The sequence below is a fragment of the Rutilus rutilus genome (genome assembly GCF_951802725.1).
Source record: "Rutilus rutilus genome assembly, chromosome: 1".
In the NCBI taxonomy this organism is placed as follows: Eukaryota; Metazoa; Chordata; class Actinopteri; order Cypriniformes; family Leuciscidae; genus Rutilus; species Rutilus rutilus.
In genome coordinates, this window is record NC_140209.1 from 15247195 (window position 1) to 15502977 (window position 255783).

At 40.2% G+C, this 255783-nt stretch overlaps 6 protein-coding genes and 1 long non-coding RNA gene across 8 annotated transcripts; 4 read left to right on the plus strand and 3 right to left on the minus strand.

Annotated features, from left to right (window-relative positions):
* The first annotated feature begins 2982 nt into the window (after positions 1-2982).
* LOC311291165 (uncharacterized protein) lies at positions 2983-50710 on the plus strand. The gene is made up of 6 exons (XM_084410044.1): positions 2983-3083; positions 17231-17524; positions 37589-37853; positions 45579-46911; positions 49993-50089; positions 50367-50710. The coding sequence occupies exons 3-5, from the start codon at positions 37796-37798 to the stop codon at positions 50060-50062; spliced, it is 1461 nt and encodes a 486-aa protein (XP_084266170.1). The 5' UTR covers positions 2983-3083; positions 17231-17524; positions 37589-37795; the 3' UTR covers positions 50063-50089; positions 50367-50710.
* On the plus strand, positions 17273-243489 carry LOC311291031 (uncharacterized protein). Its single transcript, XM_084409864.1, has 6 exons — positions 17273-17289; positions 75710-75849; positions 228059-228170; positions 229561-229780; positions 240431-241983; positions 242806-243489. The coding sequence occupies exons 4-6, from the start codon at positions 229723-229725 to the stop codon at positions 242809-242811; spliced, it is 1617 nt and encodes a 538-aa protein (XP_084265990.1). The 5' UTR covers positions 17273-17289; positions 75710-75849; positions 228059-228170; positions 229561-229722; the 3' UTR covers positions 242812-243489.
* LOC311298362 (uncharacterized protein) lies at positions 76390-82732 on the plus strand (the record flags this gene model as incomplete). The annotated part of the gene is made up of 2 exons (XM_084421195.1): positions 76390-77120; positions 82471-82732. 2 exons carry the CDS (start codon positions 76390-76392, stop codon positions 82730-82732), a joined length of 993 nt encoding a protein of 330 aa, XP_084277321.1.
* Positions 110353-116708, minus strand: LOC311290517 (uncharacterized protein). The gene is made up of 7 exons (XM_084409032.1): positions 116500-116708; positions 115789-116109; positions 112596-112955; positions 111889-111978; positions 111135-111182; positions 110909-110989; positions 110353-110797 (listed from the first exon to the last, which is right to left on the minus strand). The coding sequence occupies exons 1-7, from the start codon at positions 116558-116560 to the stop codon at positions 110742-110744; spliced, it is 1017 nt and encodes a 338-aa protein (XP_084265158.1). The 5' UTR covers positions 116561-116708; the 3' UTR covers positions 110353-110741.
* LOC311290525 (uncharacterized protein) lies at positions 126788-154485 on the minus strand. Of its 2 annotated transcripts, none has more exons than XR_014627404.1 (10): positions 154371-154485; positions 151760-153517; positions 151062-151385; positions 150623-150964; positions 150460-150501; positions 150133-150204; positions 127989-128031; positions 127823-127897; positions 127605-127673; positions 126788-127443 (listed from the first exon to the last, which is right to left on the minus strand). XR_014627404.1 is itself a non-coding variant. In XM_084409045.1 (10 exons), the coding sequence occupies exons 2-10, from the start codon at positions 151818-151820 to the stop codon at positions 127354-127356; spliced, it is 1104 nt and encodes a 367-aa protein (XP_084265171.1). In that variant the 5' UTR covers positions 151821-153517; positions 154371-154485; the 3' UTR covers positions 126788-127353. The 2 variants fall into 2 exon arrangements, 1 of the variants encoding a protein (XP_084265171.1); XM_084409045.1 differs by having other exon boundaries at positions 127989-128017.
* LOC311298536 (uncharacterized protein) lies at positions 145284-148340 on the minus strand (the record flags this gene model as incomplete). Its single annotated transcript, XM_084421552.1, has 2 exons — positions 146912-148340; positions 145284-146814 (listed from the first exon to the last, which is right to left on the minus strand). The coding sequence occupies exon 2, from the start codon at positions 146217-146219 to the stop codon at positions 145284-145286; it is 936 nt and encodes a 311-aa protein (XP_084277678.1). The 5' UTR covers positions 146220-146814; positions 146912-148340.
* On the plus strand, positions 219397-220193 carry LOC311299219. Its single transcript, XR_014629085.1, has 3 exons — positions 219397-219699; positions 219783-219880; positions 220077-220193. It is a non-coding gene; the product is annotated as an uncharacterized lncRNA (long non-coding RNA).
* Positions 243490-255783: the final 12294 nt, after the last annotated feature.

A 255783-nucleotide genomic window follows, 5' to 3' on the forward strand; every position in this document is an offset into this window, starting at 1 on the left:
ACAACACGCAGGTGAGTAAAAACTGAGATCATTTTGATTTTTGGGTGAACTCCTTTAATGCTTTTAGTTTAAGCTTGCCACTTGTGTTATTTTGTTTCCCAACAGTCTGTTTGGACTTTAATAATGTTTAAAAAAAATAAAGTGTTTTTTAAGAAAGAGATGCATTTTGTTTGTACACATACCATTCCTCCTGTATCCTTTTAAACTATAGGTGTTTTCATTTACATGAATTACATTTACCGGTTATTTTTATCAAATGCATTACATCTAACTTTAAAATGATTATTGTATTAAACGCCTTCATCAATGGTGGACAATTTTAACATTTACATTTTAACAATATAACTTCAGCATAAATGAGACAGAAAATGCTACTGATAACACAGTAATAGTGTACTTGACTAAAAAAAAACATTAACATTTAAATGTTTTATAAAAGTACTTTTGACATAGTTAAAATACATTTTTACAATAAATTATTTTCCATAAATATAATATGATTGTATATTCTTATATTTTAACAAAGAATTTAAAGGTGTATTTAAAAATGTTTTAAAGATGGGTTCTAATGCTCTAAGGGGGAAAAAAAATAATATTTTAAAATCATGTTTGTATAAAAATAGCACAGTTGATATATTCTTATATTTTAAATAATTTATAAGTGTATTTAAAAATGTATTAAAGATTTAATCTAAAGATAAAATTAAAGCTGAAATAGTATGTTAAAAGCATATTTAAGTTCATCTTCAGTGTGTCTCAAAATAGCACAGTTGAGTACACTAAGATGATCTTAAGTTTATATTAAGAAGTACTAAAGAACAATTTTTAGTATATTAAGTACAAAATACGTGCGTGAAAATAGAGCACTTTAAATACATTATGGAAGTGTATTAAGTGCACTTAAATAAAATGTATTTTTTAATCTAGGAATACATTATAAGTATAATTTGTATATAATTACATATTATTATTATTATAATTTAAATAGTTTATTATTGTATTTAAAGATGGTTTCAATTATACTAAAACTGGTAACGAAATACATTTGTTGAAAATATGAAATAGTATATTAAAAATACACTTTAGTTTATCTTCAGTGTGTCTCAAAAAAGCACAATTGAGTACACTAAGATGATCTTAAGTTTATATTAAGCAGTACTAAAGATAAGCTTTTAGTATATTAAGTGCAAAATAAATGTGTCGAAAATAGAGCACTTTAAGTACATTATGAAAGTGTATTATGGAAGTGTACTAAGTGCACTTAAATAAAATGTATTTTAGTGCATTTTTTTTTCACCTGGGTACACAAAATCCCACGGTTTAACACTAGGTTATTGACCGGCAAGTTATTGAGCTTATTGAATGGTTGGTTGAATTCCGGGAAAGATACACATGTAAGATACACCACATATGGTGATGATCCATTCAATACATTACAATTGCAAGGGCTCTGCAGTGTTCAGCATGGTTCAACCGGTCATTTGCCCACTTTAGTGAGTAATCGGACAAAGAGTGGGTTCGTGGGATGGGGGCGTGGCTTGGGTTAGGTCTGCGGGGGTCAACTGTACATGTGGCCACTTTAGTCGGTAATCAGACAAATAGCGGGTTAGTCGGATGGGGGCATGGCTTGGGAGTGGTCTGCAGGGGTCATTTGCCCACTATAGTGGGTAATCGGACAAATGGCGGGTTCATGGGACGGGGGCGTGTCTTGGGAGCGGTCTGCAGGGTTCGGGGGGTCATTTGCCCACTATAGTGGGTAATCGGACAAATAGCGGGTTCATGGGATGTGGGCATGGCTTGGGAGCGGTCTGCGGGGGTCTGGGGGTCATTTGCCCACTATAGTGGGTAATTGGTCGAGTAGTGGGTCCGTGAGACATGCTGTATAGTGCTATAGTACTATGTCCTAATGCCCCATTACAGTGACGGGGACACTATACTGTCAAAGAGCATCATCCTTCGCATGAGATGTTAAACCGTGGTCCTGACTCTCTGTGGTCACAAAAAATCCCAAATTTGCCCAGTGGCAGTGGCCTCTGTCCATCATGGCCTCCTAATCATCCTCATATACAGTATGTATATGTATATATATATCAATATATATATATATCAATATATATATATATATATATATATATATATATATCAGTGATGGGCGGGTTGATCCGAAATGAGCGGGTGCCTGCGGTCACCCGCGGTTACGAGTCATCCATCCCTCCGCTCCCCCGCTCAAAGCTAGCCTACATCAGGCCGCTCCGCATTATCGCTCAGCGCTCAACGCAGTTTGCTCCGCGCTCCACTTAAATCGCCCCCCCGCTCGCTCCAAAAAGGAAAAAAAATCTACATGTATATAACTTTTAGCTTAGACCACAGCCTTACCTCCTAAAGAACTAATGAGCAACAACAACATTTTTCAAATAGAAATGTTTTATTTCAAATTACAAATTAGGCCTATGTAAGAAGGAATATAGACAGACTAAACAAAGTCCTGTAAAATTAAACGAATAAATGGGCCAAATATACGAGTATATTTTATCTATTTAGTAAATATATTTCGGGATGTATTATTCAGTCCTTTGAAGAATGGAGAGGATAGAATGAAGAATGAGGATATTTTAGGAAAAGGTTTAATGGACATACAGATATATAGAGCACTAATTGTGTTTATATGATTCAGGTTTGGGATTTAGAATATAATTTGCTTGAAACGTTGAACCCGCCATGGGGGCTGAGTGTGAACGGAGGAGCTGAACACGCAGCGCCGGATGAAGCGCAATGAAACCTCTATTGCAGTAATGAATAATGATGATGTATGTGGGATGATAGAGTAAGGTTCAACAAGGAAATATAGATAGATGGTCAATGGTCCATTTGTGAGAAGGAAGAGGAAACAGTTTTAAACTTCAGACTTATCACCCAAGGTTAATTTGCCATCCATCCAGCACAGTAGGTGGCGATAATGCTCCTTAGGAGTTAATCGCATTTAAACAGGAAGAAGAAGTTAGTAGTGAGAGTGACCACGGGGTGCACATCGTAGATATTTCTGAAGTGCATAGTTGTTTGTGCATGTGTGCGTTCAGAGACATGTGAGTACCCTGGTGTAAATGTTTATATGTGTATTTTGGTGCCTTAGGTTTTTTATGAGTGTTGTCTATTCTGGGATACTCAGTTAGACATAAGTGGTTGTTTCACCAGTGTTTGATTAAAATGATTTAAAAATCAAAATGTTATTAAGCTGCAATTTTAATAGATATAGAATATTAAATTAATTTTAAATGCATAATGCATTTATTAAAGGAAAAGAGACTGCTAAATGCTTTACTGTGCATTGACTGCAAATGAGACTATAATGAGCCACGTGAGACATATCAATTTTAATAAATATGAATATAGTGTTTTACTCTTGAAACAATAGTGCTTTGTGGTGATCTTTATCTGATCATTTTCAGTTTCTGCACATATAAAATGTTATAATTTTAATGACTACTTTGAGAAAACCACTTTTATGATCCCAGACCAAGGTTACACAATTTAAATTTCTGGATTGTTTTGAAAGAGTAATATAAAGTGATGTGTTTATTTCAAAGTGATTTTTTTTTTTTTTTTCAGATTACATGATTTGTCAGTGTATTTTATAGTTCTTTAAAGTAGGTAATGCAGAATAGGTGTTCATATTTTACTCTTAAAGTCTTAAGTGTCAAACTAACACTTTGAGGGTTGTTCCCATATTTACACTTTTAAAGTGTTATAATTAAGTATATTGGTGTTGATTTACAGATTTCAAATTTGCTGTGTAGTGATTTAATGTAGTTATTATAAGATCAAACTTGCTATATTTAGATTAATTTGGACATTATGCTGCTGTAATTATTTATCTGTAGTGGTTGAGGAAGATGAGTGTCATTGTTTGATTTGTCAGTGTATTTTACAGTAGGTAATGCAGAATTGGTGTTCATATTTTACTCTCTTAGTGTTCTGCCCTACAAAGGCTTAGAGCAGTATCAGCAAAAACGACAAACTGAGAAAAACAGCTTTTTGTGTTTTTCTAATATCCAATTAAATTTAACAACAAAGGGTACAATCAGATAGATCAAAGAAATGTGAATATATTTGGAATGTTTGGCGTGTGGAGAGGATGGCGAGGTTGTGGGTTTTTTGGCGGTTCTTACTGTAATTCTAAGCTGAAAAAGTGTCTGTCAGTTGGGTAACAGTTGGGCTTTTATGACTGTCAATATAGCCAGCATCAGAACGTTAGCAGCTGACTGTGCAGCGAATTAATGTCTGGCTTGTGAGACTAGCGTCTAGCAACATTGTTATGGATGCTGCCGCGGTCTCAGCCCGGCAACCTCCGTGAACTTCTGGTGAACCCCGTGAGTCTGGGGAGGAGGGGGCGGGGGAGACGACTCAATCCAGTATTTTGAATTTGTACTGAGGTAACTAGGCTACTTTAAACACTAGCTGTCAGTATTACACATTCATTTTGACCTTTAAGGTAATTTCTCTAAGGTATTCCCCAAGGTATCCTTGCTATCCCAATGCTGTAAATAAGCTAATCCTAGCTAGAAAAAGCTAAACTTACCAATTGTTGGTGCCTTGTTGTTTAAGGAAAGTTTCAACAGCATTTTTCCTTGTGAAGTCATTTTGACAGTTCCTTTCTCTGAGAGAGATTTTATAGCATACGTATACATAAAACCTGATTCATGCTATTTAGTTCTGGTGAACCCCGTGAGTCTGGGGAGGAGGGGGCGGGGGAGACGACTCAATCCAGTATTTTGAATTTGTACTGAGGTAACTAGGCTACTTTAAACACTAGCTGTCAGTATTACACATTCATTTTGACCTTTAAGGTAATTTCTCTAAGGTATTCCCCAAGGTATCCTTGCTATCCCAATGCTGTAAATAAGCTAATCCTAGCTAGAAAAAGCTAAACTTACCAATTGTTGGTGCCTTGTTGTTTAAGGAAAGTTTCAACAGCATTTTTCCTTGTGAAGTCATTTTGACAGTTCCTTTCTCTGAGAGAGATTTTATAGCATACGTATACATAAAACCTGATTCATGCTATTTAGTTGTGTTAGGGGTTAACAGTTTAGGACCCAATGATCAGATGTTTGAAAGAAAGGAGTCAGAATTATAAAAAAAACTGAAGAAAAGTTTTACTGAAGATAGTTTGCAGTTTCATCAGCAGAAGTCAGCTTCAAGACTCACACAGGAGTTCGTAGGCCGCCCCGCTTACAGTTACAAAGATCACAGCAGTTTCCAAGGTCTAAGCTACGTCATTGCTTACAGGTTGAATGATTCTGATTGGCTAAGAAATGGATAAACATAGTAATTTTCCACACATATGCAGATAGACTGAAGCATATCTCCATAGATTATGCCGCTGACACTCAGACCCTGAAGGCAGGCACGTCATGACCTTCCAGGTTGCAGATTTGGGTTGCTGAGCGCCAGCATGTCCCGAACAACAACTCAGTCAATCTCCAATAATGCCAGTGGTTCCTTAACCTGTAAGCAAGAAGACTAACACACACACCGACACACAGCTTTTCCAAGGTTGGATTTGGCCAGACTCTAACTATAAACAGGAGTCTCGTCTCAAAACATCAAGATAACAAGTTCTTTCTCAAGAAGAGCTACATTTTAGTCTAACTGGAAAATAAGGCTTTAACAAAGAAATGGTGCCTTAAACTATTGGCTTCAACGACCCCTATGTGTTTTAACATGTTGAAGACCTTTCTCAAACACAAAACATTATTAAATTAAATTTGTATATCAAATATTTATATATTAAATATTTAATTTCTGGAAGCTGGGATAAATAGGCAAGCAATGTTACTGCATTCAAATATCAAATACAGACATTAAAGAATACATGAAAAGAACATTTCAGTAATCACACTGGTAACTTCTATAACAAATTAAAGGGATAGTTCACCCAAAAATGAAAATTCTGTCAGTAATTACTCACCCTCATGTTGTTCCAACCGCGTAAGACCTTCGTTCATCTTCGGAACACAAATTAAGATATTTTAGATGAAATCTGAGCCTTGTCTCACTCCTCCATAGGCTGCTAGGTGGCCCAAACTTGCTGGCCCAGAAAAGTTTTTAAAGAGATCGTTAATATAGTCCAAGTGGCTACAGTGGCTCAATCTTAAGTATATCAAGCGACGAGAATACTTTTTGTGTTCGCAAAAACAAACAAAAATAACGACTTTATTCCACTATTCATATCCTTCTCTCTGGGCCTCGTAGTGTTTTTGCGCTGCGCGTCTGTGTTATACGTAATCACGCATCACACACATGACCAGCGTCGGCCAATAGTGAGCCTACGTGGTGACGTGTAACACAGACGCGCTGCGCAAAAACACTACGAGAACCAACTAGAGGTCGAGAGAGAAGGAAATGAATAGTGGAATAAAGTCGTTATTTTTGTTTGTTTTTGCGCACAAAAAGTATTCTCGTCGCTTGATATACTTAAGATTGAGCCACTGTAGCCACTTGGACTATATTAACGATCTCTTTAATAACTTTTTTGGGCCAGCAAGTTTGGGCCACCTAGCAGCCTATGGAGGAGTGAGACAAGGCTCAGATTTCATCAAAAATATCTTAATTTGTGTTCCGAAGATGAACGAAGGTCTTACGCGGTTGGAACAACATGAGGGTGAGTAATTACTGACAGAATTTTCATTTTTGGGTGAACTATCCCTTTAAAATCTCCAGAGAAGTCATTCAACTCATTTCATATTTAGAAGGAAAAATATTGATTAATACCTTGATTATAATCACTCATTACATACATTGAAGCAGCAGTGGATTCCAATCCACCCCCTTCAGTTGTAACAAAGGCAAACTGCAGTATCATAGTGAAACCAAGGCAGTACGGGCAGATACTGCATTCTGCCTTGGTTTCACTCTACTTTTCTATACAATACTGCAACTAAAAATGTAAATTTTATATAATAAATGTATTAGATAGCCTAGGGGTGGGAGATCTCCCACTTAGAAATCATGGAGCGGTCTGAAATTGTCATCGTAGGTGCATGTCCACTGTGAGAGACATAATCTAAAAAAAAATAATTATTTGTATGATACAGCTGCAAATAAGTATTTGAATTTTGAACACCTGAGAAAATCAATGTTAATATTTGGTACAGTAGCCTTTGTTTGCAATTACAGAGGTCAAACGTTTCCTGTAGTTTTTCACCAGGTTTGCACACACTGCAGGAGGGATTTTGGCCCACTCCTCCACACAGATCTTCTCTAGATCAGTCAGGTTTCTGGGCTGTCGCTGAGAAACACGGAGTTTGAGCTCCCTCCAAAGATTCTCTATTGGGTTTAGGTCTGGAGACTGGCTAGGCCACGCCAGAACCTTGATATGCTTCTTACAGAGCCACTCCTTGGTTATCCTGGCTGTGTGCTTCAGGTCATTGTCATGTTGGAAGACCCAGCCTCGACCCATCTTCAATGCTCTAACTGAGGGAAGGAGGTTGTTCCCCAAAATCTCGCAATACATGGCCCCGGTCATCCTCTCCTTAATACAGTGCAGTTGCCCTGTTCCATGTGCAGAAAAACACCCCCAAAGCATGATGCTACCACCCCCATGCTTCACAATAGGGATGGTGTTCTTGGGATGGTACTTATCATTCTTCTTCCTCCAAACACGTTTAGTGGAATTATGACCAAAAAGTTCTATTTTGGTCTCATCTGACCACATGACTTTCTCCCTTGACTCCTCTGGATCATCCAAATGGTCATTGGCAAACTTAAGACGGGCCTTGACATGTGCTGGTTTAAGCAGGGGAACCTTCCGTGCCATGCATGATTTCAAACCATGACGTCTTAGTGTATTACCAACAGTAACCGTGGAAACGGTGGTCCCAGCTCTTTTCAGGTCATTGACCAGCTCCTCCCTTGTAGTTCTGGGCTATTTTCTCACCTTTCTTAGGATCATTGAGACCCCACGAGGTGAGATCTTGCATGGAGCCCCAGTCCGAGGGAGATTGACAGTCATGTTTAGTTTCTTCCATTTTCTAATGATTGCTCCAACAGTGGACCTTTTTTCACCAAGCTGCTTGGCAATTTCCCCGTAGCCCTTTCCAGCCTTGTGGAGGTGTACAATTTTGTCTCTAGTGTCTTTGGACAGCTCTTTGGTCTTGGCCATGTTAGTAGTTGGATTCTTACTGATTGTATGGGGTGGACAGGTGTCTTTATGCAGCTAACGACCTCAAACAGGTGCATCTAATTTAGGATAATAAATGGAGTGGAGGTGGACATTTTAAAGGCAGACTAACAGGTCTTTGAGGGTCAGAATTCTAGCTGATAGACAGGTGTTCAAATACTTATTTGCAGCTGTATCATACAAATAAATAGTTAAAAAATCATATATTGTTATTTCTGGATTTTATTTTTAGATTATGTCTCACAGTGGACAATTTCAGATCCCTCCATGATTTCCAAGTGGGAGGACTGGCAAAATAGCAGGGTGTTCAAATACTTATTTTCCTCACTGTACATAATTCAGTACGATATAAATTAACTTTGTTTTGCAAACTGTACTTTATTAGTAATAGACTAAAAACAATGCAACTACCTCTTTAAAAAAAAAGTTGTGTTTTGCAAAATGTAAACATTAGAACACAACACAATATAACATTTTTGCACATTATATTAATATAAAAGATGAGGATAAAAAAAAAAACTGAACAAAATAAATAAGACACTGCTCTGCTGCAGGTAAAATGTGCAATAAAGCAAACATGCTTTTGAAATTACAAAACACTTCTTTGGTAAACACCAGTGTAAACTGTAAGTGTAAACATGCAGTAGAGGTGGTCAGTAACAAAGTAAATTTACTTAAGTAGATCTGTACTTTACTTGAGATTTTTTTTTTTTTTTTTGAGAACTGATTACTTTTATGCCTCTATTTGAAAGATGAATATAATACTTTCTACTGTCCTACATGTTCCCAAAGGTTCCAAAGTAAAAAGCATGAAAGTATTTTCTACAGCAAGTAGAACTAGTTGTACTTTTACTCAAGTATTAATTTTATTTAACTGATATACTAATTATTATTATTATTATTATTATTATTATTATTATTATACTGCACTGTCTGTAACATAATATGAACTTTAAGACCAAAATGTAGTTGTCTATAATATACATATAAATCTTAACCTTTTAATTCTAAACTTCAAGTATTATAAACTTCCACACAAAAAACTAAAGCAGCCAACTGTTTCTTTGACTTACATTTTCTTCATATTTTGGGACAAAAACACCAGCCTGTCCACAGCCTCTGGCTTCAGAGAAGCTCTCTGACATGTAACTATATTCCCACCTGTGCTGAATGCCCTCTCTGAAGGGCTTGAAGCAGGGATGCACAGATACTTCCTGGCTAATTTCCCAATTCTAGGGAAATTTACCTCTTGAGTTTTCCACCAGCTTAATGGATCTGTGTCTAGGGATGCACCGATACCATTTTTTCCAGAATCGATCCAATCCGATACCAAAAATTCTGAGTATCGACCGATAGAATTTCTATAACTCTGTGTTGAACTGATAATCACTATTTTGTGTGTTAAACACAATCTACTTAATACAGACAACTTCATTATAAAGAAAAACAACAGAAAAAAATATATGATCATAATCTGATATAAATGCTAGATTAACTAGATTAGTGGATAATTCAGCAGTAAAATTTACGAGTGCACAATAATTGTATAAAATCTGAAGATGTTGTGAAAAAAAAACAACGTTTTGTGGGGAACAAATTAGAGACAATAAGTGTAACATTAAATCTGGTAAAACATTACACATTGCTCTTTGTATCGTTGTAAAATACATTCATGAAAAACAAGATAAAAAAAAATCAATTATTTTATATATAGCTTACTATAAAATTTAAACATTTTTTTAAATGTATAGCACAGCTGTTTAATGAGGTAGCAACATATAATAGATAAGACGGAAAAAACAAAAAAGGCTATTAATAATCTTTCATTGCGTCACTGTATTATGATATGAAAGGCTCCAATACAGTGCGGCACAAAGCACTTATGTGCGTCCCGAGCGCAGAACTCAAGCAACATAAGTCACAGCGTGCAGCGCGTCAAGTCCGCATTGAAAAGTTTAAAGCACAAACACATATTGATGCGTAGTGTATTATACAGTATACACTCACCTAAAGGATTATTAGGAACACCATACTAATACTGTTTGACCCCCTTTCGCCTTCAGAACTGCCTTAATTCTACATGGTATTGATTCAACAAGGTGCTGAAAGCATTCTTTAGAAATGTTGGCCCATATTGATAGGATAGTATCTTGCAGTTGATGGAGATTTGTGGGATGCACATCCAGGGCAGGAAGCTCCCGTTCCACCACATCCCAAATATGCTCTATTGGGTTGAGATCTTGTGATTGTGGGTGCCATTTTAGTACAGTGAACTCATTGTCATGTTCAAGAAACCAATTTGAAATGATTCGAGCTTTGTGACATGGTGCATTATCCTGCTGGAAGTAGCCATCAGAGGATGGGTACATGGTGGTCATAAAGGGATGGACATGGTCAGAAACAATGCTCAGGTAGGCCGTGGCATTTAAACGATGCCCAAATGGCACTAAGGGGCCTAAAGTGTGCCAAGAAAACATCCCCCACACCATTACACCACAACCACCACCAGCCTGCACAGTGGTAACAAGGCATGATGGATCCATGTTCTCATTCTGTTTATGCCAAATTTTGACACTACCATCTGAATGTCTCAACAGAAATCGAGACTCATCAGACCAGGCAACATTTTTCCAGTCTTCAACTGTCCAATTTTGGTGAGCTCGTTCAAATTTTAGCCTCTTTTTCCTATTTGTAGTGGAGATGAGTGGTACACGGTGGGGTCTTCTGCTGTTGTAGCCCATCCGCCTCAAGGTTGTGCGTGTTGTGGCTTCACAAATGCTTTGCTGCATACCTCGGTTGTAACGAGTGGTTATTTCAGTCAAAGTTGCTCTTCTATCAGCTTGAATCAGTCGGCCCATTCTCCTCTGACCTCTAGCATCAACAAGGCATTTTCACCCACAGGACTGCAGCATACTGGATGTTTTTCCCTTTTCACACCATTCTTTGTAAACCCTAGAAATGGTTGTGCATGAAAATCCCTATAATATTGTGCACGAAAACTTATGGTGCTTTATAGTGTTTGTGTGCCACTTGTGGGGCTTAACAATAACACTGAATAGTATAAGCACAATATCGGATTTGGATCGGCCTCGTCTGACCGATACCCGATCCGGCAAAAATGGCAGTATCGGAGCCGATACCGATACTGAGTATCGGATCGGCGCATCCCTATCTGTGTGACTGTCTATCTCAGGTTTCATGAGGTAGCTCTGCATTTCCTTTTCAACTGCTTTTTGGAGAGACTCTAGGCTTTCTGTGTTTTTTTTTAAATAACTTCCAAAATATTTCTTTATCTTTTTTGCAGGCAGTGTCTCACTGGTGCCTTCATCCTTAGGTACTGCTGTAGTGGAATGAGATGCTGCCGCTTCTGTTGCAGCCAGGTTGTCCTCATCATTTCCCTGGGCCATAAGCTCAGCTTTAATCGCACTCTCAATGGCCAGGATTTGCTCATCCTTATTGTAGCGATGTTTGAATCGAGGGTCAAGTGTAGACGCCATCCCTAGCAGCTCCACCACGTTGTCTCCAGCTAATTTGCTGTTCAGGTATGTCAGAATGGATCGTTTGATGTCTTTGGTCAAGTCTGTATCATCCGACTGAACTGCCAGGACATCGTTGTTGAACAAGGACAGTACAGGTGTAACGTAAGAAACTGTGACCTGTTGCTCACCGGACAGAGCATCTGTGAACTCCAACAAGGGACCAAGTGCTTTGTCTATTGATTTCAAACTTCAACATCTTGCCATGTAGGAATTAGGTGCCTGTGCCTTTTGTCTTCAGACAGTACTTGTTGTATGGCCTTGTGCTGCTCCAAAATCCTTTCGATCATCCGCTGCCTTGAGCCCCACTCTGTTATGAGTGAATGTTGGGAGAGATTCATCTGTTCTTGTACTTTTGCCAGAGCTTTTTTTTTCCAGATGTTGGAAAAAGCTGCCACAACTTTTTTGCAGACTCCTAAGGCTCTGTCAATGCAGGGATCTTGCATGCTCCGCTCTGCGGTAGGGCTGCACGATGTGTCGTTTAAGCATCGATATCGCGATGTACGAATCCACGATAGTAACATCGCAGGATGTGCGATGTAGGCTGTCGTAGTTGATCCGTTATTCATTAACCGTACGGGCCAGCTGCTGCCCGGCCCTTGACGAATGTGATTCGCGGATTAATTGCACAGCTTAACCATCATAGAGTTAAAGTTTATCATTTGCATGTGTTTTTAAGTCCTGTCAGTTTAACAGGGCGCATATAAGAACGAGAGAGAGAGAGAGAGAGAGAGAGAGAGAGAGAGAGAGAGCTTCATCATCTTAAAACAACACGAGCTCTCTCACGAGCTCAACACGAGTCCATTACAGTTATCCACCCTGCTGGTGATGAAAGCATGAACAAGTTTCTTTAAACTCTTGTCTGGAAACAAAGCATCTAATTCTTGCAATGTTTTTCAGATGATAGTATGCTGATTTAGTTATTGCTTTGACATGACTACTGAAACTAAGGTCTGACTCTAGTCTCACACCAAGATTCCTGACTTGATGTTTAGTTGTTTGACCCCTAGAGTGAAGGTATGCGTTCACCTTGAGAACTTCATCTTTGTTTCCAAACGCAATGACTTCAGTTTTGTCTTTGTTTAACTGAAGAAAGTTTTGGCACATCCAACTGTTGACTTCATCGATGCACTGGTACAGGGAGTCAATGGGGCTGTAATCATTAGGCGATAGGGCTAAGTAGATCTGTGTGTCGTCTGCATAGCTGTGGTAAGAGATTTGGTTCTTTCTCATTATTTGGCTCATTGGGAGCATATACAGGTTGAACAGGAGTGGCGCAAGAATTGAGCCTTGAGGGACTCCGCATGTCATGGATGTCCACTCAGACTTATGGTCTCCTATACTCACATAATAACCTCTCCCATCTAAGTATGACCTGAACCATTTTAGGACTATCCCAGAAAGCCCCACCCAGTTTTCCAGCCTGTCAAGAAGTATGTTATGATCGACAGTGTCAAATGCAGCACTGAGGTCGAGTAGCACCAGCACCGATAATTTGCCTGAATCAGTATTTAAGCGAATATCGTTTATTATCTTTATGAGTGCTGTCTCTGTGCTGTGGTGCGGTCGGAAACCAGATTGAAAATTGTCAAAGTTCGAGCATAAGAATTTGTTCAGCTGATTGAAGACAACTTTTTCAATTATCTTGCCTATGAAAGGAAGATTTGAGATCGGTCTATAGTTGCCTAATATGGTCTTATCCAGATTGCTCTTTTTCAGGAGGGGCTTGACAACTGCAGTTTTCAGGGAGTTTGGAAAACTCCCAGAGAGAAGTGAGGCATTTACCACTTCTAGAAGATCTGCTTCTAAACTGTTTAACACACTTTTGAAAAAAGATGTGGGAAGTGTGTCAAGAGCGCAGGTTGATGTTTTAAGGTGCTGTACGGTTTCTTCCAAAATGTTGCCATCAATTTCTTTTAAGTCAGACATAGTAGCTACTTTCTCAGGTGGTCTGATCTGTCTGACCCCAGGGCAACTCAAGGATATGCTGATCACCTTTCTGATATTATTGATTTTCTCTGAGAAGAAAGAAGCAAACTCACTGCACTTGTTGTCTGAGAGCATTTCACTGGGAATCTGGCTTGGGGGGTTTGTCAGTCTCTCTACAGTAGCAAAAAGAGTGCGTGTGTTGTTTAAATTTCTGTTTATAATATTTGAAAAGAAAGACTGTCTAGCTTTGCCTAGTTCCATATTAAAAGCATGAAGGCTGTCTTTGTAGATGTTATAATGGACTACAAGTTTTGTCTTCCGCCACATGCGCTCTGCTTTTCTGCATTGTCTTTTCATATTTTGCACTGCTATTACTAAACTGCACTTCTACAACATTGTTAATTTCAACATTTAGGCTATAGCCTACATTGAAATCAAAAGTTGTACAGTATTTGTTAACATAGTTAATGCACTGTGAAGTAACATTACCAAACAATGAACAGCTGTCTTTTTATAAACTAAGATAAACAAAGATTTATAAATATAGTAACAAAAGTATTGCTCATGGTAAGTTCATGTTAGTTAATATGTTAACAATTCAAACCATATCCTAAAGTTACAAACAAATAATTTACTCTGTAATAATAATTATAATAATAATACTCTGATGTTTAGGGGGGGGGGGACAAAAACACTTCATTTTATTTAAAATAATAAAATATTATTCAATAAAGTCTTTATTGTTCTTTTATATATTTAAACATCTCAACAACAACAAAATTTAACCTGAAATATCAATAATTGGTTATAGTCCATTTCAAATTTAAATACTTACCAATGGCAATGTGAAGTCTGTGGCCAAAACATGAAAGTCGCTGCCAGTTGTTGATCTTCAGAGCACTGACCACATTAGCCCCGCTGTCAGTGGTGAATGCAAACCATATGTTCATCGTCCAAAGACCATGAGGGCAGGGCATCTTTTAGACCCTGAGCAATAAGTTCACCGATGTGGTCCTCTGGGAAGTATGATGTCTGAAGGCAATAGCTCTTTAGTTGCCATTCTTCATCGACAAAATGTATTGTCAGAGATAGGTACGGCTCCGAGGTTCTGCTGGACCACAGATCGGAGGTTGTGGCATAATAGGTGACATCCTGCAATTTATGGGACAACGTTTGTCGACAAGACTCGTACTGAAATATCTTCTTGAAGGATTATATCTGGGATCTAAAGCCTGTGACATTTCTTGAAATCCATCCTTCTCGACTGATTGAATTGGCAACATAGACCTTGCAATAAAACTTGTTACAGAGTTTGTAATTGAGATGATGGAAGAGGTTGGTTGTGGCGCTCTGCTTTACCGCGATCTGCTTGCGACAAATTCTACAGATGGGCGACGTTTGTCGCTCGTCATTTTTGTCAAAACCAAACCATCTCCAGGCTAAAGAAGCTGACCCACGTCTCGCTGTTAGCTCTTCTGGCACTGGTTCTGAGGATGACTGTGTATTTTTCGCTTTTTTCGCTCATTTTTGTGTTGTTGCACTCAAAGCTAGAAGTGACTGATGAGTAACATACGCACGGCACGCTGTAATGACGTAAGACGTCAGGGGCACTGAGGCATTATGGGCAGTTCCCTGGATTAATAAAAATGTTTTAGTTTGTACTTAAAATAAGGTTTTTTTTCTAGAAGTTAAAAGAAGCCCTGTTTGGAGGCTATTCCGGTGGATCTCTTGGGGAAATGTATTCCATCTTTTGGACTCATCATTATACAACACCATTTTCTAATGATGCAATCACGAAGCTCGCCACTTGAGGACGCCACAGACATTTAAGAAAAACGTTTTAACTTCTGACTTCAGTTTTCCGCAAACAACGCATATTTGGCCTTTTCTAGCAGCTATTTTATTAATCGTACATCGGCTTTACTCTTTGTGTTTTTGGGATTGTTGTTTCAACCTAAGAAACGTCATAACACACAGGTATGAACTCCGTAGTTGTATTGCAAATTAGTAGCAGCTTACTCTCGTGCAATTGAGGAATGATCGGGATTTTGTACAAAAAAACATAAAATACAGTCAAACAAACCCTACAGTATTAAAATCGCTACATATAATTGTTTAGAAGATTATAGTGTGTGTTATTTGTTTTCTCTTTAACTTCCTTCAGCTCTTTTCATGTTTGGGGGGTCGGATTGTACAAATTATGAAATATTCGATATCCCAATTTTGCATATCGTCCAGACAACAATTTGGATATTATCGTCTAAACGATATATCGCCCACCTCTAAGGTAGCCGTATGAAATTTTAACAGATTGAAGAGCAGATCCTGCACTTTTTATTTGTGCCAAAAAATGTTTTAGGAAAAATTGGAGATACTGCTATTAGCCTTTGTAGGGCAGTGTTCATGTTGTTACTCTGTGTCGGTGTTGCGAGAGGCAACACTTTTGAAAGTCTCGAACTAACACTTTGAGGGTTGTTCCCATATTTACACTTTTGAAGTGTTGAAATTAAGTATATTGGTGTTGATTTCCAGATTTCAAATTTACTGTGTAGTGATTAATGTAGTTATTATAAGATCAAACTATATATTTAGATTAATTTGGACATTATGCTGCTGTAATTATTTATCTGTAGTGGTTGATGAAGATGAGTGTCATTGTTTTTGTGTTATTGATGTTTTGTCATAGTGTGAGAAATTACAGTATTGTCTTTCAATGGAGAAGTTTAATAGTCTAACAAATAATGTGTTTCTAAAAGCAAACACTCAGAATAAAGTGAGATGATCTGCTGATGACCCTGAATGGCTTGTTGAATGAGTGTTGATAGTCTGAGGCTCATCAATATGAACAGATCTGCTGAAAACACTCGTTATTTCATGACAATAAAATAACTGTTTTCACCTCATTTATTATGCTGATGTCTTCAGATCTCCTGTAAATTGACACTTAAAGTTCATTTCATTGGTGTCAGCAGACTGAGGGGATTTGTTGGCTACTATGTTTATTTCTGTGTTTATGATTTTAACTGTTTTTCTTAGCATTATTAAAGGTGCGTTGCGCAACATTTCATGTTAAAAATACCCGTTTTTCTAACCCATACATGCTTAAACAATTGCCTGATGGGCTGAATGAGCCCTTCTATGATCACTGCGATTGCCTCTATAATCCTGTACAGTAAAATAAATAAGAGGGATTCGGGTCGGAATCGACTGGGCGTGACGTCATGCGCGTTCACGCTCACCTGGCTATGTCTGGCAGGTTTGTGTATTCGCCGCCATTATCCGCATCAGCGAAGACAACTCAAGCGACTTTTGCAAAAGTAGAAGATGGATTCAAAGAGACCGGCTTCTAGTTCATCCCAAACCCCAACGCAAACTCCACGTAACCGCGTGCACAACTCTGGTTGCAGTTTCGCGTGTCGCCAGAAGGGGGCATAGTTCTGCAAAAACTCAGAGACTTGCGCAATGCACCTTTAATATTTGGAAGAATTTCTAGATACCTGTATTTTAATGTTGAAGCAGAATAATGTTAGGATTAGCGATACAAATAATGAATGAATTCAGTAACTGACATATTTTAGATTTTGGGCAGATCAGCTCCTCCCACACCAATTACATCATCAATGAAGCTCCTCCCACATCAGTCACGTGGTCAGTGAAACTCCTCCCACATCAGTCACATGGTCAGTGAACTCCTCCCACTGTCATTCTCCAATAAATGCTGTAAATTCCCATCAGCTACAAGTGAAGACGAGCATCAGAGCATCAGAGCATCAGGAAGAGCTGAAATCTGCAAAGACTGAGTTTATTAAAGAGGACAGTGAGAACATGAGTGATCCAGAACCCTGCAGAATGAAACACACTGAAGATCCTGAAGAACAAAGAGGTTGGTGTTTATTCTTCATTCATTCATGATGCTGAAGAACATTCATGTTAGAAACATTCAAGCACTTCATCTATCTAGCACTTCACTATTTAGATAAACTGTTCAACTTTGAAACGGTACAGAATGTTCTGAGTTTTTCTTCAACAAATGGTCAGTAAAGGGAGGTTTGAGACATTTTTTATATTGATTGTCAACATCAGATCAAGCTAATACTATTTTAACTGTTTTATTTTACATTTATTTTATATCTGGTTCCCAATTTTGCAACAACATTACCATAATTTTAGAAGATTCTTCTTACAGTAACGTTGATAACAGCGTTGATGATTCAGCACTGAGTGTGTCAGATAAATTTACCTCATTCATGAAAAGTTTCAAGGACAAAAAATCAATTTATAAAAAGGCTTCAAATTATCATATTTTATAGCAATTGTCAACTTTCTATGATTTCATATGGGCTCACTTTCATGTCCTTTCACTTTATATTTCTCTCTTTGAATTATTTTGATGTACTGAAAATGTAATTTAATACAATTTTCTTTCATGTCAGACCTGATGGAAGTGAAGGAGGAGAGAGAAGAACTGAGTGAAGTGAAGGAGGAACATCATGTCAAACCTGAAGAAAAATCTTTGAGTCGCTCAAAGACTAAAAAGACATTTTTAAAGAAAAGAAGAGACAAGAAATCTTTCACCTGCACTCAGTGTGGAAAGAGTTTCACACGCAAACAAAGTCTTGAGCTTCACAATAGAATCCACACTGGAGAGAAGCCGTTCACATGTGATCAGTGTGAAAAGAGATTCTCATGTAAACGAAATTTTGCACGTCACATGATGTTCCACACCGGAGAGAAGCCATACACATGTGATCAATGCGGCAAAACATTTATCTGTGCATCACACCTGAAGTCACACATGACAGTTCATATGAAGGAGAAGCCGCATTCATGTTCTGTGTGTGGAAAGAGTTTTTCACAGCTGAGTAATTTACATAGACATGAGAAAATTCATACTGGTGTGAGAGAGTACATGTGCTTTGAGTGTGGGAAGACTTTTACTACAACAAACTGTTTAAAACAGCACCAGAGAATTCACACTGGAGAAAAACCTTACAAGTGTTCACACTGTGACAAGAGATTCAGTCTGTCTGCAAATCTGAAAACACATGAGATGATCCACACTGGAGAGAAGCCGCACACGTGTGATCAATGTGGAGAGAGTTTTGCCTTTAAAAGTGACCTGAAGCGACACATGATGATCCACTCTGGAGAGAAGCCGTTTAAGTGTGATAAATGTGGGAAAGATTTCAGTCGATCTTTTTCCCTTAAAGAACACACGAGGATCCACACCGGAGAGAAGCCGTACACATGTGATCAATGCGGAAAAACATTTAACTGGGCATCAGAGCTGAAGAAACACCTGACAGTTCATACGAAGGAGAAGCCGCATTCATGTTCTGTGTGTGAAAAGAGTTTTTCACTGCGGAAATATTTACATAGACATGAGAAAGTTCATACTGGTGTGAGAGAGTACATGTGCTTTGAGTGTGAGAAGACTTTTACTACAGCAAACTGTTTAAAACGGCACGAGAGAATTCACACTGGAGAAAAACCTTTCAAGTGTTCACACTGTAACAAGAGATTCAATCGATCAGAAAATCTGAAAAAACACGAGATGATCCACACTGGAGAGAAGCCGCACACGTGTGATCAATGTGGAGAGAGTTTTGCCTTTAAAAGTGACCTGAAGCGACACATGATGATCCACACTGGAGAGAAGCCGTTTAAGTGTGATAAATGTGGGAAAGATTTCAGTCGATCTTCATCCCTTAAAGAACACATGAGGATCCACACCGGAGAGAAGCCGTACACATGTGATCAATGCAGAAAAACATTTATCTGGGCATCAGACCTGAAGACACACCTGACGGTTCATATAAAGGGGAAGCCACATTCATGTTCTGTGTGTGGAAAGAGTTTTTCACTGCGGAAATATTTACATAGACATGAGAAAGTTCACACTGTTGTGAGAGAGTACATGTGCTTTGAGTGTGAGAAGACTTTTATTACAGCTGCACATTTAAAACAACACCAGAGAATTCACACTGGAGAAAAACCTTTCAAGTGTTCACACTGTGACAAGAGATTTAATCGATCATCATCTCTAAAAATACATGTGAGGATCCACACTGGAGAGAAGCCGCACACGTGTGATCAGTGTGGAGAGAGTTTTGCTTTTAAAACTCAACTGAAGCGACACATGAAGATCCATGCAGTGGAGAAACCACATCACCACAGTCTGAGATCACTGTAAGTAGTTTATTTTCATGTGCTGAGCAACAAAGTCTCTTCTGTGTAAGTTAGACACACATCACGCTATAGCCAAATCTCTCCTCTCCACCTATAGCCGGTGTGTGGTGAGCACAGGACACTTTGTTGATTGATTGGTATCTATTATACCATGGTCTGGGTGAATACTCGATTGTGATTGGCTGCAGGGTGTCCGTTAAAATGTGATAGAGGACACCTAAATCAGGGCTCGCAAAATCGCCTGCCCGACGTCCCGGGGCTATTGTGTTTTCCAGTCGGGCTACCAAAATGCATAACCGGCCTGCCCGACGGGCTATCTGAAATAGTGTTTGCTTCAGTCTTGTTATAATCAGATTCAGCGCGTTCTTCGTCTTCAATCCAAAGCGGCGCCGAGCACGTCAGAAACAGAGAGGAGTGTGTTCATCTGAGTCTCATTGGTCTGCGGTGCTCGTCAATGTCAGAATATTGAGATGACCAATCAAATTAAAGTAGGCGGGCTTTATGTTCACAAGAAGCTGCTGAGCGCGAATTTGAGCAGAGTGACTCAACGCTTCAGTTTACGGTCAAGTGCGAGATAAGATGTAAGTAGCTAAACTAAACATTTCATATTTGACAGCTTTTTTAGGTCATAAATGTGAAACAAATGACAAAAATAATCAGGCAAATGAATATACTTTTGTCGAATTTCGCCATTTGGAACTGAAAATAGGCCTATGTAATGTGACTAATAATTAGTTTACTGTCATTGTGGGGGGACATTATCATTAAAGTAACACTATGTAACTTTTCAACCTTCATAATATATTTCCAAGACCCTTGTGATGGTACATCGACTTACAATAGGTTGAATGACACGTCTTCCATAGCCTGACGGGGTCTGTATCGCTTTTACTGGCACTATGTAACTTCAGGGTTCGGGTAGTAACCAGAGCACAAAAAGAACTACAAAATTCGACTGCTTTACGGCATACGTCACTTCCCCCACCACTTCCTCACATTTGGACGTGAGAGGCCAACCAGCGTTTGTTTTCGGCTTTCGTGCGTATGTTTTTGTCATGGGGGCTGTTTACATCTGGCCATTTCATGCGTTTTCTCAGATCGGATAGCTATCCGATCATGAAAAGACAGTAACTTAAATGCCCTCCGAAACTCATTCGAGACAGATTTGAATCCGATCGTTCAAACCACTTCAGGAGGAGGTCTGAGACGCATTCCAGACAAAACTGGACAAGTGTAAAAGCATCCGGATGTTGAAACCACATATGTAAATTGTACTCCCCCTAAAAATGCTAAAAAAATAAATGATAAAAAACGTGTGAGAGCGTGTTATAGGCTATATGTAATGTTATTGCCAGATATGACGACGCTCCTGGAAACACGCATCACCGCAGATGAGCAGCTGAGCATCTATTCATCAAGCCAACGTGCAAACTATCGCAAATCAAAGTGAAAGTAAGTCGCAGACGCTTAACACACAATCATCATCATTAAAAGTAAAGAAATGAAATGATCTTACCAGGGCTGTTACTGCTCTCTCTTATTGCGGTCATTTTAGCTGATGATCAATAAAATGCAGTTCATTTGCTTTCGGTTGCACTCCATATAGCACGGGAATTAAAGATCGGATTTAAATCCGTTTCGCAAAAACACATTTATGTGTTTTCGCAAAAACACATTTATGTGTTTTCGCAAAAACACAACACAACATTTATGTGACCAGGTGTAAATGGAATCGGTTTGATAAATCAGATAGCTATCCGATCTGAGAAAACGCATGAAGTGGCCAGTAAATAAATCTCTTATTTGTAAACTTGTTTGCGTTCTATGTTGTTGCGCTTGCTTGTAGTATGTCATTTTTTTACGATGCTGTTCATTCATCCATTGTTGATAATTAGACCAGTCCAATAATTTCCACATATGTCTAGCTAGCTTTCTATTATCAGAGCTGTCTTACGTGTTTTTTGCGTTATGTTTTATTGCCTGGCTTGCCTCACGAACTAGTTTGCCAGCTGAACTCAGGTGTTGTGAGGTGTATTTATCACGTAGTCCTGAGGGATATCAGACGACGCTGTTGACGTTGATTCCTGCGATTATCATGAGTTTTCAATATCTCACATAGTTATCAGGACATAAATAAGCCTAATGTAGAGGTTGTAAATAGTGTAAACGAGCACAATTTGCAAACTATTATGATAAATTGCAATAATCATGTCTAATGACATCATAACGGCCAATGTTATGAAATAATGCAAAGTACATTTAACTGGGGTATTTACGACAGTGCAAGTATTCCACAGCGACTCTAGGGGTCGCTGTTTGACAAAAACACAATTTCTACATAGTGTTGCTTTAACAAAGCCGTTTTCATCACAGGCACAAGATTAATAATGAATGTGTACATGTTGAGAATTAATATACAATTTGTAGCCTTCAGTAAATTAAAAAAGTTCAGCTTTAGGTAGGGAGATGAGGAGACTGAGAGAAAAAGAAAGAGTGATGGATAAGTGAGAGCAGGTATCATCTACTGCCTGCTGACATGGTTTTAAAACGATTTCTTATCCTTTTTTGGCCTTCAAACGTCTTGAAATGGACATATCCGAGAAATAAAAAATGTAAACCCCCTAATAACCTTAAATGTAGGACCTCTTTGATTATAAAGCCCTGTCTACGGCCCTGTATTAGGAATAAGATCAATAATGAATGTGTACATGTACTATTGTGAATGAATTCAATAAACTTAGTTAGGCTACCTAGCTTTCCTAGTAGCTTTCAGTAAATGAATGCATCTGAGAAAAATCAACCTATCAGTTGACCCTGTTTACTTGTTTCACTGACAGACAAAAATGAAAAGGTCTGCTGGCAACTGCTTGAGCCTATCGAGCGAGACCTAGAGTGATGTCATACCCAATGAGGGCGCTTCACGCCCTCTGCGTCACGTCCCGCCGAGACGGGCGTGGCTTAGGTCTATAAATTTCCATATCTCTGATTTTTCACAGTGAAGCAACCAGAGCGCGTGCATGCATGGCAGGATACGCAGTACTCGTTCCTCTCTCTAGAGAGAACCGAGGTTACGTTAGTAACCGAGTACGTTCTCTTACGAGAGATACTCTCGTACTGCGTAGAATACGCTAGGGGAACCTAATGTAAAACGCCGTGTGTGCTGGGATCTGACACCATAGACCAGGGGTGGGCAAACTACGGCCCGCGGGCCACATACGGCCCGTTAGGCTGTTTAATCCGGCCCGTCGAGTATTTAAAAAAATGTCTTAAGATCGCATTCATTTTGCCTTTTTCTTGCAATACTTTGCTTTATATATATTGCGTTGCATATATTTGACAATAGGAATATCAGATATTTCATGCCATAGCTAACAAATGTAAAAAAGGAAAAATGACATAAAAGCAGATCATCATTCATTCAGCGCTGTTGTGGCTGCGGTGTGTCACGTAACAAGCTAGACGCGTCACCATGGAAACCAAACAGACCGCGACTTAAGCGCATAGACTTGGTGCACGTTAATGTTTTTTTCCTTTTTTTGAAAACTCACAGAGAAAAAAATGTTTGGTAACCGCTTGCACACGTTTAGTTTTTCCTTTGATTTGTCTGCTATTTAGTTTGCCTACTCTGGATTTGTGGATGGATCCTCCTGACTGATTCCGTTAATCCGTTTACCGACCTTTATCGCCCGGCTTTCGACTAACGTACGCTCCCCTGTCTGCCATGTACTGAACCTGGTTTTGTTCATTAAATGTTCTGATCTGCCTTTGCTTTTTATGTTTTATTTTATTATACTTAAAATAAATTTGTATATTTGTTTATTTCGTTTTTCTTTTCACAAATGTATGACTTTTGGAAGTGCAAATTGATTGCCATGCAGTTAATAAAGTTGAATTAACGTAACCTTCTGTCATTTTTACTCTTCTAAGTGTACACTTAGGGGTTTTGTTTCTAATTTATGGTTAGGCCCATTAAATAATAATAAGGATAAACAATATTTAAAAAGTAGGCTATAATTATCGAACATCTGACTAATTAAAAATTAACCTCAAAACATAACATGCGGGGGATATCTAGCATAAAAAATATATTGTCAGAATGTCGTCTCTCAGTTGTTGAATTTCGCGCAGACGTTGCCACAACGTAAATGTGTCATGAAAGTGCGAATACCACGAATTGTAGGCTATTTGTAGTTCTTATGAAACGCAGTTTTCGCGTGCATATGATACGCACTTAAAGGGGTGGTTGATTGCTATTTCACTTTTTTCATTTTAAATACTGTGTAATGTTGCTGTTGGTGCATGAACAGTATCTGCAAAGTTGCTGCGCTGAAAGTTCAACGTAAGCGGAGATATCGTCTTTTAAAAATCAGGAAGTTTAATGCCTACAAAAACGACTCGAATGGGACTACAACGAGATACTTCCCGGGTTTTATACGTAACTAACCCATACATTTACATCAACCCTCCCTCCGGAACATGTTCTGCTGTCGAAGAGGAGGAGTTATAGTGGAGAGAGCTGTAGCTGTCAGGTCTTCTGTGTTCAGGCTTCCTACAGACGCTGTAGTTCGTCAACAATGGTTAAAATTTAAGTTTGATTATGTTCCTGACAATTACAATCGTAGTTTAGCTCTCTGTGCTGCGCATTTTACGGAAGACAGCTTCCAGAATCTACACGAGTTCAATGTCGGATTCAACAAGAAACTATTACTCCAACATGAAGCAGTTACAGCTTTAAAACCAGAGGCCACAACCTGCAAGTAAGATTTAATCATTTTAAATGTATTTGCCTGTATAATTTAAGACGTAATGTTTTAGTTTTATCAAGGATGTAAAAAAATGGCTTTAGTATATGACAGATGCGTATAAACATTTTGGACCCGAATTTGTAATATGTACAAATTTTGTAAATGTATTTTCCATGTATACGTCACTTTATGACGTATTTTTTTTATTTGATCAAGAACGCAAACCAATGCCAAAGATGTTTGGTTATAGTAGCTAGTTAGTTCGATGTTATTTTGTGTGTATAAGAAACGTGTGCAAACTTCAAAAAATTATCGCAACAGCAAACTTCAGCTGCTGTTATCACATGTACACCTAAAGAAAACGACAAACTGAGTAAACTACCGGTAAGTTTTGTGAATAGTTAAACGGTTGTTCATTCTATCAATAAAACAATATGTTTAAAAAACGGTATTACTCAGTCCTGTATTCAGTTATATTAAATGTTTAATCAGGGGGAAAGCGTATCTCAAAAGCTAACAAACAGCAGTAGCATTTTCAAGTATCAGCGTGTGTAAATTCTTTGAGAAAATAATAATAATTAAAAAAAAATAACCATTCAGAAACGTTTAGTAAGAGCCGTGTTTGCGGAGGTTCTGCTTGACTCTCTTCATCACCGCTCTCTGGGTCTGATTCTGGCTCAAACTGATGAGGCAATATTGACACCATTACATTTGACCGGGCCAGGAGCACATGTAACTGTCGCCCGTAAAGGTTATGGGCGTGAAGATTCCGGACGCAGTTTAGCCAATTACAACACACCGGCCGAACTAACCAATCTGAGCTCATTGCCTCTTTCTGAGGGAGTGGTTTCATAGACTCAGGAAGTCAACCGGTCGTTCAAATGACAGAGGAGGAAGCGGCTTACAATAAAGGTGAAATTTATGAAAAATAAGGCGTTTTTTAACAAACGAAACACGAAGACATGTTATATTGCAGCCCATAAACACAATCAAGCAAAGAAAAAAGGCAGTAAACCACCCCTTTAAAGGGATAGTTCGTCCAAAAATGAAAATTCGGTCATCATTTACTGACCCTCAAGTTGTTTCAAACCTGTATGAATTTCTTTTTTCTGCTGAACACAAAAGAAAATATTTTGAAAAATGTCGGTAACCAAACAGTTGATGGACCCCATTGACTTCCATAGTATTTTTTTTTCCTACTATGGAAGTCAATGGGGGTCCATCAACTGTTTGGTTACCGACATTTTTCAAAATATTTTCTTTTGTGTTCAGCAGAAAAAAGAAATTCATACAGGTTTGAAACAACTTGAGGGTGAGTAAATGATGACCAAATTTTCATTTTTGGACGAACTATCCCTTTAATGGCGTGAAATAGGCACGCACTCCGCACCCCTAATCCTAACCAAGGGGTTTACAGTGTGCAGCATATGCACGCAAAAAGAATGATGAAATCGTGTTTCATAATCTGCTACTGGGCCCGGCCCTCTGTCAAATTTTAAAACCCAGTGTGGCCCTTGAGCCGAAAAGTTTGCCCACCCCTGCCATAGACTCAAAGGGCGACAGCCCGGAGTTCATATAGTGCACAATCAACTCAACTCAACTCAACTCAACTTTTATTTATAAAGCACTTTCAAAACCATTAGAATGGACCAAAGTGCTGTCCATAAGTAGGCTAATCAATAACTCTAAAATACATTCAGACATTATTACATTAAAACAAGACACAAAGGAATCAAACAACAAATCACTCATAGTTCTCAGACCTAATCAAACGCCAAAGGCTTGATTAAATAAATAAGTCTTCAATTCCTTTTTAAAAATATCCATGCCTGATGAGGTTTTTAAGGATAGTGGCAACACATTCCAGAGTGCAGGAGCCGCAACAGAAAAAGCGCGATCTCCACTACGCCTCAAACGAGACCGTGGGACGGTTAGTAGCATGTTCTGAGAGAAGCGAAGATGGCGTTGAGACTGATAGGGAATTAACATGTCTTTTATGTACTCAGGAGCTTGACCATGTAGTGCTTTAAAAACAAACATCAACACCTTGTATTGTATTCTGTATCTAACTGGTAACCAGTGAAGGGATATCAATAAAGGTGTTATGTGATCCCGTTTTCTGGTATTTGTTAAAAATCTCGCTGCAGCATTCTGGACACGCTGAAGACGAGTAACCAGTGATTCACTTATGCCCAGATAAAGAGCATTACAATAGTCCAGCCGGGTTGAAACAAAGGCATGCACAACAATCTCTAAGTCCTTGTACGAAAGGATTGGTTTCAGTTTAGACAGTTTTCTTAGCTGGAAAAAAGATGATTTCACAACGCTGTTAACTTGACGATCAAAGCGTAATTCAGAATCGAAAAATACTCCAAGGTTCTTCACATAACTTTGCATATTCTCGGACAGTAGTCTATTATTTACAGCCAGAGCATTCCCAAGCTCCTTGTTCCCAAACCTAATAAACTCAGTCTTATCCTCATTTAATTGTAAAAAGTTATTTGCTAGCCATCCCTTTACCTCAGTCAAGCACTTATAAAAATTAGTAAAAGATGCACAGCCATCACACTCCAAAGGAAGGTACAATTGTAGATCATCAGCATACAAGTGATAGTTAATATTATGCTGCTTAAAAATAGACCCCAGGGGTAACATATATAATGAGAACAGAGTCGGACCAAGGATTGATCCCTGAGGAACCCCCCAAGAAATAGCAGCGGATGCAGAGACATAATTTCCAATTTTAACAGAGCATGTCCTGTCATGCAAATAAGAGGAAAGCCACTTAAGGGCTACACCATTGATCCCTACATAATCTCTAAGGCGGTCTATTAAAATTGCGTGATCTAAAGTATCAAAGGCTGCACTTAAATCTAACATCATTAAGGCAACACTTTTCCCGGAGTCAATACTTAACAAAATATCATTTGTAACCTTCAATAATGCTGATTCTGTGCTATGTTTGGTCCTAAATCCAGACTGAAAAATATCCATTATGTTATTTACAATCAAGAAATCTGTAAGTTGATTATGGACAACTTTCTCTAAAATCTTATTCATAAAAGGCAATTTCGAGATAGGTCTAAATTTTTTTAACTCATGTGAATCCAAATTATGTTTTTTCAAAACCGGCTCAATAACGGCATGCTTAAACCCTAATGGTACAGTTCCATGATATAAACTACTATTGATAATCAATAGTATACTAGGACCAATAGTGTCTACAACCTCTTTAAACAATCGCGACGGGAGAATGTCATAAAAAGAGGTAGTCGGCTTTAAATGCATTATTATCTTTTCCAACTGAGCTAATGTAATAGATTCAAATTTACTTAAACAACGAAAAGGATTAATTAAATCGGCTACTACATTGCCTACAGGCACAATATTCGACCGAATAAGAACAACCTTATCAATAAAATATTTTAAAAAGCTATCACACAGATCCTTGGACGGGGAAGGAAAATAATTGATAGACGGACTCAGTACTTTATCTATAGTTGAAAATAGTACCTTCGGATTATTTGCATTATGTGATATAATTCGCGAGAAATACGAAGATCTGGCGGCTCTAACAGCGTTTTGATAATTTGATAGAGATTCTCTAAGAATATCATAAGATATCTGCAATTTATCTTTCAGCCACCTACGCTCTGCAAGCCGACAAACTCGCCTCAAATTACGCGTTACATCATTTAACCACGGTTGTTTTTGAACTTTTTGACATCTCGTTTTAAAAGGCGCAACATTATCCAAGATCTCAGAGCAAACATGATTAAAAGAGTCCACCAATTCATCAGGTCTGACAACTGACAATATGGTAGGCTCAATATGAAGGGCTAATTCAGTAAAAGCAGTTGAGAACGCACTAGGTGTAGAAGTAGTGATAACCCTGGACAAAAATGATGGAGGCTGATGACAGTCATTTGTTGTAGAGGTAAAATTAAACCTAATAGGCATATGATCCGAAATGGCCATTTCTTCAACACAAATATTATCTATCGTTATCCCCAAAGAAAAAAACAAGTCAAGTGTGTGGCCATGATCGTGTGTTGGTCCGGAGACACATTGAGATAAGTTAAAAGAATCAACTAAATTCAAGAATTCCTTGGTCATGGGTTTACCAGGACAACAAACATGAATATTAAAATCACCCATAATCAAAATCCTGTCAGCAGATGGAACAACCACAGATAAAAACTCACAAAATTCATCAAGAAAATTCTTATTATAACCAGGAGGCCTATATATCAAGGCACAAATCACTGGCGAGGGCAAGTCAATCTTCATTAATTGAACTTCAAAGCTCTTGGAACTTTCAACAGGCAGTAACTTGCACTTCATCGTGTTATTAAAAATAACAGCCAAGCCTCCACCTCGACGATTACTTCTCGAAGTACTTAAATAGCTACATCCCCTTGGTAAAAGCTCAACAAGAGGACTTGTATCAGCGTCATTTAACCAAGTTTCAGTGATAAAAAGAAGGTCCAGCCCATACGTTACATAATAGTCATTCAGGATGAATGTTTTGTTGACAACTGAGCGTGCGTTTATCAAAGCCATAAGCACTGTGGTCGCCTCAACGGGCCGATTAAAGGAAGAAACAGCACTTAGCTTCATTGCCCCAGCTCGTCTCACGGAGCGCAAATTTGAATGCACCACGCCTCCGCGTCTCGTCTCTCTCTGTGTAGTCCAGCGCAATGATGCTGATGTGGCAGGCAGAACATGTATTGGTCTAACTCCACTATTTAGGATCCTCAAATTCTTAAGTTTCACCAAGACTCCAGCCCATATGCCTCGTCTCCTGCGACGTCTCCTCTTCCAGCACGCGCATCCAGTTACCTGACAGACTTTCATCGGCGGCTGGAACATGCATGGCTGTTCAGCGAACAATTTCAAGTTTAAATCACGGCTGCACATATCCAAGGCCGTAGATCGAAGACTTAGCAACGAAAGGCGATCGTAGATCAACTGTGAGCAATCCAAATGATTGATAAAACATAAAAGAAAAACAAATAAACAAAAAACAGACATCCTAAATGTGGAGCGACGGCAAGCCAACACACAACCTGGCGCCATATTAAAGTCCTCTTGAGATCTGGCAACCGCACACGTGAACATCCTCAGAACATGGTGAGGAAGCATGCAGAGTTTCATGGAGATCAGACACAATCCGATAGTGCACAATCACCTAGGGGACTCACAGGGAATCCTGGAAGAAGAAGGGTTTAGCCACTATCTTCCGTATATGGCAGCTTAGAGCATCACTGCTATTCACAATAGCCGTATAACTCAAGACTGACAGCGTCAGTTTAAGAGATTTGGCCGTACTAGACCGATTGTATCCTGGCTTGTGCGGGAACCTCTAGGTTGTAAAACCTTATAAATGTAGACGGAGAGGCCCAGCCTGCCGCCATACAAATATCTTGCAAGGCAATCCCACTTGACCAGGCCCACGATGAAGCCATGCTTCTTGTGGAGTGCGCCCTGACACCCAATGGGCAATGCATGCCCTTGGTTGTGTAAGCTAGCGCTATTGCGTCCACTATCCATCTGGATAGGCTCTGTTTCGAAGCGGCTAGTCCCTTAGAACGCCCGCTGAATGAAACAAAGAGCTGCTCCGACTGTCTGAAGGCAGACGAGCGAGACACATAAGCTCTTAATGCCCTGACTGGGCAGAGGAAGCGTTCGTCCTCATTTCCTTCAGTGACCGGTAGGGCAGACAGGGAAATGACCTGTGCCCTAAACGGTGTATTGAGGGATTTAGGAACATAACCGTGCTTAGGTTTGAGTATAACCCTAGAGTCATTAAGCCCAAATTCCATGCACGTCGTGCTCACTGAGAGCGCGTGTAAGTCCCCGATGCGCTTCACTGAAGCGAGAGCCAGAAGAAATGCCGTCTTGAACGACAGGTGTTTAAGATCAATCTTCTGGAAGGGCTCAAAAGGATGACCTTTCATGGTTTCCAGTACCGTAGAAAGGTCCCATATAGGGACTGTGGGAGGTCTGGGAGGATTCAGTCTCTTAGCTCCTCTAAGGAAGCGAATGACTAAATCGTTCCTTCCTATAGACTGGCCAAGCGTTGTCGTAGAGAACACTGCTATGGCCGCCACATAGACTTTGAGCGTGGAAGGGGACCTGCCCTTATCCAGCAGCTCCTGTAGGAAGGAGAGAACCTCCGTCACTCTGCAATTCAGGGGTGACACGCCACGAGCTGTGCACCAGCCAGAAAACACCGACTATTTGGAGGCGTAGAGACGTCGCATAGACGGAGCTCTGGCCCGCGTGATCGTGTTTAACACTCCCTGTGGGAGGTCAGCGGGTACCCATTGATGGTCTACACGTGAAGGGACCACAGCTCTGGGTGAGGATGCCAGATCGAGCCGTTGGCTTGAGAAAGGAGATCCTTCCTCAGAGGCACTGGCCACGGGGCGGTGCTCGCTAACTGCATCACAACTGGGAACCAAGGTTGGCTTGTCCAGAACGGCGCTACAAGCAGCACTGAACATCCTTCTTCCCTGATCCGTTCTACCACCTGGGTCAGGAGGGAGACGGGGAAAAGCGTAGAGAGGACGGCGAGGCCACATGTGGGTCAGCGCGTCCTTGCTTTTCAAGAAAAATTCTGGACAGTGAGCGTTTTCCTGAGACGCGAACAGGTCTACTTCCGCTCTGCCGAATTTCTTCCACAGCAGCTGTACTGTCTGTTGGTGCAAAGACCATTCTCCTGTTGGAACGTGGTTCCTGGACAGTCTGTCTGGTCCTATATTCAGTAGCCCTGGCACGTGCGCTGCTTTCAGCGAGAGCAGGTTGCTGTGAGCCCATATCAGGAGGCGTCTGGTTAGCCTGTACAGGGTCAGGGACCTGAGGCTGCCCTGGCGATTTATGTAGGATACCACCGACACGTTGTCTGAACGTACTAGGACGTGGTACCCCATTATCAGGGGACAAAAGCGCGTGAGCGCTTTGCTCACTGCTAACATCTCGAGGCAATTTATATGAAGGAGCTTCTCCCATTTTGACCATTAGCCAAAGAGCGGTCTGCCCTCGAGCAGCGCTCCCCATCCTGAGGCGGATGCGTCCGTGGACACCACCATCAGTCTCGAGGAAGTCCCCAGGCTTACACCTGAATGGTACCAGTCTTTTGCCCCCCCAAGGGTTCAAAGCTGCAATGCACGCTTGATTGACCTTGAGGCGAAGCCGACCGGAGGCCCTCGCTCTGTGAGGCACTCTCTCTCTGAGCCAGAACTGCAGTGGGTGCATGCACAGCAGACCCAACTGGAGAACTGATGATGCTGAGGCCATCAGACCTAGCATCCTTTGAAATTTACTACAGCTTCGCAGTGAAAGGAGCCGACTGCGCGCTGAATGTCCAGTGTGCGCTGAGATGACAGGCGTGCTGTCATTGACAGCGAACGCCAGAGAAACAGAAGATCGTGTCCTGGCCGAAAAAGGGGAGCTCCAAGACTTAGCGACTTATTCGTGAAGCTCAGGAAGAAAAGGCGCTGGCTTGGATGCAGGCGAAGTGCGCTCCCCGGGCAGGAAGTAGCCGTCCAGCCGGTTGTGAGCGGGCTGCTCAGGCGTAACCCAATCGAGGCTGAGGCTCACCGTGGCCTGAGTGAGCACGCGTATGAGCTCCGCCTCAATGCTCGCTCTCTTTCCCGTCGAAGCACGGGCAGGGGGCGCGAGATCCTCAGAGCTCGCCCAGCCTTCACTGCCTGATGCCAGGAGAGAGCAGGAATCCCCTTCTCGCAGCATCGCGTCAATCTCATCCGCGTCGTCGACGGAAGTGGCGGCAGACCGCGGCCGTTGTACGTCCGGAAGCGAAACTGATGAAGCCAGTGAAGCAGGCGGGCGCACCGGCGAGCTTTGGCGGTTGGGAGAAGGTTCCGGGATTCGTTGAGCGTGGCACTTTTTATGGCGCGGCACTACAGCAAGTGTGGGCGCAGTCTCGTTGAAAAATGCCAAGCGAGTCCTCAGAGTCGCTAGGGGCAACAGCTCGCAGTGAGAGCAGCCGCCGTCAGCGAGCGCGAGAGCTGCGTGTTCTTCACCCAGGCAAGAAACGCAAACCACGTGGCAGTCCCCGTCGCTGAGTGTTACTCTGCACGAGCCGCAGGAAGGCATCTTTAAAAAGACGCGAGCTCTTTTAGTCAGTGTGTGTCGCGCCGGCGAACACACACGCACAGTGCAGAGAAAAAGGATATAGGCGCTGGATAGCGCAGCAGGAAGGCGATGAAGGCGGCGCGGCCAGTAGCTTCTCGACTCATCCCGCTGAGATGCTTCTTCAACAGCGCGGCTTCTTCTCGGATCCAGCGATGTGAGTTGCATCGCTGAAGGATTAAAAATCAGAGATATGAGCCCACGAGTGATATTTATAGACCTAAGCCACGCCCGTCTCAGCGCCCTCATTGGGTATGACGTCACTCTAGGTCTCGCTCAATAGGCTCAAGCAGTTGCCAGCAGACCAGCCAATAGGCGCGTGAGCTGTCTCGCCTATGCCTGTTTTATATTAATACAAAATGAAAGGATAATTTTTTGGCTTCAGTATCCTTGTGGAAAAGGATTTTCCCCTAGCGTATTCTACGCAGTACGAGAGTATCTCTCGTAAGAGAACCACATTTCTCGTTTGAGCTGCGAAGCGTAAACAGTTTATCAGCTCGGAGCAATACTAGACAGCGGTTTACTCGTGGGCCGATCTCGATCACGCAACAACGTTACTACGCAGCGCTGGGAGATCCATTGAGAAAGCATTTTAAAGGGATAGTTCACCCAAAAAGGAAAATTAACCCATGATTTACTCACCCTCAACTCATTCCTAGGTGTATATGACATTCTTCTTTCAGACGAATACAATCGGAGTTATGTTAAAAAAAATGTCCTGGCTCTTCCAATCTTTATAATGCAGTGAATTGCTGTTTCTGTTTTGAAGTCCATAAAAGTGCATCTATCCATCATAAAAGTGCTCCACACTTCTCCGGGGGGTTAATAATACTCCTAGGATGAGTTAACCTAGGATAACCTGTTAACCTGCAAAGCCACTTTTGAAAAATTCGCAGAAATGACATACCCAAACTGAAACAGATGCAGTCCATGAACCCTTGGTACTAAAATCACAAGTATGATCTCATTTGAAAGCTGACAGCTGGCAGTTTATTGTAAATGTAGAATTAATTATTGTCATACTGAAAAAAATTGTTATAAATAGCTTCAAAGTTTTGTAAAGTTATTAGAAATTAATTTTTATTAAACATCTTCATGAAAATAAAATTGAAGTTGGCACTGTAGCAATCTAGAAGTGCACTGCAGCTAAAGCCACATGTCTGACCATATTATATTTAAAATCTTAAGATAAGTCTAAAACTCTGTATTTAGTTAAATGTTTTTCAAGATCATGTCATATGACTTTATTTTGATTAGACTCTAAAATGGTACTGATGTTTAGTCATCTTCTAGCCATCTATCCAGTCTATTGTATCTATTGTTTTGTGGTGCAAACGATGCCCATTAAGTCTCAGTCTCCCCCTGCACACATTCACACCTCTCCAGCCTGGTTATGGCTCTAAATATGCATTTCTTTTGTCTGCATTATAATTACTAATGACTGGCTATTCACAGGGTTTCAATCCCTAATTTATTTTATCAAAGTTCTCACTTAACGGTTTAAACTGTATCAAATGCCCTTCTTGAATAAAGAAACATTTCAGTAAGCATTCCTATTTAGAAAAAAAAAAATCATAAAAGAATAACTGCTAGGTGGCAGCTATGAGGTGACAGGTGCACCTAGAGCTAGCTAGCATGTTAGCTTAGCACACCATCAATACACAACAATTTATGAGATTAAAACAATGTGTGTGCTCCAAATTTACGTTATAACTCAAGTCGAGTGTTTTAAATAATCTTTTGTGATCTAATTTGGCTTCAGATAAAAAAAATCAGACAGAAAATATATTATTTTATAGTATTCTGCACAATGATGAAGTCTATATCGATTAGCATTACATTATAAATATAATCTATTATTATGAAAATACCTGACATGGCTCGAAGAACACAGATAAATCAAATATAATCTGTCAAATATCTGATATGAATAAAACGTGTCTAATTATAATGGAAATGATTATTATTGCCTTCCTTTGACATCAGTGTGTATTTTACAAACTCTAAATGTATTGTTTTTTTTAGTACTATGTCTAAAACCTAAAATAAACATGTGGTTGAAAACACTGAAAAGTTGTGATCTGAGCGCCCCTGTCTCTGACTCAGCACCAGCCAACGCGCAAAAGCACATTTGAATTTAGCAGTTGATCACGTCATGCACTGACCGTTCTAATCACACCGGTGTGATCGTACGCTCCAGGGACCAGCCTAGACTGATCATACCGGTGTGATCGTACGTGCGAAAGGGTTAAAATACAAATCTATAATAAGTCAAGTCAAGTATATTTGTATAGCGCTTTTCACAATACAGATTGTATCAAAGCAGCTTCACAGTATTAAATAAAAATAATACAACAAGGTTTGTTTCTAGTGGAATTTATTGATTGATAAAATCAAATTAGATATCCCCAGAATATCCCCATAATAACAAGCAATAATTGGTTCAAATAAAGTATCAAAGTAAGTAATCATTTGGGTTTTATTGAACAACACTGTTAAGTTACATGATCAAGGTCACTATTTTTTTTAACATGTGATTAGCTTTAGTACTTGAAATATTGATTATTCCTCTCTCATCATGCCTGTAAGAAATGAAACTTGTTTGTTTTAAGCAGAACTGCCAGAAAGCATCTGGAAGGAGAGGACAGAGAGAACGCCAGTGATCCAGAACCCGCACTCACTTTATCAAAAAAATAATACCTGTGTGTGTGTGTGTGTGTGTGCGTGCGTGTGTGTCCAAACTGGACACAATATTAACTTAAATCTTTAAAGATTTTCTGATTAAATGAAAAATTGCGCTGTTTAATAGGCTACTAATGTAGCCTACAACACTTAAGGTCCTTTCACACTGGACGCGATTTTGACGCATGAATAATTTGCGCTATGGTTTTATTTTTTGATCAGCTGTTTGTGTAATGAGTGCTTCCACACTGAACGCGAATGTGCTGTGGCGAAAAAACGACTCCCCCCCCCCCCCGCTTCGATGTCGTTTTTTTTTTTTTTTTTTTTACTTTTGTGGCGACAGAAAAGGTTTCAGCCAATCACATACTACAAGGACAACGATTTGAAAGACAATGTGTGGTGTAGCATTGCCAACCAACTCGGTTATCTCGACTGTGAGTATGTTGTGTGATAGTTTTAGTTGTTGTATAGTCCTGTGTTGTGTAGGCTAGCAGGCTAAACTACATTTGGGATAGAAAGCTAACACTATTATTGTCAAAGATAGAGACAGAGACTGTGTTTACTTTGAACATGTAACAAACTGTAGTGAGAGTATTTAGGGCTGCTTTTAATATACTATACATTCTTTGTGTGATTATCTACAGTTTCTAGGGTCAATATATAATTGTGGGAGATTTTGAGTTTGAATAATTCTGGGAAAAAATATATTTATTTACAAAATATTATTATCTTCCCTGGTAAATCATCCCTGAAATATTTTGTTTTTAGTCATTGCCAAGCTCAGGCATAATTGATTTCAGATATTTAGTTTTAAAAACAAGAAGTTTACTCATTATTTGGTCAACTATGTTACGGACAAAACCTATAAGTTTTAACTTTAAGTAAATGGCAGACATTTAAAGAAATCATTACTCTTGGAAGAATATGTGTCTATTTACCTACCTTTTCAATTAAAATACCCAATTAATTAAGAAAATACACATTTTGTTCAATTGAAACCCCAAATTTCAAGTACTGAAGTAACCGGTCTGTATATTTTGTTTCCAAACTGCTTGATTCATGATAATTTTCTTAATGAAATTATGCTGAGGTATATATTTGACAGCTACTCAATTTCTAAATATTTACTTGGAGATTAGGGAACCATTGAAATACATATATTTTTAAAAAAACATAATGGTAACTTAATTGACAGCCCAGTATCATAGTTGACAAAAGTAACATAGTTGACTGGACATGACAAAGTAGGATGATGTATTTAACAAAAACAATCCTAAACTATATCAATTATTATATGTTAGCTAATCTTTTATTGCATTTAATCAAGACCTGTTGAATATTTCATGACATCAAGGAGAAATACAGACGCACATCAGTTTACAAGGATCAATCACAACTTTATTAACAAGCACATAATTATATCATAAGCAAGAGATCATAACATAGAAAACAACAACAACAAAAGTATCAAAAACAGCACTTACACAAAAATTCCACCATGTAAACATTTAGAAAATCTTGTTTGTGGAATGAAATACAGTAGTGCATTGTATTGAACAAAAAATAATAGTGCACTGCAATAAGTAACAATAACCAAATAGTGTTTTATTCTGTTGGTTAACAGAATAAGTGTGCTGCATTGGATCAAAATTTTAATAGTGCAAACAGTTGTATCTCAAAAACATTCGTATGTCAGAACCCAAGTAAAACATTGGCATACCCTTCAACTTCCAGGCACCCATGAAGCTGGCGGAGACAGAACACACTCCCCATTTTCTAAACCAAGAATATGGCCAATTATGGTTTGTTTTTCAATGACTTTGTCAAGCTCAATCAAGTAATCTTTGAGTGTGCGTGCGTGCGTGCGTGCGTGTGTGTATATCAGAGGTGTATAGTCCAGGTGCCAGAACGTAGAAATCCTGTCCAGCAGCTGTTCTAACCATCACTAAACCAGCTCCTCTACCAGGTAGATGAGCTCGTTAGTGAAAACACCTGTTCTAGATGTAGAGGCAGAGACATTTTATCAAATCAAATATATTTAATTGTTTTTGCTAAAGAAACATGCCTGTCATGTTTTAAAAATAATAGTTGGAAGATAAATTTACCTCATTCATGGAAAGTTTCAAGGACATAGTAAAAAAGGCATTCTGTAAATGATCATTATATTTTTGCAGATCAGCTCCTCCCATACAAATTGCATCAGTGAAGCTCCTCCCACATCCATCACATGGTCAGTGAAGCTCCAATGGGAGGAGCTTCACTGACCATGTGAGGAGTTCAGCAATAAATGCTGTAAATTCCCATCAGCTGCAAGTGAAGACGAGCATCAGGAAGAGCTGAAATCTGCAAAGACTGAGTTTATTAAAGAGGACAGTGAGAACATGAGTGATCCAGAACCCTGCAGAATGAAACACACTGAAGATCCTGAAGAACAAAGAGGTTGGTGTTTATTCTTCATTCATTCATGATGCTGAAGAACATTCATGTTAGAAACATTCAAGCACTTCATCACTTTTAGACAAACAGTTCAACTATGAAATGGTACAGAATGTTCTGGGTTTTTTTCAACAAATGGTCAGTAAAGGGAGGTTTAAAACATTTTTATATTTATTGTCAACATCAGATCAAGCTAATACTGATTTAACTGTTTTATTTTACATTTATTTTATATCTGGTTCCCAATTTGCAAACATAAATTCAACAACAAATAACAAAAAATAATTAATTAAAAAATTAAAATGAACAACCCACTCCACTTGAGTGCAAAACTTATAAATATTTCTCACAGGGTTATTCACTAGAGCTTGTGTTTCTGGTGTCCCATTTTCATACATGCGTATGAATGGAAGTCAGTGCAAGGAAAAGTCGAGTGTGAACGGCCATTAATAATTCAAAATGTTTTTAGTAAAATAAATATAAATCTCAAAGTTGGTGTCAAAATATGGCAACAATAGGATTCGTCCCTGGATTCAGATTTGATAATGTTTTAAAAATAATATTTGGAAGATAAATTTACCCGGAGGTTGAATTGAATCAAGTTTTATGGGGTCCCCATCATTAAAGAAATTTCACCATTAAAAACAAAATAAAAAACAAAAAAATTTTTTGGATGGGGAGTTGTTTAGTTAGTCTTGCAATATACAATTTATACAATATATTTGATCATGATATGCATAAATGTATATTATTTATTTATTTATTTATATAAAATGATATAAAAAGCATGTGGAGGTCCTCTTTACCTGCACACTAGACAATGCCATGTTTTGGTTTCAATATTTTTTTAAATAAATATACATAATAAAATGAAATATACACTACCGTTCAGATCAATAAGATTTTTAAAATGTTTTTAAAAGAAGTCTCTTCTGCTCAAAGCTGCATTGATTTGATAAAAAAGTAATATTCTGAAATATTGTCTATTTTCTATGTGAAATTATAGTAAAATGTAATTTATTCCTGTGATCAAAGCTGAATTTTCAGCATCGTTACTCCAGTCTTCAGTGTCACATGATCCTTAAGAAATCATTCTAATATGATGATCAACAAATATCTATGATTATTATCAATGTTGGAAACAGTTCATATTGTGTGGAAACGATCATACATTTTATTTTTCAGGATTCTTTGAGTAGAAAGTTCAAAAGAACAGCATTTATTTGAAATGGAATCTTTTGTTACATTATAAATGTCTTTTCCGTCCTTCGGATGAGAGGTTAAACCGAGGTCCTGACTCTCTGTGGTCATTAAAATCCCCATGGCCAAATTTGCACCTTGGCCTCTATCCATAATGGCCTCCTAATCATCCCCATTTACTGATAGGCTTCATCACTCTGTCTCCTCTCCACCAGTAAGCGTGTGTGTGTGTGTGTGTGTGTGTGTGTGTGTGTGTGTGTGTGTGTGTGTGTGTGTGTGTGTGTGTGTGTGTGTGTGTGTGTGTGTGTGTGTGTGTGTGTGTGTGTGTGTGTGTGTGTGTGTGTGTGTGTGTGTGTGTGTGTGTGTGTGTGTGTGTGTGTGTGGTGGGCGTTCTGGCACAATATGGCTGCCGTCGCATCATCCAGGTGGATGGTGGTGGTTGAGGAGATTCCCCCCTTCCATATGTGAAGCACTTTGAGGACTAGTGGTCGGCCGATATATCGCAGAGGTGGATATATATATATATATATATATATATATATATATATATATATATATATATATATATATATATATATATATATATATATATATATATATATATACAGTGAGGAAAATAAGTATTTGAACACCCTGCTATTTTGCAAGTTCTCCCACTTGGAAATCATGGAGGGGTCTGAAATTGTCATCGTAGGTGCATGTCCACTGTGAGAGACATAATCTAAAAAAAAAAAATCCAGAAATCACAATATATGATTTTTTAACTATTTATTTGTATGATACAGCTGCAAATAAGTATTTGAACACCCGTCTATCAGCTAGAACTCTGACCCTCAAAGGCCTGTTAGTCTGCCTTTAAAATGTCCACCTCCACTCCATTTATTATCCTAAATTAGATGCACCTGTTTGAGGTCGTTAGCTGCATAAAGACACCTGTCCACCCCATACAATCAGTAAGAATCCAACTACTAACATGGCCAAGACCAAAGAGCTGTCCAAAGACACTAGAGACAAAATTGTACACCTCCACAAGGCTGGAAAGGGCTATGGGGAAATTGCCAAGCAGCTTGGTGAAAAAAGGTCCACTGTTGGAGCAATCATTAGAAAATGGAAGAAGCTAAACATGACTGTCAATCTCCCTCGGACTGGGGCTCCATGCAAGATCTCACCTCGTGGGGTCTCAATGATCCTAAGAAAGGTGAGAAATCAGCCCAGAACTACACGGGAGGAGCTGGTCAATGACCTGAAAAGAGCTGGGACCACCGTTTCCAAGGTTACTGTTGGTAATACACTAAGACGTCATGGTTTGAAATCATGCATGGCACGGAAGGTTCCCCTGCTTAAACCAGCACATGTCAAGGTCCGTCTTAAGTTTGCCAATGACTAGGGATGTCCCGATCAGGTTTTTTTGCCCTCGAGTCCGAGTCCGAGTCATTTGATTTTGAGTATCTGCCGATACCGAGTCCCGATCCGATACTTAATCCATAAAAAAAAGAATAAAGAAGAGCTAAAAAACAGATCCAGGATGTTCCTTATTTTTTATTTAATTCACCTTATTTTAACATTCAACAACTCTGTTAACAAACAGAGCACTTCTGTGAGGTAGCTTGAACAATCAAGTAATAAATAAATTCTTCACTTTTGGACTTTAGTGCAACAGTAAATATAAAAAAAGTCTAATATATAAACAAATAGCACCTCAACTTAAAATACCAGGCAGGCATGTAAACAAATAAAAAATAAAAGTGCTACAGTGTTTGCAAAGCCAGTAATGTGCTTTTAGGAACTGCACTCCTAACTCTTACGCCGGTTTCACACTGCATTGTTAGCAGAGCGTGCAGTGCGTATTTTTTTCGCCGCCCATGTTAATTAAACCAGGCTTTAGAGCATTCACACCGCACGCAGAGGCGGCGCGGCAGTGCGTAGCAGAGCAGGAGTGCCGCGATCGTTTCGGCGCCGAGTCTATCTTTGCTGCGCCGCTTTTGCTGAATTAAAGTGACAATATTGATCATCGCCAAAATACACCGCAGTTTTATCCAAAAAGTGCATTGATGATATCTGTTGTGTTTTAAACAGTCGATCAAATGACCAACAGCAATTTAAAAAGAAAACAAATGTCCAAAAACAAACTTGTTGCCATAACAATAAAAACAAAGATGAACCAAAAGTTATATAAATATAATTATTAATAAAATAAGCTTCTTGACAAGTCTTTTCTCTTAAATGTATTTGAAAACGAAATAAAGCAATGCCAACTTATCCATTATAGAGTAGTACTCTGTCTGTAGCCTACACAACCCGCGGTTCAACCGCGTGTGACAAACGCTGCCATGTGAAAGCAAAACACGCGTGTCCTGCTCCTGCTCACCATACACACTGCTCCTGCGCTGCTTATGCTCTGCTAATGTGTGCAGTGTGAAACCAGCGTAACTCTGTGCCACCGCATAACTATAGATGTGTTAAAAAATAATGAGAATATATATACATATATATCCGAGTCCTGATCGGGAGGTAACGTCCGATTCCGATCGAGTCTGAAAACACGTGATCGGGCCCGATTTCCGATCACGAGATCGGATCGGGACATCCCTACCAATGACCATTTGGATGATCCAGAGGAGTCAAGGGAGAAAGTCATGTGGTCAGATGAGACCAAAATAGAACTTTTTGGTCATAATTCCACTAAACGTGTTTGGAGGAAGAAGAATGATGAGTACCATCCCAAGAACACCATCCCTACTGTGAAGCATGGGGGTGGTAGCATCATGCTTTGGGGGTGTTTTTTCTGCACATGGGACAGGGCGACTGCACTGTATTAAGGAGAGGATGATCGGGGCCATGTATTAAGAGATTTTGGGGAACAACCTCCTTCCCTCAGTTAGAGCATTGAAGATGGGTCGAGGCTGGGTCTTCCAACATGACAATGACCCAAAGCACACAGCCAGGATAACCAAGGAGTGGCTCTGTAAGAAGCATATCAAGGTTCTGGCATGGCCTAGCCAGTCTCCAGACCTAAACCCAATAGAGAATCTTTGGAGGGAGCTCAAACTCCGTGTTTCTCAGCGACAGCCCAGAAACTTGACTGATCTAGAGAAGTTCTGTGTGGAGGAGTGGGCCAAAATCCCTCCTGCAGTGTGTGCAAACCTGGTGAAAAACTACAGGAAACGTTTGACCTCTGTAATTGCAAACAAAGGCTACTGTACCAAATATTAACATTGATTTTCTCAGGTGTACAAATACTTATTGCAGCTGTATCATACAAATAAATAGTTAAAAAATCATACATTGTGATTTCTGGATTATTATTTTTTTTTTTTTTGATTATGTCTCTCACAGTGGACATGCACCTACGATGACAATTTCAGACCACTCCATGATTTCTAAGTGGGAGAACTTGCAAAATAGCAGGGTGTTCAAATACTTATTTTCCTCACTGTGTATATATATATATATATATATATATATATATATATATATATATATCTCTCTTTCTGTTTGGCCGATATATTTCAAAACAGTTTGTGACTGTGCATTAGCGCTTTTTTCCACTGATGCGAACAGAGCGAGCGTAAATGAACTGAATACACTCGCTCTGCTCCGCCCAGCACCGTAAGACAAGCCACTCAGAAGTGAAGCAGACATCTGGCAGACACAGTAAATGACCAATCAGCAATCGCTTTCTAACTTGACACTACATTGTGTTATACACAAAAACACTCCGGCGTGCAGCAAATAGGCCTGTTTCACAAAATGGCGACCGTGACCAGAAGTAGGGTAGCGATACTTCCGGTCGCGCCACTGCCCGCTACGATCGCCATTCATTTTTAAAATGGACTGTGAACAGCATGTTTTCTCTCGGTCATTCATGTATTTGCCAAAAGTACATACATCAGATGTTGTGCGTTTTGCTGACAGTTTTCAGGGAGATGTGAAAAGATCAAAATTGGACAAAGGTTACAAATTCTTTTTTGAGCAATTTATTTTTGATTACCAAGGTATGTATTATATTTACGATAGACAATTTACAATTTATCTTTTGTTGGTTTTATGGATGATTTCAAAGCAGTGTAATAAAACAAAATCAGTTTTAACCATGTGTGTATTTGGACACTTCAGTCTCAAATATTATTGCAGGGTCAGTGGTAATTAGGGCCAGATGTTATAGGTCATTAAGAAAGCGTGAGGAACCGCATCAGCTTGAGGTAAATACATACTGGATTTAGCTAATGATGAATGGTATATTTTCTGATAACCAGATACATTCTAATGTATTAATTGTCTCAGTATCAATAGCAGCTATAGTTAGAAAAAGAAACACTGTTCCATTCATTAAAATTGCATTACACTTGATGACTAAGCTCACACTTACTATATCTATACCCACAAAATCAATAAATAAATTTAAATGATGTCTGATTGTATGTGTGATATCTAGTGGCTTTTGAAAAAAAAAATTCATGTTATTTAGTCCAGGAGCGTGCAGCAATCTTACACTAGATTATGGCTCATTTTCATGTTACCACCATGAATGAAACTAAGAATTGTACATCTTTACAGTAAATTTAATTTAACTTTGCTGTTTTATCTAAACAGGAAAATAATGCAATTAAGGCAAATAAATAAATAATAAACAACTTTTAGACTAAAAACATGAATGCAGTAAGTGCTATTATGTGTAAAAAAAAAATCATGTTACAAAAACATATTTTAGTGCCCCCAAAAAAACAATGTACACCCTAAATCAACAACACACAAAGGTTAAATGAAGATGTGAAATATATGAGTTCTTCAGATCACGCTTGAATCCAACTATCCACCTCAAATGGCACCTGGTTGCACTACTTTACCAGACAGCACATTACAGTACATTAGGAACCAAAAATGTTCCAGCTGCCCTTGCTTGCACAAGCAAACAGCAGACCTGGCATAGGCCACGCACCCAGGTAACAAAAAAAACAAAACAACTAAACAGTTTTAATTTTGACAACAGTTAATAATAAATAAAAATGTATGTAAAGTGCATGATGTGCAAATCAGATTACAATCAAATGCTATATTATATATGAAGTGTGTGATATACATACATTTTCATATGTTCTTGTATGTCATGCAAATACATGTGACGGCTTGCAACGTTTCAAAGAAACAAACAAGCAAAACTAAACAGACGTAAATCTTTATTTAAATATACTTGGTGTATATATAGTAAAACAACCTGTTTAAAGTTAATAGTGTAAAGAAACTATGTGAGATTTATATTTTACTATGTATTGTACATAAAATGTATGTAATTGCACATACTATTTTGTCATTAATTTATGAATATTGTTTAGATTGGTTCATTAATGATGAAAGTTATGTGTAACCTGCAGTAAGCAGCAGTAATTATGTGACTGAAGTATTACCTTACCTTTTTGTTTACATTTTAATTTCTTAGTAAATATTTTTTTTATTGCAAAAAGAATATTGCATAAATATTATGTACAATAAATGTTCATATAGTTTCACCGATATTCTTCATGTCTCTCATTTACTGTATTCACATTGTATCGGCCTCATATCGGGCAGATTGCTTTCTCAATATCGACATCGGCATTGGCCATTAAAAATCCCATATCGGTCGACCTCTATAATGAGGACCCAGAAAAGCGCTATATAAATGTAACAAATTATTATTATCATTATTCTACTGTCACTTTTGATCAATTTCATGCAATAAAGGTATTAATTTCTTTCCCAACATTTTTTTTTTTAAATAAATTCTTACTAACCGCAAGCTTTTATTCAAAGGCCATACATAATAGGTAGTGTATAATGCTACAAAATATAATGCTACAAAAGTTTCTATTTCAGATAAATTTAGTTATTTTGACCTTTCTATTCATCAGTCAATATATATATATTTTTGTTTTCAACATTGAAAATAATCATAAAAGTGTGTTGACCATCAAATCATCATGATTTTTGAAAGAGTAATAAAAATTCAGCTTTAATCACAGAAATAAATTATATTTTATTGTATTATTATTATAAATTGTAATAATATTTAATAATATTACGGTTTTGACTGAATTTTGGATCAAATCAATGCAGGCTTGGTGAGCAGAAGATACTTTTGAACTTTTGAACAGTAATGTACTTACCAATGTATTATTTACCCTAAAAAGAACTGGATGATTGATGTGACAATATGATAATAATGTTTGTTCCAAAAGACTTGATTAAATGCATACAACTAGTTTATTAGATATTAGACATATGAATTGTGACAAAAAAAGGCTGTCAGTCTGTGTGTTGGTGGGGATTTTTCAAATATTTCAGTACATACGATTTTTACATAGTTACATCCAGTAGGTGGCGGCAAAGGACTGTTATGAGTGAGTGAGTGAGTAAGTCAGTCAGCTGACTATTCAACTATTTCAGTGAAAAAGGCTGCTTTTTTCAGGAACAATTTATATTTATATTTATCTCATTGAGTTATTTTAATGTACTGAATTTTAAATTTAATATTTTTTCCTTTGATTTCAGACCTGATGGAAGAGAGCGAGGAGAGTGAAGAACTGAGTGAAATGGAGGAACATCATGTCAAACCTGGAGAAAAACCTTTGAGTCGCTCAAAGACTAAAAATAAATTTTTAAAGAAAAGAAGAGCCAAGAAATCTACAACCTGCACTCAGTGTGGAAAGAGTTTCACACGCAAATGTAGTCTTGAGATTCACATGAGAGTTCATACTGGAGAGAAGCCGTTCACATGTGATCAGTGTTGGAAGAGATTCACAAGCAAACAAAATCTTGATATTCACATGAGGATCCACACCGGAGAAAAGCCTTCTGCATGTGATCAATGCGGCAAAACATTTATTAGGGCATCAGACCTGAAGACACACCTGACAGTACATACGAAGGAGACGCCGCATTCATGTTCTGTGTGTGGAAAGAGTTTTTCACGGCTGCAAACTTTACATATACATGAGAAAATTCACACTGGTGTGAGAGAGTACATGTGCTTTGAGTGTGAGAAGACTTTTACTACAGCAAACAGTTTAAAACAGCACCAGAGAATTCACACTGGAGAAAAACCTTACAAGTGTTCACACTGTGACAAGAAATTCAGTCTGTCAGAATATCTGAAAAAACATGAGATGATCCACACTGGAGAGAAGCCGCATGTATGCAGTCAATGTGGAAACAATTTCACAAACAAACATTCTCTTGAAATTCACATGATGATCCACACTGGAGAGAAGCCGTTTAAGTGTGATCAGTGTGGGAAAAGTTTCAGTCAATCTTCAAACCTTAAAGAACACATGAAGATCCACACCGGAGTTAAACCGTTTAAGTGTGATCAATGCGGCAAAACATTTTTCTGTGCATCAAACCTGAAGAAACACCTGACAGTTCATACGAAGGAGAAGCCGCATTCATGTTCTGTGTGTGGAAAGAGTTTTTCACTGCGTCAAACTTTACAAATACATGAGAAAATTCACACTGGTGTGAGAGAGTACATGTGCTTTGAGTGTGAGAAGACTTTTACTAGAGCGGACAGTTTAAAACAGCACCAGAGAATTCACACTGGAGAAAAACCTTACAAGTGTTCACACTGTGACAAGAGATTCAGTAATTCATCATTTCTGAAAAGACATGAGAGGATCCACACTGGAGAGAAACCTTACAAGTGTTCACACTGTGACAAGAGATTCATTCAGTCAGCAGATCATAAAAGACATGAGAGGATCCACGTCAGAGAGAAGCCGCACACGTGTGATCAGTGTGGAAAGAGTTTCTCTTTTATAACTCACCTGAAGCGACACATGAAGATCCGTACAGTGGAGAAACCACATCAACACAGTCTGAGATCACAGTAAGTAGTTTATGTTCATGTGCTGAGCAACAAAGTCTCTTCTGTGTAACAGGGTTTCCGCGGTGTCTTAAGTCTAAAATTCTGAACTTTAAATTTAAGGCCTTAAAAAGTCTTAAAAACGGCCAGATTTTCATCCTAGGTCTTAAATTTCATTTAGTCAGGTCTAAAAAAGGTTTTACCCTCAATCATTTCCAGAAACGCTGAAAGTTATTACAAAGTAGCAAAAAAATATGTAGCCTACAAAGCGGAGCCCTAGAGCAGGGGTCGCCAACACGTCGCGCACGTGCTACCAACAGCTCGTGGCTTGATATGAGCTAGCTCGCCAGAGGCCGTTCACATATCGCGTCTTTTGCACGCTCAAGTTTGTTCAAATGTAGGCGTGCGGCAAGCGCTCTCATAATTGAAGCGACGCGCTAATTTTTTTTACCAGGCGCAACGAGATGAAAAAAAAAATCTAAACTTTTCTGAATGCCGCAAACGCACCGCAGGTCATGTGTCAGGAACCAACCAATCACCCCTTTCCATAACAACATTGAAAGCTCACTCAACATGAAGGATGGGGGTGCACCCAAACACTACAAATAAATATATGCTAATGTGTAAAACTAAATTTCTAAAAAATGTAAAGGCTGAAATATGAGGTTTATCTAATGATAATAATACTCTTACTTTAATGATCCCGAGGTAACTATCTATCTAACTTGAATAATGCGTCGTGTAGCCTAGGTCTTAAATTTCAATCTTTATGGTCTTAAAATGTCTTAAAAAAGTCTTAAATTTGACTTACTGAAGCCTGCAGAAACCCTGGTGTAAGTTAGACACACATCACTCTGTAGCCAAATCTCTCCTGGGTGTAAAAATAAATATTGCATCACAATAAGTGTAATTGTGATTGTCAAATATTTGGTAACTAAATAGAATTTTATGAAGTTTAGTGATTTTGTACAATGACTGGTAGGATACAGTTTTTATTATTGCTTGACAAAAATTTCAAGATTTCAATTCAATTTTTGTGATTTGATTCCGATTTTGATTCAATATTGACTAATTTGGATACATGTTTATTTTAAATTTTATTTAAAAAAAATAATCTCACCTAATGCTGTAAACATAGAGGGCCCAATCTGCTGGTATTGCATTATAAATATAATGCAGTTTTTGTTATAATAACAATTATTTAATGACATAAGTAAAAATATAATAAATATGTAATATAGTGCACAGCAAAATCTCCTCTCTAGCTATTTTTTTTCTATTCAGTTAACATGCTATGGTCATTAAATGGCTTTCCTGAGGTAAATGCAACGTTATGTGACATAATTGTTCTCCTGCTGTTATATTGACCTCTTTAAGTGGTTGAAAAACACCAATTGGTCGATATTATGTATACTTTCGGTAAGTTGTACTGCATCTTTAAATAAAAAAGTAACAGATGATCTGTTCACGTGCACTTGAATTGAGGCGCTCAGCGATCTGTCACGTCACATTTACAAGCGCCAAACGTATTTTTGTCTTAATTTCGTAATAAAATAAACGGAATCTAAGAGCTGAGAATTAGTTTAATATTAAAAGTACCTCTTTGCTCCGCAATTTTTCTGTGCGTGAGAAAATGGCGTGAAAAGTGTCAATTGCGTGAGTCTCACGCTCAATGCGTGAGAGTTGGCAGCCCTGAAAAATGTCCTGGCTCTTCCTTTCTCTATAATGCACTGAATTGCTGTTTCTGTTTTGAAGTCCATAAAAGTGCATCTATCCATCATAAAAGTGCTCCACACTTCTTCGGGGGGTTAATAATACTCCTAGGATGACTTAAGGGTGAGTAAATCATGTGCTAATTTTAATTTTTGGGTGAAATATCCCTTTAAAATCAGTATTAATAACATCGCAATGAGATCTAGTGAGAAAGCATTTGAATTCACCGCAGTAATTAACAGCACAACACAGAATTCTCTGTTATTAACCATATACTGTATATCAGATCAAACAGCACTTAATCTGAAGCCAGGAGAAACACTGTGCCAAGAATGAATACGTTCATATAGTTTTTAGTAATAAGGCTTTTAAGTCCACAAATCACAAATATTCCCTGTGGATTTAATGAAGTAATGCTAACTGTAACCATGGTATTGTGGCAGAAATAGTCAAATGTTTTTACATTATTCATTTCAGGGTTCGTACATCCTTTTGAGAGTAAAATTCAAGCACTAATCGAGGACTTTCAAGTCCTTCACACTTTTTCCAGCTCTTCAATTCTCTAAATATTATCCAGTTTTAATGTTATTTTTAATGTGATGACCAAAAAACATGATTTGTTCATCCTTCAAAGATTTTCCCCATTTGTAAACCGAAACATTTCCAAGTGTAGGAAAACTTGGCAAACCAACGTATTTATTTAAGAACTTAAAATTAGCACTATGACCAGTAGATGGCGGCAGAGGACCGCTTATTGACTTATGAGCCTTTTCCACTCCATAATAGTTTTTTTCTAGGGCTCTCCACTATTTTTGTATCGATTAATCTATTGACTAATTTAGTAAAACATTGTATATAAACATGACAATAAAAAAATAACAGTAAAAATGTGTAATAATAATAACAGCAATAAGTCTGAGAAAGTCAGCATGTTCTGGATGTCAATATATCCACATGTTCTGGGCTTCTGTTCAGCACAGCTGGATGAAAATATTAAACAGAGGACTACAATAGTGAAACTCCAAATGAAATCAAATTTCTATGAAATCCTTTTTTAAATCAAAAGTAAAGTATGGCTGCAGCTATCAATTATTTTAGTAATTAAGTATTTTACCAATTATTCCACCGATAAATCGAGTAATCGAACATAAATGTGGTAATAAATATAGATCCAAGTGAAACAATAACAGCCTTTAAAATACAATTATATAATAAGCAATAATTGGTTCAAATAAAGTATCAAAGTAATCATTTGGGTTTGAACAACACTGTTAAGTTACATGATCAAGGTCACTACTTTTTTAACATGTGATTAGCTTTAGTACTTAGTCTGAAATATTGATTATTTCTCTCTCATCGTGTCTGTAAGAAATTAAACTTGTTTGTTTTTAGCAGAACTGCCAGAAAGCATCTGGAAGGAGAGGACGGAGAGAACGCCAGTGATCCAGAACCTGCAGAATGAAACATCAAGATACTGAAGAACAAAGAGGTTGGTGTTTATTCTTGATTCCTCATTCATTCTTCATGATGAAGAACATGCTGATGCTCACCAGATTTACATTGTTTCATGACCAAACTAGTGATTTATAACACAAATCATCTTCATGACATTAAAATAGATCATAATCGTGCACAGCAGTTGTTGACCAGATTTGATGAGATTAAAATAACTGTTGAACTCATCAGTGATCTTGACTTTGAGCTTCACTTTTCATTTCACATTTGTCTCTCATTTGAAATCTCACATGATTTAATGTTTCTTTTAGACCTGATGGACGTGAACGAGAAAGGAAAAATGTGTGTAAATGTAAATCAAGTCTGAAGAATCACATGAGGATCCACAGCGGAACAATGTGATCAATGCGGGAAGAGTTTCACTCGGGCCTTCGTTCTGAAATCACTTCTGCCTTCTCATTCAGAAGAAGAGCACCAGAAAAATTACACCGGAAAAACACTTTCATGTTCAGGAGCTGAAGAAGAGGCTGTAACACTTTCAACAGAGACATGAATCTGATATTAATTTTAACTCATGCATTGTTTTTCAGAGATCTGTCTCATTAGTTTTAATTTTTATACTTTTTTTGTACTGATTAAACTCTATCATTTTATCAACAGCTTGTTGTTATTGTCCAATTTTATTTTCTGCTGATTCTTCTTGTTTCAGGAATAATTCCCTAATTTTCAGTTCTGAAAGCCAAGTATTACGTTTGCTTCTGGGATGTTCCCCTTACAATAGTTTTTGGTTCCTGTCTTTTTTTGTTTTGGGAACTAAATAATAATGTTCTACGAATGCTCTTATTATTTTTTTGCAACAATAAAATAATGTTCCCAGTAGGTTGCAGGATAGTTTTAACAACATAGACATTTTTAATATTAACATAGAAAAAGTTACCAAATATAGAACGTTCCCCAATGGTTATTGTTTATATAAATATGTAAACTAACTTTCCAATTAAAACGCTGCAGAAGTTTTTGTATAATGATCTGTACAGAGCTCTGAAACTAGTTTATGCAGCATTTAATAAAATTTAGCTATTAGACTGAATGTGAAAAGCACAGAAATCATAAATTCTTGGGTTTGTTTATATCTTCATTTACTGCTCCTCTGCTCTGCACACGCTTCTCCAACACGTGTTGTTGTACACAGTGCAGTGTTTCCGGGATCTACGTCAGAACTCTGCCTCGTTATTGGCCAGTTCTGCGTCAGGATCACACATATTGACTGACGTAGAACAACTTAAACAGCGTTGGAGAATGACAGGGAAGAGAAGAAATTGATGAATAAAGTTGTTTATTTTGTTTTTGCGCACAAAATGTTTTCTAGTCGCTTCATAAACCGCAGTCTGTAAGTTGTGCCTCTTTGTCACCGTCTCTGTTTGAAATCTGCAATTGCAGTTATTTGCGTAATTATCTTTACGAGTGTTGTGCATCAGCACGGCTCTTCAGCACGGATGAATAATGTCTGTGGATTGATGTGGACAGAGTGATGGTCATCCAGGAAAAGAACCCATTGAGAATGGCATGTCAACTCTGTAGGAATAGTAATAATGGCAGTACAAAATGCCTCTCATTCTCGTCATGATCCCAGTCCTGATGTTTCCGCTTGATGTCCGATGTTGGCACTCTGCCACTCACTTTATGCCAGTCGCTCGCTCCCAGACTCACAGATAACAGTGGCCTGAGCTCCTGTATGGTGGGACTAAATTCTTTACAGAAAGTAATTTGAGCCTCAGCAAATTTCTCACCTGAGTCACTTGGTTTTTGGGCCATGGCTCAGTTTATTTCTTTTTTCAGTCCACGGTCTGTAGACCAGCATCAAACCTTCCGGTCCATCCACTTCAATCATTGGGAGCTGAAACTCCTTTTCTTCCTCTTCTTCTCTCAGTTCTCACCGTCACTCCAGGTTTCAGTCGAGTTGACTTACCTGAGCGTTCAGTTGCAGCTGACCTTGTGGGAGTTCTCTCAGTCCCCAATGCTGCTCCCTCGTCTTTCGGTTCCAGTGGTGAGGCTCTTGTCTCATTGCTAAAAAAAATTATCATCAGGACCTACTGCCCTATACGCTAGTTCCCTTTGCATTCCCTTCTCTCTCCCCGCTCTGCCTCCCCCAACCAGCAATCCTTTTTTTCGTACAATCCACACACACGTCTCACACAACACTCCTTTTGTTCACTCCCCTCTTCCACCGACTCTTGCACCGCTGTCAGCCTAGTGACACTTAAGGTTCCCTCCTCAGGGAAATCATGGTATTTTATTAGTTTCTTTGATACCCTTCAAACATTTTTTCCCATGTGCTTTTTTTAGCAGACCAAACACCGGTTTATCATATCGACCCTCTTTGCCCGTTTTACTCTGAGATTTCCCCATGATGGCACAGTTGCCAGACCCAGGGTCACATATGATGAAAGAAGACCGGGAGTCGTGAAGTTCAATCAAATAAGTACAAATTTACTGAAGAATAGTTTGCAGATTGGTAGAGCCGGCGTCAAACTCTCACGAGGAGGTCGTAAGCCAACTCTACCTTACACAAAATCTCACACCAATTATAACTTTTCCAAGGACATACATTACACAATCGTTTACTTCTGATTGGCTAAGAGAACATAAAGTCTAAACAATAATTCATTTTTGATAGATAAGTGGGTATATTGTCGTTAATCAGAATAGTTGTTGCCCAATTCCAAGATTAAAGTCCGTGGTGACCTTCCAGGGTCCGAGAAAGACGTCTTCGAGTCTATATGTTGTATATCACAGAGTTCAAAACCTGCAAAGAATATCAAACGCACACACACAACACTGACGAACAACAGTTCTCTTCAAGGCTGAAGAAGGCCTGAGCTCATTATCAGAAGAGCAGTCCCCCAGAACAGGCTGATAAGACATTTCACTCCTCAGAAAGCAGGGGAACGATGATATCCCCCTTTACTCCCTAGAGAAATACACATGAGGATGTTCACTTAATGAAAAGCAGATGAAATGGTGTAGAAATTGACCCTCGAACTTATACAAGTCAACTCAGACAGATATATAGAGCAACACATGGGTACAGAGTCTCTCTCGCCGCTCTCTGAATACCAAGAGAATCATCATCAAAAGACCACTTGCATGTGAGCAGGACCAAAGGGCACACATTGGAATACAGTGCTATGCATAAGTTTAGACACCCATACTAAAATTGACTAAAAAGAGGAATAAAAAATCATCTTTTGGAAACTGAACTTAATGCCTTAATTTAAAAAATTAGGAAAAATCCAACCTTTAAGGACACCAATTTTCTTTGTGAATGAATAATGTATCGTAAATAAATAAATGTTCTTCCTTAAAATACAGGGTGCATAAGTCTGGACACCCCTATGTTAAATTCCCATAGAGGCAGGCAGATTTTTTTTTTTTTAAAGGCCAGTTACTTCATGGATCCAGGATACTATGCATCCTGATAAAGTTCCCTTGGCCTTTGGAATTAAAATAGCCCCACATCATCACATAGCCTTCACCACACCTAGAGACTGGCATGGTTTTATTTCAGTTAGCCTAATAGCTGGTTTGATTTGCATTGAGAGATGATCTTATGGAAAGTACTCCATGAGGGTGAGTAATTACTGACAGAATTTTCATTTTTGGGTGAACTATCCCTTTAACTCCAGTAACTGAATTGGAAGTCTCCTCAGTAATGACTTCACCACAGTGCAGTGTTCCTTTGCAAAATAAAACCTGGACTTCGACATTTAAAATTCTATGGGATAAGACTAGGCCCACTCTACAAAGATGTCTCTCTCAGAACACAATCCCAGAAGACACAGACAGACGGCACATGGTTAGGATCACTGTAGATGTCATGAGCGAAAAATGCTTGAACCCAACTTGGAGTCAGTGTACAGCAGGGTGGGAATTATACCGCGGCCACGCGGCCATGGCCGCCGTTGCCCTACACTTTGGCCTTCATGCCCCGTGAAAAAAAAATCATAGTACGGCCACAGTGGCCTGTGTGCCCTGGCCCTGTCCAAGTTCCACCCAAGTAGTCTCTGAACTTCAATTAGTTTGTGGATTCGCGCAGGTGCAGTGTCATAATCACATCGATGATCTCACGCATCAAAACAGCAGTGCAAGAAGCATGTAACGTCAGCACCAACAGAAGAACGACACTCTGTTGTCGAAACTGGGGCATAGATATATACACTAGATTTCGCCTTGGCTACGGCATTCGTTCATGAACTGCCGTAGCCAAGGCGAAATCTATATGTCTATCTATGCACCAGTCTGCGCACACGTCACACAGCAGGAAGCGCGGGCGCCCTCAGATCACTTGGACGTCGCTGTGTTACAAGAGGTAAAAACGATATAAATACTGTTCGTTTTCTCACACAAACCGCTCGTTTCGTGTCTTAGGCCATCAATGTGTACTTATGATGGGGAATTGTTTCATTTGGACGATGGGGAATTGTTTTAATTTGGACTCTGTGGATGGCTGCTCTTTGAGACCGTGACCATAGACCTGCATTATATGACTGACAGACAAGAACGGTTTGACCTAAAAATATCAAAATCTATTTGCTAGTAGATAAGTGCCCTTTTCAGAAAAGGGCCCTTTGCAAGGTTCCAGAGGTAACGGCGTCGGCGCACTGAAGCGTTTTTTTTTTTTTTTATAGTTCAGTTACTATAAGATTTAATGTTATTACCTTGACAAACTATAACTTACATCATTAAAAAGATATAAGACTCACGTTTCAGTATTTGACCACTATTGTATTCTGATAAATTTATTTTTCAGGAGTTAATTTGTGTCAGGAGTTATGAAATGCAAAAATGAGTCGATACCTTTAATATGAATTATGAGCGTCAGACGCTCCCATTGATAAAAAAAACTCCCGTGCTGTCGTCATGAAAGCGATTCACAAAACAACGTCCCTCACGGCTTTTAGCTCAAAAGTGTGCAGATTTGGAGAAATATTGATATATTCTCAGTTTACATCAGATTTCTATTGACAGGAATAATATTTTATTGAATTTATAGCCAAATGCGTCGATGTAATCATTATGAGCGCTGTAATACTGATGTGCTGTGTTTTCAATTCATACCAGCAGCCTGAGGGCACTCTACTGAACATTATAGTCCATATTTGAAACACATGAAGAAGAGCGTTCGACAATGCAGGAAATTATTAATTTATTGGCATTTGTGTTGTTTCTGAATGCTTTTATTGGCATTTGTGTTGTTTCTGAATGCTTTTATTGGCATTTGTGTTGTTTCTGAATGCTTTTATTGGCATTTGTGTTGTTTCTATTGTTGTGTGAGGGTGTATACCTTCTGGATGTAATGGCGCTCTCTCTCTCTCATTAAAAAATGTTTTTATTTTTATTAAAAAAGTCATAATCCATGTCTTATTCCAAATTAGGATGTTATGGTATCAATCTGAATGGGAAAACCATCGAATTGTACGATGGCCTTTGTTCCCTGTCATATGGCCTTGGTGCCCCTAAAAAAAAAGAAAAGGTGGAGGCCAAATGGCCTCGCCCCTAAAATTACATAATTCCCACCCTGGTGTACAGTAATTGCTAAAAGTGTAGTTGACAAAAACCCTGATAGCTTTGAAGACAGGACAGATGAGGGTGACAGAATGGGCAATGGATAGGCCTACTTCACGTTGTCCTCACAACTGAAAAATAGAAAGCCAAAGCCCTAAGAAAGCCCGTCTCAGAAAGCTAAAAAGACCTGCTGATGCTAATGATGTTCACCCAGCACAGCCAGACAAAGTTGCAAAAACTGACAGTTATGGATGCATAAACTGGCAGCCATCTCAATTACCAGAAGGAGAGACAATAGACCACAGGTGTCAAACTCAGTTCCTGGAGGGCCACAGTTTTGTCAGAGAATGTCTAATATGGCGAGAAGTTTCACTCTCACTACACTTCCGGCTTCTGAACTGGTTGCAGTTCCACTCTGATTCCATATGAGGGCGCTCACAGGACGAGTGCAGAATGAATGGAGGTCAATGGCGGTAAACCCCTCAAAATCCACACTTTCTCAGGATATAATTTTTTGTCTAGTAATTTGAATGTTGTATTCGAAAGGAGATGCAAAGAAATTACACATTGCTGGGTGTTAGATTTTTTAGAGTCACTTATTTGCTTTAAAAAGTCTTTCAAAATGTCAATGACGTCAGAATGCTGACGTCATTAGCAGAATGCTAGCGTGTTATGGGCAACAACAACTCAACCTGTAAGAAATCAAAAGGACATAAGTACTCGTTCATTCAACTTTCGACCTAAAACCCATGTTGAACTTGCAAAATCTACAATCAGATCTGAGATTTCTCAACGGCAATCGGGTGAAAGAGACAAATTTAGCTGTCTAGCCCCATTGACTCCCATTCATTTTGCACTCATGGCGATCGCCTCCAGTGGATCTCTGGTGGAACTACAGCCAAAATTCGGTACAATAGGGCTTAATAGGGAGTGGACAGGCTCTCCGTAGACGGGCTCTGGTTTTGTTCCAACCCTGCTTCAACACACACACACACCTGCAGTTTTCAAATAAGCCTGAAGGACTTGATTAGCTGATCAGGTGTGTTTAATTAGGGTTGAAGCTAAACTCTGCAGGGCTGTGGCCCTCCAGGAACTGAGTTTGACACCCCTGCAATTGTTAGGATTGTGTTGGTTTGGGTGTTTTGGTTTCTTTCTTTTCATTGGCAGGTTCTGTGATTGAGGCGTGATTGGAGTCCACCTGATGCTCGTCTTGGCTGTTATTTAACCTTGGTGCGAGAGTTTGTTGGCGCGGCTGCTCTTTGTTGCTTGAGCAGTTTGCCAGAGCCATGCTCCAATTATGTGTTATTGTGTTTTGTTATAATAAATATTATGTTCAAATGTGATTCCGCTGTGTCGTCTCCCTTTATGTTACATCTTTGAGCCAGGTGTAACATATGGGGGCTCGTCTAATTTAAAATTGTTTGGTTAATAAGTTGTTGTACTTTTATTGTTAGGTGGGAGAGATTGAGGCGGAAAAAAACAAACAAAACAGAATCAGTTTGGAGCATTGGTTCATATTTTGGTCAGCACTGAAAAGGTAAGTTCTTGCGGTTAAAATGGTGTGTTTCTTTATGCTCCCCAGTTAGATTGTAGTGATATTTGTTTGTTGTTTTTTTTGTTGTTTTAGTTTGTTATTTTTGTGTGTCTCCTGGGTCGAGTGCACTGCCGTGGTGTTAGTTCCGAACTGTTTGTTCGGTTCTGCGCCAGCGGTATTTGGGTGCTTCAAGGGGCTTGACTCTCGGGAGCACATGAAGAAAAGTGGTAGATAGTTAGTGGGTTGTGTTAAGATTAGGTGGGGAGGTGGAGAATGGATGCACAGATTTTGACCGTAAGAATTACCTGAGCTGAATTGGTATTAGAATTATAGGTAGGTTAAATTATTATTATTTTTTTATATTTGGTTGTTTTGTATTGTTACATTATGACATCGATTGAAGAATTTTGTAAAGCTCCGTCAGATGAGTTGTTAAATCTGTGTTCGAAGAAACAGCTGTGGGAAATTGTGGAACGGTATGAATTAAGTGGTGTTGATAAGCGATTGAGAAAAGACGAGGTTCGAGAAGTGGTGAGAAAGAAATTGAGCGATCTTCAGATATTACCAGTTATGTCTGGAAAAAATGTAGCTCAGAAATCAATTTCATTCGTTGGGTTATCGTTTGAGCAGCAGAAAGAGCTTATTAAAATACAACAATCGCACGAAAAAGAGATGCGCGATCGTGAGATAGAATTAGAAAAATGTAAATTGGATGATGTGATGAGACAGCGTGAAATGGAATTTGAAAAAATGAGAAATGAGCAGAAATTAGCAGTAGAGCGACAGAATCAAGAGTTTCAATTAAAGTTTGAGAGCTTGAGACTTCGAGGTGAGGGAAGCTCATCTGGTGATCATGCAGACTATTCTTTTAATTTAATTAGTAGTCTGAAATTGTGGCCTGTCTTTAATGAGAAAGATCCTGATGTTTTCTTTTCATTATTTGAAAGCATAGCAGACGAACGGGGATGGCCGGAGACCGACCGTACAGTTATGCTTCAATCTGTTTTAGTGGGCAAAGCTCAGGAAGCGTATACTGCTCTTTCAGTAGAGGACAGAAAGAAGTATGAAAGTGTAAAATCTGCTGTGTTAAAAGCTTTTGAGTTAGTCCCAGAGGCTTATCGCCAACGTTTTCGGACTTGGAGGAAAGGTGAGAGACAAACTCATGTGGAGGTTACACGGGAGTTAAGTAATCATTTTGATCGCTGGTGTATGACATCCAAGGTACAGACATTTGGTGAGTTACGAGAAATGATAATTATTGAACAGTTGAAAAATATCGTTCCTGATCAAATTGCAGTGTACATTAACGAAAACAAACCTCGTATTGCCACTGAGGCTGCATCATTAGCAGATGATTTTGTTCTGACTCATAAGAATCGATTTAATTATGGGAGTTTTGGAAATGGACATTCTGATCTTAAACTGTCACAACGTGATCGTGGTGCACCTTCTCGGAGGGTGATATCTGATTCTATGTGTCGTTACTGTTTGGAAGTTGGACATTGGAAGAATGAATGTCCTGTACTTAAAAGCAAACAGGGACGGGGCAAGAATAAAAATTCTGCGCCTGTGCTTTTGATGAGTTGTCTGCCGCATATGCCTGGTGATGTCGAAGGAAATTTGTCTGTGACAAAAAGGAGTTGTTTTGAAAATGAACCCAACACAGGGTATGGACCGTTTATGTCGAAAGGGTTTGTTTCTCTTGTAGATGGACATGAGAAAGTACCGGTAAGAGTCTTGCGGGACACTGGATCTTCAGAGTCTTTTATTTTGGAATCCGTGCTGCCATTTTCATCTAGTTCATATATTGATAGAAATGTTTTAATTCGAGGGATTACACTTCAAACGTTGCCTGTACCTTTGCATAAATTTGTTTTGCAGTCCCAGTTGGTTGATGGGGAAGTGACTATGGGAGTGCGCCCTTCTTTGCCTGTGGAGGGAGTTGACATCATTTTGGGCAACAATTTGGCTGGTGAGAGTGTGTGGCCGGTGCTGTCTCCTTCACCAATTGTCACTCCGATGTCCTTACCCGATCAGGGGTGTCGAGAGGTGGAGTATGCGTCTTGTGTGGTGACGCGGTCTAAGAAAAAAAAACTGAATGAGGTTAATTTTTGTGATACCAGCGTACCGGTTGCTCCTGGATTGTCTCTCTTGTCTAAAATTTCTCGTGCAGAACTTGTCATCGCCCAGAGGGAAGATCTTGGGTTGAAGGGTTTGTTTGCTGCTGTTCTCCGACCAGAAGATGTGGAGAGTGCCGCAACTGGATATTTTATACATGATGAGGTGTTGTTGCGTAAGTGGCTTGCCCAGAGTGAAGAGTGTGGTGGTGAGTCACAGGTTCAAGTTGTTGTACCTGAGAAATTCAGAGATGTTGTACTCCAATTGGCTCATGGTGATATAGCTGGGCATTTAGGTGTAAAAAAGACATATGACCGAGTTTTGAGGCATTTTTATTGGCCACTATTGAAGAAAAATATCTCGCGATTTATTAAGACATGTCATACATGCCAAGTGACCGGAAAACCTAATCAACCACTGAAACCGGCCCCATTGTATCCAATACCTTCAGTAGAGCAACCTTTTGAACACCTATTAATTGATTGTGTTGGTCCGTTACCTCCCTCGAAGTCGGGAAGTAAATTTCTCTTGACTGTAATGTGTCAAAGTACGCGCTATCCAGCGGCTTATGCAATGCGGAATATTACTACTCGGTCAGTTGTAAAAGCCCTGTCTCAGTTTTTTTCAATTTTCGGTATCCCTAAGGTCATTCAAAGTGACCAGGGAACGAATTTCACGTCTAAGATGTTTGGGGAAATTTTAAAGCAGTTGGGAGTTCAACATAACCGTTCCAGCGCGTACCATCCTCAAAGCCAGGGGGCGCTGGAACGGTTTCACCAAACGCTTAAGTCCCTTTTACGTGCGTATTGTGTTGAATTAAATCGAGATTGGGAGGAAGGACTTCCCTGGCTTTTGTTAGCTGCAAGGGAGGTTACACAGTCTAGTTTGGGTTTTAGTCCCAACGATTTAGTTTTTGGACACAAGGTGCGCGGTCCGCTTGCCGTTGTGGGCGAACAGTTAAGAGGTAAACAGCCACCAAAAAGCTTGCTTGAATACGTAAATGGTTTTAGAAGACGTTTGTTTTTGGTTGGTCAGGCAGCACGGAAAAATTTGGAAAAAGCGCAGACAAAGATGAAAAAGTTGTTTGATCGTCAGTCTGAACAACGGGTATTTAAATCTGGGGATCAGGTTTTGGCACTGTTGCCTTTAGTGGGCTCTCCGTTTTGTGCAAAATTTGTGGGACCATACACTGTTGTGCGCTCATTGTCCGATCTTAATTATGAAATTGCAACCCCAGACAGAAAGAAAATAACCCAAGTTTGTCATGTAAATTTATTGAAGCCTTTTTTCTCCCGCGATTGTCAACAAACTGATGTTAAATCATCTGCGGTGGTCAGTCTTGTGACTGGTGAGCAGAGTCAGTTTTTGGGGGGAGAGAAGGAAGAGGTTACGATTATAGATGATGCTGTAATGCTCCCTCGATTAAAAAATTCTGAGACTCTAAAAGATTTAGATGGTTTGTTGTCTCATTTATCTGTTTTGCAGCGAGAAGAGCTGTCACAGTTGATATGTGAGTTTCCATTATTATTTGGGGATGTTCCATCAAAAACTCATTTAATAGAGCATGATGTGGATGTGGGTGATGCTTCACCCATACGCCAGCGCTTTTATCGTGTCCCTTTTGAAAAACGGTTGAAGTTAGAGTCAGAGATTCAGTATATGTTGAAGAATGATATTGCAAAACCATCGTCTTCAAGTTGGGCTTCGCCGTGTTTACTGGTTAGAAAACCAGATGGAACATTTAGGTTTTGTACGGACTATAGAAAAATTAATAAAATCACCAAACCTGACGCCTTTCCACTCCCGAGGATGGAGGATTGCGTAGATCAAGTGGGCTCGGCGAAATTTGTCAGTAAATTTGACTTACTTAAAGGGTACTGGCAGGTGCCTTTGACACCTCGAGCACAGGAAATAACTGCGTTTATAACTTCTTCGGGGTTGTACTCTTATTCCGTTATGAGCTTCGGGTTACGTAATGCTCCTGCGACATTTCAAAGATTAATGAATCGGATAGTCTTTGGTCTAGAAGGTTGCGCGGTTTATTTAGACGATGTTATAGTTTACAGCGATAGCTGGGATCAGCATGTGACACGGGTACGAGAGTTATTTCGTCGTCTGATGGAGGCCAATTTGACTGTGAATTTGGCAAAATGTGATTTTGCACGAGCAACTGTTTCTTATTTGGGAAAAGAGGTGGGTCAAGGGTTGGTGCGCCCGTTGCGCGCTAAGGTGAGCGCGCTAGAAAATTTTCCTATTCCAGGTACTAAAAAAGAGCTTATGAGGTTTATTGGGATGGCTAGTTATTATCGCAGTTTTTGTCCCAATTTTTCATCGGTCGTTTGTCCCTTGACTAATCTTTTGAAGAATTCCGCTAAATTTGAGTGGACTTCACATTGTCAAAAGGCATTTGAGAATGTGAAGTTGCTGTTGACTGCTGCCCCTGTCTTGGCAGCGCCCCAAAGTGGTCTTCCGTTTGAGATTCAGGTTGACGCAAGTCAAGTGGGAGCAGGGGCGGTTCTTCTCCAGACTCATCATGGTGGTATCAGTCATCCAGTTAGTTATTTCTCACGCAAGTTTAATTCATATCAATTCAATTATTCTGTTATTGAGAAGGAGATGCTGGCACTGATTTGGGCACTACAACATTTTGATGTGTATGTTGGGGGAGGGTCCCCAGTTGTCATTTATTCGGATCACAATCCTTTGACATTTCTTCATTCGTTGCAGAGTCCGAGTCAACGTTTAATGAGGTGGATATTGTTTTTACAGCCTTATAATTTGACGATTAAACACATCAAGGGAATTGAGAATGTTTTGGCGGATACCCTGTCACGTGCCCCTGTGCTGGAGTGAGATTGTGGTCTTCAATTGATGTAAGTTGACCTACCTTTAATTATGTAAGTTGTTTATTTTGATGTGGGATATTTTTTTTTAGGGGGGTGTGTTAGGATTGTGTTGGTTTGGGTGTTTTGGTTTCTTTCTTTTCATTGGCAGGTTCTGTGATTGAGGCGTGATTGGAGTCCACCTGATGCTCGTCTTGGCTGTTATTTAACCTTGGTGCGAGAGTTTGTTGGCGCGGCTGCTCTTTGTTGCTTGAGCAGTTTGCCAGAGCCATGCTCCAATTATGTGTTATTGTGTTTTGTTATAATAAATATTATGTTCAAATGTGATTCCGCTGTGTCGTCTCCCTTTATGTTACATCTTTGAGCCAGGTGTAACAAATAGACTCTCTACATCATAAAAAAGAAGAACTTAAATTAATTTTCTCTCAGGAAGGACCAAGTGGAGCAGACCGTGTAAGGGTGAATGATTTGATGGTCTTAACTTATGCAAGTCAGCGCAGTGCAATAAACGCCACACCTTCACTTAGTGTACATGAATTGAAAAGAGAATGGTCTTTCCTGTTTGTGAAAAAGTTTTTAATGCAGCACTTCACTTCACTTCACTTACTGGGATAGAGCTTGACGAAAGGCTGAGAGAATGCATTGCTGGAAAAGGAAGGAGGGTGCTCCAGTTCTTCAAAACTCAGCTTCTTCGCTGGACAAAAGAAGTGAAGACTGTTCTTGCCGACACTGAACGTCTCCAAGGCGAAAACATGGACGCGGTCAAGTTTTTAAATTAGTTTTTTAGGAGATTCCATCCTGACATTGGAAAAATGGATGCTCTGCGTAGAAGGAAAGGTGGTCGTCCAGTCAGTTAACCCTCAAGATGACTTCACATCTGCCCTGGCTGTCTTGAAATGGTAAATGGACTGCATTTATATAGCGCTTTCACAGACCTATGGCCACCAAAGCGCTTTACATTGCCTCACATTCATTCAAATGAAGTGTTTCTAGTTTAATTAATTAAATTTTAATAAAGAATTTTAAACTGACTTCTGTGTGTTGTCATAATTGACGTAACATCTAATAATCAGTAATATAACTGTGTGAAATATTTTTTGCATACACGCCATTAGCTTTCATTCTTTTTTAAGCGTGTAAAAGATTGTAGTTGGTTATATGTTGTGTGTATATATATAAATACCATAATCAATTATACTGCATAGTAACTTTACAGTATTTTAAAATACAGTGCAAAAACAAGCACTGTAATTAATTTTACAGTATAAAAATGCTGTAAGTATTATACAGTATGCTGTTAGCTATTGTATTTTAAAAATACAGTGCAAAAACAAGAAATGTAATTAATTTTACAGTATAAATATACTGTAAGATATTATACGGTATGCTGTGAAGTACTGTTGTCAGATTTACAGTAATTTTACCGTGGATTAAAATACTGAAGCTTGCTGGATATTTGTTGGCAGTAACTTACTGTTGATTTTATGTTTTTTTTTTTTTACAGTGTACTAAATATTTTGTGATTTGTGCTCTCAACTCACCTGTAATTAGTCAGTGACTTTTACAAAACTACCCTAATTATAGTACTAGCCTACTGTTCAAAGGTTTGGGGTCTGTAAGATTTTTTTATTCTCTTCTGCATTTATTTGATCAAAAATACAGTAAAAACTGTAATATTACAATTTAACATAGGCTATTTGTTTTCTATGCTATAGTAAACTGTAATTTATTCATGTGATCAAAGTTGAATTTTCAGCATCATTACTCCAGTCATGATAATAATTCATTTTAATATGCTGAATTGCTGCTCAGGAAACATTTCTTATTATTATATTATTAATTGAAAACAGTTTCACATTTTTGAGGAAACCATGATACATTCTATGCAGAATTATTTGATGAACAAAGTTGAAAGAACAGCATTTATATGAAGTCGTTTTTTTTATTTTTTTTATTAACAGTGTAAAACCCTTGACTGTCACTTTTGATCAATTTAATCCATCGATCCTTGTTGAATAAAAATATTTCATTAAAAAAATCTTACTGAAGTCAACATTTTGAACCGTTATGTACACTTTTGGTTTGTTTATTGCGAAATAACTCCCATTTGTTTCTGTCATCTAATCAAGGCTTCGTTTCCCATTAACGCACTGGGTCTGTGAGCTCAGCGAAGCACCAGCATCGAACGCTCTCTATGATTGATTGGTTTCGTCTTGTATCCAGATGACTATGAGAAAAATTATATCCTACACAATTATCCACTAATTCCCTTATTTTTCCCCTACAAGCTTATTTTACGCACTGAATTGCGTGCTAAATTAATTTTTAAAAATTACTGGTAAAAAAAACACATTTAGATCAATATTTTTATGTGAGGATCGATCCGCCCATAACTAGCCGAGAGGACATCTGTTTGCGCTGACTGATAGGTCTCGTTTTGAGTTAGTAGTGAGAGTGACCACGGGCAGCATATCAGATTTTTCTGAAGTGCATAGTTGTCGTCTGTGTCGTTATCTGTGCATGTGTGCGTTCAGAGACATGTGAGTACCCTGGTGTAAATGTTTATATGTGTATTTTGGTGCCTTAGGTTTTTTTTTATGAGTGTTGTCGGGCGGCAGTGGCTCAGTGGTCCATGTAGGTTGTCTACAAACTGGAAGGTTTGACCAAGTGTCGAGGTGTTCATGAGCAAGACACCTAATATAACCCCAGCTGCTCCCGACGAGCTGGATGGCGCCTTGCATCGCCGTCGGTGTATGAATGTGTGAATGTGAGGCTATAAAGCGCTTTGGTGGCCATAGGTCTGTGAAAGCACTATATAAATGCAGTTAATTTACCATTTGTCTATTCTGGGATACTCAGTTGAACTGCAGTATGTTAGCATAAAGTTCGCTAGCATTATGCTAATACCTAGTATTAGTTACTTGAAGGGAAAGTTGTACTGATTACCATTTATTAACGTAGCTTTACTTATTTCATCATGTAAGCACTGTTGTTTATTTTTATGGTGATATTTTTCTTTGCATTGTTTACTGCAGAATCACACATACTGTACACTCAGGAAGACAGATAATCATCTGCTGGCTGTCAATAAATCCATTGAAGAGCATTAGAGCATTCGATTGCATTCTTACCGATGCACCACAGTGGTCACCTATACTCAACCAGCTACAGTTACAGTCCTAGCTATCAAGTCACCATTACAGACATAACCTAAGTTGTTGTTTCACCAGTGTTTGATTAAAATGATTTATAAATCTAAATGTTATTAAGCTGCAATTTTAATTTTTTTATAATATTAAACAAATTTTAAAAACATAGCAATGCATTTTATTAACGGAAAAGATACTGCTAAATGTTTTACATTGAGCCTATAATGAGCCACGTGAGACATTAGCCTAAATCAATACTGATAAATATGAATAGCGATGTAGGGCCTACTCTCGAAACAATAGTGCTTTGTGGTGATCTTTATCTGATCATTTTCAGTTTCTGCGCATATAAAATGTTGGCCTAATTATTTTAATGACTGCTTTTAGAAAAAACACTTTTATAATTCCAGACTAAGGTTACAATTTACATTTCTGGATTGTTTTGATAGAGTATAATAGAGAGTGATGTGTTTATTTCAAAGTGAATATATTTTTCTCAGATAACATGATTTGTCAGTGTATTTTACAGTTCTTTAAAGTAGGTAATTATGCAGAATTGGTGTTCATATTTTACTCTCTTAGTGTTCATGTTGTAACTCTGTGTCGGTGTTGCGAGAGGCAACACTTTTGAAAGTGTCGAATTAACACTTTGAGGGTTGTTCCCATGTACTTTTAAAGTGTTGAAATTAAAGCGGGGCTCAGTAACTTCGGGATTTCTTCGCTGTATTCTCGCTTTTTGCTTGCAGGTTTCTCTCTAGAGCTCCCCCCACAGCTTCGGAATAGATATTTGACAACACTGTTGAAAAAACTCGTAGGCGATTCTCGGACACCAGGGCCCAGTTTTTCAAAAGTAATCCAGTGGGATTTTGGATCACGGATTGGATCAAATCTTGGAAATGGGTTTTTCAAAAGCAAAAGAGGGATTCTGAACTAAGATCAGATCATGTAATCCGATTTTAAATTTGATCTGGATCAAACCTGCCCTTTGGGTTTTTCAGAACTTTGAACTCGGATTAGGATCTATTTGATCCAAAAAAACAGGATTATCCTGATCCCATCAGAAGGGTGGATTCAGTTGTGATTTTTCGAACCAAATAAAACCAGAGAGGTTTTTTTTTTAAGTGAATGATCACAAAATCAATGTTTACTGATGATATATACATTTCTTCATATTTATACCATGGTCTGTTTAAATACTCGATTCTGATTGGCTGGAAGGTGTGCAGTAAAACCGTTTAATGCACAGGTAGTTCCAGTCAGTTTGATTACAGTTCGAAATTAATCCGCTACATTGGTAACCATAGTAACACAGATACACTTGCAAGCAGAGTGAGAGACGCATATGAAAACGTTTAGGTAGGCTAAATGGATGATTTTTGAATATCGTTTAATTTGTATCAGTGTTGCCTGTCATTCATAAATAATTGTAATAAATCCATTAAAGAATCATTAAGTTAGCTATATGCTTAAGCAATGAGCATATGAGTGATATCCCATCACATAGAGCCTCTTTCACCTAGCTATCATCATATAGAGACTGTGTCTGTTCCCCGATTTTGGAAATCCAAAAAATGTTTAAACCTATCTAAGGTTAAAAATTTAATTGATGTTCAACAAATAAAAAACAGCTATAATACAGATGAGCAAATGCTAAAGCTTGGGTTGCTGAATATTCGATCGCTTTCTTCAAAAGCACTCATTGTTAATGATATGATTTCAGATAATAACCTAGATGTGCTGTGTTTGACAGAAACCTGGCTAAAACCAAGCGATTACATTACTTTAAATGAGTCCACCCCGCAAGATTACTGTTATAAACATGAACCTCGTCTTAAACGCAAAGGGGGTGGTGTTGCTGTAATTTATAGTAATATTTTCAAAACCACTAAGAAATCAAGTTTCGAATATAATTCTTTTGAAGTGTTAGTGCTTAATGTAAAAATATATAGTAAAAATGATAAATCACGTTTGAGATTTGTGCTGGCTACTGTATACAGGCCACCAGGGCACCATACAGACTTTATCAAAGAATTTGCGGACTTTCTATCAGAGTTAGTATTGGCTGCAGATAAAGTACTAATTGTTGGTGATTTTAATATACACATCGATAATGAAAAAGATGCATTGGGTTTGGCATTTAAAGACATTGTAAACTCAATTGGAGTTAGACAACACGTGTCAGGACCTACTCATCGTCGTAATCATACTCTAGATCTAATATTATCACATGGAATAGATGTTGATGCCGTTGAAATTCTGCAGCAGAGCGATGACATCTCAGATCATTATCTAGTCTCGTGTAAATTACATTTAGCCAAGGCTGCAAAGCCAACTCCGTGTTACAAATATGTTAGACCTATCACTTCTGCTACTAAAGATTGCTTTATTAATAATCTTCCTGATCAGTTTCATCATTTTAGCATCCCGGATAGCTTAGAAAAACTTGATATTGCAACAGAAACTTTTAACTCTCTCTTTTCCAGCACTTTAGACACAGTTGCTCCTTTGCGCTTAAAGAAGATTAAAGAAAATAATCCAACGCCGTGGTACAACGAGCACACTCGGGCCCTTAAGAGAGCAGCCAGAAAAATGGAGCGCAACTGGAAGAAAACAAAATTAGAGGTATTTCGCATTTCATGGAAAGAGAGCTCGATTGCTTACAGAGAGGCTTTAAAAGCTGCTAGATCTGCTTATTTTTCAAACCTATTAGAAGAAAATAAACATAATCCTAGGTATTTATTTGAAACAGTGGCTAAACTAACGAAAAAGAAAGCTTCAAACACAGAAGGTTCTAAGCAGCACAGCAGTAATGACTTTATGAACTTCTTCACTTATAAGATTGATAATATCAGGGATAAAATTATAACTATGCAACCGTCTACTACAGTATCGCATCAGGCAGTGCATTGTAGTCTCCCTGAGGAAAAATTTGATTCATTCATTGCTATAGGAGAGGAAGAATTTACTAAACTCGTTAAATCATCTAAATCTACAACATGTATGTTAGACCCTATACCGACTAAGCTACTGAAAGAAATACTTCCAGAGGTCATAGATCCTCTTCTTAATATCATTAATTCCTCTTTGTCTCTAGGATACGTACCAAAAAACTTTAAGCTGGCTATGATTAAACCGCTTGTTAAAAAAATGCAACTTGATCCTTCAGAATTAGTCAATTACAGGCCGATCTCGAATCTACCCTTTCTGTCAAAGATACTAGAAAAGGCAGTATCTTCACAACTATGTTCCTTTCTAGAAAGAAATGATATCTGCGAGGATTTCCAGTCCGGATTTAGACCGTACCATAGTACTGAGACTGCTCTCGTTAGAGTAACAAATGATTTGCTCTTATCATCCGATCGTGGTTGTGTCTCTCTATTAGTGTTACTCGATCTTAGTGCTGCGTTTGACACCATTGACCACAACATTCTTTTAAATAGACTAGAAAACTATGTTGGCATTAGTGGAATTGCACTAGCATGGTTTAAATCATACTTATCTGACCGTTATCAGTTTGTAGCAGTAAATGAAGAGATGTCTTATCAATCACAAGTTCAGTATGGCGTACCACAGGGCTCAGTACTAGGACCGCTGCTGTTCACTCTGTACATGCTGCCATTAGGAGATATCATTAGGAAGCATGGAATTAGCTTCCACTGTTATGCCGACGATACTCAGCTCTATATTTCTTCAAAACCTAACGAAACTTACCAATTCACTAAATTAACAGAATGCATAGCTGATATAAAAAATTGGATGACTCGTAATTTCCTACTTCTAAATTCTGAAAAAACAGAGATTCTAATTATTGGACAAAAAACTTCCTCACGTAATAACCTAGAATACTGTCTAACACTTGATGGCTGCTCTGTTAAGTCTTCGTCGTCGGTTAGGAACCTGGGTGTGCTCTTTGATACCAATCTTTCATTTGAAAGTCACGTGTCTAGTATCTGTAAAACCGCATTTTTCCATCTTAAAAATATATCTAAATTACGTCATATGCTCTCATTGACAAATGCGGAACAATTAGTCCATGCGTTCATGACCTCAAGGCTAGATTATTGTAATGCTCTACTGGGTGGTTGCCCTGCACGCTTAATAAACAAACTACAGCTGGTTCAAAACGCAGCAGCTCGAGTTCTTACCAGAACCAGGAAGTATGACCATATTAGCCCGGTTCTGTCAAAACTGCACTGGCTCCCTATTAAACATCGCATCAATTTTAAAATATTGCTGATTACTTACAAAGCACTAAATGGTTTAGCTCCGCAGTACTTGAGCGAGCTCTTAACGCATTATAGTCCTTCACGTCTATTGCGATCTCAAAATTCCGGCCAGTTGATAATACCTAGAATATCAAAATCGACTGCTGGCGGTAGATCCTTTTCCTATTTAGCACCAAAACTTTGGAACAGCCTTCCTACCATTGTCCGGGAAGCAGACACACTCTGTCAGTTCAAATCTAGATTAAAGACACATCTCTTTGACATAGCGTTCACATAATACATTATAGACTTCTATAATTCAATGTTAGGCTGCATAGATTAGGTCAGCTGGAACCGGGAACACTTCCCATAAATCCTGATGTACTTGTTACATCATGAGAAGAATGGCATCTACGCTAATTTTAGTGTCTTTGTTTATCCCAAGGTTTTTCCCGCAGCCTGCCGGATCCAGGCCGTTTCCAGATCTGATGAAGGACCTTCGCCTGGACCCGGTGTCAACGCAGTGCTGAAGTGCCAACTAGTCTCTCCCTATGGAGGATCCCTTTCCCACTCTACAGATAACGCGTCGTCGGGAAAACTCAATTTGCGTATCTACCCCGAATTGATAAAATAAAATAAAATTCTGAATCAAAACTATAAGGAAACACCAGTAATTTGTTTAGGTTTGGTTTGTAGGGAATTCCAAACCTGCACACATATATTCAAACGCACATAACTATAGAACCCGTTCTTAATGCGCATCTGAACGCCATCAGCGTTTCTCACAGGTTCGCGTTTAAAGTCTGTGTAGAGAGAATGGTGTCGTCTTGGCGGCCCTAATTTAAAAAAAAAATGATCGTTGCGACGGAAGCGAATCAATCAAAACTAACTTTAGCTGGAAAATAACTTTATTAAAGAACCGCTATAAAGCCAAAACAATCTTACGTTAAATTATACATTTATCTCTGTAAAGCTGCTTTGAGACAATCTACATTGTTAAAAGCGCTATATAAATGAAAATGACTTGACTTGACTTGACATGAGGGGACTGTAGCTGCTAGACTTTAAAGAAGAGATCGACGCACACAGGTAACTCGCGCGCGCATCTCTCTCTCTCTCTCTCTGTTCCTTCTCCTTCAGTTCTCTGTCTCTCTCTTTTAATAATGAATTTAAATAAATGAATTCATTCAAATAAAAGCAATCCGATGGCTCTACTTTATTTAAAGCGGACGGAGTGCAAGAACTGACGAGCCTTAACTTAAGAAATAACCGTCATTTTTACACGTCTGTTAAAAAATTACACTGTAAACATCAGTTACAGCTTTAACTTATTTTTAACTTGGCAAATAACCAAGGTATAAGCGGGATAATCCACGGCTAGCCATGCATTAAAGAATTTTAATGCACTTCATAGAGGCAACCACCCTCCGCTTCGCGTCGGGTGGTTCTTCGCCTCTACGTCGTGCATTAAAATCCTTTAATGCATGGCTAGCCGTGGATTATCCCTTACTTGAAGCATGTCACATCTAATGAGATATGGTAAAACAACAAAATCTACAATTTAACATTATAACAAAATAAGGAAAGTAAAATGTTTCTGTTTATTACAGTGTTTCTGGGGCTCGTTCTTCGTACGTTGCTTATTACATCCGAGATCAAATGACACATCCAAGATGATATCATCGTGCTAATCATGATCCGGCTAATTGAGTTCTTCGAACACACTTGCCGGATAGGATTAGTATCGCTGGATTGAGTTATCTGAGATAACTGCGCGTTCACGCGCTGGCTTAAAAGGGGATATGTATCGATAGTGGAAACATTGATCAGCAACGCTGCCATTGGCTGCTCAGCGTGGCCAAAGAGCGCGCACAGTTTTTCTCATATTATATCTATGTTTTTTCTCCTCAGCAGAGCAAGAACTAATAGTCGAAGTTTATTCAGAATTTTAATCAAAACGCCAGGGAACACCTCAAAGTCTGCAAAAGCCAGGAGAGAGGGCTGGCAAAAAGTAGCAGACAATTTAAATCCGTGAGAAGTGGCCATGTTAGATGTTTTTATCACTTATTAGCCTATATTTTTGTATTTTAATAATTGCATAATTACTTTGTTCATTGTAATGTCAGAGTCACCACACTAGAATATGGGAACAAATAAAAGTGAAGTACAAAAATATTCTAATGGTAATTTTTTGTTATATTATAGTCTCTTTTATGAAAGGCACTGTTAAATAAATGGTTGTCTGTTTATAAAAGCAATCAAGAAAAAGGCTGAGAAAAAAAAGATCTTAGTAGCCTACACTGTATTTTTGCTGCATTAAATTAAGGCCATATAGTCATTTCAGCTGTTAAATCTTGAGCAATGATGAATTGCTTTGACTTGTGGAAGTAAAAACTGATAAACTTATGTTAATGTAAAAATATGTATTGAAGAAGAGTTCAAAAAGAGTTATTGATCACATTTTTCCCAAGTGTAGTTCATTGTAATGACATTGTGTTTTCCTCTTTTGTGCACTTTTACATAATACACCAACACTTGTTAACTTAAGTGGACATTTTCTAACTTTCCAAAGGAAAGAAAGTATAAGACTTTGTAATGTCCATTTGTTTCCATTGCACTGGACAGTGAATAAACCCTCTCCATAACTGTCATATGGAGGAACTAGCCTACCTGCAAGTGCATAAATAACTTTACTTCATTTATACTTGTATGCTTTATGGCTGCAATATAAGTTGCATGATTCCACATCTACAGAAAGGCCTACAGAAGAGTCTGCACAGACAGAGGACACATAGGCCTACAGGTGGGCAGTGTAGAGCCAACTTTTCCTTTTATTTGTTGCATGAGGCATGTGTCTAATATCTCTTGTTGGAGGCACTTGACCACTGGCTTTTCTTTACAAAGAACAATTGAAATAAAACTCAAGGAACTAAGCATATTTGTCTTTTATTAAACATTTAATGAAAAGTTTTTTTTTTTTTTTTTTTTGGCAGTGTTGTGTAATATGGCACATGCAAATGCAACAATGTCACAGGCCCTGTCAGGTGTGCAACCCTCAGACTTTTCAGAGACTGAAATCTTCCCTTTAGTTAGCCAAAGATCATTTCATTGTGTGCCCTTGTCCTGGCAAGAGCTGCATTGTAACTGGTTTGGGTCAGGGAATGGGGTCTTAAAACACCTGTCTGCAGGAACATGTCATAATCACCTATGAAGAAATGCAGTTCTGTTAGGATCAGCATAAGTGTATGTAATACAGTGAGCTTGATATTTAATTGTGGAACTTTCCTTACCACTTTCAAATAATGTGCATAAATGTGAATCTCTGAAAATTCTTAAGTCATACACAGATCCTGGCCATTTTGCTTTCACATTTGTGATATGGAAGATTTGTCAACTGCCTTTTTTTTATTTGATATAATATTATTAATCTGGAATATTAAGAATCACAATAGTAACTGGGCTGCACATTTACATTGTGAACCCCCTTTCTGTTCACATAATCCCCTTCATTGAGGCCTTGATGGCAGTCTAGCCCAGTGTTTCCCAACCCTGCTCCTGGAGGCACACCAACAGTTCACATTTTGGATGTCTCCCTTATCTGACCCATATATTTTTTGTCTTGGAGTCTACTAACGAGCTGATGAGTTGATTCAGGTGTGATTGATTAGGAAGAGTTGGAAAATGTGTAGTGTTGGTGTGCCTTCAGGAAGAGGGTTGGGAAACACTGGTCTAGCCTATAAGCCTGAGTGACATACTGTAATCAGCATGGTCATGCTCGCATGATCTTCATAAAAAAATATTTAAATAGTAGGCTATAGTCTAATAAATAAAAAAAATAAAAAAGCTGCTTAAAAAAACTGATTTACATTGGGTCTTCAGTGGCTTGGAAATGCCACAAAAAAAAAAGAAAAACTAAAACTGTTTTTTAAACCTAAAAGCGCCAGGTAAACTCCGAATGACACGACAAACAGCACTTTCCATCAAGTTCTCCGCATCTCCAATAGTGTAAAGGAAAGAGCCACTCGCAATTAATCTTAGGGTACAGTTTGTGCTGTAGTTAAAGCCCGACTCCGACAAATCGAAAATAAATGTGCGTTTCCAACAAATTAATAATGTAAACGACAATCTCACGAGTCACGAGGAAAAAAAATATATATCAGAAAGTGCACTATCGCTGCGCTGGACTTCCCGTATCATCTCCGTTTATGAGCCGCAGTCTAATCCTGTTTACATGAAATAAGCCTGCTCCTGAGCAGGTTTAAGATTGCGCACCTGTTGCTATGACAGCAAGTCCAGGATGAGCGTCGAAGAACCAAACAATCCAAGATCATGCCAAATCGTCAACAATCAAATCCAGCTAACTGAGTTAGCGACGTACGAAGAACGGGCCCCTGTTTCTTAAAATTAAAATAAACAACGGTTATTTGTGGCCACCGGTATTTTGCCAACTGCTGTTCTTTGCTAAGCCAGTAGGCTACACTGTTGGTTCCATTTAAGGCTCTAGTAAACAGGATTTGGTGATCCTGAAAAGTTCCTATCCGGATCAGATTGATCCAATCCGATGTTGCTTTGAAAAACTGGCTCAAAAGTAAGACGGATTACGTGATCACGGATTGCAAAAAAAAGGATTACTAAATCCGGATCAATTTTATCCGGATTAAACCTTTTGAAAAACCGGGCCCAGAGGCTAGTAGATCAACGACATCAAAGCAGATGGGACATTCTTTAAAACGTCTTCTTCATTCGGGTTCGAACAGCGTGAGGGAGCGCAATAATGACAGCATTTTAGCAGATTTCTTTTGGCCATAAAGCAATTGTTTACATCGCGAGACCTGATATCACGCGAGACTTCCTGAGTTGTTCAACTTCAAAGTTGCAAGTGCGTATTTTCCGCTCACGGGCACCAGGGGGGTGCGAAACGACCACCATTCAACCCGAAATAAGTAATGTAACCATTCCAATGACTCCGAAGCTGTTCAGTTAAGGTAAAAAAGTTACTTAGTTAGTTCACCTTTAAGTACATTGGTGTTGATTTCCGGATTTCAAATTTAATGTGTAGATTAATGTAGTTATTATAAGATCAAACTATATTTAGATTGATCTGGACATTATGCTGCTGTAATTATTTATCTGTAGTGGTTGAGGAAGATGAGTGTCATTGTTTTGTGTTATTGATGTTTTATCCATGTCATAGTTTGAGAAATAAGAGTATTGTCTTTCAGTGGAGCAGTTTTACAGGCTTTTATCATGTATCAAATAATGTAAATAAAATCAATAATACTCAAATAATGTGTTTCTAACAGCAAACACTCAGAATAAAGTGAGATGAGCTGCTGATGATCCTGAATGGCTTGTTGAATGAGTGTTGATAGTCTGAGGCTCATCAATATTAACAGATCTGCTGAAAACACTCTTTATTTCATGACAATAGTTCCTGTTTTCACCTCATTTATTATGCTGATGTCTTCAGATCTCCTGTACATTGACACTTAAAGCTCATTTCATTGGTGTCAGCAGATTGAGGGGATTTAATGGTTGCTAGTACATTTATTTCTGTGTTTATGATTTTAACTGTTTTTCTTACCATTATTTCTATTTTGAAAATTTTAAATTAGTTATATATTCTTTTATTTATTTCTAGATACCTGGGTGACAAAATTCTACGAAAATTCTTAGAAATGTGGGCGTTTACTCTTAAATTTAAAGAAAAATCCTAGTAAAGAAAAAAGTAATTCAGAAAGCATCTTAACCCTTAAAAGAGGTCTTAAGGTAAAAAATATTAGGAGCACAGACGAGGACTTTTAAAGGGATAGTTCACTTTGAAATTAAATTTTGTATTGCCATTGTTCATATTAGGAAGAATTTAGATTATTTATATAGCTTTATTTCTAGATACCTGTATTTTAATGAAGAAGCAGAATAATGTTAGGATTATCAATGCAAATAATAATGTTAGGATTAGCAATACAAATAATGAATGAATTTATTATTTAATAATAATGAATGTTAGGATTAGCAATACAAATAGCCTAATGAATGAATTATTTCTCTATTTCTCATAAAGTTTGAACGGCCATTAATAATAAAACAAACTCAGTAACTGATATATTTTAGATTTTGGGCAGATCAGCTTCTCCCACACCAATTGCATCATCAGTGAAGCTCCTCCCACATCAGTCACATCATCAGTGAAGCTCCTCCCACATCAATTCCCCAATAAATGCTGTAAATTCCCATCAGTTACAAGTGAAGACGAGCATCAGAGCATCAGGAAGAGCTGAAATCTGCAAAGACTGAGTTTATTAAAGAGGACAGTGAGAACATGAGTGATCCAGAACCCTGCAGAATGAAACACACTGAAGATCCTGAAGAACAAAGAGGTTGGTGTTTATTCTTCATTCATTCATGATGCTGAACAACATTCATGTTAGAAACATTCAAGCACTTCATCACTTTTAGATAAACAGTTAAACTATGAAATGGTACAGATGTTCTGGGTTTTTGAACAAATGTTCAGTAAAGGGAGGTTAGAGACTTTTTTGATTGATTGTCAACATCAGATCAAGCTAATACTATTTTAACTGTTTTATTTTACATTTATTTTATATCTGGTTTCCAATTTTGCAACAACATTACCAGAATTTTAGAAGATTCTTCTTACAGTAACGTTGATAACAGCGTTGATGATTCAGCACTGAGTGTGTCAGATAAATTTACCTCATTCATGAAAAGTTTCAAGGACAAATAATACATTTATAAAAAGGCTTCAAATTATCATAATATATTTTATAACAGTTGTCAACTTTCTACTATTATTTTAGGGCTCACTTTCATGTCCTTTCACTTTATATTTCTCTCATTTAATTATTTTGATGTACTGAAAATTTAATTTAATATTTTTTTCTTTCATGTCAGACCTGATGGAAGTGAAGGAGGAGAGTGAAGAACTGTGTGAAGTGAAGGAGGAGAGTGAAGAACTGAGTGAAGTGAAGGAGGAGAGTGAAGAACTGAGGGAAGTGAAGGAGGAGAGTGAAGAACTGAGTGAAGTGGAGGAGGAACATCATGTCAAACCTGGAGAAAAAACTTTGAGTCGCTCAAAGACTAAAAATACATTTTTAAAGAAAAGAAGAGTCAAGAAATCTTTCACCTGCACTCAATGTGGAAAGAGTTTATCACGCAAAGATGGTCTTAAGCTTCACATGAGAGTTCACACTGGAGAGAAGCCGTTCACATGTGATCAATGTGAAAAGAGATTCTCATGTAAACGAAATCTTGCGAGTCACATGATGTTCCACACCGGAGTAAAGCAGTTCACATGTGATCAATGCGGCAAAACATTTATCTGGGCATCAGACCTGAAGACACACCTGAGAGTTCATACGAAGGAGAAGCCGCATTCATGTTCTGTGTGTGGAAAGAGTTTTTCACAGCGGTCTCATTTACATAGACATGAGAAAATTCACACTGGTGTGAGAGAGTACATGTGCTTTGAGTGTGAGAAGACTTTTATTACAGCAAACTGTTTAAAACTGCACCAGAGAATTCACACTGGAGAAAAACCTTACAAGTGTTCACACTGTGACAAGAGATTCAGTCTACCAGAACATCTGAAAACACATGAGAGGATCCACACTGGAGAGAAGCCGCACACGTGTGATCAATGTGGAGAGAGTTTTGCTTTTAAAAGTGACCTGAAGCGACACATGAAGATCCACACTGGAGAGAAGCCATTTAAGTGTGATAAATGTGGGAAAGATTTCAGTCGATCTTCATCCCTTAAAGAACACATGAGGATCCACACCGGAGAGAAGCCGTTCACATGTGATCAATGCGGCAAAACATTTATCTGTGCATCAGCCCTGAAGACACACCTGACAGTTCATACGAAGGAGAAGCCGCATTCATGTTCTGTGTGTGGAAAGAGTTATTCACTGTGGAAAAATTTGCATAGACATGAGAAAATTCACACTGGTGTGAGAGAGTACATGTGCTTTGAGTGTGAGAAGACCTTTATTACAGCAAACTGTTTAAAACGGCACCAGAGAATTCACACTGGAGAAAAACCTTACAAGTGTTCACACTGTGACAAGAGATTCAGTCGACCAGAACATCTGAAAACACATGAGAGGATCCACACTGGAGAGAAGCCGCACACGTGTGATCAATGTGGAGAGAGTTTTGCTTTTAAAAGTGACCTGAAGCGACACATGAAGATCCACACTGGAGAGAAGCCGTTTAAGTGTGATAAATGTGGGAAAGATTTCAGTCGATCTTCATCCCTTAAAGAACACATGAGGATCCACACCGGAGAGAAGCCGTTCTCATGTGATCAATGCGGCAAAACATTTATCTGTGCATCAGACCTGAAGAAACACTTGACAGTTCATACGAAGGAGAAGCCGCATTCATGTTCTGTGTGTGGAAAGAGTTTTTCACTGCGGAAAAATTTACATAAACATGAGAAAATTCACACTGGTGTGAGAGAGTACATGTGCTTTGAGTGTGAGAAGACTTTTATTACAGCAAACTGTTTAAAACGGCACGAGATAATTCACACTGGAGAAAAACCTTACAAGTGTTCACACTGTGACAAGAGATTCAGTCGATCATCATCTCTGAAAAAACATGAGAGGATCCACAGCAGAGAGAAGCCGCACACGTGTGATCAGTGTGGAACAAGTTTCTCTTTTAAAACTGACCTGAAGCGACACATGAAGATCCATACAGTGGAGAAACCACATCAACACAGTCTGAGTTCACAGTAAGTAGTTTATTTTCATGTGCTGAGCAACAAAGTCTCTTCTGTGTAAGTTAGACACACATCACTCTATAGCCAAATCTCTCCTCTCCACCTATAGCCGGTGTCTGGTGAGCACAGGACATTTTGATGATTGATTGATATCTATTAACTCGTGTTCAATCAACAGGAATCTGTAATTTGTCAGTTCAGATCAATGCAAAAAAAAATAATTCGCTCTCTGACAGTAGGTGGCGCTCATGTAAAAGCAGAAATAAAGCACTATACAGGGCTCTAGACTGCGAGTAAATGGTCACATTTTCCTGCTGGTGCAAGAGAGCTGCCGTTTCTGCCGCATATAAGACATTTAACACGGAAAACGAAAGCAGAATGAACGTCTCGGTTACTAACGTAACCTTGGTTCCCTGAGAAGAGGGAACGACTATTGCGTAAGTAGCTTACGCCATGGGAAACCTCCTTATCTCGAGAATATGAAGCCAACATTTTTTAAAACGCTGTGTAGCTGCACAGCAGACACAGATGAGCAGCGAACGCGGTCATTGTCTGTGCTGCGGCAACTGCATAAATCTATGACTGGGCTGTTAAGACACGTGGTCCAATCAGGGCCATTAAGAGCTCTGATGCCCAAGGGGCAGTGAAGGCCCTTAGACTCATAAGCCAGCCCTATCGCGTCAACTATCCAGTGTGATAATCTTTGCTTTGAGACGGCCAGACCCTTGGTGTGGCCGCCAAGCATACAAAAAGCTGCTCTGACTGTCTGAATTAGGAATGGGACGATAAGCGATATAGTTTTACTATAAACCACGATAAAATGTACTGACGGTTAGTAATATCGTTTAAAATTTAATTATCATTAAAACTATGTTTGACTATTGCGCAAAGAAAAGTTCGCAGCAAGTGGCTAGCCAAAGACGAACTAACAAGTTCAAACAAGACTATTAAGAGTGACATTTAAGGGATAATAATTAATATTCATCATACACTTATTATACCGATTTTTTTTTTTTACCACATAATTATGGGGACATTGAATTGAGACTAATGTTTAAATCTTAACTTTATAAATCCATTAGCCTACGTACAGCGTACAAAACAATCGTTCAGATAAGATGATCACAACAATATTATCAAACTCTGTAAACAATAAATCAACTCTGATTTAATTTTCAATACAATTAAAAACGGAGACGCAAGACGGCAAGTTGTATTTGAATGAAATGAGAGAGCGCGTCCATTGTGATGCATGTTGTAACGTCTGTCAGAGAGTTTGAAGTCTGCTCAGATTAAGAATAAAAGACAGTGCAAATGAACTGGTAGTTCCACGAGACTTTTATAGGTGTTTTCTCTCAGTTAAGCACACTCTTCATATACATGTCGAAGAGTGAATCTTAAAAGGGAAAAGAAAACACTCTAAAACACGCTACAAATCGTGGAAGTAAACGCATTAAAGCAACGGTCAGCAGTAGAGTAGGGCTGTCAACGAATATTCTAAATTCGAATATATATTCGAATAGTTTTAAAAAAACGAATTTCGAATGTGAAAATTAATATTCGAATAATGTGGAAAAACGCCCGCGGTAGCAGAGGCGCGGCTGTCTGCTTTGCGAGTGGGGACAGGTCACAGGAAGAAGGCGTTAACGTTAAATAGAAACATTACTAAAGTGTAGGCTACTGTACTGACTGAATAGATATTGCATGAATAAGGTAGGTTAGATACAGCAGTTTCATGCACTGCAGGCTTCCACTGGTTTGATTATTTACCGTTTCATGTCAAGGAAAAGTTCTATGTTTACCACAGCACAGCTCGCTCGGAGCGTTCAATGTCGGATTCGCGTCTACCGCGTCTAGTTGGACTCTAGTTGAATCCATTCGCGCGTCAAAAGCAAACGTTTGAAGCGAAATTGACGCGCGGAGAGCTCAAGCCTTGTTTATACTTTCGCCTGGCTCCGCAGCGCGAGTCTCCGCAGACTGCGCGCGCACCTCCGCAAACGGACGAGGCGTTTATACTTGACGCGCTCGCCGTTGTACTATTCTTTGAAACGACAGTGGGCGACACGAGTAATTGTCCTTGAACCATCAGGAATCAGCAGTGAGAAGAAGAAAGCTATACACACCTGATACACACGTGACAATGTTTATTTTAGTACACCACCACCAATACCACACTACAAAAAGAATCGTGTAAAACCCAGTAAACCCTGAGATTATTACTCGTGACAATAAAACAAAATATATGGATATGAGAATGTGTATAAAACAACTAAATAAACGATCTCTTACATATTTTCTAATTTCACTAAACATTTCATTAAGTTTCGTGAACATTTTTATTAAACATGGACCTTTATGTTCATTAAAAATACTTTTTATGCTATTGTATGGTCATTTTTTAAATGTAAGCACCTCATTTAGACGTGCAAACTGGGTGCCGGTGTTGTGAGAAGTTCGAGCTCGGCCAGATTCGGCTCGAAGTCGTTCATCTTCGGATGCGGCGCCGCGCGCGTTGTTACAAAAAATGTCGCGCACACCGCCAGGCGAAATTGGGTCTTGCGAACCCAACGCGCACGACCGCCCCCTCCGCAATGACGTCATTTTTGACGCGCGCACCTTCGTGCTCGTGCGGACGCGTCGAGTATAAACAAGGCTTCATTCGCGCCGCAAGACCCCCAGACGCGTGTAAACGCGTCTTTACATTGACTTAACATTGAAATCACTCGCGCCAGACGCTCATTCGCGTTTGGTGTGAACGCAGCATGAGCGTGAGGGCGAGAGAGAGAGAGTGCCTGCGAGTGCGAGTGAGCGAGCGAGAGTGAGGGCTGCGGTCTTGGCCATTAGGTGATTTACTTGTTAATACGTTGTCAAATATGTTTAAACTTAAATAAACTACCTATACAAGTAGTTATGTCTCTTTGTTTGTATTAATTTGTCCTGTTATTGATGTAATGCGCTTCATTGACAAAATGTGCAACCAGATGTTCGAATAGTTCGAATATTCGTGTGTTTTTTAGAGGGAATATTCGAACGTCATTATTGAGCAATTTTGACAGCCCTACAGTAGAGTAGTCACCTTCCTCTTTGCGCAAAAAAATCTCACACTCACTGTGTGTCCGCGCTCACATTAAAACAGCATGCATACAATAACGTACGCCATAGAATAAGTTATCTTAAAGGCACATCCACATTCATGTCATGAACACTAGGTGGCCGTTACAATGGATGCGCGGTGTAGAGCCCTGCACGGGCCAAAAACTCCAGCCCTAACCCGGCCCGTGGTGTTCAAGCCCTACCCGGCCCCAGCCCGACAATGGCTGCAATTTTTTCAGCCCGAACCCGACCCGACCCGACCCGACCCGACCCGAGACGTATCACTTTAAGCTCTCTCTGACGCGCGCTCTTTGATGCGCGCTGTCTCTGCTTCATGCACGGCACGGCACATCACACGCTACTAAAAGGTAAACTTTTATTATTGGCCTGAAACATCACCAATCATGCCCACAAATATTGAACAGACTGTCCATTTGAGAGAAGCATAAGCATGCAGTAGAGAATATAGCGCCACGGGATCCAACCTCAAAAATAAGTAAATAAACGGCCTACCTTTCTTTGCTTTTAAGAAAACTTAAACAACAATGTTCAAAATTGAAGAACTCTTTGCCAACTGGCTAATGTTAAATAATATTTTAATGAAAAAAAAAAAAAAATCCAACTTCTCCCTGATCCTCTGCATGGTCAACTGTCACCTGTTAATGCACGTGAGTGACGCATGCGTATTTGCGACAATTTGCGTATTGCGTTTGTGTTGCTTAGGCGATGTATAATATTTATAAAATAATAAATACAACAATATTTCAAACACATTATGTGACGTGTGTTCTGCACGTATATGGGCACAATGAAAGGAGAGAAGCTAAATAAGCCCGAGCCCGGCCTGAATGGGCTTAGCGTGTCGGCCCCGTCGGGTCCCGACGGGCTTGCAGACCTCTAGCGCAGTGTTATAATGTGTTGCTATTGACGACCGTCATTATAAGAAAGTAAATGCTTTAAAAAGTGCATAGAGCTGCTTGTTTTATTTGTTGTTTGTTGATTTTCAAATATCAAATTTGTTGAAATGTCTTCAGTGTGAGCATCAACTCTTTTTGAACACTTTCATCTCATTTTAACAAAACCGTGATAATATTGATAATCGCGATAATTTTGGTCACTATAATCATGATATTAAATTTTCATACCGTCCCATCCCTAGTCTGAATGGGGCAGAGCGCTCCAGATATACTCTGAGAGCCCTGACGGGGCAGAGTAAATTTGCATCTCTTTCATCCTCCGGAGAGAAGAGAGCTGTCAGAGAAATAACCTGTGCTCTGACTGGGGTAGAGAGCACTTTAGGAATGTACCCATGTCTCCGCCTAAGGACAGCTCTACAGTCGTTAGGTCCAAACTCAAGACAGGACGCGCTCGAAGACAGCGCGTGTAGATCTCCCACTCTCTTAACTAAAGCGAGCGCTTAATCTGAACAGAGCGGTTTTTAGCGAGAGGTGCTTCAGGTTGGTAGACTATAGCGGCTCAAATGGGGCGCCCTTCAGTGCTTCCAGGACCGTGGAGAGGTCCCAGATAGGCACGGAGGGGGGGCGCGGAGGGTTTAGTCTCCTAGCCCCTTTAAAGAAGCGGACGACCTGGTCGTTTTTCCCTAGTGATTGCACGGCCACTGGGGCGTGAAATGCCTCTATGTCCGCAACATATACTTTGAGCGTGGAGGGGGTGCGACCCACGTCCAGCAGCTCTTGTAAGAAAACTAGGATACTGCGTATCTCACACGAGTGTGGGCTTAGGTTTCTAGCGGTACACCAGATAGAGAACACTTTCCATTTCTGCGCATAGAGTTGTCTGGTTGACGGCACTCTATCTTCAGTAATGGTTTTTGCCACTTTATCTGGGATGTCCTCGGGTACCCGTTGAGAGGCCATACATGGAGGGCCCACAAGTCAGGGCGGGGGTGCCAGATTTTTCCGTTCGCCTGCGTGAGGAGATTTTTCCTCAGCGGGATCGGCCACGGGGCTGAATTCAGCAGCTGAGCCAGCTCTGAGTACCACAGCCGGTTTCTCCAGAGGGGGGCTACAAGAAGCACTGCACATTTGCTCTCCCTGATCCGTTTGATGACCTGAGGTAGCATCGCAACCGGGGGGAAAGCGTATAAAGGGCGGTTCGGCCATATGTGGGCGAGCGCGTCCGTACTTTTTTGATAAAATAATGGGCAGTGAGCGTTGTCTTTGGAGGCAAAAGGGTCGATCTCTGCCTCGCCGAAGGTGCTCCATATTAGCTGAACTGTCTGAGGGTGGAGAGACCATTCCCCCGGGGAACGTTGTCTCTTGAAGGCATATCTGCACCCTGGTTCAGAACGCCTGGCACATGTGCCGTCCTCAGGGAGCGCAGGTTGTGCTGAGCCCACAGGATTAGACTCCTGACCATGTTGTGCAAAGTGTTTGACCTGAGGCTGCCCTGGCGGTTTATGTAAGTAACCACTGTCATGTTGTCCGTTTGGACTAGGACGTGATCGCCTCCCAGGTGTGGGAACAAGGCTTTGAGTCCTAGAGCGACCGCTCTCATCTCCAGACATTTTATGTGTAGGCGCTTCTCTGGGCTCGATCAAAGGCCAGAGACGGACCTGCCCTCGTAAAGGGCTCCCCAACCTAGGTTGGAGGCGTCTATCGTGACCACCTTCCTCCTCGAAATCACACCTAAACTCGCGCCCGACTGATACCAGTCGAAAGCTTTCCAGGGAGTCAGGGCTCTGATGCAGCCGTGACTCGCTTTGATCAGTAAGTGGCCAGAGTGCCACGCGTGAGCTGGTACGCGGCTGTTTAGCCAGCGTTGGAGAGGGCACATTTGCAGTAATCTGAGCTGGAGCACTGCTGATGCTGAGGCCATAAGACCTAGCAGTCTCTGGAATCTTTTGAGGGTTCCGCTCTGAAAGATGCCGCGAGGCGCCGGACAGAGGGTGTGCGCTCTGCCGAGAGGCGCACTTTCATATGTATAGAGTCAATTACTATCCCCAGATAGGAAATGTTCTGTCTGGGGTAGTGCTGCACGATTAATCATATCGCAATCGCGATGTCAAGTCTACGTGATTATATGACGCAAAATGCTGCGATTTTATATTAAATAAACAAATTAGCGCTGTTAACGCAATTAACGCAACATCTGTTAATTTTTGCCATCCTTTGGCTAGTGTTAGATGATGCCGCTCTTATTCATGCAAATGCTTTTAAACCATTCATGCACGATAAGACAAAAAAGAATGCGCTGCCTGTGAATGTCCTCCTGACACACACACACACACACACACACACGACACACAGATAGACGCGCACCAGTATCAAGTTCTCTTTCACGGTAGAAAGAACAACACACGTATGCCAAAATGAACGCGCTGCCTGTGAATGTCCTCCTGACACACACACACACACACGACCCACAGATAGATGCACGCCAGTATCAAGTTCTCTTTCGCGGTAGAACGAACAACACACATGTATGCCAAAATGAACGCGCTGCCTGTGAATGTCCTCCTGACACACACACACACACACACACACACACACACACACACACACACACACACACACACACACACACACACACACGACCCACAGATAGATGCGCGCCAGTATCAAGTTCTCTTTCGCGGTAGAACGAACAACACACGTATGCCAAAATGAACGCGCTGCCTGTGAATGTCCTCCTGACACACACACACACACACACACACACACACACACACACACACACGACCCACAGATAGACGCGCGTCAGTATCAAGTTCTCTTTCGCGGTAGAACGAACAACACACGTATGCCAAAATGAACGCGCTGCCTGTGAATGTCCTGAATGTCCTGACTGTCACACACAGAAAGACTCGCGATAATATTGTGCGTGCGCACAAAACAGCATGCCAGAATACAGTTCTCTTTCGAGCTTGAACAAACAATAACATACAATTATGCCAAAATGTATTTTTGTCGAGTATCTTCATAACATAAGAGTAGTCTTTTGATGAACGTGAAGAGTTGTGACTTGTGAGAGAATGAGGCGCATGTGAGATCCTCGTCTCTGACAGCAGCGGCTGGTCTTAAAGGGACAGTACACAGTAGCCACTAATTATATCTGTCGCTAAAGTTAATCAAAGAACAAAGGGAACAGAGAAAAACACTCACTTTTTTTCTTTAGGCAGATTATCACTAATCTGTGTGTGCATTTATTTTCCTTGAGAACCAAGCAAGTTGACTCATGAAACCATTTGTTTATTATATCGCATATCACAAATCGTGCAGCCCTAGTCTGGGGGATAGCGAGCTCTTGGAAAAATGTATCCTCAGACCCAGGCATTCTAGATGGCTGACGATCCAAGATTAGTGTGTTATCAGCTGTTCCTCTGATTGTGCTAAAACCAGCCAATCGTCGAGGTAGTTTAGTATTCGCACTCCCTGCTGTCTCAGGGGGGAAAGTGCTGCATCCATACACTTCGTGAATGTATGGGGGGCCAGCGATAGATGGAACGGTAGAACCATGTATTGGTTTGTCTGTCCCTTGAAAGCGAATTTCAGAAACTGCCTGTGATGAGGCGATATTTGGATATGAAAATAGGCGTCATTTGTGAGAGAGTACATGTGCTTTGAGTGTGAGAAGACTTTTATTACAGCAAACTGTTTAAAACGGCACCGGAGGATTCACAATGGAGAGAAACCTTACAAGTGTTCACACTGTGACAAGAGATTTAGTCGATCAGAAAATCTGAAAACACATGAGATGATCCACACTGGAGAGAAACTGCACACGTGTGATCAATGTGGAGAGAGTTTTGCTTTTAAAACTCAACTGAAGCGACACATGATGATCCACACTGGAGAGAAGCCGTTTAAGTGTGATAAATGTGGGAAAGATTTCAGTCAATCTTCAAACCTTAAAGGACACATGAAGATCCATACTGGAGAGAAGCCGTTCTCATGTGATCATTGTGGGAAAACATTTATCTGTGCATCAGAGCTGAAGAGACACCTGAGAGTTCATACGAAGTAGAAGCCACATTCATGTTCTGTGTGTGGAAAGAGTTTTTCACGGCTGGACTCTTTACATGCACATGAGAAAATTCATACTGGTGTGAGAGAGTACATGTGCTTTGAGTGTGAGAAGACTTTTACTACATCTGAACATTTAAACCTGCACCAGAGGATTCACACTGGAGAAAAACCTTACAAGTGTTCACACTGTGACAAGAGATTCAGTCACTCATCATATCTGAAGTCACATGAGATGATCCACACTGGAGAGAAACCGCACACGTGTGATCAGTGTGTAAAGAGTTTTGCTTTTAAAAGTCAACTGAAGCGACACATGAGGATCTACACTGGAGAGAAGCCATTTAAGTGTGATCAATGCGGCAAAACATTTATCTGTGCATCACACCTAAAGACACACCTGAGAGTTCATACGAAGGAGAAGCCGCATTCATGTTCTGTGTGTGGAAAGAGTTTTTCACTGCAGCAAAATTTACATAGACATGAGAAAATTCACACTGGTGTGAGAGAGTACATGTGCTTTGAGTGTGAGAAGACTTTTACTACAACAAACTGTTTAAAACAGCACCAGAGAATTCACACTGGAGAAAAACCTTACAAGTGTTCACACTGACAAGAGATTCAGTCGATCAACACATTTGAAAACACATGAGAGGATCCACACTGGAGAGAAGCCGCACACGTGTGATCAGTGTGGAAAGAGTTTCTCTTTTAAAAGTCACCTGAAGCGACACATGAAGATCAAGAAATCACAGTAAGTAGTTTATTTTCATGTGCTGAGCAACAAAGTCTCTTCTGCCAAAACTCTCCTCTCCACCTATAGCCGGTGTGTGGTGAGCACAGGACATTTTGTTGATTGATTGATATATATTAACTCGTGTTCAATCAACAGGAATGTGTAATTTGTCAGTTCAGATCAATGCAAAAAAACAAATTTGCTCTCTGACAGTAGGTGGCGCTCATGTAAAGCAGAAATAAAGCACTATACAGGGCTCTAGACTGCAAGTAAATGGAAATTCATTATAATCCATTATAAAGCTTTGAAGAGCCAGGACACATTTTTAATATAACTCCGATAGTATTTGTATAAAATAAGAATCTCATACACACCTAGGATGACTTGAGGGTGAGTAAATCATGGGCACTGACTTGGAAGCCAGTAGAAACATTGTGCCTTGAACGAACAAGTTCATGAAGTTTTAAGTTATAAGGCTTTTAAGTCTACAAATCACCAATATTCACTGTTGTAATGCTAACTGTAACCATGGTATTGTGGCAGAAATAGACAAATGTTTTTACATTATTCATTTCAAGGTTTGTACATCATTTTGAGAGTAAAATTCAAGCACTTATCAAGAACTTTCTATTCCTTCACACTTTTTTCCGCTCTTCAATTTTTTTAAAATATTATCCCGGTTTAATGTTATTTTTAATGTGATGACCAAACCATGATTTGTTCATCTTTCAAAGAGTGTCCCCATTTGTAAAACTAAATTATTCAAAGTGTAGGAAAAAAAAAATATATACACTCACCTAAAGGATTATTAGGAACACCATACTAAAACTGTGTTTGACCCCCTTTCACCTTCAGAACTGCCTTAATTCTACTTGGCATTGATTCAACAAGGTGCTGAAAGCATTCTTTAGAAATGTTGGACCATATTGATAGGATAGCATCTTGCAGTTGATGGAGATTTGTGGGATGCACATCCAGGGCACGAAGCTCCCGTTCCACCACATCCCAAAGATGCTCTATTGGGTTGAGATCTGGTGACTGTGTGGGGCCATTTTAGTACAGTGAACTCATTGTCATGTTCAAGAAACCAATTTGAAATGATTCGAGCTTTGTGACATGGTGCATTATCCTGCTGGAAGTAGCCATCAGAGGATGGGTACATGGTGGTCATAAAGGGATGGACATGGTTAGAAACAATGCTCAGGTAGGCCGTGGCATTTAAACGATGCCCAATTGGCACTAAGGGGCCAAGAAAACATCCCCCACACCATTACACCACCACCACCAGCATGCACAGTGGTAACAAGGCATGATGGATCCATGTTCTCATTCTGTTTATGCCAAATTCTGACTCTACCATCTGAATGTCTCAACAGACTTCGAGACTCATCAGACCAGGCAACATTTTTCCAGTCTTCAACTGTCCAATTTTGGTGAGCTCGTGCAAATTGTAGCCTCTTTTTCCTATTTGTAGTGGAGATGAGTGGTACCCGGTGGGGTCTTCTGCTGTTGTAGCCCATCCGCCTCAAGGTTGTGCGTGTTGTGGCTTCACAAATGCTTTGCTGCATACCTCGGTTGTAACGAGTGGTTATTTCAGTCAAAGTTGCTCTTCTATTAGCTTGAATCAGTCGGCCCATTCTCCTCTGACCTCTAGCATCAACAAGGCATTTTCGCCCACAGGACTGCCGCATACTGGATGTTTTTCCCTTTTCACACCATTCTTTGTAAACCCTAGAAATGATTGTGCGTGAAAATCCCAGTAACTGAGCAGATTGTGAAATACTCAGACCGGCCCGTCTGGCACCAACAACCATGCCACGCTCAAAATTGCTTATCACCTTTCTTTCCCATTCTGACATTCAGTTTGGAGTTCAGGAGATTGTCTTGACCAGGACCACACCCCTAAATGCATTGAAGCAACTGCCATGTGATTGGTTGATTAGATAATTTCATTAATAAGAAATTGAAAAGGTTTTCCTAATAATCCTTTAGGTGAGTGTGTGTGTGTAAAATATATATATATATATTATATATATATATTTAGCAGAACTGCCAGAAAGCATCCGGAAGGAGAGGACGGAGAGAACGCCAGTGATCCAGAACCTGCAGAATGAAACATCAAGATACTGAAGAACAAAGAGGTTGGTGTTTATTCTTGATTCCTCATTCATTCTTCATGATGAAGAACATGCTGATGCTCACCAGATTTACATTGTTTCATGACAAAACTAGTGTTTTATAACACAAATCATCTTCATGACATTAAAATAGATCATAATCGTGCACAGCAGTTGTTGACCAGATTTGATGAGATTAAAATGACTGTTGAACTCATCAGTGATCTTGACTTTGAGCTTTACTTTTCATTTCACATTTGTCTTTCATTTGTAATCTCACATGATTTAATGTTTCTTTTAGACCTGATGGACACGAAAGAGAAAAGGAGAAACAGAAGCCTAAAAAACTCTTCACTTATAAATCAATTCAGAAGGTTCACATGAGGATCCACAGTGGAGAGAAACTTTACAAAAGTGATCAATATGGGAAGAGTTTCACTCGGGCCTTCGTTCTGAAATCACTTCTGCCTTCTCATTCAGAAGAAGAGCACCAGAAAAATTACACCGGAAAAACACTTTCATGTTCAGGGAGCTGAAGAAGAGGCCGTAACACTTTTAATAGAGACATTAATCTGATATTAATTTTAACTCATTCAGTGTTTTTCAGAGATCTGTCTCATTTTTATATATTTTTTTGTACTTCATGTTATGATTGATTAAACTCATTATAATTTTATCAACAGCTTGTTGTTATTGTCCAGTTTTATTTTCTGCTGATTCTTCTTGCTTAAGGAATAATTCCGTTATTTTCAGTTCTGAAAGCCAAGTATTACGTTTGTTTCTGGGGCTTCACAGCAAACACAGAACGTTCCCCTAAAGTTGGTATTTGGTTCCGGCTTTGTATTTGTTTTGGGAACTAAATAATAATGCTCTAGGAATGCTCTTTTTATTTCTTTGCAACAATAAAATAATGTTCCCAGAAGGTTGCAGGATAGTTATTTTTAACAACATAGACATTTTTAATATTAACATAGAAAAGTTACCAAATATAGAACGTTCCCCAATGGTTATTGTTTATATAAATTTGTAAACTAACTTTCCAATTAAAACACTGCAGATGTTTTTGTATAATGACCTGTACAGAGCTCTGAAACTAGTTTTTTTTGCAGCATTTAATACAATTTAACTATTAGATTGAATGTGAAAAGCACAGAAATCATAAATTCTTGGGTTTGTTTATATCTTAATTTACTGCTCCTCTGGGGCCCGTTCTTCGTACGTTGCTTATTACATCCGAGATCAAATGACACATCCAAGATGATATCATCGTGCGAATCATGATCTGGCTAACTCGGTTCTTCGAACACACTTGCCGGATATGATTAGTATCGCTGGATTGAGTTATCTGAGATAATTGCGCGTTCATGCGCTGGTTAAAAGGGGATATGTATCGATAGTAGAAACATTGATCAGCAACGCTGCTATTGGCTGCTCAGCGTGGCCAAAGAGCGCGCTCAGTTTTTCTCCTCAACAGAGCATGAACTAATAGTCGAAGTTTATTCGGAATTTTAATGTTTAATCAAAACGCCAGAGAACACCTCAAAGTCTGCAAAAGCCAGGAGAGAGGGCTGGCAAAGAGAGGCAGACAATTTAAATCCGTTAGAAGTGGCCATGTTAGATGTTTTTATCACTTATTAGCCTATATTTTTGTAATTTAAATAAGTGCATAATTACTTTGTTCATTGTAATGTCAGTCACCACACTAGAACATGGGAACTAATAAAAGTGAAGTACAAACATATTCTACATAATGGTAATTTTTTGTTATATTATAGTCTCTTTTATAAAAGGCACTGTTAAATAAATGGTTGTCTGTTTATAAAAGCAATCAAGAAAAAGGCTGAGAATTTTTTTTGAAAAGATCTTACTCTCCTACACTGTAAAATAATTTTTGCTGCGTTAAATTAAGGCTGTATAGTCATTTCAACTGTTAAATCTTGAGTAATGATGAATTGCTTTGACTTGTGAAAGTGAAAATTAATAAACTTATGTTAATGTAAAAATATTTTGCCATGAGTTATTGATCACATTTTCTCGAGTGTAGTTCATTGTAATGACATTGTGTTTTCCTCTTTTGTGCACTTTTACATAATACACCAACACTTGTATCTGTTCCCAAGAAAGTGGTGGCTGAAATATGTGCAGTAAGTGGACATTTTCTAACTTTCCAAAGGAAAGTAAGAATAAGACTTTGTAATGCCTATTTGTTTCCATTGCACTGGACAGTGAATAAACCCTCTCAGATAACTGTCATATGGAGGAACTAGCCTACCTGCAAGTGCATAAATAACTTTACTTAATTTATACTTGTATGCTTTATGGCTGCAATATAAGTTGCAGGATTCCACATCTACAGAAAGGCCTACAGAAGAGTCTGCACAGACAGAGGAGACAGAGGCCTACAGGTGGGCAGTGTATAGCCAACTTTTCCTTTTTATTTGTTGCATGAGGCATGTGTCTAATATCTCTTGTTGCAGGCACTTGACCACTGGCTTTTCTTTACAAAGAACAATTGAAATAAAACTCAAGGAACTAAGCATATTTGTCTTTTATTAAACATTTAATGAAAAGTTTTTTTTTTTTTTTTTGGCAATGTTGTATATGCAACAATGTCACAGGCCCTGTCAGGTGTGCAACCCTCAGACTTTTCAGACACTGAAATCTTCCCTTTAGTTAGCCAAAGTTCATTTCATTGTGTGCCCTTGTCCTGGCTAGAGCTGCATTGTAACTGGTTTGGGTCAGGGAATGGGGTCATAAAACACCTGTCTGCAGGCAGGAACGTGTCATAATCACCTATGAGAAAATGCAGTTCTGTTAGGATCAGCATAAGTGTATGTAATACAGTGAGCTTGATATTTAATTGTGGAACTTTCCTTACCACTTTCAAATAATGTGCATAAATGTGAATCTCTGAAAATTCTTCAGTCATGCACAGATCCTGGCCATTTTGCTTTCACATTTGTGATATGGAAGATTTTAGTCAAATGCCTTTTTTTATTTGATATAATCTGGAATATTAAGAATCACAATAGTAACTGGGCTGCACATTTACATTGTGAACCCCCTTTCTATTCACATAATCCCCTTCATTGAGGCCTTGATGGCAGCCTATAGTCTTGGTACCAATCACGTTAAAGGGATACTCCACTTTAAAATGAAAATTCTGTCATCATATACTCACCCTGTTGTTTCAAACCTGTATGAATTTCTTTCTTCTGCTGAACAGAAAGGAAGATATTTAGAAGAATATCAGTAACCAGACAGTTTCTGGTCTCATTGACTTCCATAGTATATTTTTTTCCTACTATGGAAGTCAATGAGACCAGAAACTGTCTGGTTACTGATATTTTTCTAAATATCTTCCTTTCTGTTCAGCAGAAGAAAGAAATTCATACCGGTTTGAAACAACATGAGGGTGAGTATATGATGACAGAATTTTCATTTTAAAGTGGAGTATCCCTTTAAGCCTGAGTGACATATAGGCTACTGTAATCGGCATGGTCACGATTGCATGATCCTCATAAGAATTATGATAGCCTAAAAAAAAAAACTGCTTTAAAAAAACTGTTTTACAACATTGGGTCTAAACTGGCTTGGAAATGCCAAAAAAAACCAACAACCTAAAACTGTTTTTTAAACCTAAAAGCGCCAGGTAAACTCCGAATGACACGACAGACAGCACTTTAATCAAGTTCTCCGCATCTCCAATAGTGTAAAGGAAGGAGCCACTCGCAAATAATCTTAGGGCAATGCAAACAGTTTGTGCTGTAGTTAAAGCCGGACTCCGACAAGTCGAAAATAAATGTGCGTTTCCAACAAATTAATAATGTAAACGACAATCTCACGAGTCACGTGAAAAAATTATATATCTCAGAAAGTGCACTATCGCGCTGCGCTGGACTTCCCGTATCATCTCCGTTTATGAGCCGCAGTCTAATCCTGTTTACATGAAATAAGCCTGCTCCCGAGCAGGTTTAAGATTGCACACCTGTTGCTATGACAGCAAGTCCAGGATGAGCGTCGAAGAACCAAACAATCCAAGATCATGCCAAATCGTCAACAATCAAATCCAGCTAACTGAGTTAGCGACGTACGAAGAACGGGCCCCTGATCTGCACACGCTTCTCCAACACACGTTGTTTTTGCACCTGCCCACACTGCCAAAATAACCAAAACCTGGTTCAATGACCATGGTATCACTGTGTGATTTCATGTAATATTCAAAAAAAATTAAATCCTGTTTTCGTGGGTTTTATGAGCTGGAAGCCCAAATGTACAAATAAACAACTAAATGCTTCAAATCGTTTAAGTTGTGGGCCCTTAATCTATAATCTATGTAAGTTTAACATTTTGAATGGAATTATGGAAATAAACTTTATCATGATATTCAAATTTTTTGGAAAGGGTCTATATATATACACTCACCTAAAGGATTATTAGGAAGACCTGTTCAATTTCTCATTAATTAAATTATCTAATCAACCAATCACATGGCAGTTGCTTCAATGCATTTAGGGGTGTGGTCCTGGTCAAGACAATCTCCTGAACTCCAAACTGAATGTCAGAATGGGAAAGAAAGGTGATAAGCAATTTTGAGCGTGGCATGGTTGTTGGTGCCAGACAGGCCGGTCTGAGTATTTCACAATCTGCTCAGTTACTGGGATTTTCGCGCACAACCATTTCTAGGGTTTACAAAGAATGGTGTGAAAAGGGAAAAACATCCAGTATGCGGCAGTCCTGTGGGTGAAAATGCCTTGTTGATGCTAGAGGTCAGAGGAGAATGGGCCGACTGATTCAAGCTGATAGAAGAGCAACTTTGACTGAAATAACCACTCGTTACAACCGAGGTATGCAGCAAAGCATTTGTGAAGCCACAACACGCACAACCTTGAGGCGGATGGGCTACAACAGCAGAAGACCCCACCGGGTACCACTCATCTCCACTACAAATAGGAAAAAGAGGCTACAATTTGCACAAGCTCACCAAAATTGGACAGTTGAAGACTGGAAAAATGTTGCCTGGTCTGATGAGTCTCGAAGTCTGTTGAGACATTCAGATGGTAGAGTCAGAATTTGGCATAAACAGAATGAGAACATGGATCCATCATGCCTTGTTACCACTGTGCATGCTGGTGGTGGTGGTGTAATGGTGTGGGGGATGTTTTCTTGGCACACTTTAGGCCCCTTAGTGCCAATTGGGCATTGTCTAAATGCCACGGCCTACCTGAGCATTGTTTCTGACCATGTCCATCCCTTTATGACCACCATGTACCCATCCTCTGATGGCTACTTCCAGCAGGATAATGCACCATGTCACAAAGCTCGAATCATTTCAAATTGGTTTCTTGAACATGACAATGAGTTCACTGTACTAAAATGGCTCCCACAGTCACCAGATCTCAACCCAATAGAGCATCTTTGGGATGTGGTGGAAAGAATGCTTTCAGCACCTTGTTGAATCAATGCCACGTAGAATTAAGGCAGTTCTGAAGGTGAAAGGGGGTCAAACACAGTATTAGTATGGTGTTCCTAATAATCCTTTAGGTGAGTGTATATATATATATATACACGGGGTGGTGATGGTGCAATGGATAAGACACATGCCTTTGGTGTGAGAGACCCGGGTTCGAATCCACTGTGAGACACCAATGTGTCCCTTAGCAAGACAACTTAACCCCTAGTTGCTCCAGAGGCGTGCAACCTCTGACATATATAGCAATTGTAAGTCGCTTTGGATAAAAGCGTCAGATAAATGTAAAAAAATATATATATAAATATAAATATATATATATATATATATATATATATATATACAGTGCTATGCATAAGTGAATACACCCATGCTAAAGTTGACTAAAAAGAGGAATAAAAAATCATATTTTGGAAATTGAACTTAATGCCTTAATTTCAAAAATTTGGAAAAATCCAACCTTTAAGGACACCAATTTTCTTTGTAAATGAATAATGTATCGTAAATAAATAAATGTTCTTCCTTAAAATACATGGTGCATAAGTGTGTACACCCCTATGTTAAATTCCCATAGAGGCAGGCAGATTTTTATTTTTAAGTATTTAAAAAAAAAAAAATATTAGGATACTATGCATCCTGATAAAGTTCCCTTGGCCTTTGGAATTAAAATAGCCCCACATCATCACATAGCATTCACCATACCTAGAGATTGGCATGGTTTTATTTCAGTTAGCCTAATAGCTAGTTTGATTTGCATTGAGAGATGATCTTATGGAAAGTACCCCATGCCAATCTCTAGGTATGGTGAATTCTGGTTTCACCTCACTCCAGTCTAAACTAAATGCTTTTTTTTGGTTATGTTTCTACACATTATAATATAAATAACCTGAAAATACTACATAGTTTATACATGAATACATATTTTCTTTTGTTCATGTTACTTCACAGTGCATTAACTAATGTTAACAAAAACAACTTTTGATTTCAATAATGTAGGCTACAAGTAAATGGTGAAATTAACACTGAGAAAGATTAATTAATGCTGTAGAAGTGCAGTTTATTAATTTTATTAATTTATTTATTTGATAGGGAGAATGCACATTAATGAACATCTGCATTGAAACAACAAAAACAGATGTAAACATGCCAGATTATAGCCACAGGGCTAATTTACATCCGTAGTCCCTTGGCAGATTACAGAAATACAGAAATTAAAACATACTATGTGACAGAAATGAATAAGTACAAAAAAAATAAAAGAAGAGTCACTTAATGGTCAAAAGACTGGTTTGCTTTAAGCTTTGAGTTTGGTTTTAAATATAGGAAATGTGGGACATTCCCTGACAGTGAGGGGGAGACTGTTCCATAACTTACAGGCAGAGGTGGACAGTAACAAAGTACATTTACTTGAGTACTGTACTTAAGTACACTTTTTGAGTATCTGTACTTTACTTGAGTATTATTTTTTCTGGAAACTTTTTACTTTAACTTCACTGCATTTGAAAGACAAATGTCGTACTTTTTACTCCACTACAATTGTGTCAAGGTCCTTGAGTAGAAAGTAACATCAGTCAGTGGATGATTTTGGTTGCAGGGGTTGCATTTTGGTTGGAAATGAAAGTCGGGTTGACGTCAGAACCCTGCATCTGATTGACATCAGAACCCGACGTCAGACTGACATTGGATATTGATTGAAAATAAAAGTCGGGTTGACATCAGAACCCGACTGATGTTGGTTTCTGACGTCAACCCGATTTTCATTTTCAACCACAATACAACGTCTGTCCAACATTGGAGATCAACGTCAATCTGACATTGGATTCTGGCATAAACCTGATTTTCATTTTCAACGTTGGGTTGGGTTTTCTAAATGCGAATTTTGTCACTTTTTTGGAGCACACTAGCTTATAGATAACAGTAAGGCTAACATATTCATACTAAAAGCCCCAAAAAACTTTAAATAGGGCAATATTTGAGGGAACAGCCATTTGGGTGTCCGAAACCATTGTGGACGTTGAGTGCACTTATCCAATCTTACATTCAATCCCACTACTGGAACTGTGTTCTAGAAATAAATTTGATATTGATATGAGGGTAGGTAGGCAGGCATAGATTCAGAGGCATACGGTACTTTAAGTATTACATACAACAATGCAACAATAATAAAACAATGCATTGACATCTCAAACATTATTGATAATAATCAAAGCAATCCCAGGAAGCTCTTTCATACAATTAACAGTCTGCTTAAAGCAGATAGTGTCAGTTCTCTGACTTCATCTGACTGGCTGTGTAATGAGTTTCTCAAATCTTTCAGTGAAAATTTTTACAATATTCGCACAAATATCCATACCTTGCAGTCTGCCGATCGTACAGTTAATACTCCTAGGTTCTCAAGCATTCCTTTATCCAAATTTACTTTATTACAACCTAAGATGCTGTGCAACCAGGTTTCTAGTATGAAAGCTACCACTTGCATACTTGATCCCATGCCTGGTGGCCTGTTTAAATCCTGCTTTGGTCCTCTATGTCCCTCAGTTCTTGCTATAATAAATGACTATTTATCATTTGGGGATGTGCCAGCAGCACTTAAAACTGCTGCGGTTACTCCCGTTTTAAAAAAGCAAAATTCTGATGTGAAAAATCTGTCAAATTATCACCCAATCTCAAATCTCTAATTTCTGTCTAAAATCTTGGAGGGTGTGGTTGCAGCCCAACTAAACAAACACTTAATTGAAAATAAACTATTTGAGCCTCATCAATCAGGATTTCGAAAATTACACAGCACTGAGACTGCGTTGGTGAAAGTCGCTAATGACTTTCTAATTGCCTCCGCCTCCGGCTCCACGTCCATTCTCATTCTCTTGGATCTCAGTTCAGCCTTCGACACTATTGACCATGCACTGTTACTCAATCGCCTCGAACACTTATTTGGCTTGTCAGAGACTGTTCTTGACTGGTTCAAGTCCTATTTCACTGACCGCAGTCAATTTGTTTTTATGGGTGGTTATAGGTCCAAAGTTGGCTCTGTTTATATGGGTGTTCCACAAGGGTCACTCTTGGGTCCCCTACTCTTTAGTATGTACATCTATCCACTTGGTCAATTACTACAATCTCTCAACCTTAACTATCACTTTTATGCTGATGATACACAGATTTATATACATACTAGACCGGGTCAGCAAGTGAACATTGGGCATCTTTCTAACTGTATTGCTGAGATAAAGATTTGGATGTCCAATAATTTTCTGTCTCTAAACGGCTCAAAAACAGAAGTTATGCTCCTTGGATCTCCACATCAACTGCGGTTGGGTCTCCTACTCTGTCTGTTGATGGCGTTGCACTGGAGTTTAAGACCAAATAAAAAAATCTGGGTGTCATATTTGACGCCACACTGTCATTTGAGCCTTTTGTACAGAATACAGTTAAGACATCATTTTATCACCTCAGAAATATAGCCCGGCTTCGTCCTATGTTGTCCTTTTTGGTAGCTGAGAAGTTGATAAACTCTTTTGTCTTCTCGCGCATTGACTACTGCAATGGTCTTCTAGCTGGGGTATCTAAATCATCTTTGGATAAATTGCAGTATCTTCAAAATTCAGCTGTTAGAGTACTGTCTGGGGTCAGGGCCAGGGACCATATAACCCCGGTCTTTGAGTCCCTGCACTGGCTACCTGTTAGGTACCGTATTGACTTTAAAATCCTTATGCTGGCCTAAACTGTAAATCTCTGCACAATCTGGCACCCTTAGTATTTGACTGATTTATTAATCCCTTACACACCACGTCGCAATCTGCGCTCCTCTCAGAGTGGTCTTTTGGTCGTTCCGAAGACACGGCTTCATACGTGGGGTGACCGAGCATTTTCTGTCTATGCTCCTAAGCTCTGGAATTCTCTCCCGGTCGACATCAGGGAAGCAAATACATTAGTGACTTTTAAATCTCTTCTTAAAACATTTTATTTTAGGATTGCTTTTACATGATCTTAATTTTATGTGTTTATTAATTTTTTTTTTTGTATTTACATTGTGTTATTCCTTTGCTGTTATGCTTGTCTGTAAAGCGCTTTGAGAAAGCTACTTTTAAAGGCGCTATACAAAATAAATATATTATTATTACAGTTTTTCTCGATTGCTTAAACACATTTCTTGAAACTATGCCTCATATTCTCAAAACAGTAAACACAAATCCATAACGTCTCACCCAATTCCCCAAACATCCTATTTTCAGGTCAAAATGAAGCTCTACACTCAAAACCATTCACTCTTGCTGAAAAACCAAACTTTGCCCTCACACTGGACACACAAGCCCTCATAATAACACACACTACAACATAGTCTAACACACTGGTGCAATAAATTCAAAACAACATTTCCAAAACTGGTAAGTTATGTTACTTGTGGTTCCCCGCCTCACAAACCTTTTCACATGATGAACACCAAAGACACAACCAATGGATACACTGGCACATTTTTATTCATTCATGTACTACACAGTACAACACACACACACACACACAAAATTATATATTTTTTTACTCTCTCCTCTAAATTTCTTTTACAGTATTTACTTACTTACAGTAAGATGTGTGTGACCATCATATGACAGTAAAAGAGCACACACAAAACCTTATTCTATGTGGGAATTTTATTGGAATGGTAAAGAGTGTTAGTAGGTGACAGGAGGGCCTCGATCCACTCAAGGAGACAATATGATGAACACGTCTAAGAATGTTCCACGTATGGTTGAAATACCATCATTTGCCTAGAAAGATAACATTCTGGGAGTCAAGACTATAAAGGATGAAGGATGGCCAACCTTCACTGTTACACTCTGCAGCCACTCTGTGTGACTGTACGACTGCTGGCCTTTTCTTGCAAGAAAATACACCTCATCAAAGACTATTGGAAATGTTAGTCTTTTATTCAGTGATAGAATTCTGTTTGCCACCACACACCTCCCTGAAGGTTCTCAAGGCGACAGTAAAGTGACTCAAATTTGGCCTTACTCATAGCCCAGCCTCCCTCATAGTCATACCATTGACAAAGACATGGGCAACTACAGTGGCTTAAATTTCATCTGAGACTGCTTGTCTTCTTGTCCTTCGTCGTCGTCCTCCTCCTCCTCCTTATCCCTCCTCGATCTCTTCCTTCATGTCTTTCTGGATCCATTGTTCCAAAACTCAATAAACTGATTTGGGCCCCTTTATCTATCTATTGAAGGATCTGATTGATGTGTGTTAAATTTTGACTCTTAGTGTTTCCACCTGGGTAATTGTGTGCTAACTGAGCTGAAGCTGTGCTGACTTGAGTGAACAATATTGAATGCTAGTGCTTTCTAAATGACAACATGGTGTAGGCAATGAGAAATGAAGGGATTTGTGTGTAGAGTTTTGCAGTGACAGTTCAACAAATTTGACTCATGTGTCAAAACAGGGAATAGTGTTTATAGTTTAGTGAAATGGGTGTGCTTTTTGATAAATGGCATTATGGTTTTGAAATTTTAGTTCAAAAGCCTGGTTATAGTGTTTAAGCAATCGAGAAAAACTGTATTATTATTATTATTATTACTTTTAAAAACGAGTACTTCTGTACTTTTACTTAAGTAAAAATAGGTCTTTACAACTTTTACTTGTAACGGAGTAATATTTGACCAGTAGTATCTATACTTTCACACAAGTAAGGAAGTCGTGTACTTCGTCCACCTCTGATACCGACATACAAAGGGTTAATGGGGCAAAGTAGGAATTCTAAATGGATTTGGTGGTCTTTGTTTCCCTCTAATGGAAGCGGGCGCAACTGCACCCCATGCACCCAGCACGTGAGGGGCGCATGGCCAGAGAGTGCTGAACTACAATCTAGATGCTTCTGGCAGCAACACAGAGGCTAAACACAATTTAGCGGTAGGACTAAAGTGCATAAGAACTGAAATATAGCACTTGAGAATACAGCTTAAGGCTGAAATAATGTAAAGGAAACAATCTCCAGTCTAACACGGCTTATAACATAGTCACGTTATACCTATTAACTAAAGAAATACAAACGAAAGTATCAAAACCATGCATATAAGATACTTAACAAGAAAACAGGTGTAAATAGACAACATCTAAACAAGTCCGATGGCAATATTTGCATCTTAGTGCGGGATGAAAACGTACTTTCGCTTAGGTTACGCTCACGAGAGCCACCATCGGGAATGAGGATGTGAAGCGTTCGGAAAGGAAATGACGTCACTACAGTTTCAGAATAAAACGACAGGATATAAAAGACTTTCCGACATAGCCGCCCCCCAAATTTAGCAATACATTTGAATCCCAAAGTCAAGTCAAGTCATCTTCATTTATATAGCGCTTTTAACAATGTAGTTTGTTTCAAAGCAGCTTTACAGAGATAAACGTATAATTTAAGGTAAGATTGTTTTGGCTTTATAGCGGTTCTTTAATAAAGTTATTTTCCAGCTAAAGTTAGTTTTGATTGATTCGCTTCCGTCGCAACGACCATTTGTTATTAAATTAGGGGCCGCCAAGACGACACCATTCTCTCTACACAAACTTTAAACGCTATCCTGTGAGAAACGATGATGGCGTTCACATGCGCATTAAGAATTGGTTCTATAGTTATGTGCATTTGAATATATGTGTGCAGGTTTGTAATAGGTGGTTTGCAGTCACGTGATTGTGATGACGCACGAAATTCAGATGGAGGGCAGGAAGTGAAGAGCGGAATGGACGAGATGGCGGAAAGTCCGTACTGGACTACTTTTGACGCTATTACAAGAGAAATATACAACAAAAAAATCTAAACATATGTTGGACGTGATCCTTACGTTATGAAGAGGAGCGATTTTTCAACTGAATTGAAAGATTTTGCCTGTAACGTTACGAGTTTGTCTTCAGTTACAGGGGTAACTTACAAACTCAAAGAAAAGAAGAAACAATTACTTTGACTTTACAAAGTTCAGAAACTGGTACGTTACACAAACATAGCCACATAAGTTAATTCACCTTTGACAAAGTGATCACTGCACACACACGCATTTTCCGACCTAGGTTTGCAAGCCATTTTTTTTCTGCGTTTTTCGGTCAATTTCTTGCCTTTTTCCCCCTTATGAACAACAACTTTTGGTACTCGATAAAAACTCCTCGTGGTTTCATCGATTTGTGGAACCATAAACGACGCAAAACATAGGCATTTTGAGTTTGTTATAGTGGTTCTAAATGTAGCAAATCACTTCCTGCCCTCCATCTGCATTTCGCGCCATGGCAACGCAGTGAGGTGACGTCATATGCAAACAAGCTATTCCCTACAAACCAAGCCTAAACAAATTTCTGGTGTTTCCTTATAGTTTTGATTCAGAATTTTATTTTATTTTATCAATTCGGGGTAGATACGCAAATTGAGTTTTCCCGGCGACGCTTTATCTGTAGAGAGGTAAAGGGATCCTCCATAGGGAGAGACTAGTTGGCACTTCAGCACTGCGTTGTCATCGGGTCCAGGCGAAGGTCCTTCATCAGATCTGGATACGGCCTGGATCCGGCAGGCTGCGGAAAAACCTCGGGATAAACAAAGACGCTAAAATTAGCGTAGATGCCATTCTTCTTCTGATGTAACGAGTACATACGAGATTTATGGGAAGTGTTCCCGGTTCCAGCTGACCTAATCTATGCAGCCTAACATTGAATTATAGAAGTCTATAATGTATTATGTGAATGCTATGTCAAAGATATGTGTCTTTAATCTAGCTTTGAACTGAAAGAGTGTGTCTGCTTCCCGGACAATGTTAGGAAGACTGTTCCAAAGTTTTGGTGCTAAATAGGAAAAGGATCTACCACCAGCAGTCGATTTTGATATTCTAGGTATTATCAACTGGCCAGAATTTTGAGATCGCAATTAGACGTGAAGGACTATAAAGCGTTAAGAGCTCGCTCAAGTACTACGGAGCTAAACCATTTAGTGCTTTGTAAGTAATCAGCAATATTTTAAAATTTATGCGATGTTTAATAGGGAGCCAATGCAGTTTTGACAGAACCGGGCTAATATGGTCATACTTCCTGGTTCTGGTAAGAACTCGAGCTGCTGCGTTTTGAACTAGCTGTAGTTTGTTTATTAAGCGTGCAGGGCAACCAGCCAGTAGAGCATTACAATAATCTAGCCTTGAGGTCATGAACGCATGGACTAATTGTTCCGCATTTGTCAATGAGAGCATATGACGTAATTTAGATATATTTTTAAGATGGAAAAATGCGGTTTTACAGATACTAGACACGTGACTTTCAAATGAAAGATTGGTATCAAAGAGCACACCCAGGTTCCTAACCGATGACGAAGACTTAACAGAGCAGCCATCAAGTGTTAGACAGTATTCTAGATCAGCCTTTCTCAAACTTTTTTCCGTCAGGGCACCTTTCAAAAGTGCATAAAATCTCAAGGCACCCCAGTGTAAAATATAATCTAAAAACACTGCATAACCCAAATGTAATGCAAATTATATATATATATATATATATATATATATATATATATATATATATATATATATAATGAATTTACAATTTTATTAATCCGTTCATATGTTTAACCCTTTCACACGTAAATTTAAAATATTCTGGCTGACCCCCCAGCGTGAGTTTTTCGGTTTCCATGGTGACGCGTCATTGCCTGTCACGTGACACACCGCAGCAACAACAGAGCTGAATGAATGATGATCTGCTTTTATGTCATTTTTCCTTTTTTATTCAAAATATTCACAAATTTGTTAGATATGGCATGAAATATCTGATATTCCGATTGTCAAATATATGCAAGTGGAAGTGTTTTGTTTTTTGAACACCTTTATAACGATCGCGTTAGTTGAGCTGTATGCGCCGCCATGTTAGTTTGTGCCGCAGATGCAGTTCAGAGAATCGGATCTGTTGGATTTACAACAAGTGAATTCATCCACTTCTCCCGAAATACATAAAAGTAAGTGGCAGGTGAACTGGGAGAAGAACAGAGTAAACTTTAAAGTTACTTACACAATGTGTATCTGATATGAATAAAACTAATTATAATGGAAAGGATTATTATTGCCTCTTCCTATGACATCAGTGTGTATTTTACAAACTCTAAATGTATTGTTTTTTAGTACTTATGTCTGAAACCTAAAACAAACATTATGTGGATGAAAACACTGAAAAGTTGTGATATATGACAGCTGAGCGCGCCTGTCTCTGGCTCAGCGCCAGCCAACGCGCGAGAGCACATTTGAATTTAGCAATTGATCACGTCATGCTCTGACCGTTCTAATCACACCGGTGCTCCAGGGACCAGCCTAAACTGATCACACCGGTGTGGTCGTACGTGCGAAAGGGTTAAAAAGAAGAAGAATGTATTTATGTAAATTCAAATATATTTATATATGAAATGTCCGAATATTTTTTTTTTTTTTTTTTTTTACCTACGAAATTTTTTGGCGGCACCCCTGACACAGTCAGGGGGCACCCCAGTGTGCCGCGGCACCCACTTTGAGAAAGGCTGTTCTAGATTATTACGTGAGGAAGTTTTTTGTCCAATAATTAGAATCTCTGTTTTTTCAGAATTTAGAAGTAGGAAATTACGAGTCATCCAATTTTTTATATCAGCTATGCATTCTGTTAATTTTGTGAATTGGTAAGTTTCGTTAGGTTTTGAAGAAATATAGAGCTGAGTATCGTCGGCATAACAGTGGAAGCTAATTCCATGTTTCCTAATGATATCTCCTAATGGTAGCATGTACAGAGTGAACAGCAGCGGTCCTAGTACTGAGCCTTGTGGTACGCCATACTGAACTTGTGATTGATGAGACATCTCTTCATTTTCTGCTACAAATTGATAACGGTCAGATAAGTATGATTTAAACCATGCTAGTGCAATTCCACTAATGCCAACATAGTTTTCTAGTCTATTTAAAAGAATGTTGTTGTCAGGGATTCTGCATTCCGGATGAGGGTGGGGAGATCATTCCACCAGAAAGGAACCGTGAATGAGAATGTTCTGGAGAGTGATTTTGTGGCTTATCATCTGGTTAAAATGTGAGAAAGAGCTGTGTGTCATCAGCATAGCAGTGGAAACCATGAGCCTGTATGATGTGTCCCAGTGATGTGGTGTAGATGGAGAAGAGAAGGTCTCCCAGCACTGAACCCTGGGGAACTCCTGTGGTCAGTTGATGTGCTCTGGATACCTCGACTCTCCATGCGACCCCGATCTACCTGTGAGATAGGACTCAAACCAGTGGAGAGGAGTACCTGTGATCCTCAAGGATGAGAGTGTGGACAGAAGGATCTGATGATTCACAGTGTCGAAGGCAGCAGACAGATCCAGGAGAATGAGAATCTAATAATCAAATTAATGGACACATCTATCTAATGACTTATACAACAAACAAATGTTTTGTGCGGGACACAGTAAGAGAAGGAGGCGGCGTCAGCGAACCGACAAGCAGCCTAGTCACTCCTTCAAAATGCGCAAACGCGCACAGACAGCCACACACACACTATTGGTCTGGTGACGGCGCACCAGGATTTGAATAAGCTACAGTCAGAAAATCATGTGTCAGCAGTACAGCTTTAAAGTACAAAAACAGCTTATTCGCTCCTACAAACTGCACTAGGCGCACACACCGACACGCTATGAGCGTCTGGCGACGGCGCACCAGGATTAAAAAAATCTCACCTCATACGGATCCATTTTTCCGATCAATGACATCTTTTCCATGTACCGTTTTCTTGCGTCAGGTAGAAGTTTGTCTCTGTCTTGTACATTTCGTTCTTTTAATCGACTTTTCAACATTATTTCGTGTAGTAAGTGGTTGTTTTAAATCTCGCCCGATGTGGCCTCACAAAATGGCGGCGCACTCTTGTTTACGTCCCAGAATGCACTGCGCAGTGACGTCGGTTGCCAAGCCCGAGAGCGAGTGGATCACGTGACATGAAGCAGGCTTGGTCTATGCCTCAATGTTGATAATTCAAGACAGCATGAGAACTGACTGCGCATGCACAAATCTACGTAAACTACGTTCTATGGACCACAGAGGCACTGCTAACCTCTGCCTCAATGGCCATAGCCTTGAATTTCCTGCATGAAACAATGTTTTTTAGGAGGAAACAATGACAAAATGAGTATATTATGTGTATTCCTGAAATTTTTTGTAACAAAAATGTATATTTGGAATAAAATAAATGCAAGTAATAATGTGGTGAATTAATAAAGCTCTTGGAATAAATAAATGTAATGTCAACATTTCCTTTGGTGAGGCACTGCCTACCCTGACCGCAGGGGCGTAGCACCAAATTTTGGGCCCTGGGTACAAACCATCTTGCTGGGCCCCCGTACCAAATACCATAGTGATACCAATGGGTGGGGTATTGCATTTTTATCATAAAAACACTTAAAATGTAAACAAAATAAGCCACACTCTGATTAATATATTTTTAGTTAATTGATGATTATTTGTCTGTTTAAAATAAATGCAGACTATAGAATCATAGGGTACACTAACCGCCAAACTAGACATTCAGTCTTTGAATTACGTTTTTAAAATTAGTCATTTTCAATCATTAAGATGTGCATTAAACTGAGAACAATTCTGTAAGAGCGTGCGCGAGCTAATTTGCATAGCAATGCGGTAAAATAGGCGCTAACGATCTGTGTTTTTGCGGGTGTTAGATTTTGACAATGGAGGGAAATATACAGTGTTTTCATGTAAACATCTGATTTTTGCAGTGTAAGATTACGGTTAACACCTTTAAATATTACATAAATGTATTATGTATTTTTATTAAACTTATTGAGTGTAGGCCTATAAATCAGCAGCAAAAAGTAATTCTTGAAAAAATCTGCACAGTAATTTTATCAAATCTACACGTTAATAAAAACAAATTGCTATTAGTACTATTAGTATAAAATTCAATTAGGCAATCATACATTTCTCAATTTTATATTTATATATTAATGTCAAGAATTTAGAAGTGTATTTATATAGCCTACGCTACACTACACAGAAATAATACACAATTAAATGATGCTTATTTTAAATGCATTGAGCAGGCTAGGTATAAAAAAATATAGGCTTTTAATAATCTTTCAGTGCGCAAAACCATGATAATATGAAACGCTTCAAAACAGAGCGCGTATGCGCATCGCGGGTGCAGAATGATGTGCTCAAAGCGACATGGAGTCACAGCAAGTGTGCATTTAAAAGTTCACGGCACAAAGCGAAGACATGTCGAGCGCACAAATCCTAGTGTATATCTGTCCAACAGTTTATTGATCATTTGTTTCTTCAGTTTTAAATTCCAGTTATTGTGCGTTTGATGCCGATTCATAGTCCTTGTGCTGTTTGTGATCTAACAGGCACACGGTAGCGATCGTTTAAAAACAGCAACAAACTCCAACAAAATAAAGTCATTTTATGCAAATCCACAGCCTTTTCTCTACAGATCAAGCATTATAATGTTAATATATCATATTGGAGAGAGTTTTACCGTGCATCCTGCTGTAACCGGCGCGCTGCAGAGGCGCGCGCGCTGTTTGAATAACGTTAGTTAGCTGTTACTGAATGGAGATTGACAGCCGCAGAGGAGGGAAAACGAGTTTCCGTAAACTTTAATGATGTAATACGACATCTGTCCCTCACATTAAGCTATGGAATGGCCTCAGATGACTTTGTCACCAAAACTGACGTGAAAAAAGTGCGAGGCGCCGAAAAGCGCGCTGTTTGCATCCCTGTATGTAGGGTGTGATACTATAAAGTATTGGTATATTATTCAAACAGAGTACGAACATAAATGTATGCTATTCAACCTGGAGTAGCCTAGATATTTATGTTAAAACAATGTCAATGCTCGATGATGCATTTGGAGCTCACCTTTCTTTTAAAAAAACTGAGTGAGCAACTGCTTGCCCTCATTTGCCTTTCTCTCTTTAATCTTCTTTTCTTTTCGTTTTTGAGCCCCTTATTTTCCTTTCTTAAGGAAAAACATGACTCTTCCCCTGTCTTCCTAGTTCCTATCACAGCTCACTCCAGCTCCTCCTGTCTCTCATCAACTGATTCACCGCGGGTCCGTAGCAGAAGCACCTGACCTGCGAGTCGTACCATTTACATTCATTCGAGAGGGGTGGTGGGGCCCTGCACAGCATGAAAATGACTTTTTTATACCAAACCAGTGCCTAACTACAAGTTTAGTTTTGCACAGGAACTTTTTTATTTGTACATAAATGCTATACAAATGTTAGTGCATGTATATGTATGTATAGAAAACTGACTTCTAAGGGCCCCCCCCTGCCTCGGACCCTGGGTACTCGGTACCCTTTATCCCCCCAGTCCGACGCCCCTGCCTGACCGCACGTCCCTGTTGTGAGTGCTGGTAGAAATGTTGGAGAGACGGCTTGTAGAAGGTGTGAGGGGATGGGGTCTAGAGGGCAGGTGGTAGGATGACTGGAGATTAGGCCCAAACTCGAGGCACGATGCGTCCACTGAAAGAGCAGATAAGACAGATCGCCAACTCTCTGGACCGATACCCGAACCAGCAGAAGGGCAGTCTTTAAATTCATCAACTGGGTTCAGAGATGATCACGGCTCTATTGTGGTCAAACTGTGAGTTCTCTCACTCAGCAGTAACATGTTTCCAGACCTCAACAGTGAGATCACAGCTATGAAAACACTCAGGAAATTATGTAATTTCACACTTAGAGCACAGCCCACAGACACCTCGCAGTAAAGAGAAATCTATTTATTAAAAACGTTCTCATCATCTGGCAATGAAATTTGGCCAAATATTCCTTTATCAAAATTAAACTGAACTAAAATAATTGTTAATGGAACCCAAAATATATATATATATACTGTATATATTTTTATAATGAACCCTGATCATTATCTCAACAAGATATTATGTTGAAGTAACATTATTATTAATAATAGCCTACATCTTTTAGAATATTTGATTGAATGCTGAATTTTGCGCTTGTTCAAATTTAATAAAATTAAAACTTTAATTGTGATCATTAAATTAATTGAATATTAAATATTTAGTGGCCAAGTTTTGCGCCGCTCCCCTTGTCAATGATCTAGCACCCCCTCAGCACATGCGTTAAAAATTCTCTGCCGCCGCCCCTGCAGAAGCTACGTATGCAGTGTCATTTTTTTTTGTTCCGTTACCTTCAACCCCCGTTTTGAGTCGCCGGATCCACCGCCCTCTCTGCGCTCCGGGACCTCCCACTTTACAAATTAAGCACTGAGCACACCAATATTGAGATAAGGGTTTATTGAAATAAAGTTAATAATATTCAGAGGCTACTTAGAGAGATCTAACAATAAACTAACCCAGGACCCCTCCTGCTTAAATATAAGGGAGAAGGCACAACATGTGTGTATTTTAAAGTATCATGAACCATGTAATACACACGTTGGCTCTGTCACACTCTTGACAATCTGAGTGTGTAAATCATGCTAGAGTTGATATTTATTGACACTATACCACAGTTAAGTGTCTTTACATGTGTGTGAAACATGTCTGAGAAGTGCATATTGTGAACCGCACTGGCTCAACACACATCTACTCTGAACACAAGGATATTCTTTTGCACACGAGAGCATTTCTGTTAGTTTCACTTTCTTATTTTAGCAGTTTCCTGCATGCCGTTAAATTCTAGAAATAAAATCATTACATTATTAGTTATAAAATTGTTTTGTTACTTAAAAGTTATCCATGACTCCTGAATTATGAAACAGTTTTTAAAGTATTTTAAAAGTAATTATTAGCACATTAGCATTTAACCGAGTGCAGTTTGCTCCAAAACAGATCACATATCATCAGGTGTAGTGGAGCATTTCCATGACGTGATGCACTTTTTTAACCCAATCAGCCATCTGTGTGGCACTTTTTCTTAAAAACACAACATGCAGTTTAAATACACACACACACACACACACACACACACACACACACACACACACACACACACACACACACACACACACACACACAGATAAACAGCTTATAAACAGACCTGATGATGTTTTACAGCCTATCAGGTCACCTGTGATGTCATCTAACTGCTGTAGCCAATCAGAAATCTAATTTCTTCTCTCTTTCACTGCTCGTCTAACAGCCATTTCTTGCTGGATGAAGGACCTTCAACTAAACCTTGCTGAGACAGAACTGCTCCTGGTCTCGGCCAACCCAACACTTCATCACAACTTCTCCACTCAGCTGTTGATGATCAGTTGAACTTCACAGACCACAGTGCTAGAACTGCAGATTAGCCTTATACAACATTAGGAGGCTTCCTATCGGAGCTTCACAACTCCTTACCCAAGCGCTTGTTCTCTCCAGACTGGACTATTGTAACGCTCTCTCTCGCTACACATTGTCCCTTACATATTACGATACATTACGAGCTCATGAAGGGAACAAACATCTAACCTAACCTCACGACTCCAGACTGATGTGTCTCCAGAAGCTTGTGTTCTGCAAGTGAACGGTGTCTTGTGGTGACACAGAATCACTTTCCCAGACCTTCACCTAGACTGTTCCTGCTGGAGGAACGACCTGCCAAACTCATCCTGAGCTGATCAGGCTTTTGCCATCTTCAAGAAATGGCTGAAAACACATATTTCATCAACACTCGACCCATTAATGCTCACACTTACTATTCTATATTACGATACATTACGAGCTCATGAAGGGGAACAAACAAATCTCGGGAAAGGAGACTTATTAAACACAACTGCAGAGGTTTATTAAGAAATAGTAGCAATCATTTAAAATGAAAAAAGATGCTAAAAACAGGAATGAACAGACAAGATCCAAGAATCCTCGAATCAGCTCCATCACACAGAACAGAGAGAGATTATACAGTCTGAGTCTGTCCATTACTGTATTAATATTATATTTAAAGCAGTTTACATATAAAGCACAAGAGAATGACTTTCAACACTGTAGGCAAATATATTCATAAATCAAATAAACTTGATTATGTCACTATAAGTGCTCAGAGTTTTTTCTCTGTTTTCTGAGAAGAAGAAAATAAAACGATAAACAATCCTCTGTAAGTTTTTACTATTGTAAATATTGCTGCAGATTTGCTCTAAACTCATCAGTATTTTATTGTAATATTGCAGTCATCTCTATTTCCTCTGGGTGCTTCGAGTCCTTCCTCCCTGCAAAATAAAAGCATTGACTGACCTCTCGTATGTGTTTTTATCATGATTGCAGATTGTTCCAGATCAGATGAGTGTGAATCATCAGATTGTGTGCGGCTCAAAACTCACCAGCTCTTCTTGCACAGATGATCTGAAGAAGAATCACAGTAGGAGCAGCAAACACTGCCATCTCAACAATAATCACAATCACTGCAGGAAACATGAGAGGAAGAAGAGAAACTGTACATGACTGAAGTCAAGGGTATTCAACTATCAACAGTTATTGATGAAGCTTTTACAGACTGACTGATAGTTTAATGTTATAAAGCTGTCAGTATAAATGAACGTGTCGTACCTCTGTATAATGATCCAGCAGTCACACTGACTTCAGTTTCTCCTGGATCTGTGGATCACGTCTGTTAGTTCAGTTCAACACATAATGCCACATATACACAACATCATCATCACATAATACTTGAGCTTCTCATCACAGAAATGATGAATATGTGCACGAGTCTTTCATCATTATCTTCTTACTTCACTCTCAAGCTGTCAGGAGGAGAATGACTATCGCCATTGACCAAAAATAAATCTATATATACAGGGATTATGTGATCATGAACCTTGTGAAGAAGCTGCTGCTGTAGTTCGTTCACACACACCTGGATTCAGAGAGACTGGTGTGGTGTCTGGAGTCAGTGTTGTTGCTGTAGTTGATGTTACAACTATTAAAAACAAGATGGAAACAGAAATATGATTACATAATGTCAAGGCATTTCTTTTACAAACTGCTGTAGTCTAGAGCATTTAGTGTATTTAGTGCATCTATTTCTAACATGGGATGAGTTGTGTTCAATAAATCCTCACTATGATTTTATTAATTTATCATAGCAGTGGCGTGAGTTACACTAGCTGTATATTATGATTATTTTGCATCAGACAACAGACTGTACAAGACCGGTCATATGTATCAAAACTCACTGACAAATCTGACTAAAGAGCTTTTATTGATGATAATATGTGTGATGATAAAGCAGTCTGTGAGAGCCAGTGCAAACCACTGAAGCGAGAGACTGATGATGTGTGACAGTGATCATGTGATCATGAACCTTGTGAAGAAGCTGCTGCTGTAGTTCGGCTTGATGTCTTCTCAGAGTTTGAGCTTCTGACTGGAGTCAGTGTTGTTGAAGCGACTGGAGCTGCAGAAGATGAATGTTCAGACGCATCAGGACATTAACATCATATTTTCATATTGATCATGACATGCAGTTTGTGTTCAATCATCACAGCTTACAGTGGCAGTAGTTGAGAAGAGAGATGTTACTGTATCATTTATTCCTGGTTTATATGAGAGTGAAACACAGTGAGCTGCTTCCCATAAACCTTCAGCTTTCCTGAATCAATGACATTATTAAGCCTTAGAATTCCTCAAACTGCAAACAAATCCTCATAATTCCCAATTTTGACCTCCCTCATGGGTCATACAGTTGAGAAGAGACTGTACTGTATTACTGTATAACTGTATTACCGTGTTACTGTATAATTTATTCCTGGTTTATATGAGAGTGAAACACAGTTGAGCTTCTGCAAATAAACCTTCAGCTTGAATGAAGGACATGAGCCTTATAATTCCTAAACCTGGCCTCCTACATGGGTCATACTAGGCTTTAATACACTCGTCTGATTTATGCAGTAATGCAGTTTATGACTTTGACCACTAAAATTTTACAATTGGCAAACGTATGAAGCCATCAGAATGAGTAGAGCCAATCTGTGGAAATTTTCACAAATCTGTCTGAAAAGAGTGTTTTCTCACCTGAATACTTGACAGTGTATCTGACTGAGGTCTTGAGCTGATTTCTGTGAGTAAGCTGACATCTCCACTCTCTGTTGTTATCTTCATTCAGGAGTGTTGTAGTCAGAGTGATGATACAGTGATATCGATCTGATGATGATAATATCTGATATCTGGAGTCTGTCTTCAGATCAACACCAGCCTGATTCACCCACAACAGCTCAACTCCCTCATAACTGACCAAATAAACACAGGAGAATCCAACATATGAATACAACCGACAGGAGAGAGTCACAGAGCGGCCTGGACTGATCTCAGTCTGTGAGGATGATGATGATGATGATGATGATGAAGATGATGATGATGATGGAGACACTGAAACTGAACACAAGACACAAATCACAGACTCTTCAATCATCATCTGAGTTTAAAGGGAGAATCTGCCCTTTTTAAATTGACCACATAATCATAAACTGTCACGGTGTGGGTTTTGTGTCTTGTTCCTTGTTCTTGTCTGTCATGTAATTCCCTGCTTGTCATGTGATCCTGCCATGTGTCTTGTCCCATGTTCAACTGTTTCCCGTTATGTTGATTAGTCTTCCCAGGTGTTTCAGTTTAACCACACCCCCTTGTTATCTTGTTTAGCTTGTTTTCCCTGTGTATATAACCCTGTCTGTTTTAGTATGTGTTACGGAGTCCATGTTATTCATCACACCACTTGTGAGGTCTGTTCTGCTTTGTTCCTGTTTATTGTTTTATGTTTTGGACTGCTTTTTTTGGATTTTTGACCCCTGCCTGGATGTTTATGATTTGGATTACCCCTCAAATAAACATTACATACTGCACTTGGATTTTCCCTTTTTGTGTGTGTGGATCGTGACAGATGGACTCCGTCAGCTTTTGATCCAGCAGTATGTTTGCCAGGGTCTCTTCCCCAGCCACCGAGTGGGAGAGGGGGCAAAGTTTTGAGGGAACCCGGTTGGTCATATTTCGCGAGACCCGTGGAGGCCACAGTAGAGGAGGTGGGCGAAAGAAATTTCAACACCACTCTCCACTCTGGCCCCTCTTCGACCCTGGGTTGGTGGTTTCCAGCCCAGTTCCGGTGGTCCCAGTTCCGGTGGTCCCGAAACGGAGGAGAAGGACTCCCCCCTTGACTGTTCCGGTGGGCCATGTTCCGGTGGTCCCAGTTCCGGTGGTTGTCCCCGAACAGCCCGCTGTCGTCCCGGAGGCCGTGCCCGATTTTATTTTTCGACGCTATTCAAGATCCTAGAAATTCCCAGGACTGTTCACGTCACGCCTCCCGAGCCTGTGTCTTCGGACAGGATGGCCGCCGCCCAGCCTGTGTCTTCGGACAAGATGGCTGCCGCCGAGCCTGTGTCTTCGGACAAGATGGCCACCGCCGAGTCTGTGTTTCCGGACAGGATGGCCGCCGCCGAGCCTGTGTTTCAGGGCAAGATGGTAGCCGCCGAGCCTGTGTCTCCGGACAAGATGGCCGTCGTCGAGCCTGTGTCTTCGGACAAGATGGCCGCTGCCGAGCCTGTGTCTCCGGACAAGATGGCCGCTGGGTCGGTGCCTGTGTCTGTTCCTGAGCCGGTGCCTGTGTCTGTTCCTGAACCTGAGCCGGTGCCTGTGTCTGTTCCTGTTCCCGAGCCGGTGGTGTCTGTTCCTGAGCCTGAGCCGGTGGTGTCTGTTCCTGAGCCTGAGCCGGTGGTGTCTGTTCCTGAGCCTGAGCCGGTGGTGTCTGTTCCTGAGCTGGTGGTGTCTGTTCCAGTTCCTGCGCCGGTGGTGTCTGTTCCAGTTCCTGAGCCGGTATCTGTACCGTGGGCGCCCGAGGGGTCGTCTCCGCTGTGGCCGCCCGATGAACTGGTCGCTCCGCCCTGGTCGCTCCGCCCTGGGCGCCCGAGGGAGAGTCTCCACCCTGGCCGCCAGATGAACTGTCACTCCCTGTCCCCGTTTCCCTCCATGGACCTGGCCCCCCATCCCTCCCCCTGATCCTCCACCAGTCCACCTCCCGCCCTGGACTCTTGTTTTGTGTTTGGGTTTTGTTGTCTTGGAGTGTCTGGTAGCCACTCCGTAGACGGGGGGTTATGTCACGGTGTGGGTTTTGTGTCTTGTTCCTTGTTCTTGTCTGTCATGTAATTACCTGCTTGTCATGTGATCCTGTGACATGAGAGACTGAGTCTGGAGTCTGACTGCTCTCTGAACATCAAGAACGTCACAGAAGAAGAAGATTATGGATGATTAATATCCATAATCTTCTTCTTCTGTGATGTTCAGAGAGCCAGCAGCCATATCACCCTGTAGCCCAAGACTGGTTGCCCACTGAAGCTAAGCAGGGCTGAGCCTGGTTAGTACCTGGATGGGAGACCTCCTGAGAAAAAACAGGTTGCTGCTGGAAGAGGTGTTAGTGAGGCCAGCAGGGGGTGCTCACCCTGTGGTCTGTGTGGGTCCTAATACCCCAGTATAGTGACGGGGACACTATACTGCCAAAAGAGCACCGTCCTTCGGATGAGACGTTAAACCGAGGTCCTGACTCTCTGTGGTCATTAAAAATCCCAGGATGTCCTTCGAAAAAGAGTAGGGGTGTAACCCCGGCATCCTGGCCAAATTTGCCCCTTGGCCTCTGTCCATCATGGCCTCCTAATCATCCCCATATACTGATTGGCTTCATCACCGTCTCCTCTCCACCAGTAAGCTGGTGTGTGGTGGGCGTTCTGGCGCAATATGGCTGCCGTCGCATCATCCAAGTGGATGCTGCACATTGGTGGTGGTTGAGGAGATTCCCCCATCTATGTAAAGCGCTTTGAGGTCTCAGAAAAAGCGCTATATAAATGTAACGAATTATTATTATTATTATTATTATTATTATCCTGCCATGTGTCTTGTCCCATGTTCAACTGTTCCCTGTTATGTTGATTAGTCTTCCCAGGTGTTTCAGTTTAACCACACCCCCTTGTTATCTTGTTTAGCTTGTTTTCCCTGTGTATATAACCCTGTCTGTTTTAGTATGTATTACGGAGTCCATGTTATTCATCACACCACTTGTGAGGTCTGTTCTGCTTTGTTCCTGTTTATTGTTTTATGTTTTGGACTGCTTTTTTGGATTTTTGACCCCTGCCTGGACGTTTATGATTTGGATTACCCCTCAAATAAACATTACATACTGCACTTGGATTTTCCCTTTTTGTGTGTGTGGATCGTGACATAAACTTACCATGAAGAACATGCAGATAAACACGTGCATCAGGTCCTTGTCGTCTGTCATTCACATATTGTCTGCAGCTGTAATATCCATAATCTTCTTCTTCTGTGACGTTCTTGATGTTCAGAGAGCAGTCAGACTCCAGACTCAGTCTCTCATGTCTCTCTGTGTCTTTATTCTTTATCCCTCCAGTAATCAGTTCAACTCTCCCTGAATGTCCGAATCTGTTCTCGTAGATCCATGTAGTTGAGTTGCAGTCAGAAAGAGCATTATTACAGGACAGACGGACATTTTCACCAGAACTGATGAACACATGATCATATCCACTGGTTCCTGAAACACAGTATATCTCAGTGATCATTATGATATATATTAATAAATGAAACATAAAACACACCAGGATAAAAAGCATAAAATACTAAATCATAGTATTTTTCCTGACTTAAAGCAAACAACACACTCTCCAGAATAAACTATTAGTCTTTATCAGAGAGCTGTTCAAATCACTGACACACTCTTAATATGAAGATAATTCTTCATCATCAGATGTTTGAGTGACACTATGTCCAGTATCAGGAATAATACAGTATGATCTGTGTGTATCAATACACAACTCTGAGATCACAACGTGAATGTGTGCAAGAATAAACTGAGCATGTTCAAATGAACTCTTTCCAGACTAATTCCACTAAATGTCTTTAGAGAAAATACAGATTTCTTTACCTGTGAGAAGTGAAGAGAGAATGATCAGTCCCAGCAGACACAGATCACACTTATCAGCCATTTTGTGTTTCTGTCAGTCTTTCTCTTCATTATAAATAGTTACAGCTCCTCCTTTAAACATCATCAGCTCCTCCTGTGGTTATTAACTTCCTCTCATCTGACCAACCGAGTGTTTACATCCGTTGATATAGTGACATATTTAGACATATATAGACTGTGTATTTTATCTCTGGGGATTGACACTGGAGTGACACTGAACTTTCCTGTAAAAAAAACCCATGTGATGTATTGAGTGAGCATCGACAGTGCCCTCATCAGTCTAATCGCTTCCCTCCTGAGCGTCAGAGACCCTGGGCCTAAGATAATACTGGACCCTGCGCCTCAGAAGCAATCCTGATCATCCAGGAAGGAAGAGGGGAGGGTTAAAGATTTGGCTTAAAGTCTTTTTCTCCTTTTTTCGCTTATTTGGGGGAATTTAATTTAATATTCAACAATATTATTGATCTGCCTGCATTGACACCATTATTTGAGAACTGAACTGAGCTTGACGATGACCCAGCAAAAATGCCAGTGTGGGCCCACTGTGGGTAAGTGTGGGTTTTCTGTGGGACAGTGTGGGCAAGGGCAAACCCTTTGGGGCCCCATGTGGGCTTTCTGTGTGTAAGCCCACTGTGGGCTTGCCCAAAGAAAACCCACATGGGCCCCCAGTGGGTTAGCCCATGCGGGGCCCATAGCTGTTTTTCACTGTGGGGCCACCATGAGGGTTTACTGTGGGCAACCCACCATAACATAACAGTACAGTTAAATCATTGTTTTAAGATTAGAAGCTCAGGGTTAATCAAACTATTTTAACGATCCCGTAAAATGTCATAAATGTTATTTCATTCAACAGTCCATCCCATACTTAACTAAAACTGCACACAGTCAACAAGATAGCAAGACAAGTACTATCTTTACCTGTTTGCTTGTAGCAGCTGTTCCCAGACAGACTGATAAAGTCAGACAGACCACCCAGTTAACACAGAACGTTCCCCTAACGTTAGTTTTTGGTTCCCGTTTGGTTATTTTTTTGGGAACCAAATACTAACGTTAGGGGAACGTTCTTTTTTGGTTTTATTTTTATGTTACCATAAAATAACGTTCCCAGAACGTTGCTGGGTGGTTACTTTTAAATAACCTAAAAATAAATTAAAGAGAACGTTCCCTAATGGTTACTAACGTTTGGGGAACGTTCTTTTTTGGTTTTATTTTTATGCAACCATAAAATAACGTTCCCAGAACATTGCAGGGTGGTTACTTTTAAATAACCTAAAAATAACTTATAGAGAACATTCCCTAATGGTTATTTTAAAGTTATTATTTTGCAACCATAAAACAATGTTACCAGAACGTTGCTGGAAGGTTATTTTTTGAATAACCTAAAAGTAACTTATAGAGAACGTTACCTAATGGTTATTTTTAAGTTATTATGTTGCATAATTGACTGGAATCAATTGTAAGACTTAGTGCCACATACTGCCCTGTCACTTAACCGCACATCAGGGACCAAACGCTGCGTATTATATATCTGTTGGCTGTCATGCCTTATAAGGGTACAGACAGAGAGTTATAAAATAGGCTACTATGAAAATCTGGACAAAATAATACAAATAAAGAAACTTTAAGAGTGGAACACCATGTACTCAGCTCACTTAGGTTACCCAGATAGCAATTACATTTGGCCCGGATCCGTTTTAAGCCCCTTGCCTCCGTTTCTATCTTAGAGACGTTTTCTGATTGTGAACCAGATCCGTGCCAGATAGAGGTTTCAGCTTAAACATTCTAACTGCCATCAGTTCAGTATTTATATCATTTTACAGATCTGGCCCAGATCACTTTTCCCATAGGTAACCGAAAGACATTAGCTGTGTCTGACACTGATTTGGTCCAGATCTGCAATATGAATCTGAGCCGATACTGTTTTCACATAGGCTACACTGGTGTGGCCCGAATCTGTGATACATATCTGAGCCGACTGCATTTAAAAAAGGGCTAAAAACTGCTCTGGCCCATATCTGCAAAACGGATTTTAGCCAACACTGTTTTGACAGAGACTACCTGATGTGGACCACATCCGAAATACTTTTCTCAAACTGTGTGAAGAACTCTGTGGAATAAACATTTTCAAAACAACATGGTTACCTGTCTGTATATATATATATATTTTTCTATCTAGAGCATGAAATAAATGCATTGTCATTAAGCTGAGCAATATTATCAGTGTTTAAAAACTATACAGCAACATTGTGTGATGCTATAAGGTCCGTTACAGCACACACTGTAAAAAAAAGTGTAATTTTACAGGTAGCCTAATTGTCTGTATTTTTTTTAACAGACTTTTACCGTTTTGTCATTATTATAGCAAATATCTGTAAAATAAAAGGCATTTGCTGTAATTTAAAGGTCCACTGTTAAATTTGCAGGTAATTGCTTGTTTTTTGGTTTTACATCAATTTTACGTTTTTTAAAAGGAACTTGTCTGTATTTTTACAGAGTTATGTGTAATTTTACAGAACTTATTAGGTAATATTTTACAGATTTTTTTCTGTGAAATTAGAAAACAAAGTAAAGAAGGTATAACTGCGGAAATCTGCATCTATTCAATATGTTTTCCTTACAGATTATTAAGCATGTGGGGGTTAAAGTGAGCTTTTTTAAGGTTAAATAATAGTATTTGTACATACAGTACCATACATAGGCTACAGTAGGCCTGTATTGAATTATTTTTTATTTCACATTTCATTTTATACTCATTTTGATCATTATTTCATTGTCTTATTCTCCCATAATTTCATGTATATTTTATGAATATTTTTCCAAAATCCAAATCTCGGTTGTTGCACATTCAGGGCTTTGTGTTTGTGAGTGCTCGTGCGCGCGATGACGCAGATTCAAATTCGCCGCCATTACTTTTCCGCTGTTTACTCCCGCCCACAACGGGATTTACAACAAAATATCTGAGTTACTGTTTCAAAAAAGTTACTTTGTTTTCCCATTTATTTACTGACAGTTCTCCTGTCCCTATGTTGAAAGATTGTTTTTTGTTTTTATTGGTGAAGTAATTCAAAAAAGAGATAAAATGGTTAAATCTTACTCATTCAACCAGTAAAATAAAATGACAATTAATGTTTAAACTGGAGAGAAAGCACGTGCAGTAAATGAAGATAGAAACAAATCCGCCAATTAATGACTTCTGTGCTTTTCGCATTCACACTATAATGCATTTTGATGGATCGAATTGGTACATTTTATTAAATGCAGTACTCATTGACAATAAAGGCAATGTCATGTATACTGGTGGTTGTGTGGAGTACTATTTTACAAAAGTTTAGAGAAAATAAAAAAGTTAATATTTCTCATTAATAAAAACAGTTAATATTACTCATAAATATTGTTTTTTGTTTTTATAAATATATGTTAAATTATTTCTACTCAATTTTATTTGGTAATGTACCAGATGCAGCTTCTCAGATTTACTTATTTTTTTTTACTTGCTGTAATTCATACAGTATATTTCATTGATTTCACAGCTTTAAAATTTACTCTATTTTTTTGAGTGTAAAAATGTTTCACCAATAAAATTGAGTAAATAACAGTTAAACGTTACAGTGAGGGGAAGTACTTCAAAGATTTCCCTCTCTTTCTTTTTTTATATCTTTACTTTCAAAGTATTTTCAAGACCTCTGTAAATAATCTGGATATTTTGGACTTTTTGGTTTTACCTTCTTTTGTTTTGTTTTGTTTTGCTCTTGATGCTTGTTTTATTATTATTTATTGATGACTTATATTGGTTTATGAAAGTTCAGACAGGCGTGCAACCAAGTATGTTAGAGATGGCCATTTGTAAATAATTTACAGAAGATGAATTACATTTTGTTGTCCAAGTACCTGTTTCTTTGTTCAATTTCGATAAAGTTGAATATAATCTAACCAATCTGATGACTGTTGATACAAAAGGAGGCACATGGAGTTAACGGTCAGGAAAACCAGCTGAGTGAAGAAGGTTTTGTGTTTGTTACAGGGGGCTGTCTGTGTGAACTCTCACAATTAAGCTGGTGTTCTGAAAAAGTCTCAAAAAAAAAGAAAAAAACAAAACTCTGGATTTTGGAGTTAGTTGAACCAATGTTAAAATGATAGTTATTTTTCAATAGACATATTTTTTGTTTTTGTGTGAAAAGAGGGTGGATGGTGGCAGTGGGGCTCATTGGGTGCTCTGACCCGAGAATCGCCCCTGGTCCCAGTTAAGCCGATGCCTGTCTTCTTCCTTAAACACTCGCGTGACACAAACCTCATCACAAAGCTCTGGCGGGCAAAACAGTTGACACAGAACTTAAACGTGTTCTTGAGAGTGCCATAATAAATACATATGAAGAGTTCAGATACAAAAGCTTCTAAGTCCCATCTGAAAATTTGTTTTAGAATGATCATTTTTATCAAACAGAAAAGCGTGTCCACTCAATATCAGGCTGTTTGCCACTCTCTGTCACGAACAGGGATCAGAGCATGAGTGCTTGCTGTTCCACACAGGAAACACTCGCGACTTGGCTTTCGCGAGGGAAATGTTATGTTACAAAAGAAATGTTACATTTCTTGTCTATTCCACCCACTGCCACTTATACCAAAGACGGAAATAAGTGCAGTTACAGTAGATTAATATGTGGGAGAGCGTTGCTATAGAGAGTGACGATATTGTATTGCAATATGTAGTAGCACTTCAAAATCAATAGCAAATCAAAACTAATTAGCACATTATTTGTAATTGAAAAGGTTTAATGACAAAATATGGCTATGGTTACACTAAAAAAAAATTGTTACAAAATAGATGTATGAGATGATGATAACTTATACCATTAATTGTACCCAGCATATATGTAAAATGTTACCTGAGAGAGAGAGAGAGAGAGAGAGAGAGAGAGAGAGAGAGAGAGAGAGAGAGAAAGAAAAGGGAGAGAGCCCCAAGAAAGGGACCCGGAGAATAAAAGAGAGCCAGAGCATAAAAGAGCCAGATCAACAGTTACAATCTTCTTTTATCCTTTCCCTGACCATGTGACTAAAATTTCTGGGATTGGGTCAGGAATTGACTGGATAATCTCATCAACCCTCTGCTGGTAGATGCTGGAACAACACCATCATGGCAGTAACATGATTTATTCATCGAGAGCAAATGCGATAAAGCCAATGCTTCATGTAAAATGTTAGTGTTTATGTGTGTTTAAAATTTGAAGATTAAAGATCATTTATCTGAGAGAGTTACTCAGGAGAATAGAGAAAGCTCAGGAATGCAAGACTCTGAAATGGACTTGAAGTGCAGCATTCAGTGTGATTTCCAGATGATGCTGATTTTAATGCATTTGAACACGTTCAGAGAATAGCTCTGTTCTCAGAACAGGTTAAAGCGCTGATAAAGCTGTGAAGCAGATTTGAGGAAGTGAAACATGGTGTCAATGTTCAGCGTTTCCTTGTAGCTCAGAGTGTGGTAATGGACTCTCTTGTCTAGAGTTTAGTCCTGTTATATCCTCAGTCCCCCCTATTTATTTTTTTTCTTTCTTAAAATAGCAGTTACTGCCAAACACACTCCTGTTTTCTGTAATATTGACCAAGACAGTCCTGTTCTGAATCGTCTGTTTTCACGTTGTCTGGTTCAGAGTCATCCTGATAGAAAAAAAGATATGTACCTTTAAGGCGGCAACCTTGCGGTCTCTCTTGTGAAGCCGATACAGGAGTAACTTAAACTGCAGTTCATCGTCTGGCCACTAGAGACAGGCTGCAAAAGAGAGTCAATTCCCCATGAGGAAGTGTCTAGAGCTGGGTTTCTCAAACTCGGTCCTGGAGGGCCGCTGTCCTGCAGAGTTTAGCTCCAACACTGATCAAACACACCTGAGCAAGCTAATCAATGTCTTCAGGATCACTAGAAACCAGAGAATGTCTAATATGGCGAGAAGTTTCACTCTCACTACACTTCCGGCTTCTGAACTGGTTGCAGTTCCACTCTGATTCCATATGAGAGCGCTCACAGGACGAGTGCAGAATGAATGGAGGTCAATGGCGGTATACCCCTCAAAATCCACTTTTCTCAGGATATAATTTTTGTCTAGTAATTTGAATGTTGTATTCGAAAGGAGATGCAAAGAAATTACACATTGCTGGGTGTTAGATTTTTTAGAGTCACTTATTTGCTTTAAAAAGTCTTTCAAAATGTCAATGACGTCAGAATGCTGACGTCATTAGCAGAATGCTAGCGTGTTATGGGCAACAACAACTCAACCTGTAAGAAATCAAAAGGACATAAGTACTCGTTCATTCAACTTTCGACCTAAAACCCATGTTGAACTTGCAAAATCTACAATCAGATCTGAGATTTCTCAACGGCAATCGGGTGAAAGAGACAAATTTAGCCATCTAGCCCCATTGACTCCCATTCATTTTGCACTCATGGCGATCGCCCCCAGTGGAACTCTGGTGGAACTACAGCCAAAATTCGGTACAATAGGGCTTAATAGGGAGTGGGCAGGCTCTCCGTAGACGGGCTCTGCTAGAAACTCACAGCTAGGTGTGTTTGATCAGGGTTGGAGCTAAACTCTGCAGGACAACGGCCCTCCAGGACCGAGTTTGAGAAACCCTCCTCTAGAGACTGTGAAACAGTGTCGAAATGTTCAGCGTTTCCTTGTCGCTCAGAGTGTGGTAATGGACTCTCTTGTCTTGTGTTTAGTGCTGTTATCATTAAGAACGTCCTAGGTCAGTCTTTTTTTGTCTTTATTTATTTATTTATTTATTTTTACATTGAAAATAAGTTATATTTTTTTCCTCAAACAGCTTTATAGTTACTGCTAAACATACAGGTTTTAAAATAGAGGAAAGCACACAAAATTTGACCTGTCGGATGTTTTAACTACTTTAAAATGGCTTTTTTGGTCACTTATTTCTGAATATTTATATAAAAACGATACAGACATCAAGATAAATAAATATAAGTTCCCTCAGCCAGTCCTATCACTTGAAACAAAAAATCCATCCTTCTGTCCTTTTAAATGTCCGTGTTAAAAGAGCGCTTTCTGTGGTTTTGTGAAGCTGATTAGGCTACTGTAGCTTATATCTGACTCAGGCATGGGATCAGAGATGAGGAACGATCCCAGCTTTTTCCCTCTCATCTCCCAGCACTGTACCTTTCAGAGCTGAGAAGCAACATCCAACCGAATCATGGAAACTAAGGCTGCACGATTAATCGCAAAAGTCAAAAGTAGCTTGATATGCTACATTAGTAGCTACTTTCAGTTAATCAAACTGCATGCCAAGCCAATGCAATTTTAGTGATCAACACAACTGTCAGTCAGATAAAGGCTAAAATATGATTTATTCATTGAACAATAGCCCAACACACACACAAAAAAAATACAAATGATCAGAGCACATTTTTAGCTCGTTACGCAAGAATGCCTTTTGAAATTGTGAACAAAATAAAGTAAGTAAAGTAAGAAAAAATTATAGCAATGAGCCTGAATAGGACAAAAAGATGAGTTTAGTTTACAAATTAACATTATTAATTGTATTTTCCAAAGAACTGTTATTTAACTGTTGTTTATAGGCCTTCTAACAATAGCCCAATACAGCTAGATGCTAAAATATACTTTGTCTTGCATAGGCTAACAGTGGACCTAGCTTGTTATTGATCCCTCTGCTGGTTTGCATGAGTTATCAAACTGTTTGGACTTCATCAATTATTCCATTCTCCCACCTCTTTCCTACTTAATTCATTTCTTTATCTGATTTAAGCTTGATTTCAGGGGTTCTAGATCAGGATGCTCTCTGCACACGCAAGGTCTCTTGCTCACTTTCCCTCTCTGCCGTGCGCACACGCGCTACGCGGTTTGGAGCACAGTCTCTGTCTCGCATGCGTGCTCGCTCTAGATTCCGGGAGATTTGAACTAATTTGCGGCATAACTAGTCGATCACGAGTGGCTCAACATCTTTCAGGCATTTGAACGACCGTGTTGACACTTCAGCGTGTGAAACCAATCAAATGCGTGTGTCTCACGCCAATGCGTGACAGTTGGCAGCTCTGACTGTGTGTGTGTGTGTGTGTGTGTGTGTGTGTGTGTGTGTGTGTGTCGCTTACTGTCTATGGTGTGTCGTCATCGTAAACATTAGTCTGTGGGCCTACGCATGTGCTAGTACCCGGCATGTTGTCATCGACACAGAAACATCCTGTTTTCCTAATTTATGTGTTTGATGGCTGTAGGGAAACAATGTTATGTGAGAAATGTCAGAAATGTCCAGGAGAAATGAGCTTTCGAGGACGCTACTGCGCTACTTGATCAATAAAAGAGCTTAGCTACTGAAAAGTTACTTGGTGTTGTAAATAGCGACGTTACTGACAAATGTAGTTAAGCTATTAGCCTCGCTACTGCCCATCACTGTTATAGAGTGACATTTGTGTCAATAATCGTCAAGCACAGGAGACTTTCCGTGTGGTGGGAGGGGGCCCCCAAATCAAATTCTGCTGAGGGTCGGCACTGCTCTTTATTATAACATGTGAAAGAAAGAAAGAAATAACTGACATTTAATTGCGTGACATACACACTGCAAAGTCAAATTTTAGAATATTTTATGACTTTATAATGTGAGCGGACACTGATGTAATTCTCAGACGGACGTCTCTCTGTAGAAGAAACAGCTGACATACAAGCTGAAGCAAGAGGATCATTTCAGCATGAGCTTCTGCATGAAGATGAAGGTTTTCAGACAGAAATCCAGCGGATAAACAGACTCCAGTCATGGAAGAGGCTTGAGAGACACTGGGCCCTATTTAACCATCCAAGCGCATGGTCTAAAGCGCAGGGCGTAAGTTCAGTTTGGGCGAGTCCGAATCCACTTTTACTAGTTTAACGACGGAAAAATGGTCTTAATGAGTGTGTTTTGGGCTTAACGTGAAATAAACCATTTAGAGTCTCTTCTCCCGTTCATTATAAAAGCCAGTTGATCTCGCGGATTCGCTTATTTACATGACGGAATTTGCAAGCGGAAAAACTGAACGCTTCTCCAGAGTGGAAACGGATCTCAGGGGTTAAAGTTCTCTGTCGCTACGACGGATTTCTGTTAATCAAAGAGAGTCATAATTTTAAGGTCGTAAATATGCTTAAATTTCTCAAATAGTGTAATAAGTGTCTTAATTTTGGTTTGAATGGGTCTTAAATTAAGGAAGGAGAATCCGGTGTATTCACCCTGCTTAGGGGGATGTGATCAAAGCCTGGAGTGGGGCAAAACCACGTTCCTCTAGCGTCAGAGTGGAACACATCACCGGTATATCACTCCGCTCCAGAGCCACTCCGCGGTTTCCATATCCGCTCATGGAAAAACTGCTCCGTGTTCACTCCAAATGTAGATGCGCCTAAATAAATATTGACGCCGTCGCTACTCTCGCTTTGTTTCTCCCAGGTGAGATGAAAAAAAAAAATATATATATATAGGCCTATATATATATTTTAGGGCTTTATGGAAGCTGCGAGCCAAGCGCGAATTCCAGCGAGACGCGTCACGACATGCTTCGGTTAACAGTCATAAAATGCGAGTCTAGCCTGCAAGGTGTAAGTAGCTAAAGTATTGTATTGGCATTTTATTGAAATGTAACATCTATGCAAAATAATCCTTGAATAATTTCTAATTTAAGGTCATTCCCATTTCGAATATGTCAACAATAAGCATAAACATTCTGCATTTCCAATTTGTAGTGTGGATCATTCATTGCAGAATTTAAACGGATTCTCATGTTTAAGAATCTTCTTGACAAATAAATTATGCCATTGCCACTGTTATCCTTTTTTTTTTTTTTTTTGACCTTCAAACACCTTAAAATGCACATGTGTAGATGAGGAAAATCAACCCCCCCCCCCCCCCCGGAACCCTCCCTTTAGCAAGGACTTATGTATTTATTAAACCCTGCTCATGCTGTTCATTTTTCATATAATCAACATAGAAAAAAAACATATTATTTATTTAAAATTGCTAGGCTAAAAATAGATATTCTATTATAGTATAATTGTGATATTAGCTAACTTTGCAGCAAAAGCTCTGTTGGCTTTTATTATTTGAGAAATAAAAACTTGTTAAATGCAAATTGTTAATTATTTGTATGACTACTGTACATCACAAAGAGTTAAGTCTTGTAAAAGCATTAGATTGAAAACACTGAAATTTCATAAAAGTGTGTAAATAATGAAAATGCAGTTCAAAATGGCGTTTCTTTAAATGCTAATGTTCTTTGAGTATTTAATTTGTGAAGGTAATGCATATACTCACTACACTCTTAATTACAAGAAGAAAAAAAATTCACAATGGCTCAGTCTATTTCAGTTCCTCAAAATAGCAACGCTCCAACAACGCACCTGAACACACACCTCGTTTTCAGATCAACACAACCATCGGCGAACAAAATAAAACTAGCAAAAAACACTGGCGCTGAATTGCACCGGGTCTCAGATAGATAGATGAAGGTTTTCAGACAGAAATCTAGCAGATAAACAGACTCCAGTCATGGAAGAGGCTTGAGAGACACTAGATTGAGTCTGGCCTGTATGAAAACACATCAGGGCTTCAGTCTCTAACTTTACTGTAGCTGTGATGATATAGATGAGATTATGTGCTCTGACCAGATGATGATTCACAATAAATCTCATTCATATTCACAGGACATTCAACAAATATCTGCTCGTTCACACACAAATATATAATTCCTCCAAACACCAGAGAGATGAAAACTTCCCGTCTGCTCCTGATATGATGAGCTCATGATCTGTATCATTAATGTTTATTAGTGAAGGTCTAGTTCTTGTTCACAGAGGCGTAAAGTTGATCCTGCGGTTGATCTTCTGTTCCTCTGATGGCAGCATAAGTCACTGTATCATCATGATCCTGAAAGAACAGATTCTGTCCATCAATGTTTGAACTAGAGCGATTATTATTATTATTATTAGAGCATGAGCTTCATTTATCTGAGAGTCAAACTCATATAGATGAGAGAAGCTGCTGTGATTGTCAGTGGACAACAAGGAAATGTGCTGGTTTCTACTCACATTCAATGATTTTACTGGCTTTGTATTGGAAGAAGTGACCTCAGAATAAGTCACATCATCTGTCTGCTCCTAAACATCAGTGCAAACGTGCAGAGAGTCAAGTTTAACACACAGAACAGACATATCTCTCACTATAATATGTAGAAGAACACAAAAGCTTTTAAATCACATTATTGAACAGACAGTGAACGTAATGTTTGATGATTTAGTGGACTCACATCGGCTCTTGCAGCGGGAGGAATGGACATGTTGATCGTCTCATACGTCCCTTTATGATCATTCTCATCTTTGACCTTCAGAACAAACAGTTAAACTGCATGAATGACACTTTATTGAGCTTTAAAGATATTAATCAAATCTAAATCACTGCATTACTGAACTCACCGCAGAGTCGCCAGTCCCTCTTTTATTATCTGAAAACAAGTGCCTCATGAAATATGAGTATTTATGATAAAACACACATGTGCAAAACACAGAATCTTATCTTTTAAGTGAGTGATAAAAACATCTCAGTTATTTCCCTGAGATAACGGGAACGAGTATTGCGTCTTTGCTAGATGCTGAGGGGGAAACCTTTTCTCCGAAATTTGAAGCCTTTAATTCAAAGACGCTGTGCCACTGCACAGTCATAACAGTGCAGCGATCTGAGCGTGTCTATTGGCTGGTCAGTGGGAACTGCATGAACCTATGGTGAAGCAGCGTGTCTACGCAAGCCAATCGTGGCGGGGCAGGGCATGAGGGGCAGCTCATTTCGCCAAAGGAATCATATTTAAAGGGTTAGTTCACCCAAAAAGTAAAATTCTGTCAGTAATTACTCACCCATATGCTGTTCCAACCCCGTAAGACTTTCGTTCATCTTCAGCCAGCATCACACGAATCACACACATAACCAGCATCAGCCAATCGTGAGCCCAGAAGCGCTTCGCTGTTACACTACATGAACTCACTCAGAGGCCCACACAGAAGAAAATGAATAGTTGAATAAAGTCGTCATATTTGTTTGTTTTTTGCGCACAAAAAGTATTCTCGTCGCTTGATAAACTTATAGTTGAGCCAATGTAGTCACTTGGACTATTTTAAACATTGTCTTTACTAACTTTCTGGACCGGCAAGTTTCAATAACATAGAAGAATATGGAGGAGTGAGACAGCTCTCAGATTTAATCAAAAATATCTTAATTTGTGTTCGGAAGATGAACTAAAGTCTTACGGGGTTGGAAAACATGAGGGTGAGTAATTACTGACTGAATTAAAGGAAAAGAGTCATTCCATTTTCAAAATGTTTACTTGTATTGTGTCTTTGTTAGACACTATGGGGAACCAATCCAATCACACCGTGCCATGTGAGCAGAACAACATGTTCTGTGGCCCTAGTCTGGGATGCTTGGGTAAGGGTCCCTAGGCGGTAGGGCTACTCACCGAAGCATTGTAATGGAAATTTTACATTTAGATGTGTTCTTTAACTTTTAGATGTGTTCTTTTACATTTAGATGTGTTCTTTTACTTTTAGATGTGTTTTTACCTTTGGGTGTGTACAACTTGTATTAACGTTGAACATTATTTGTACTCATAAGCATTTAAGCATTTAAAGAAATATAACCATATAAAAAGCACATTATTAAGAATATGTAACCAAGCTTTTAGAAAGGCATGAGTTAAGATAAGCTTGCAGGAACAAAATGTTCTGGGTCATAAAGAGACCAAGTAGAAAAGAGACTATGTGACCTTTTGTGTACTTCAAGTGTGAAAATATGTGCGCAGTTTTGATCAAACAAGAGATAGGCAAAATGTGTGAAAACCTGCAGCTAAAAACAGGAAACTTCTGCAGACATTGTATTGTACTGTCTAGATAGAATTGATGTTAGACAAGAGATCTCGAACAAAGACGCGTTGCCTTTTAAGGTAAACCAAGGCGATCTTTTGAGACAGATGCAGCCTACCCAGGATGTGTGAGGGGTATTTAAACTTGGCAACAGGGAACTAACCTTTGCCTTCTCATATCAGATGCTCTCTGTATGTGAATGCCAAAATTTCTTGCAAGAAATAAAGATCTTTATAACTTTAGAAATTTCCAGCTGTCTTCCAATTATTATTTAAAGTTGTGAAAGTAATTTCCACGACAGCATACAAAGAGCTGATAAGTCTCGCTGAAATGGACGGAGCGCTGTATATATACTTCTAAGGCCCAAACAGAGCAGAGTAAGTGAGGTTGATGCTTGTCTTCTTGAAGGTTACCCACTCACTTGACCGTTGCTAATGCTAGCAGTAGTGCGGTCTTAAGTGAAAGTGGCCAGACCTCGACTGACTGTAGCAGCTGGAAAAGGGGGCCTTTGAGGGGCTCTAAGGACCGCAGATAAATTCCAAGATGCTACGGTAAGAGGACGAGGTGGGTTGAGCCTCCTTGCCTCTTTTTGTATTTTGTTCGCTATAACAACGAACATAGTTTGCAACTGCAACATTTACTCCCAACAGCCAGAACTGAACAGGGTGTTTGGAGGAAAACTCAAGACTTTTTGGAGGGTGTTCCGGCCGCAGCAAGACTTAACCCTCCCCTCTTCCTTCCTGGCAGATCAGGATTGCTTCTAAGGCGCAGGGTCCAGTGTTATCTTAGGCCGGGGTCCAGGGAGCGCTTAGGCTGCTGTCGATGCTCAGGCGGTGGTGGCTGAGCGGTCGCAAGCGCTGGCTTGTCTTACTGCAGAGTCAGCACTATTTTCTGGTGACTTTATGTAGCAGAGCTGGAGTGTTTGGACAGGAAGAGGCACATTGCTTGCGAAGACTTCTGTGCCACCATGAATCGCTCAGTGAATCCGTCAACCACGGGGTCAAAGAGACCGGTGGTGGAGATTGGGGAGTCAAGGAAGGCAGTCCTGTCTGCACCCTGAATCTCAATCAGATTAAGCCACAAGTGCGCTCCAGCACCACTAGAATGGCCTTGGCTCCTCTGATGGCTTGAGCGGTGGTCTTCGTGGCGTGCAGGGCCAGGTCTTTAGCGCCTGTGGAGGTCACGAAATGTGGCCGGGTCTGGTCCAGACTTGTCCATAGACCGGATATGCTTGGCCTGAAATACCTGGAGGACCGCCATGGTATGAGGGCTGAAGGGCTCTCTGGGCGGGGAGAGTGAAGCACGCGGGGGCTGGGATGATGTGAGCTCGCTCGTGTCCGATCGCTCAGTGCTCTGACCCCACCATTTCTTTCTCCAAGTCCTGGAAACTGGAGAGCATGAGGGTCGCAGCTCGTCTCAGAGATTTCACCAGAAAGGCAACGAACTCACTGTGCTCAGGAGGGGCTCTGCACGTGCCGCAATCACGGCGCAACATTTGCAACAATGTCGCAGGAAAGTTTTTAAATTTGTTGTTTTAATATACTTTAATATAGAAATTCATTAAATAACTAATTGTGATGAATTTAATCCTTTGTAAATTACCATTTTGCAGCGTAAGATTACAGTTAACACCTTTAAATATTAAATACATTTATTCAATTCTATAAATTACTGAAACAATCACAACAAACTGATGGAATGGCTTCAGATGACTTTAAATATATTGCAGGAAAACTTATTTAGTGCTTGTCTATTTCTTTTGTTCCAAGACTCCCCCTTGTGCCGTAGGCCTATAGAAGAGCGCAATAATTGCAGTTGCCTGAAACAATCGCGGTTAGGCGGTTATTTAATAATAGGGTTGGGTACCGAAACTCGGTTCCAATAGGGAACCGGTTCCGACGTAAACGGTAGTAACCAGACCGAATAAGAACGAAACTTTCGGTGCCTGATTTCGGTGCCTGACGTTTTTTACCACCCCCTATACAACATCTCGCGGCACGAATGATCCAATAACAAAACATCTCCAGTTAACCAGCAGAGCATTCATTTAGTTCGTTTGTTAAATAAGAGATCTAGCGCTGAAATGTGTTTTTTAAATCAAGTGATCAAAGTGCTCGTTGCCGCTGCGATCAGTGGCGCGGATACAGTGTTTTCTCGTGGCTCGCGCACACACTTGGCTTCACTCGGACGCGCGCTTCAATACGTTGCGGAGATCGATCTATTTATGAGGCGCCGTCTATATGATTATGTGCGCGGAGAGTTTGTGTGTGCGTGCTCACGTCTCAGATGAGTATGTGCGCGGAGAGTTTGTGTGTGTGTGTGTGCGTGCTCGCGTCTCAGATGAGTATGTGCGCGGAGAGTTTGTGTGTGTGTGTGTGTGTGTGTGTGTGTGCTCGCGTCTCAGATGAGTATGTGTGCGGAGAGTTCCGCGCGTCTCGTGTGTGTAGAGTTTGCGTGTGTGAGCGACTTTGGAAGTTGTGCATTTCATATGTATTAGTTTGAGCATTCAGTAGTATACATGTATGTGTATGTGCATGTATGTGACTACCTAGCAGTGTTGGGAAAGTTCACTTTCTACATGAACTAGTTCAAAGTTCAGTTCACAAATTTTAAAATGAACTAGTGTCACAGGTCGGGATGGGCCAAGCCGGACTGCGCCCACCCCTGAACCAGGACCACCCTGAGGAGCGTGTCAGAGACGAGACGGAAACAGAATTCAAGGGAATCACAGTTCTTTTTATTAAAGTTAAAAGTAATTTGAATAACCTAAGCTAAAATCTTCCTTTCCTCTTCTCCCCCGGAATCGAGGCAATGCAGCAGTCTCCGGGGCCCACTCCCACGCCGGTACAAGGTTCGCAATGGCCTGAGATGGATCGATGGATTTCCACGGGTGTGTATGCGGTCGGGGCTGTTCCTCTTCCCGCACTGATGCGGGGTCCGCAGGGACCTACGACAGACAGGTGAGTTTCCACAGGTGAGCAGACGGTCGGGCTGTTCCTCTTCCCACACTGATGCAGGGTTCACAGGGACCGACGACAGACAGGTGAGTTTCCACAGGTGAGTAGACGGTCGGGCTGTTCCTCTTCCCACACTGATGCAGGGTTCACAGGGACCGACGACAGACAGGTGAGTTTCCACAGGTGAGTAGACAGTTGGAACTCTAGGGCTACAGCAGACTCGAGTCAACAGGCTGAACGGAGCTTCTCTAGGGCAGACAGTTAGAACAGACAGAGTCAGCTTCAACAGCAGTATATAGGCCTCACGTGTGTTGCCGGGGACAGGTGACTCCACACCATGCAGATGGGCCGGGGGCTATAGCAGACTCAAAGTGCAGGCCGAGCGGAGCTTCTCCTGGACAGACAGAATCAACTTCAACAGCAATATACCACTCTCACGTGTGTTGCGGGGGACCGCTAACTTCGCACCATGCAGATGGACTTGGGATTGTAACAGACTCAAAGTCGCAGCTGAGCAGGGCTGCTCTAAGACAGACGAAATCAACTTCACCACAGTATACAGTTCTTACGTGTGTTGCAGGGGACAGATAACTTCACACCATGCAGATGGACCGGGGGCTATAGCAGATTCAAGTCGCAGGCTGAGTGGAGCTTCTCTAGAACAGACAGAATCAACTTCAACAGCAGTATACAGTTCTCACGTGTGTTGCAGGGGACAGATAACTTCACACCATGCAGGTGGGCTTAGGGCTGCAGCAGACTCAAAGTCAACAGGCTGAGCGGAGCTCCTGCTAAGACAGACAAAATCACGATTGCAGATAGAGTGTGCAGTCTCACGTGTGTTGCAAGGGGGGCAAACCTTCTCACCATACAGGTGGGTTGACATGCAAGTAGCGAACTTAAGTCAACAGGCTGGACAGAGCTTCTTCTAAGACAGTCAGAATCACTACTTCAAAACAGAGAGGTTAGTTTGACTCACAGATGCTATTCCTTCTAGTCCTCAACAGATGGGACCGATCGAATTATTAAGCTCCAATTACTGACAGTAGACCAGCATGGCACGGGGGAGTGCACGGCAAGAGAAAATAAATCTTCCACACACACACGGCAATTTCGCTCCAAACATGCAACGTGAGGGGGGAAACGTCAATTTAAGCACTGCAATCCACTTCAATAAGTGCAGATAAGGCCAGCACTCACCCAGGGGTCTCCGTGCCACAAGCAACGAGCTCCAATGTTGGGGAAAAGATGTTTCAGGGTTTTCCTCCACAAACATAGACGGATTCACATCACCGTTCCAACACGGGGGAGGAGGGCAAGAGATCGAACATGAATCAGTATAATTCACTCAGTGACGTTTAGGTAGCACAATCAAAGCACTCCAATCCACCTCAAATTCAGTGTTGAAACATGCAGGTACGAGATACGATGGTCGATTACTTATCTCTCTCCCTTCCAGGCAAACGGTGTGTTTTCACAACTCTTCCACACTCCTCAAGTCCCCTCCAGCAGCACTTCCCTTTGCACCCCGCAATTCCTCTCTGCAACACTCAAATAGAACGACTTCTCACGGGAGAGAACCACCCCACAGTCTCTCTTCACTGGCTTTTTATATCCTTCTCAATGCCCACATGGCTTTGTCATGGCTCCAAATTAATTGCTCACACCTGGTGTCAATTTCCTCATCCCGGTTGACAGGGCAACAGATATACACTTACACGGGGGGGTAGTGTTTCCTTATTATTGTACCGGAGGGGACACAATTGCGGCGAACTTTAGTTCCGCCCTCGTTTGTCACACCGTGACATACTCCCCCGCCAAACCGTTCTAGTCCCGAGAACGGGAGCCAGACACCCATTCTCCATATCTAGCTGGGGGCCGACCTCGGTTCTCCCGCTGGGGCCGCCTGGGTGGAGAAATAGGCTCTTCGGGCCGTGGCTCTATGCCTAGTCCCCTCGGGACCACCGCCCATCCTACCAACTGGGGCATCCATGCTGTTTCACCGGGGGGCTTTTCGGCAGCAGGAGTCGGATAGTTCGGACAGGGGCGAATCAGGTTGCGATGCAACACCCGCTCTGGACCGGCTCTCCCTTCGGGACGGATGGCATAAACCGGCTGGTCTGGGTGTGGTTGCCGCTGGACTACATAGGGCTGTGACTCCCACCGGTCGCTTAGTTTGCCCTTCCCCTGGCGACGGTTGTCCCTTACCAATACTCTCTCCCCTGGTAGTAGCGGTGCTTCCCGAGCCGTCCGGTCGTATAGCCTTTTGTTCTTCGCTGCAGCCCGATTGATCTGATCCGAGACCTGCTCATAAGCCGACTGAAGGCGCTGGTGGTGCCTGGTCACCCAATCGGTCAGACTGCTCCCTTCTTCCGCCGCCATGGTCCCCAAGAGCAAATCAGTTGGAAGCCTCACATGCCTTCCAAACATCAGGTAAGTTGGGGCGTAGCCCGTAGTACTGTGTACGCTATTGTTGTATGCCTGAACTAATGCCGGAAGTCTGTCGGCCCAATGGCCCTGCTGGTCCTCCTCCAGGGTCCCCAGCAGGCTCAGCAGCGTCTGGTTAAATCTCTCACAACCCCCGTTCCCTTGGGGGTGATAAGGGGTCGTATGGGTCTTCTTCCCTCCATACAGCTGGCACAGCTCGTGGATCACCCTGGACTCAAAGTTAGGCCCCTGATCAGAATGGAGTACTTCGGGACACCCGAACGGCTGGATCACGTACTTCCACAGGGCGTTGGCGGTGGTAATGGCAGTCTGATCTAGGGTCGGAACGGCCCAAGCGTACTTCGTGAACAGGTCCGTAACCACAAGGATATACTGGATCCGGTCCACCGGCCGACCCAGGGTCAGATAGTCCATAGCGACAATGTGCAAGGGTGCCTTGGCCTGAATTGGAACCAGCGGAGCCCGTACCTCTTTCCTGGTCTTAAACAGTATACAGCGTGGGCACTTCTGTAAATAGGCTCTCGTCGTGCCCTCCATCCCGGGCCAATAGAAGTGTCGCCGTAGTAAGGCCGTCGTCCTCTCCTGCCCTTGATGCCCCATCCTGGTGTGATAGGCTTCCAACAACGCTGGCCAGCGGCCCTCTGGGACCACCACCTGACAGACCCTGTCACCCCTCTTGGGATCTTGAAGGGCCCTGCAGATCACCCCTTCCTTCAAGTAGAGTCTCTCTCTCTGGCCCAACAGTCCTCGCACTATCCGGGTCTGAGCTCGGCATTCCGCACCGTCGGGCCATGCCTTCCGCCTCAGCCAAGTCCGGACCACCAGCAGATCCTCGTCCTCGCCCTGCCATACCCTCCAGCGCTGCGGGTCCCATCCCCAACTACCCGGGGGTTCTTCCAAGGGCTGGCCGGGTGCCTCCACAATCCCCACCATTAGTCCTTCGTCATGTCCTGCTTCCTGAGCCAATACCGGGCCCGAGGATCCTTCCTCTGGCAGCCTAGATAGGACATCGGCGTTGGTGTGTTCCCTCCCTGGCCGGTACTGGAGCTGGTAATCGAAGTTCGCCAGTTGTGCCACCCATCTCTGTTCTACCGCCCCCAGCTTGGCGGTCTGCAGATGTACGAGCGGATTATTGTCCGTAACCACTTGCACCCTGGCTCCCCACAGGTAATCTTTAAATTTTTCACTCACCGCCCACTTCATTGCCAGCAGCTCGAGTTTAAAGGAACTGTAATTGGCGTCGTTTCTCTCGGTGGGGTGCAGGCTTCGGCTCGCATAAGCGATTACCCTCTCCTTTCCTTGTTGCTTCTGAGCCAGAACAGCTCCTAACCCCAGGTTACTGGCATCTGTGTACAGGATGAAAGGTTGTGTGAAGTCGGCATAAGCCAAAATCGGGGCCTGTAATAACTCCTGTTTGAGCCTCTGAAAGGCCTCCTCACACGCCGGATCCCACTGGATCGACGGCGACCCTCGACCCCGAACTCGTCCCGTACCTCCCAGCAGCTGGTTGATCGGCTTGGCGATTCTGGAGAAGTCTTTAATGAACCGCCTATAATATCCGACGAAGCCCAGGAAGGATCTAACCTGCCGTACCGTCTTAGGGGTGGCCCACCCCTGCACAGCCGCCACCTTCTCCGGATCGACAGAAATCCCTCCAGCACTCACAATGTGGCCCAAGAATTTTACCTCCTTTCGGAAAAGCTGACATTTCCCCGGCTGGAGTTTCAGCCCATACTTCTCCAGGGAGAGGAAGACCTGTTCCAGGTGTTGGAGATGGGACCCGAAATCCGGAGAATAGACGATCACGTCGTCGAGGTAGACAAGCGTGGTTTCCATTAGTTGGCCGCCCAGGCAACGCTGCATGAGCCGTTGGAAGGTGGCTGGGGCGTTGCAGAGGCCAAAGGGCATCCGGTCCCACTCATATAACCCAAAGGGGGTAGTGAACGCAGTCTTCTCCCTGTCCCGCTCATCCACCTGGACTTGCCAGTATCCGCTGGCCAGATCGAGTGTCGAATACCAAGCTGCTTGGGTAAGGCTGGTGAGAGAATCCTCTACTCGGGGCAATGGGAAAGCATCCCGTTTGGTCACCTGGTTGAGCCGCCGGTAGTCCACACAGAACCTCCAAGAACCATTTTTCTTCCGTACCAGTACTATCGGCGCGGCCCAAGGACTGCTGCTCTCCCGGATAATTCCCTTATCCAACATCCCCCTCAGGAGGGTGCGAACCTCTGAATACAGGGTCGGAGGCACGGGTCGATAACGCTCCCTGCTGGGTGTGGCCTCTCCGGTCGGGATCTGGTGCTTAACTGCATCCGTACGGCCGTAGTCCTCGTCGTGGGTAGAGAACAAATGTTGCCATTTCGTCAAGAAACATTGAAGTTGTTGGACTTGGTCCTCTTTCAATCCCTCTCCACGTAACGACTCTCCTTCCAGGTGTGTCGGCAGTCTTCCTCCAACCTCTTCCACGTGTCGACCCGTTTGTGCCAGGGCCACCTCTACCACTGTTGGACTTACTCGACAGAATTCCACTTCTCCCTGTTCTCGAATTTGATGGGGCTTCACCGAGGTAACTCGGGCCAGGCGTTGGTGGCGGTATAGATGGATCGGGAAAGAATTTGTGTTTCGGACTCTAACTGAGACTCGGCCTCTCCTTGCGGACGCCAGCCCCCGAGCAACTTCCACCTTGGGGCCATCCGGGTAGGGCTCCACCAAAACCCACTCCTGGGGGCTATAAAGCCGAGAGGGCACCCTGGCCCAGACCACGGCTTCACTTCGAGCGGGAACGGACAAGGCATAACGGCAGGCCACTCTCCCAGTACTCTCCCGTTCGCCCTGCTGCTCGGCCAGGCAAACCCGGCGACAGTCGGCTCTCACCCGATCCCACTCCTGGCCATCCGATGACGAGGCAGCTCGCACTGGTCTGCCCCGGAACAGTTCCTCCCAACACTCAGAGATCACGTTCATGCCCAGTAGGGCCCGATGAGACCCCAGACAGCCATCTCGCACCACCACTACTCCCTTCTGGGGTACCACAACCCCGTGTATCTCCAGATCCATCACCAAATATCCAACGTATGGTATGTCAAGTCCATTTGCCCCACGCAGGGTCAACCAGGGGGCTTCGGCCGTCGACCGACCCTGGGCACCAAATAACTCATGAGTCAGGCTCTCCGCAAACAAGGTTACTTGCGACCCGGTGTCCAGGAGGCATTGTACTTCCTGGCCGTTGACCTGAATCGCCACAACCGGGCAACGGCCCACCAGGTGTTCGTTGGGGAGTGTGGGAAGCTGAGGGTCTAACAAGGGGGTCCCGACCACTTGACCCACAGTGGCCGGACGCTCTAAAAACCCCCCTGCGATGCCCGTCTGGAGGAGCACTGACGGAAATAATGACCCGGTTCTCCACAGTTATTGCAGAGAGGACGACCCTGTTCATCCCACTGGAATCGAGGCCCCAAAGGCCGAAGTGGACGGCGTTCTGGGAGATGGCCCCCATCGGAGTACGCCCGCTCCCGTGGCGGAGGCAATGAACGGGGATGTTCCCGGCGAAGTTCTGCCACGAGGGACTTAGACAGTTCGGACAGTTGCTCACGTACGTCCTTCTTCAGCTCCTCCCGAAGGGCCTGTTTCCAATCCGATGTAGCAGGGGGCGGTGGAACACTAGTGGCGTTGGTAGCCAGACAACTGGGAGGGTCTACGCTCGCAGCATGGTCACGTTCAAGGGCTAAAGCTTCTCCACGCAGCTCTTCAAAAGTGAGGTCGGGTTCTCGTCGTAGTTGGACCCGCAGACTCTGACGCACAGGGCCTTCTCGTAATCCTAATAGAAACTGATCTCTCAACAGGACTTCCTCATCACCCAGACCGTGATCCTGTCTTCCTTTCAAACGGGAGAACTGTTCCCTCATCTGTAGTGTGAATGCACGGACATTTTGTCGAGGCCCTTGTCTACAATTGAAAAACTGCGTTCGCAGGACAGCTACCGGGGTGGTGTCTCCATATTGCCCCGTGAGAAATTCAAAGATTGCTTGGACCGTCGTTCGATTTGCTTCCGGCGCTGCCTGTACCTCTCTTCTTGCTTCTCCTTCCAGGGAATTTAAAACAAACTGTACTTTCTGGGGGGCACTCAGACCTTGAAGTCCGGCTAAGTACTCGACCTGCGCTTTCCAACATGACAAACTCACTTCTGATCCAGGGCCTCCGTACTTCTGGGCCCACGGGGCTCCCATAAAAATCGGCATTGCCGGTTGCCGCACTACTGGCTCTTCTTCTTCAGCCATCTCACTCTGATCGCTCAACTCAAGGTGGTATCCTGCCGACTTATGCCAAATCTGTCACAGGTCGGGATGGGCCAAGCCGGACTGCGCCCACCCCTGAACCAGGACCACCCTGAGGAGCGTGTCAGAGACGAGACGGAAACAGAATTCAAGGGAATCACAGTTCTTTTTATTAAAGTTAAAAGTAATTTGAATAACCTAAGCTAAAATCTTCCTTTCCTCTTCTCCCCCGGAATCGAGGCAATGCAGCAGTCTCCGGGGCCCACTCCCACGCCGGTACAAGGTTCGCAATGGCCTGAGATGGATCGATGGATTTCCACGGGTGTGTATGCGGTCGGGGCTGTTCCTCTTCCCGCACTGATGCGGGGTCCGCAGGGACCTACGACAGACAGGTGAGTTTCCACAGGTGAGCAGACGGTCGGGCTGTTCCTCTTCCCACACTGATGCAGGGTTCACAGGGACCGACGACAGACAGGTGAGTTTCCACAGGTGAGTAGACGGTCGGGCTGTTCCTCTTCCCACACTGATGCAGGGTTCACAGGGACCGACGACAGACAGGTGAGTTTCCACAGGTGAGTAGACAGTTGGAACTCTAGGGCTACAGCAGACTCGAGTCAACAGGCTGAACGGAGCTTCTCTAGGGCAGACAGTTAGAACAGACAGAGTCAGCTTCAACAGCAGTATATAGGCCTCACGTGTGTTGCCGGGGACAGGTGACTCCACACCATGCAGATGGGCCGGGGGCTATAGCAGACTCAAAGTGCAGGCCGAGCGGAGCTTCTCCTGGACAGACAGAATCAACTTCAACAGCAATATACCACTCTCACGTGTGTTGCGGGGGACCGCTAACTTCGCACCATGCAGATGGACTTGGGATTGTAACAGACTCAAAGTCGCAGCTGAGCAGGGCTGCTCTAAGACAGACGAAATCAACTTCACCACAGTATACAGTTCTTACGTGTGTTGCAGGGGACAGATAACTTCACACCATGCAGATGGACCGGGGGCTATAGCAGATTCAAGTCGCAGGCTGAGTGGAGCTTCTCTAGAACAGACAGAATCAACTTCAACAGCAGTATACAGTTCTCACGTGTGTTGCAGGGGACAGATAACTTCACACCATGCAGGTGGGCTTAGGGCTGCAGCAGACTCAAAGTCAACAGGCTGAGCGGAGCTCCTGCTAAGACAGACAAAATCACGATTGCAGATAGAGTGTGCAGTCTCACGTGTGTTGCAAGGGGGGCAAACCTTCTCACCATACAGGTGGGTTGACATGCAAGTAGCGAACTTAAGTCAACAGGCTGGACAGAGCTTCTTCTAAGACAGTCAGAATCACTACTTCAAAACAGAGAGGTTAGTTTGACTCACAGATGCTATTCCTTCTAGTCCTCAACAGATGGGACCGATCGAATTATTAAGCTCCAATTACTGACAGTAGACCAGCATGGCACGGGGGGAGTGCACGGCAAGAGAAAATAAATCTTCCACACACACACGGCAATTTCGCTCCAAACATGCAACGTGAGGGGGGAAACGTCAATTTAAGCACTGCAATCCACTTCAATAAGTGCAGATAAGGCCAGCACTCACCCAGGGGTCTCCGTGCCACAAGCAACGAGCTCCAATGTTGGGGAAAAGATGTTTCAGGGTTTTCCTCCACAAACATAGACGGATTCACATCACCGTTCCAACACGGGGGAGGAGGGCAAGAGATCGAACATGAATCAGTATAATTCACTCAGTGACGTTTAGGTAGCACAATCAAAGCACTCCAATCCACCTCAAATTCAGTGTTGAAACATGCAGGTACGAGATACGATGGTCGATTACTTATCTCTCTCCCTTCCAGGCAAACGGTGTGTTTTCACAACTCTTCCACACTCCTCAAGTCCCCTCCAGCAGCACTTCCCTTTGCACCCCGCAATTCCTCTCTGCAACACTCAAATAGAACGACTTCTCACGGGAGAGAACCACCCCACAGTCTCTCTTCACTGGCTTTTTATATCCTTCTCAATGCCCACATGGCTTTGTCATGGCTCCAAATTAATTGCTCACACCTGGTGTCAATTTCCTCATCCCGGTTGACAGGGCAACAGATATACACTTACACGGGGGGGTAGTGTTTCCTTATTATTGTACCGGAGGGGACACAATTGCGGCGAACTTTAGTTCCGCCCTCGTTTGTCACACCGTGACATACTCCCCCGCCAAACCGTTCTAGTCCCGAGAACGGGAGCCAGACACCCATTCTCCATATCTAGCTGGGGGCCGACCTCGGTTCTCCCGCTGGGGCCGCCTGGGTGGAGAAATAGGCTCTTCGGGCCGTGGCTCTATGCCTAGTCCCCTCGGGACCACCGCCCATCCTACCAACTGGGGCATCCATGCTGTTTCACCGGGGGGCTTTTCGGCAGCAGGAGTCGGATAGTTCGGACAGGGGCGAATCAGGTTGCGATGCAACACCCGCTCTGGACCGGCTCTCCCTTCGGGACGGATGGCATAAACCGGCTGGTCTGGGTGTGGTTGCCGCTGGACTACATAGGGCTGTGACTCCCACCGGTCGCTTAGTTTGCCCTTCCCCTGGCGACGGTTGTCCCTTACCAATACTCTCTCCCCTGGTAGTAGCGGTGCTTCCCGAGCCGTCCGGTCGTATAGCCTTTTGTTCTTCGCTGCAGCCCGATTGATCTGATCCGAGACCTGCTCATAAGCCGACTGAAGGCGCTGGTGGTGCCTGGTCACCCAATCGGTCAGACTGCTCCCTTCTTCCGCCGCCATGGTCCCCAAGAGCAAATCAGTTGGAAGCCTCACATGCCTTCCAAACATCAGGTAAGTTGGGGCGTAGCCCGTAGTACTGTGTACGCTATTGTTGTATGCCTGAACTAATGCCGGAAGTCTGTCGGCCCAATGGCCCTGCTGGTCCTCCTCCAGGGTCCCCAGCAGGCTCAGCAGCGTCTGGTTAAATCTCTCACAACCCCCGTTCCCTTGGGGGTGATAAGGGGTCGTATGGGTCTTCTTCCCTCCATACAGCTGGCACAGCTCGTGGATCACCCTGGACTCAAAGTTAGGCCCCTGATCAGAATGGAGTACTTCGGGACACCCGAACGGCTGGATCACGTACTTCCACAGGGCGTTGGCGGTGGTAATGGCAGTCTGATCTAGGGTCGGAACGGCCCAAGCGTACTTCGTGAACAGGTCCGTAACCACAAGGATATACTGGATCCGGTCCACCGGCCGACCCAGGGTCAGATAGTCCATAGCGACAATGTGCAAGGGTGCCTTGGCCTGAATTGGAACCAGCGGAGCCCGTACCTCTTTCCTGGTCTTAAACAGTATACAGCGTGGGCACTTCTGTAAATAGGCTCTCGTCGTGCCCTCCATCCCGGGCCAATAGAAGTGTCGCCGTAGTAAGGCCGTCATCCTCTCCTGCCCTTGATGCCCCATCCTGGTGTGATAGGCTTCCAACAACGCTGGCCAGCGGCCCTCTGGGACCACCACCTGACAGACCCTGTCACCCCTCTTGGGATCTTGAAGGGCCCTGCAGATCACCCCTTCCTTCAAGTAGAGTCTCTCTCTCTGGCCCAACAGTCCTCGCACTATCCGGGTCTGAGCTCGGCATTCCGCACCGTCGGGCCATGCCTTCCGCCTCAGCCAAGTCCGGACCACCAGCAGATCCTCGTCCTCGCCCTGCCATACCCTCCAGCGCTGCGGGTCCCATCCCCAACTACCCGGGGGTTCTTCCAAGGGCTGGCCGGGTGCCTCCACAATCCCCACCATTAGTCCTTCGTCATGTCCTGCTTCCTGAGCCAATACCGGGCCCGAGGATCCTTCCTCTGGCAGCCTAGATAGGACATCGGCGTTGGTGTGTTCCCTCCCTGGCCGGTACTGGAGCTGGTAATCGAAGTTCGCCAGTTGTGCCACCCATCTCTGTTCTACCGCCCCCAGCTTGGCGGTCTGCAGATGTACGAGCGGATTATTGTCCGTAACCACTTGCACCCTGGCTCCCCACAGGTAATCTTTAAATTTTTCACTCACCGCCCACTTCATTGCCAGCAGCTCGAGTTTAAAGGAACTGTAATTGGCGTCGTTTCTCTCGGTGGGGTGCAGGCTTCGGCTCGCATAAGCGATTACCCTCTCCTTTCCTTGTTGCTTCTGAGCCAGAACAGCTCCTAACCCCAGGTTACTGGCATCTGTGTACAGGATGAAAGGTTGTGTGAAGTCGGCATAAGCCAAAATCGGGGCCTGTAATAACTCCTGTTTGAGCCTCTGAAAGGCCTCCTCACACGCCGGATCCCACTGGATCGACGGCGACCCTCGACCCCGAACTCGTCCCGTACCTCCCAGCAGCTGGTTGATCGGCTTGGCGATTCTGGAGAAGTCTTTAATGAACCGCCTATAATATCCGACGAAGCCCAGGAAGGATCTAACCTGCCGTACCGTCTTAGGGGTGGCCCACCCCTGCACAGCCGCCACCTTCTCCGGATCGACAGAAATCCCTCCAGCACTCACAATGTGGCCCAAGAATTTTACCTCCTTTCGGAAAAGCTGACATTTCCCCGGCTGGAGTTTCAGCCCATACTTCTCCAGGGAGAGGAAGACCTGTTCCAGGTGTTGGAGATGGGACCCGAAATCCGGAGAATAGACGATCACGTCGTCGAGGTAGACAAGCGTGGTTTCCATTAGTTGGCCGCCCAGGCAACGCTGCATGAGCCGTTGGAAGGTGGCTGGGGCGTTGCAGAGGCCAAAGGGCATCCGGTCCCACTCATATAACCCAAAGGGGGTAGTGAACGCAGTCTTCTCCCTGTCCCGCTCATCCACCTGGACTTGCCAGTATCCGCTGGCCAGATCGAGTGTCGAATACCAAGCTGCTTGGGTAAGGCTGGTGAGAGAATCCTCTACTCGGGGCAATGGGAAAGCATCCCGTTTGGTCACCTGGTTGAGCCGCCGGTAGTCCACACAGAACCTCCAAGAACCATTTTTCTTCCGTACCAGTACTATCGGCGCGGCCCAAGGACTGCTGCTCTCCCGGATAATTCCCTTATCCAACATCCCCCTCAGGAGGGTGCGAACCTCTGAATACAGGGTCGGAGGCACGGGTCGATAACGCTCCCTGCTGGGTGTGGCCTCTCCGGTCGGGATCTGGTGCTTAACTGCATCCGTACGGCCGTAGTCCTCGTCGTGGGTAGAGAACAAATGTTGCCATTTCGTCAAGAAACATTGAAGTTGTTGGACTTGGTCCTCTTTCAATCCCTCTCCACGTAACGACTCTCCTTCCAGGTGTGTCGGCAGTCTTCCTCCAACCTCTTCCACGTGTCGACCCGTTTGTGCCAGGGCCACCTCTACCACTGTTGGACTTACTCGACAGAATTCCACTTCTCCCTGTTCTCGAATTTGATGGGGCTTCACCGAGGTAACTCGGGCCAGGCGTTGGTGGCGGTATAGATGGATCGGGAAAGAATTTGTGTTTCGGACTCTAACTGAGACTCGGCCTCTCCTTGCGGACGCCAGCCCCCGAGCAACTTCCACCTTGGGGCCATCCGGGTAGGGCTCCACCAAAACCCACTCCTGGGGGCTATAAAGCCGAGAGGGCACCCTGGCCCAGACCACGGCTTCACTTCGAGCGGGAACGGACAAGGCATAACGGCAGGCCACTCTCCCAGTACTCTCCCGTTCGCCCTGCTGCTCGGCCAGGCAAACCCGGCGACAGTCGGCTCTCACCCGATCCCACTCCTGGCCATCCGATGACGAGGCAGCTCGCACTGGTCTGCCCCGGAACAGTTCCTCCCAACACTCAGAGATCACGTTCATGCCCAGTAGGGCCCGATGAGACCCCAGACAGCCATCTCGCACCACCACTACTCCCTTCTGGGGTACCACAACCCCGTGTATCTCCAGATCCATCACCAAATATCCAACGTATGGTATGTCAAGTCCATTTGCCCCACGCAGGGTCAACCAGGGGGCTTCGGCCGTCGACCGACCCTGGGCACCAAATAACTCATGAGTCAGGCTCTCCGCAAACAAGGTTACTTGCGACCCGGTGTCCAGGAGGCATTGTACTTCCTGGCCGTTGACCTGAATCGCCACAACCGGGCAACGGCCCACCAGGTGTTCGTTGGGGAGTGTGGGAAGCTGAGGGTCTAACAAGGGGGTCCCGACCACTTGACCCACAGTGGCCGGATGCTCTAAAAACCCCCCTGCGATGCCCGTCTGGAGGAGCACTGACGGAAATAATGACCCGGTTCTCCACAGTTATTGCAGAGAGGACGACCCTGTTCATCCCACTGGAATCGAGGCCCCAAAGGCCGAAGTGGACGGCGTTCTGGGAGATGGCCCCCATCGGAGTACGCCCGCTCCCGTGGCGGAGGCAATGAACGGGGATGTTCCCGGCGAAGTTCTGCCACGAGGGACTTAGACAGTTCGGACAGTTGCTCACGTACGTCCTTCTTCAGCTCCTCCCGAAGGGCCTGTTTCCAATCCGATGTAGCAGGGGGCGGTGGAACACTAGTGGCGTTGGTAGCCAGACAACTGGGAGGGTCTACGCTCGCAGCATGGTCACGTTCAAGGGCTAAAGCTTCTCCACGCAGCTCTTCAAAAGTGAGGTCGGGTTCTCGTCGTAGTTGGACCCGCAGACTCTGACGCACAGGGCCTTCTCGTAATCCTAATAGAAACTGATCTCTCAACAGGACTTCCTCATCACCCAGACCGTGATCCTGTCTTCCTTTCAAACGGGAGAACTGTTCCCTCATCTGTAGTGTGAATGCACGGACATTTTGTCGAGGCCCTTGTCTACAATTGAAAAACTGCGTTCGCAGGACAGCTACCGGGGTGGTGTCTCCATATTGCCCCGTGAGAAATTCAAAGATTGCTTGGACCGTCGTTCGATTTGCTTCCGGCGCTGCCTGTACCTCTCTTCTTGCTTCTCCTTCCAGGGAATTTAAAACAAACTGTACTTTCTGGGGGGCACTCAGACCTTGAAGTCCGGCTAAGTACTCGACCTGCGCTTTCCAACATGACAAACTCACTTCTGATCCAGGGCCTCCGTACTTCTGGGCCCACGGGGCTCCCATAAAAATCGGCATTGCCGGTTGCCGCACTACTGGCTCTTCTTCTTCAGCCATCTCACTCTGATCGCTCAACTCAAGGTGGTATCCTGCCGACTTATGCCAAATCTGTCACAGGTCGGGATGGGCCAAGCCGGACTGCGCCCACCCCTGAACCAGGACCACCCTGAGGAGCGTGTCAGAGACGAGACGGAAACAGAATTCAAGGGAATCACAGTTCTTTTTATTAAAGTTAAAAGTAATTTGAATAACCTAAGCTAAAATCTTCCTTTCCTCTTCTCCCCCGGAATCGAGGCAATGCAGCAGTCTCCGGGGCCCACTCCCACGCCGGTACAAGGTTCGCAATGGCCTGAGATGGATCGATGGATTTCCACGGGTGTGTATGCGGTCGGGGCTGTTCCTCTTCCCGCACTGATGCGGGGTCCGCAGGGACCTACGACAGACAGGTGAGTTTCCACAGGTGAGCAGACGGTCGGGCTGTTCCTCTTCCCACACTGATGCAGGGTTCACAGGGACCGACGACAGACAGGTGAGTTTCCACAGGTGAGTAGACGGTCGGGCTGTTCCTCTTCCCACACTGATGCAGGGTTCACAGGGACCGACGACAGACAGGTGAGTTTCCACAGGTGAGTAGACAGTTGGAACTCTAGGGCTACAGCAGACTCGAGTCAACAGGCTGAACGGAGCTTCTCTAGGGCAGACAGTTAGAACAGACAGAGTCAGCTTCAACAGCAGTATATAGGCCTCACGTGTGTTGCCGGGGACAGGTGACTCCACACCATGCAGATGGGCCGGGGGCTATAGCAGACTCAAAGTGCAGGCCGAGCGGAGCTTCTCCTGGACAGACAGAATCAACTTCAACAGCAATATACCACTCTCACGTGTGTTGCGGGGGACCGCTAACTTCGCACCATGCAGATGGACTTGGGATTGTAACAGACTCAAAGTCGCAGCTGAGCAGGGCTGCTCTAAGACAGACGAAATCAACTTCACCACAGTATACAGTTCTTACGTGTGTTGCAGGGGACAGATAACTTCACACCATGCAGATGGACCGGGGGCTATAGCAGATTCAAGTCGCAGGCTGAGTGGAGCTTCTCTAGAACAGACAGAATCAACTTCAACAGCAGTATACAGTTCTCACGTGTGTTGCAGGGGACAGATAACTTCACACCATGCAGGTGGGCTTAGGGCTGCAGCAGACTCAAAGTCAACAGGCTGAGCGGAGCTCCTGCTAAGACAGACAAAATCACGATTGCAGATAGAGTGTGCAGTCTCACGTGTGTTGCAAGGGGGGCAAACCTTCTCACCATACAGGTGGGTTGACATGCAAGTAGCGAACTTAAGTCAACAGGCTGGACAGAGCTTCTTCTAAGACAGTCAGAATCACTACTTCAAAACAGAGAGGTTAGTTTGACTCACAGATGCTATTCCTTCTAGTCCTCAACAGATGGGACCGATCGAATTATTAAGCTCCAATTACTGACAGTAGACCAGCATGGCACGGGGGGAGTGCACGGCAAGAGAAAATAAATCTTCCACACACACACGGCAATTTCGCTCCAAACATGCAACGTGAGGGGGGAAACGTCAATTTAAGCACTGCAATCCACTTCAATAAGTGCAGATAAGGCCAGCACTCACCCAGGGGTCTCCGTGCCACAAGCAACGAGCTCCAATGTTGGGGAAAAGATGTTTCAGGGTTTTCCTCCACAAACATAGACGGATTCACATCACCGTTCCAACACGGGGGAGGAGGGCAAGAGATCGAACATGAATCAGTATAATTCACTCAGTGACGTTTAGGTAGCACAATCAAAGCACTCCAATCCACCTCAAATTCAGTGTTGAAACATGCAGGTACGAGATACGATGGTCGATTACTTATCTCTCTCCCTTCCAGGCAAACGGTGTGTTTTCACAACTCTTCCACACTCCTCAAGTCCCCTCCAGCAGCACTTCCCTTTGCACCCCGCAATTCCTCTCTGCAACACTCAAATAGAACGACTTCTCACGGGAGAGAACCACCCCACAGTCTCTCTTCACTGGCTTTTTATATCCTTCTCAATGCCCACATGGCTTTGTCATGGCTCCAAATTAATTGCTCACACCTGGTGTCAATTTCCTCATCCCGGTTGACAGGGCAACAGATATACACTTACACGGGGGGGTAGTGTTTCCTTATTATTGTACCGGAGGGGACACAATTGCGGCGAACTTTAGTTCCGCCCTCGTTTGTCACACCGTGACACTAGTTCAGTTCATAGTTCATATACTCAAAATTTTGAACTAAGTTCACAGTTCCAAAAATGAACTAGTTCATAGTTCTTTTTTTCCATGTTGTTGCGAGATATTATTTTTCAAAATGATTTCCACAGCCCCCACAGACAATTATTTTATCAGTTTTAACACTGAAGATATGCGTCAGATTTTTTCCCATCTTCACCGACCTTATCATAAAACTCGTTTAAATGATCATACGACGCCTCCTTGCTGCTTTTTGTTTTGATTTGTAACGTAAGTGATGAGTCGTTCATGAAAGACTCGAGGTGAAGTAATTATTTATGTTCCCTGTAAACGATTTTTGACTGCATTATAATGATTTCTTAATTCAGAATATGATCAAGATTGCGTAGGTGGATGTGTTCGGGGAATTTGCCAGTTAATAGTAACATTTAAAGCCCCTTAAATGAACGAAATGACTCGAAAAAAGATTTGTTCATTTTGATGAACGAGATCGAACAAGAGGTCGAACACGGGTGGCTGGTGTTGCCAGATTGGGTGTTTTTTCCGCTACATATTAAGGGCGGTTTACGGTGGGTTTTAGGTGGGTTTTCGCCTGGAAGGCTTTATAGAAATCTGGCATCCTACTGAACGAAGTTAAACTGAGAGAGCGTGGCGTTCACAGACACCAGAATGAACGAGTTCACAGTAACGTTCATCAGGCAGTAATGCGGTACGTTCAGTTCACGTTCGCCCAAAATATGAACGAGTTCATGAACTATCGTTCAATGAACGCGTTCAGGCACAACACTGCTACCTAGTAGCCTACATGTGTATGCAAGGGTTTCATATGTGCGTGAATGAAGCTTGATTTAAGCCCTAGACGGCGCCTCATATCTATTCGTTCTGGTGAAATCTCAAAATATAATGGACACAAAGTGTCCCTGCTTGATATACAACCACTGATGAGCATAATCGGTTTTAAAAAAAAAACTACGAATGCGGATTAGAACCCAAAACCTCTGACACGCTTGACTAAAGTTCAAGTTCAGCTGCCAGTGTTCCTCTTCGGGTAAGTCTAGTATTTTAATGCCAACTGCAAATCTTGAATATCAAGTATGAAGGATATCAATATCAAGTATATTTATATGGCTATACTGTGTGTTAAATATTTCTGCTCAGTGTCAGATATTTCTCTGTTTTGTAAAAGTCATAATATGAGAAGACAAAATTTTGATCTTACCTCAAGTGTTTTGTGCTACATCAGTAGCCTTTTAAAGGGCACAATTTTTCATTTAATCAGAAATCAGAAAATCTTTTTCAGAAAATCACACACACACACACACACACACACACACACAGAGGTATTATTTTTTTGATAAAGTGTGTGCGGTTTAGTTTTCTTAAGTACCGTTTCAAGAACCGTTTAAGCACCGGAACCGTTTGAAAAATACCGAGTAGGTACTGGTATCGGATAAAACCTAACCAATACCCAACCCTATTTAATAATCAGGCGACATGCCTACTGATTCCTTTGGTGAATGTGAGCTGCTTTTATAGGCAGATGCCCCGCCCCTTTCGGTAGGCTCTGCGCTCTCTCTGCGATTGGCTGCCGCAGCATGCTGCTTTGCCATAGATTCATGCAGTTCCAACAGACGCGCTCAGAACACTGCACTGTTATCGGTGTGCAGTGGAACTGCGTTTTTTAATTAAAATTCTGAGAAGAGGAGTTTCCCTCATAACTCACCAGTTCTTTTTCTGCAGATCAGCCAGAGAAGAGCAAGGAGAACAGCGACTGCAGCGACAAAAATCACTATGACTGAAGAAGAGATCGAGCACAGAGTCAGAGACGGACAGGGCAGATTGAGGACAATTATAGACAAAGACAACAGACATTGGCACCGATGACGACAGGAATGTGATTTCAATCAACTCTTACATATTTCAGAATGTATAAAGTTGTAAAATATCTATATGGTACTGTAACATTCATATTTTCTATAGAATTATGTTAGACAAAGCTGTTCTGTGAATAACATCAACGGCTTAAAAGCATATAAGCATCGTCAAGTACCTCTTGTAGAAGGATTCACTGCTGTCGTTGAATCAGCTTGAGCTGTAAATGATGAATGTTTGTTTAGATGATTCATACTGTACAATTTAACCATTATATTTGAACTAGTTAAAACACAGGATGACTTTTAACACTCATTCATGAGACTCATTTGTTTTCTCACATAAATACTTGACAGTGTATGTGAATGAGGTCTTGAGTTGATCTTTGTGAGTAAGCTGACATCTCCACTCTCTGTTGTCATCTTCATTCAGGAGTGTTGTAGTCAGAGTGATGATACAGGGATCTGGAGCTGATATCTGATATCTGGAGTCTGTCTTCAGATCAACACCAGTCTGATTCACCCACAACAGCTCAATTCCCTCAGAACTGACCCAATCATCACAGGGAGATCCAGTGTATGAATACAACTGACAGGAGAGAGTCACAGAGCGGCCTGGACTGATCTCAGTCTGTGAGGATGAAGATGATGATGATGATGAAGATGATGATGGAGACACTGAAACTGAACACAAGACATAAATCACAGACTCTTCAATCATCATCTGAGTTTAAAGGGAGAATCTGCCCTTTTTAAATTGACCACATAATCATAAACTTACCATGAAGAACATGCAGATAAACACGTGCATCAGGTCCTTGTTTCTGTCCATTCACAAATTGTTGGCATCTGTATAATCCATAATCTTCTTCTGTGACGTTCTTGATGTTCAGAGAGCAGTCAGACTCCAGACTCAGTCTCTCATGTTTCTCTGTGTCGTTCTTCTTTATCGTTAATTTAATCAGTTCAACTGCTTCTGTATGTCTGAATCTGTTGTAGTAGGTCCATGTAGTTGATTTGCAGTCAGAAAGAGCTTTATTACAGGACAGACGGACATTTTCACCAGAACTGATGAACACATGATCATCATCCACTCCACTGATACCTGAAATACAGTATATCTCAGTGATCTATATTAGAAAATGAAAGCATAAAACATATATGACATAAAACAACAAAGTTTTAGCATTCACTACACTGGTTCCTGAAACACAAGTAAAAGGCAGAAGATTCAAATACAGTTGTTTTTTCTCATTTAATGCAAACAACACACTCTCCAGAACAAACTAGTTATCTTTATCAGAGAGCTATCACTGAGTGTGACACTATCAGGAATAATACAGTATGATCTGTGTGTATCAATACACAACTCTGAGATCACAACGTGAATGTGTGCAAGAATAAACTGAGCATGTTCAAATGAACTCTTTCCAGACTAATTCCACTAAATGTCTTTAGAGAAAATACAGATTTCTTTACCTGTGAGAAGTGAAGAGAGAATGATCAGTCCCAGCAGACACAGATCACACTTATCAGCCATTTTGTGTTTCTGACAGTCTTCCTCTTCATTATATAGTTACAGCTCCTTCTCTTTATTATATTTAGTTACAGCTCTTCCTTTAACACTATCAGCTCCTCCTCTGGTTGGTTACTTCCTCTCATCTGATAGACTTAGTGATGAAACCCTGAGAAGTGTTGCTTCACTTGAATTCAAGTGGATTTCAGTACAAAATGTATTTTTCATTATTGCTTATGTAGCAAGTGGCTCGATTGTTAGCGATTACGTTGAATCTTTATCATTGGTTGAAAAAAACAGACAAAAGGAAAATAAACAATCATTGCCATGTCTGAGGCTTCTTGTGTGAGAGTGGGCGAAGGACACCACCAATCATAATCACACCCAGGGCCGGCTCTAGCCCTTTGGTTGCCCTAGGCAAGATTGAGTTTTTGCGCCCCCTTTTTTTGATAAGTGTCAAGCCTTTATTTGTTATAATTTTGATGATTATGGCTTACAGCTTATGAAAACCCCAAATCAAAATCACAGAAAATTAGAATTGATATGAATTGATATGTCATAAGCTGTAAGCCATAACGAAGTCTTGAAATATCTCACTTTGCATGTAATGAGTCTATATAATATATTAGTTTCACCTTATAAGTTGAATAATTGAAATAAATGAACTTTTGCACTGCTTTTGATATTCTAATTTTTCGAGTTTCACCTGTAGTCACTCCAACACTTCAACAAGCAAAATATTACTTAAATGATACACTCTAATAAATTGCACATACAAAAATGCTACAAAGAATGTTCATTGATGAACAAACAAAAATGCTCTAATAGTCACTCCAACACTTCAACAAGCAAATTATGACTTGAAGAATCAACTGTAAATTGTTTATACACAAATTCTACAAAGAATGTTCAAGGATATTTACCAAATTGGATTAATTTAAGCAAATTATGACCATTAAACTGGTTTAACTATACCTTCTACAAACAAATGTGCTATTATGGATAATGTATGTACCACTACAAAATTAAAATATTTAAGTTCTTTTAGTTCTATCTCAAATAATAAAATATTAACAGTTGTTTCTGCCATTTCTATTCACCTTCAAAGTAACTAGCTAGCAAACTATAGCTTAGTGACAGCAATGAAACGTCCAATATGTGATGTAGGCTACAATACTAAGTAAATTTATCTCATTGGACACCTTAATAGCTAAGATGAGAAGACTTACTCTATACTGAGCTTTATTTTTTATCTTCTTCCTTTCTCCGTTTTCGTCCCTGTGCACCAGAGGTTTAGACCGCTTCATTTTCGATCAACGCGCCAGCAGCTGAGCACTTCCCTAACGTAACGTAACGCAACCCTCCCGCCCCCCGCCAATCCAGAAATGGTCGACAAAAATCATAAATTCAATCTAATAAGTAATTAAACGTGTGGTTGAGGGGCGCCCTTTGATCATGTTTAATAAACATGTTTTATTTCGCGTTTCGTTCTAATTTTATGATTAATATGGGAAGTAGATAGGGCGACACTAGAGTGCGTGCGCGCCCCCAACACATTTGTCGCCCTAGGCAACCGCCTAGTTCGCCTATAGCAATCGCCGGCCCTGATCACACCCATAAAGTTCACTGCAAATAATGACACAGCAATAATGACAACCCTTGGTGTAAGTAAAGCCCAATGTGCAGCAAAGTACCAGCCAGCTTCAGGAAGTGCTCAGCGCCTACACACACAAAAAAAGAAGAAACAAGGAGAGGTCACATTAGTAAGAAAATAAATCAAACTAAATAATCAAATGTAACAACACAAAAACCAAGAACACAAATTACAATATACTTTGTAAACAAAAGAACCGTAAACTTTAAAGACAGAAACAAAAAATGATACTGATACAAAAGTATAAAGATCACACCAAACTCTTTTAATCGATGCAATTGATGGAGACTGTTGCAAAACAGTAAGAATCACTACACAGGGATTGGCGACAGTAGTACAAAACATAAATACACAATGAAATAATATCAACCCAACCAAAGAAAGAAACTTCAAGCCCACGTGGGCATTAGACTGTGACGGGACACAAAGCAGCAGCGTGACTCAAAGAGCGAAAGTTTGGGCGAGAGCTGTGTCTAAACACATGCAAAGCGGACCTTAAAACACAACAAACATCTATTAAAATATATTCAAACACAGAGACCAAACAAGGCACCACACACTGCCAGCCTTGGTAGCCCAAAGCCACAATAAACACATGAAATCACATAATGTCACTGAATAACAATGAGATCAAACAGCTAAGCTACATGCTAAAAACACACACCTCCATAGTACGCAGCCACGAAAGGAAGAGGCCACTCATTGGCCACTCATTTACTGACTGTAAGGTTTTGCACACATCACAAACCTCACTACACTTATAATTTACAGTGCATTTACACTGTAGTAATAGGAACTGTCCTTCAAGAGAATCTTATGGTGATGTGTCATGCCATGCTCTAACCATAACATAATCATAACATAACCATAGCCATAGCCTTAACCATAACCATAACCATTTCATAACCATAGCCACTAACCTGAGAGAGATCAGCTTTTACAGGACAGAGAAACGTTGTTCAGTGTGAGAGTGTGTATTGTTCACCACACTTCTGCTCTGAACGCTTCAGACTGAACACAATGAGCAGACTCTACTTTTGCACAAGAGAGCATTACTGTTAGTTTCACTTCTTTATTTAAAAGTTTCCTGCATGCAGTTCAATTCTATAAATAAAATAATTATATTATCAGTAATAAAATTGGTTTACTACTGAAACGTTATCCACTATCCATGACTCCTCAATTCTTAAACAGTTTTAAAGTATTTTAAAGTAATTATTAGCATCAGCTCCAGTTTGGTGAAACAGAAAGTATTTGCACATGAGCGTCTCTAAAGCAGATTTCATGTCTTCTGGAAGAGTTTCTACACATTCTGCTTTACTCTCTCCAGTCATGAGAAAATATATCAGATCCAGACTCCTTCATTAAAGGTGATCTAAGTGGAGGCTAGCTAGACCCTCCATCCTCCGAGTTCATCGGTTGAGGCTGTCGTCTGGGCCCGCATTCTGCCTTAATGATCGGAGGTCTGTGCATGCTGTGCTGAGTTTCGATTATCACGTGTGAATTGAGTGTGTTGTAGTGTATACACGAGTTAGGGACGTCGCAGAGAGTACGGGCGACCAGCCTATAATCCTTCGAAGTTGTGTTGTTCTTTTGGGCGAGCCCTGTCTGGGTGATGAGGAGAGAAGAAGAAGTGATACAGAACCGTTATACGTTATACCCTTTCTGTTGTCTGCATTGGAGGAGGGGAACCAGAGTCCACACACAGGCACTCAACCTCAGGGGAGGAAGCTCGCACCGTTTTTAGAGACATTCATTTTAAATAAATAAACATGTTAACTTTGGAATTCTTGCTGTCCGCCTTTTTCTATGGTACGGGGTAGATCCTCAAGGTGGTGTGGTAGGTCGGGGGTGTCGGCTGGCAGGTAGTGCCTCCACACCTCTGGCTCGGGCGTGACACTTGCACTGAGCTTCTTGACACATTTCACATTCAAATAATCTGGCTTGCTAATTTCAATGTGCTAGTGATGTTACATATGACACTGAAGCTTCGATGCGCGTATCACATAAGCGACACAATTTGTAGTGAAGCCCCGTATCGAGGCGTGTATTGGTTTACTAGAGTCACGTGATCGATGACAAACGAAGCCTCACTTTCTGTCCAGTCACGTGCGCGTTTCGCTTTGGGTGTCAGAAGGCTCGAACTTCAGATCGTATTTAACGACAGTCTGGTTGATATTTACAATTATTGATATTGACATTTAATAACAGATGATCCTATCAGACAATGTCCTTATTCATTGTGTGTGTGTGTGTGTGTGTGTGTAGAAAGAGAGAGAGAGAGAGAGAGAGAGAGAGAGAGAGAGAGAGTAGGCCTACATTAAATCTTGTTGAATCATATAAGCTTATAAGCTATTATTTTATTGTCACACTTTAATGGAAAAATGAATTTATTTAATGAACAAATCAAACACAAACATGTAAGGCTTTTATTTGTACACAACATTGAAACTATGGAGTGTGTTGTGGTTGCTTCATCTGCCAGAGCTTCTAACACAGGCTTCTGGCTGCTTTATTTTAAATAAGCACCAGATGGCGCTGTTCTCGGCGCTGTTCTCGACACTCTCGAAGCTTTGAATCTTTTCCCGGAACAGTCAGGGGAAAGCCTCAGTGATTCATGAGGCTTCATTTCGCCATCCCTACAATGTGCTGACGTTGCCTATAGATCCTTTAACAGCACTTAAAATGAGTGTCAGCAAGAAGATCCAGTCGAAGCTGATCTGAGAAAGCAGAGGCTTTATAAATATAAATATATAAAACAATGGCCAAATAAAACAATGGTCAAACACATATTGTCACACGCCTCAGCGGCACTACACTTCCCAGCATCCCTCATGTTTCCCACCTGCACACTATCAGCCATCACCTGCACGTCATCAATCACCGTGGACTCTATTATCATCACAGCTGTCTGTCATTGTCTCGTTATCATCTGTGTATTTAGTTCCTGCTTGTCTTCAGTTCAGTGTCTGGTATACGACAATGCACCATGACGTCACAATGATAATAGACGTTTATTCACGCTCTAAAAAAAAAATAAGGCAACTCCATGCATTTCCCATGCAAGGCCCAATATGAAAAAAAAAAAAAAAAAAAAATTCCGCAGCCTGCGTGATCAGTAACAATGGAGTTGGAAGAGGAGCAGCGGGAGCTAGAGGTAGAGATGGAGCCGGAACAACAGAGCAGGGCAAGAAGCGTTTCTATCTTGGAAATTCAAACAGCATTTCACATTAAAGAAAGAGAAGGGAGAACTAAATATAACTGTGCAGTGCAACCTCTGCTTGCCAGCAAACCAACCTCCTTTCAGCGTCTAACTCCACCTTCAACCTGAAGAAGCATCTTAAAGTAAGTTTTTTTTCCAAATACGTGCAGTCAAAACTTGAAATATAAATTCTCGGAAAATACATTAATACCAATAGTGAAACGTCTGTATATATCCATACTCCCTTAATAAAGGAGTCTAGACATTAGAAAAATATTGGTCTACATGCGTTTTATATTTTATGGACACAAAAAATCTTTAACTTTTAGGTGCCAATCTGTGAATTACACTGTGCAAACCAAAAGTAATACTAGGCCTACTCACCGGATGAATAAGGGTTGGCTGTCCACAGAACATAAAATATTTATTTTATTTTATTTTTCGTATTCGCATTTATTAGGGAAAATGTTACGGTCGTGACAGTTCTCCGTTACGGACGTGAGCGCTCTGAAAGCGGCACTAAAAGACTGCTTTAAAACTTTCACTGAGACCTCAAACAGAAAGCACAAAGCCTTTCTTTAAAGTGAATTTCATTTTGTATTAATTGTATCTTAATTTTAATCAATATTTCATCAACCAATTGCCTGGATTTAATAAGAAGTAAATATAGCAGACAATAATCACGGAGGCGCCAGCGCATTAACTGGAGCTGGTCTCATAAATGAACGCCCGTTTCACACATAGCCTACTCTGTTTGCAGTGCGTATGCGGTGCGTATTTTTTCTCTCCCGTACCCATGTTAACAGGTTAGAGCTTTCACACTGCGGTCCGTTTATCCGTCCCAGTTGCGGTGAGTATACAGCAGTGCAGAGATCGTTTCCGCACTGAGTCTATTTCTGCTGTGCTGCAAACGCTAAATTAAAGTGACAGCGCATGGTTCGTGGTCAAAATAAACACAGATTGAGCTGAAAATGTAGTAATTTCACCATAAATGCATATAATTAAATAAAATTTAGTAATACCATCACCTAAAGAAAACAGCTGGTTGGTATTTTCACAACGTTTCTAAAACGTTTTATTTTGGTTAGGCCTACATTATTTTTTTTTTTATTTTAGGTGTGGTTTCTTAAACTGTTTTAAAACGTTGCACTGCAACATTACCTAATTGCAACCAAAAAACAACGTTGTGAAACGTTGTAAAAACGTTTTGTGTTTGCTGGGGACTTTGACAAAATGTCTCCCGCAGTACCGCAGCCGCTGCCTTGTAAAACCCGCGAAGTCAACTGAACTGTATCCTTCCGCGAAGTCAAATGAGCCATAATCCAGATCCTTCCATGTAGCGATGCGCTTTTATTTTATATTTATTACCAAAAATAGACGGCTTAAATTAAATATTTTTAAAAATAAAGGTTTTATATATTAAAGTTGTGTGGCCATCCGCTCTCATAATGGAGAAACGAAACTTTGACAATTTGATAAATGTTGTTTTGATTTTATAACATTTTATTTATTAGGCTATATATTCATTTTAACAACAAATATGTTCTATTTTATTAAAATATTTTATAGCATAGCTGGCCTTAATACTTTTAGCAAATATTGGCTATATTTGTGTTTATTAGTCAAGTCAACATTAGCCATTCCAGAGCCATTCTAAAGTTGACTGGATTTGAAAATATCCCTTCATTTATTTTTTTTATTTTTTTTTTCAAATATATTTTTGAAGACTTAATATAATATGTCTTCTTAACTAATCCCAAGCATGAATATTGGTTCAACTTAAACATTTTTGCTCTTCCAACATTTTATTAATTGGCATTTATATATATATTTTACATGCATTTTTTATTTCTCTTTGCTATTTGGACTTATTGGAACCTAATTAGAATAAAAAACTAAGTAACTAAAAAAAACTAATCTTTTTATATGAACTTCACAATAATTTTCATCTTACTCAATATTAGTGCCATTGAATTACTTTTTTTGATGTGGATGTGGATGTTGCATCCTGTAATTGTGAATAGTTCTTAATACATATTGTATAACTAAGAATCTGCATCTGGTCAGTATTTTTACTTTGGTATTTTTTACATTTCTGGTGTATGTATTGCCTTTTAATTTATCTACATTGCCTTTTTATTTACATTAATCAATTTTGCGAAAAATTTGTGCTCGTCAGTACTTAATTATCACTTTTGTATCCGGCACTAGACTGCATTGGTCAGCTTATGGGGATGAATGAAACATCAACATTGTGTAAGTTGTGTTTGGGGATTTGTCCATTAACAACATTTTATGAACGAGATTCAAAAGATCAGTCAGTAAAATATCTGAACTTCCCATTACAAAGAAGCTGAAAATGTACAGTATTTGTCATGTGGCAACATGATTCACATGTTAATAATAATTTAACATGTGCAAATATATTTCACATGAGCTCCACATTATAACATAGTAACATGTTTTCCAGATGTGCCACATGCTCCATTATGTTCACATGTGGTGACATGTTGTTCACATGAGAACACATGTGATCACATGAGGTCACAATCACATGTGGATAACATGTGATAACATGTGAAATGTGTTTTTTCTGTAAGGGTCATTTTATTTATTTTCATATAAAAGCAACAGAACTTGAATTACATCCAGTTCAGGGCTCGCAAAATCGCCTGCCCGACGTCCCGGGGCTATAGTGTTTTCCAGTCGGGCTACCAAAATGCATAACCGGCCTGCCCGTTGGGCTATGTGAAACATCTGAAATAGTGTTCGCTTCAGTCTTGTTATAATCAGATTCAGCGCGTTCTTCATCTTTAATCCGCAGCGGCGTCGAGCAGAGCGCACGTCAGAAAGAGAGCACAGGGTGTGTGTTATGGCGCTCGCTATGGCGCTCGCTTTGTGTCATTTCTTTCCTAACCAAGCTTAAAGACGTGTTAACGTGCGTGTGGAGAACGTCTACACGTCTGCACGTCTGCCCGTCTGCACGTCTGCCCGTCTTAACGTCTGCACGTCTGCACGTCTGAACGCAAAACGTGCCTTGGCTAATTTAAAAATAGCGCACGTACTTTTATGCAGCTACTTGTATGACGGATTAATAAATGACTAACTTACTAACTGTATTTTTCTATGTACATTTCTGAAATGCATTTTCTGTAAAGCTGTTTTGAAACAATATTGTGAAAAGCGCTAGGCTACAGCTAAATTTGAATTGAATTGAATTGAATAGACTTGTCTTATTTGAGACACTGTTCGAACGGTGTGACTTGATCTTTTAGCTATTAAAGCTGTTATTAAATTAGATGAAGTAATTTTCAGCAGAGAAAATCACATTAATAGCTATTTAACATATAGGCCTAGCTTTTAACATCCTCGAAAAATATTAAGAAAATACTATTTAGGTTTGGATACATAAAAAAACGAATCTCAACAGTAAAAAGCTTTGAATGTAGGCCTATTTTGCAATATCAATTATGCACGAGCATGTGGGAATATGAAATAGGCTATAGGCTACAATAATAATAATAATAAAGCTCTATAGTAGAGTGGATGCATTACTTAATTATATTCTTAAATTCTATGTTATAAAAAAATCGTTCTATGTACTTCTAGCAAGCTCATTTAAACCGAGTTGTAAATGCCGAAATGAACGGAGGCTAAATAAATATTAAACTACTAAATATCAATATAAAATTGCCGGTAGATGGCGCCAAGGCCCTGTTCTATTGAGATTACTGGTTGATGTTCAACCTATTCTTTCAAAAATACAAATATATATTTTAACACCCACACAACTACTCCTTTTAGACAATTGTTCTGCTGTGGCGCTGTTTGGAACTGTATTTTCATTGACTTTTGTGTGAAATGCCAGTCATTAATATATTGTTTATTTACAGGCATTCTGGTTTTCTAAAAACTGCTCATTACAGAAACATTCAAACAAATATTTACAAATTTGTGTTTTACTTGGTATTTTTTTATATTCTTGGCATGTTGGCAATTCATTTTCATTATATATATATATATATATAGGCTATATTTCATTATATTTCTGTTACTCAGATGTGAAACATTATGTGAATTTAAAGTGGCTATAAATAGAAATATGGGTATAGCCTAATGTATGTGCTGTTGTTGGTTCCCATGACATGCTACATTTTAATGACAGTGTCTTGGCTATAAATTTTGCATTTCACTAATGAAGGGGAATGTAAAGCATTAAATCAACCAGGGGTGCGTTTCCCGAAAGCATCGTTGGCCAACTATGGTCGCAAGTTCCGTCGTTACCAATAGAGTTCAATGGACATTGCGATGAACTTGCGACCATAGTTGGCCAACGATGCTTTCGGGAAACGCACCCCAGGTCTCTGAAATAGCTCATAGGTGCATGAAGCTTCATTTGACAAGCATATATATATAACATGTTTATTAGCCTAACTTTCAAATAGACGAAAAAAAAAAAACCATTTTCTACTATGGTTCGTTTCTTCATTCGGATCTATTTGCGATCCATTCCATTCTAAACAAACAACGCAGTTTATATGCTTCGTCCTTGTTTCATTATTCATTAAGATAATAATTAATAAATGCACGCATAATTATCAGCGAAACTTGATCAATGTTGCAGATATGTTTTGCTATGCATGCACAAACAAATGCCTTTCAACTTATGTGCAAAATTCTGAATAAAATGAATGTGCAGCAATTTGTACAAATAGAGAGTCTAGGTTTACTATAAGTGTTGTAGCCATTAAGCTCATTTAGTTTAATATTTGTTAAAATATTTAATTGTTATTTTTTATTTATGTTGATTATGAAAAGTGAACAGCACAATATCGAGAGACATGGAGCGGGTCAGACATGATTTTGACCACTTAATTAAGTTTGGTTTTGTAGAAAGACTTTTCTGACGTGAATTTCGTTTTGTATAAATTGTATCTTAATTTTAATAAATTTTTTTATCAACCGATTGCCTGGAAATAAAGCAGACGATAGGCCTAATCATGCAGGCGCCCGCGCGGTCACTTGCATTGCTCGTGAACTGGAGCGCATCTCATTCTCATCCTAATTTAACGAAACTCAGCATAGGCCTCACAGACATGAAATATATCTTAAGAAAGCTTGAAATGTCTTTTTAACAATTTAAAACTAAAAGAAATAGGCTACGCTCTGATTATGTAATCATGTGCATTTCTCTCTATAGGCGCGTTCACTAGATGGATCGTCAACTTCATCTTTACAGCTGTTGTTGCTGTTAATAAACTAAAAATAATAGGCCTATAATTTTATTAAACAATAAATTAAATAAAATTGTAATTGTAATTGTATTAAAAAAGTAACAAAAAAATCCTGTTTAAGTTTTTTTTTTTTTTTTTTTTACCTATGCTAATTACGCATTCAATTCAGGTTGGCTACTGAGTCGCTGTCCTCAGTGCCCAGTAAAGCGCTGAAACGGAGATGAAGGGGAAACCGTTCTTATTTATTTGTTGGCTTATTTTAACTGGCCCATCCAGTTTTCTGGAGGCCCACCTAAACAAAGTCCTGGTGCCGCTAGTGCTTCAGCGGTCTGATATCAAGAAATAACAGACCGCATTCCACATTGGAGTTCAACCAAGCCATGTAATAATGTTTAATAACTTTAAAACGGTAGAGCCTGTTCCTTTATAACATAGCCAAAGGTCGGTGTATTTTAACAATTTTAATCGGACAATTTGACCGGAGAGATTTAATTTTGTCGGACATTTCAACGGAATTACAACGGAAACCCTGATGTGTTTATATGTATGTCATTGTGATATAAAGAATATAAATATAAATCGTATATATAAACCATATAGTTTAAATCTGAAAATACTGAACACAAAATACTGAGCATATTGTATAACATGGACTTCATTAACTGCAAAATTGTTAAGTGAATGCTTTTTACTGTAATTCTTATTTATGTAACAAACTTTATTTCCCAGGATTTAAAGATTTAGTGTAGCATTTATGATTATTGTGTGTGCTTAAGAGCAGAGTAAAGGTATGGGTATTTCATGTGCTAGACAGGAATAGGACCAGCAAGCAGACAATACCATAGAATAAAGCAGTCATACTCTGACTATTTAAGTCTATTATTCTGTTATTAAAAATGCTACAAATGACATTACAAACTCTTCGTTTTGACATAAAAATCCATTTAAAAAAAATCATTCAGTCATACATTTTACTTAATATTTATCTTGTGGAATAACTTCCAAAGATGCATGCAGAACCCATACAAATCTGTAAGACATTTAAAGCACTGGAAATATTTTACAAAAGCAAATGTATACTATAGCGAACATTGCTCCTTTCAGAAATTGTTAATGCATTGAGCCCTTAATGTACAGGAATAAATGACCCAAGACTTACTGAAACTTCTTACAAGTATATCAAGGAGTGGACATGGCTAATGAGCAGATAAGTGTCCCTCTGCTGCCACCTACTGACTTTAGTGGTCATTTACTGTCATTTTTGTTTTAAGTGTTTGTTTTTCCTGCAGGTGAAAACAAGATGCATTAAGCCTTTTACTTTATTTATCAGGGCTGTCAATTGTTTTGCCTGAGTTGGGTGATATATTTGTATGCTCTAGTCTTAACATAGTAGCAAAAAAAATTGCAGTATGACTAGGTTACATTTAATAGAGTGCTAGGCTTTATAAAAACTGTAGTGTAGCTCTATTAAATAGTATATTTATGTTAAACTATTTTATATTGAATGATTAATGACCTGTTCAGAATAAGTATAGCAGTAACCAGCAATCAGAAGTATGATAATTAATTTTAGTTTAAAATCCAATACGTTTTAAAGTGGTTTCAGATGGTTAATTAATAGCCTACTAAATGCAGCATCTATGAATGAACTTGAGGCATGCAGACCGGCTGCTGCAGGGCTTTAACAAATCTTAAACAAACAAATATATGAACCACTTTTTCTGAATTTTACTAGCCCATTTTATTTGTCTCTCATCGTATACATGACAATATACTTTTATCTATCATTGGGATACAAAATGCATACTTAACAGACATTCATCATTATATAAATAAATAAATCCAATGTAGCCCTTAGTAAACTGCCAAAATAAGATTATCTATAATGTCTATAACAGTAGCCTAAATGTAGCCTATGAGAAAATAAGGAAAATAAGGCGGGCAGACGTGCAGACGTGCAGACGTTAAGACGTGCAGACGGGCAGACGTTCAGACGTTAAGACGGGCAGACGTGCAGACGTAATCCACACGTTAAATTCTAACGTGACGCCGCCGTCACGTCTGTAAAGATCAACAGCTACACGTTATTGACGTGTCTACGTGACGTGATATTTGCGTGTACGTCTCCATATAAAACAAATGGAGACGTACACGCACGTATACACGTGTGTTATCTGTCGTGCTAGTCAGTCTCGTCGCCGAACGGAACATTTCGAGCGCCATACTCGCTTTGTGTCATTTCTTTCCTAACCAAGCTTAAAGACGTGTTAACGTGCGTGTGGAGAACATCTACACGTCTGCACGTCTGCCCGTCTGCACGTCTGCCCGTCTTAACGTCTGCCCGTCTGCACGTCTGAACGCAAAACGTGCCTTGGCTAATTTAAAAATAGCGCACCTACTTTTATGCAGCTACTTGTATGACGGATTAATAAATGACTAACTTACTGACTGTATTTTTCTATGTACATTTCTGAAATACATTTTCTTTAAAGCTGTTTTGAAACAATATTGTGAAAAGAGCTAGGCTACAGCTAAATTTGAATTGAATTGAATTGAATAGACTTGTCTTATTTGAGACACAGTTCGAACGGTGTGGGCTAGAAGACTTGATCTTTTAGCTATTAAAGCTATTATTAAATTAGATGAAGTAATTTTCAGCAGAGAAAATCACATTAATAGCTATTTAACATAGGCCTAGCTTTTAACATCCTCGAAGAATATTAAGAAAATACTATTTAGGTTTGGATACATAAAAAAACGAATCTCAACAGTAAAAAGCTTTGAATAGGCCTATTTTGCAATATCAATTATGCACGAGCATGTGGGAATATGAAATAGGCTATAGGCTACAATAATAATAATAATAAAGCTCTATAGTAGAGTGGATGCATTACTTAATTATATTCTTAAATTCTATGTTATAAAAAAATCGTTCTATGTACTTCTAGCAAGCTCATTTAAACCGAGTTGTAAATGCCGAAATGAACGGAGGCTAAATAAATATTAAACTACTAAATATCAATATAAAATTGCCGGTAGATGGCGCCAAGGCCCTGTTCTATTACTGGTTGATGTTCAACCTATACTTTCAAAAATACAAATATATATTTTAACACCCACACAACTACTCCTTTTAGACAATTGTTCTGCTGTGGCGCTGTTTGGAACTGTATTTTCATTGACTTTTGTGTGAAATGCCAGTCATTAATATATTGTTTATTTACAGGCATTCTGGTTTTCTAAAAACTGCTCATTACAGAAACATTCAAACAAATATTTACAAATTTGTGTTTTACTTGGTATTTTTTTATATTCTTGGCATGTTGGCAATTCATTTTCATTATATATATATATATATATATATATCTCATTATATTTCTGTTACTCAGATGTGAAACATTATGTGAATTTAAAGTGGCTGCGTTATAAATAGAAATATGGGTATAGCCTAATGTATGTGCTGTTGTTGGTTCCCATGACATGCTGCATTTTAATGACAGTGGCTTGGCTATAAATTTTGCATTTCACTAATGAAGGGGAATGTAAAGCATTAAATCAACCAGGGGTGCGTTTCCCGAAAGCATCGTTGGACAACTATGGTCGCAAGTTCATCGCAATGTCCATTGAACTCTATTGGTAACGACGGAACTTGCGACCATAGTTGGCCAACGATGCTTTCGGGAAACGCACCCCAGGTCTCTGAAATAGCTCAGAGGTGCATGAAGCTTCATTTGACAAGCATATATATATATAATAAACATGTTTATTAGCCTAACTTTCAAATAGACAAAAAAAAAAAAAACATTTTCTACTATGGTTCGTTTCTTCATTCGGATCTATTTGCGATCCATTCCATTCTAAACAAACAACGCAGTTTACATGCTTCGTCCTTGTTTCATTATTCATTAAGATAATAATTAATGAATGCACGCATAATTATCAGCGAAACTTGATCAATGTTGCAGATATGTTTTGCTATGCATGCACAAACAAATGCCTTTCAAACTTATGTGTGCAAAATTCTGAATAAAATGAATGTGCAGCAATTTGTACAAATAGAGAGTCTAGGTTTACTATAAGTTTTGTAGCCATTAAGCTCATTTAGTTTAATATTTGTTAAAATATTTAATTGTTTTTTTTTTATTTATGTTGATTATGAACAGTGAACAGCACAAGTAAGATAGGATGCGCAATATCGAGAGACATGGAGCGGGTCAGACATGATTTTGACCACTTAATTAAGTTTTGTTTTGTAGAAAGACTTTTCTGAAGTGAATTTCGTTTTGTATAAATTGTATCTTAATTTTAATAATTTTTTTTTTATCAACCGATTGCCTGGAAATAAAGCAGACGATATAGGCCTAATCATGACGGCGCCCGCGCGGTCACTTGCATTGCTCGTGAACTGGAGCGCATCTCATCCTAATTTAACGAAACTCAGCATAGGCCTCACAGACATGAAATATATCTTAAGAAAGCTTGAAATGTCTTTTTAACAATTTAAAACTAAAAGAAATATAGGCTACGCTCTGATTAATGTAATCCATGATGTGCATTTCTCTCTATAGGCGCGTTCACTATGGAGATGGATCGTCAACTTCATCTTTACAGCTGTTAATAAACTAAAAATAATAGGCCTATAATTGTATTAAACAATACATTAAATGAAATTGTAATTGTATTAAAAAAGTAACAAAAAAATCCTGTTTAAGGTTGTTGTTTTTTTTGTTTGTTTTTTTTTACCTATGCTAATTACGCATTAAATTCAGGTTGGCTACTGAGTCGCTGTCTTCAGTGCCCAGAAAAGCGCTGAAACGGAGATGAAGGGGAAACCGTTCTTATTTATTTGTTGGCTTATTTTAACTGGCCCATCCAGTTTTCTGGAGGCCCACCTAAACAAAATCCTGGCGCCGCTAGTGCTTCAGCGGTCTGATATCAAGAAATAACAGACCGCATTCCACATTGGAGTTCAACCAAGCCATGTAATAATGTTTAATAAATTTAAAACGGTAGAGCCTGTTCCTTTATAACATAGCCAAAGGTCGGTGTATTTTTGCTTTATACATTTTAGGCTTATTCTCAAATTCAGATTGTGTTAGGGGGCGGGATTATTAGGCAATTTTAATCGGACAATTTGACCGGAGAGATTTAATTTTGTCGGACATTTCAACGGAATTACAACGGAAACCCTTGTGTACATATGTATGTCATTGTGATATAAAGAATATAAATATAAATCGTAGCCATATAGTTTAAATCTGAAAATACTGAACACAAAATACTGAGCATATTGTATAACATGTACTTCATTAACTGCAAAATTGTTAAGTGAATGCTTTTTACTGTAATTCTTATTTATGTAACAAACTTTATTTCCCAGGATTTAAAGATTTAGTGTAGCATTTATGATTATTGTGTGTGCTTAAGAGCAGAGTAAAGGTATGGGTATTTCATGTGCTAGACAGGAATAGGACCAGCATGCAGACAATACCATAGAATAAAGCAGTCATACTCTGACTATTTAAGTCTATTATTCTGTTATTAAAAAATGCTACAAATGACATTACAAACTCTTCGTTTTGACATAAAAATCAATTTAAAAAAAATCATTCAGTCATACATTTTACTTAATATTTATCTTGTGGAATAACTTCCAAAGATGCATGCAGAACCCATCTGTAAGACATTTAAAGCACTGAAAATATTTTACAAAAGCAAATGTATACTATAGCGAACATTGCTCCTTTCAGAAATTGTTAATGCATTGAGCCCTTAATGTACAGGAATAAATGACCCAATACTTACTGAAACTTCTTACAAGTATATCAAGGAGTGGACATGGCAAATGAGCAGATACGTGTCCATCTGCTGCCACCTACTGACTTTAGTGGTCATTTACTGTCATTTTTGTTTTAAGTGTTTGTTTTTCCTGCAGGTGAAAACGAGATGCATTAAGCCTTTTACTTTATTTATCAGGGCTGTCAATTGTTTTGCCTGAGTTGGGTGATATATTTGTATGCTCTTAACATAGTAGCAAAAAAATGTGCAGTATGACTAGGCTACATTTAATAGAGTGCTAGGCTTTATAAAAACTGTAGCTCTATTAAATAGTATATTTATGTTAAACTATGTTAAATTGAATGATTAATGACCTGTTCAGAATAAGTATAGCAGTAACCAGCAATCAGAAGTATGATAATTCATTTTAGTTTAAAATCCAATACGTTTTAAAGTGGTTTCAGATGGTTAATTAATAGCCTACTAAATGCAGCATCTATGAATGAACTTGAGGCATGCAGACCGGCTGCTGCAGGGCTTTAACAAATCTTAAACAAACAAATATATGACCCACTTTTTCTGAATTTTACTAGCCCATTTTATTTGTCTCTCATCGTATACATGACAATATACTTTTATCTATCATTGGGATACAAAATGCATACTTAACAGACATTCATCATTATATAAATAAATAAATCCAATGTAATCCAAAATAAATAAGATTATCTATAATGTCTATAACAGTAGCCTAAATGTAGCCTATGAGAAAATAAGGAAAATAAGGCGGGCAGACGTGCAGACGGGCAGACGTTAAGACGTGCAGACGTACAGACGTTAAGACGTGCGGACGGGCAGACGTTCAGACGTGCAGACGGGCAGACGTAATCCATATAGCGTTCCGATCGGCTCTTTATTATGACTTTGCTACATGCACTCGTCTCAATGAACGTCTCACTCAACGTCTTATTTTTTTTTTTTTCTGCTATTTATTCCATTCATTTTAAGACGCAGACGTGACGCAGACGTCACGCAGACGTCACGCTGACGTCACGTAAATCACGCGTGGCAGTGAAGCGTCCAGTCAGACGTCACGCGTCATTCACGTGTGGCAGTGAAGTAAAAAAAAAAAAAATTCTCTAACACGTATTTAACACGTATTTAACACTCTACTCAACACAGCTCAGTGCAGTGTGCCAGCGGATGCGATCGGTTCTTTAATATGACTGTGCAACATGCACTCGTCTCAATGAACGTGACACTTGCGTCTGTCTTATAACGTGACGTCTGCGTCTGTGATTTATATATTGGATATTGTGTGTGTGTGTTGTTTAACCCACATTTTGAGGGCCAAATGCCCCCACAAAGATAGAAATATGAAGAAACAAACTTGACAGGCTATTGCATTTTTATAGCTTATTGTTAAGGCCCGTTCACACCAAGCACGATAACTATAAAGATAACGATAAAGATAACTATATATGCGTCCACACCAACGAACGATAACGGTCTTTTTATTCTAAGCACGCGCGCACCCGCCCCATTTTAAATGCGCGAGACCTTTAAATTAGAATGGATTCTGATTGACTGTCAGTGTTTTATCGTTTGACAGCTGGAAAAAAATCGTTCTGAAAGTGATCCCAACGATATCGTTCCTCATATCTTTATCGTTATAGTTGTGGTGTGAACTCTGTTATTCTTTAATATGGAGAACGATTTTTAGAATTATATCTTTATCGTTATCTTTATAGTTATCGTCCTTGGTGTGAACGGGCCTTTAGGGTTGTTATTGTGTTTTTAATTTTTTATAGTTTTAAAAGGCCTAGGCTACAGCACTTTGGTAAACTAGAAAACAGACAACTCGATCGTGCAAACACTGTTTCTGTAGATCCTTTAAATAGAAGAATAGAATTGAAAAATAGGCTATATTTTTTATATAAGTCACCTGTGGTGAAAAATAAAAACGACTGTAAACTTTTTTTTTAAATAGTTTGTAAACTATTATTTGACTTTTTGTTTATGACGTTTTGCCCCTTTATTAAACATTTAAAATATTCACAAATTAATATGGATTTTCTTTTTAGATTTTACTGGTTTTCTAAGGCCAAATTATTTTCCCGCAGGGCTGAATGAGAAGAGCCATCTCTGGAAACATACAGAGAGCTGATTTAGGCTATAGGTGGTTTATAGGCTAATGATAATAAATGTGTCTGAAAAAATAACGAGGCATTTTAATTGTTTTTATTAATAAACTAGTATTTTCTAATCAGTCGGCTGCAAACATATCTCCATCTCCGCTGTAAAGCGGGTGCGCCTTTAGATAGAAATGCACCGTTCATGCGGATTATCAGACAGTATTTGCTTTCGATTCAAATTTGTTCGTTTAAAATAGGACATTTCAAGCTTTATTTTGTTTCAGTTCATTTTTGAGATGCGCTCCAGTTCACGGAGATCATGAAAGCGCGCCTGATTGTTTTCTTTTATTTCACGAAATCAAAACGTTTTCTTGTTATTTTGAGTTTACTCAAATAAAAGTAGTTGCAAATTATGTATTATTATTTTCTATATGACCATAAATTATGAGCATTTTAAGTTGTTTCCACTGTTGATAGGAAAATACAAGTGTTCGCGCCCGCGCCTCCGTCCCACGCAGTGCGCGCTCCACTCCGCACAAACCATTGGATATGCGTCAAAATCTTGTGTTGATTTGTGATAATCAAATAAAACCCTGTATTATTATTGTCTAACCTGTATTATGATGACTGACATATGACGAATTGCTTTGTTCCTTTTTTCGATAAAAGCGTCTTGTAAATATTGTTTGTTCTTTATTTTTTTTTATTTTATTTTTTTTGTCATTGTTATAAATAACAACGAAATAACATCAGAGAATCTTACAATATAAGTGCAATAAAAACTCCTTAAAGTGAAATATCATATATCACCAGTCGACAGGGAAATAACAATTGTATAAACAATATACTATGGATTGTGAGATGTAGAAAATAGTACAGCAATCCATTCCCAACTATTAAATTTGTGTAGAGACAGAATTTTGGTGTATGTGGCGGGGTGGGTAAAAATTGGAGGAATATTTTTTTCGGCCCGTCCTCACTAGAACAGCAAGCGGTACATTGTTAATTATTGTATATTGTGTATTAATTGGAATTCTTCAAATTGTCTTAGCGTGCATGCTTAAAGTGATTCTCAATTGTAGCGGGTCCAGGAAAAACGAAGCCCTTTAAAAAAAGTTATATATCTTCATTACCTAGAGATAAAATTAGGGTATACAAAATACAAAAAGTAGTCAAAACGCATAACAGAACATAACTTTTTTTTTTTTTTTTTTTTTTTTTTACAATATTATGTGCTTATTATTTTTAATTAACGAAATGTCAATCTTCATCTTTATAACAGAAGATACAATACAACAATCTTCAAGATACAGTATAATCTTCACGTATATAGGATTGCCACCTTTAAAACAGTCCTTTTCGTGTAGGAACAAGCAATGCAGAAATACATGGTTAGCATATTAATTTAATCTCTTTTTTTCGTTCTTTTACTAATTAGGCTTAGGCTATATATGTTAACTCAACTAATGTAATGTAAATAACTGGATAATTACTATCCAATAAATAATAAGTAAAAAATGTCAAATAAATGTATTAATTAGAGTTGCCATAGACAAAAAATTTTGTAGTCAACTAGTAATTTATTTAAGCAATTAGTCGACTAATCGCACGTTTATATTAATTAAATAGGCTACTGGTGCATGCATGGTAGGCTATAGCTCAAGCGCACGCATAAATCTTGCTGCAAAGCACCAGCAAAAGTAGGCTAATTATAATAAATGTGTCTGAAAAAATAAAGAGGCATTTTAATTGTTTAAAGTGTTTTTTTATTTTATTTTTTTATTCGTGTCTGCAAACATATCTCCTCCGCTGCGGATGCGCCTTAGAGAGAAAGACACTTTCGATTTGAACTTGTTCATTTAAAAGTAGCCATTTCAAGCTATGTATATTCCTCAAGCCTGACTGTGAGGCAGTAGGGCCTACACTGTTTCAGTTCATTTTTGAGACGCGCTCCAGTTCACGGAGATCATGCGGCTGATTGTTTTATTTTATTTTACAAAAGCACAATGTTTTCTTGTTATTGTGAGTGTACAGCTATTACAGGCTATTTTAAGTTGCTCCCACTGTTGATAGGAAAGTGTTCGCGCCCGCGCCTCCGTGGCATGCAGCAAGCGCGCTCCACACTTCGCGCAAACACTGGATATGCGTCAAAATCTTGTGTTTATATGATAATCTTATATTATGACTGACATTTGACGAATTGCTTTGTTCCCATTTAGGATAAAAGCGTCTTCTAAATATGTAGCCTAGACTAGCCTGATATTAATAATGAATTATTATTATTTGCGTTTTTACCTAACTGTAAATTAGTTCAGTAGGCTAATGTTTTTCATGAAATAATATATGAATGTTTTATTTTTATATAACCTAGCCTAACCTTTTACAGTTTTGGAAATGTTTAAGAAATTCAAATAATAAATAGACACACCGTTTTATGATACTTTACTGTCCGAGCAGGACATGAACTGATCGATTATCTCTTTTAGTTACAGTGCATGAATGAATATCAGGATATGTTGACAAGAAACAATGGCAAACAAATATTTTAACATGAACATTTGGAATAAAAGCTATACATAAGCAAGGTAAAATCACTTAATTGCTAATAAAATACAACTGAAGATCAGTGGGAAAAAATAATAAAGAATGAGTGTGTGGAATGTGCTGGAAACCGCCCTTGCAGCAGACTATGGCAGACGCAGACGTCACGTCCGGCACACGAACGAGTGATGTGGCAGACGCAGACGAGACGTTCGGCAGACGCAGACGTCACGTCCGGCACACGAACGAGTGATGTGGCAGACGCAGACGAGACGTTCGGCAGACGCAGACGTCACGTTCGGCAGACGCAGACGTCACGTTCATTGAGACGAGTGCATGTAGCAAAGTCATAATAAAGAGCCGATCGGAACGCCATAAATCCACACGTTAAATTCTAACGTGACGCCGCCGTCACGTCTGTAAAGATCAACAGCTACACGTTATTGACGTGTCTACGTGACGTGATATTTGCGTGTACGTCTCCATATAAAACAAATGGAGACGTACACGCACGTATACACGTGTGTTATCTGTCGTGCTAGTCAGTCTCGTCGCCGAACGGAACATTTCGAGCGCCATAGTGTGTGTGTGTTCATCTGAGTCTCATTGATCCGTCACTGCTTCAGTGTCAGAATATTTGAGATGACCAATCAAAACAAAGTAGGCGGGATTTATGTTCACAGAAGTTGCTGAGCGCGAATTTGAGAAGAGCGACTGACGCAGTCAAGTGCGAGATAACAGATAAGATGTAAGTAGCTAAACTAAACATTTCACATTTGACAGTTTTTTAGGTCATAAATGTGAAACGAATGACAAAAATAATCGATTTCGTTTGAAACAAATATACTTTTGTCGAATTTCGCCATTTTTAACTGAAAATAGGCCTATGTAACGTGACTCGATGTAATGTAATAATAACCGGTAGTTTACTGTCACTGTGAGGGGACAAGAAACATTAACAAAGCCGTTTTCATCATGTTAGGCATAAAATGAATAATGAATGTGTACATGTTGAGAATTAATATAATACAATTTGTAGCCTTCAGTAAATTAAAAAAGTTCAGCTTTAGGAGGGGAAGAGACAGGGCAAGATGAGAGAAAAAGAAAGAGTGATGGATAAGAAGTGAGAGCAGGTATTGACAAATAATCTACTGTCGGATGACATGGTTTTAAAGCTATTGTTATCCAATTTTTTGGCCTTCAAAACATCTTAAAATGCACACATGTAGATCAGAGAAATACAAATTTTCGACACAGACTGATTCATGTTCCATACTGGTCACACAAATATCAGGTCAGTTATTACAAGATGCATAATTGTATTTGATTATTTTATATCCAATTGTTGATATTTGTGTTTTGAAAAAGTTTTTGATTCATGTTTTGACTCCTAACCAATTTTCTACATTAAAAATGTTCTTTTTATTTGGGCTAATAAAAATTCATTTCGGGCTACCAAAATCTGAAGAGTGCCTGTCCGAAGGGCAACCAGCGATTTAGAAATTTTGCGAGCCCTATATATTTATTTATGTTTTATTTTCTTCAGTCATATTTAGAACAAGAATCATTTGATGACATATTCAAACACTATTTTAGGATCATAGTGCAGCCCCAAAATACTCATTAATTTTCATTTTAAGTCTTTATACTTATCCTTCTCCCACGAGCTTATCCCAATATTCTTCAAACCACTTATTTGTCAGCAAGAAGCTTTTAATCATTTAAAAATAATGAAATTTAGTATGGTCTCTTCAGAAAAAGTCTGAATAATTATGTTGTTTCATTTTTACATACAGATGTTACACTGAATGATGATTCAACATTATTTCAACTAAATTCTGACATTTTGTCTCCACAAAAGTAATTTGAACATAATACATTACATTGTATACATTACACTTGCATTTAATCTGTTTTCTATGTAGGCCTATACAAAATCACTTTTGTAAATTTAATATCAATCTGACACTAAAATTAAACATCTGGTCCTTGACCCTATTGAAACAAACTCAGTAACTGATTTTTTATTTATTTTGGCAGATCAGCTCCTCCCACAGCAATTACAACATCAGTGAGTCTCCCACAGTAATTCACCAATAAATGCTGTAAATTCCCATCAGCTACAAGTGAAGATGAGCATCAGAGCATCAGGAAGAGCTCAAATCTGCAGAATGAAACACGCTGAAGATCCTGAAGAACAAAGAGGTTGGTGTTTATTCTACATTCATTCATGATGCTGAAGAACATTCATGTTAGAAACATTCAAGCACTTCATCATATTTAGGTAAACAGTTAAACTATGAAATGGTACAGATTTTCAACAAATGTTTAGTAGAGGGACATTTGAGAAACTTTCATATTGATTGTCAACATCAAATCAAGTATAATTTTAGCTCTGTTTAATATGTGGTTTCACAAACCATGTTTTTGAGAGTTACTGTTAGTCTAATGGCAAGTAGGACTGTACAGTTATATTGGAGACCTGTAAAAATGGTTAACTATCGTGTTTGTGTGGGATGTACGAATACATCAAAAACAGGGGAGATAGTAGGGAGGTTAAAGGGGTCATATAATGGTACATGCACTTTTACAAGTTGATTGTACTGAAATGTGTGTTGGCAGTGCCTGTACACAACCATCATAAAATGATAAAAATCCATCCAGTGTTTTTTTTTGTAATCTTCTTATATATTTCCTCCTGTCTCAAATAAAAGCTGTTCGATATTGTGACGTCACAAAATCGACGCCCCTCCCACGATGGCTGATTGACAGCAGCGTTTCAAACACAGACCCGCCCTCGCGAGCGAGCTGTCAATCATAGCACGCGCCGACCGGTGCGTTCATTGTTGATAGCTGGAGTGCTGAGTAGAATGGCGTCTAACGATTGTGGTGTTCTGTTCTTGGGTGTAGTGTTGTCACGATACCAAAATTATTGTTTCGATACCGATACCAAGTCAAGTATTGCGATTTCGATACTTTTTCGATACTTTTCCTGAAAAGGGAGAAACACTCTCAAATATCATTGCTGTGCTTTATTTTAAAACCGGGACAACATTCTAATCATATAACACGCTAATAAATGAACATATGAACAGCAGATATATTAAACATTTGAACAAAATATGAAATATCAAAATATAAAAAATAAATTAGAGCAATGACATTCAAGGTAAAAATAAATAAATAAATTTAGCAGCATTATCTCATTTATCATAAGAAACATAAGAGTTACCAGTAATAACTTTATCTTGATTCTGAACTTTGAATAAAAATATGAACAGCGATTATATTAACCAATGTTTAATATTGGTAACATATGATAAGCCTCATTGGTGATATATTTGACATATGGGGGAGAGAGTTGTGGAAGGCCTATACTTCATGTTAAACATAAATATATAGCAGCAAAGACAACGTCGGCATTGTTGATGCACTTGACGGCAAAATAGGCTACAGAATAATTCGTTCTGTATTGAGAGGTGCAATATTTGAAAATCAATAATATTTTTTTTAATTACATTTATATTGTATTTATGTCAAAACCTAGAGACTTTCAAACATCAAAATGTAATTTATTAATATGTATTCGTGTCAAAATGACATAGAAATCTTTCCCTATTCTATTTTGCCTGGAAACGCTTGCGTGTCGCGTGAAAAATAGGCGTCGGTTCTATTTCTGGCATGCATGGGTTTTCCGCGCGTCTCGAGCTGTGCCTGAGACGCGTGTGTCACGCAGGCAGTTAAATATTTTATTTCGCAGGCCGAAATAAAAACGGACACGCCACGCAGCCAGTGTGTCGCCGGCCTTACAAATCTGGAACTGGAACGCGGTCATTCTTAGAAGTATCGATACTAATACATTTAGGAATCGTGACGTTTTTAATTTTCCGATTTACTTTTGAAGTATCGGTGCACCGTGCAACAGAGCAAGGTAGGCAAAGTACTTCCATATGTCACTCCTCGCGTCATCTTTTTCTACGATGTGGACCACTTGTGCTCGCACATGCAGCCATCTCGCTGTAGTGTTTTGTCACATGACACTGACAGCAGCAGCTTCTTTGCTGCGTGCTTCAGGAAAAAAAACAGACGTCCAGATAGGGAGGCGTTTTTTTTTTTTTTTTTTTTTTTTAAGTATCGATACTGATAAATTTAGGTATCGTGACGTTTTTAATTTCCGAGTATCGCGATACTTTTGAAGTATCGGTACACTGTGCAACACTACTTGGGTGTAATAAGGAACACAGCAGTCATGCTGATGTTTCTAAATCCGTACAGCTGAAGACGCAGTGGCTGAGTTTGTTTTCGAAGGGAATATTCCCCACGCCACGATCAACGTCAATGCTGTCATTTTTGCATGAATCATTTCACACACCAGACTGCTTTACAAACGAGGGTCAGTATAAAGCTGGATTTGCTAAGAAGCTGCTCCTGAAAAAAGGATCAGTACCAACTATTCGTGTTCCTGCTGAACCTCCAGAAGAACAAGTGAGTGTAACGTTTTATTGACCTTTATATTAATTAGGGGTGTGATGGTTAGTATATATAGTTGAACACCGTCATTAGAACTCTATAACCGCCAAAACTGTGTTATTAAAATATTTTTTACAAAAAAATGTTATCATAAAGAATGTTTAAATACTAATTAAAAACAATTGTTAACAGTCTGTGTCATTAAAGCAGCACTCAGTAGCTTCGGGATTTCTTCGCTGTATTCTCGCTTTTTGCTCGCAGGTTTCTCTCTAGAGCTCCCCCACAGCTTCGGAATAGATATTTGACAACACTGTTGTAAAAACTCTTTGGTGATTCTCAGACATCAGAGGCTAGTAGATCAACGACATCAAAGCAGATGGGACATTCTTTAAAACGTCTTCTTCCTTCGGGTTCGGACAGCGTGAGGGAGCGCAATATGACAGTATTTGAGCAGATTTCTTTTGGCCATAAAGCAATTGTTTACATCGCGAGACCTGATCTCACGCGATACTTCCTGCCGCGGCTGCCGGCGGCCCACCGTCTCAAAGTTGCAAGTGCGAATTTTCCGCTCACAGGCACCAGGGGGGTGCGAAACGACCACCATTCAACCCGAAATAAGTAATATAACCATTCCAATGACTCTGAAGCTGTTCAGTTAAGGTAAAAAAGTTACTTAGTTCACCTTTAAAGGTCTACGTCGTTTCCAACTGTATTCGATTCTGAGCTGTTTTTGACCAGGTAAAATGAGTGTTATCTTACAATACTAATGAGAATTTTTAATTAAAGTATATTACAAACTTTTAATTTAGACCCTAAAGAATCATATTAGCTTAAAAATTACATTATATGACCCCTTTAAGTGACTTTAGACTTCAAGTCATGATGCAAAGGTCCCCTTTGGTATGGAAGTACCTTAGGGCCATAGAAATAAATTTATCCTAAGACACACGTAAGATCACATTTTGTATCTTGTATACGCACATTTTTTAAAAATGGCCACCGACCATACTTGAGAGGCCCATATCTTTGCTTCTGTTATAGCTATAATGACAAATTTGGTATCAACGTGTAGATTTTTGGGGTCAAGGAGTCCAATAAAATAGGTTCCAAGACTAAAAAACAATAATGTTGTCCTTACCATGACAATTGGAGGTGAAGTATGCAATTTTCTATTAAAAAACGCATGCCAAACACACAGTGTTTCGGCGCCAGAGGTTTTTTTCTAAAATGTTCGATTTTGACATCTTAATTTCAAAAGGTTATATCTTAAAAGTGATAAAAGATAGAGACTTTCTGTAAATTAGAGAAATATTAAGGATGACCCAAAGTTTATGTAGGGTTTACATTTTCCCATCTAATTTGCATATTATGACGTCATTATGGTGGCGGCCATCTTGGATTATAGAATTTTCATTAAAAAAAGTCTAAATGATAAAGTTTAAATTATAAAATGCAGCACTTCTTTCCCTCCAAAATGTCCCTGACCTTCTGTATGCTATATTGCACAATAATGAATGCTCAGGTAAATAGTAAGTAGTAAACAAACTGTCTAATGCTCCCTAACTGTCCTATGAATACTTCGACCTCATCTAACATACCCAGTGGCATTAGACAAAGAAAGTCTCCACCACAATACTGTCACCGCGATTGCGGAGAGGCACACACGGTAAAAATCTCCCGCCTCGTTCCCCGCAACACTTACACGCCTGCTAACTTCGCAGTGCGCTCGTCATAGAGGGCTGTCAAGTCAGACATTGCCAGTGATTCCCCTGAGCAACGATAGTCCTCGATGTATTCGAGCAACTCATTGTGGACATGTGCTCTGATGACCTGAGTTGCATTACTTTCAGTTGAGTTACATCCAACAGTTTCTGCTTTTCTATAGAGCCTAGTCAGGCATGCACAGCATTAATAGCAACCATGTCACCAGCAGCTAGTTCAGCCAATAGATGCCTGTCACCCACCACCTTTTCTTTCCAAGCCAATGGTGGCAGCCCTCCTCAGTTCCTTTTTTTTGCCCACTTCACCACAGAAGAGACACAGTTTATCAAATGGTTCACATGATGATGTTGAGGGTCTGGGTAAAGCGAGTGTGGTGGACTTGTCACTCATGCGCCATGTTTTTACTGGACTCACAGACTCTTCATGCTTTTTTCTTTTTCTTGCTCTCTCAACTTTTTGTTTATCAATCGCATTTCTGCAGCTTTTGTGCCAATAAATACCGTTTTGGCGCTTGCAAATGTGACGTGACAGATCCCTAGCGCACGTGAACCGATCATCTCTACTAGATAATAGTAAGTTAAATAAACATGAATGAACAATGCTAAAAGAAACAGTACAACTTACCGAAATGTATATTCATCATACATAATATCGATCAATCAGTGTTTTTCAACCGCGGAAAGGGTCAGTAAAACAGCTGGAGAACAATTGTCACATAACATTTACCTCAGGAAAGCCATTTGATGACCATAATATAGGCTGTAGCAGGTTAGTTGGCTAGAAAAAAAAAACAGCCATAGAGAGTATTTAGCTAAATATGTGTACTATATTACATATTTATTATATTTTTACTTATATCATTAAATAAAGTTGTTATTATGATAAAAAAACGCATTATATTTAATTTGAATTATTTTTAACCTTAAATAATACTACCAGCTGATAGGGCTCTCTGTATGTTTACAGCATTAGGTGAGCTTTTTTTTTCTTGAGAAAAATTAATGCCTATCTTGTGTACCTAATATTTATCCAAATTAGTCAACCTTGACATGTGCTGGTTTAAGCAGGGGAACCTTCCGTGCCATGCATGATTTCAAACCATGACGTCTTAGTGTATTACCAACAGTAACCTTGGAAACGGTGCACTGTAAAAAGTAAAACATTGGATTAACTTAATAAATTTGAAGTAACCATTCACAATAAAGATTTTACATTGACCTAATGTTCAGAAACCATTCAGTTCAAACTAATTTTCTGCATTTCATGCAAACTCTTTTCTGAATTTGGTGTAAATCAATATTTTAAATTGGCTTAAATAAATTAAAAAAAAGACTTGATCTAAATTGATTTTTCTTCAATCTGAAATATGTATTAATTGCAAGTAATATAAAATCTCAACATATATATATATACACACATACATTTTAAATGAGTCAGATCAAACGTTCTTTTAAATATTTATTCAATTTTGTATGAAAATCACAGTTTTTAAGATTAGACTTTTTTGGTAAAACAAACATTGTTTTACAAATACAAATGTAATTCTGAGACAGTTCAAGTAATCAGTTCATTGCAAGTTGAATTTCATATATAGCAGTATTAAAATGTGAATATATCATATAAGAACAAAAAGAACAAGAATAAGAAATAAGAACAAATAGCCTACCTAAAAATACTGCTTCTCTCAGGAATTAACATTTTTGGCAGAAGAAATAAATGTAAATCAAATACAAAACATAGATATTACCACATCCAGTCAACAACAAACTTACTGAACTACTATTACGATGTTGAACATTGTGTTCATCAAAGCACTGAAATGGAGGCTGTCAGTCAGTCACTGACTATGCAGCAGTGTGCAGAGGCGACATATTTTGGGGGTCATTTTTCTTGTGTCAAGTTCCATGAGCACTTTCTGAAAAAACTCAAAAGTGAATTTCAGTTCTTTTGGATACTTGAGGTTTAGCACATATGTCAGTCCAAATAACATTGCTACAGCAGCTGCGGTTGAGGGCACGTTAATGAGGACCTCTGTGCCCTCAATGAGAACCCTGGTGTCTGTCTCACTGATTAAGATAGCCATTGGTTGCTCCAGTCCATCACCTGGCATATCCTGGCGAGACAATACATAGTAATGAATAAAGAGTGCTGACCAGACCCAGTTGAGTGTGTGAGAGACACCTATGCTTATTATGCATTTCCTGAACTGAGTGAGAGTGTAACCCCTGTTGTGTGATCATAAATGAGTACACCTCTGCTTGTTTTGCATTTCGTAAGCTGCATGTATATGAGAAAGACCCTGTTATGTGTGTGTGCCTGTGTTTATATGACATCCCTGCTAGAGAGAGAGAGAGAGAGAGAGAGAATAAACAGTTGAAAAGCAGGTTCAACAAGTTCCATTGCTAGCCAGCTATAATTTCACAGACTAAAACATATAAAATCCGCGCTCATATTGGCATGAGCGCCCGGAGCTGAGCCAGTTAGCCTAAACTCTGTGCGGGAAACGTTAGCACCAGGCTTGTGCACAATTCAGAATTGAATTGAGAATGACTCCTTAATTCCAGTTCAATTTTTGAATTTGAATTGAATTTGAATTGATGTCAAAAACAGAATCTAGAATTACAATTCGAATTTGAATTAAAGGAAGCAGAATTGCAATTCAATAAAAATTCAAAGAAATTCATATACATATTTTAAGTGAAGTGTTTAACAATGAAGCTTTACAGTATATGTCAGATATGATTGCATTATAAATTATATTAGTTTGAACTACTTGTACAGATTACAGTAAAATTATATGTTTTCCCCCAGCAATGAATGTTAAAAGCTCTAGTCACAGAACAAATAATTAAGTCTGATTTATTGTAATTGTCATTTTGTGGAACATGATGGAACATGACTCCATTTCCCAGAATGCTTTACTTTAACCAAGTATTTAAAATGGTTGCTAAACAATTTGAGGTGGAAATTAGCTTGAAAGCACAATTTGATGGGCAACACTGCATTTTTTAAGTTTCAGAAGTCCCTTACAACTTCACTCTGCACCTGTTGAGAGAATCTTTAGTGTTGCAGGAAAGATATTCAGACCAGAACGGTGCAGACTCAATGAAAAACATTTGAGGAGCTATTGAGAATTAGATGAAACAGTGTTGCTCAGTAATTTTTTGCATTGGAATAAATGATAACTGCATTTACAACAACTTGTGTTTGTGTGATTACTTTGAAATGAAAATTACATTGGAACAAAACTAATTAAACAACATTGAGGGGGTAATTTATTTCAAGAATTTGATCAATATCTATTTTAGAACAAAATGTATGCAGGGTTGAGGAGTAAATAGTTACGTGAAATGAAATTTCTGTTATTAAATTACAAAATTAATGTAATTGTATTTAGTTGTATTACTGAGGTAAAATGTTTAATTCAATTAGTTACTAATCAACTTAAAATGAAATTGCTTTGCATTGATAAAGTTATCCAAATAAAGTAATCCAAACCACATTTATAATGGGTAACTAATAACAGTAAGCAATAACATTTCCAAAGTAACCTTCCTAACACTGAATGCATGCGAGACTCAACACATTCGTTCTGTTGTATGACTGTGTGGAATTTCTTTGAATTGCCATGAATTTAATTCCACTTCCTGTCATTCCAATTCAAATTCAATTCAACGTCCTGTGGGGCGGAGTAAATTCAATTCAAATTCAAATTCATGAATTGAATGGAGGCCAATTCTGAAATTCTGAATTTTGCACAAGCCTGGTTAGCACACGTCACTCGCATATTGAGGTGATTCATTTTGTCGGCAAAGAAATGCAATATACAAGCCTTAGTCATGAATACAACTTTTTTTTTCTTTTCTTTTTTTACAACATTCAGAGCGAGAAAATATTTTTTTCCTTTCATAATATCAGTTCAATCAGTCTATATAATATTAAGTTCTTGGATTTCCCAAGAAAATTGTTAGCTGTAAAATGGCGCCATGTTAACGCTATAACAGTTACCGCTAAAGTCAAAATTAACGTTAGCTATAATAACTTCTAATCTGCGTGTCTGATCATTAAATGATATGACGTTAATGCTTTTCAAGTATTTAAATGCTGAATGAGTTTCCCCATTACATTTATGCTAGATAGGTCGAGCTAGCCTGTAAACACAAATGTTAATGGTCACTTGAGAGACGCCCAGACGGAGGTCCCGAAGCGAGCGGCGAGCCATAACGTTAGCTGCGGAGATCCGCGAGAAGGGCCCGGCGCACGTCCAGAGTCCCCCCCTCCCGGAAAGCCCGCCTCCACGCCGGCGCCACCGGGGACCTGGCCCACCGCCGACGGCCCCCCGAGGGAGACCGCCGAACGGCGGGGGAGAGGGACCGAGCACACCCGGCCACACCGACACCTCGGACGGGAAAGGGAGGCTATCAGTAAAACTGAGCCAAGGAAGTCACCTTATAAAAACTGAACTAGTCGCCTTATAAAAATTATATTGTGAGTGCTGAAATAAAGGGCAAGGATAACGCAGACGAGCAAATTTTGGTTAATTGCTCCCCCTTACCTGACAAACGTGTCCTGTTCGCTTCACGCTGTTCAGCAGATAACCCTCCGTCTTCTGCGTTCGGTCTCTTCCAGAACTTTCTCTGGAGTTTTCATGTGTGCGCATGCGCAAACCATGCTTAATCTAATAAAAGTCGTTTGATCGAATGTATAATTTAAATTTCATTGTTATGTTATCATTTTATATTGTATCAATCTAAGAAAATAGATTGAAAGACACATACAAATTACAAAATGTAATTTTACTTAACAATCTAATAATTTTACTCTATTGGAATGGAAAAAAATACATCAAACGAAAAACAGCAATGTTTTACTTTTTACAGTGTGGTCCCAGCTCTTTTCAGGTCATTGACCAGCTCCTCTCGTGTAGTTCTGGGCTGATTTCTCACCTTTCTTAGGATCATTGAGACCCCACGAGGTGAGATCTTGCATGGAGCCCCAGTCCGAGGGAGATTGACAGTCATGTTTAGCTAATTCCATTTTCTAATGATTGCCTTTCCAGCCTTGTGGAGGTGTACAATTTTGTCTCTAGTGTCTTTGGACAGGTCTTTGGTCTTGGCCATGTTAGTAGTTGGATTCTTACTGATTGAATGGGGTGGACAGGTGTCTTTATACAGCTAACGACCTCAAACAGGTGCATCTAATTTAGGATAATAAATGGAGTGGAGGTGGACATTTTAAAGGCAGACTAACAGGTCTTTGAGGGTCAGAATTCTAGCTGATAGACAGGTGTTCAAATACTTATTTGCAGCTGTATCAAATAAATAGTTAAAAAATCATATATTGTGATTTCTGGATTTTTTTTTACATTATGTCTCTCACAGTGGACATGCACCTCAGACCCCTCCATGATTTCTAAGTGGGAGAACTTGCGAAATAGCAGGGGGATCAAATACTTATTTTAAATGTAAATAAATTATATATATAATGTGTATGTATAATAAATAATGTGTGTGTGTATATATATATATATATATATATATATATATATATATATACACACACACTCACCTAAAGGATTATTATAGGGGTGTAACGATTCGTTTTAACAACGATTCGATTCGTATCGCGATTTGTGGTTGTCTATACGATTCAAGGACGATATTGGTTCATTTAGAACGATACGATCCGAAACGATTCAGTGACTTGAAATCGATTCAGTGACTTTTTAGCCAAAAATTCTTGTAAGGGAATCCGGTTTCAATTAATTATGGATATAAACAAACAAGTAAACGATTCATGTCAAATGCATTCACATTTTATTTGAATAAAGTAGGACTGCAGGATTATGACAAAAATGATAACGTCCCGGGTTACGTATGTAACCCTAGTTCCCCGAGGGAACGGACGCTGCGTGAAAACGCTGCGGGGAACGCCCCAGCGTGACGCGTCTGAAGCATGAATGAAATCAGTCAATGGAGAGATGTCATAGCGAGTGACGTCACCGACCAGGAAGCTATAAATATCCCTTGAGTAAAAAACGCCACTAGCTTCACAGTCTCTGAAGCAAGCGCCCCAGGGGATGCAGGGAGTATGGCAGGACACGCAGTTCCCTCGGGGAACTAGGGTTACATACGTAACCCGGGACGTTCCCCTTCAGGAACTACCGCTACGTGAAAACGCTGCGGGGAACGCAATACCAACGTCCCCATGCGAACAAATCCCCGTAGTGTGTGCATTAGGGAGCACAAACTGACGAGAGAACTTGGGCCCCAGGAGTGGAGCAAAAATCAAGACTATAGAACTTGATGAAAGTATGTGGTGAGGACCAGCCTGCCGCATCACAAACATCCTGAAGGGCTACTCCGGAGAGGAGAGCCCTGGAAGCAGCCATACTCCTAGTGGAGTGGGCCCGTACAGCCAAAGGAGAAGGCTGACCGGCCGACTCATAAGCAAGCGTGATGGCCTCAACCACCCACTTGCTCATTCGCTGTTTAGAAGTGGGACCCCCCTTGTTGGGGGACCCGAAGCAAACAAAAAGCTGTTCAGACTTCCTCCACAGGGCAGTTCTGTGGACATAGGCATCTAGAGCCCTAACTGGGCACAACAAATTAAGCTTCTCCTGGTCTGGCGTAGTAAACGGAGGAGGACAAAAAGCCTGCAGTATGACGGGCCTAACTGAAGTGGTTGGGACCTTAGGAACATAACCTGGCCTCGGGTACAGGAACGCTTTAGCCATGCCAGGCGAGAATTCCAGACACGAGGGAGCCACTGACAAAGCCTGAATATCTCCTATCCTTTTGAGAGATGAGATAGCAAGCAAGAATAGAGTTTTTAAGGTGAGGAATTTCTCAGAAACTTCTTCAAGGGGCTCGAAGGGAGCCAGGGAGAGGCCATCCAAAACGATGGCCAAGTCCCATGGTGGTACCCTCGTGCGTACTGCTGGCCTCAGCCTCAAGGTGCCACGGAGGAAACGAGATACAAGTGGGTGTCTCCCAAGAGGAACTCCACTCGAAGGGACGCGGTAAGCAGCTAGGGCCGCCACGTACACCTTCAGTGTGGAGTGGGATAACCCTGTAGAGAGACGGTCCTGCAGAAACTCCAGCACTGTACCAACCGGGCAGTTAACTGGGTCCTGCTGGCGCTCTCCACACCACGAGGTGAAAAGATTCCACCTCGCAGCATAAAGTCTCCTAGTGGCGGGAGCTCTGGACTGGAGGATGGTCTCAACGACCTCAGTCGAGAGACCAAGATCTATGAGCTGGGCCCCCTCAGAGGCCAAGCCCACAGCCTCCACAGTTCTGGGCGAGGGTGTAAGATGAGCCCGCTCGCCTGAGACAATAGGTCCCTCCTGACCGGTATCTCCATGGGAGAGCCGTCGAGAAGGGACACTAGGTCCGAGAACCATACTCGGGCCGGCCAGAACGGGGCTATCAGGAGTAGCTTGACTCCGTCCCGGCGGACCCTCTCCAGAACTCCTGGGAGCAGAGCAATCGGGGGAAAGGCGTACAGGCGAGACCTCGGCCACGCCTGTACCATAGCGTCCAGCCCCAGTGGGGCTGGGTGGCTGAGAGAGAACCACAGATGACAGTGTGATGTCTCTCTGGAAGCAAATAGGTCTACCTCGGCACGACCGAAGTGCTCCCAAAGGAGCTCCACCACCTCGGGGTGAAGTCTCCATTCCCCGGGCCTCGGCCCCTGTCTCGACAGGATGTCTGCCCCCTGATTTAGATACCCCGGGAGATAGATCGCTCTCAAAGATAGAAGTTTCCCCTGGGACCAAAGAAGGATCTGACTGGCTAGTTTGCACAAAGGGCGCGACCTCAGACCCCCCTGATGGTTTATATAAGAGACCACTGATGTGTTGTCTGTGCGTACAAGAACATGGTGGCCCCTTAGGTCCGGTAGGAAATGTTTCAGAGCCTGAAACACCGCCAACATTTCTAGACAGTTTATATGCCATAGGAGATGATGGTCCTGCCATAGACCCTGAGCTGGGCGACCACTCATGATCGCCCCCCAACCTGTGAGAGAAGCATCTGTCGTTAGCACTAGGCGACGACAGGAAGCTCCCAACACAGGACCTTGGGACAGAAACCAAGGATCGCTCCACACGACCAGGGCTCGAAGACAGCGTCGCGAACACAGGATCGTGCGGAGCGGATTCCCCCTCGGGGAGAACCCCTTGGTTCTGAGCCACCACTGCAGCGGTCTCATGTGCAGCAGGCCGAAGGGTATAACGCTGGACGCTGCTGCCATGAGACCTAACAGCCTCTGGAACTGTTTTACAGTGATTAGCTGGCCTAGCTTGATCTGTTTCACTGCGGCAAGAATCGAAGCAACATGAGCAGGTGACAAACGTGCCTGCCTCGTCGTCGAATCCCACACTACGCCAAGAAAAGTGGTTCTCTGTACTGGAGAAAGCACACTCTTCTTGGTGTTCAGTCTCAACCCCAATTTTTTCACATGAGCGAGAACGACATCTCGATGCCGAACTGCTTGATGTTCCGACTGAGCTAGGATTAACCAGTCGTCTATGTAGTTCAGGATGCGGATGCCCTGAAGCCTCAGCGGGGCTAGAGCCGCATCCATACACTTGGTAAAAGTTCAGGGTGACAGTGCTAGGCCGAACGGAAGGACCCGGTATTGGTACGCTTGGCCCCCAAACGCAAACCTCAGGAACTTCCGATGTTGAGGAAGAATCGATATATGGAAGTAGGCGTCTTTTAGGTCTATCGTGACAAACCAGTCCTCTGACCTGATTTGTAACATGATCTGTTTGAGAGTAAGCATTTTGAACTTTAGTCTCCCTACAGTGCGATTCAAGAGACGCAGATCTAAAATCGGACGTAACCCCCCATCTTTCTTCGGAACAATAAAGTAACGGCTGTAATAGGGCTGGGCGATATGGAATTTTTTTTTATCACGATATGTTTTTCCATATTGATCGATCTCGATTCTTATCACGATATGTAGTTTTTGCAGATGCTGCCAGTGTAAGGGACATCCTGAAGCTTGAAGAAACAAGATATTCACTGAAACTTTAGAATAAAGTTTAATAACATAAAAAATTAAAGAATATGCCTTTCAATAATGAGCACAAAATATTTTTGTTAAGGTCTTCATGCAGCCAAAGGATTCACATTACACTCCCACATTTATGAATCTTTCTAGTCAAGAGAGCAGTGTATTTGGAGGTATTGAAAAATACAAAAATAAAAGGTTGTGCACATCATTTGTAATTGCAAACATGAGTCATCTCCCTTTATACAATAATACAAACTTTTACTTATTGAAACATTGTATATAAACTAACAGCTGTGACAACTATCACATCAAATTGCTTTGGCTGGACAGTGAACATCTCAAGTAGCCTACAAAAAGAGTAAACATGGCCCTGGCACAAATACTACCTGTAAGATTAAGGTAGATCTCTAGAACTGTTTTATAAGTAGAATGAAATCTGAGCCAAAATTGCACAAATATGTAAACATAGTAAACCAAGGGCTGGGCGATATATCGCATGACATTGTTAGGCACATCTCGTCAGTAAAGCCGGTTCCTTGATTAGTAGTAAATCGCCATCACCTGCTTTCAGATGGAGCAGCATTTACAACACAGAGACGTAGTTAACTGACAAGCTGAGCCATATCGCATTAATTATCACGGATCGGGATCGCCTGTGATAATTAATGCTATATGGCTCAGCTTGTCAGTTGTCTGCCATATCCAAACCACGCGTCCAAACAATTGACGTCGTGTTACCTTTTTTTTCAACAATGTCTTCGGTCTCGAGTTATGTAGTGATGTCGCCTTCACATTCGGCATTATTTCCGCTGTCCTCAACTTCAGTTTCGCTCAATTTTTTTTTTCCTTTTTACAACTTTTTTCCCTCTCTCTCAGTCTCCTTCTGTTTACTGTAGCCACGGTGCTCGCTGAGAAGTGGGCGTGCCCTGCCGGCAGATACGGCAGCCGGCAGATACTGTTGCGCTTAGTTTTTCATGTGATATCGAATAATTAGATTAGATTCAACTTTATTGTCATTACACAAGTACAGGTACAAGGCAACGAAATGCAGTTTAGGTCTAACCAGAAGTGCAATAGCAGCAAGTGCATCCTACAGTGTTCCATAGCATATAGCAATAGCATACAGTGGTTCCATAAGTGCAGAACATGGATATGTACTGAATAAATATAGAGTTGAATACTATTATAAACAAAAATTTACAGATAGATTGTCCTATGAATATAATATACAGATAACTATTACTGTGAACAGAGTTTACAGCTAGATATGTACTGAATATAATAATATACAGATGGCTATTACTATAAACAGAATGTTTACAGATAGATATGTACTGAATATAATATACAGATGGCTGTTACTATAAACAGAATTTTACAGATAGATATGTACTATGAATATATATACAGATGGCTGTTACTATAAACAGAATGTGAGCATAATATACAGATGGCTATTACTATAAACAGAATTTAACAAATAGATATATGTAAGTTAGGCTAATGAGCAGTATAACAATGGATTTAAAGTAGTGCAAATAAAGTTTGGACAGAAGCTATCCGAGTGAAAGTGCAGTGGAAAGTAATTGCATATTACAGTTAAGGTACGATATTGCAATGTATATATAAACAGTCGGTACTGTAATAAACAGTCGGCAGTGCAAATTGAGCATATTCCAGTCAAGGTAGTAGTGCAAGATGCATATGTAAACAGTTGTTACTGTAATAACAGTCAGCAGTGCAAATGAACATTATAGTATTGCAAATAACAAAATGGAGGCAGGTGTGAGGAGGGAGAGGAGAGTCAATCAGTATATGAGGGGAGTGGGATCAATGAGGGTTAGAGTTTAATAAAGAGACAGCTCTGGGGAAAAAACTGTTCTTTAGTCTGCTGGTCCTGGTCCGGAGGCACCTGAAACGCCTGCCGGAGGGCAGGAGAGAAAACAGTCTGTGGGCTGGGTGAGAGGAGTCCTTAAGGATGCTGCGAGCTCGATGCAGACAGCGTTTCCTCTGGATGTGCTCGATGGCAGGTAGTGGAGTCCCAGTGATGCGCTGGGCGGTTTTCACCACCCGCTGCAGTGCCTTGCGCTCTGCAACAGAACAGCTCCCATACCACACTGTAGCACAGTTGGTCAGGATGCTTTCTATTGCACAGCGATAGAAGTTCACCAGGATAGTGGAGGAAAGCTGATTCTTCCTCAGTGTCCTCAGGAAGAAAAGGCGCTGGTGAGCCTTCTTGACCAGGCTGGAGGTGTTGGTTGTCCAGGTCATGTCCGCCGAGATGTGGATCCCCAGGAACTTGAAACTGGAGACACGCTCAACAGCCATTCCATTGATGTGGATGGTGTCGTGTGTGCCTCTTGACACTTTCCTGAAGTCCACGATGAGCTCCTTCGTTTTGGTGGTGTTGAGGAGCTGGTTATTTTCGGTGCACCATGTGGCCAGGTGCTTGATCTCCTCCCTATAGGCAGTCTCATCGTTGTTGCTGATGAGACCAATCACCGTAGTGTCGTCCGCAAACTTGACGATGGAATTAGATCCGTACACAGGCTTGCAGTCGGAGGTGAAGAGGGAGTAGAGGAACGGGCTTAGCACACAGCCCTGTGGTACACCAGTGTTGAGTGTGATGGATGTGGAGCAGTTGGAGCCTGATCGAACATTCTGGGGTCTGTTGGTCAAGAAGTCCAAAATCCAGTTGCACATGGAGGTGTTGAAGCCCAGGTCTCCAAGTTTGGCTATTAACTTAGTTGGGATGACAGTGTTGAATGCTGAGCTGAAGTCAACAAACAGCATGCGTGCATAAGTGTTCTTATTGTCCAGATGTGTGAGCACAGAGTGCAGTGCCATGGAGACTGCATCCTCTGTGCTCCTATTGCTCCGGTAGGCAAACTGGTGTGAGTCCAATGTGGATGGTAGAGAGTCTTTTAGGTGTGCCAGGACCAGCCGCTCAAAGCACTTCATTACGATGGGTGTGAGTGCTACAGGGCGGTAGTCATTAAGGCACTTCGGGCTGGAGTGTTTTGGCACTGGCACAATGGAAGTGCATTTAAAGCATGTTGGTACAGCTGCTTGGGCAAGAGACAGGTTGAAAATGTCTGTAAAAACCCCAGCGAGCTGCTCCGCACATGCCCTGAGTACGCGTCCAGGGATGTTGTCTGGTCCAGCAGCCTTGTGCGCGCTGATCCTGCTCAGTGCATTGCAGACATCTGTGGAGGAGAGTGTGATCGGTGGGTGGTCAGCTGAGGATTTGAGCTTGGTGGCAGTTTCTCTGTTGTCTCTTTCAAAGCGAGCATAAAAGTCATTTAGCTCGTTCAGGAAGTTGACATCAGTGGCTGCGGGGGTGGAGTGAGAGGGTTTGTAGTCACTGATGGCCTGAATGCCCTGCCACATGCGCCGAGGGTCAGCGTTGGAAAAGTGTCCCTCTATCTTAAGCTTGTAGCAGTGCTTGGCCTCTTTGATGCCCCTTTTCAGATTTGCTCTGGATGTACTATAGGCTTGTGCATCTCCTGATCTGAAGGCAGTATTGCGTGTCTTCAATAGGAGTCGCACTTCCCTGTTCATCCATGGCTTCTGATTTGGGTATGTGGTGATCTGCTTCTGGGTTGTAACACTGTCAATGGTGGTATTAATATAATCCAGTACAGAGGAGGTGTAGCAGTCAATGTCCGTGTGAGAGCCACTGGTGGCTTGAGAAGCAAACATACTCCAGTCTGTGTGTAGAAACCTTTCCTGGAGTGAGAAATCTGCCCCCGCAGGCCACACCTTGATGGTCTTCACTGATGGCTTCACGCGATTGATCAGAGGTGCATATTTGGGGGTGAGGAACAAAGAAAGGTGATCTGACTGTCCCAAGTGGGGGAGGGGTGTCGCGACGTAAGCTTCAGCCATGTTTGTGTAAACATGGTCTAAGGTTTTGTTTCCTCTGGTGTGACAGGAAACATGCTGGTGAAATTTCGGTAGCACTGACTTTAAGTTTGAATGATTAAAATCACCCGCAACAATAAACGCAGCTTCCGGGTGAACGGTCTGTTGTTTACTGATGGCTGCGTGAAGTTCTTTCATAGCAAACTTGGCATCAGCATCCGGGGGAATATAGGCTGCAGTTATAATAGTGGAAGTGAACTCCCGCGGTAGATAAAACGGTCTACATTTAACCATGAGAAACTCAAGGTTAGCTGAACAATGTCTCCCAACAATAGCAGAGTTTGTGCACCAAGCTTTGTTAATGTAAATGCACAATCCACCACCTCTGGTCTTACCGGAGCCATCTAATGTTCTATCCGCCCGGAATGTATGGCGTCCCGCTAGCTCAATAGCGTTGTCCGGTATTCCGCTGTTTAACCATGTTTCCGTGAAAATTAGAACATTACAGTTCAAAAGTCTCTTGCTGTATGTGATGTTGAGTCGAATCTCCTCCATTTTGTTCAACAGCGACCGTACATTGGCAAGGAAAATGCTGGGTAAAGAGAGCCGGTGTGGTGTTAGCGTAAATACGTCCCAAGCATATTATCGAAATCGTTCAGAATATTATCGCGATCCCGTATCGAGATCGAATTATCGCCCAGCCCTAGGCTGTAATAGCCTGACTCCCTGCTGGGAGGAGGAACCCGCTCTATAGCCCCCTTTTGAAGAAGAGTGATAACCTCCTGTTCCATTATCAAAGCCTGCTCGGGGCCCACCACAGTGGGAAGGACCCCTCTGAACCGAGGTGGACGAGACCTGAACTGAATAGCATAACCTCTTTCGATCGTTTGCAGGACCCAACGAGAAACATTTGGAAGGTTTTTCCACTCTACCAAAAATTCTACTAAGGGAACCAGCCCCTCGGGGCTGGCCTCTGTTTGAATAGTCGGCGTGACAGACAGCGCCCTGTAACGGCACACCGGCAGGGAAACACTGGTCTGAACACACTAGAGCCCTCCTCGGAGGCGGCGAGCGTCCCACGGGAAAACACTCGCCGGGCCCTTCTACGCCCTGTTTTGGCAGGGTTAGTAGAACAGGCCCCTGAGGGAGCCGGGAGAGACAGGGCACCATTAAAGGAGGTGGACTCGAGTCTCTCACGGCGGGGACCACCCTCAGAGCCCAGGTGCTGACAGCGTCAGGACCTTTTCGACGTGGCCTTCTTAGCGACAAGAACTGTTCTCAGAATCATGCATTTAGATCATGATAACCACAGATAAAACCAGGCATAGCCTGTAGCACCTCACTATCATGGCAAAATGTAACTTTATGGTTTCTATGGTATTTTTATGAAAAACAGTAGCCTAAATACATTAAATACTGTAATTATAATCCATTAGTCCTTTAATACATTGTCTACATTAATAATATAATACAATTCAATATGTATATCCCACATTTCATGGTGCAGTTAATATTACTAGGCTAACGTTACAGTAAATCCATGGTAAATGATGGGAATTTGTAGACGTAAGCCTTCTGACTGTATCGTTGTGCACAGTGTTGCTCCTGTTTTTCAGCGCTGTTTCATCTGCCTTTAAACTGCTTAAATCACTGAGACATTTGTGTTCCTCGCTGAATTCAAGCTCTTCTCGCTGGATCTCGTGAGCGAGAGCGATCAGAGTAAACACATCTGCTCTAGTGAGCTCGCGGTGCGCTGCCGTTTGGACTTTGACCCGAGCGGATAAACGGTCCGTGTGGTGCGCGGTTCGAATGAGTTTCGTTCCGCTTTTGGCGCATAAACATTATCGAACATTTATCGACCTCTTGATATCGTTTTATCGAGAAAAATTATATCGCGATAATTATCGTTATCGACGTTATCGTTTTATCGCCCAGCCCTACGTTAAATTAATTAGCTGGGCACTGTGCGCTGTACTTGGTAGCCTTGTTGTCCGCCTAAATGAATTATAAATAAACATAAAAAAACTAGTAGGCTATTTGCAGTATTAAATCGTTTTTGACGTAATTATTTTGCACTGAAATGAGTCTGACACACGAGTCTGTCGGCTGTCGGCTCTGACAGCGTTGCATCACGTGCACCTGCGCAATATCATAGCCTATGATTTCCGAAAATAGTACTATGTTGTCAACTAGTGATATCATGACAAGAACTTTTGAGGAATATGCAACATAATTTAGACAATTGTTTCTGTCATATGTATTAATAACTGACAGACACTATAATTTCAGCCGCTCTGTGCAGCTCGCATAGAGTTAGGCTGAACCTATTTTTTACAGTCTATGGGCTGAACATAGGAGCTCAGCTTCGCGGCTGAGACACGAATAGACTATTAACTTAAAGCTTTTACTCTTAAACATTTTTTAACGCATTTTAAGACAGAAATGTTTAAATATAAACATAGAGTACTTTAATTTACACATTAATTGGTTGTGGTGGTTAACCTGCAATTTACACTTTAAGGAAAGGCTGTGAAAGATGATTCTCTATCCAGATCAGCCTGTGATCCTGAATGTCTTCCATATGCTCTGCATTGTGTCTTTCAGATGTCAGGTATTTACGGCTTGCACGATTTGGGGAGAGTAAATATTATTTAGATTTTTTGTTTCTTTAGAAGAAACTGCAGCGCTCTTACACACACACACGGCAGAACACACAGACTTCATATTTAATTAGAAGTCTGTTTGAGCTTTAATATTCACAGTCACTAGCAGTGGCGGCTGGTGCTAAAAAAATTTGGGGGGGCGCAACAAACTGAATTATTAATCCAGGACTGAATGTAGGCTTATTGTTAAATAACAATTTAACAGTGATAATGTAGCTATCATTAGCCTAAAGTTTAGCTAAAACTTCAGCCGGTAGGGTTGGGAAATAGCCAATTGCCAAATAAATCAGAATTTTTGGGCTAAATGGCGATGTATGGTATAATCTGAGTATTTAATTATTATTTTCTATTTGAATATAAAAAAAAAAAAAAAAAAAAAACTGTATTTATTTTTTTAAATATTTAATATCCTAATCAATATTGTCCAACAAACAATGTTCATATTGAAGGTTATAAAAACAAACATACTGTGTAACCTTGCTGTCTATCTGCAGTCTATCCAAAAAAGGGGTCAAATCACATTACATTCTAACATTGCAAAATTACAATCTAAAAACAAAATAATGTTTTTTAAAGAAGTAGTTAAATTTACTAAACCAAAAAAAAAAAAAAAAAGCTAATATCATAAAAATACACATGTAGGTTTGAAATTCTCTAGCTGTCATGGCGAACAAACGACAGAAGCAATAGTGCAAGTAAACTCAGTTTATTGGTAAGATGAACGTGAAGATCCGGTGATGAGTGAGGAGCTGGTGACACAAGGACTGGATGGTCAGCGAGATGTCCGTGGTGAAGTGCTGAAACCGTGAAACCCAGGTGAAGACGAAATCCGAGAAACGAGGAACAGGAACGGGAACATGAAACAGGAACGTCGACAAACTGGGATCACACACGGGAGACATCAACCAACGATCTGACAATGAGAGAAAAGTGCGGTGAGGTTTTATAGGTGGTTGAATGAGCTGCAGCTGGAGTGTTGAATGAGATCAGCTGGATCGCTGATCATCCGGAATGAGTGCCACGCCCACTCACACACACACACACACACACAGAACAACAGTTACACGAGACAAGAAGGAAGCAATGAATTTATGAACCGTGACAGCCTCCTGGCGTCCCTAGGCTCCCTTACCTGTCGATTGTAATCATCAATAAGGGAGTGATCCAGAATGTCTCTGGCAGGTACCCAACTTCTCGCCTCCGGACCGTAACCTTCCCAGTCCACCAAGTACTGGAATCCGCGTCCCCTCCGCCTCATGTCCAGAATACGATTTACCGAATAGGTTGGTTCCCCGTCTACGAGACGCGGCGGTGGGGGAACCGGGGCTGGCGGATTAATACGGGAATAAAACACGGGTTTAATTTTGGATACATGAAACACGGGATGAATCCTCCTGTACACTGGAGGGAGGTTGAGGCGGACTGTCACCGGACTAATGATCTTGGTGACAGTAAACGGGCCGATAAATTTAGGAGCAAGTTTATTAGAAACGGAGCGGAGCGGAATGTTCTTAGTAGAAAGCCACACTTTTTGACCAACGACGTATACGGGAGGCCTAGACCGGTGGCGATCGGCTTTGGCCTTGGTGCGCGCTCCCACCTGGAGTAGAGTCTCACGGGCTCTAGTCCAGGTGCGACGACACCTCTGGACAAATGCGTGGGCAGAGGGAACCGCGACTTCGGACTCCAGACTAGGAAACATTGGTGGCTGGTAACCTACACTACACTCAAACGGAGATAGGCCCGTAGATGACACTGGTAACGTATTGTGTGCGTACTCCACCATAGACAATTGCTGACTCCACGAGGAAGGATTCTTGGAAACCAGACATCGCAACGTTCTCTCCAAATCTTGGTTGGCTCTCTCAGTTTGCCCATTGCTCTGGGGATGAAACCCTGAGGACAGACTTACCGTCGCCCCCAATAATCTACAAAACTCTTGCCAAAATTTGGACACAAATTGGGGTCCCCTGTCGGAAACCACGTCTGTCGGGAGGCCATGTAAGCGAAAGACGTGATTAACGACGGTCAACGCTGTCTCCTTGGCTGTGGGTAATTTGGGCAAGGGAATGAAATGGGCCGCCTTCGAGAACCGGTCCACCACAGTCAAAACTACCGTGTACCCTTGAGAGGGTGGGAGGGCGGTGATAAAATCTAGCGAAATATGGGACCAGGGTCTCGAAGGGACAGGCAGCGGTTGGAGTAACCCATCTGGGGAACGATTGGAAGTCTTACCAGTGGCGCAAACTGAGCAAGCCAAAACAAAACTGTGAACATCACGAGCCATGAGAGGCCACCAGAATCGTTGCTTGACCAAAAACTTGGTTCGATTAACTCCTGGATGACAAGCCACATTGGAACAATGCCCCCACTGAATAACGTCGGACCGTAATCCCTCCGGTACAAATAAGCGGTTCGGTGGGCAACCGGCCGGGGGCGTTACCCCTTCTAAGGCTCTCTTGACCTTCGATTCGACCTCCCATACGAGTGTGGAGACAAATAGATTCTCGGGTAAAATGCACTCGGGAGTAGACGGGCGTTCGGAACGATAAAAAATTCGCGATAAAGAATCGGGTTTGATGTTCTTGGAACCCGGGCGGTACGAGAGTGTAAAATCAAAACGTCCGAAAAAAAGTGCCCACCGAGCCTGCCTGGAGTTCAATCTTTTGGCAGTTTTAATGTATTCCAAATTCTTATGGTCTGTCCAGACGATAAAAGGTACCCCCGACCCTTCTAACCAGTGACGCCATTCTTCCAATGCTAACTTGACCGCCAACAATTCTCTGTTACCAATGTCATAATTGCATTCGGCAGGAGACAAACGATGGGACAAAAACGCGCATGGGTGCATTCTATCGTCTGAGGGAGAACGCTGAGAGATCACTGCACCTACCCCCACCTCTGACGCGTCAACCTCCACCACGAACTGACGTGATGGATCAGGGGTAATCAAAATGGGAGCCGAAACAAAGCGACTCTTGAGTTTGGCAAACGCAGCCTTAGCTGCGTCTGACCACCTGAACATAGTTCTGGGGGAGGTCAAGGCGGTCAGAGGCGAGGCTAGTTGGCTGAAGTTGCGAATGAACCGCCGGTAGAAATTGGCGAACCCCAGAAACCGCTGTAGGGCCTTACGGGAATCTGGAGTTGGCCATTCCACCACAGCCTTAACCTTCTCCGGATCCATCCGAATTCCCTCAGCCGACACAATGTACCCTAGAAAAGAAACAGACTGTGCATGAAAATCGCATTTCTCCGCCTTGACAAAAAGTCCATTCTCTAACAACCTCTGAAGCACTCGTCGGACGTGCTGCACGTGTTCCTGGAGAGAAGATGAAAAAATCAATATGTCATCCAGGTAGACATATAGAAACTGGTCGACCATATCTCGCAGCACGTCATTGACGAGTGCTTGGAAGACTGCTGGGGAGTTGGACAGCCCGAAGGGCATGACCAAGTATTCAAAGTGCCCCCTGGGGGTGTTAAAAGCAGTCTTCCACTCATCCCCCTTCCTGATGCGGACCAAATGATAAGCATTACGTAAGTCCAATTTAGTGAAGACGGACGCTCCCTGCAACCTCTCGAAGGCAGAAGACATCAACGGCAAAGGATAAGTATTCTTTACCGTGATGCTGTTCAGCCCTCGGTAATCAATGCAAGGTCGCAGAGACCCGTCCTTCTTCCCCACAAAAAAGAACCCCGCCCCCGCTGGAGAAGAGGAAGGACGGATGAACCCGGTTGCTAGAGAATCAGAAATATATTTCTCCATGGCCCCCCTCTCTGGAACAGAAAGCGAATATAACTTGCCCTTAGGCGGAGATTTACCTGGCAGTAAGTCTATCGCACAGTCATAGGGACGGTGCGGAGGAAGAGAAGCAGCCCGAGACTCACTGAACACTTCCTTCAGGTCCAGGTACTCCGTGGGCACGTTAGATAAATCCCCTGCCTCCTCCTGAAACACAGAGACAGAAACAGACGGACAGGCAGAGACAAGACAAGACTCATGACACTTGGTACTCCATTCCAACACCGTGCGCTGCTGCCAGTCTATTTTGGGATTATGTTTGATGAGCCAGGGATGTCCTAAGACTATGGGTGCGAGAGGGGAGTCCAGTATGTAGAATGACAGGGTTTCCGTATGGTTGCCTGATGTGATGAGTGTGACGGGTCCGGTGGTGAATGAAATGTTGGGTAGATCCTGGCCATTGAGTGCGCGGACTTCAATCCTGCGGGTGAGTGGTAAGAGGGGAACTTGAAATCTGTGTGCAAACGTGTAGTCCATAAAATTACCTTCTGCCCCTGAATCCACCAGTGCTTGCCCATCGTGCTCGTGAGCTGACCATCTCAGTCTTACTGGGAGGAGCGTAGATGTTGATGAGGTCTTCTCGGCGGAGATCCCACCCGACAGTAGCCTCAGAATTACTGCCGGGCTTGCCCTTTTACCGGACATCCGAAGGCGAAGTGTCCTGCTGCTCCGCAGTAAAGGCAGAGTCCTTGGGATCTCCGCCTTTCCTTCTCCTCCCGAGTAAGCCGAGCCCGCCCAACCTGCATGGGCTCGTGATCGTAGACGGGGCTGACCGCATCCCCGCCGCTGGACCGTTGATTCTCGGCTCCTTCCGCCATTCGACCAGGCAACCTCCGTCGTTCCACACGGGATAAACGAGCGTCTACTCGAAGTGCCAGTTCTATAAGTCCATTGAGGGACGTGGGCAGGTCCAGGGCGTAGATCTCCTTCTGGATGCGGTCAGCCAGCCCATGCAGGAACATGTCCCACTGCGCCTCCTCGTTCCAATGACACTCTACCGCCAGGGTTCTGAACTCAATCGAATAATCAGAGACTGACCTCTCTCCTTGCTTGAGCTCTGCTAGGATGCGAGCCGCCTCTCTCCCGGTGCTGGCGCGGTCGAAGACCCTCTTCATCTCGGCGGAGAGTGTCTGGAACGAGGTGCAGCATGGATCTTGATTCTCCCACACCGCCGTTCCCCAGAGTGCTGCCTTCCCAGTCAAAAGCGTGAGAACGAAGGCCACCTTGGCCGATTCGCTGGAGAAGGTTCTTGGCTGCAGGGAGAAATGCATCGAACAGCGAGTCAAAAACGCTCTGCAAAAACTTGGCTCACCTGCATAAGCCTCAGGTACGGGAAGGCGCGGCTCTGACTGGGAAGCACTCTCCGGTGGTGTGGGGGGAACGGGCGGTGTGGGTGGCGCAGTGGGATTTCGCAAGATCTGTAATTGCTGGGTGAGCTCGGACACTTGTGTCACCAGCGCTTGAACTGCCCGAGCTGTGTCGTTGAGATTCTGCTCCTGCTGATCCATACGTTGTATACTTGTGTTGACAAAAGTCTCGAGAGTTGATGGGTCACTTGCTGCTTCCATAACGTGGTCAGATTGTTCTGTCATGGCGAACAAACGACAGAAGCAATAGTGCAAGTAAACTCAGTTTATTGGTAAGATGAACGTGAAGATCCGGTGATGAGTGAGGAGCTGGTGACACAAGGACTGGATGGTCAGCGAGATGTCCGTGGTGAAGTGCTGAAACCGTGAAACCCAGGTGAAGACGAAATCCGAGAAACGAGGAACAGGAACGGGAACATGAAACAGGAACGTCGACAAACTGGGATCACACACGGGAGACATCAACCAACGATCTGACAATGAGAGAAAAGTGCGGTGAGGTTTTATAGGTGGTTGAATGAGCTGCAGCTGGAGTGTTGAATGAGATCAGCTGGATCGCTGATCATCCGGAATGAGTGCCACGCCCACTCACACACACACACACACACAGAACAACAGTTACACGAGACAAGAAGGAAGCAATGAATTTATGAACCGTGACACTAGCACATTTATGTTCACCAACAACAACAAATATTCAACAACAAATGTTTTAGCTAAATATATTTATAATTTAGTGCTAATGTATATTTTAGTCAGAATAATTGCGCTCCTATTCTATTGCGCTCCGTCTGTTCGGCGCGCATGCACGCGGGGGCGCTCGTTCACGGAAGTATAGCTTGCAGAAAGCTCGCCCACTCATGACAGCAAACTGGAAATATTGACTTTCTAACATTTACAGATGGAGAATATGTCCGTGAAATGTAAGTTATGCACTGAGGAAATTATTGGATGTCACTTCAGCTTATGGCTAAATACTAATAGAGGTACATTTGTTTCCACCAATCGCTGCACAAGTTAAGGTTACGTATGATGATGAAAGCACGTTAGTGCGAGCCCTCCCGGAAGCCATAGAGAATGCATTGCAGTGCCTGCAGTTCGAAAAAAAAAAATCTTTGAATGTAAGTCTATGGGAAGACTCTGGGCGATTCTCAGCCAGAGTGAAATCGCCCAAAAAGAGCGTGACTTGGCGCTGATTGGACTATATCCAGAGGCAGAACAACAGTGAGTGACTGCTCTGTGGTTGAATGAGATAGTGATTGAAAAAGCCCTTTCACACTTTGGTGGTGCGTCGCCCGATCGCCCTAATGAAGAAACCGCCGCTGGTCACTAGTCTGTATCTATATCTGATTATTTGTACAGACCTACTTTTGATTTATTCATCCCACAATTCTGTGACATTCCGTTTTATACAGGAAGTTCCATTAGTGACTGGATTCTGTGATTCTGCATCTCGGGAATCAAATGCTCTGCATGGTTTTTGCAGTATTAAAGAGAGTTAGTTTTGTGAGTTATTTATTGTTGCGTTATAAAGTTGTTAATATTAGTGTACAAAGGGTATGTATTTAATAGCGGTCCACTCTCTACACACTCTACATAGCGCTCTTCATGGCCATTGAATAGGGACAGCCGCTGTTTCAGCAACGCACCGGTATGAGTTTATGAAAAATACATATCGTCTCGAAATTGAAACCGGTTTAACGCCCAGTATTAGTCATAACCTCCGACTAATAATCAGACTTATGAGTTTGTGACCGTGAGATCAGCATTATTGGCCGTGGTGAAACTCTAAGTGACACTGGAATTTAAATGAACCAGTAAAATATAATGTAAAGATTAAAATAGAGTAATCAAATGTTTATGTAACTATGATGTAAATGATCAATAATGAATTGCCGTTCCAACTTGAACTGGAACGCAGCGAAACTTGTTTCTGGTTTCCCACGTTCACATGCGAATGAATGGGAGTCATTGGAATTAAAAGTCTAGTGTGACTGGACTATAATAATTAAAAAGTTTTAAGTAAAATAAATTACATTTTACATTGGATAATTGTGTCATTGATCAAATATATTTAATAGTTCTTGCTACAGAAACATGGGATTTGTGTCTATAATGTTTTAAAAATAATTATTAGAAGATCAATGTACCTCATTTATGGAAAGTAGTTTTTGTTATTACATCAGAGCTATTTTATGTCCTTTCACTTCATATTCCTCTCTTTGAATTATTTTTGTTGTACTGAAAATGAAATAACTTTCTCTTTCATCTCAGAACTGAGTGAAGTGAAGGAGGAGAGTGAAGAACTGAGTGAAGTGAAGGAGGAGAGAGAAGAAGTGGAGGAGGAGAGTGAAGAACTGAGTGAAGTGAAGGAGGAGAGTGAAGAACTGAGTGAAGTGGAGGAGGAGAGCGAAGAACTGAGTGAAGTGAAGGAGGAGAGAGAAGAACTGAGTGAAGTGAAGGAGGAGAGCGAAGAACTGAGTGAAGTGAAGGAGGAGAGTGAAGAACTGAGTGAAGTAAAGGAGGAGAGTGAAGAACTGAGTGAAGTGGAGGAGGAGAGTGAAGAACTGAGTGAAGTGAAGGAGGAGAGTGAAGAACTGAGTGAAGTAAAGGAGAGAGAAGACCTGAGTGAAGTGGAGGAGAGAGAAGAACTGAGTGAAGTGAAGGAGGAGAGTGAAGAACTGAGTGAAGTGAAGGAGGAGAGTGAAGAACTGAGTGAAGTGAAGGAGGAGAGAGAAGAACTGAGTGAAGTGAAGGAGGAGAGAGAAGAACTGAGTGAAGTGAAGGAGGAACATCATGTCAAACCTGGAGAAAAACGTTTGACTCGCACAAAGACTAAAAATAAATTTTTAAAGAAAAGAAGAGCCAAGAAATCTACAACCTGCACTCAGTGTGGAAAGAGTTTATCAACCAAACAAAGTCTTGAGATCCACGTGAGGATCCACACTGGAGAAAAGCCATTTAAGTGTGATCAGTGTGGAAAGAGTTTATCAAGCAAACAAAATCTTCAGATTCATATGAGAGTTCACACCGGAGAGAGGCTGCACACGTGTGATCAGTGTGGAAAGAGCTTTAAAAAAAAAGAACATCTTGATGTTCACATGAGGATCCACACTGGAGAAAAGTCATATGCATGCAATCAGTGTGGAAAGAGTTTTACAACCAAAAAAAGTCTTGAGATTCACATGAGGATCCACACTGGAGAAAAGCCGTACGCATGTGATCAATGCGGCAAAACATTTATTAGGGCATCAAACCTGAAGACACACCTGACAGTTCATATGAAGGAGAAGCCGCATTCATGTTCTGTGTGTGGAAAGAGGTTTTCACTGCGGGGTAGTTTACATAGACATCAGAAAATCCACACTGGTGTGAGAGAGTACATGTGCTTTGAGTGTGAGTCGACTTTTATTACAGCAAACTGTTTAAAACTGCACCAGAGAATTCACACTGGAGAAAAACCTTACAAGTGTACACACTGTGACAAGAGATTCAGTCGATCATCACATCTGAGAAGACATGAGAGGATCCACAGCAGAGAGAAGCCGCACACGTGTGATCAGTGTGGAAAGAGTTTCTCTTTTAAAACTCACCTGAAGCGACACATGAGGATCCATACAGTGGAGAAACCGGATCACCATGATCCATGTGGAGAGAGGTTCCTTCAGTTTTCTTCAGTGACTCACTCAAATGGAAAACAATCACAGTCTGAGATCACAGTAAGTAGTTCATCTTTATGTGCTGAGCATTAAAGCCTCTCCTGTGTAAGTTAGTTTCCTAACAGCCATGATGAGCAACAGGACATCTTGGTGGTTGCTTGCTATCTGATTCACATTTTTTCACATTATTATGAGAGATTGAGTTGTAATTATAAGAAAATATCTAATTTTGTAAAATTCTCATTACAAGAAAGTATCTCATTATTATTAGAACATTTCTCTTTATGAGATGTTAAGTCCCCAAATCTTATTGTTACAAAAATTCATTATGAGATATTAAGTCATTACTAGAAAGTTTCTCATTACAAGAAAGTATCTCATTATGAGATGTACATCATTTTAAGAGAAAGTATTTGATTATTAGGAGCAATTATCTTTATTATGAGACGCATGTCATTATTATGATGTAGCTGATTGTTATGGGATTAGCTGTATGTTTTAATTATGAAAAAGTATCTCATTACAAGAATACCACTTACCACATAAGTTAACTCATGAGAGTTTCTCATTATTATAATATACTAAGTCATTATTGAGAACATTTATCATATTGTGACATAGTCGCATTATGTCAGTGGGACAAATGTGGCGGAGGGAAATATGCCGCCGCCTTGCGGGGGAAATGTTCAGCAATTTACTAAGACTGAGTGAGCTAGAGGATCCTAGTCCCCCCACCCAGAGCTTTTAGTCTTTGTACAACTGTCAGGCTAGTTGTATGTGGTGTCTATCGTGTTGCAACGTGCAGATGCTTATGAGGCGACGAGGTGTGCTTCAGGATTGACTCAATACATGGCAGCCACCTGAAGTGTGTGTGTGTGTGTGTGTAGAGAACTCAGGAGTTAAACCTAGTTGACTGCAAAACCCGCCCTCCCCCAATCTAACAGGATAGCTAAGACTCCCCCACTCCTTAATATAAGTGACTTAAAATTAGCTTAAACAGTTTTAGCTTAACTAAAAAGAAAAACATTTATTCATACTGCATTATTTGTAATTATTCTGTTTTCTTTGTTTTCACAGGAAGCGTTAAACCAATTTCAAGTGCAGTCAAATCAAAGTGAAATAAAAATGTAGAAAACAATAAAGAGATAAAATCAATCAATTTGTGTCCGTTTCAAGTTCAATCTCTACACAATAACAATCAAAAACAATCTTAAACTTTTTAAGTATACTGAAACTTTTCAGTTACAGTGCTATGCATAAGTTTAGACACCCATACTAAAGTTGACTAAAAAGAGGAATAAAAAATCATCTTTTGGAAACTGAACTTAATGCCTTAATTAAAAAAATTTGGAAAAATCCAACCTTTAAGGACACCAATTTTCTTTGTGAATGAATAATGTATCGTACATAAATAAATGTTCTTCCTTAAAATACAGGGTGCATAAGTTTGGACACCCCTATGTTAAATTCCCATAGAGGCAGGCAGATTTTTATTTTTAAGTATTTTTATTTTATTTTTTGTTTAGGATACTATGCATCCTGATAAAATTCCCTTGGCCTTTGGAATTAAAATAGCCCCACATCATCACATAGCCTTCACCATACCTAGAGATTGGCATGGTTTTATTTCAGTTAGCCTAATAGCTAGTTTGATTTGCATTGAGAGATGATCTTATGGAAAGTACCCCATGCCAATCTCTAGGTATGGTGAAGGCTATGTGATGATGTGGGGCTATTTTAATTCCAAAGGCCAAGGGAACTTTATCAGGATGCATAGTATCCTAAACAAAAACAAAAAAAAAATACTTAAAAATAAAAATCTGCCTGCCTCTATGGGAATTTAACATAGGGGTGTCCAAACTTATGCACCCTGTATTTTACGGAAGAACATTTATTTATTTACGATACATTATTCATTCACAAAGAAAATTGGTGTCCTTAAAGGTTGGATTTTTCCAAATTTTTTTAAATTAAGGCATTAAGTTCAATTTCCAAAAGATGATTTTTTCATTCCTCTTTTTAGTCAACTTTAGCATGGGTGTCTAAACTTATGCATAGCACTGTACATTGTTAACTCAACCTTTCAAATAAAGTTCACTTGGAAGTTTACTTCAACTCAGAAGTTCACTCCAATTCGTCTCAAAAAACCAAGATCCAGTTAAAAAATCCAGGAAAAGAAAGGAAAAGGTTATACTCTGTCCATTTATGAGTTCACAAGTCAAGAAAGTTCAGGTATGCGCACAAAAGAAAGTCTATGAATACCTTTGCAGGGGGGGTGAGTGTAGGCCTATAGTTGGCTGTTATGTATCCTGATTGACTTTATGATTAGTTAAATCTGTTTTGCACATGCATCGCCACAGAGTTAACCATTTCAGACAGTACCGGGCAGCCTCTGTCTCGTTCACTTCACTTCTGTGGGCGTTACGCAGAGCTCAGTGTGGCCGCTCCAATTTACCTTCAATGACATCTGTCAAAACGCGTCAAAAGAGGCGTTTACGCAGAGCAGGGTCATAAACGCGCAGAAAACGTGGCTGTGTGTCTGGGGTCTGAGTTCAGCGAGCTCCACGGAGCACTCCTTCAGTCTATCCACGGAGCGCTCTAAAGTCGGACAGAGGCTGGTCACTTCCCCGGAGCAGGGTGTGAGCTCAGGGCCTTGCTGAACTTGGTTCATCTGGTCGTGCGTAAAAACATTGGTTCTGAGAAGTGCCAGCCGTGCGCGTCATGTATATTCCGTAACACCTTCCAGCAAACTCTGTCCCTCAAAAAGGAAAGATGCCGTCGCCCTGGTCACATTACGCTGGTTAGAGTCCTGCACGGGTTCGGGTACCCGTCGGGTGACCCGCAAATTTTGCTCAAACGGGTGAAAAATATCCAACTGTGTCGGATACGGGTGCGGGTCGGGTCGGGCACGGGGAAACACGGGTCTAAAACAATCACATGCAAACGTAAAAATATAGCCATGCATATTTTTAGGAACACATCTACAAAAATATGCCTGTATTTCAAGTTGATAAAATAATTCAAAATCCACATCAGTTTATTTGTGCCCACGCGCCACGCCCTCCCAGGATAACGTTACCTACTTTTAGTTTTAAAAATTCATCATAACCGCGCGCGCGATCTGCTTGCAGTCGTCGAGATGGATGCTGAGGAGTTGAAGAAAATAATAGCTAGTGGAGATTGTAAAGTTGTCGACAATACGTCATCAAAAATCAAGTCCAGTGTGTGGGAGAAATTTGGTGTTATCTGAAGAAAATATGGTGAAAGGCTTTGCTGCATTTTCGTGCTGGATTATAGCCGCAAATGTGGAACTTCATCGCTGAGGAAGCACACAGATAACTGGTAACAAACCAAGCCGTTAATTCTATCTAACAGTATTTTTCAAACTTAACACTGTTAAGTATGTGTGGTGTGCAGGGCGTGTTTGAACCCAAAATTGTCAGATGTAGGCTAGACGAAATTGCGTGGCATATAGTGTTGTAGCCACGTCTGTTCGATTGGTAAAATGTTAGTTTTGTGGTAGGCTAATGTTAGCCATGTTCTTCATGTACAGGCCTTTTGACAGCTTCGGCTGAAGTTGTCCTTGTGTTAATTGTCGTGTGATAACCTGGCAATAAACATTTTTGTAAGTGTGTCTATAATGTGATTGGCTAAAATGATTTTATTTCGGGTGCGGGTCGGGTGTCGGTTCTATTTTAAGCGGGTCGGGTGCGGATTTGAATTAGTGCTGCTGTCGGAAAACGGGTCGGATGCGGTTTTAAGCACTGCGGGTACGGGCGGGTGCGGATTTACAGAATCGGACCCGTGCAGGACTCTGACGCTGGTTACTCTTCAAGTTTGATCAAATGATTAGAGTTTTCCAAAACAGCCCAACTCCCTGTGCAACACGGCGAAATGCGCTCTCTTTGGTCCATCAGTGCTTGAGTCACTGATCACATTAAAATAAAATATCTCATGATAAAATACAAAATTGACTGATTTATTAATGTATATGCATAGTTCTCATCAGTCGGAATCAGTTGTTGTATTTTTGATCCTGAAAGAAAACAGAACAAAAGAGTGAATCATAGGCCTACACGGAGTCTGTACGTGTTATGCTTTATGCTTAATGCTTAAATTATGTCTCCGCTGCGGCTGCGCATACAACATATTAAAAACAAGAAATTTTATGACACAAAATTTTGAAATGTAAGCTTAAATCAAACACATTTTAATTAGTATTCTGTATTTATATATTTTTTAAAAAACAACGGAGAAAAAAAACAACGAAACAAACAGGTGGCTGACCCCTAGGGAGGGGGGGGGGGGGAAGGGAGCGATTGTCCTCGCGATCCTGATGACAGCAGCTTGATTCAACGAGGCCGCAATCCCAGCTGATGGAGGCGCAATGAGAAGACGAACAACACACGACCCTATCTGACGACTAAGCAAACCTTTTTTTACACGATCAGTAGCAGCATTCACTGTTTCAAGTTTGTTTGAACAAATAAACCAAAAACTGTATATAAACAAAAAAGAAAACACAAGAGTATTTTAAGTCCCTGTAAAGGCAGTTGAGCTCCTGGCCCCGCCCCTACTGTCGATGACATACTGGAGCCGCAGAGCTCCTGACCCCACCCCTACTGTCAATGACGCACTAGAGCCGCTGAGCTTCTAGCCCCGCCCCTACTGTCGATGACGCACTGGAGCCACTGAGCTCCAGTCCCCGCCCCTACTGTTGATAACGCACTGGAGCCGCTGAGCTCCTGGCCCCGCCCCTACTGTCGATGGCGCACTGGAGCCGCAGAGCTCCTGACCCCGCCCCTACTGTCAATGACGCACTAGAGCCGCTGAGCTTCTAGCCCCGCCCCTACTGTCGATGACACACTGGAGCCGCTGAGCTCCTGGCCCCGCCCCTACTGTCGATGACGCACTAAAGCCGCTGAGCTCCTGACCCCTCCCCTACTGTCGATGACGCACTGGAGCCGCTGAGCTCCTGACCCCGCCCCTACTGTCGATGACGCACTGGAGCCACTGAGCTCCTGACCCCGCCCCTACTGTCGATGACGCACTGGAGCCACTGAGCTCCTGACCCCGCCCCTACTGTCGATGACGCACTGGAGCCGCTGAGCTCCTGACCCCGCCCCTACTGTCGATTACGCACTGGAGCCGCTGAGCTCCTGACCCCGCCCCTACTGTCGATGACGCACTGGAGCCGCTGAGCTCCTGACCCCGCCCCTACTGTCGATGGCGCACTGGAGCCACTGAGCTCCTGACCCCGCCCCTACTGTCGATGACGCACTGGAGCCACTGAGCTCCTGACCCCGCCCCTACTGTCGATGACGCACTGGAGCCACTGAGCTCCTGACCCCGCCCCTACTGTCGATGACGCACTGGAGCCGCTGAGCTCCTGACCCCGCCCCTACTGTCGATGACGCACTGGAGCCGCTGAGCTCCTGACCCCGCCCCTACTGTCGATTACGCACTAGAGCCGCTGAGCTCCTGACCCCTCCCCTACTGTCGATGACACACTGGAGCCGCTGAGCTACTGTCGATGACGCACTGGAGCCACCGATGCTGCCCCCTCCCCTATCAGTTCGCCGCTCAATCGCGAATTACTGTCAGTACTATTTACTACATCCTTCAGTTTGCTAGCTAGCTAGCTATGCCTTCATCACGGAAATGCGTATTGCCTGGATGCGATCACTTACAAAACAGATCTGTGTCCTTTATTAAATTTCTGAACAATGATCATATCAACAAGAGGTGGATTAATTTTGTGAAGAGCCTCCTTGTCAAGTTCTGTGTGTTTTCTGACTGACCACAGCTCTGCCCAAACTTGAAAACTGCTTAATCTCTGATGGACGCAAAGGACAACTCAAATCTGTTCACTTTATGATTTATTTTCTTAAAGATGGTTTGACAGATTGGGATGGAACTGAATAGGTTGATAACCTTTAAGATACACAAACAAAAGACATGAATTAGTTACAATTAAGTCTCAATAACATTTTCTCAAAGTAATAATAAAAAATGTTACTGAATCAAACCAAACAATGTCATTTAGATTAACCTAGGATCTCTAATAGTTAATAATTAAAATACCAATCCCATAATTAAACTTATAAAATAATTAAACAATACACATGCTTAGAGTAAATTACTTCTGTCAAGTTCTACGTTCACATAATAAAGTCTTCACTATTTAACTTAAATTGCATGTTATTGTTACTCTCCCTGTGGGTGCGCAGGTCAATATGGTCCCAAGAGCACTTCCTGAGCAGTTGGTTCCACCTACTCCGGTTGCATGGTTGCCCCCTGCAGGTTGGGAGTGCTCTGAGTGTGCTGGGTGAATCCAGGCTGGAGTGCTCAGTACAATTTGTAACCATGAATTGACACAACACTCCTTGTTGGAGAGCTGAAGATCACCACCAACATCCGCCTCTGTAGTGATCATTTTACACAGGGTAGTTTTATAAACTTTCGTCGGAGACAACTGGGATTCACTGATAATCTGTTAACGCTGTTACCGTGAATGGGGCAGAACCGACTTTCTCCTGCCTCGGCCTTCATCCTCCCGTTGCGCCGACAACTGGTGCCATCATCTGCAGTGTGTGCCCGCGGGTCAACTTTCCCGTGAGTGGGCGTGGTTTCAGCGCAGCCAGCGGACACGTCCCCAGCGTTTGAGAGCAGAGACCACTGCTTATTTTTTCACATTTTTGATGTCTTATTTTATTTACATGCTGCTTTTTTAATCTTTTTTATTATTTCCTATCTGCCGCTGCAATCTGCCATTGCTGTCCTGCAGTAAGAGAAGAATTAACTGCTGGATTCTGTACTCATCATTGTTGTTCTATGAACAGAGAGATCTCGTTATCCGCCACTGCATTCTGCCATTGCTGTTCTGTGATAAGAGAAGACTCAGTTATTAACATAGACTGTAAAAAATATGGACAAAGCGTCTGTGACGTCACCCATAGACTTTCTGAAGAACGGGTTTGAAGCCGTTTATGGGGGGTATGGGCGGCGCCATCTTGGAAAATCTTGGGAAACCCTAACCCCGCCCACCTTCTGACACAGCGCGCGTCACTCAGCTCGCTCTGCTACTCCGGTTATCTCTGTGTATATTTTAGGCAACGAAATATGTTATAAAAAACCATACTAACTCTTTTCGTTTTCATTTAAAGAAATCTTAAACATTATAGCCACACAAATGTGGTTCAGGCAACGCGTATTGATTATATTCACTGCACATAACATTTGCCTATTTATAACAAAACGAAATATAAAACACAAACCTGCCTCTTTTCGTTTAAAATATAATATAAAAATATTAAACATTTTAATATGGTCCAGGCAATATGTGCATTTGTACTAAACAACAGATGTTGCAGTAAACAACATTACAGATCATTATTCGTTGTATTAAAATTTAAAATGACAAAACTCAACCCAGTCTCTTTTTGTTAAATTTCAGTTTTATCAATAGCTATTATAAAAGTATAAGTAAAAGGTAAAGTTACAAGAAGCTATACAAATAAAGCAAACAATTCAGTCAAACATAAAAAGTCATGCGCGCGATCTAGTCTAACCATACAACGGTAAAGTTAAATATAGCTTATAAAGTTATGAAACTTCCCCTCAGCCAAAACGATTGCCCAGGGAACAAATTATAGATTCACGAGACCAAAAATCGCCCGTTAGATATACACAAGACTAATTATATCTCATGTTTAACCACTACAGAGTCCGCGCCAAACCTCAGAACGTCTAGCCGATGAAAAGCTGTTCCAGGCGGGGTACATGAGCGCCGAGCGCCCGGTCATCGCTGGATCTCACAACTGGATACAATTTTCATAAATCTTTATAAACAAACCACAGATTTGAGCTTTAAACAACTACATTCTCGCCTGAAAAACTCTTAAAACTACATTTCATGATACAGAAACAGTAGTATTATATGTCAACTGTATTAAAAAATGGCGCTTCTTATGTTGTCATTCTCCGTGGCGCTGCCTTTCAGCTGTCAATCAAGCTGTCAATCAAAGTTAACCACGCCCTTATTGTCATACATTTTATATCTAAATACTATCTAAACTAACGAGTTAGAAAAAAATTCACTACCCTCGCCGTTGTCAGGCACTCGGAACCTATCGAAAAATCCAATAAAAGTCCATGGGACCAACCTGTAGAAACATGAATTTATGCTGTGAAAACGGACATTATAACATGGGGGCTATGGACATTTGCTCCCTTTTGGGACCTTCCCCTAGCGGATTTTCGATGTATTGCAGTTTTTCGCACTTCCGGGTAGGCTTCATTTTTCAGATCAGAATGTTGCCCCTTGGTTATTAACTGCTGGATTCTGTACTCACCATTGTTGTTCTATGAACAGAGAGATCCCGTTATCCACCACTGCATTCTGCCATTGCTGTCCTGTGGGAAGAGAAGACTCAGTTATTAACTGCTGGATTCTGTACTCACCATTGTTGTTCTATGAACAGAGAGATCCCGTTATCCACCACTGCATTCTGCCATTGCTGTCCTGTGGGAAGAGAAGACTCAGTTATTAACTGCTGGATTCTGTACTCACCATTGTTGTTCTATGAACAGAGAGATCCCGTTATCCACCACTGCATTCTGCCATTGCTGTCCTGTGGGAAGAGAAGACTCAGTTATTAACTGCTGGATTCTGTACTCACCATTGTTGTTCTATGAACAGAGAGATCCCGTTATCCACCACTGCATTCTGCCATTGCTGTCCTGTGGGAAGAGAAGACTCAGTTATTAACTGCTGGATTCTATACTCATCATTGTTGTTCTATGAACAGAGAGATCCCGTTATCCACCACTGCATTCTGCCATTGCTGTCCTGTGGGAAGAGAAGACTCAGTTATTAACTGCTGGATTCTGTACTCACCATTGTTGTTCTATGAACAGAGAGATCCCGTTATCCACCACTGCATTCTGCCATTGCTGTCCTGTGGGAAGAGAAGACTCAGTTATTAACTGCTGGATTCTGTACTCACCATTGTTGTTCTATGAACAGAGAGATCCCGTTATCCACCACTGCATTCTGCCATTGCTGTCCTGTGGGAAGAGAAGACTCAGTTATTAACTGCTGGATTCTGTACTCACCATTGTTGTTCTATGAACAGAGAGATCCCGTTATCCACCACTGCATTCTGCCATTGCTGTCCTGTGGGAAGAGAAGACTCAGTTATTAACTGCTGGATTCTGTACTCACCATTGTTGTTCTATGAACAGAGAGATCCCGTTATCCACCACTGCATTCTGCCATTGCTGTCCTGTGGGAAGAGAAGACTCAGTTATTAACTGCTGGATTCTGTACTCACCATTGTTGTTCTATGAACAGAGAGATCCCGTTATCCACCACTGCATTCTGCCATTGCTGTCCTGTGGGAAGAGAAGACTCAGTTATTAACTGCTGGATTCTGTACTCACCATTGTTGTTCTATGAACAGAGAGATCCCGTTATCTGCCACTGCAATCTGCCATTGCTGTCCTGCTGTAAGAGAAGACTCAGTTATTAACTGCTGGATTCTGTACTCATCATTGTTGTTCTATGAACAGAGAGATCCCGTTATCCGCCACTGCAATCTGCCATTGCTGTCCTGTGGGAAGAGAAGACTCAGTTATTAACTGTTGGACTTTGTCCCCCCCCCACACTGTTGTTCAGAAAAAGGAGATGACCAACTGCCGGCTGGCCTGAGCCTTCCTCCATCGAAGACTCCTTCGACCTGTTTCAATGAGCGGCCCCTACGAGGAGTTCTGCGTCAGTGACATTGCCTTAAAGTTGTTTTTACATTCAATAAAAAGAATCAAGCTTTTATATACACGTCGTTGTCTGGCCTCTTGGTGTACTTTGGTGTAGCTCCTCCGGAGTGGTGGTGGTCCTCGGCCCTGTTACACATGCATGATTATTTTTACTCTTTTCTTGTAATCACTCATATGGGTCTAATAAATTTAATGCAATTAAAACTAAATTACAACATTAATGTCTTATCTTTAAGAATGGAAAACAAAAGACGAGTTAGCAGGAGAGAATATATGAGACACTGGAGAGCAGCTAAAAATATTCGTTCTAATCGTCACCAAAATCTGGCCAAAAACCATATTTGCACTAATTATATACTTCAAGATACCTTACAACAGTGTTCATCCTCTGCAAGTTCAATTTCAGAGTGTAGCACAGCTTGTTCTTTAAGAGAGAGTGAAAATATATCCTTAAATCAAGAGGAAACACTCAGCAGCGATGAAAGCACTCCAGATCATGACACATATTTGTCACTCTCTGAAGAGGATGATGGAACAAATTCTTTGAGAGAAGACCTCATTGCATGGGCCAACAAACACCAAATCCGACACTGCGCTTTAGATGACCTTTTAAAAGTCTTGCGTTCACAGGGACATCACACATGGCCTGCTACAGCACGCACACTTTTGAATACTGCACGAGCAGTTGATATTCAGAATAAATCTGGAATGCAGTACATTCATCTATCATTGCCTGAAGAAATTGAAAAAGCATTGAAAAGGTATCCTTCTGAGGTGACTTCTAGAATTGATTCTCTGGAGATTTATTTCAATATTGATGGACTTCCACTCTACGAAAGTTCATCATTGTCAATGTGGCCTGTGTTGTGTTCCATTCATCTTGAACCAGTGATTGTATTTCCTGTAACACTGACATAGGGATCTCAAAGACCCTTGGATCTTACATTTCTTGAAGATGCTGTTACAGAAATTAAACAATTACTAGAAAGTGGTCTTACATTTGATGGAAGGATAATTCGAGTCAAGATGAGGTGTATTGAATGTGATGCACCAGCCAAAGCAATGGTGAAAAGAACCAAGCAATTTTCTGCATATTATGGTTGTGACAGGTGTGGACAAAAAGGATGCTGGGAAAACAGAATGACATATCAAGAAGTTAATGGGTTTAAATTAAGAACAGATAATTCATTTAGAGCTCAAAATCAACCAGAACACCATAATGGAAGTACACCTTTGACCGATTTACCAATTGATATGATTGGCCAATTTCCCATTGACTATATGCACCAGGCATGTCTTGGTGTTATGAAGAAATTGTTGACAATTTGGACAAGAGGGGAAAAGGGACGAAGTAGACAAACCATGATGTCCATTGGTCAGGTAGACATAGTGAGTGCAAGGCTTCTTGATCTTCAGGGATGCATTCCTTCATGTTTTGCTAGAAAACCACGAAGTCTGTGAGACCTGGAAAAGTGGAAGGCTACAGAGCTTAGACAATTCCTGGTTTATACGGGAAAGCTGGTTTTACCAGGAGTTCTGCGGCAAGACCTGTATGAGCATTTCCTAAGTTTCAGTGTTGCAATAAGCATCTTACTCTCCCCCTCCTTGGTCAGCCAACATGCATCATATGCACACAAGTTGCTACAGTATTTTGTAGCTAAGGGCAGGGAGCTGTACGGACCATCGTTCTTGGTGTACAATGTACATTCAGTGCTTCATCTTGCTTCTGATGCAATGACTTATGGCTGTCTGGATGACTGCAGTGCCTTCCCGTTTGAGAATTACATGCAGAAGTTGAAGAGAATGGTGCGCTCAGGAAAGAGCCCTCTTGTACAGATTGTGAAAAGGATCAAATAAATCCAAGATGGCCCAACTTCACAAAGTATTCAAAGAGGCAATGCAATTTCTTCAAAGCAGCCAGACAACTGCATTATTTTGGAAGATGGCAAATATTGTGAGGTCATTGATAAAACAGAGGATGAATACCTGTGTCGAGTTTTTTCTGCAACCATCTCCCCTCTTTATGGAGCCCTGTTAATCATCACTAATAGGAGCATACATGTGCCAAAAGAACACTGTTCTACAAATGATCCCAAAAGAAAAAGTCAGTCAAAGTAAAAGAGCAATCAAGATTGATCAGAAGCAAAGAATAGTCTATTTGACTGTCCTTCACAATCATGACAAGTGGACATCAACAAATTCTCTCTGTTCTGGACACTTATTATGTGTGCAAATTATGTGTAAGTAACTTAAAAAAAAAAAAAAAGCTGTATTATTATACCACTAATTAGTTTTGTTTTTTGATTACTCGTGCACCTTGTCTTTCAGAATGTTTTCAGTTGTGGAATTCACCTCAGATCACAGTGTAGCTGTAATCCCTAATGCATGGAAAGAAATATTTGACAAGGTAAGGGGTATAGACTTACAGTACTGTGTGGAAATATTGTTAGATTTATAATTCTATTGTCTTAACATAGTATAACTATCATAATATGGTTGGTTTCTAATAATAGAGGGTATGCGCGTGACGTCACCATCAGCCGGAGTGACTGCAGTTACGCCCACTGAGTGGTAAAAAGACTAACCGGCACCATTGCTTTTCAGCGTGAATGCCGCAAAAAACACTTAAAACACATGTAAAACGGGAAAGCTTTGAGATTGACTGTACAAATAGATTTGACAAGAAATCTGAGATATATTTGTATATGCCTATTGACAGAATTGACAGAAACAACTGGACTCAGGAAGAGGAACGTGAATTTGCAGTTATTTTGTGACAATATGTTGACTTTTGAGGTAAAATCATACCCTATATATTTTATTTTTATATATTGCATTGACAACTCATAAATTAAATATTTACCATATTGTATTTAGCATTCATAGGCAAATTTGCTTTTATTTAAATTAAATTATTTAAATTTTTATTTAAATTTGCAAATTTATCCGGCATCGAAATCAGGCACATATAAATGTCAGGAAACACGATTCCTGGCTGCATGTCAATATTAATGGATCTTTGGTAAGTTGCAAGGAACACTAGATTGAGTACAACCTTTACTTTAAAAGGGTAATTATTTGCTTTAGTCGTGTTAAATCCAGTCATGCAGCAGCTCAGTCCGGCTGAGGGGTTGTGTCCCGGCGGGAAAGTGACGTCAATGCATACCCTCTATATAGAAGTCTATATGCTTAATATGTAGTTGTGTTTGACATATTTTGTATCGGGGGTCCCTGCTCTATGTCTCTGTCAACTAAGGGGTACTTGCCCTGAACAACATTGAAGACACCTGATCTAACATCACAATGTTCTGTATATGTTATATGCATGTAGCAGATTGTATATTTTCTTACATCTCTCCCTCTCCCTCTCCCTCTCCCTCCCTCAGAACATCTATTGTTACTGGCCACCCAACAATGTACAAAGTCTTTAAAAAAAAAAAAAAAAAAGATCTTACCAGATAAACAAAAGTGGAACAGGCTACAAATATGTAGAGTCTTTAAATCATCAGGTATGTCATGTCATTTGAGATATTGGATTTAAAGGAGACATATCATGCTTTTAAATTGTTCCTTTTTACATATAAATCATACATTTGTAGTCTATATAAAGCGGAACTGCAATGCTTGGGTCTGAATTCTTCATTATTATAGCTCCACAAGCCTCTTTTCTACCCCTTTTCTGATGTGCGTCTGAGCAACTCGTTTTGGTGCGGTCTCTTTAAATACAATTGAGACACTTCATACCCCGCCCCCTCTCCAGGTTGCAGAGGTTCAACTCCACCCCGTTCGGCCATTTTTGTAGTTTGATAGCAGAGATAGGATTATCTAGCGGCACAGAAACTTTTTATTCACACGTTATTAACAAAATGTCAACAACGGAAGACTTGTCCAGCCTATGGCGGGTAGTTCATGCCTTTTCTAAGTCTACCCTGAAGAAGGCGAAGGAGCAGTCTACCCTTCCGTCGCCGTCAGTCCGTGTCTATTTTTGAATGGGATTGATAGAGACGTCAGACGACAGACCGGCGGCGACGTCACGGCGACGTCACAGTAGTAACGTATACCTTACGGCGACGTGGCGACGGCGTACGTGAGAAATGTATAAAAAAATCATAACGTCTGAACCAGGCACGTCGCCTAATAAGACGCCTGATACACACGTCGTCCCTCAGTACGTCGCCTAATAAGACGCCTGATACACACGTCGTCCCTCAGTACGTCGCCTAATAAGACGCCTGAATGATACACACGTCGTCCCTCAGTAGCCTACTACACGTCGCATAATAAGACGCCTTATACACACGTCGTCCCTCAGTAGGCTACGTCGCCTAATAAGACGCCTGATACACACGTCGTCCCTCAGTATGTCGCCTAATAAGACGCCTGAATGATACACACGTCGTCCCTCAGTAGCCTACTACACGTCGCATAATAAGACGCCTTATACACACGTCGTCCCTCAGTAGGCTACGTCGCCTAATAAGACGCCTGATAGGCCTACACACGTCGTCCCAATATAATGTTATTTTTCCCATGTTGATAACGAAAAGTGAATAGCATGAGTAAGATTGGATTTGCAATAGGCTATAGGCCTATCGGGAGACATGATTTTTGTTTTGTTTTGTAAGAAGCTTTTCTTTAAAGTGAATTTTTGTTTAATATTAAAGCCTATCTTAATTTTAAATTTGTCATCACCCAGTTGCATGGATTTAATAAAAAAGAAGCGAATATTCCATAAACAGGCTCTAACTTGTTGGTCTTTCTACAGCAGTGTTTCAATAAATGGACTATCTTTTCTAGACAGAAAAGTTAACAACAAAGTAATAAAAAATATTTTATCTGCAAAATCTATCCCTGCCTCCAGATACAAATGGCCCCCCTTGTATGAAAATATTAATTGGAATAGAGCATGGAGTAACCCACATACATTTTTAATTACAAACAAAGTAAAAGAAATATCATTTAAAATTATTTACCATTATTACCCCTGTAACAAGATTATCTCTAAATTTATACCGTAGACGAAAAATGCAGCTTTTGCTTTATGGAAACGGAAACGTTAGACCATTCTATAATTGCTCACATAGCTCTTCTCTGTGGAATAATATAGCCAATGTTTCATTAATGGACAACTTGGCTCAAACATAGCCTACATTTATCTAATTTTGATATCTTCTTTTAATTTTCTGACTCAAATTTCTCTGTACAATATATAGTCAACTTAATATTTTTGCTCGGAAAATTTACGGTGACGCATTGCTGCCACATACATATAATTTTTCCCACTCAATTATGTCGTAATAACGAGATCTTATGTCGTTTTAACGATATATTTTTCTCGTAATAACGACATATTTTCTTGGCCTTATAAGGACGTGTGTAGTCATGTAGGCTACAAAATATGCCTTTATCCACATAAAATTGATAGCCAATCATGTCTTTATCATACGTTCAAAAAGCTGAAGAAATAACAGCCCCCAACGGTCATTCATGTTAAATTATCAAATTCTGTACACACCTTATTAATAGCAGATGAGCCCAGAATACGAACATTGTGTTTAATTGCATATTAGGCTAAGCATTTTCCTCCCATACACTGTTAGACTTTTCTGTAATTTCTACAGTTATTTACTTTAAATCCCCCAGTATTATACTGCTATTTCTCTTTACAGTAAATAACTGTGATTCCAATTGCATCATGGGAATTTTCTGTGACGTCTAACACCACATACAGAGACTTACTGTATTTTTTAAATTTGCTGTATACTACTGTATTTGATGTAACTGCCTCTCTGGCTGGCACCATTCCACCGTGCTTTTTATTTCCTAATTTTTGCCTTACACCGCGTGTCTACAACGCTATAATAGCCAGAGCAGAGGCTGTCTATATTGAACACATTGAAGCGACCGGACCTTTAAATGCAAACCTGTTTATCCCTTGTAAGAACTAGCGCGAGCGCTTGGACTCGTATCGGACTACGTCTGAAATATAACTGTCTGGGATTTGTCGTGTCGCGTCAGACAGTCACAGACATCCAGTGTAGGTAATGGGGTCTGTCTTTTGTTGGATCGCGACGTTCGTGTCTGGCCCGGGGAAGAGACGGAATTCACTTCACCGAGAGAGAGATCAGCAAGCAAGGTAAAAAAAAAAAAAAAAAAAAAAAAAAGAAAAACATTCTGTGTATGTTGACCATAGACTGGCTGTTGACAGGATTGTGACCAGTTTAACGCATGTTATAACGTTAACGCTAGCCTAACGTTACTCGTCGTCAACATGGCGGTAACGAACTTTACCATGGTAAACTGATCGAGCTAACGTTTCATTTTACACACCTTGTTAGATTATTGAATTGTCGAGTTAAAATATGCCAACGAGCAACGCGTTTACATTAACAATAAATGTGAATAAACTAATGTGAAATTCTGTTTATAGCCTAATTTTGGCCTACTGATGAGAACCTTTATAGTTTTAGCATTAGTTTGCAAACTATACCATATTATAGTTTTTTTTTTAATGGAATTTAATATTTACTTCCATTTTTGTGTTTAAAGGCAACTGCAACAAAGCGCCAATTCGCGTCAGTGACTTAGCAAGATTCCAGAGGTAGGTCAGCCCATTTGTGATATATTTTGAGATAAGTTTGCTGAAATTATTAGCATACGCTATGTGAAAATTGCTTTTGAGCCACTGGTGCAGGTAGCTTACAATATCTTATAAAATCTCTATAAAATTGGCTAACTTTATATCAAATAAGTGACCTTTGCATTATGTCTAACTTTATTACACAGCAAATGAACCAATCAGAAGATGGACCATTGTCTTTGTTCAGTCTCACCAGATTTAATGTATCCAGGTAAGCACTGCAGTAAAACTCTCACTAATTCATTCAGACCAAATCTAGCATTCTAAACAACTTAAGTTTATATTTTTGCATTATTTTTATATTTTATTAGCCAGAAGACTCTACCATTGCAGTTCCACCTGACTAGGAAGGTCCTAATATCAGCGCACAGGTGGGTTAACTACTGTAGGAAGGAGAACGATCATCACACAGTGATTTCTTGCATGTATCTTACTGTGTATTTGTCTCAAACAGGTACTCCTTCACTGCAGACAAGCTGAAATGGGCTAAAATCATCGATTTCAGTCGTTCTTTCTATGGATCTCAGCATTTTTGGACAGAATTTAGGATTTGTAAGTATTAAAATTTAATCTGGCATAATTTAATTTAGTTATTTTGTATGCTATTTATTGGCAAAAGCTGTTTACAAATATATATTCTTAAGTTTTTGTGAAAATAATAATAAAAATTAACAAAAAAGGAGGTTAAAAATAATGTGACACTAATATTCTCTCTCTCTCTCTCTCTCTCTCTCTCTCTCTCATATAGTTTTGGAACCGGGATCTCCTCTGAAGGACTGAGTACATTTGTGTTTGTGGGCACGCATGCAGACCAGGGAACACTCTGATGTTGTCAATCAAGTTCTGAACAGGAACCAATCTTTGGAGGAGTTCATTTATTCACAAAGGTGGTCAAAAACATTGTGTTGGCTTTTTAAAGATTATTTTGATGATGACTTTTACTCCTATGCTGTAGAAAAGATGGAGTAGACAGTCAGACATTGATAATAATAAGAAATGTTTCTTGAGCATCAAAGAGACTTCTTTCAAAAACATTACGACACTTAAATACTTCTTTTGGCCTCCAGTGTACATGAATCCAACACATTTTTGGAAATAAGTGAAATTATTTTTAAGGTGGGGTTATGTGTCTTGTATTGTGAAAAGAACTGTGTTTTGTCCTGTTTTGGACATTTCCTTTTTGAATGCTTAAAAATGTATTTATATTCTGCAGTTTTATGAATGTAATGGTTGATATTTCATTATAATACTTGTATAAGCTAAACAACCAATGACTCTACATTCATTTAGTCAAATGCTAATGTTTTGTTTATGGTTTTATGTATGTTCTCAAAAATGTTTGCAGTGAAGGACAGCACATAATGTGTTAATTTAACACGTTTACACATCTTTGTGCTAACCTCTCTGACATATTTACTTTGTTAAAATCATTAACACAATGAATGAGTTAAAATTAACACAAAAAATGTCGTCTCTAAACTCACCCATTAATGTGTAAAAATTTCACACATCATTTCCAGCATTGGCATGTTTATTTTGTGATATATATGAAATGTTTTAAATAAAAAAATGGTATTTTGTGATAACTTTGTCTAATTGGTTTGTATGAAAGTAGTACTTATGTAGGATAAAAATAAAATTAATCATATATCAAAATGATCAAATTTAATTTATATTTAGTACAAATAAAAATAATTACAGTAGTGTACTGATTAGCTTTGTTTTTACAGTAATGCACTGTACTGATTAGCTTCGTTTTTACAGTAATGCACTGTATTACACAAAACTGAAATACGGTTTGGTACTGTAACTCTTAATTACAGTAACTTACTGGCAACAGTGTTGCCAGTAAGTTACTGTAAAAAACCCTTGAAAAGTCTAACAGTGTAGAAAACCCTTATAATAAAGAAAAAGCTTAATGTGGCTTAATAGGCTACTTCAGTGATAAAGATCAAATGCTGTACACACCTTATTAATAAACCATACTATCCTACAGAAAAGCAGATGATCCCAGAATATGAACGCAATGCATTTAATTACACGTTAAGCGTTTTCCGATAGAAACCCTTTATTATAAAGAAAATAAAGGTGGCTCTTAACGTGTCTTTCTATGGGAGGATGGCATTGCGGTGCACAGCAAATCCTTTAAATGGTATTCAATGCAAAACAAAAATGAAAAATAAAAGTAGCCAATAAAATAACCAAATTATTGTGGCATTAATTAGCCCACAAACAATATTTATTTTAAAGACTAAACAAATTTGTTTAAAGAAAAACACCAGCGTTGGGCGTTTATGTATAGGCTAAGTGTTTCAGTCGTCCTCTTCAAACTGGCGCAATAAAATGCTACAGAATTTGATTTGTTAACCATGAATACCCCTTTTCCACCAACAAGAACCAGGTGCTGGTTCGGAGCTAGAGCTAGTGCCGGTTCGGAGTTGGTTCGACTGACAAGCCTCCAAAGAACCGGTTTGCTTTTCCACAGGCTAAAAGAGCCAACGCAGAGCCAGGTCTTACGTCACAGCTACGTCTCATCTTTTCAGCAACGTTAGCGCGGCGGCGCCAAACACAAACACATCATCAACAATGGCGCACGTTGCTTTGCTATTGATGTTCATGGCTTTGCGGACCTACATCGGCATCCAAACACGGCGGATCCAACGTGTTCGCGCGGCTCGCCATTAGTACAGACGGAGATTACAAGCGAGAGTAACGGCATGTACATAACATTTATTTTTAACAATAAGATGCCGACTTTAGCCTTAGATTTATATTTTAGATCGCGTCCATCGTGTTTAGCTGCTGTTAGCTCGATTAGCTGCTATTTGAAAATGGCGGTCACAAGTTTCTCTTCAGTCTTGTTGGCCACGGTAACCCCGCCCCCAGCCTCTGACGCAAGCGGTTCTTTCTTGGCTCCGTTCTAGACCCTGCAATGATTTGGTGCTACTTAAGAACCAGTTTTACTGGTTCGGAGCTGGTGCTTTGGCGGTGGAAAAACAAAGAACCGATTTGAAACTAGGCTCTGGCTCCGAACCAGCACCAGCTCTGCCTTGGTGGAAAAGGGGTAGAAGAGGACTTATCAGTCTGGCATGGCCGCTCGCTGTAATGTTAACCTAGATAAATGTTCGCTATTATTAAGCGCATATCCGAGTGTTTGTGCAGAGTGTGGCGCGGAGGCGCCGGTGCCATCACTCGCATTCTCCTATCAACAGTGGAAACAACTTAAATACTCCATCATTTCTGGTCATACAGAAAAGAATAGTAAGTTTTATGCGCTTGAGCGCGGAATAGCCATATATACACCCAGGATTGAATATAAACGTGCGATTAGTCCTAATTGCTTAAATAAATTACTACTAGTCTAGAAAAATCCTTTAGTCTATGGCAACTCTAATCAATAGCCTACATTTAATATTTGACATTATTTAATTAGTAATTAGTATCCAGCTCTTTACATTAAAGGGTTAGTTCACCCAAAAATGAAAATTCTGTCAGTAATTACTCACCCTCATGTTGTTCCAACCATGTAAGTCTTTCGTTCATCTTCGGAACACAAATTAAGATATTTTTGATGAAATCTGACAGAATTTTGACTCCTCCATAGGCTTCCAGTGTGACCGAAACTCACCGGCCCAGAATAGTTATTAAAACATCGTTAAAATAGTCCAAGTAACTACAGTGGCACTACATTAAGTTTATCATGCGACGAGAATACTTTTTGTGCGCAAAAACAAACAAAAATAACGACTTTATTCCACTTTTCATTTCCTTCTCTCTGGGCCTCGTAGTGTTTTTGCGCTGCGCGTCTGTGTTGCACGTCATCACGCAACACACACATGACTGGCGTCGGCCAATAGTGAGCCTACGTGGTGACGTGTAACACAGACGCGCTGCGCAAAAACACTACGCGAACCAACTAGACATCCAGAGAGAAGGAAATGAATAGTGGAATAAAGTCGTTATTTTTGTTTGTTTTTGCGCACAAAAAGTATTCTCGTCGCTTGATATACTTAAGATTGAGCCACTGGAGTCACTTGGACTATATTAACGATCTCTTTAATAACTTTTCTGGGCCAGCAAGTTTCGGTCACACTGGAAGCCTATGGAGGAGTGAAACATGGCTCAGATTTCATCAAAAATATCTTAATTTGTGTTCCGAAGATGAACGAAGGTCTTACGCGGTTGGAACAACATGAGGGTGAGTAATTACTGACAGAATTTAAATTTTTGGGTGAACTAACCCTTTAAATTAGTTGAGTTAGCATAATTAGTTAATGAACCAATAAAATAATAAAATAAAGTTTTAATTATACTACCGGTAACTATTTCTATATAGCATTGCTTATTCCACCACACAAAGGACTGTTTATAAGGTGACAATCTGTTATACATGTGACGATTGTAGCCTATATGGCTGTATCTTGAATATTTTTGTATTGTATCTTCTGTTATAAAGATGAAGATTGACATTTCGTTAATTAAACAAAATAAGAACACAATGTCACAAAACAAAATAAACAACTTAGGCTATGTTCTGTTAGATGTGTTTTGACTACTTTTTGTTTAATTATATCTCTAGGTAATGAAGATATAGCCTATTAACAAAAAATAAATCTTAGGCTATATATAATATATTATATAAAAAAAACTTATAGGCCTATATAAAATATATTTTTAAAAAGGGCCTCATTGATTCATTTTGCCTGATTGGGGGCTGTTACTATTTGCTTAAGCTTTTTGAACTTAGAAGTGTGATAAAGGCGCGATAGGCTGTCAATTGTATGTGGATAAAGGCATATTTTGTACATGACTACACATGTCCTTATAAAGGCAAAAAAAAAGATGTAGTTTTTAACGACATCTCGTTATTACGAGAAAAATATGTCGTTTTAACAGTCGTTTAACAAAAGATGACGTTAAAACGACATAAGATCTCGTTATTACAACATAATTGAGGGGAAAAAATAATATGTATGTGGCAGCAGCTATGCGTCACCGTACTGCTCTTGATGTAAAGTGTAACAATTATCGTCAGCCCTCTTGCGCCCTCTGTTGGCATTTGTACATAATATACATATGTTCATTGTTTATATATTTCTTCATGTATTTTAATAGTGTTGTTAAATAAAATTAAATAATTAATTACTTTTAATACCCTACTTTATTTGAACCAATTATATTGCCTCATTTGTAATATGTATTTAAGTCATACTAAAGGCTATTGTTCACTTCAGATCTATCTTTATGACCAAAAAATATATAAATAAAATAGTCGACACTGACAGCCCTAGTTTTGAACATTTGAACATGAACCTACATTGTTTTGCATTTTGTGACTAAAAGACTATTTCCCTGTCTTATTTTTTTTCATTGTTGATTTCTTGAAAATAATAGGCTATTAAAATACTTTCTTGTCACCTTCTCCTGTAAACAATATCGTGAATAGTTTCATATTGTGTATTCGCCCATTATGGTCAACTGTGTAAATTAAAATTATTACCACCTTCAAAAGTAAAAACTCAGAATGACACATTCCAGAATATTATGTTTATAGATTACAATTAATGAATTTATCTGTTCAACTTTAAAGTTGTTGTTAATAATTGTGCAAAAAGTTGTGACTTTGATGGTGTATAATTTGCATAGTCCTCATATCCAGTAGAAAGTGAGTGAATTATTAAAAAATATATATATATTATGTTCGTAAACCATTCAGAGATGACATTAATGACATACACAACTTTGTATACAATACAAAATTTGTATCAGTGATATTTTCAATGTCATCAGAATACAAGAAAAGAATGATTGATTAGAAAGATAACAAAGGAAAGATAAGAAAAGCTAGGGGGAAAAATAGATATTATTTTATTGTGATGCGACGTTGGAGTCACACGTTGGTGTCACGCGTCTGTGGTGCGGCGTGCTGTGGTGCGACGTTGGAGTCACACGTTGGTGTCACGCGTCTGTGGTGCGGCGTACCCCTTCTGTCACGTAAAAGTACACGACTGTCGACTTCGGTAAGTTATCCGTGGCACTATCCACTCGTCATACCAGCCAGCCTTACATGTTCGCGTTATGCTTACCCAAAACGTCAAATTTCAACGCCGCAGGCTCCAGTTCAGAGTTCTATAGAAGTCTATCGGACTACCCTGCACGTTGAAAATTGACGCTAAAGGTATACCCAGATCGTTGAAAAGTGACGCCAAGGGGTCCTGGCCAAGCGTCCATATGTGACGAGTTGGGAGTGAGAATGTGTTGCCAAAGCAGCTTGAAGGACATAACAGAACAACATTAAAATGAGATCAGTTTTGTGAAGGATTACTTAAATCTGCTTATACATAAGAAAAACATGTTTATCCATAACATTATATTTTGTTCAATGAACAATTTTTTTGTTTAATCTACACTCATTTCTTTAGTCTAGTAAAACCCATCAATTAATATTTTTAGGTATATAATTGTCCGGACCTCGGCTGGTGAGGAGGGTTCATTTACTGGACCTCAAGCGATTTTAGTTGAAGACCCCTGGACTAGACAGAGCAGGTTACTTATGATATAAAAAAAAATCTCAGCTCTCAGATTCTCTCGATTTTATAAAAAAAAATTCAAGCAATAAATACCGTTTGGCGCTTGTAAATGTGACGTGACAGATCCCTAGCGGCAGAACCGATCATCTCTACTAGCTAATAGTAAATAAACATGAACACTGTTGAAAGATACAGTACGGCTTACCGAAATGTATATTTCTCAAACATAATATCGATCAATCAGTGTTTTTCAACCGCGGAAAGGGTCAATAAAACAGCTGGAGAACAATTGTGTCACAAAACATTTACCTCAGGAAAGCCATTTAATGACCATAATATAGGCTATAGCATGTTAGTTGGCTAGAAAAAAAGAGCTATAGAGAGTATTTTGCTAAATATGTGTACTATATTACTATTTTTACTTATATAATTAAATAAAGTTGTTATTATAAAATTTTTAAAAAAGCATTATATTTAATTTGAGTTTTTTTTTTTTACCTTAAATAATACTACCAGCTGATAGGGCTCTCTGTATGTTTGCAGCATTAGGTGATTTTTTTTTTTTTTCTTAAGAAAAATTAACGCCTATCTTGTGTAGCCTACCTAATATTTATCCAAATGAGTCAATATTAAATCAAATCACAAGAATTGAATTGAAATCATGAAATTTGTGTCAAGCAATAATAAAAAAAACGAAATTGTACCATGTAAATATTGTGTATATTGTATAGTATTTCCATAATTCTAACTCCAAGCAAAACTCAAAAGTTGGCAGCTGCATCAATTCTCCTAGACATTTCCTCTGCATTTGATACAATCTCTCATAGTATTCTCATTTCACGACTCTCTGCTCTTGGTATTTCTGGAACTGCCCTATCCTGGATCACCTCCTACCTGTCTGATCGCCAGCATTACATCTCCAATCCGCCAGTCAAAGTCCACTTCTGCCTCTGTCCCGCACGGTGTTCCTCAGGGTTCTGTTCTTGGGCCTCTTCTCTTCATTATACATGCTTCCACTAGGTGATATCATCCGTCATCATGGCTTCAAATTCTCTCACTAAATCTGCCTTCTTCCACCTTCGCAATATTGCACGCTTACGTCCATTTCTTACCATCAGTGATGCTGAGACCCTAGTTCATGCTTTCATCAGGTCACGGCTTGACTACTGCAATTCTCTTTTCTATGGCCTACCAAACTCATCATTAAATAAAATTCAGTACATCCAGAACTCTGCCGCCAGAGTCCTCACTTACACTAAGAAATCTTCCCACATTACTCCCATCTTACGCAGTCTACATTGGTTACCCATCCGCTATCGCATTCAGTACAAGATACTCCTTATTCAAAGCACTCCATGGTCTTGCCCCAAACTATATCTCTGACCTCCTCCATACATACACACCTGTCCGCACACTTAGATCATCTGATACCGGTCTGTTGAAAATCCCACGACACAAACTATCATCATTTGGTGGAAGGGCTTTTTGCACCGCTGCGCCAACTCTTTGGAATTCAATTCCACAACAAATCCTTGTTTCCCTGACCCCTGAATGTTCTGATTTTATATGTACAATACCTCTACTATGTTATCCTTCACAGTTTATATGTATCCTCTCTATGTCATGTTTCTATGTTTTGTGTATTTGCAATTATTGTAAAGCGACCTTGAGTCCTCAGAAAGGTATATAAAATAAACATATTATTATTATTATTATCAACAGACATATTCAGCACAAAGGTTGCTAAATACAAACATTAAATCAGCTCATGTAATCACCTAACATGCATAATTTAATTGCCTCAAAACCTCAAAGCCATATAAATATAGGTTTAGGAAGGATGGTTGGAAAACAAGCATATGTGGAGAAGTAGAAACTGTGAGCCATGCACTAATGGACTGTTAATGTCATTGATCAGAAAGAAATCTCATGTACTCAGAGCTGTCGGAAGCTGGAATTTCAAGCTATTTATAATCATTAATGTACTAATAGACAAAACTTTTTTGCACTTTTTAATTCTTCAAATGAACTGAGGAGGGCAGCAAAAGCAAGTAGTACAAGTAAAAATATATAGTGCGATAGGCTAATGAAGTATCTTAAAACAATAGGAGTAGATTGGAGAATTTGAAGTATAGGGGATAAAGGTTTTTTTTTTTTTTTTTTTTTATTATTATTTTTTAGTTGCTTATTGTTTTTTTAGTGCTTCACACTCCAGTCCAGTTGGTGGCGGTAATGCACCGAAAGTTGGTTTGCCAACCGCCATAAAACACCAAACGAAGAATAAGAAGAAGAAGAGGAGGGGGCAGTTCACGGTATTTCAAATTCTCATATTTACACAACCATCACACACACTTTACACAGTTTGATTAAGCGACAGGCTCATTTCTGTATTGTTTTCATCGATCAAAGCGATACTTGTGCGTCTTTCCTGGCGTCTTCCTTCTGAAATAAACATTTAGTGCAGCAGCAGCGAGCATGAGGAGAATATGTTGAGTTCATTCAGACCTGAGCGATTTTGTGTTCGTTTGTGTGATTGTGTCGATGTTTGTGTGAGAACTGTTACTGAATGTCAAGAGTTAAAGTTTGAGATCTGTGAGGGAAATTGATGCTGCCGTTTTATTTGATCTTTAACAAATTAAATGTGTTACTCCATATTGTTAATATACTGGAACATATATGTCTAAATACTTAACATTGAGCTTAATGAGGATTATAATTTTTAGGATCATTGTCGGTTTTGATCTAATAACATTAGTGCAATAAATGTACTACAAAATCAAAATATATATTTAGATATTGACATGATGCTGCTGTAGTTATTTAGATGAGGTGGTTAAAGATGAATGCCATTAGTGTTTTTTTTTTAAATATTTTTTTATGTTTTATCTTTATCATGTTGTGAGAACCAACAGTATTGTCTTTCAATAGAGCAGTTTTACAGGCTTTTATCATGTATCCTGACTCAAATAATGTGTTTCTAACAGCAAACACTCAGAATAAAGTGAGATGATCTGCTGATGATCCTGAATGGCTTGTTGAATGAGTGTTGATAGTCTGAGGCTCATCAATATTAACAGATCTGCTGAAAACACTCTTTATTTCATGACAATAGTTCCTGTTTTCACCTCATTTATTATGCTGATGTCTTCAGATCTCCTGTAAATTGACACTTAAAGCTCATTGCATTGGTGTCAGCAGACTGTTGCCTATTTGTTGCTCACAAAGATACATTTGAAGAGTTAAGATGCAACCATCTGAGTGCCATCTGAAATTTTCTTCGAGAATGATCATTTTTATATTTATATTAATATAATTATATATATATATATATTTAAGTTCAGTAATTTCACTTAAATGACAATTAATAGGTAATTTCCATTGCCATTTAAGTGAAATTACTGAATTTAAATATACTTGATAAAGATGATCATTCTAGATCTGGCTTTCAACTGTTTTTTTTTTCTTCTGTTTTTTTCTGACCTTTGTCAATATTCGGAAGACATTGTGATGTTTTATATACTTTTTTTGTTCTAGAGATATTGTAATGGAAAAAGCAGGAGAGTGTTCTGGTTAGCCATAGCATAAGTTATAAATTCATGAATAGGCTACATCAGTTACTTTACTTCAGACAGACATAAAGGCTTAGATGTGATATTTAGTATAAAAACATATTCAGGAACTGATATTATTATTTTTATTTAGTCAGATCAGCTCCTCCCACTGTAATTACATCATCAGTGAAGCTCCTCCCACTGTAATTATCCAATAAATGCTGGAATATTCCCATCAGCTACAAGTGAAGACGAGCATCAGGAAGAGCTGAAATCAGCAAAGACTGAGTTTATTAAAGAGGACAGTGAGAACATGAGTGATCCAGAACCCTGCAGAATGAAACACACTGAAGATCCTGAAGAACAAAGAGGTTGGTGTTTATTCTTCATTCATTCATGATGCTGGAGAACATTCATGTTAGAAACATTCAAGCCCTTCATCACATTTTTGATCAACAGTTAAACTATGAAATGGGTACAAATGTTTTTTGTTTGTTATCAACAAATGGTGAGTAAAGGGAGGTTTGAGAAACTTAAGCAAAACCAGATTTGTAAGGAACGTTGTATTAACAGGGTTTTTCCTACATTGAAATTTAAATTAAACCCGCCCTAATTTACCTGAAACTGGAACTGCAACATTTGGGAAAGCAAGCGCAGAACATAGAAAGAAGAGCGAAGAGAAAAACAGCACAAGCGTACAAAAGAGTAAAATATGAGCAGAAAATGCAAGAAAGCACAAAGTACACTGTAATAAAACCAAGGAAAACATACTTTTTAAGAAAGCTTGACCATAAGTTTAAGTTTTGTGCAAAATCACTTTTAATGTGTTTAAAGTTTTTATTCATGCTTGTTATTTCTGAATTCACGCTTATTATATTTTGATCCGTGACCACGTTGTTTGCTATTCTGATCATTTTGCATTATTTGTTTCTCATGTTTTTCTCATGTTTCTCATTTTTTCATATGTGTTTTAAAATTTTCGATTCACGCTTATTATTTTTTTATACGTGACCGCATATATTTGGCGGGAATTTGATCCCATACACGTCCACTAAAGTCCGATTCGCGACCTAATGACTCATTTGAGCCGATTCATTATAATGAATGGTTAAAGCAATTGGTCTGCCCGTGTCAGTGTCTGAATACCTGTCAACCCTCCCATTTTTCCCGGGATTCTCCCGTATTTTACATTGCTATCCCGCTATCATCCCGTTTAAATATTATCCCGTATTTCTCCCGTATTTTTAATCTTTCTATAAAAAAAAAAAAATCGCGCGAAGAAGAACAGAGAGATGGCATTAACACACGCAATTATGTCAAAATGTCCGTTTTGTCGAGTATCCTCATAAGAGCAGTCTTAAATTAGTTAAAGTCGTAAATGAAAGCAAAGAGTTGTGAGATCCGTGTCTCTGTCAGCGGCTGGTTTTAAAGAGACAGTAGCCAATAAAGCTTTCTGTCATTAAAGTTAATCAAAGAACAAAGATAACACAGAAAAACACTCACTGCTCTTGACTAAAGATCGTTTATAACTTTAAGTAAGCAATAAGGTACGAGAGGCTGTGCTGTATCGTGAATACGTAACGGCTGAAGGGCGTTGTGCCTGCAACGGTTGCCACACAATACAAATATTAAAGCCGAAAAATATTTATCTATGCAACTTTCATGAAGTAAAATCACTAAAAACATTCCTTCCGCTGGAAAAAATAGTCCCTGACCGTAAACAGCAGCAGAAGTTACATACATTATTTCGCCAATAGATGGCGGCAAAGACTGTCTTATGAGTCAGTCGCCAGAGAAGACTTTTATATTGAAAAGACTCAGACTTGTTTTCACGGAGAAGGAAGATGCAACTGACAGATGACTAACGTAACACCCCTTAACGGTTAACTGTTAAAAGGACAAGATATCGCAGCGGACATTCAAACGGATTGTTTTATTATGAATATAGGACTGACCTGAAGGAAAATGCAATGTCTACTGTGAATGCAGGTAACTTTACACTCGCTTTCTCGATCTCTCACATAGATCACGCATGTGTTGCTAAGAGTGGTTGCTAGGGGTGTTGTAGTGATACATAGAACCGTTGGGTGAAGTGGTCATAGCCGTGTTTTATCGTGAATAAAGCACAGCTATTGACCAATCAGAATCAATGATTTTGGAACTAACCGTTTTATAATAAGGATTAATCTGTGTACAATTTAAAATGTATGCAGTGCAAACTGTTTGATAACTTCAATTTCTGTATATTTTTCCTACCTGTTAGACAAATATTTAAAATATACTGTCTTATAAATATACTACATTAATTTGGAGATTAATTGTGAAATTATTACATTATAAAAAATGTTAAAAAGTAGATTTTTTTTAATGGCGATTAATCGTGATTAAATAATGTAGTTAATTGTTGCAATCGATAAAAATAAATAAAGTAACATGAATAAGTCTTATTTATGTTTATTTTAATTGAATATTATGTATTTATTTATGTTAATATCTGCGCAGTTAATGTGTATTTAGCCTGCCTGCCTCTGCACCCCCAAGTGCAGACTGGAGTGAGATGAAACTAGATCAAAGCACAAATCAAGCTGTTGCTAGCTAGCTGCTAATTTTATATGGTAAAAAATTACACTATTACACATCTTAACGCTACGTTTTTAATGCTACTTTTTAATTTATATGATTATACTAAAATAATTATCAGGTCTATCAAAAAAGGATTTTATCTTTCAAAACAATGAAAGCCAGTCGTGGAAAAATCACAGCTTTTTTGCAAAGAGGGCAAGAAAGGATGACAGTGAGAGTGACAGGTAAAATCTGTGTCTGATAATTGCATATTGGGCTTGCGGATCATGTGGGAAGTGGGTACTAGGGTAGTCTTTGCTGTGTGTGGATGACCATGTCGGTCAACCACCACCGAAGACCAATTTTGACCCAGGAAAAACCCTGATTAATGTTGTATTGAACCCTGATTAATGTTGTATTGTATGTCATAAATAACAGAAGTTCCCATTCGAATGGAAGATTGGATGACGTGCAATTTTCTTTTATTAAATCCAGACAAGACAGAGGTAATACTTATCGGCTCAAAAAACCGCCCACAAAACCTCTCACAATACAACTTTAACATTGTAGGATGTCCTGTTACTTTATCCTCTACAGTAAAAGACCTGGGTGTTATACTAGACTGCAACCTGTCTTTTGAAAATCATATTTCATATGTTACAAGAACAGCCTTTTTCCACCTTAGAAACATTGCTAAGCTACGTAATATGCTATCTGTTTCTGATGCAGAAAAGTTAGTTCATGCATTCATGACCTCGAGACTAGATTACTGTAATGCTTTATTAGCTGGTTGTCCTGCATCCTCAATAAACAAGCTACAGTTAGTCCAGAATGCCGCCGCTAGAGTTCTTACTAGATCAAGAAAATGTTATCATATAACACCGATTTTATCATCACTGCATTGGCTACCTATAAAGTCCGTATTAATTACAAGGTATTGCCTCATACCAACATTGTATTAACAAAAGCTAGTTTGGGACTGCTATTTAATAGCTTTAGCATAGGCATAATGTTTATTTATTAGTAGTCTTTACTATTAGTCATATTCTAACAATTTATGTCTATGTTAAGTAAAGGGGGACAGTACTTGTGCGTGTTCACAATTTTTAAGTAAACATGTATAATAATATGCCTATATATATATATATATATATATATATATATATATATATATTCAATGTAAATTGTGATAATCGTAATTAATAATCGCAATTACAATTTCAAGGGAATAATCGGCAATTATGATTTTTGTCATAATCGTGCAGCCCTACTACTGACTTATAAAGCCCTAAACGGCTTAGCTCCAGTCTATTTAACGGATCTTCTATCGCCCTATAATCCATCGCGCTCTTTAAGATCACTAAATTCAAGGCTTTTGGTCATACCTAGGATATCCAGATCCACCAAAGGAGGGAGAGCATTTTCACATTTAGCTCCAAAACTCTGGAATAGTCTTCCTGATAGTGTTCGTTGCTCAGACTCGCTCTCCCAGTTTAAAACTAGATTAAAGACGCATCTCTTCAGCCAGGCATTCATATAATATTTTTAATCTTACAGTTAATTCCGGTCTCTAGTTCATAAATGCCAGAGGAGAACTGGCCCCCGACTGAGCCTGGGTTCTCCCAAGGTTTTTTATTTCTCCATTAGGTCACCTGATGGAGTTTTAGGACACCATTAGGTCACCTGATGGAGTTTTTCGGTTCCTTGCCACTGTTGCCTTTGGCTTGCTCAGTTGGGGATACTTAATTTAATTTGCTTAATTTAATTTAATTAATCAATCAACAATGCTATTGATCAGCATTACCAAACGTGGACGTTTTACACTAGAAACAAACACTGATGTATTATTTTAATTGAATACTGTGAAGCTGCTTTGATACAATCTGTATTGTGAAAAGCGCTATACAAATATACTTGACTTGACTTGACAGACACTATCATTTCAGCCACTCTGTGCAGCCGCTCTGTGGAGCTCAGCTTCGCGGCTGAGACACGAATAGACTATTAACTTTAAAAAAAAAATGCTGCCACACTGCCGATGTCTTTGTTGACATGGTAGAAGAAGACTGAATGACTATGAATTAAACGCTCTAACAATTAAATAATATTCAGCAAACCTTCTAGTAGCCTACTTTCTTCAATCTGTCTCTCTTCTCCAGTGGGTTGGGCTAATCCAAAAGAAGTGAAACCAAGGGGGGTGTTCTGAAGACAGATTGTTACCTGTGAAACAGGGGTGCTCTGAAAACACCCCCATTAGCAATTAGTGCTTTCCACCTGATGAAAATGAAAGCGGCAAAACTGATGAAATGACCGCGGCAAAAAAATCGACCAATCAGAATTTTGGTCGAGCCAGAACGTATCGACCAAATCATCGACTAATCGACTGGGAGATTACAGCCCTAGATAATAGGGTTTAAAAAGACTTCTGTAGAAGTTGAAGTATCAACTCAAGCTTTTTACTCAAGTAAAAGTACTGGTTTCAAACCTAATTAAAGTATAAAAGTAAAAGTAATGTAATGAAGGACAAAAGCCTAGGCTGCGGCACAGGAGCCTATAGTGCACTACCCCACCTCAAAAAAAAAAAAAAAAGCCAAAAAGCTTTTTCCTACAAGCCATAATGACTATGTTATATTAAAATGTTAATGTTGAAAATTTTGGGATGCACTAGGCTACCTGTTTCAGCCGCATATATGCCCATTGAAAATTAACACATTTTAAGTCAAGTCAAGTCAAGTATATTTGTATAGCGCTTTTCACAATACAGATAGTATCAAAGCAGCTTCACAGTATTAAATTAAAATAATACAACAAGGTTTGTTTCTAGTGGAATTTATTGATTGATAAAATCAAATTAAATATCTATTTTATCTATTTTAGTACAATGCAAATACATTAAAGAACCATATACACTCACCTAAAGGATTATTAGGAACACCATACTAATACTGTGTTTGACCCCCTTTCGCCTTCAGAACTGCCTTAATTCTACGTGGCATTGATTCAACAAGGTGCTGAAAGCATTCTTTAGAAATGTTGGCCCACATAGGATAGCATCTTGCAGTTGATGGAGATTTGTGGGATGCACATCCAGGGCACGAAGCTCCCGTTCCACCACATCCCAAAGATGCTCTATTGGGTTGAGATCTGGTGACTGTGGGGGCCATTTTAGTACAGTGAACTCATTGGCACCAGCCTACACAGTGGTAACAAGGCATGATGGATCCATGTTCTCATTCTGTTTACGCCAAATTCTGACTCGACCATCTGAATGTCTCAACAGAAATCGAGACTCAACAGACCAGGCAACATTTTTCCAGTCTTCAACTGTCCAATTTTGTTGAGCTTGTGCAAATTGTAGCCTCTTTTTCCTATTTGTAGTGGAGATGAGTGGTACCCGGTGGGGTCTTCTGCTGTTGTAGCCCATCCGCCTCAAGGTTGTGCGTGTTGTGGCTTCACAAATGCTTTGCTGCATACCTCGGTTGTATCAAGTGGTTATTTGAGTCAAAGTTGCTCTTCTATCAGCTTGAATCAGTCGGCCCATTCTCCTCTGACCTCTAGCATCAACAAGGCATTTTCACCCACAGGACTGCCGCATACTGGATGTTTTTCCCTTTTCACACCATTCTTTGTAAACCCTAGAAATGGTTGTGCGTGAAAATCCCAGTAACTGAGCAGATTGTGAAACACTCAGACCGGCCCGTCTGGCACCAACAACCATGCCACGCTCAAAATTGCTTAAATCACCTTTCTTTCCCATTCTGACATTCAGTTTGGAGTTCAGGAGATTGTCTTGACCAGGACCACACCCCTAAATGCATTGAAGCAACTGCCATGTGATTGGATGATTAGATAATTTCATTAATGAGAAATTGAACAGGTGTTCCTAATAATCCTTTAGGTGAGTGTATGTGTACCACTGAGCATTAAAGGGGTCATATAATGCCATTTTTGTACAAGCTAATATGATTCTTTAGGGTCTAAATTAAAAGTTTGTAATATGCTTTAATTAAAAATTCCCATTAGTATTGTAAGAAAACACTAATTTTACCTGGTCAAAAACAGCTCTGTTTTCAGCATGCCGTTTCAGTGCATGTGTCTTTAAATGATAATGAGCTTTGCTCGCCCCGCCCCTCTGTTCTGTGCGGACACCGTTTGAAATAATTAACACAATAACCATAACGCGTTGTTCATTATAAACGTGGGATTATGAATTATATTGAGAATGTCGTACATAGAAAACATGCTGTTATGTACCTGAGTGTAAAAATAGCTGCATTCATAGTGAAGCGTGCAAGCGATTTGCAAAGATTAATATAAATATCAATATAAAGCTTAATAAAACGTTACACTCACTTCAGTTCTTCTGGAGGTTCAGCAAGAACACGGAGTTGGTACCGATCCTTTTTTCAGGAACAGCTTTTAGCAAAACCAGCTTTATACTGACCCTCGTTTATAAAGCAGTCTGGTGAAATGATTCGCGTAAACATGAAAGCATTGACGTTGATCGTGGGGAATATTCCCTTCGAAAACAAACTCAACCACTGCGTCTTCAGCTGTACGGATTTAGGAACATCAGCATGACTGCTGTGTTCCTTATTACACCCAAGAACAGAACACCACAATTACTCAGATGCCATTCTGCTCAGTGCTCCAGCTATCAACAATGATGCGCCGGTCCGCGCGGGCTATGATTGACAGCTCGCTCACGAGTGAGGGCGGGGCTGTGTTGAAACGCTACTGTCAATCAGCAATCATGGGAGAGGCGTCGATTTTGTGACGTCACAAAATCGAACTGCTTGATTTGAGTTGGGGGGGGGAAGAAGATTAAAAAAAAAAACACTGGATGGATTTTTACATGGTTGTGTACAGGCACTGCCAACACACATTTCAGTACAATTAACTTGTAAAAGTGCATGTACCATTATATGACCCCTTTAACGTGTTTCATGGAGCGGAGGATATGATGACTATTCGCCTATAAGTACTGTAATGGTGCACAGTGTTGCCAGATTGGGACGGTGATTTCCAGCCCAAAATCTCACCAAAACCCGTCCACAAAAAAACGGCCAAAATTTTACTGCCAAAATAATGTGATATAATTTTATTACCATGTCATTGAAGGTTGATAAGCACAATTTTATCTGCTTAAAACAAAATAACGCTGATAAAATAAAATAATGATGGTATCGTCAATCGGCCCAACCCTAATCTGCAATACATTGATGTTGGTTCTGTTGTGTTTACCCTAAGGGGGGTTATTGCTGCTCGGCTGGTATCGGATGTGCAGGGAGTTCCCGCCCAGAACTGAACCATACCGCCAATCCAAACTGTATGCTAATTTTCAATCGTATTTGACGATAGTGGTCCTGACAGAAATCACGATTCACGATTTTATCAATTCTTTTTCATGTTGCTTTTACAATTTTGCAAGTGACTGAGCATTACAGCCAAATTAATGTCCCACTTTTAAAAACAAAGGCGTACAAGGTAACAATATAAAATAAAAAAGAATGGCAGACATTTATACCAAAGTGGCGAAGGTAAAAATCTTTTCTTTATTTAAAATTAAGAACAAAGATACACATTACATATAAACACAATGTACAAATTAAATAAACAGTGCTTTATTTTTTTCAGCTACAGGTGTAGGCTATTTAACAATAGCATTCAAGAAAGAAATAAAATGAACAAATAAAAAAGTAAAACACTAGATAAGACTTTCCCAGTCGAGAGCAGATTTCCTCTGTGTTTTGTTGTTTTATTAACATTAAAGGGATAGTTCCCTCCAAAATGAAAATTGTCATCATTTACTCTCTCAAGTTGTTTTAAACCTGAATAAGTTTCTTTCTTCAGTTAAAAAATTTAAGTTAAAAAAAAGTTATTTAGAAGAATGCGGGTAACCAGACAGTTGCTAGTCCCCAGTGACCTCCATAGTATATTTTTTCTTTCTGTGGAAGTCAGTGGGGACCAGCAACTGTCTGGAATATATTATTTTGTGTTCAGCACAAGAAATAAATTAAAACAGGTTTGGGACAACATTAGAAAGTAAATAATGACAGAATTAAAAATTTGGGGTGAATTATCCCTTTAAGGACAAGCATGTTTACTATTAGGCTACTGTCACTTTAAGACAGACACGCATCTAATATACAGGCATATGACAAGCACCCGATTTTCTCCCAAATGATTGCTTACACTTTAGACATAACGAACTGTGTTTATGTAAACCTTGTGTGTATTTGACAGTATTAGCGCAATGCGACTCGAAAAAAGATAACTTGGTCCAGTAACCAGGCGCTGTTCGACAGGCTTTTAGTGCCGGTGCGCTTCGGGTGTTTGCACTCAGAAAAGCGCATGTTAGAAACAGCGCATCAGCACGTGAATGAATGCGAATGAAATGTTTAATCGGCAAGGTTTCACAGCACATGCAACAGATGAACTTTTGTGAATTGCAGTGTCCCGTACCTCTGCATTAACGTGTGATGTGAATGTACGTTGCGTTGTACACTGTTGAGACGGAGGCGTCAGAAGTGCAACTGATAGAATGCGCTGTGGTACGATACTACGATATTTCTTCAAAATGAGATCGTGGAGGCAATTTAATCGTCCACAAACAAAAATCGTGATATCGCACACCCCTAATGTAACTGACACGGTTTGTTTTTGTTAGCTTATCCAGTACGCGGTGCGGCTGCGTTGATAATTTGAAAAATGGTGGGAAAAGGCTTGCTGACTTAAACAGTAAAGTGCTTTTTACCTTTACCATTAAGTATTTCCTTAAGAATTTTAATATAGTTCGAAGTTTGCTAATATTTAACAAAGAAATTTAGCTTTTCAGCCATTTTGATAGCTGGGTTGAGTGAAACGTAGGACACAGATAATGCAAATAAAGATTAACTAGTTTTAAATAGGGATGCAACAATACCATTTTTTCAGAACCGATCCGATCCGATACCAAAAATTCTGAGTATCGGCCGATACCGATCCGTACCGATACCAGCGCAGTTTTTTTTTAATCAAGTAGAATTTCTATAACTCTGTGTTGAACTGATAATAAGAACTGAAAAAAAGAAATACAACAACAGAAAATATATGATCATAATCTGACATAAATGCTATTATAAACTAGATTAGTGTATAATTCAGCAGTAAAATTTAGTCTAGAAAAATCACGAGTGCACAATAATTGTATAAAATTTGAACATTTTGTGAAAAAAAAAAAATACCTTTAGTGGGGAACAAATTAGAGACAATAAGTGTAACACTAAATCTGGTAAAACTTTACACATTGCTCTTTGTATTGTTGTAAAATACATTCATGAAAAACAAGATAAAAATCAAAAATAGCAATTATTTTATATCCTACTATAAAATTGAGACATTTTTTTAATGCATAGCACAGCTGTTTAATGAGGTAGCAACATAATAGATCGGCTATTGATAATCTTTCATTGCGTCCCTGTATTATGATATGAAAGGCTCCAATACAGAGCGCTTATGCGCATCCCGAGCGCAGAATGATGCGCTTGAAGCAACATGAATCACAGCGCGCAGCGCGTCGAGTCTGCATTGGAAAGTTTAAAGCACAAAGAAAATACATATTGATGCGTAGTGTATTATACAGTATCTATCTATGCAATAGTCTATTCAGCATTTTCTTTTAACAGTTTTAAATTTCAGTTACTGTGCGCGTGAAGAACAAATAGTGCTCTGACTTTACTCGAGTGTTGTGATCTAACAGACACCCGGTAGAAAGTAACATGATTAAGGTACAGCAATAAAGTCCAGCAAGATAAAGTTGTTTTATGCGAAACCATAGACCTTTATCTACAGATCAAGACTCAAGTATAATAATAGTAACATTGAATCATCTTGGAGAGAGTTTCATCGTGTTAACTGTCGTAACCGAACGCGACGCGCTGTTTGAGTGCTGAATGAAGAATGACTGACAGCCGGAGCTGAGGTAAACGTTTACCTTGAATTTAACAACTTAAATATTAATTTATATCTCACATTATACTATATAATGGCTTCAGAACACTTATAATATTGTGCACGAAAACGTATGGTGCTTTATAATGTTTGTGTGCCTTTTGTGGGGCTTAACAATAACACTGAATAGTATACGCACAATATCGGATTTGGATCGGCCTCATCTGACCGATACCCGATCCGGCAAAAATGGCAGTATCGGAGCCGATACCGATACTGAGTATCGGATCGGTGCATCCCTAGTTTTAAACTAGCTAAAGCTGTGTTCACCTTCTACTGTAAGCATGTGAAATTTCTGCAAAGGTCGTGATTTAATGTCACACTTTTTTTTTTGATAAATTCAACATACAAATTGTGTCGTTCAAATAAAATTTCAGTTCTCACTACAGAAACATGTGATATGTGCCTATAATGTTCTGGAATAGCTGGAAGATTTACCGAAATGACCCCCCCCCCTTTCATTTCAGACCTGATGGAAGTGAAGGAGGAGAGTGAAGAACTGAGTGAAGTGAACGAGGAGAGTGAAGAACTGAGAGAAGTGAAGGAGGAGAGTGAAGAACTGAGTGAAGTGAAGGAGGAGAGTGAAGAACTGAGAGAAGTGAAGGAGGAGAGTGAAGAACTGAGTGAAGTGACGGAGGAGAGTGAAGAACTGAGTGAAGTGAAGGAGGAGAGTGAAGAACTGAGTGAAGTGGAGGAGGAGAGTGAAGAACTGAGTGAAGTGACGGAGGAGAGTGAAGAACTGAGTGAAGTGGAGGAGGAGAGTGAAGAACTGAGTGAAGTGAAGGAGGAGAGTGAAGAACTGAGTGAAGTGGAGGAGGAACATCATGTCAAACCTGGAGAAAAACGTTTGACTCGCACAAAGACTAAAAATACATTTTTAAAGAAAAGAAGAGCCAAGAAATCTACAACCTGCACTCAGTGTGGAAAGAGTTTATCAACCAAAAAAAGTCTTGAGATCCACGTGAGGATCCACACTGGAGAAAAGCCATTTAAGTGTGATCAGTGTGGAAAGAGTTTATCAAGCAAACAAAATCTTCAGATTCACATGAGAGTTCACACCGGAGAGAGGCCGCACACGTGTGATCAGTGCGGAAAGAGCTTTGCATACAAACAAAGTCTTGAGCTTCACATGAGTAAACACACTGGAGAGAAGCCACATCATGCATGCCATCATTGTGAGAAGAGTTTCTTGCTATCACTTCTACTTAAGAAACACATGAGAGTTCATACAGGAGAGAAGCCGTTCACATGTGATCAGTGTGGGAAGAGGTTTCCATACAGAGAATGTCTTAATGTTCACATGAGGAGACACACTGGAGAGAAGCCGTTCTCTTGTAATTGCTGTGAAAAGAGTTTCTCAAGCAAACAGCAACTAGAGGTTCACATGAGAGTTCATACTGGAGAGAAACCGTTTACATGCACTCAGTGTGGGAAGAGATTCACATACAGAGAAAATGTTAAAGTTCACATGAGGATCCACACTGGAGAAAGACCATTCACATGTGATCAGTGCGGGAAGAGTTTCACACAATTGGCACATCTTAAACGGCACAAGAATATCCACACCGGAGATAAGCTGTTCACATGTGATCAGTGTGGGAAAACATTTATCTGGGCATCAGACCTGAAGACACACCTGACAGTTTATACGAAGAAGAAGCCGCATTCATGTTCTGTGTGTGGAAAGAGTTTTTCACTGCGGAAAACTTTACATAGACATGAGAAAATCCACACTGGTGTAAGAGATCATGTGTGCCTTGAGTGTGGGAAGTCTTTTATTTCAGTGGGCTTTTTAAAACAGCACCAGAGAATTCACACTGGAGAAAAACCTTTCAAGTGTTCACACTGTGAGAAGAGATACAATCAGTCAACACATCTGAAATCACATGAGAGGATCCAAACTGGAGAGAAGCCGCACATGTGTGATCAGTGTGGAAAGAGTTTCACTGCTAAAGTTCACCTGAAGCGACACATGAGGATCCATGTAGTGGAGAAACCACAACACCAGTCTGAAATCACAGTAAGTAATTCATCTTTATAAACTTTGAGCTGCTGCAAATTCACATTTAAGAGCATTTGGTGGCACTAGTGAAACCAGCATTAAAGATTAAAATTACTTTAAATGAAACATTAGCATTTCTGCTAATTCTTCTATTTCTGCATTTCTGGACACTTTGAACTGAAGCAATTAATCCATGATTAGTCAATTGTGTAAAATAGTCCATTGAAAGTTTTTTCTTACATTTACAAGACATTTACATTTATTGCTTTGGCAGACATTTTTACAACAGCTTTTCCTTCAGTCCAACACATATTTGTTTGATGCTGGTTGTGAAAGGGCCATCTGCCAACAAGTTGTTTCACATTTTTGCATAGTTTAGAGGCCAATCAGCTTGTGTCGTGTAGGAAACGATGTGATTTCTTACAGATCACGTCAAGCCTGCGTCATCTAGAGTTTCATGACCAAACTGGTGATTAAGTCAAGTCAAGTATATTTGTATAGCGCTTTTCACAATACAGATTGTATCAAAGCAGCTTCACAGTATTAAATTAAAATAATACAACAAGGTTTGTTTCTAGTGGAATTTATTGATTGATAAAATCAAATTAAATATCCCCAGAATATCTCCAACTGAGCAAGCCAAAGGCAACAGATGATTTAATAACACAAATCATCTTCATGACATTAAAATTGATCATAATCGTGCACAGCAGTTGTTGACTAGATTTGATGAGATTAAAATGACTATTGAACTCATCAGTGATCTTGACTTTGAGCTTCACTTTTCATTTCACATTTGTCTCTCATTTGAAATCTCACTTGATTTAATGTTTCTTTTAGATCTGATGGACGTGAACAAGAAAGGAAAAACAGAAGCTAAAAATGCAGTCTGTAAACCTAAATCTGTAAATCATCTCTTAAGCGTCACATGAGAGTTCACACTGGGAAGAAGCGGCTCAGGCTTTCACTCTGAAATCACATCTTCTCATTCTGAAGAAAGACCATTTAACTGTGATCAGTGCGGTAAACAGTTTCATTGGGCGTCAGTCCTGAAGAAACACCTGAAGATTCACACAAAGGAGAAGATTCATTAGTAATATTACAGCAAAAAAGACACGGTGTGTGTTTCAGTGCTGAAGTCCTTTACTACAGAAGATGAACTGAAAGAGTGCCAGAAAATTCACACTGGAAAATAAAACATCTCAAGGCAAAGTTCAGGAAGAAGAAGCCATAACACTTTTAAGAGAGACATGAATCTGATATTTTTCTTCTTTGTTTTTCATCAGAACATCTAGTTTATCATCCACTTCTACTCTTCCATGCAAACGCAAGATATATTTTCATGTATCTTTGAAACTGTACTCTTTTCTTCTCTTCTTCTCTTGAGATGCTTTGGCTCTTATAAGTCAGTAAAGAGAGAGATCTGCCTCATTTGCTTTTACTTTATTTTTGTATTTGCTTCATATGATGATTGATTAAACTCTTTACGCTTTTTATCAACATCTAATTATTATTGTCCTTTATTTTCTGCTGATTCTGCTTGAATCAGGAATAGAATAGAATAGAATAGAATAGAATCGGGCATTTATATAGCGCTTTCATATGTACTACTGTACACCCAAAGCGCTTTACAATCATATCAGGGGATCTCTCCTCAACCACCACCAGTGTGCAGCATCCACTTGGATGATGCGACGGCAGCCACAGTACAACGGCGCCAGTGCGCTCACCACACACCGGATATAGGTGGAGAGAGGAGAGAGAGATATAGAGCCAATTCAATGTAAGGGGATTATTAGGAGGCCATGATTGGTAAGGGCCAATGGTGGAATGTGGCCAGGACACCGGGGTTACACCCCTACTCTTTACGAGAAATGCCATGGGATTTTTAATGACCACAGAGAGTCAGGACCTCGGTTTAACGTCTCATCCGAAGGACGGTGCTCTTTTGACAGTATAGTGTCCCTGTCACTACACTGGGGCGTTAGGACCCACACAGACCACAGGGTGAGCACCCCCTGCTGGCCTCACTAACACCTCTTCCAAAGGTCCTCAGCAAATCAGTTCATTATTTTAGTATTTTACTTTTGATCTCTCCATGTTTAATTTTCTGAATACAGCTTTTAAATGCCTAATAAATTATATTTCACTGCACACATGACTGACACTGAATGAGATTGCTGTCTGTCTACATTATTAACAGTTTCACCCTTGATATCCAGTATCATATATACATTTCATAGAGTCTGTTCTAGTCAGTTTGAAGTTTCATTCACACCATGAGGCTTCATGAAGTCAGAGCAATTACTATGAACTACAGGGCTGCATTTGGTTTGGGCTCCCGCGGGACCCGACGCAAATCTCGCGGGAGCGGGCGGTTTTACCTTTGCTGAGGACGGGAGTGGGCGGTCAGAAAATTTTGCGGGAGACCCGCGGGAATCGGTGGGATTTGGCGTGCAATAAAAATGGAGTCAACACATGAAGTTGAGAAGAAAATTAAAGCGTCTGTTTACATGACAAAAGCAAAGCAAGGCAAGTCAGACATCTGGAAACAATTTTGAATTGTCACGGAAAAAAATGGGAAAGAATTAAACTTCGTTAGTTGCGATAAATATGCAAAAGTGGTAGTTTATAACGGTCATAAATCTGGCACCTCTGCCCTGAGGCGACATACCTGCACAGTTCTCTCTGGTCAAAGCAAGCTCTCATTCCCCAATACAGCACTTCCTGCTCACGTTAAAGGCACAATATGTAACTTTTGCTTTAAAATGAGCAAAAATCACTATATCTATGTTATATAGTTTTTTTAGTTGTGTACTTACATTATCCCGACTGTTTCCAACAACTTTCAAACCTTTGGATAAAAAAGGAGAACTAAAACGAGAATCAATATCAGCGCAGTGTTTTCGAGATGCCGAGAGCTCCCATAGATAGTATATAAACGAGAGCTCCACGTCCGAGACTTCGACCGCTTCTACATGTACTTTATTAAACAGGTGAGCACATTTACATAAAACTAATCAATGTTATATAGTTCAACAATGATAAAATGTTAGAATATGATCTGTATGTTATTCTAATGTTGATCTAGCTTACTGCTAGTCTCATACAGACAAATTAACACATACATTTCAACACATTCAAATACAGTTTAGTGTGATAGTGTAATTTTAGACCAATGAAACAGCGCTGCGTTACCTCACAAGTTTAATTTGTTTAATAAACTGACCTATGAGTTGTAATTCTGCTCTTGCGTGTAGTTCGGTAGAATGAAATGTCCATTCCTTTTATATCCGCGGGACTCGCGTCGCGTGTGGAGCTGATTGCTGTCTCTTAGCAATCCCGAACTGCTTCATATCACAGTCATGATAAAAGCATAGATGTATTCAGTCATCCATAAACATTATTAGATCGGTCAGCTTGACGTTGACGACAACATCCATAATTCTTAGCATGTGTTGCGTCATCAAACTACACCTTTGTTATTGTAAAGAGGTTAGCGAACCCCAGTGGAGAAAAAATTACATACTGTCCGTTTAAGCAAGAAACTACAGAAAAATGTGTTGCACTTTTCTGTAAAGATATCAGACCGTTTGACTTTGTTGCCGGGAAAGGCTTTGTTGACATTGTTCAGCACTTTGTTAATGCAGCAGGTAAATATGGTACATTTGATGTGAGAGATGCTCTGCCACATCCAACCACTGTGTCTCGACATGTTGAGGGAAAAGCACAGGCCCTGCAGTCGTCTGTGGCAATGGAGATAAAGCCCATCATTGAGATGTGTGCCATTACAACGGATATATGGACTGAGGATTACCAGAAGACTTCATTCATATCCAGCACCATTCATTACACAAATGATGATTTTGTTCTTGTTTCAAGAGCATTGTTTGCGGCTCCATTCGAAAACGGCAGGAGAGAACATAAAAAACTTGCTGTTCCAGAAACTCTGTGCATTTGGAATAGACACGTCACTGCTTATTGGCCGTGTTGTGTTTGTGACTGATCGCGGAGCCAACATAGTTGCTGCTCTGCGTGGGTACACCAGGCTGAACTGCAATGCACATATCCTGAACATCATCCTGTCCAGCGCATTTGCCCCAGATGTGTTGGCCAAGACACCCGAGCTGTCTGAACTGTTGACCAGTGCAAAAAAACTGGTAAAGTATTTCAAACATTCAGGACAGCTTGAAGACATCCCTCAAACAATCCATCGAGACCAGGTGGAATATGATGGATTCAATAATGCAACAGTATGAGGAGATCTCCACATTGTTGATGGCCAATAACCAGTATGACAAAAGATAATTGAAAACAGTCGTTGCGTTTCTCAAGTTATTTAAAGAGGCTACTAACGACCTCGAGTCCTAAAACTCCTCTCCAAACGCATCACTTGCGCTGCCATGGTCCGTCAGACTCCTTGAACACTGCCAAGCAGCATCCCTCGAGCCTCTGCTCTCTGAAGTTGCCAGTGTGTGTGTCTCACGTCTGGAAGAACTGATGGGCACTAGTGACACATCAGCAAATCCCCTCCACATGATCTACAGAATTGCAACTTTTCTGACTCCCAAAATGCGATTGCTACGGATGTTGTGCCCAGATGCAAGAGATGACGTGATCAGAGGTGTGTAATATGAAAGAATAGGTAATATATAGGCTATATTGTTTTAAAGTCCCTGTGAACCGGAAGTTGCAAACAACTTTTCTCCAGTGTTGTGACGTATTTCCCAGTGAAAGGGAATATTGAACAGAGGGCAGGGTTTTACTCTAGCGCTCCTCCTCTCCATCTCTCGCTCATAGCAGACTAACGGTTTGAGGGGAGTGGTTAAGCGTTTCCCAACCCAAGCCGTCAAACCTACGTCATCAGAGAAGGAACGCCATTCCAGACCGGAAGTAACTTTTCAGACTTTGATTAAAGATTGCCACGGCAAACAATTTTTTTCTGTGTATTAACTTGCACGGATTAATTGTTCACCACAAGACTAGTAATATGTGCTAACAAAGTAAATAGGGTCAATTTTGATTTCAGTTGGACTTTAAATATTAGCCTGTGTAATTTTATGTTTGTAGACATATTCTAAAGCAAATTACAGACCTATGTTAGGGCATTGCTTTAAGTTTTCATCTAGTTTATTACATAATTTAACTCCGCAGATTGATAAACATAATCTTTTCCTTGTTGTTCTAAATCTTTTAGTTTTAAAATTTCCCCTTCCCCTTAAGTTGTACCCTCCCTCCCTCTCAGAAAACATCTTTTGTAGCCTATATTCCCAGGCAATAACCCATTTCTGACTTTGAACATGAATACTGCAATTCGATATTCAATTTGATCGTGGTATTTTAATAATCTAGACTGCAAAAATAATGAATTTGTGTGTTCCCGGAATCCCACCTTATGAATGAGTCTCATAGCTCTTTTTTTGCATTATGACTAGTGGCTGTAGTGAATGTTGGTAAGTGCTTCCCCAAACCTCTACACAGTAATTCAAATAAGGTAACAATAATGAGCAGTACAGGATGTGAAGAGATTTAAGATCCAGTATATGCTTAGCTCTTGCTAGAACTGCAATGCTTCTGGACAGTTTGTTTTTGATGTATTTTATGTGAGGCTTCCAGCAAATCTTTTCATCTATGATCACTCCAAGAAATTTATTTTCATGTACTCTTTTTAAGTTAACACCCTCTATCTGTATCTGTGCTTGATGATTTGACTTACAGTTTCCAAATACCATGAATGTAGTTTTACTCAACCTAATAATGTCCAACCATTTTTTTATTTTCTTAAATTCTGAAGTGATTAATTTAAGTTGCTGTAAGCTGTCCCCTGGACCAAATATGTTTGGGCCAACTGCAAATTAAATACCAACTGCAAATTATACAATTTCAATACTTAAGATACTCTACAAATATCATTAATATATAATAAAAATAACTTTGATCTCAACAGTAATTGGAGTAAGCAATGCAAGGCCCAGTGATCACATTTGTTTAAGTAGGCTACTTTATTTTTAAAATATTTTTTTGTAGTAGGCCTATTTATTTAGGCTATTTCCTTTTTGCCATAGCCTGTTAAGCAAGCTATTTTGAATGTGAAATCTGTGAGATTTCTTGAGGCATTCTATTTATTTCGTTTTGTATTTAATTTAAATTATATCTAGCCTATTTTCTAAATTCTCTGTGTTTATTTATTTAATAAGTTAAAGTTATTTCATATTTGGCTTATTTAGCCTACTTACAGGTAAACTGTCTGTTAGGAGTTAAATTGTTTGTGTTTCTGGTAACACTTTATAATAACTGCACGCTATTAATCATTAGTTAAGCATTAGTAAACAGCTAATTCATCATTTATAAAGGATTAATAGACATTAATAAGCAGTTTTTAAATAAATCTATAAATGCTTTATTCTTGATTTAAAAGCATGATGAGTTTAATAATTGTATTTTCAATACAAGATTCTTATAGATATGCTAATAAATCAAGAATTAAGCTTTTATAGCTGTATTTATAAATTGATTATTAAACCAAATGTGGACATATTAATAAAAATGATTAGATTATTCATGATTTGACCATTAACATTACAAAAGTTTAATTCAATGATAACTGAATGTGAATCATATGAAATCAAGATGAATGACAGCAAAAATACGGCAAAAAACATACAATTATGTTAATAATGTTAATAATATAACTGTAATAACTACAACTTATCTATCATCGCTTAAGGGTAATCTTTTAAATCAAATAGATCATTTTTGTACTATAAAAACATTATAAATGGTTTATTAGTGTTATCCAAAAGCACACATGATATTGCTACAAAGTGCACCAGTGACCGAAAAGGTCAAAATAGCAACATTTTAAGAGACACTTTTGCACGTGTTCTGGTGCTCCTTCAGGGTCTTCTTTTTGATACAAAATTATGTCACATGACATACCACAATGCATTATGGTCTTAAATGGTCACTGATGTCTGTTATCCAGGAATGACATTAGAGAAATCACAATTTGGAGACAAAAGTCTTTCTGTCATAAAAATGTAAATACGCTTAGTATTATAACTATATTTGCAGGTATTGTTTAAAACATCAATACAATTATGCCCAAGTAGATTTTAAATACTTTAATTACAGTTTTATTGTATTTTTGTTTCAGATTTTAAGCCGGGACAATTACCCGGAATGACATTTTGGGACTTTTGAGCTCAATAGTTCCTTAAAGATTAATTATTTATAATAAGTTCTCACATGAGTAATTAAAGAGGGGGAAGTTGAGTCATTTAATGAAGTGCATTTAAAAATGTATACATTTTTTATATTATCAGTATGCTTTGGACACCAGAATTGACACGCCACGTCATTGACCCAGATATCAATCAATCAACAAAGAGTCCTGTGCTCACCAGACACCGGCTAGGTGGAGAGGAGAGATTTGGCTATAGAGTGATGTGTGTCTAACTTACACAGAAGAGACTTTGTTGCTCAGCACATGAACATAAACTACTTACTGTGATCTCAGACTGTGTTGATGTGGTTTCTCCACTGTATGGATCTTCATGTGTAACTTCAGGTGAGTTTTAAAAGAGAAACTCTTTCCACACTGATCACACGTGTGCGGCTTCTCTCTGCTGTGGATCCTCTCATGTGTTTTCAGATGTCCTGACTGACTGAATCTCTTGTCACAGTGTGAACACTTGTAAGGTTTTTCTCCAGTGTGAATCCTCTGGTGCAGTTTTAAACTGTCCGCTGTAGTAAAAGTCTTCTCACACTCAAAGCACATGTACTCTCTCACACCAGTGTGAATTTTCTCATGTAATTTTAAAATTCCCCGCTGTGAAAAACTCTTTCCACACACAGAACATAAATGTGGCTTCTCCTTCGTATGAACTCTCAGGTGTCTCTTCAGCTCTGATGCACAGATAAATGTTTTCCCACACTGATCACATGAGAACGGCTTCTCTCCGGTGTGGAACATCATGTGTCGTTTAAGGTGTGAAGATCGACTGAAATCTTTCCCACATTTATCACACTTAAACGGCTTCTCTCCGGTGTGGATCATCATGTGTCGCTTCAGGTCACTTTTAAAAGCAAAACTCAGTCCACATTGATCACACGTGTGCGGCTTCTCTCCAGTGTGGATCCTCTGGTGCAGTTTTAAACTGTCCGCTGTAGTAAAAGTCTTCTCACACTCAAAGCACATGTACTCTCTCACATCAGTGTGAATTTTCTCATGTCTATGTAAATTTTGTAGCTGTGAAAAACTCTTTCCACACACAGAACATGAATGTGGCTTCTCCTTCATATGTACTGCCAGGTGTTTCTTCAGGTTTGATGCACAGAGAAATGTTTTGCCGCATTGATCACATGAGAACGGCTTCTCTCCAGTGTGAACTCTCATGTGAATCTCAAGACTTTGTTTGCTTGTGTAACTCTTTCCACACTGAGTGCAGGTGAAAGATTTCTTGACTCTTCTTTTCTTTAAAAATGTCTTTTTAGTCTCTGAGCAACTCAAAGGTTTTTCTCCAGGTTTGACATGATGTTCCTCCTCCACTTCACTCAGTTCTTCTCTCTCCTCCTTCGCTTCACTCAGTTCTTCTCTCTCCTCCTCCACTTCACTCAGTTCTTCACTCTCCTCGCTCTCTTCCATCAGGTCTGGCATGAACGAAAAATGTATTATATAAAATTTTCAGTACATCAAAATAATTCAATGAGAGAAATATAAAGTGGAAGGAAATGAAAGTGAGCCCTGATGTAATATAAAAAAGTAGACAATTTCTATAAAATATTATGATAATTTTATGCCTTTTTATAATCTGATTATATGTCCTTGAAACTTTCCATGAATGAGGTAAATTTATCTTCCAATTATTATCTTTAAAACATCCCGAATCCCATGTTTCTTTAGCAAGAACTATTAAATATATTTGATCAATGAAACAATTAATTTTAACATTAAAATATACAATACTGCCATATTTTGACACCAACTTTGAGACTGATATTTATTTTACTAAAAAGGTTTTAATTACTGTACAGTGCTGATTCATCAACGCTGTTATCAACGTTACTGAAAGAAGAATCTTCTAAAATTCTGGTAAAGTTGTTGCAAAATTGCAAATTGGGAACCAGGTTTAAAATAAATGTAAAATAAAACAGTTAAAATAGTATTAGCTTGATCTGATGTTTACAATCAATCAAAAAAAGTCTCTAACCTCCCTTTACTGACCATTTGTTGAAGAAAAACCCAGAACCTTCTGTACCGTTTCATAGTTTAACTGTTTATCTAAAAGTGATGAAGTGCTTGAATGTTTCTAACATGAATGTTCTTCAGCATCATGAATGAATGAAGAATAAACACCAACCTCTTTGTTCTTCAGGATCTTCAGTGTGTTTCATTCTGCAGGGTTCTGGATCACTCATGTTCTCACTGTCCTCTTTAATAAACTCAGTCTTTGCAGATTTCAGCTCTTCCTGATGCTCTGATGCTCGTCTTCACTTGTAGCTGATGGGAGTTTACACCATTTATTGGAGAATTGCAGTGGGAGGAGCTTCACTGATGATGCAATTTGTGTGGGAGGAGCTGATCTTCCTAAAATATAAAATATATCTGTTACTGAGTTTGTTTTTATACTAAATGACACTTTTATGCAACATATTAGCACTTCTAACATATTATGATACATTTTCAGAATGCCTTTTTTTAAAGTGATTATTCTGATTCTGATTATTCTGATCACTGATTGAAAAACAGTGAATTTGTTGTGAGAAATAACAATTCATTCATTATTTGAATTGCTAATCCTAGCATTATTCTGCTTCTTTAATAAAATACAGGTAGGCCTATCTAGAAATAAAGAAAAGAATATACATAGTTTAAATTCTTCCAAATATAAATAATAGTAAGAAAAACAGTTAAATCATAAACACAGAAATAAATGTACATATAGTAACCAACACATCCCCTCAGTCTGCTGACACCAATGAAATGAGCTTTAAGTGTCAATTTACAGGAGATCTGAAGACATCAGCATAATAAATGAGGTGAAAACAGGAACTATTGTCATGAAATAAAGAGTGTTTTCAGCAGATCTGTTAATATTGATGAGCCTCAGACTATCAACACTCATTCAACAAGCCATTCAGGATCATCAGCAGATCATCTCACTTTATTCTGAGTGTTTGCTGTTAGAAACACATTATTTGAGTCAGGATACATGACAAAAAGACTATTAAACTGCACTCTTAAAAGAGACTGAACCTTTGGGGTTCAAAAAATTACTTTAAAGTACAAATAACTTCTAACTATAAAAAAGGTACAAAGTTGAACCTATAGGTGCTATAATGATCCACTGATTATTTGGCACATGTTCTCAGTTCATTTTAGAACCTTTGATGTGGCAGATATAAGAACATGCCTGTTGTCACGGTTACTTTTTGAACCCTATAAGATGGACTGTAAGAAAAAAAGCTTTGCTATTAGCCCCTGAACATACAAGAATTGAAGTTTTAAAAGTGTACACATTCAAAGCACTTGATCATTAAAGATGCTCCATTATTGTTGTTCACCTGTTAGTTTAAAAATACTTTGCACAATTATAAGCAAAACTACAGCCCTGAAAAAGATGCCCTTTCAGGATGATAAATGCACATTTTTATATATAGAAAAGTCAATAAATTATAATTCAGTAAACATTCATCAAAAAACAATTTCTGTAAATTGCAAAGTGAACTACAAACCTTTGCTCGTATCATACATGGTTAAATTGGGCCGGGGCTCTCCAGGGCTCAGCCCCAATAGGCCTAAGCATGCTCGTTTGTGTCCAGATGTGCCTGTTTGCAGTCTGGAAATTATGTCACATAAAATTTGATGAAAGTGATGCTTTTGAAAACATCTTTCTGACAATAAATGAAAGATTTTTTAAATGGCATGTCTATTTTGTCTCGGCGGAACTGAGATGAGAACAATCGGAACACGGCCGTATTCTTGTTCAGCTGCTTAATCTCGTCAGTCGGCCATGATCGCGCACCGCTCGCGCAGGCCATGCGCATGTAGGCTACTGCAGAACTCCGACATGGATAAATGTACGCAGCAATATATAATGAATGTTCCTGGGAGATCCGTAGTTGCGCGGGATGTGGAAGCGCGCAAAAGTTCCAACCTTTGAGAAAAAAAAAAAACTCACGCTGCTGGCCGCCGCTGCAGCAGATGATCAATAATAAATAATGAATCCCAATTTAACCTCTGTGTATTCACCTTTTTCACGGAACGCGAAAATACCCGTTAGGCTTTGCACGTGCGCGTAGGCAGGATGCTCGGAACTTCCGGTTTGCGGCTTGACGCGTTTAAGTAGCCGTTATTGGACAGATCTCAAACTAAAGTTGTAAACTGTTTTACATCTTTTTTTTTTTACATAATGGCAACAAGCAATGTCAACATTAGTTCGCGGTGGCAGCACGGGCTAGACTACTTAACGAAGACTGTAAAAAACGAAACTTTGTCTGTCCCTCATCCTAAGAAGCTGACAAGCGCCGCCTCCTGGATTGATGATATGAAACAATGGCCAGCAGTCACCTATGTTGACATATTCAATTACCTTGTTTTGTCTGAGGGTGTCGACGGCGAGGAGCTTAGAAATTATAAAAGCACGGAAGCATACAACTATTTACACAGTAACAAAATTGGTCGAATTCTTTGCCATACTCATCAGCAGTTCACATTCTTAAAAGCGGAGGTAGAGCCGAGTCAGACCATAAATAAATCCAATCACATTGCGTGGGTTATGATACAAAATAACGGAGTAGTGGAAACAGCTGGATGCTCTTGCGTAGCTGGCCCTGGTAGGTCTTGTAGCCATGCTGCTGCTGTGTTGTGGAAGGTGGGTATTTATAAATATTTACATTTACATTTATTCATTTAGCTGACGCTTTTATCCAAAGCGACTTACAATTGCTATATATATGTCAGAGGTCGCACGCCTCTGGAGCAACTAGGGGTTAAGTGTCTTGCTCAGGGACACATTGGTGTCTCACAGTGGATTCGAACCCGGGTCTCTCACACCAAAGGCATGTGTCTTATCCATTGCGCCACACCACCCCAAATATAGTATATATCTATTTGTAAAATGTAAAATGTTGTAAAATGTTGTTTATAGTAATAGCCGTCTGTATATTATGTTCATTGTTTATGAATATATTCAGTACATATCTATGTCTTGCACTTATGCAACCTTTTGCACTTGCTGCTATTGCACTTCTGGTTAGATCCTAACTGCATTTCATTGCCTTGTACCTGTACTTGTGTAATGACAATAAAGTTGAATCTAATAAAATAAATAGAGCAACATTGCTAGTACAGCAAATACATTTAAATAGTCTGTATGTGCACCGTGATTTAACGTGAATAATTTATTTTTACACAACAATAATAAACGAAATTACAATACAATTATTTAGCTTTTAGTGCTAATGTGATAGTACTGTGCAATAAGTGAAAAAGTTAATATTTTGTGCTTTTTGAAAGGTGCAGAATGCAGTGGTCAGTGGTATGACAGGGATATCTTGCACTGATGAGCAGCGTAGATGGAATGCAGGGACCAGAAGAAATCATGAACAGAAACGAATCAGCCAGATAACATTTAAACATCACAGAGCTGAGGAAGTATATGGTGCGTCATCAGCAAGGGAGGGAGAAAGGCTAGCATCTACACCATGCTATGACACACATCATGACTTCAGAGATAGAGTCAGTTCTTCAGATACAAAAGCTCTGTTTGAACTAAAAAATAGTCTTTTAGAAAAGTGCTACAATGCAAATGTACCAGAGCAAGCAGATGACATTGATAGCGTAGAACTCCACCAGCCACATGGGGAGACTTTGACTTGCAGTAAATGTAAAGCATTTTACAGCAACTACATAGAGATGAACAGCGACCAGGCAGCTGTATTGGAGATTCAAACACAAAATCAGAGCTTGTCAGAGGTTTGGCATAGTGCAAGACAGATACGGATCACTGCTAGTTCAGCTAAAGGTGTACCAGTACGAGCAACAACAAATCCTGATAAATTCATGAGAGAGCATCTCTTCCCTACCTTTCGGGGTAATGCAGCTACAAAGTATGGGAGTGAGAAAGAGGTAATAGCTCGAAACCTTCTTGTCGAACAAGGTCTACAGGTGTCCCTTTCAGGTACCAGAGTCAGCCTGACAGAGCCATGGCTGTCTGCAAGCCCTGATGGCATAATAAATGGTGTGGAACTTCTGGAAATAAAGTGCCCTATCCTTAAGAACAACACCACCTCTCTAGCTGACCATTTTACTATGAATTATAGTGACATCAAAGTAGTTGATGGGAAGCCTGAATTACAGAGAAACGGAGTCAGGGGCTACTACAAACAGATACAATTAGGCATGTTCTGTACTGGGCTGAGAATGGCAAAACTACTTGTCTGGTCATCAAAGGAACACATTCTGATAAATGTACCATATGATGCAGAGTATTTAGCAGAGCAGGTTACGCGTCTCAGAGGCTTCTACTTCTCTGTGATGCTTCCTAGAGTAGTGGATGAATTCAATGCCGGACGACTCAAACTGAATGGCAAATACCTACAAAATGTCAGAAAATTATAGACTACTGGTAAAAAAGACTAACAAACAGTAAAACAAAAAGTGTATAGATCCGGACATGTAGGAGGAAAAAAATTCTGACAATGAGTCAAGGCAAGTTTTCAAAACCATTCTGAATTTATTTGAAATTAGTTCCTTGTTTACTGGTTTTGCCATTGTTAAGTTTCGTAAGGTAATTAAAACAAATAATTAACAAG

Bases quoted from the DNA above. Each gene is read 5' to 3' on its own strand.
- LOC311291165 (XM_084410044.1), top strand. From the start codon at position 37,796: ATGAGTGATCCAGAACCCTGCAGAATGAAACACACTGAAGATCCTGAA. The intron at 37,854-45,578 runs GTTGGTGTTTAT...CTTTGATTTCAG, and splicing joins AGATCCTGAAGAACAAAGAG to ACCTGATGGAAGAGAGCGAG. The intron at 46,912-49,992 runs GTAAGTAGTTTA...GTTTGTTTTTAG, and splicing joins CAACACAGTCTGAGATCACA to CAGAACTGCCAGAAAGCATC.
- LOC311290517 (XM_084409032.1), bottom strand. From the start codon at position 116,560: ATGGCTGATAAGTGTGATCTGTGTCTGCTGGGACTGATCATTCTCTCT. The intron at 116,110-116,499 runs GTAAAGAAATCT...ACTGTGTTTCAG, and splicing joins TCTCTCTTCACTTCTCACAG to GAACCAGTGGATATGATCAT. The intron at 110,990-111,134 runs GTACGACACGTT...TGTTTCCTGCAG, and splicing joins TGCTGGATCATTATACAGAG to TGATTGTGATTATTGTTGAG.
- LOC311290525 (XM_084409045.1), bottom strand. From the start codon at position 151,820: ATGGCTGATAAGTGTGATCTGTGTCTGCTGGGACTGATCATTCTCTCT. The intron at 150,502-150,622 runs GTGAGAAAACAA...CATCATTTACAG, and splicing joins ATACACTGTCAAGTATTTAT to CTCAAGCTGATTCAACGACA. The intron at 127,444-127,604 runs GTGAGTAGAAAC...CTGTTCTTTCAG, and splicing joins AGCCAGTAAAATCATTGAAT to GATCATGATGATACAGTGAC.
- LOC311291031 (XM_084409864.1), top strand. From the start codon at position 229,723: ATGAGTGATCCAGAACCCTGCAGAATGAAACACACTGAAGATCCTGAA. The intron at 229,781-240,430 runs GTTGGTGTTTAT...CTTTCATTTCAG, and splicing joins AGATCCTGAAGAACAAAGAG to ACCTGATGGAAGTGAAGGAG.